Source organism: Gymnoscopelus microlampas (genome assembly GCF_963454915.1).
Source record: "Gymnoscopelus microlampas genome assembly, chromosome: 6".
In the NCBI taxonomy this organism is placed as follows: Eukaryota; Metazoa; Chordata; class Actinopteri; order Myctophiformes; family Myctophidae; genus Gymnoscopelus; species Gymnoscopelus microlampas.
Window position 1 is genome coordinate 9,384,850 of NC_139943.1, and position 207,313 is coordinate 9,592,162.

General features: G+C 41.9%; 1 protein-coding gene across 31 annotated transcripts; it reads left to right on the plus strand.

Annotated features, from left to right (window-relative positions):
- The first annotated feature begins 55,178 nt into the window (after positions 1-55,178).
- Positions 55,179-206,247, plus strand: mical3a (microtubule associated monooxygenase, calponin and LIM domain containing 3a). 31 transcript variants are annotated; one of them, XM_084060728.1, is made up of 55 exons: positions 60,450-60,598; positions 97,223-97,690; positions 99,111-99,318; positions 100,540-100,656; positions 101,560-101,661; positions 104,185-104,340; positions 105,350-105,450; positions 110,709-110,966; positions 112,727-112,842; positions 115,471-115,597; positions 117,899-117,992; positions 119,590-119,619; positions 121,414-121,561; positions 126,045-126,241; positions 126,895-127,013; positions 127,137-127,208; positions 127,824-128,006; positions 130,555-130,665; positions 132,093-132,176; positions 134,000-134,110; positions 135,843-135,905; positions 136,455-136,574; positions 138,503-138,601; positions 139,328-139,444; positions 140,865-140,972; positions 144,148-144,255; positions 146,269-146,455; positions 148,549-148,646; positions 149,497-149,614; positions 156,119-156,320; positions 157,161-157,441; positions 160,741-160,836; positions 162,202-162,369; positions 163,502-163,558; positions 165,785-165,859; positions 167,701-167,811; positions 167,938-168,023; positions 168,343-168,850; positions 169,993-170,269; positions 170,897-171,317; positions 172,073-172,371; positions 173,498-173,884; positions 174,486-174,874; positions 175,299-175,399; positions 176,598-176,777; positions 178,429-178,479; positions 180,963-181,070; positions 183,945-184,038; positions 186,402-186,455; positions 187,825-187,875; positions 193,304-193,372; positions 197,177-197,281; positions 199,035-199,134; positions 201,341-201,414; positions 202,815-206,247. In XM_084060728.1, exons 2-55 carry the CDS (start codon positions 97,406-97,408, stop codon positions 202,997-202,999), a joined length of 8,166 nt encoding a protein of 2,721 aa, XP_083916854.1. In that variant the 5' UTR covers positions 60,450-60,598; positions 97,223-97,405; the 3' UTR covers positions 203,000-206,247. The 31 variants fall into 31 exon arrangements, with proteins under 31 accessions (XP_083916848.1, XP_083916854.1, XP_083916837.1 ...); XM_084060722.1 differs by lacking the exons at positions 60,450-60,598; positions 176,598-176,777 and adding an exon at positions 55,179-55,232; XM_084060711.1 differs by lacking the exon at positions 176,598-176,777.
- The last annotated feature ends 1,066 nt before the right edge of the window (positions 206,248-207,313 follow it).

Genomic DNA, 207,313 nt, shown 5'->3' on the forward strand with positions numbered 1-207,313 from the left:
TTTGGGGGTCCCCCAGATGATTTGCTTAATGTGCAACATTGTTTTCTCATTCAACAGTAAACAAACCAACATACAGTATAAGTGTATACAGGGTATCTGCACATTTATAAAGTTACAATTTAATGACTTTTAAGACCTTTTTAATTGGCCAAATTAAGGCAAACATTGTGAAAATAGGCAATCTACAAGTAACTAAGTACATGTACTCAAGTACTGTACTTACAGTAAGTACAATTTTGAGGTATTTTTTACTTTACTGGGGTATTTCCAATTTTCAGTATTTTTACTTCTACTCCACTACATCTCAGTTATTACAATTATTTGAAAACTTTAGTTACTAGTTACTTTGCAGATATAAATTATTATATTATGAAACACACATTTACCACTTTAGCCCTTTTTATGCATTGGCTATTTGAAAATAGCCAATGTGACGCGTTGTGAGCTTGTAGATCTGCTACTTTCAAACATTTTAGTACTTTTACTTTTGGTACTTTAAGTACATTTTGATGCCAATACTTTTGTACTTTTACTCAAGTAACATTTTGAACACAGGCCTTTTACTTGTAACAGAGTGTGATATTGTGGTATTGCTACTTTTACTTACAGTAAGTAAAATATCTGAGTACTTTTCCCACCACTGCTATTTACCCAATCTCAAATGTGATCAATAGGCCTGCAACAATTTACTTGCTGAATTAAGTCACTGCCAATAATACTGTACATGATAAATAAATGTAATTGTTTCATTCAAACACATTTCAAATTGTCATATGATCTTACTCCATAGAATATGCGTTACCTGCGTTTGTTGTGCTCTTATTTTGAAAGGCACAGGTTTGTGCACACATGCACGCGCGCGCGTTCTCTCGCGCACCTGCGACTAGATTGGCCGGATGTGTGTCACCTGACTACCTTTCACGAACGAATCACGACCACTGAAGATACTGTCCTAAACTAGTCTCGCGTAGCTGGAAACATTTGAAAATTGTGGGAGGCAACAGTCTGGTAACGCGAGACTAGTCCTAAACCTACTGTCTATGTTCTGTATGTATGTGTGGGTATTTACATTTACAGGTTAATAAGGCGCCAAGGCGGTTACATGTCGCCTTTCCGACGTTAACTAACCCTATACCTAACCCTAACCGCACGCGGAAGCCACTAGTCGGAGTAGTGAGATGTCGGAATGCAGACATTACCCCTAATAGGTCATAACAGTCATATTGTTCAAAGCTCTGAAGACTGACTATTAACGACTCTGACCCAAATTGCACTATAGGCCTAAACTCCTAAAATCTGACTGCAAGATTATTGAAGACTTTATTACAGCAAGAAGTACTATGTCTATGTGAGTATTGTGTGTGTGTGTGTGTGTGTGTGTGTGTGTGTGTGTGTGTGTGTGTGCGCGCGCGCGCGCGCGCTGCTACCCAGTGAAAGCCCATATGGCAAATTTCATGCTGTTGAAATTGATATGAACGAAATGTTATTATGTTGAGACAAATAATATGAAATGATATGACATTATGGAGCACCAGCGATGCTCTGAAAATACATTTTACAGCTAGTGTGTGACAACGAGTTTCCAGCTCTTTAGTAAATAGAAAATGGAAACTGACAAAGTTTGAATTGTCTCTCAGGTTGGATATAGATCAGTTCTCAGTCTCAGCGATAATATCACTTCCTTCACAGGTAGTGGTACCAATGATACTAATGAAGGCTCTGTTCCATTTCGTGTAGCAGATTTTTCAATTTCCACGACCCCCATAACTCTGAAAGTGTACAAATGGAACCAAATGGACCCTTACGGGTCCATTTGGTTCCATTTGTACACTCTCAGAGTTACACACCCGCACGGGGCCATTTGGAAACCGGGACCCCTTAAGGAACCATGAGGGTCCCTGGACCCCAATTTTAGACCCACTGGTGTAGTGTTTCCAGTGAGCCAACATGCACAATATCAGCAACCCCTGACTCTGTTTGACCAGAATGGAACAGAGCCTTCTTTAGTATCATTGGTAACACCTGTGAATGTCTTTACAATGTGGCTGCTGTGCATAGAGCCTTATAGACAGACAGTTTGTCCCAGGAGGTTTAGGGGTATTTTCTGGACATCTACTCTTTCTCCTATCAGACACTAAACCCTCTGATCCCTTCATAGTGAGTGAGTGATGTCCCCTGAAGACCTGTCTGAACACCAACCCACCACAAGAGGGCGTCAGTGAGTCATGCCACTGACAATTCATGTCTGAACCCAACCCGCCACAAGAGGGCACCAGTGAGCGATGTCCCTGAACACTCAGCAGCAGGTCTGAACCCTATTTTTAACTCTATGTCTGAACCTCACCCAGAAAACCAGACAACACACACGCACACGCAAGGCTTAAGGGATATTTCACTTTCAAACATGTGTGTGGGGTCATTTTAACATCTACTCTAGCATTTGTGTTTCACCCCAGACAGTTTTTAAGTTGCTTGATTCAATATTTAGATATTTGATATTCATTTTATCAGACACGCCCCCTTCCTATACAAACCCATTGTAACTTCAAACTTCTTTTTACTCATGATAGATTCATTGAGAACACCCGTCCTTGCTTCTGATGACTGATATTGTCCTTCTAATATATATTTATATCTATCTAAAAAAAGATATTATTTTCAACAAAAAAAAACATAATTAAAAAAATGAAAAAATAATTGAAAAAACACGGCCCACTCACATATTAGAAGGCCAATATCAGTCCCCAGAACCAAGGATGTGTGTTTCCAATGAATCTAACATGGTTAAAATGGAGTTTGTATAGGAAGGGGGCATGTCTGATAAAATGAATATCAAATGTCTAAATACTGAATCATTCAAGCAACTTCAAAACTGTCTTTGGTGAAACACAAATGCCAGAGTAGTAGTTAAAATGACCCCAAACATGTTCGAAAGTGAAATATCCCTTTAGTATAATGGATAATTCTGGTCTTTAAACCAGGGGTCTTCAACAGGGGGTCCGGGACCCCTAGGGGGTCCTCAGAGTTACTACAGGGGGTCCGGCACATTCTTTGTGTGATATGATTTTTTTTTTTACATTAACCACTTGAACCCTAGCATCCCTTTTCTGAGGAGAACTTAAGCCAAAAATAGCAGATCTACAAGCTCACAACGCCTCGCAGCGCGAGGCGTTGTGAGCTTGTAGATCTGCTATTTTTGGCAAAGAAGTATAGGTGTTGAGGGAAAAAAGAGCAGACCAAGTAAAAAAAAAGAAGTATAATTTACTTTTTGAAACAATTTTATACAATATAGAGGGGGTCCCTGCTTCATCTCTCTCTCAGCTAGGGGGTCCTTGGGCTGAAAACGTTGAAGACCCCTGCTTTAAACTAATACTAAGACATGAAGACACTCAGATGCCATGAGTCTTGTTACCAGTGGGTGAAAAAGTGTCATCATGTGAGGTGATGTGTGGTAGTCCCTTCGGCGTTGACCTTGAAACTGAAAGGGGAAAAGTGAAAGGGTCCTTCCCTGAGGGAGGAGAAATAGCTTTTACAGCTTCACCCGGCAGATGGCTGCTCAGATGACTTTGATGAGCCCACAGGGTGGGGGTGGGTGGTCGCGGGTTTAAGTGCTTTGCACAGGGACACTTCAGCACCTATAGATGGGTGACCTCGACCTGAAAGCCTGACTGTGTGTTGACAACATACCAGACTGACCTTCATGGGTCAAGGGTCTCAAGACACAAAGGTGGAACTATGTGTTCAACTGGACAAAGTAATCTCTCTCTCTCGCTCTGTCTCTCTCGCTCTCTCTGTATCTCTCTCTCTCTCTGTCTTTCTCTCTCTCTCTCTCTGTAGTCTGATCTCCTCGCTCTCCTAAGCTCATTATATGGTGTTTAACTCACAGAGGATCACTAAGCTAAACCATGCCGTTTCAGAGCTACTGATGATCAGTAATATTATGTATCTGCAGTGTCTATAATATCTTCAATCTCAAGCACCGTCTCATATGCAGATACAATCATACTGACAAGACCATTGTATCTATATTTATGACTGATCATACCAATTCTGCTACATCTAAGCCTTTCATTCAAGGCAGTTTTGTAAGCCCTATGCATTGTTCGTGGTACGACGAATAATCATTGAGCACGTAGATCTAAAAAGCATTATTTTACACATTGGCTATTCAGAAATAGCAGATCTACAAGCTCATAGCGCGGCACTGAGTGCCGCGCTACGAGCTTGTAGATCTGCCATTTTTGAGAAATCGTGAAAATGTGTGCAAATCTTGGAATATATATTGTCTTAAAGCGAACATTTTTAACTGAAATCTTTGCTTCTGGGGGGTCCCTGGAACAAAATATTTTTGAGATGGGGTCGGCGGCCAAATACATATAATTTTGGGGGTCCTTGACATGAAAAGGTTTGAGCACCACTGATATAGAAACATACGTTTTTTTTTCAGAATACCGTTGGGATTTAGAAGACATTTGTAGAATCGGCTTCAGGTCTTAATGGGTTAAAACATTGTTTTTGTTATTAACCCCCCCCCTCCAAAAAAAAAACGACATCACAAGTTTCTCCCTTGAAGACCCGCCTGGCAGGAAGTGTCCCGTCCCACCAAGGCCACTTCCAGCCCAGTCCCTATACTGCTCCTTGTGGGGTCTGTCATCTCTCCCCTACCCCCCCACCAACCACCCTGCATTAATCCTGTCTGCGCGTTGTCCCGGCTCAGCCCGGCCCAGCACCGAACACACACACACACACACACACACACACACACACACACACACACACACACACACACACACACACACACACTGTGTATCACTGTACTTGCGAGGACATCAACATTTTAGGGTGGCGATTTTATGAATGGCATTTTTACAAGTGTTCCTGCTACTTTTCGCTGCGTGACTGAGTATAAATGGCGCGTAACTGAGTATAAATCCGTCGCAACTCTAACCCTAAAAACACCCTAAACCTAACCTCTAAATGTCTAAGCCTAACCCCATGAACCTGAATTGTAAACCCACCAATTTTCAACCATAAAACATCCATTTACTATTTGGGGAGGACTAGGAAAATGACATTCTGCTATACTTGTGAGGACATTTGTCTATAGTGATGAGTATAGTGATGAAAACACACACACACACACACGCACGCACGCGCGCGCACATGCTCACTGCAGGAGTTAATCTGGATCATGACGGTAATTACGGCCCCAGTGTCCTGTCTGTGTGGGGGATGGGGGGGGGATGAGGGGGTGATGATGGGGGGATCAGAGGAGAAGAAGAAGGAGAGGAGGATTTGTCAAGGAGGGGTAGAGGGGAAGGGGAGAGCTTGAGAAAGCTGGTGGTGTGTGATTGTTTAGTGAGGGAGGAGCCTCGTTCGCTCTGCCAGACAGCTCACTGACCTTGGAGGAGAGAGAGAGAGAGAGACAGACAGGGAGAGGGAAAAAGAAGTAGGAAGAAGAGAGAGAGACAGGGAGAGAGGGACAGGCAGAGGGAAAAAGAGAGAGGGAGGGAGGGCAAGAGAGAGGGAGAGAGAGACAGACAGACAGACAGGGAGAGGGGAAAAGAGAGGGAGAGGTAGGTAGAGAGAGAGAGGGAGGGAGGGCAAGAGAAAGAGACAGGGAGAGGGAAAGAGAGAGGAAGAGGTAGGGAGGGAGGGAGAGAGAGAGAGAGCATTAGCATACTGAGAGAGTTCCAGCACTGCAGATCTCAGTATTGCGCTCTTTACTCTACTCTGCGGTCGGCCGGTCGGTGTGTGGAGAGTCAGAACCGACAGGAGAAGTGAGTGACATGATCCTTCATCCGTTCAGACAAGGATACAGCCAGGGAGGAAAGGAAACAAGGGATACAGGGAGGAAAGGAGAGATCTAGCTGTTCTGTTGAATGAGGCCACAAATATACAGTAGCTGTGTGAGTACACCTCTCCTACAGTACTAGTGTTGTGATGTTATGTCACTGGGTGTGTGTGTGTGTGTGTGTGTGTGTGTGTGTGTGTGTGTGTGTGTGTGTGTGTGTGTGTGTGTGTGTGTGTGTGTGTGTGTGTGTGTGTGTGTGTGCGTGCGTGCGTGCGTGCGTGCGTGCGTGCGTGCGTGCGTGCGTGCGTGCGTGCGTGCGTGCGTGCGTGCGTGTGAGTGAGTGAGTCAGTGCATTATTCGGACTTGGCCCACGGCTCTAATGAGAGTCACGACTCAGGAATTTATGGACGCGATGGGGAAAGAGGCGTGTTGATTTAATAACGAAGTATAACCACAGTGTGTCTTGCAGCACCACCACATCTCTCTGTAACCATGGGCAACGACGTGCACGTTTTGTATAGCTCCGTGTGTGTGTGCGTGTGTGTGTGTGTGTGTGTGTGTGTGTGTGTGTGTGTGTGTGTGTGTGTGTGTGTGTGTGTGTGTGTGTGTGTGTGTGTGTGTGTGTGTGTGTGTGTGTGGGGGGAGTGGACCCGTTTGTTTTGCAATCTTATAGGTGAGCGAGCATCATGCAGGTTGTGTGTGTGTGTGTGTGTGTGTGTGTGTACACACACACACACACACACACACACACACACACACACACACACTGTACACTGTACAGTTTGTCCACACCACAGGCCAGCGCGTTCAAAGACATTTAACCACATTCCTGGCGGGTGTCATGATTACACAAGCCTTTAATGCCTTTAATGTCAGACGTGTACTTATGACCATGTTCATGTACTCATGGTGCTCGCCGGGTCATGACGATGGCGTGCTGCTGTGCGGCTCTACGGCGTGCACCCTGGGAGAACCACGGCATCCTCGGTTGCCCTCCCTGTATATCACCAGCAGCGTGGCAGCGTTGTTACGCAACAGGGTGCATACTGCGCCGCTGTAGCGTCTTACTGTACTGTAAGGATCAATGACAGCGGTGCAGCTCTCTCTCTCTCTCTGCTGACTGAGACACTGCAGCACAGATACACATCACACAGCAGCCACTAGTCTCTGCGGTACGACTACACCAGCGAGATTAACAGTGGTTCTTCTCAACCTTTTCAGGCCGTGACACCCCCCCAAAATAATCGTATTTGAACTGGGGACCCCCCAAAATAATCATATTTGAACTGGGGACCCCTCAAAATAATCGTATTTGAACTGGGGACACCCCACCCTGACAAGCACTTGGAATTGCAGGAGTTGAGGCATGACATTTTGTTTGACTCGATTCCACAGATAAACATTTTGAAAATAGCAGATCTACAAGCTCTCAACGCCTCGCCTCGGCGTTGAGAGCTTGTAGATCTGCTATTTTCAAAATGATTGCCTCTTTCTTATATTATTTGACAATTAGGCCAACGTTTGACCAGTTTTTGTAGTTTGTTGACTATTCTTTATGCAGTAATGGTATTTTTCTTGTCTTTCTTCTTGTATACTCTGCGGTACCGCTATACACCAGATAGATTAACAGTGGTTCTCAACCTTTTCAGGCCATATTTCAACTGGGGACCCCCCACCACCCTGACAAGCACTTTGAATTGTAGGAGTTGAGGCATTACATTTAGTTTTTGAAAATGGCTGATCTGCAAGCTCACAACACTTCACGTTGCGAGGCGTTGTGAACTTGTAGATCAGCCATTTTCAAAAATGTTTGCCTCTTTCTTTTTTGACCAATGTTTCTCAGGCTAAGGACCCCCTAGCTGAGAGAGAGATGAAGCAGGGACACCCCCCCCCCCCCACACTAACACACTGTATTGCAGATTAAACCTTTTCATAGATTTCATAGATGGCTTCATAGACGTGGTTGACAGCACTATCATCAGTGTTGTGTAAATTAATGTTTGTTTGTTTGTTTGTTTACATATTATCTTCTCTGTTAATATGTTGGATTCATGTTCATGTATTTGCATTTTCAGACATTTAACCACTTAAACACTCCATACTTAGCAAACTTGACCGACCGTTGGCTCTGTACTTGGTCCGCTCTTTTCCCCCCTCTACACCAAACCTCTTTGCCGAAAATAGCCAATCTACAAGCTCATAACGATTCGTGTTGCGAGGCGTTGTGAGCCTGTAGATCTGCTATTTTCGGCCAAAGTTCCCCTCAGAATACCTACTAGAATAAAATGAGATGGCTCCATTTCCGTCTACTCGCTCTGTGTCTCAGAGAGATGGGCGGTGCGGACAGTTCAGAAACCTGCCTTCCCAATGACATCAAAGATGGGGATTCCAAGGAAATAGAAAGTACACTTTCTCTTCCTGGAGAGTTTCAATGCTGCAATAGAATAGAAGCCATTGTTCTTCATTGTTCACCGATGAGATAATCAGATGGCCCTTTCCCCCCTTTCCTTTTACCATCCACAGTCCACCTCTGAGACACAGAGAGTGTATAGACAGAAATGGAACTGTCCCATTGCATTAGTGAGGAGTGAGTAAGATTCCTAATAATGATGTTGGAAAAAAGGGTAAATGTTCCCTCTATACAATGTCTTTGCCGAAAATAGGCAATTTGGCTACTTTCACATAATGTTTGACAATTCTTGCTGAATAGTCTCCTATATGACATGCCCAGAATAGGGAGAGTTTGCTAGGGTTCGTATGGTTAATTAAGTTCAGCTTCCTCAAAAATAGCAGATATGCAAGCTCACAGCTTGAGAGCTTGTACATCTGCTATTTTTTTGAAAAATGTTGAAAAATGTGGGTCCTGGGGGTCCCTGGCACAAAACATGTTCAGATGGGGGTCCATGGCCAAATGCATTTCAATTTTGGTGTCCTTGGCACAAAAACGTTTTGAGAACTATAGGTTTAAAAAGGCATTTGTAGAATCGGCAGATTCTACAAAAAAAAAAAGCAGATTGAGGCCAAAGCTGCAGTGTGTGTGTGTGTGGTCCTATACTGTACTGTGTGTATTATACTGTACTGTATACCTTCTGGTTTTGGTCATCTCTGAACTGAGATCCAGCTGTAATATCATCAGAAACCCCACCCTTCCATCCCCCTTACTCATCACATATCTGCTGCCCCGCTCCATCTCTCCCCTCCAACGCAGGTTATCTTTGCTGTGTAATTGGGTCGCTTCCTCATGTCTTTGGCTGACATTGGCGTCAGGGAAACGGAGAGAGCGTAGACAGGGTGGGGTGGAGGGGGGGGGGGGGGGGGGGGTGGAGGGGCGGGGGGCGGTGGTGGTTGTGAAATCATGCTGGTGACTTTGGAGCCCGTCCGAGTTGAGAGCTATAGGCTATAGCTAAGAGCAACAACTCTAAGGGCCTCAGATTGCAGAACGCGTGCGGGCACACACACACACACACACACACACACACACACACACACACACACACACACACACACACACACACACACACACACACACACACACACACACACACACACACACACACACACGCACACACACAGCATATGTGCTCGCCAGTGGTGGAGAAAAAGTCCTCACATGTTTTTACTTAAGTAAAAGTATCAATACTGCAATGTAGAAATACTCTGTTACAAGTGGAAGTCCAGAATATAAAATGACTTGAGTAAAAGTATTGGTATCAAAATGTACTTAAAGTACCAAAAGTAGAAAGTACTCATTATGCAGAATGTCCCCATTTCATACATTCAAAATGTATAAAGATCGTTTGAAAATAGCAGATCTACAAGCTCACAATGCGTCGCATCGCGACGCATTGTGAGCTTGTAGATCGGCTATTTTCAAATGTCTAAAATATATATAGGGCTGAAGTGGTTACTGTATGTTTTGTAATAATAATGAAAAAATCTACAAAATAACTAGTAAAGTTTTCAAATAATTATAGTCGAGTAAAAGTAAAATTTTTGCCTCTGAGATGTAGTGGAGTAGAAGTAAAAGTACTGAAAATTGGAAATACTCCAGTAAAGTTAAAGTACAAAACTGTACTTAAGTACAGTACTTGAGTACATGTACTTAGTTACTTTACACCACTGGTGGTGCACGCCACATACTGTGTACACACACACGTGTGTGCGCAGGCACACTGAACGCACACACACACGCACACTTGATTCAATAGAGGCAAAGCGCGGGCCTCTAGCACTGGGTCTGTGTTTTCATAACAGATGGAGAGACCGCAGGAGAGAGCAGTGAAGGTCAGGGAAGGGTAGCTGAGGGACTGTTGTGTATATGTGACGTACATTCATACTGTAGATCACTGGGGGTTTGGGGTACAGAGCCCCATCATGTTGTATGCTAAATAGACTGCATTTATGGACGAAATCCACAGAGCGCTGCAGTGTCAGACTCCTGCTGCGGTGTGCATTCTGACACCACAGTTATGATTGCACCAGGGGAGAGATCTGTGGAATAGTCTATATAGCGCCTTTCTAGTCTTTATACCACCCTTCAAAAGCGCTAGACAATGTACTTCACATTCACCCATTCACACACATATTCACACCGACAGTGAAGGAAACCATGCAAAGGCATCAACCTGCTCATCGGGAGCAGTTAGGGGTTCGGTGACTTGCTCAAGGGCACTTCGACACGCAGCCATGAGGAGCCAGGGATCAAACCTGAAACCTTCAGATTCCAAGACAGCCTGATACACTGCCCCTGTAAGACATCATTCACACTCCAGTGGATGTTTTTTTGTTTTTTGAGCCGGCCCAGGTTCGATTCCCAGTTCCGGGCTATGTGTCAAGGTGTCAATGGAGCAAGACACTTAACCCCCCAACTGCTCTCCCCCCAAGTGCTCATCAGAACCATCTGGGCAGCCTTCAGCTGGGTGAAGCTGCAAAAACAGACCCCCCCCCCCCCCCCCCAGGATTAACCTGGTCTCCTCCTCCTCCCCTCCTCCCCCCAGATAGAACCCCCATCAGGGAACCCCTCCTTCCTGCCTGCAGTGCACACCAATGTTTGTTCGCTTTTCCGCATCTACTGTAGAAGAACATTGTCCTCAAGGTCATAGTACAACATATCTCTCTCACTCTCTCTCTCTCTCTCTCTCTCTCTCTCTCTCTCTCTCTCTCTCTCTCTCTCTCTCTCTCTCTCTCTCTCTCTCTCTCTCTCTCTCTCTCTCTCTCTCTCTCTCTCTCTCTCTCTCTCTCTCTCTCTCTCTCTCTCTCTCTCTCCCTCTCTCTCTCTCTCTCCCTCCCCTCTAAGCTATTATGTGACGCTGTCTCAGAGCACAGAGTGTGACAGTGTGCTGTGCTGTACTGTACTGTGCTGTGCGCTGCGGTGCTGTGCTGAGTAGGAGGCAGCTCTCATGTGATGTACAAGAGGGAGGAAGGTTGAATGACAGTCATTCATGGGAGCCGTCCGCTCCGCCCTGGTCGTCCAGCCAGCAGCAGCTGCCCCTCAGGCCCCTCAGGCCCCTCAGGCCCCTCAGGCCCCTGGCTGCGACTCTGGTCACTCATCTGAGCCGTCAGCTGCTTGCTGACGGCTCAGATCCAGAGCATGAAGGCTTTAGATGTGTTACTATTCATAAGCATTATGCCATGTAGGGTGTATGATGTCCTAGATCAGTGGTTCTCAAACTTTTTCATGTCAAGGACCCCCAAAATTGACACTTATTAGCCCGCGGACCCCCCTTTGAAAAGATCTCCCTCAGGGACCCCCATAAGAGAAGATTTGTTACGGCTCTAGCAGTGATTCTCAACCATTTTAATTTCAAGGATCCTCAGTTTTACATGCACTAGGCTACGGACCCCTATTTAATGGCATTTACCTCTGGGACCTCAATTTATATTGTAAAATCAATGTTAATTTAACTCTGAGAGTGTACAAATGGAACCAAATGGACCATTTGGTTCCATTTGTACACTCTCAGAGTTACAGACCCATAAGGGTCCATTTGGTTCCTAACTATCATTTAGCTGGGGACCCCCTGGAACTCCATCAAGGACCCCTGGGGGTCCCTGGACCCCGCTTTGAGAACCATTGTCCTAGATTGGGATCAACTCGTTTGCAGTTTTGTGATCAAGTCTAGAGAGAACCGGTAACAAATAATTCTAGGTATACTTAATTTGGTATGTCCATTCTAACTTGTAGATAACTATTGAGTCTATACGCTATACTGCATTCAGCACTCATGTGGGGGAACATTTACTGTACATCGCCCCAACCTTACAGATTTCAGTTGGGGGGTTTCAGAGTAGGTGTAGAGTAGACTAGACCGGATCACACTAGTCAGTTCAGAACGAAAACCGGGCTTTCAAGTGTTTTTTTTATTGAATACTTTATTAATTGTTTTCAAATAGTACAGCGGTACGTACGATTATACAATGATGCTAAAAGGATAACACAAAAAGCCCCAAAGGCTTGTTTCAATTGTGGTGGCAGTACTTTTTGTGACTTCATCTCTTTGTCACTTTGAAACAAACCGCGTTTGTCACCCAACTGATGGCTGCTCAGATGAGTGTCTTGCTCAAAATGGTCCTTGACATGAAAATGCTTGCGAACCAGCTTGTGCTTGTGTATGCTAGCTTGCTTGCGGATATGAATGTATGTTGTTTGTTCATATTTCTGTGCAGCGGTTTGACCACATTGTACCGTATCATTATAATTAAGGGAGCTTCACTATTGATGTTTTTGCCTGTAAGCCTTCCGGACGATAATCAGTAGCTAATCCTGTTAAACTATTATTCCCCCTCATGTGGTTATGTGTTGACCTGCAGATGGACACAGCACAGGGAGAGAGAGTGCTTTGGTCGGTTTGGAAATCAAAGTCAACGGTAAACAGGTCTCTGGACCTATTCACAGTGTTGCTATCCCATGAAAATAAAGAATAAATACTTACACATAAGATACAGGTTCATGTTGTTGCCAGGTTTGTTAACAATCAAATGGCTCTCAAGGTTAAATAAAGTTTGTTTGTGTCTAATTTTAAGTCTGATTCATTGTTAGTGTGAGCGGCATTTTTTCCAACACAAAGCTATACTTAATTCATCATTACACTATAAAATCCTGAGTGTTTGATTAACCCTGACAGGGTACAGATATAGAACCAAATCGACCCTTATACCGTCTGTAACTCTGAGAGCAATGGAACCAAATGGACCCTTACGGGTCAATTTGGTTCCATTGTGTACACTCTCAAAGTTAAATGAACACTGGGGATTTCAGGTCGTAGGGTACAATTGGGTCTCTCTTTGGGGTTTTCTCACGCCAACCAGCCATTATAAACAATAGTAAAAACCACAACACTTTGACCATAATAGAATACTGAGGGAGGCCAGTCAGGCTGCATTAGGCTGGTTCTGTGTGATACAGTGCAGCTGTTGCAGCAGTCTGGGTTCGGGCCGTTCCGCGGTACATAGAAATTCCATAGTTACACAATTTGTAAAAGTTATTGTTCCCATATTCCTCCTGAAATAAGAGTTGGCCTTCAGCTAGCCTCTTCGTGGCATGAGTCAGCACAGCTGGCTCTACTGTACTCAGCATATATATATATATATATATATATATATATATATATATATATATAAAGTACAGTACAATAGGGCCAGGCGATTATGGACAAAATTAAATATCACAATAGTTGAACCAAATGAACCAAATTCCTCAATGTCGATATTGTGAAAATATTGTAGCCTGGTTCCAGACCATAGACCCCGCCCACTCTCTGAGTGGACTGCCCCTCTTGGTCTGGTGAACCTAGGATTTATTCGGTACAAAAAGTAACCGTCCAATGAGAGTCGGAGGTGGGGGTGGGTCTAACGACAAGCCAATCAGCGAATATCTGCTAAAGCAAGCTGTGCGATGATGACGTCAGATGTAGGCGGATCCGTGGATATCTTGTGATTGGTTTAGGGAAGTTCGAATCCCCTCCCCCTTGTAATCGCCGACACTGCAGCCAATTTCAGACTGAAGCTCCACCCAGCTTCAGGCTGATAATCAGGCTAAAAATTTTGTATCGTGAAGACCTATCAATTCTCTTTTTAATCTTTCAAAAAGTTTCAAAAGTAGTGAAAATAGATGATTTACAAATCTTCGGTTTATCAATATCAACAAATAAATACGAAATACTATGTTTTTATAGTATTTCATCAACGTTCCAGGTTATCTTTATTGTCCTGCCAGGGGCAAAAGGACACCATAAACACAGTACATCAAAGAGCTAGTACAGGGAAATACAAGTTCATGCCAAGTGCAAATGGGTAAGCATACAAATGTGCAAAGGAATGCAACCAAAGTGCTAGCTGGACCCAATTATAACCGCACTCCCCCCTGAGATACTGCTGGCCATTTTAACAAGACTTCAGTGCCTGTTCTTATTGGACAGATTTAGGTTTCCAAAAGACGCAAAACCTCTGTAAAAGACAATCATCCTCTCATTAGATACAAAAGTGCGTTTCTCTCTCTAAAAAAACAAACAAACAAAAAACTTTACTGTAGTTTTTTTTAGAGGTGGCATCAATGTGATTCAAACAAGCACATCAGTGTGCTTTCAAACTCTGTAGAGACCTGAGCTACTGAACTCTAGTGTAAGTATAGGATTTTCTTATCTAACAGGTTGCTATTAGTTGAACTTTGAGTGCATAAGTATATTAGTGCTTGAAGCAGTAGGCTGTTGTTAGTCTGTATTAGTTGTATTTGTATTAGTATTTGTGTTTGAAGCAGTGGGCTTAAAGCAGTTGAGCAGTTAAGTAGGCTAGCCCAATCAAGTGCCTTGCTAAGTGTCTGGGAAAAGGCCCATCACATCTCGAGGACTATAGGCAGCCCTGGCAGTGTTTTCTTCAGTGTGCTTTCAAACTCTGTAGAGACCTGAGCTACTGAACTCATCTGGTGTAGTGTAAGTACAGGATTTTCTTATCTAACAGGTTGCTATTAGGTGAACTTTGAGTGCATAAGTATATTAGTGCTTGAAGCAGTAGGCTGTTGTTAGTCTGTATTGGTTGTAAAGGAAACAGTGAAAGGAACAGCTCCTTCTTACCTCCCGGGCTATGGTCGAGGCTTACACCCCTGCCCGACCACTGCGGTCTGCCGCCTCGGGGCGACTGGTTTCCCCGTCGCTCAGTGGTCCTTCTGGCCGATCTACACGATCACAGCTTTTTTTCCGTTCTGGCCCCACAGTGGTGGAATGAACTCCCCACTGATGTCAGGACAGCAGAGTCATCATTGCCCATCTTTCACCGCAGGCTGAAAACCCACCTCTTCAAGTAACACTACCCTGACCCTTCCACTTAGCCTTGCCTACTTGTTGTCAATTATTTGTACAAGCTCTTGTTTTATCCGATCTTGTTTATTTTGATACACTTATTGGTTTTAGCTCTTTCTCTTTTGATTTTCCTTTTTGTCTTATCTGTTTAAGAAAGTAGAGCTTATATATTGCACTTTTACCGTAGCACTATTTACTCTTAGTTGCTTGTTTTAGAAGAGAATGCACTTAAGACTTCCGGTGATTAGTAGTTTTATTGCCTACCTATGTTGAATGCACTCATTGTAAGTTCCTTTGGATAAAAGCGTCTGCTAAATGACCGTAATGTAATGTAATTCAAGAACAATAACCAAATAATACAGTGTGCAGGTATCCTCAAGGTCAATGTCACCATCTTTTTTTGACTGTAAGCAGTGGACTTGGTTGTTGTGACTTCATAAATCAGTTTTCAAGTCTTCTGTTTGCAACGCAAATGACTATTTTAGCGTCTTTCTTTTTCAAAAATCTTTGAACATTTCAGATTTTTTGTCTGTTGTTATAGCTGCTGTGTGACACACATTAGTGTTGAAGATGTAAAGAGCTGAGAGACAAGGAACTTGAGGTGTAAACGCTTTGACAGAGAGAGAGAGAGAGCACCATTAACTTCCCAGTTCAAAAGTCCATTATCCATCCAATCAGGTTAGGATGGAGGGTAAAAATGACCTTGATGAACTTCTCTGCCAGTAGGAGTGGCCGGCTGGTATAGAATGCAGAAGAAAAATCAATAAGAGTCTGCTATGGCTCTTATACTGTTACAGAAAATGCAATCTGGGAACCCATTCGGTTAAAAAAAAAAGGAACGAAAATCCCCCCCCCCCCCCTTTGATTTTGCCTCTAGGGCAGTGGTTTTCTACCTTCTTCATGCCAAGGACCCCTAAATTGATATACATTTGGCCGCGGACCCCCATCGGAAAATGTTGTGCCAGGGACCCCCAGAAGCAAAGATTTGAGTTTAAAATCTTCGCGTAAAAATATATATATGCAGATCTACAAGCTCATAGCGTGGCACTCGGTGCCGCGCTATGAGCTTGTATATCTGCTAATTTTTGAATAGCCAAAGCTAAGTGGATAAAATGATTGTGACACTATGTTAACACATTTTGCTGGGTGCCCCCCTGGTACCCCCCTCAAGGACCACTGGTGGTCCCCGGACCACTGGTTGACAACCACTGCTCTAGGGGCACCATCTCCTTTTTTTAGTGTAGAGACAGGAACTCGTTTTGGCTCCTCCCCTTTCTAATTCAACTTCCTCCCGGGTGCTTGCTGTGTTTATTCCAACAGAAACACTACATGTTTATAGGGGCAGCAGTGCTGACAGATTACAGTGCAGAAAATGTGACAGTGTAACAACATTATCCTCTGCACACAAAGCCACTGCTGTAAACCTCTCTAGTCAAAGCTACTGGCCTGAAATCATTAATGGCAGCAGCAGGGTTCTATTTTTGGCTACTTGTGATAATAATAGAATGCCTCCACACAGCTTTGGGACATACCTTCTGCAGCTGAACCACTTTCAACCTGGCGTTCCCTATTTTGGGCATGTTATCATAGGCGAATAAAAATGCAACCATTTTTTTTAAGTACAAAAAAAAAAAATAGCAGATCAACAAGCTCACCACGCATTGCGATGCATTATATACTGTAGGGCAGGGGTCCTAAAAAAAAAAGTCTTGGAGGTCCACAAATACGTTTTTGAATAAGGCTAGGGTCCGCACATGCACGCGCGCGATTTTTTTTCGCGGATTTCGGTGGATTCGGGTAGTTTTTCCCCCGTTTTTTGTTACTTTATTTCGGTTTTAGGGTTAGGGGTAAGTTAGGGTTATAGAAATAATTTATTATAATTTTCCCAGGGTCCGCAGAGAGGTGTCCCGCGGTCCGGTCATGGACCGCGGATTTTATGGATTTTATCATGCAATTGTACATGGGGTCAAACATGGGGCCGGACGTTTACAAACTGACATACACACATTTGTACATATTATGACGATACAATATCGTGGACACGTCGTAATCAACGTTATCAGAAATCAGCCCAGCAGTCCCACTGAGCATTTTTCGGGCTATTAGACGTCTAAAAGGGCTAGGCTAAAACCGGGTTATAATTGGTCAAACAGTGAATGTGTTTTTAGACGACTAGGCTTAACCTAGACGTTGATTAGCTGTTTTTTAAGCGTCTATTTATAGAGTGTCTATATTATAGCCGTTGAAATGACGTCTACAATAAAGACGTCTATATATAGACGCTTAAAAAACAGCTAATCAACGTTTAAGCTAAGCCTAGACGTCTAAAAAACTTTCAGTGTTAGACCAATTATAACCCGGTTTTAGATGGAGGTCTAATAGCTAACTATGGCTTACTGGGGTGTTTACGATGTGATCGTGGATTTGAACACAGGTTCAATTGTGAAGACATTGTGCAAAACCGTCATCAGGGTCAGCCAGTGCCATTCTTATTGAATTATTTTCCCATATCCGGCAGCAATAGCAAACCACAGATTTCCCAGCCAACGACAACTAGGGTTGTGGCCGATGAGACCACCTCAGTTCAACAACCACGATGCTTTAACGGTCGATCGCCCCACCGAACCGAGCGGATCTCGCTCCCCGGCCTGTGTACGTTGGCATTGCATACCATTAAATAATAAATAACACATATGAAAACATACATCCAGAAGTTAAACAGAAAACATATCGGGAGAGTTTGAAGACCTCTCTCCCCGCGCGGTTCTCTGGAGAGTTCTGTTGCATTTATTGGTTCTGCTCGGTCGGTTCTTGCCGGAGTATTTATTTGCCCCGCGGAACGGATTGCTCCACTGTAACCGTTTTCATTGTGATGTCTTCACTTCACATAACAATTTACATTATGTCCGCGAAACACAGGGAGTAGGCAAACATTCTGGTATTTTCATAACCCCCCCCCCCCAATCATGGCCGTGAGCCTTGTTAGAACCACTAGGGGGAAGGTATGTAAGTACATTTACTCAAGTACTGTTATGTACTGTTATGAGGTACTTTTACTTTACTTGAGTTGTTGTTCAGTAGCCTACTTTATACTTCTAATTTACTCCACTAAAATTACACTTTAGTTACTTTGCATATTTTTTGTTATTATTACAAATCATGCATTAACCAGTTGAGCCCTATTTTCTACTTGGGCTATTCAAAAATAACTGATCTAAGCTCACAACGCATCACATCGTGACGTGCTGTGAACTTGTAGATCTACTATTTTCAAAAGAATGGAGAAAATAATAGTACTTTTACATTTGGTACTGTAAGTATACTTTGATGCCAATACTTTTGTACTTTCGCTCAATTAACATTTTGCATACAGGCGTTTTACTTGTAACAGAGTATTTCTACATGGTGTGAGTACTTCTTCCATCACTGCCGCTCCCAGTGGTGTAAAGTAACTAAGTACATTTACTCAAGTACTGTACTTAAGTACAATTTTGAGGTATGTTTTGCTTTACTGGAGTATTTCCAATGTTCAGTACTTTTACTTCTACTCCACTACATCTCAGAGGCAAATATTATACTCTTACTCCACTACAATTATTTGAAAACTTTAGTTTCTAGTGACTTTGCAGATATACTGTACATTATTACATTATAAAACCGTACATTTACCACTTTAGCCCTATTTTATACCTAGGCTATTTGAAAATAGCCGATCTACAATCGCGACGCGTTATGAGCTTGTAGATCTGCTATTTTCAAACATTTTAGCACTTTTACTTTTGGTACTTTAAGTACATTTTCATACCGATACTTTTGTACTTTTACCTTAGTAAATTTTGAACTCCGGTCTTTTACTTGTACCAGAGACAGTAGTACTTCTATATTGCAGTATCGATACTTTTACTTAAAAAGTCAAAACATTTGAGTACTTTTTCCACCACACTGCTCGCCGCTCCCCCATCATGGCCATAATGACCCTGAGAACTTGACTTGTGGAGGGAGGGAGGGCGTGGTGGGCTAACACTACAGCACTGTGTGTACCCTGGAGGAATTATTATTGGATGTCGTCAGCGGGGCGGCAGTGAATGGCGTGCGTCTGTTGCAACTAAGCAATCGACACTTACATACTCGCTCGTTCCGATTCAAGGACAAGACAGCATAATTACAGCTCGTAGAAAAAGAAAGAATAATGGCTACTTGTGAAATCTCGAAGCATAAATACACTCGGTTTGACCTTTTATTTAACCCATTAAGACCGGGAACACATCTGTGTAATTTTTTCTGATTTATTTGGTGCTGCGCTATGAGCTTGTATATCTGCTTCTTTTTTTTTATCTTGAAAATTTCTGTGAATCTTTGAATATATATATTTCTTTTAAACATTTGTAACTCAAATCTTTGCTTCTGGTGATTTTACAAACGTCTTCTAAATCCTAACAGTTTTTTGAAAAACGTATGTTTCTATATCAGTGGTTCTCAAACTTTTTCATGGCAAGGACCCCCAAAATGATATGTATTTGACCGTAGATCCCCGTCTCAAACTATTTAGTTCCAGGGACCCCCATGAAGCAAAGATTTGAGTTAAGAATGTTTGCTCTAAAATATATACATTCAAAGAGTTTCAAGATTATTTAAAAGAAAATAGCAGATCTACAAGCTCATAGCCACGCTCTGAGCTTGTATATCTGCTATTTTTGAATAGCCAAAAAAAAGTATAAAATAATGGTTTAAGTCAGGGGTCTTCAACAGGGGGTCCTCAGAGTTGCTACAAGGGGTCCGCCAAATCTCTTTGTGATAGGATCATTGTTTTTTGCATTAACCACTAGAACCCTAGCATCCCTATTCTAAGGACAACTTTAGCCGAAAATGGCCGATCTACAAGCTCACAACGCCTCGCAGTGCGAGGTGTTGTGAGCTTGTAGATCGGCCATTTTCGGCTAAGAGGGGAAAAAAGAGCAGACCAAGAACAGAGTGAAAGTTTAAAATGTCTGAAAATACACATTAACGTGAATCCAACATCTATGAAAGGCTTTAATCTGCAACACAATTTTATGTAATATATAGTGGGGGTCCCTGCTTTATCCCTCTCTCAGTTAGGGGGTCCTTGGCCTGAAAACGTTGAAGACCCATGGTTTAAGTGGTTATACAGATCGCGTTCCCGGTTTGAATGGGTTAAGGGCCCCGAGCGTTTTGTCATGTGCTGTTGGTTGGTTTGCGGGGGCTGTTTTGTAGAGAGGGAACATATGGGGCCCATATGATCATGTGATTACAATATTGATGTCCCACATCTGCTTCGTGTGCCGAGGAACAACGACCCAGCTCAGAGGGCTACAGGCCTTTGACATGACAACATGCTTAGATTGATGACGCACGGCTAACAGAACCCTGAGCTTTATGCCTGATTTATACACAGTGGTGAAAAGTAACTAAGTACGTTTACTCAAGTACTGTACTTTAACCCATTGAGACCTGAAGCCGATTCTACATGTCTCCTAAATCTCAACAGTATTCTGAAAAACGTATGTTTCTGTATCAGTGGTGCTCAATCTTTTTCATGTCAAGGACCCCCATCAAAATATTTTGTTCCAGGGACCCCCAGAAGCAACGATTTGAGTAAAAAATGTTCGCTTTAAAAATATATATATTCAAAGATTTGCACACATTTTCACGATTTTTCAAAAATAGCAGATCTACAAGCTCGTAGCTGAGCTTGTATATCTGATATTTTTGAATAGCCCAAAGTGTAAAATAATGCTTTTTAGCTCAAATCTAAAAATGGCACAGTTCCAAGTAAAGTTTTGAGGTATTTGTACTTTACTTGAGTATTTCCAATTTCCAATACTTTTACTTGTACTCCACTGCATCTAAGATGCAAATATTGTACTTTTACTCCACTACAATTATTTGAAAACTTAGTTAGTTACTAGTTACTTTGTAGATTTTTGATTATTATTACAAAACATACATTAACCACTTCAGCCCTATATACATTTCGGCCATTTGAAAATAGCCGATCTACAGGCTCACAATGCGTTGCATCATTGTGAGCTTGTAGATCTGCTATTTTCGAAAGATCTTTAGACATTTTATACATTTGAAAACGTGTGAAATGGGACATCCTGCATAATGAGTAATTTCTACTTTTGGTACTTCAAGTACATTTTGATAGCAATACTTTTGTACTTTTACTCAAGTAAATTACTGTGTATGTAGAGTACTTCTACATTGCAGTATTGATACTTTTACTTAAGTAAAACAAGTTTTTTTCCACCTCTGTTTATACGGCTGTCGCGCACAGGGAAAGTTGCCGATCTCCAAGCTCTCAATTTGTAGATCTTGGTTGTGGCTGTAAGCTTGTAAATCGTCTTATTTCCGGCGCATGACTAAGTATAACTCGGGGGTATACGCAATGTCTCGTGTGAGAATGACTGCATGTCTTTCTTTTCACGTAAAATTCAACAAACAACCTTATTGCTGTCCAGGCTTTCGTTCCAAGGCCGTGGTATAGGTTACTCACTAGTGCAGTGGTTCTCAAATTTTTTCATGTCAAGGACCCCAAATTGACACTTATTAGCCCGCGGACCCCCATTTCAAAAGATATGCCAGGGACCCCCATTAGAGAAGATTTTGTATGTCTCTAGCAGTGATTCTCAACCCTTTTAATTTCAAGGACCCCCAGTTTGACATGCATTAGGGCTACAGACCCCCATTTAATGGCATTTCTATCACTTGGACCACAATTTATATTGTAAAATCTATGTCAATTTAACTCTGAGAGTGTACAAATGGAACCAAATGGACCCTAACGGGTCCATTTGGTTCCATTTGTACACTCTCAGAGTTACAGACCCATATGGAGCCATTTGGTGCCTAATCTATCATTTAGCTGGGGACCCCGTGGAACTCCCTCAAGGACCCCTGGGGGTCCCCGGACCCCACTTTGAGAACCAATGTACTAGTGGACGAAGAAACCGCATTTGGCGTTTGCCATTATTTTGCCGTAGGGAAAGACAGAGAGAGGCTCCGGTGGATCGTATGTAGGTTGTATTGTAATAGACGTTGTCGGATGTGTTTGGCCTCGTATGGACATCTCATCATCGGGCTCATAAGCGGTTACAGATGTGAGCAGATGATCACACAGGAGAAAAATGATGGAGCGCCGCACAGCGCTTCACAAGAAGAAGGTTTATTGCAACGTCCAAATGTTGTGACTTCATCTTTCTCTCCCTCATTGCTCTTCCTCTCTGTCTCCATCTTCTCAAGATTCAAGTTTTTTATTGTTGGGGGGGGGGCTTAGAGCATTGGTTCTCAAAGTGGGGTCCGGGGACCCCCAGGGGTCCTTGAGGGAGTTCCAGGGGGTCCCCAGCTAAATGATAGATTAGGAACCAAATGGACCCTTATGGCTCTGTAACTCAGAGAGTTAAATTAACATTGATTTTATGATATAAACTGGGGTCCAAGAGATAGAAATGCCATTAAATGGGGGTCCGTGGCCTAATGCTTGTCAAACTGGGGGTCCTTGAAATTAAAATGATTGAGAATCACTGCAAGAGCCGTACAAATCTTCTCTTATGGGGGTCCTTGGCATATCTTTTCAAATGGGGGTCCGCGGGCTAATAAGTGTCAATTTGGGGGTCCTTGGCGTTAAAAAGTTTGAGAACCACTGGCTTAGAGGCTTGCTGAAAACAGGATGTACTGGAGTGACACTGAGACGTAGCATCACTTTTCTGCAGGGGCTAACATTCGAAAATAGACGTTCTACAAGCTCATAACACGAAAACAGGAGGGGGTATTAGTACAGTATAGAGCCCTTGGGAATCTGATCAACTGAGTATCGTGGTCATTAAGACCTGGAACGCATCTGTGTCACTTTTTCATTGAGCTTGTAGATCTGCTATTTTTGAAAAGTTGTGAAAATGTGTGCAAATCTTTGAATATATATATTGTTTAAAGCGAACATTTTTAACTATTCTTTGCTTCTGGGGGTCCCTGGAACAAAACATTTTGAGATGGGGGTCCTCCGCGGCCAAATATATTCATTTTGGGGGTCCTTGACATGAAAAGGTTTGAGAACCACTGACATGGTAACATACGTTTTTTTTTTTTTTCCAAATACTGTTGGGATTTAGAAGACATTCGTAGAATCGGCCTCAGGTCTTAATGGGTTAAGTCAGGGGTCTTCAACGTTTTCAGGCCAAGGACCCCCTAGCTGAGAGAGAGATGAAGCAGGGACCCCCTCTATATTGTATAAAATTGTGTTTCAGATTAAAGTTTTTTTTTTACTTAGTCTGCTCTTTTCCCTCTACACTTATAGCCTCTTTGCCAAAAATAGCCGATCTACAAGCTCTCAACGCCTCGCAGCGCGAGGCGTTGAGAGCTTGTAGATCTACTATTTTCGGCTAATGTTCCCCTCAGAAAAGGAATTCTAGGGTTCAAGTGGTTCATGTAAAAAAACGAAATCCTATCACAGAAAGATTTGGCGGACCCCCTATAGTAGCTCTGAGGACCCCCTAGGGGTCCCGGACCCCCTGTTGAAGACCCCTGGGTTAAGTGGTTAACATGGGATGTGTGGGTGGGGGCTGGGGGGCTGCAGATGGAGTACATGTGCATGTATGAACGGGGTGCAGCCACAGGGTCAAACATGGGGTCGGACGTTTACAAATAGACGTACTGTACACACACATTTGTACATATGATACTTGTACATAGACATAGACATGCAAGCACATACACACACGCACAGAAACACTCGTACACACAAAACGGTACACACGAACACATGGACACTCGTATGGGTGTGTGTGTGTGTGTGTGTGTGTGTGTGTGTGGGGGGGGGGGGGGGGGGGGTTGTAATGGGAACAGACTGGACCGATGATCCCAGTTATCCCCGTGCAGCTGTCTCTCTCCGGTTCTCTGCTCCAATCCCATCAGGATCAACTGTCAGAGGACAGGCAGGGGGTCAGTTTACACTCCTCCAACAGTTCTGCCCAGAGCCAGGCTACCATGGCAGGGGGTCTGGTCTGCTCCAATCAGCGCTGGAGCCCGACCCATCATGCCACATAATCTGGATCCAATCCCGACTGTTGGAGAGTCCTTAGTGGGAATCTTCGGTTTCCCAGGCGATCGCTCTACCGCCTGCCGATGTTTTGAACGACTGTCAGAAAGTGCAAAGATTTTTTTATTAGTTGAGTTGTGTTGTAATATTTTTCAAAGTGAAAATTCAACACAACAAACAAATACAGATACTCAAGTAAATGTACCGGTACTTGATTACTGTCTCCACCACTGCTAGGATATACATTGTTGCTTAATGGGCTGGGTTCCAGGGTCAAGGTTCAAGGTCTCTCTGTCCGAGGAGACAGATGAGGCACTCATGCAGGTTAAACAAAGGGGGTAGAAGTGATCAGGCTTGATGCAGTTTGACAATTTACAATTATAGCGTTTAGCCCTGGTGATGCTCTTATACAGAGTGACTTACACGTGTGAGGTCAAAGCACTGCTATTCTCCCTGCTCGGAGGAGAGCAGGGTTGGGGGTAAGAATTATTATTATCTTTTATTTCTTTTGGCTTTTATGCCTTTATTCATAGGATAGTTGTCTGACAGGAAATGGGGAGAGAGATGGGGGAGTGACATGCAGCAAAGGCCATTGGGATCGGGACTCGAACCCGCCGCGACGCGCTGTCAGGCTACTTTAGAGCCTCGGTGCCTGGATCGCTACGCCAGCGGTCCAGGCCTGGGAAAGAATTATTGCGTGCACTTCATATTTCACATCTGGTCATTTCCATAATGATCTGCTTTTGCTTCGACCTGATTCTCCCTTTTGTGTCCTGATTCTAAACAAGTTTTTAGGACACATCATGTGGTGTTTACCAAGTTTCTTTCCTCCCAATGTGAGTTCAGGTCAACATCCACAGTTGAGTTATATACTTGAGTTAAATACTTAGTTGTGCATGGTGGGTGTTGCGCAACTGAAAATCTGCAAGCTCACAACGCATCTTGCCACGACGCATTGTGAGATCGGCTATTGTCGGTGCGTGGCACCAGCAGCGTGCAAACTAAATCTGAATCAGGCATAACTGTCTGTCAGCGTCTGCTTCTTCCCCGCTATCTGACCAACAGACTGACTAATCTCTCTAATGTCTCCCACAACAAGAATTTCCTCCTACAGTCTGAACAGTCGGAAGCTCTGAAAATGAGCAGATACACACACACTCACTATGGTTTTGCCTGTGCAGTCAAGTAAATAAATCCTACTGGAAACCAGCTGCTTGAAATGGAAATTCAAAAAAGAATTTCGAAATATGTTCAAAAGTTTTGTGAACCATGCATTGTGATTTGACAAAAACCCTTTTGGTCTGAACTTAAGAGCAGATGACAGCTTCCTGTTCTCAACTTTTATTCAACGTGGAATTAATTACAGACTCTCTGTAGCATGAAGGTTGTGGAAGAGAAGGTGTAGTCTAGCTTGAGCGACAACAGACTGACCGACTGATTGACTAGTCTTACGTAGCAAGATTTCCGCCGACTGGTATGTCCGATGACATCAAAATTCTGTTAACAGGCTAAAACTGGGTAAAAAAAAAAAGAAAATCAGAAATGTAAAAGATAACCGCTTCACAGAACTAATGCAAAGACTTTAGCGCAGTCCTTCATATTGGGATGGTATTAGGATTGTTTTTTCAAAGCAATGGGCATAGGTTTGCCCATTCATATCATTTAGATTTCCTCAGTGCTATCAATAGGCTCTATGCACAACAGCCATATTATCACTTCCTTCACAGGTGTTACCGATGATACTAATGAAGGCTCTGTTCCATTTAGTGTAGCACAGTGGTTTCCACGACCCCCACAACTCTGAGAGTGTACAAATGGAACCAAATGGACCCGTAAGGGTCCAACTCTCAGAGTTACACACAGCCCATGAGGGTCCCTGGACCCCAACTTTAGACCCACGGGTGAAGTAGAGTGTTTCCAGTGAGCCAACATGCACAATATCAGCAACCCTGACTCTGCTTGACCAGAATGGAACAGAGCCTTCGGCTGTGCATAGAGCCTATAGGCGGAGATCTCTGATTATCTGGCTACGCAAGATTACTGTCTGTCTGTCTCTCTGGCTGACTCACCGTGTGAACGCCTGACCCACTCTTTTCCTTTTCTCATATGAAGGTCAGAGCGAGGAGGAGGAGGAGATGAGACGTGGAATAATAAATTATGCAGTAGCTATAGACGCATGGCGGGTATACACCAGCCCCATGAAACAGCCGCACGGAGACAAGCTGCTGACAGGGGTTTCTGTGAGAGAACTCAACGGTTTGCGGTAACGAAATGTACAGCACGGGACCACGGAGATGCCCAACGCGGCGCTCCACACCCTCGCTGCATGAGATGATTATGGGATATGCCTACTGCAGTGGAGATGACTGTTGTGCCTTTGGGTGACATCCAGCTTGTATACAAGACACATGCGCTGTAATTATGTTGTGCCGTGTTTCCACAGTCTAAAGTCATGTATATATATCGTTTGCGGTCGGGCAGAAACCTCTTATCTCCATATTTTAACTTTTTTAATTCCCTACTTCATCGTACTACAGTGTCCAGGTTTGCCAATTCTGCGTATTATTTTTTCCCCGCAAGATTTTATTTGAAAATAGCCGATATACAAGCTCACAACGCGTCGCATCGCGACGCGTTGTGAGCTTGTAGATCTGCTATTTTCAAATAGCTGATGTATATGTTAAAGTGCTCATGTGGCCCGCATAGTCGCTTCTTTTGGGCTGGTTTTCCTAGACCTGGTTGCTTGTTTCTCTCACAGAATCTGGCAACACTGACAGTGTCACACAATAGCATGACAAGTACAGTAGCAGATCTACAAGCTCGAAACGCAGCGTTTTGAGCTTGTAGATCTGCTACAAATAAAAAAAACAAATAAAACCAAAGCTATAGACACGTGTGGGGCCACTACAGTAGTGTTACAGCCATTTCTAACATTTCAAATGGCCATAACTTGGTAACCATTGCTCTGATCAGTGCAATATAGGACTGGATTTAAGGCCGCATTGTGGCCTGAAAATCGAGTATTCAAAAATTGCTGATCTACAAGCTGGCGGCACATTGTCAGTTTGTGGGTCTGCTAATTTTGAAAAATTTGATTTTATTTTGAATAACGTCTCTTATGGGGTCTTTGGCATCTTGGCATCTTGTTTTTTGCTGTTGTCATGGCTGCCAGTTCCCACCTGATGTTATGTGGGAGTTCAAACTGCTCCACACCGTACTGAATAACTGCTAGCTTGCATAATGTCTTCAGTCTAGGACTTAAGTCCAAGATGTACAGATTATCACTTTTAGTATCTCCGTTTTTGTAGAGACAAACATAGAGGATAATTTGATCTCCCACCATGCAACAGCACTCCACACTGTCCACAGTCGTTTTACATGGGCCTCTCCCCTTGGGTTCAACCTTCCTCCAGGAGAAGGTATTTGGATTGAATTTCCACAAATCGTTGAATTTGTTTCCAGGTGCGTAGAAATTGTAGCCACCAAATATGTACAGTTCTCCATTGTAGGCAAAGGCTGAATGACCCGTCCGGTTATTCAGGTCTGGAAGACGCTGTGCAGAAGTCCTGCTCAGCCAGCAGTTGGTCTCTGTGTCAAACACTCTGATGGTGTTGTCCTGGTGCCCCGAGCGCCCCCCAACTACAAACATCTTTGTCCCGATGATGGTGGCAGAGTGAAATGCTGAAACAGGTGGAGGAGTGCCTCTGGTGTTAATTGAAGACCAGACCATTGTGTTGGTGTCCAACTTGTACATGTCCGTTGACACTTCTACAGTCCGTTGACACAGCTTGGATCCTCCATAGATATACATGACCTTCCCCAAGACACAGAGTGGCCATACCTCCACTCTGGAACAGTCCCAGAAACCTTCGGTCTGAACCATCGGTGGGTGTCGACGTCAAATGCATAAAGAATGTTTCTGTGCCGATCACCCCATAAGTAGATGGTATCTCCTATCAGTACAGCTGTGTGGTTCCAGTCCGGGGAGGGAACCTCAAGGGGATCTTCTCCTCTTCCAGTTGTCATGGGGGACAACTTCATCCAGCGCAAAGACACTGTGTTGAAAACGTTTACAGCAATTTTACAACTATTGACGTAATCCACAGGGCTTCCAAAACAGTACAGCCTGTTCTCCACTGTCACAGCACAATGAAGTCTTGCCTTTCCCTTCAGATCCATCGACCAGGTCAACATTTCTCACACCAGATCTCTGTGAAGGAGCGCAGTACGATCGTTTCTGCTGCCACTTATATTGTTCAGCCACACACATGTCATGCAAAGGTATGTCCAATCGGAAAAGCCGGTGCCTGTTGATCTCCCTAATATGGGCATGGTTGTGATGACGACTTTGTGATATTATTGTGTAGTGACGTCGGCAATACACAATAGGGTCGCTGGCTATTTTGATGGGTCACAAGTTAATTCTCCCTTTTTTACCAAGATTTTAATATATATATTATTTCAAAAGATTTTCAAAAAATTACCAAATGATAAAAAAGAAATCGAAGAAACTTCCGAATAGAAAAGGCAATCATTTTTCTAAAGAATGTGAGACATTTAAAAAATATATATGTAAGATTATATATATACTGTATTTAGATTAGCGATGTACTGTGGGCTCTGGCATCACCCTAAACCGCATGTACATATTAGTCTCTGTCAAGTGTAAATGTCTTAAACGAATAACTTTTCAGGATTCAAATTCAAAAGTTTTTTGAAAATTTTGCGTGACGCTGTAGTGTAGTATGATCAAGTAGGGCATTAATTTACGGGGGGGAAAATCACACCAAAAGTTAGAACATGGAGAAAAGAGGTTTCTGCCCGACAGCGAGGATATGTTGAAGGAACAATATTGTCCCTGTTCTGTGGCTTATGACACTTGCTGTGAATGCTGGAATGACTTAATGGAGTTAAACAGTGAGGTACAGTTACAACCCTTCCTCTCTCAATGATAAGCTCTGTGGTAGAGCAACCTAAACAAACATGGTGATGAGCTCACACATCCACGCTGATGTCAGCTTTGGCACCGCAAGCCAGCGTGTTTTACACACACTCATGCTCACACACACACACACACACACACACACACACACACACACACACACACACACACACACACACACACACACACACACACACACACTCACACACACACACACACACACACACACACACACACACACACACACACACACACACACACACACACACACACACACACACACACACACACACACGTTCATGGGGCTGATAAAACCTCAACCCTGACTTCAGTGTGTGTGTGTGTGTGCGTGTGCGTGCACATGCGCGTGTATAAAAGTAATAGGAATACGTTTTAAATAAATAACACTGATTAAACCCAAATGCCAGACTAAACCACTTAAAAAACCCATATTCTTGGTCGACCGGGATACCCCAGGGCTCTGTACTAGCCCTGCTCCTTTTCCCCCTCTGCTCTGCCTCAGAGTAGTGACGCTAGGGTTCATGTGGTTAAAATGTCTCTCTGCAAATTTGCTAAGCAATACCAGAGTGTCATTTAAAATAAAGGACAATACGTCTCCCCCGGTGGAGAGTTTAGGTTTTCCAGCTGTTAAGTTGTGTGTCAGAGAGCGGGATTGTGCTTGATCTTGACAGGCGGTGGGGGGGGGTAGAAAATAAAAACCTGGCTTGGAAGTTTATTTGTCAGTCGTAAGGGGAAGCAATGTGATTTACACACATGATCGCACTGCATGCAGTTCCAGAGACGTTTGACACACAGACGGTGATTCAGAATATAAATGGCAGATGTCTTAAAGCCAATTGCATTAAAAGATGTTTGCGCTGCATCGGAGGAATGTTCTTGTTGTGTTCCGAGCGAACCCAAAATACAGAACACAGAGGAGCCGGTAGCTTTACTGACTGACTGGTTCATGATGATCTATCTCATAATGGACCAATGTACTGTACCGGGGACTTCCGGAGTCTTTTTGTGGTGAGAAAGAGATGAGGTGAGAAGAAAAAAAAACGTACCTCCAGCTGGTTCCTGATCTGGGAGGATAATGATGGCTGAGAGTCCATGCAAGGTTTCCAAGACCTCCTGCAGGGTTCTGGCTATAATATATGCTGCTGGCGCACGAGAGCATCCCTGGCTTATTAGTGAGGGCTTGGTGGAGACGGTCTGTGGGTCTGTCTGTCTGCGGCATGCTGTGAAGCCAAAACGATAGAACACAGGCATGGGAGAATTAGGTGAGGGTTAAAATAGGGTTTATTTTGTAGACGATGCAGACTGGGGAGTTGAGTGATGGTGTGTGGTGTGGCCAGCAAGCAGGTTGGCAGGTATGCGAGCAGGCAAGGCAGACAAGGAACGATCAAAACCAGTGGTGGAAAGTAACTACTGTAAGTGCATTTACTTAAGTACTGTACTTAAGTCTTAATGTTTAGGTATTTGTACTTTACTTGAGTATTTCCAATTTCCAATACTTGTACTTCTACTCCACTACACGTCAAAGGCAAATATTGTACTTTTACTCCACTACAATTCTTTTTGAAAACTTTAGTTACTAGTTACTTTGTAGATTTTTATTATTATTACAAAACATACATTAACCACTTCAGCCCTATATACATTTCGGCCATTTGAAAATAGCCAATTTACAAGCTCACAATGCGACGCATAGTGAGCTTGTAGATCGGCTATTTTCAAAAGATTTTTATACATTTGAGAACTTGAAATGGGACATCCTGCAGTACTTTCTACTTTTGGTATTTTAAGTACATTTTGATGCCAATACTTTTGTACTTTTACTTAAGTACATTTTGAATTCCGGACTTTTACTTGTAACAGATATCTATATTGCAGTATTGATACTTTTACTTACGTTAAAAGTACTTTTTCCACTGATCAAAACCACAATACAAGGAAAGACACTTAGTTCAAACTGGAAGAACTAATCCCTAAACCACGGAAGTCTGAATCGCGTCACTTGCATCGGAGCTGAAACAAAGACCTGTCGATTAGATGGGGAAGAGCCAAGGGTTAACCACTTAACCACTGAGCCACTTAACCACAAACACATTCTTTGAAACTTATTTTCCAAAATAGCAGATCTATAAGCATCACAACGTGCTGCAGTGCGATGCGTTGTGCGCTTGCAGATCTGCTGCTTTGGAAAAATGTACGAAACATGGTTGAAAACCAAGTTTTCAGCCTATAATGATATGAACAAAATTGGGATGCCAGGGTAGAAGTGGTTAATATACAGGAGAGGTGAGGGATGGCAGGACTGGAACACACACACGCTCACACACACACACACACACATATGAAAACACACACATGGCCGCGACACACCTTAATTAGCCAGTGGCAGTGTCTCTTCAAATTCTCTCAAACAGTTGATCTCATCCAGGATCTTATGGGCGTTTTTTTCACCTGGAGGGTTAATGGTTACGCAGCTTACAATGAGCCAGCCAGGTCAAGTGTTTTTTACACCCTGGAACATTGGAGCAAAAACCCAGACGGGTGAGGTGAGAGAGACAGGCCTATCTTTAGATCAAAGCTTCCACATCGTGCCATTCATACCTTACGGTGCCTCATAAAGGCCTCGGTCTGTGGAATCCCGACGGGCTGAGAGATCAAGAGCGGACATGACATGCGCGGTGTGATGCCTCTTTAGCCGTGAGGTCATACATCAGCTCTGCCATTAACCCATTAAGACCGGGAATGAATCTGTCATTTTTGCATTTCTTTGGCTATTCAAAAATAGCAGATCTACAAGCTCATAGCGTGGCACTCATTTTTGAAAAATCAGGAACATTTGTAACTCAAATATTTGCTTCTGAAGATTCTACAATGTCTTCTAAATCCTAACAGTTTTTTTTAAAAACTTATGTTGATATATCAGTGGTGCTCCAACTTTTCCATGTCAAGGACCACCGAAAGATATGTATTTGGCCGCGGACCCCCATCTCAAAATATGATGTTCCAGGGACCCCCCCAGAAGCACAGATTGGAGTTAAAAATGTTCGCTTTAAAACAACAAGATTTGCACACATTTTCCACCATTTTTCAAACAATTGCATTGTATATCTGCTATTTTTGAATAACCAAAGAAATCTTAAAATGACACAGATACTGTACGTTCCCGGTCTTAATGGGTTAAGAATAGCTGGGCTGTGACGCGATTGTCTTAGCTCATTTACCGTGGGCCGAAAGGCTGCATTCTCCCCCGATCTGTTTCTCATTTGTCAATTAGACACATTCGTAGTGATGTAAGACCGTTCGCTTGTATAACAGCTTTTTGGGGGGGGGGGATGCGTAAGGGGAGTCGTTAATGAAAGAGATTTTACAGACCTCTAAACTATGCTGAGAACTGACCACTTATTGTAATCATTCTGCCACATGTTTTCGCTGCCAAAATGTACTGTAGACCCGGCCATCTGTTTTAATTCTAAACATGTTTTCAAGCCATGATGGAGCTTTGTGCATCATGAATGGAGTGTTTGTGAATGTGTCATTGGAGTTGAATAAACCCATGCAGTGACTACAATCCAGGGAGCAAAAACTCTGGCATCCCAGTCATTCTCCATGTTCTTTATAACTCAATGCTTCTCAGTAACAATTTCACACTTCTGGCTCGCATCGACTTAAACCTACAGTATACTTCATTGACCGGAGTACCCCAGGGGTCTATATACTGTACTAGGCCTGCTCCTTTTTTTCCCTTTACACCAAATCTCTTGTGTTGTGAACTTGTAGATTTTTCGCCCGAATGTTCGCCTCCAGGAATACGGACGCTAGTGTTCATGTAGATAAAAATGCAAACATGTTTTAGTGAATAAAATGATATTTTAACCAATCTGTGTGGTAGAGCAGTGGTTCGCAAACTTTTTCAAGTCAAGGACCCCCAAATTGATATTTATTTGGCCACAGACCCCCATCTGAAAAGGTTTTGTGCCAGGGACCCCCAGAAGGGAAGATTTATGTTAAAAGAAAAAAAAAAAAAATTATGCAAACTTTTAAAAACGTCTTCACTGCACATCACTTCACTGCACGGCATGAAGTGGGGCGCTCCCCTAGAGTTAGTGTCGAAGTGTCCTTGAGCAAGACGCTGAACCCCTAATTGCTCCCGATGAGCAGGTTGGTGCCTTGCATGGTTTCCTCCACCATCGGTGTATGAATGTGTGTGTGAATGGGTTAATGGCACAATCAATGTAAAGCGCTTCGGATAGAAGCGCTATATAAAAAATGCACCATGAAGTGATCCGCTGTGAGCTTGTAGATCTGCAATTTTGAATGGCCAACGTATAAATGGATAAAGTGGTTAAAATTATTGTGATGCTATATTAACTATACTTTTGCTGGGGACCCCCTGGAACCCTCCCAAGGACCCCTGGGGTAAAAAACAACAACATTTTATCATGAGCATTAGTGAGGACCAAGATAGGTTGTAAATGTGTGAAGTGGTCCTTTAAGTGTCTTGCTCAGGGACACTTTGACACATAGACTAGGCGGGTCGGGGTTCAAAGCCGGTGACCTTCTGATTACCAGGTGGCCTCTCCCACCCAATTAGCTAATGTGGCCCCATTACATTACAAATGCCCGTCCACATTGACAGCGGCCATGACACGTATAAGTTATTCACATCAGATCAGTCTGTGATGCCAGCAGTGGTGGAAGAAGTACTCAGATATTGTACTTAAGTAAAAGTAGCAACACCACAATATAACAATACTCTGTTACAAGTAAAAGGCCTGTGTTCAACATGTTACTTGAGTAAAAGTTCAAAAGTATTGGCATCAAAATATGCTTAAAGTAACAAAAGTAAAAGTACTAAAATGTTTGAAAATAGCAGATCTACAAGCTCACAACGCGTCGCATCGCGACGCGTTGTGAGCTTGTAGATCGGCTATTTTCAAATAGCCTAGGTATAAAATAGGGCTGAAGTGGTTAATGTATGTTTTATAATATAATAATGCATATCTGCAAAGTAACTAGTAACTAAAGTTATCAAATAATTGTAGTGGAGTAAAAGTAAAAGTATTGAAAATTGGAAATACTCCAGTAAAGTAAAAGTACCTCAAAATTGTACTTAGGTATAGTACTTGAGTAAATGTACTTAGTTACTGATAACACGTATAAGTTATTCACATCAGATCAGTCTGTGGTGCCAGATATATGTGTCACATTGCTCTCCGCCCGTCTGATCCACTGGGATTTGAGCAAAGCTGGTGATGAGGCAGATGATTTCAACAGAGGTGTTATATTAGGACAGGCTGCTGTCACAATCTTGACATTTTAGGTGACAATTAATTGTGAAACAAGTAATTACTGTGATTAATGATGTGTTTTTTGGCATTGAACATTGGAGCATATCGTCTCTGTCGGGTGTAAACCTCATTTTGTCCAAAACTGTTACTTTTTACGATTCAAACTCAAAAATAGAAAAAGTAACAGATCTACAAGCTCAAAGCGTGTCCCTTTGCGCCACGTTTCGAGCTTGTGGATCTGCTACTTTTGATGGTTTTGTGTGACGCTGTAGTATGATTTAGTAGGGCGTTCATTTTCCGAAAATACACAAACATTACACAATACATTTTTTCAACATTTTTAAAATGTTTTACTCTAAATGCCCCAAATAGGAACGCTAGGTTAAAAGTGGTTAAAAGAGCAGGAACAACGATGTGTAAATAATGATGGAAATATGACATTTCAGTTAATTTGATCCAGCTGTTTTCATGCAGATGGATGGAAACCATTCTAACGATTATGCAAAAATAATTGCAATTAGCTCAATTAATTGTGATCAGGTGTTCATGTTATAATTGTAACAGGACATCTTACAGCCATGGAATGAGACTTGTCATGCCTGTCAGATCAAATAGTGGTGACAGACGCTAAGAGCTGTCAACATGTACAGGATGTATGAAGTGCTCCTTAAATGTCAGAGAACACCTTGTCTGAGAGCAAACACACAATCACTGCTGTTCTGCTTTAACACACAACGTTTTACTCCTACCCAGTGGGGGAAAGTAAGTGAAGCGACGCGTTGTGAGCTTGTAGATCTGCTATTTTCAAATATTTTAGTACTTTTACTTTCGATACGATATAACTACATTTAGATGCCAATACTTTTGTACTTTTACTCAAGTACATTTTTAATTCTGGACTTTTACTTGTAACAGAGTATTTCAATATTGCAGTATTGGTACTTTTACTTAAGTAAAGAATTTGAGTGCTTTTTCCACCACTGAAAGTAGGCTACATAACATATTGTACAAATATATCGTACAAGAATAGCTTTGGATTATTATGACAAAGCATACATTAACCAATAAAGCCCTACTGTACACAAATCTGATCTAGAGATACGATCCGATTTCATCCAGTGAAAAGTCTCATGCAACACATACTGTACACACTGTACATTACTGTACTTACAGTACACACTGTACATTACTGTACACACTGTACATTACTGTACTGCTGGGAAACCTCTCCCCCCTCGGATTCCTCTGATTGGCAATATTTGTTTCCCACATCGTGGGAGGTACAGTATAGATGGCAACAGTAGCGTGTGTGTGTGTGTGTGTGTGTGTGTGTGTGTGTGTGTGTGTGTGTGTGTGTGTGTGTGTGTGTGTGTGTGTGTGTGTGTGTGTGTGTGTGTGTGTGTGTGTGTGTGTGTGTGTGTGTGTGTGTGTGTGTGTGCGCGCGCGTATGTGCGTCTCTGTTTGTATATTTCTTAGTGAGTAATAAGAGTTCACATTGCGCAGCAGCACTAATGGCTAACCGACACAATGCAGCCCTTTTGTGTGTATGTGTGTGTGTGTGTGTGTGTGTGTGTGTGTGTGTGTGTGTGTACTTGAATTTCTATGCTTGTGAGGGCCAACTATCCCCAGGGATGCGCTGTAGAATTTGAGAAATAGACCAACGTGAGGACCATTCTCCTAGTGTTTGTTATGCTTACAATTACAGGAAAAGATTCTGGTTGGGGGTTAAAATTTGACATTTAGAGGTTCTAGGGTGGTTTTAGGGGTTGGGGTCCTGATCTACAAGCTCACAACACGTTAAGCTGTGTTGTGTTAGTTGTACATCTACATTTTTTCCCCTTCTATACATGTCCTCACATGTATAGTAATACAAATTGTAGTGTGTGTGTGTGCGCACGCGCGCGTGCGTGTGTGTGTATTGCTATACTTGTGAGGACCAAGTATAGTAGAATTTGAAGAAATAGACATTGTGAGGACCGTTTTCCTGGTCCTCACAACACAAATGGTTGTTTTATAGTTTAAAAAACATTTTTTGAGATACGTTTTTAATTAGAAAAACATTCAGGTTAGGATTAGTCATTTAGAGTGTCATGCACCGATAAACAGCTGATCTATAAGCCCACAACGCGTCGCAGCGCGACGCGTTGTGGGCTTATAGATCGGCTGTTTATCGGCTTTAGGCATACGGTTAAAAATGGCAAAATATATATATTTTTTAAATGACATTCATAAAATGGCTGTCCTAAAGCGTTGGTGTTCTCACAAGTATAGTAATACAAACTGTGTGTGTGTGTGTGTGTGTGTGTGTGTGTGTGTGTGTGTGTGTGTGTGTGTGTGTGTGTGTGTGTGTGTGTGTGTGTGTGTGTGTGTGTGTGTGTGTGTGTGTGTGTGTGTGTGTGTGTGTGTGTGTGTGCGTGCGTGCGTGCGTGCGTGCGTGCGTGCGTGTGCGTGTCCAGAGGTGGAGACGAGGCTAGGCTAGGGGAGATGATCTCTCTGCTCTCTCTCTCTCTCTCTGTCTTTGTCTGTGTTTAAAAGGCCTCTTTGTGCCTGAGATCACATGTCACAATATTTGAACAGCTGCAGCCTATCATGGCCTGTTTGCTGTTCCCTATCGAGGAGGGAGGGAGGGAGGGGGGGGGGGGGGGCACAGATCTGGTTTGATAAGATGTGAGAGTGAGTTTAGAGAGGTGGGTGGTGGTGAGTCTCCCTGTGTGTGTGTGTGTGTGTGTGTGTGTGTGTGTGTGTGTGTGTGTGTGGGTGTGGGTGTGCGTGTGTGTGTGTGTATACTTGTGAGGTACAAACTTACCCACAAGTATAGTGATAATGCTTATCAGCATAAATCTTTGTTTTATGGTTCAAAATGTTTGGGGTTGGAGTTAGTGGTTTAGGGGTTGGTACTGGTAGGGGTGAATCAGGCATATAACTCTAAATGCCTAATTGATTTATACTTAGTCGCGTGCTGATGTCGTGCACCTTAAAGAGCCGATCTACAAGCTCACAACACGTCGCACTGCGTCGCGTTGTGAGCTTGTAGATCGGCTATTTCCGGCTTTAGGGTTAGGGTTAAAAATTACCCCCCAATATATGCCATTCACAAAATCACCTTCCTAAAATGTTGATGTCCTCACAAGTATACAAATGTGTGGGTGTGGGTGTGTGAGAGAGAGATAGAGAGAGTGAGAGAGAGAGAGAGAGAATGAGTGATGACATGAGAGCATGTATTGTATTGTGTGTCTTGACTTCTCTTCACTCACCAGCATGTAAACATTGCGGTAATCTTACATAATCTGTACATTTCATCGCAGCACAGTACATTACAGTACTGCACTGCACACAGCAGTATACCTACAGTACTATTGTAGTGCAGTATACAGGCTTTATGACCAGTAGCTCATCGTTAGATACGAGCAATATAAGCAGATCAGCTATTTGACACCAGTGATACTGTACATTATGTGTTGAGTAATCTCCGAGCTCAGATTCAGAGCTATTCCCCCCCCCCTTTTTTTACGATGGGTTTCCAGATTGTGTGTTGAGAAACGTGGCTCAGATAACATCTGGTACGCTAACAGCTCTGTCACTTCATTCTAACTCCACTGACCTCAGTCAGTCATCTATGGCGTCCAGTTGACCATCTATGGCAGTGGTTCTCAAACGTTTTCCTGCCAAGGAACATCAAATTGATACGTACGTGTCCCTGGAACAATAGGTTTTGTGCCAGGGACCTCCAGAAGTAAAGATTTGAGTTAAAAATGTTCGCTTAAACAATATATATATATATATTCTAAGATTTGCACAAACATTGTTTGTGCAAATCTTAGAATATATATATTCTACGAAGCGATGCAGCTTGTAGGCCTATATCTGCTATTTTTGAATAACCAAAGTATAAAATATGATGGATAAAATAGTTGTGACGCTATTAACTACTTTTGCTGGGGACCCTCTGGTACCCTCCCAAGGACCCCTGGGGGTCCTCGGACCCCACTTTGAGAAACAATGATATATGACTCAAAATCTCAGCCTGATTAAAACCCCTTTGACCTCCATTATAGAATTAAAACATTCTAAAACAAATGTTCTCTGTGATTTACTGTCAGTGTGCACAATAAATGTGAGAACTTGTTGTGTTGGACACAACACCAGACAGACTGACCCCAGACAGCTAGACTCCTGCAGAGCCACGCCCTAAAGAAAAAAAAGAAGACCAAATGATCCAATTGTACCCATAATGACATAATAACCAAAAACAGGGACAGCAGCAGGTTGTTATAAGCAGACCTGCCCTGTTCTCTCTCTCTCTGTCTGTCTTCCAGACAGCTCCATCTTGCAGACATGTTGTGTTGACCTATTGACCTCCAGACAGTGAGCAGTGGGGAGCTCCTCCCACAGCTGGACTTGCTGTGCAGAGAGGATAGGCTGAACGAAGACAGACTATAGAGGAGCCTGGGAAATGGCAGATTTATGGGTCTGATGCCGATAACTGATTTAGGAGAGTTTTTATACCAGAGTGATTCTCAACCTTCTTCCATTTCAAGGACCCAGGGGCGTCACGGGCTCTCAGAAGGTGGGGGCCGGGGATGGACTTTCGGTGGACTAGGCTATACCCCTTATTTTACACTTTGGCTATTCAAAAATAGCAGATATACAAGCTCATAGCGCGGCACCGAGTGCCGCGCTACGAGTTTGTAGATCTGCTATTTTTGAAAAATCGTGAAAAAACATTTGTAACTGTCAAATGTAAACAAATTTTGTATTTTTAAAATGTTGCGTTTTTTGGGCGGATTTTGTTAGTTTTTTTCGTGTTTTGGTTACTTTATTTCGGTTTTAGGGTTAGGGTTAGGGTTAGGTTAATTCATTTTTATTTTTGCTTTATTTTACCGATTTATTATAAAAAAATCACACCCTGTGTGAAGGTAGCGGCACCTTTGATACATTTTGTCATCGATATGTGTTTATAATGTGTTTATAGCCACGTGTCACGTGAAGCTTGACCGATCACTTTGTTGACGCACCTGACCAATCAGAACGTTGACATACGCACACGGACAAAGTCAGGTATAGAGCAGGATCCGCTCTATACCTAAAGGTATAGAGCGGCTAGCGCCGCTAAAAATATATATATATTTTTTTTTTTTTCAAAAAGTGGGGGGTATGAAATCACGGATCTGTGAGAGAGGGTGTCGCGTCGTACGCACAATGAATGGCCGTGACGCCCCTGCAAGGACCCCAATTTATCATTGTTGTCGGGCAGAAACCTCTTATCTCCTCTTAACTTTTTGTGTTTTTTCGTAAATTAACACCCTACTTGATCATACAGTGTCACACAAAAGTATCAAAAGTAGCAGATCTACAAGCGTTTTGAGCAATCTGCTATGATTGCTATTTTTGACTTTGAGTCCTGAAAAGTTTTGGATAGCCTATGAGGTCGACAGAGACGATATGCAAAACATTTTTTTTTTATCTCTGGTACTCCAATCTATACACTGTAAAATCCTCAGTGTTCATTTAACTCTGAGAGATTAATTCCATTTGTACACTCTCGGAGTTACAGATCTGTAAGGCTCCATTTGGACCCGTGGTGGTCCCCGGACAGTGTCCTAGAGACCACCAATTTTTGTGTGTGTACGCGCGTGCACATGTGTGTTTGTAATTGGGCCTTTCTGCGTACAGGTATTGTGTGTGTGTGTGTGTGTGTGTGTGTGTGTGTGTGTGTGTATGTGCATATAATGTGAGCCGCTAATCGCTACTGTTAGCAGAGAGCGGTGTTTGGTTTCTGTACTTGTGGTTGGTGTTCAGGCTGCACACACTTTGTGAGTGCAGCTGAACGTGACTGTCATGGCAACCGCCACGTATCCAGTTCAACGCCATGACCTCAATCACTGGCCCAATCACTGTGTCAACATACATGTGTAGAATTGTACCTGGAATTTTAAAGTGTGGAGGAGGATGTGTGTTGTCGGCTGAACAGCTCCACTGTTACTCAGGCTAATATATACTAAAATCACACCGAAGAAGGGTGTCGACGTTAGACGACATGTGGGTGGAAAGGTGGGAGGTAATAGATAGATACTAGGCCTGGGATTTCATTATTTTAAAGGGGGGCAAGGCCGCTTGGCCTAAGGCTTTGGTGTTGTCAATTTTGTGCGGGTCAGAGAGGTCAAAATGCAAGGGCAGCAAGGCCATGGAATAAAATGATGATTTAAGAGGCTTAGGGAGGATTTTATATTTGTAATACATAAATGTAGCAGTAGTGGCTCCGAGCCAAAAGCCTAATATCTCCCCAAGCCAAGGGGGAATTGCCCTTTTAGGCGAGTTGTTAAGATGTTTGGCTTTCCTCGTGGGAGACCCGGGTTCGATTCCTGGGGCGTTACGTTACACATACTATAACTATCATTGAAATAAATGAATGAAGAAACTGTTTATCCCAGTAAGACAGGGAACACATCTGTTTCATTTTAGGTATCTATTGCTATTCAAAAATATCAGATATACAAGCTCATAGCCCGGCCGAGTGCCGTGCTATGAGCTTGTAGATCTGCTATTTGTGAAAAATTGTGTGCAAATCTTTGAATATATATACATTTAAAGCGAACATTTGTAACTCAAATCTTTGCTTCTGGGGGGTCCTTGGAACTAAATATTTTGAGATTTTATTTTTCAAAAAACTGTTGTCTGGCAACAGGTGCTTAATGGGTTATTTAAACAACATAATTCATTGACAATATTACTTTACAAATTCATCCATACAAAAATACATGAATCAGAAATGAAAGACAAGAAATGTCCTTCAGCAACATGATGCAGCCGAGGCAGAGTTTCATAAGCCCTACACATGATATCACATGCAACCTATAATAATCCATTAAAGCTAATGAACTGTACATTATTAATGTGAGGCTTAAGAGCCTATAGATCATTTATAGATAAATGAGAGTCCCTGTCATATAAGATAGGGATGTTCACAGTAGCCGGCGCCCTACTGTATGTATGTAGACATCATTTTATTTGTATGTATCTTACATAACAGATATCGCTTGCATGACCCATGTAAATGAAGTGCTCCATCAAGTCTAAATCAATTAACCGTATACCATATCGTTGCTGTCGGGCAGAAACCTCCTATTTCCATATTACATTTTCTAGCTTTCTTTCGTTCAGATCCACAATCTCGAAACGTGAGGTAAATCGATGCATTTTGAGCTTGTAGATCTGCTATTTTTGCTATTTTAATCCCTCAAAAGAAACAGTTTTGGACATTATGAGGTTTCCACCCGACAGAGAGGATACGTAATGCCTCTTTTAAGCCATCTAATTATCTGTAAATAAGTGTAATTGTCCATTCTCTGTCCTTGTCTTGATTACGGCATAGTTGTATTATGTCAAGATATCAACCACAGACCTCAGTAATAGTCAGTATACTTTGTCATACGAGAAATAGCAAAAAAAAAATGCAGATCTACAGGTGTAGATTGGCTATTTTTGACAAATTCAAAGCCACCCTCTGTAGCCTTCATATTCTACCCCAGATTCAAACCTCGGTCTCCTGCAGAAGTGCTGAAATTTGAAGCACTGAGCTAATGCAGCCTGCCTGCTCGCTCAGGGGAGAAATTTGATTTTGACCCCTTCAGGCAGCAGCACTTGTCAACCAGTCGTGTCAAACCAGACACGGGATCTAAATGTTTCCATTGAAGAGCAGGGAGACCAACTGGGCTTGCTTCAAAACAGCCCTAAAAACTCATCTTTCTGGAGGCCTAAAGAGGAGCTAGTACCAGTTTCCCTGTAGACAGACGACCCCCCCCCTCCCCTTTTTTTGTACATACTTTTTGTTTTATTTTCTAATGCTTTTTTTGTATATATTTTATTTCCTCATGCCTTTTTTGTACATAATGGTATATTTTTTTCCTCTGTATTCTTATGTTGATTTTGAACTGTTTGGTTGCTACTATATATGTCTATGAAATTAATTCAAGGACCCCAACGGAAACAAGCCCGCAAGGACTTTTTTGGCCGGACCTTTTAGACAAAAGCATTATAAATGTAACTGTGTTGTTTTACATTCTTTTGCCTAATAAAAATGTCAATCAATCAATCAATCAATCAACTACAACCACCTCAATTGTATAAGTTATATTGTATTAACGTACTCTACCATACAGATTGGACAAAGTAACATTGTAATCTCAAAACAAACAAAAAAAGTAACATAGTGTAGCTTTAAGCTTTTCAAATTTTGGGTCATTTATTTTGCTATTTTTTTGCCTAACATCCCTAAAATAAAGATTAAGTTAAGACATTATACATTAAGAATAAGATTACTGCTTGAGATAAAAGGATGAAGCTGTTGACTCTGTGTTTACTGCATGTTTTTTGTCTGTGTCTATGTCTAGTGTATGACTGTCTGGGGTCTATATGTTGCCCGGTAACACTGTGCCAACGCACGGATCTATTTCTATGCATGTATTATGTCTGCTGTGGTCTCTCCACCAATGCTGTTCTCCTGTCCCAAGCCCAGAGATGTGTGACGTCACTGACAATGATCTCAGCCACACACACACACACACACACACACACACACACACACACACACACACACACACACACACACATAACAGGGCTCTGGATCCATGCGCCGCTGTGAGTGAGTCCGGCGGGAAGAAGATGTAGTTGCCATGGCGACTGATCGTGTTTGAAGCACAAGGGGAAGTGCGGTGCGGTGAGCCAAACAACAGGGAATTTGGCTGGCAGCGCGTAACTAAGACAGAGATTTCATAACAAAATTCACATAATATTTCCAGGCAGAATATGAGATTTTTTTGGGTAAATAAACCTTGTGTTCCGTTTTTTCTTATTGAATATTTTATTAGACAAAAATGCAAAACAGCACGAGTACAGTCAAAACACTTTGTCTGAAAGGATAACACCAAAACAGTCCTTGTGGTCTTGTTTCCATTGGGGTCTTAAGTATTCAATTTATCAACATATAAGAAATAACACCAAAATTCAATATCATCACAAATTTAAAACACTGTATGTACAGAGTAGAAAAGGGGGGGGGGGGGTGGAGGTAAAGAAAGGGGGGGGGGGGGTCGCCTGTCTAAAGGAGAAGTGATAATTACCTCCCCTTTGGCCTCCTGAAAGGTGCATTTTCAGGGCTGTTTTAATTAATGATGGAACCAAATGGACCCTATGGGTCTGTAACTCTGAGAGTGTACTGATGGAACCACATGGACCCTTACGGGTGTGTCTTTCTTCTTTCTTTATTAGGATTAGGCTAACTCTGAGTGTGTACAGATGGAACCAAATGGACCCTTACGTGTCTGTAACTCTGAGAGTGTACAGACGGAACCAAATGGACCCTTACGGGTCCATTTGGTTCCGTCTGTACACTCTCAGAGTTTATGTAAACACTGAGGATTTTACAGTGTGTAGGTTGGGGTCCCAGAGTTGGGGGTCTGTGGTCTAAATGCATATCAAACTGGGGGTCCTTGAAATCCAAAAAGGTTGAGAGACACTGGATTAGACATAAGGATGTTTCACTGGGGATAAATGAGTCATTAGTATTCTATGGCCTGTCTGCTTGTCCAATTAGACAGAGATATAGTTCCTGTAAATCCTACAAGGAGCACTTATGGATGTGACTTTATTTCATTACTGTCAGTCTGCTGGTTGAGTCCAGGGCCGAAGCCTCCTTGTGATCAATACATAGTAATGGATAGGCGTCCGTCGCTGTCACAACTAATACTGTCTCTCTTTGTTCTCATCTTTGGAGAAGGTTTTAGAAGGTTGGAAGGTGGGAAACTTGTAGATCTGCTATTTCCGCTGTTTAAATAAAAAGAAGAGATCTTTGATTGATTGATTGAAACTTTTATTAGGCAAAAAGAATGTAAAACATCACAATTACATTAATAATACTTTTGACTAAAAGGTCCGTCCAAAAAAGTCCTTGCGGACTTGTTTCCGTTGGGGTCCTTGCATGTCCCTCCATGTACAAAAAAAGGGTGGGGGAGGTCGACTGTCTACCGGGAAACTGGTACTACCTCCTCTTTTGGCCTCCAAAAAGTTAGGGCTGTTTTAAATGAGCCCAGCGAACTATTCCATACCTTGGTGGCCGTGCTGTAGAAGGAGAATTTGCCCATGTTTGACCAGTGTTACTTTGAGAGTCTCTGTCTGTGGGTTTCATACATTTTTAAAACCAATCCTGCCGTCTCTCTTGGTTCCCAGCTTTGGGAACGTTTTTAGATTAGAAGGCTATCAGGTGTCCACAATAACCCCACCCCCACACACACAAGCTCTTCTTGTTAATACTTTACACTGTTAAATATTTATAAATCCCATAGACGCACTTAACCACTTTCATTTTCACTTCCAAATGTGTTCGATCTGCAAGCTCACGTAGGGCATGGGCATTCATTTATGGAAAATAAAAAAATAAAAAAAATAATAATATAAAAAAGTAAAAATATAGAGATACAAGGTTTTGACATTGATGATATAAGAATACATTACAAGCTCTATGAAAAAAAGAATAGGACAGTCAGCTTCCATCATTGACACCTGTGTGTGCATGCGTGCAACCCTCCACACCATTGCTTCTCAAAGTGGGGTCCGGGGACCCCCAGGGGTCCTTGGGGGGGTACCAGGGGGTCCCCAGCAAAATGTGTTAATATAGCGTCACAATAATTTTAACTTTTTATACTTTGGCTATTCAAAAATAGCAGATCTACAAGCTCATAGCGCGGCACTCGGTGCCGCGCTATGAGCTTGTAGATCTACTATTTTTGAAAAATCGTGAAAATGTGTGCAAACCTTTGAATGTATATTTTTTAAAGCGAACATTTGTAACTCAAATCTTTGCTTCTGGGGGTCCCTGGAACAAAATATTTGAGATGGGGGTCCGTGGCCAAATACATATCATTTTGGGGGTCCTTGGCATGAAAAAGTTTGAGAACCACTGCTCCACACCATGGGAACTATTGAGAGAGGGAGCCAGCCCAATACATATTTACCCCTAAACACCCATCGCACCTTGAAGCTGTATTAAATTAGGCGACGGAGTCATGGAACTCTCCTGTCCAAGTGGTTTAAGATCAGGGAGAGAGAGAGAGAGAGAGAGAGAAAGCACCTTGGCACTTGACCCTCCGTTTCTAGGAAAGGGGCCGAGTTATAGTCTTTACCATGCTGGCTGGCAGCTCACACCACGGACACAGCAGTAAACGGCCGGTTCCGTGTGAGAACCGAGCCGGCTCCGTCGACGGCTCGCCGCACCCTGACCAGTGTTACTGTTTCAGGCTGAAACACTGCCCTGCTCTGAGGTCACCTAAACAACACACACTTATATATAGAGACCATGCAGCCACAGACTCAGCCTGAGTTCACTGTCTCTAACCTACTCACTGGTTGGAAAGTAACCAAGTACATTTACTCAAGTAGATTAACCGCTTGAGCTTGGGCTACGATATTCTAGCTATATTTTGATGCCAATACTTTACTCAAGTATTTCTATATTGTGGTATTGATACTTCTGAGTACTTCTTCCACCTACACTGCCTGGCAGGGTCCTTGTCAAAGTCCCTGTACCCTCGTCTTTCCATGAACCCTTTCCATGAAAACTTTAGTTACTAGTTACTTTGTAGATTTAGATTATTATTACAAAACATACATTAACCACTTCAGCCCTATATAAGCAGATCTGCAATTGCGATGCGACTCATTGTGAGCCTGTAGATCTGCTATTTTCAAAAGATGTTTATGCATTTTATACATTTGAAAACTTTGTGAAATGGGACATTCTGCATAATGAGTACTACTTCTGGTACTTTAAGTACATTTTGACAATACTTTTGTACTTTTACTCAAGTACATTTTGAATTCCGGACTTTTATTTGTAACAGAGTATTTCTAAATTGCAGTATTGATACTTTTACTTAAGTAAAAACTTTTTCCACAACTGTCCACCCTGCTGTGTGTCAGTGAGGTCCCAGGGGCAGCCCTGAGCTCTGGGCCCAGCAGACTGGAGCTCATCTAACAGGCTGTTTTCATAGGGGTTTGTCTGCATCATTGTGGAGGAAATTAAATGTTCAGGTTACAGCACTGGCTGGATTCACCATGCTTAAAATACTGATGATGTGATTCTCTGTGGGAAGACTCTCTTCTTTCTTCTCCTCTTTAATGTCAACTTACAGTTCTCCTGTCTTGTAAAATATTTATAGTAACAGTTTGATGATCAACTTGTACTTGTGCAAGATCAATGTTCATTGAGGACCCTTTTAGACATGAGGCCAATTTTAAAAACGGCTTCTAAATCCTAACGGTCTTCTGAAAAAAACTCATTTTTATTTGAAATAATAATAACAATTTGCTATATACACATATAGCAAGATCTAGAATGACACAGATGCTGTCCCAGATTGAAACGTATAAAGACGTATAAGCTCACATAGGGGCCCTGAGGGCCTCCGGTCAACCATATAGGGTTTAAGTTGTTAAACAGGTCTATAGGTTTCAACCACTTTCACCCTGGTGTCCCTACTTTGGGCATATAGGTGCACATTTACCATTTCTCTTTTCAAAATGTCTAAACATTAGAATAAATACATTTTAAAAAATCATCAAAATTCAAAAAAATGTGATGCGATGTGACACGTTGTTGGCACCTTTTGCTGTTTTTGACTTGGTGGTTAAGATAGTAATCTCACAAAACTTCTGCTAGTTTGTGTTTGGTTGGTTAGTTTGAAATACAGTAGTCACATTATAACATATCAAATATATTGTCTCTGTCGGGTGGAAACCTCATAATGTCCAAAACTGTTACTTTTCCGGATTCAAGTTCAAAAGCACCAAAAGTAGCAGATCTGCAAGCTCAAAACGCGTCGCTTCGCGGCGCGTTTTGAGCTTGCAGATCTGCTACTTTTGATGCTTTTGTGTGACACTGTAGTATGATCAAGTAGGGCGTTAATAAACAAAAAAAACACACAAAAAGTTAGAATATTATGGAGATAAGAGGTTTCTGCCAGACAGCGACGATATACTGTATATTGTCACACAGCGGCCTGAAGGGGATGGATCTCCCGCAGTTTGTTTGTTTGCTGGGTTTTGTAAACCATCTTACTAACCCCCCCGCAGTGATTCTATGTCTCTGTACACCAACCAACCAAACCTGTTGGCCCACATCGTGGTGTGTGTGTGTGTGTGTGTGTGTGTGTGTGTGTGTGTGTGTGTGTGTGTGTGTGTGTGTGTGTGTGTGTGTGTGTGTGTGTGTGTGTGTGTGTGTGTGTGTGTGTGTGTGTGTGTGTGTGTGTGTATTACTATACTTGCGAGGACCAAGTATAGTAGAATTTGAAGAAATCTACATTGTATGGAACCGTTTTTCTGGTCCTCACAAGACAAATGGTTGTTTTATAGTTAAAAAAACATTTTTTAGAGATACGTTTACAATTAGAAAAACATTCAGGTCACGATTAGCCATTTAGAGGTTAGGTTTAGGGATTGGAATTAGAGTTAAACACGATTTATACTTAGTTGCGCGCCAGTGTCATGCACCGGAAAACAGCCGATCCATAAGCTCACAACGCGTCGCAGCGCGACGCGTTGTGAGCTTATAGATCTGCTGTTTTTCGGCTTTAGGCTTACGGTTAAAAATGGCAAAATAATATATATATTTTTAAATGACATTCATAAAATGGCTGTCCTAAAGCGTTGATGTCCTCACAAGTATAGTAATACAAACGTGTGTGTGTGTGTGTGTGTGTGTGTGTGTGTGTGTGTGTGCGTGTGCGTGTGTGCGCGTGCGTGTGCCTCGCATTGTGCCCCATTGTTAACCTAAAGCCAAACATGTCTGAGCCTTTGCCTACCACACTACACATTTAGTTCCGGGTGAACCACAAACTCCAGCTGCTATTGACACCATTTAATTTAAAAGAACATGTGGTTTAGTTGATCTTTTATTATTCTTTCTTGGTTCTGACTGTCTGTTGGGGTGAGAAATGACAAAGCTTATTTCAGATTTTTCCATCTCGTTCCATTATCGCACGTCCCAGGGTTCTTGTGAAATAGTTGAAAAAGTTGTTTTTAAATCGTCATTCCGGTTACTGAGAAATGTCCCAAATGTCCCAGCTCATTACCATTTTGTATATAGTCACATACCATACTGTACGCACACTCTCTGTACAGTATATCTATAGTCACATGGGTACTGCTGAATACAATATCCATTCCACTAAGTGCCACGTGAAGCAGTTCCCTTCCTCTGCAATAGTGTAACAGTGCTCTCTCCCTCTCTCTCTCTGTCTTTCTCTCTCGTCCGCTGCAGTTGAGTGCAGTTATATGTATGTGCTCACTGGACCGTGGCGGTCTCCTGCCGGTCCCTAAGGTCCCTTATTAGCATCACCGCTCTCATCATGTCCACCGCCCCTTTTATGCTCACAGGAAAAAAAGGGGAACAGGAGATTTTATTATTATGTAAATCAGGCTTGACGGATATGGAGCATGTTGTGAGCTTGTAAATTCACTATTTGTCCTAAAGCAAAGTATATGGGGTTTAAATGGGTAATCTGAATGACCTGGGTTGGGTTTAATCTGAATACACAGATACACACATGCATGTAAGTAGCCTCCATGGAAACCAACGGTTTCTGGCCACTGTTGTTCTGGCAGACCTAAGTGTCTGCTCCGCACCGGACCAAACTGTCCAGGTGTGAAAGCACAAGCAAAGGAAAGCCTCAGAAGATCATTTAGAATGGCCAAACTTGCAATACAAGTTTGAATTCGTCAATGCCTTGATGCAATAAACACACTGTGTTTTGTTGGTCTGTGCCACGTGTCAGCGCGAAGTGCTGAGGCTATAGAATAACACCTCAATGTTGTCTCTTTCTTCTGAGCAGTCGCAAACCTTTTTTGAGCTTTATGTTTTATTAACCACTTAAGCCCTATTTTATACGTTGTCGTTTGACGGTATTGCGCGGCCAAAAATGACAGATCAAAAACTCGGGCACGTTGCAATGCGTGGAAAAATGTTGAATTTAATATGTAGTTAATAGACCTCACATTGCCAGTGCCTTGTTAATAGCATTAGAAGAATGCTATTGCTGCATTATGTATAACCCTGGCTGGCTAGATACAATATTAAGCTACATCTATGATTGATTAGCCTATAATATAGCATTTGTGCCAGATGGGACCCACTACTACCCTAGTAAAGAGCCACGGCAATGCAGCTCTACTAATAATAACGAGAGATAGTTGGTTGTTTGAAGGCTACAATAGAAATAACTGTCAATTATTGGTGTTATTTTCACTAGTTTTGTCAAATTTCATATTTAATTACAGTATTTCTGCTCTCCAGTGTGGCATGTGTGATCATTTCCAACATAGCATTAAACCATGTACATACAGACATACAAATACCCTGGACATTTTGCTGGGCTTTTATAAGAGAGGTTGGTTAGTGTTTGCTGAACAACATTGCTACGCGATGTGAGCTTGTAGATCAGCTATTTTCACTGTTTTATATTTAATAAACTAGAATGGTGTATGAACAAGTTTATTAAATCTCTGAAAAAATATAATTTTATACAATATGTAGTGGGATGTCCCTGCTTCATCTCTCTCTCTCTCTCTCTCTCTCTCTCTCAGCTAAGGGGTCCTTGGCCTGAAAAACATTGAAGACCCCTGTTTTAAGTAGTTCATGGGATTTAACTGGTAGCCCAATACAACATGACCAAATGACAACTGCTTTCATTCTTCAAAACTTGCATTTGTATTGTACACTGTGTATCCCAAATGATCCAAACAATGGCCAACACAGGCAGTTGAACCCTTTTACCTCTCGCATCGTGTGAGACTATAATCATCGCTCACATAGAAACTCTGACATACTGTGTTTACTGGTTTTGTGAAGTTTCTCATTGTCTGGAAAAGAGAGCACATGACATCACCCTAAAAAAAACACATACAGCATGTGATATTTACCAGAAACACAAAGCGAGACAGATCGGACTGCATCAATCCCACATCAGTGTTTCCAAACCTGGTCTCAAACCACAGATTGGCCTGGCCACCATATCATTCAACATGTCATCATCGCATCACAGGAGACGAGTTGACCGAGAGCCACTGTGTCCCACGTGGGGCATATTGTAATGACGTGGTTCTCAAACATGATTATGTCAAAGACCCCCGTATTGATATGGTCACGGACTCCTTCTGAAAATACTTTGTGCCAGGGACCCCCACCTGAAAAGGCTTTGTGCCAGGGACCGGTATGACATATTGTGAGCTTGTAGATAAGCTATTTTCAAATAGACAACGTATAAAATCCTAGCATAGGCCTATTGAAATTGGCTAAAGGGGCCTCTGACGTCAATCTGACACAGCCATAACCATATAAGGAGTTCCCAATGCAGCTACGCCCAAATATAGAATATGTTGTCTAACCCCAATGTGTCGTCATGACATCAGCCTCAAACAAATCAGTCGGCTCCATATATGGGCAAAAAAGGGGGCATGTCCATATATGGGCATATACTGATGACATCAGCGATCTCTATATATGGGCATAATGGGCATCACATATGGTCACGTGCATATATGGGACCGACCGACTTCAAACTCGGCGTGTGCAGACTCGAGTGAGTGCGGTGCCCGCCCTCGAGTAGTTTGGAAATCCAGTTGTCCAGAACCGCCGATCCAACCAATATATGCCCATATATGAGCATTCCAATACATGGGCATCTACTGATGACATCAGGGATCTCCATATATGGGCATGAAACGGACAAGGACTGACAGATACAGATACCTCCTTGTATGGGCACTAAAGGGACACAGACAGATGGGTACAATGGGCAGGGAAGTGCACAGATAGACTCTAGGTGGTGCTAGAGCACCTGCCCTTTTCCCTCTTAACCAGAAGTGCCCTTTTGAAAAAAAAAAAAAAATTACAGCAGGGGTCTTCAACAGGGGGTCCGGGACACCTAGTTACTACAGGGGGTCCGCCAAATCTTTATGTGATATGATTTTTCTTTTTACCATAACCACTCGAAACCTAGCTTCCATTTTCTTAGGAGAACTTTAGCCAAAGTTCCATTTTCTTAGGAGAACTTTAGCCCACAACGCCTCGCAGCGCGAGGCGTTGTGGGCTTGTAGATCGGCTATTTTTGGCAAAGAGGTATAGGTGTAGAGGGAAAAAAAGAGCAGACCAAGTAAACAAAAAAAAGTATAATTTACTTGAGCACCTGCCCCTCAAAATGTCTGTGCACACCACTGACAATGGGTACTCTGACCAAGCCCCCAACACTGACTCAGACATATTAGTTGGATCGGCAGTGCATCAAACCTCTATGAGGGTAAAAGTGGACCCCTTCGGGTCCTCGGACCCCACTTTGAGGACCAATGCTGCGATAAACTACTCAAGCACTTTCCAAATTCTTTTGTTGCTTCAACAGAGAGCGCATTTTTTCTCTCCCAGTTGAACTGACTAAACTGCTCCCATTTTTTGCTCCTGACCTGGTTCCAGTTTTCAGCCACAGTTTTTCCAAGTCTGTGGCTGCGGGCCTGTAGAATATGTCTAACAGCAGGGTGCTTATCATTATGTAATTATGGCACTTCAGTAGCATGCCTCTGGTTTCTTGATCTGCTGCGTAGCTGTTGAAAATTCTCTTATCAGTTACGAACAAGAAGCACAATTAATGTTGTTCTAACCTATTGCAAACAGAGCGTCTACTGTGTGCTACTGTGCTTGTAGCTAACCATGTTAACACAATGGTCTACCTATTTTGGGCAAGTCATTAGGCAAAAACTTTCAAATAAGAAGAAAATAAAATTGATGATTTACAAGCCGCATTGTGGCCTGTTGTGAGCTTTCTCCTATTTGAAACCAGTGGTGTAAAGTAACTAAGTACATTTACTTACAAGTACAAGTACTGTACTTAAGTACAATTTTGAGGTATTTTTTTTTACTTTACTGGAGTATTTCCAATTTTCAATACTTTTACTTCTACTCCACTACATCTCAGAGGCAAATATTGTACTTTTACTCCACTACAATTATTTGAAAACGAGTTACTTTGTAGATTTTGATTAATTATTACAAAACATACATTAACCACTTCAACCCTAATCACATTTCGGCCATTTGAAAATAGCCGATCTACAAGCTCACAAATGCGCCGCATCGCGACGCATTTGTGAGCTTGTAGATCTGCTATTTTCAAAGGATTTCTAATACATTTGAAAACTTGTGAAATGGGACATTCTGCAAAAATTAGTACTTTCTACTTTTGGTACTCTTAAGTCCATTTTGATACCAATACTTTTGCACTTTTACTCGAGTAAATTTTGAATTCCAGACTTTTACTTGTAACAGAGTATTTCTACATTGCAGTATTGATACTTTTACTTAAGTAAAAAAAATGTACTTTTTCCACCGTGTTTAAAGTGTTTATAAAGCAGAGTTTGCTGATTGTGAGGTGTGTGTGTGTGTGTGTGTGTGTGTGTGTGTGTGTGTGTGTGTGTGTGTGTGTGTGTGTGTGTGTGTGTGTGTGTGTGCGTGTGCGTGCGTGTGTGTGCGTACCTTGGCCCCCATGGGTGAGTGTGGTGGACCTACGCCCTATACACACCTTCATGTCATAACGTGATTTGCATTTCCTCCTGTGGGCATGCTATTTACTATTTACTTTATAGCCTGCGTTACGCAAGGATTGTGTAAGGGTGCTTTTCCCCTCACATGCAGTGTAGAATATCACACATAGCTGAGGGTAAACAGCAACTGCTATATGCATCATCTGTCTTCTGGGCTTCTGTGGTGCTATAAATATCCCCTGCCTGCCCGGTAGGCTGTGTGGGTAGGCCAGCAGGTCAAGCTGCCACACATATGGGGGGGTGGGGGATTAGTGGTGGAAAAAGTACTACAATTCTTTACTTAAGTAAAAGTACCAATACTGCACTATAAAAATACTCTGTTACAAGTAAAAGTGCAGAATTCAAAATTTACTTGAGTAAAAAAGTACAGAAGTATTGGCATCAAAATGTACTTAAAGTACCAAAAGTAAAAGTACTAAAATGTTTGAAAATAGCAGATCTACAAGCTCACAACGCGTCGCATCGCGACGCGTTGTGAGCTTGTAGATCGGCTATTTTCAAATAGCCTATCTATAAAATAGGGCTGAAGCGGTTAATGTATGTTTCATTATATCATAATTTATATCTGAAAAGTAACTAGTAACTAAAGTTTTCAAATAATTGTAGTGGAGTAAAAGTACAATATTTGCCTCTGAGATGTAGTGGAGTAGAAGTAAAAGTATTGGAAATTGAAAATACTCAAGTAAAGTAAAATATCTCAAAATGGTACTTAAGTACAGTACTTAAGTAAATGTACTTAGTTACTTTACACCACGGGGGGGGGGGGGGGGGGGGGGGGTATAGTGTGTCTTATAACTGCTGTGTGTTATTTCTGTATCCTGCTGCCCACTCTGGAAGCTTATAGTGCCGGATCACGTTTTTGTTTTGCTCGTAGCTGGCTGCAGCATCACAGAGCAGTCAGACAGACAGACAGACAGACAGACACAAGAACTAAAGCCGGATCTGAGGCCAGGATCTCACATGAACATGGCAGTGATCCACCAGTCAGTCCCAGCCTGACTGTAAATCAGTAAATCTGCCTGTCGCTAAGTCGGTCAGTCAGTCAGTCAGTCAGTCAATCAGTTAGTCCAGGGGTCTTCAACGTTTTCAGGCCAAGGACCCCCTAGCTGAGAGAGAGATGAAGCAGGGACCTCTATATTGTATACAATTTTGTTTCAGATTCAACATTTTTTGTTTACGTGGTCTGCTCTTTTTTCCCTCTACACCTAAACCTCTTTGCAAAAAATAGCCGATCTACAAGCTCACAACGCCTCGCGCTGCGAGGCGTTGTGAGCTTGTAGATCTGCTATTTTGGCTAAAGTTCTCCTTAGAAAAGGGATGCTAGGGTTCAAGTGGTTAATGTAAAACAAAATAATCATATCACACAAAGATTTGGCAGACCCCCTGTAGTAACTCTGAGGACCCCCTGTTGAAGACCCCTGAGTTAGTCAGTCAGTTGGCTAGCTTGTCTGTCTGTCTGTCTGTCTGTCTGTCTGTCTGTCTGTCTGTCTGTCTGTCTGTCTGTCTTGTCTGTCAGCTAGCTTGTCAGTCAATCAGTCAGCTAGCTTGTCAGTCAGTTAGTCGACTATCGTCACCACATGATAGATAGCATCTATATATTCTGGGACAAACATTCTGCAAAGATCTACAAGCTTGTAGTTCAGTTATTTTTTAATTGGATATTTGGTGTAGGGTGAAAACAGGAGCACTGGGGAGACTTTGGTCAACTAAGTTGGTTACTTGATGCCTTCAGTCGGGCTTTATGGGGCCAATTCATGCCCTCCTAAAAAGACATCCATTGTGTCTGTGTGTGTGTGTGTGTGTGTGTGTGTGTGTCTGTGTGTGTGTGTTCACAGGCAGCCTGAGTGAGAGACCCCTCCCTTTGTGGGCCGGTGGGCGTGTGTGACATCATCTCTGGGAGGATCCCCCCCCCCCCTCCCTCCCCGCTTCCCTGTATACCTGACCAATCAGCGCCCGGAGAGACCCGTCATGTGAGAAAACCCCCGGGTTGCCATGACAACGTGCATCGGTCCAGGCAGCATCTTGCTGTAGCGGAGAAAAGGCAGAGAAGCACGCGAGGAGGAGGAGGAGGAGGAGGAGGAGAAGGAGACGGCGGGGGGAAAAGGGAGGGAGGGACGGACGAAGGAAGGGAGGAGAGAAGAGAGAGAAAGAGAGCAAAAGCCACACAGCCGGAGGAACACCTTGGCTCTATAACAGCAGCATAGTAAGTACCTTATTACCTTGTTCTTACCTTATGTCCTTGTGTCAACAGCAAACAGAATGGAGATTTGATGCCAGACGTTTGATGGGCTTTTTGTCTTTGATATAAACGTGATGTGACAGATGATGTCTGTGAAGATTTCACGGATGACATCATGCATGCATGATGATGGGTTTCCTTTGTTATGTGTGGAATGTGTGCCGGTCCGACCTGGTCTTTGTATAGGTGGACGAGCTTCACGTCTAGATGCCATCAGTCAAAGTTAACCGCTTCAGACGAGGTCAACCGGGAGGTTGGTGTGTTCAATTAGTGGCAGTTTCATAACATCAGGGTGGGAAAACAACCTGGGCTGGTGGTTATGTGATCAACACTGTGTTGAGCGCCACTGTCTGCGAGCAGTCCTGTCCCTAGCTCATAATCCTCCTTGGTGTTCAATTAGTGGCAGTTTCATAACATTAGGGTGGGAAACAAGTGGCCGGTGGTTATGTGATCAACACTGCGAGCAGTCCTGTCCCTAACTCATAATCCTCCTCTCTCAGGTGTTTTGGGCTTCAGTCTTATGTGCTCTGAATTGGAGTCAGCAGACGTGCTTAGTTATTCCCTTTGCGGTTTGTTTAATTAGTTAATTCTCTACTAGGTCAATTGGTTGTCATTGGATGTCCCATATGTGGAATGTCATTAGCCACTTAAACCCGTAATAGTTCGCTGACCGGGGCTCCCAAGGGGTCTGTACTTGGTCCCCTCCCCTTTTTCTCTCCACGCCAAGCCTCGTTGCCGAAAGTAGCCGATCTACAAGCTCACAACACGTCACGTTGCAATGCGATGTGAGCTTACAGATCGGGCTATTTCCGCCAAATGTTGGCCTTTTTTTGCCGAATGTTCACCTGTTTACGCAGAATGTTCGCCCAGTATAACATGCCCAGAGTTGGGATGCTATGGTTCATGTGGTTAAGTCGTGGTTAAGTTAACTCATCTCATGAAGCATTGGATTCATGGAGATTGTTTTGTTTTTGTCACATTCCTAAGCCAATAATTTGATGACCGGCGGTCTCTCCGGTAGGAGACTCAAAGAGTCTCCTTTGTGTCTCCTACCGGATACATTAGTGTCTTTCCGCCGGTAATCAAATTATTGGCGTACGAATGCGACAAAAACAAAACGATCTCCATGAATTCAATGCTTCATGGGGTGTGTAATTGATAGAAAATAAGTAATTTTTTGGGTGAACTACTCCTTTAAGCGTTGGTTTGAGCCTCATATTGAAATTGAAATATCATGCTGTATGTTGCATATTGATTGTGTGACACAACACCGCTCTCGTGTTCAGTTACATAAGAAAGCTATTTTCATCACCTCTTCACTGCACGCTCAACCTTGCTGTATTACTTAATTACAGAAATGTGATTTAATATATTTTACTAATTTCCATAACTTTGCTGAGGTAAAAAATGAAGACATACTGTTTGTTTGTTTAATTGAGAATTGTAGTCATAGTATGCACTGTATCTGGTTTGATCCACCATTCATTTGAAGCCTTCCTAACACCAGCCACAGTGATGTTGCTAAGGAAAGGATGTTCAACATGGCCCGGAGCCATATTCCACCCTACACCTCAATCACAAGATCCTCATAATAAGCATTAAATAGAGGAAATAGTCGTTTGGATGCAGGCAAATTATTATTTATTTTTCCTACAAAGCACAGTCTTCTAGATAAGGTGCACAGCACTTTGAGAATGTTGGAGCCATTTCTTTTTATTTGCTTAACAACATTAACCCCGGTGTCCCAAATTCTCAACAATGTCAACAAAAAATATCTACGAGCGCATAACATGTTGTGATGCCATTGTGACCTTGTAGATCAGCTATTTTTGCGGTTTGTCGCAATATGAAGTATATATGGCTCAAATCAAATGGTTAAAGAAATGTAATTCTAATTGACACAATATGTGCTGAGTGTAACACTTCATGCCGTGCCACTTTGTGTTGCACGTTATTAACTTTGGAACACTGGAGATAACTGGTTAGCTGGATTAGCGTTGTATTCATCTATTCAACTGTACAACGATTCCCTTCAATAGATGCATATTCAAAATGCTTACCCATCTTTTCCTGCGGTTTGTTGGAAATAAAAGCTGACACAAAGGAGAATAACATTGACTGTCAACCCCATGTTATATCACCTATTCATGCATAAACTGGGTGTTGGCTATAGCAAATGCGATGCAACGATGAAGCAGTGGTCTTTGAAGCCCAGGTATTTTGTGTGCCATGGCGGGTTACCTCTTTAGATGTCCACTTGAGTGATGTAGCCTATAGCTTGTTGAACAAAGCCCAGGCTTTCATGAAACATTGGCAGCAGACAAAAAACTATTGCAGCACAGCTGCCCTGTGGGCACTGCTATACCAGCTGATCACATCATTGGGGCGGTAGAGAAGCTGTCTGGAAATCAGAAGGTCACCGGTTCGCCTCCTGGCCCACAGTGTCAAAGTGTCAAAGTGTCCCTGAGCAAGACATTTAACCCTTAACAACCCCCACACCACCAGCAGAATCTGAGCAGTCATCAGCTGAGTGAAGCTGAAACTACATTTCCCCTATGGGATTGATAAAGGTCTACAAACAAACTAAACTAAACAAAAAACAAACCTGCAACCCTTAATTCAAGTTGAGATTCATGTAGTGCTGAGCAATATGTTGATATCATGGTAGGAGACTAGATATTGTGTGGGATTTGTGATAGTATAATTTGGTGAATATAGCATAAGTGTTGTCCTTTTCCTGGTTTTAATCACCTGTACTATTTCATACTTTTAAAAATGTATGTAAAATGCATAAGCTCAGAGTTTGAAAAGCCCAGAGTTTTGAGCCAGCAGATCGGCTAGTTTAGCTATTTCCAATATTTGAAAATGTTTGAAAACTGTAATTGTCACAATATCGATATTGAGGTATTTGGTCAAATACATGATTGTGATATTAGATTTTCACCATCGGCCAGCCCTAAGTTCAGGCATTATTAGATTTTTTCGTTATTGTATTTGATTTGATCATCTTTATCTTGAACACAAAATAAAAAATAAAAAGCATAACAATGAATGCCATAATATATAATTCAATACAAAATAAACAACAACAAACAAAATGTGATCGTTGATCATACTTAGGAAGAAGTAAAGACTTATTTACTCTTACCCCCTTCTTATATAATATTTATAACAGTATCATCATGAGCTTGTGTTTGGGTGTTGTTGAAAACAAACAGCCACGCACATGGCCGAGCCTCAGCAGACAGTATCTGTCCTGTGACAGGGGGGGTGACAGCCAGGACAGTGTCTGCCTCGCGGCCCCCATTACAAGGGGAGAGACGGGACTGTAACGTACTGATAGTGTTGGAGGGGACTCACCTAACAAGCTCGCCTTGCCCATGAACACTCACTCCAGAACAGATAATAGCCTATTTCTGACCAAAATATCCGCCACTATCTCAAGTAGACACATTTTGAAGTCGCTGTGCTGCTGTGCATGGCGAGCTGGCGGTGGCGGTCGTTAACCCATTAAGACCTGAGGCCGCGTCTAAAAAAATTCAAAATCCTAAAAAAAAAAATCGAAAAAAAAAATATTTAAAAAATATTTTTTGCGATTTTTCAAAAATAGCAGATCTACAAGCTCATAGCGCGGCACTCGGTGCCGCGCTATGAGCTTGTATATCTGCTATTTTTGAATAGCCAAAGAAATCTAAAGTGACACAGATGCGTTCCAGGTATTAATGGGTTAAAGCAATGGCACATTTGACACGCCGGTGACTTTGATAGCTGAGTGGATTATTATTAAGGGTTCTGCATGTCATTGACCTTTCCCTCTTAACAGCTACTGATACTGAGGATAAGCTGTAGGCCTGCTGTGAGTTATGTGGATTTATGGTTTGTTGTTGTGAGTATTAATTGCAGTCTCATGGGTGATGATGACTGTCTCAATAATAATATGCTTATTTTTTTTTTAAATAGGCTATTGTTCTGGCACAGTGTGGGGCAGATTAGGGCCTGATTCAGTAAGGGACTGTGGGCAGCAAGTAAGCCCCATATACTTTTTCATGCGATAAATAGCAGAGATAGCCGCAGCCGATCTACAACCTAACAATGTGAGAATCTTGACACGTTGCCAGCTTGTAGATCTGCAAAAAAAAAAAACTGTTCTTGAACATTTTCAAAATTGTAAAACGTTTTGCGTTTTTTGGAGGTGAAAAAAGACGGGGAAAAAGAAAAACAATCGCCTATAATAACATGTTAATGACATTTAACTGAAAAATGTTGCCTATAAAGACATTGCCTATAATAATATGGCCTAAATCTCACTGCTGTATGCTCCTGCTTCTCATGCGATTTGATTGATTCATTGAATCAAAAAAGGTACGGTGGTACGAATGTATACAAAAGGAAAAGGTGCTAAAAGGATAACACAAAAAGCCCTAAGGGTTTAATTCCATTGTGGTACCTGTGTTGTGTATTCAATTCATTGAGATGTCTTGACAACACCATAAACAAATTATTATGTAAACCCTAATTAACCCCTGTTGTAATCTTATTTAGATTTACACAAAGCTTTCAACCACTCTAAAACCCTCACATGACATTATGTCTAGACTTTGTTATAATAATAAATAAATAAAAGGAAAAATGGAATGCAATTCCCCCTCTATGACAAATCACACATACTGGGGGGAATCCCCTTCCCTCCTTCTATAGTGTATTTATTCACTCCTATAGTTGTGGTTTTCTGGTTGGTTTATGAATAATGTCCACAAACCTTTGCTCTGATGTTTTCTCCTGGAATTCCTCCTCCTGCAGCTACAGCCACAGCGTCAATGACGTCACCTCTCAGCTAGTCCAATGGGATTAAAACTCTGTAAACACGCCGAAGGGCCGGCTCACACAGCGAAAAGAAGGCGTAGGGGTTTCTCTGCGTGAGACATTCCACTTTTAATCGCACTACATCACAAATACGACCCAGTTTTCTCCCAAATGAAACGTAGTGTTTCTCACAGTATCGCAATTTCACGAACTCGGTGAGATTTAGACGTCTAGGTGTGGTGCTTTTAGTTAATCTGCGTTGTTGAACACCCCTCCTCCGTGCTGTAATAGTGCGCCCGACCCGCCGCCTCTGTCAGTTTCAAGTTGCGCCTTCTCTCTCGTCCTCACAGTGAATAGAAGGCTCGGCCTGTACGGATCAACAACACGATATAAACTAGTACACTGTGTGGACTTTATTTATTGACAAACAAACAACTTGCACCTACGCGTTGACATGGATTAATTGTGGACGCATTATGGGTGGATTGAAGCATATGGATGGATAATATTAACGCACGGATCCAAAGGTAAGAAGGATTGTCTTTATATACAGAACAGAACCCGGTGGACTGGATCGACGGTCGGTTAAATAACTCTCTGCACGTTTCGTAATGTGTGTGTGTGTCATGCTTTGGTGATTTTTTTTTATCAGACAACCAATTTGCCTGATATAATCGTCATCCGTGATCGAATTTTATATGCGTGATTTATAGCATACATTCAAATTCATACAGCATAGATTTATATTGGTTCTCAAAGTGGGGTCCGGGGACCCCCAGGGGTCCTTGAGGGAGTTCCAGGGGGTCCCCAGCTAAATGATGGATAGTTAGGAACCCAAATGGACCTTATGGGTCTGTAACTCTGAGAGTGTACAACATTTGTACACTCTCAGAGTTAAATCAACATTGATTTTACAATATAAATTGGGGTCCAAGAGATAGAAATGTCATCAAATGAGGGTCCGTAGCCTAATACATGTCAAACTGGGGGTCCTTGAAGTTAAAATGGTTGAGAATCACTGCTAGAGCTGTAAAAAAAATCTTCTCTTATGGGGGTCCCTGGCATATCTTTTCTAATGGTGGTCCCCGGCCTAATAAGTGTCCATTTGGGGGTCCTTGACATGAAAAAGTTTGAGAACCACTGATTTATAGGTGAGCATTTGGTTTTTGGTGTTAAAATCACTGCTGATTATTATGTTATGTCAGCAGCCAGCGGTCCCTTTGCTTTGAATGTAAGCAGTCCATAGATCCATGGACACAGCCTTTGGAATGCTCATGCCTTGGTAACTGCCTGCATGGCTGTTCCTTTTGCTCTCTCTCTGTTATCTGTCATCTTGCATAAACTGCTATGGTGGTTGAGGAGGGCTCTGCTGTTGTGTGAAAGACTGAGAGAAATGAAATATTTTTTTTTTCCACCAGTGGTGGGAAAAGTACTCAAATATTTGACTTGAGTTAAAGTACCAACACTGCAATGTAGAAATACTCTTGTTATACAAGTAAACGTTCGGAATTCAACATTTACTTGAGTAAAAGTTCAAAAGTATTGGTATCAAGATGTACTTAAAGTATCAAAAGTAAAAGTACTCCTTACGTTTTCAAATGTATCCAATTCATAAAAATCATTTGAAAATAGCTGAAATGAAATGTATATAGAACTGAAGTGGTTAATGTATGTTTAGTAATAAAATCTAAAAACGTTTTCAAATAATTGTAGTGGAGTAAAAGTACAGAAAATTAGAAATTCCTCAACAAGTACAGTACTTGAGTACATGTTTGTACTTAGTTACTTTACACCACTGGTTGTGTGAAAGACTTTTAGATGAATTGCACACACAGGACCCCAATGGAAACAAGCCATAGTGCTTTCTTGGGTTTAATCCTTTTTAGTATCCCTTTGTATCGCTGTGTATTATATTTGTACTTTATGTGATTTTTTTTTTTTGCAATCTGCTAAATACAGTGAATCAATCAATCAGAAATGCATATTTATTTTCACCTAAAGATGAATCGGCTACTGTAGCCTACACTGTGTCAAATTAGTGGGACTAGTTACATTGTATCCTTTACTGTAAACCTATCCAGATGTTGTTGCCTTATTACTCGCAGCAGGTTGACAGTTGAAGCTCATTTTGCAGTGGTCTTCAATACAGTAGCTTTAAACCTACTGTAGCTGAACTTGCTGGCGTCCTATCAACATGTTATTTATTCATTGTCACTAGATAGACTAATTTATTCATTGTCACTAGATAGACTAATTAAAACTCACTTGGGTTGGTCCTGAATGGAGAGGGCGTTTTGTTGTTGTTCTTGTGAGATACAAATATTCTGGCCTATTGATAAGCCTACTCAATTTATTATGTTTTTATTAGGGCTGGCCCATGGCAATATATTGATATTATATTGATAACATGGTGTGTGGGATTTTGGATATCATAATATTGTGATATGGCCTAGTGTTTTCTTCTAGTCTATATCACCTCAGTACTTATAATGTTTCTAGTGTTCAACCTGTAATAGTCGTGGGAAAAGGAGATGTGACACTTGTTGCATGTTTTGCAATAGGTTTTATTTTTTTTTACGATTTATAATTTTATTGAGAAATATGGCAATATGGTTTCACCTTGCAGGACATTGTCTCAAAGGATAAACATGCCATGATTTCTCTTATGTTTTCTTATTGAAAATACATTTCTGCAGGCCAGCTTAGATGTCACTGCTGTCCCCAGAATGCTGAGTGTGTGTGTGTGTGTGTGTTGTGTGCAGTGGGAGTCTTGTGCCACATGCAGCTGTCTACAGCATTGCTTCTCAAAGTGGGTCCGGGGACCCCCAGGGGTCCTTGGGGGGGTTCCAGGGGGTCCCCAGCAAAATCTTTTTGCTGTTTTTACGGTTTTCTTTTAACATAAATCTTCTCTTCTGGGGGTCCCTGGCACAACAAAACCTTTTCAGATGGAGGTCCGTGGCCAAATACATATCAATTTGGGGGTCCTTGACACAAAAAAGTATTGAGAACCACTGCAGTAGGACACTTGTGCCACATGCAGCTGTCTCAAAAATGTCAAAAATAACCGATCTACAGTAGACCGGTTATTTTTTTGCCTCTTTCTTAGATTATTATATATTAAGAGGTTGAGAGTCACTGTGTCAACTGACCATCAACAGTACCATATAATCCAGATTTAGCCACAACACCAACAGAGCAACAACAGTCAGACTAGGACTTAAAATAAGGGCATGAGGGTTTGACCTGACAGTCACGTCCCTCCCTGGACTTAAAGACACACTCACCCAGCTGTCTTTGTGGAATGACCTGCCCTTAGTGCCCTGCTTGCACATTTGTAATATTGCTTAGCTAAGCTTGATTGATTACGTCTCATCATCACCAGGCTCTTTTTCAACTGTGTTTGCTCCACGTTTTAGCAGACGTTGTTTTGTGTACTTTTTGTTGAGGTCACAGACGGTTGGTGACAAATTGGTAGGACAAGTTACTGTACATTGTATCCTTTACTGCAGTGCTTCTCAAACTTTTACATTTCAAGGACACCCCTTAACTCTGACAGTGTACAAATGGAACCAAATGGACCTGTTAGGGTCCATTTGGTTCCATTTGTATACTGTCAGAGTTACAGACTTGTAAGGGTCAATTCAGACCCCCTCAAAGGAACGCTGAAAGTCCCTGGACCCCACTTTGAGAACCACTGTTTTTGTGGATCGACCTGCCCTGCTTGGTTATTCGTGATATTAGTTAGCTAAGCTTGCGTCTCATCAGGCTCCTTCTCAACTGTGTTAGCACCGAATGTTAGCAGACGTTTTTTTGTGTACTTCTGTTCTGTCGAGGTCACAGACGGTTGGTGACAGACACCCCCGGTGTTTATTGCAAGCTCAGGAAGTTTAACTCAGCAGAAATGCATTAGATAAGAAGAAAAATAAAAGAAAACAGAAGAAGTCTGAGAGTCTGTTTGGAAGCTTGATTTATCGATTGTATTTGATACATTAAAATACAATTGCCAGATAAGCAGTCTCATCATGACTTATTTCTTTTGTGGGTCCCGTTAGATCTGTAGCCTGTGTAAGCCTACAGTACTTACAATGTTCACTATCCTATTACTATGTGCAAGAACACTGTAGCATATCCTACAACAAATCTGATGAGTGTCTTTGGTTTTTAATGACTTGAGGGACTGGAGAACATGGCCATTTCCCCAAGTGCTTTATTGAGGTGCCACTGGCAAGTAGCAGTAAAATACATCCGTTCTGTTTTGCAGTCTTATTCTGTGAGCACAGGTATCTATCTCTCTGTGTGGACGGACTGATGCAGTGTTGAACACAAATAATTCTACTAATGATTTGTACATTTTGTTAAAAACACAGTATATACTGATTTGTACACATACTGTATCTATGAAACTGTACATCATGAACAGACCTACTGTAGTGGCCTACAATATTATTAACCACTTATGCCCAATACACTTTGTCGTACATCAAATAGCGAAAGTAGCCGATCTAAGAGCTCACAACGGGTCGCGTTGCAGCGCGTTGTGAGCTGGTACATTTGAATTTGAGGTGGAACATTTTTAGAAAACTATTGTTTTTGGAAAAAAAGTTTGCCTATAAGGACATGCCCAAAATGGAAACAATAGTTTAACCCAAGACCTGGAACTGTGTCATTTTTAGATTTGAGCTAAAAAGCATTATTTTACACTTTGGGCTATTCAAAAATAGCAGATCTACAAGCTCATAACGCGGCACCGAGTGCCGCGCTACGAGCTTGTAGATCTGCGATAAAAATCGTGAAAATGTGTGCAAATCTTTGAATATATATATTTTTAATTCGAACATTTTTAACTCAAATCTTTGCTTCTGGGGGGTCCCTGGAACAAGATATTTTGATGGGGGTCCGCAGCCAAATACATATAATTTTCGGGGTCCTTGACATGAAAAAGATTGAGCACCACTGATATAGAAACATATGTTTTTCAGAATACTGTTGAGATTTAGGAGACATGTAGAATCGGCTTCAGTTCTCAATGGGTTATGCAGAATGTCATAGTACTGTTTGGATGCGCGGGAAGTCAGTGTGCATCATATTCTCTTTTTCGAGGGAAGCAGTGAGTTTCCAGTTCTCTGACACACACACCATGATCCACCTCTGACATCCCGTGGATCCACAATGTGGCTCTGGGTTTTTGGAAACGGTGAGAGAGATGAAAGGAAGGAAGGAAGGAAGTCCTCTGAAGTCAGCTCCTGCTGTGTCATAAACCTCTGGATGTACCCTGACTGTCAGGGTTTTTGTCCAGAGGTGGTCTGTTAATGACTGTGCGGAGGGTTGACTCATCAGGAACAAGTTGACCTCTAGTGCTGTCTGTCGGGCACAACGACTCCTGTCTCCTGCAGGGGAGCATGTTATCTAGTCGTGTTGTGTGTGTGTGTGCCTTTTTAAATGGAAAGATGTCAGTAATTGGATGCGTGTTGCTTGCTATTAACTGTTTGAACTTCTTGTCTGGCAAACGGTCCATTTACTCTATGGAAGAATTACATTTATTGAGCCAACCTTTTTATGTTTTCTTTTCAAATGTTCCCTTGTCGGCCGTCTACTTTGACTTACTGAGAACTAGGCCCACACACCCCTTTTTAACCCATTTAGAGTTAGACCTGAGGCCGATACTAAAAACGCCTTCTAAATCTTTCTGTAAAATGTAAATCTTTATTCAAATAAATTACAAAAATGTATGTTGCTATATATTGTATACCAGTGGTTCTCAAACTTTTTCATGTCAAGGACCCCCAAATTGACACTTATTAGCCCGCGGACCCCCATTTGAAAAGATGAGCCAGGGACCCCAATAAGAGAAGGTTTATACGGCTTTCTAGCAGTGATTCTCAACCATTTTAATGTCAAGGACCCCCAGTTTGACATGCATTAGGCTACGGACCCCCATTTAATGGCATTTATACCTCTGGGACCCGAATTTCTATTATAAAATCAATGTTAATTTAACTCTGAGAGTGTACAAATGGAACCAAATGGACCCGTTAGGGTCCATTTGGTTCCATTTGTACACTCTCAGAGTTACAGAACCATAAGGGTCCATTTGGTTCCTATCCATCATTTAGCTGGGGACCCCCTGGAACCGCCTCAAGTACCCCTGGGGGGTCCCCGTACCCCACTTTGAGAACCAATGCTGTATACACATACAGCAACAACTACACCAAAAGGCCTTCCCTGATTAAAGGTACAATAACGTATTGGTGTTCCAGGTCTAAATGGGTTAAAATGGTTTTGTCTTTTTAATAACACAACACCAAAAAATGACTCAACTCCCAGCCTTACAGATGTGAGGGCTAATTTTAGCCCCGGTATCGGTGGGGCCGTCCAGCAGCACTTACAAACAAACAACATATAGTAACTCTGGATTGTCATTGAATTTTCTGTGCACATTCATGCTCCACACAGAGGATGACCCCCTAATGATTTTGGTGACCCCATGACCTTTCCTCGAGAGTCTAGTGCCACCTTCACGCCAAAATGTCAAACGTTTTTTTGACGGCCAAACTGAGATATCGGTATGGCAGACAGAGAGCCCAGCATGTTTATTTTAATGATCAATTAATCGATTTTTGTTCTGGCTTGGATAAGTGGAACTAACGTAGTATACTCCTGGCCATCATGGACAATCCCTCCCACCTCCCTACATGACACTGTGGCAGGGCAGAAAAGCTCCTTTAGCAACAGACTGTTACACCCAAGTTGCAAGAAGGAGCGCTATAGGAGATATTTTCTGCCTGCAGCAATAAGACTGTAGTTTGTAGTACAACGCCTCTGGTTGGCTTGGTCAGGCTGATCAGGCTGTTTAGGATGATCAGGCTGTTTTAGGATGGGGAATGTAGGATGCAAGCTACCGGACTCTTTAGTAGTGTTTGGTCTGTCAATTCTTTATATTGTAGGTTGACTATGCTTAGATGCCTATTTTAGATGTTTTTGAGTGGTGCCAACCACTCCTACATTTGACTTTGTCCGTATGTCCGTCCGTCCGTATGTCCGTCCGTATGATTGGTCAAGCTTCACGTGACACGTGACAATATGTTGTCACGTGTCACGTGACAACATATTGTTGCTGATTGCAACACACGGATGCAACCAGTTACACTTTCAAAGGCACCACTCTCTTCACACTGGGTGTGATTTTTATTATTATAATGTGTTTTATTGATGTCTATGAGAGTTGCTGTAACAGTACACCTTCATTTCCCCTCAGGAGGAATACAGTATCTACCTACCTACCTACCTACCTACCTACCTACCTACCTATACTTTAAGTTCCTATTTATCGGTATCACAAAGAAATCTCTTTCTAGGTTTTAAAGAAAGTATAATGTATACATATATTTTTATACATTATAATCATTATAATCGTAAGGTTGGGAACGGAGCTGCTTGTACATGAAGGACTTTAGCAGAGCTGACTGTTGGCTGCATGTTGAGCCTTGCAGGTCAGAAGTAGGTCAGTGTGACAACTGCATTCCACAGGCCAGTCAAAACCACACTGTTTACATTTAAAGTCAGTGAACTGACCCTTGAACAGAGAACTGTACCTTCAGATAACGCTGGCTGTTTGATTTGTTGCCGCTGACTGTATGGGAATAGAATGGAAATGCTCATATAACACAGAGTATGATCTGTAAAGAGCACAGGACTAACAGTTAGGTTGTAGGTCAGTGCAGGTTTCTCCAACTTGCATCAAAGTTTCCACTCGGTAATTGTAAAATGAGCTTTTGAATGGTTTCATAATGCATGCACAGCATTGGTGTGGTGCTAGCTAGGTTAACCGCTTATGCCCTATTCAAACAATACCAAAAATAGCCGATCTACAAGCTCACCCCTGTGCTTACCCCCTATGCCGCTGGCATAGCGGTCCAGGCACCTAGCCTCAATGTAGCCTGACAGCGCGTCGCCTATATGTCAGCCTATTGTCCTATCCTTATAAAGGCATAAAAGCCCAAAAATAAATCTAAACCCCCCCAAAAAAACAAACAAAAAACAAAACAATGACATGCCCAAAAGCCAGGTTGAAAGTGGTTATTGGAATTCATGAATTACATGGCCGTGGCGTGTATGATATCTCTATTATGTCAAACTATCTTTTTCACTGTAAACCTAAGACACGTACACAGTCCTCCCAGTGACCCCCAGGCCAGTACAGTGACCTTGTTGTGGAAAGGAAAATCTCTCTAGTGGAATGCAGGGGCTTATGTCATGGTTATACCGTAGCGGTGTTCTTTCTGGGCAGGAATCGGGATGGAAAAGGCACCTAAAATGACCTCTGGGATCACCACTGTGTCACTCACACACTGGCAACCTGGAACACAATCCTCCCAAAATGGAGCCAAAGTAAAGTGCCCTTTCTCCTATTAAATGTAGCTTCACTGACAACCTGTTTTTGGGCAGTGTAGCCGCCCCTATATGTGAGGTTGGGACATTGACATTTGCTGCACTGTGATTGGCCACCCATTGTACCCCCCTAACCCTGCACTGTGATTGGCCACCCATTGTACACCCCTAACCCTACACATTCAATGCAAATCTATACTTTTCTTTAAGTGAGCTTCCATCACTGTGATGACCACTAGCTGCACTGTGATTGGCTGACTCTATTGGCTGACTCTATTCAGCACTGTGATTGGCTAGCGCTAGCGAGACACATGACACATGTGCATAGTCCTATAAATAGGACTATGCACTTAAAAAAAACACATTGAGTCATGGGTCTGTGATGACTGATGACCACTGTGACCACACCGCCCACTTCACACTGGGTGTGATTATTATTTATTTATTGACAAACATGCATATACCGGTACATGGACATACGGTATATTTTGCACACGTATCTGTCAAAAGCATAAAAAACAAATGAGCTCAAGAGCTTATTTCCATTGTGGTCGTCTGAGTGTAAATGTGTGTATAAACTGAGTTCTGTGTGAGGTGGGGTGGATGGTAGCAGAAAAATAAAATCAATAAATGCATACATATTCATACAGTTTCCAACGTACTGTACTAACTAGACAACTAAAATGGCCAAAAAAACAACATGGAGAACTATACAACAACAACAACAACAACAACTGGAGTACAACTCAACTACTTGATGGTTATAATTATGTCCAGCTGTTATTCAACCAGCTCTTTATGGAATACTTCGAGTTAACAATGGACTGGAGTTAATGGACTTGTAGGTGGTGGTAACCCATTCCACAAACATAACTGCTGCAGAGTATAACAATGAGTCTTTTCCCATGCACACAGCTTTTGAATCTGCAAGGGAAAAGGTGGACATGGAAGCTAGAACTGTAGCTATAGGCTCTGAAGGCTAGCATCCTCATGATTGATAAACCAGGCGTCTCTCTACCGTGAGAGACTTGAGCAATGACACCCAGAGGTGTTTTTGCGAACTAGGATATGATGCAGTTTGATGCATTTAGGCCATGTTGTTGCTGTACCTCGCAGGTCTCATTTTGTCCCAACTTTATCTTCCTTAAAATGAGTTGGTTAACATTTTTAGCTATCACGCTTCAGTTAGCCTCTAAGGTAACGGTACGGCGTACATTTCTCCTGACTTTGCCTCAATGTTAAAAGCCCTTTGCTCTAGTAAATCTCACCGACCCGGAGATAACATAAGCTTTTTTACGTTTTGCTCCCGTGCGGTGGTGTTCAGCAGGGATCTCTGGGTAGGCCTATAGCGAGGCTTACATTTGCTCTGGTCATGTTTTAAAGGAGCCCCCGGGTCTTGTTATGTAGTCATTCTAAGACGGGGGGCCTGAATAAAAGGGCTCGTCCCGTCTGTCAAGGCTGTCTGTCTGCCTGCTCAACCTAATATATTTTCCATCAGTGATGCTGCTGCTCATGGTGTCTGCCTGCCATCACCCTCTCTGCCTCTGACATGCATTCTATACCATTCTCCAGATTTCAGTTCCCATTGATCCATACTTCCATATCACTGTCGAATCCAGTGTTGATTTAACTCTTGAGTGTAAAATTGCCTATGAAATGCATTGCTGAAACTTAACATCATAGGCTAACACAAATCTAGGGGTGCAACAGTTATTTGAACTAATCTATTTATTTTCTTTGATTATATAAAAATAATATATAAATATAGGTAAGTGGTTAATCAGACTAATTGATTAATGCTTAATTGCTTAGAAAATAATCCATAGTTGAGCCCTACACAAGTCCAGATTGCGCATTTTTAACTTGGGCCTGATTGTCAGTTTATTCCAATCCAGCATCATTAAAGGAGTAGTTCAAAAATGTCTTATTTTCTATCAATTACACACCCCATGAAGCCTTGAATTCATGGAGATCTTTTTGTTTTTTGTCGCATTCCTAAGCCAATTATTTGATGTCCGGTGGAGACTCAAAGAGTCTACTGAGTCTCCTATTGACCGATGACCCGGTCATCAAATTATTGTCTCAGGAATGAGACAAAAACAAAACAAATCTCCATGAATAAAACTAAGGCTTCATGAGGTGTGTAATTGTTAGAAAATAATTAGTTTTTTGGGTGAACTACTCCTTTTTTAAGAGGATTTGCATGGATCAGACAAAGTGCTACCAAATGTTGTTTATATTGTAGCCGTTTTAGCTAGAACTGTGTGTGGAAACTGAGACGAGTAGCAGCCAAACATTTATGTTCCATTCTACCGTTTAAATATATACCGTAAGTCTATGCTCCACCTGGCTAACACCATCATTCTGAATAGTGCTGCCCGGAGCTTGTAAAACGTGAGAGGGATTTAAGTGTAATTCAGGAGGAATTTGTTCTTAAGCCGTCTCGGTTAAAGCTATCAAGCGTGCATCATGTGTAGGTGTTTGGTTACCTTGCTGTTGGAATAGCACAGCACAGCACAGCACAGCACAGCACAGCACAGCACAGCACAGCACAGCACAGCACAGCACAGCACCATTCACACACAGGAAGGAGTGTAGGCCTGTCTGTAGCTCCGGGAATCCAGGGCTGTTGAGTGGAGATGGCAGAGGGAGAGATTAAATGATTTAGAAATGGAAGATTGGAGAACATCCACAGTTCCACACTTGCTGGCTTTTTTCACAGTTTTTGACCCTGTTTGCACTGTTTTTACAATGTGGAATTTGGTGCTGTATACATTATGAATGTTATATGGATGTATAATATCAATATTGTGATATGAGACTAGGTATCGTTTGGGATGTGAGCTTGTTTGCCTCTTTCTTACGTAATATTTGACAATTTGGTATTAAAAAGGTCTTTAGAACTTTAGAAATGTGCAGATACCCCATAAACACTTATACTGTATGTTGGGTTTGTTTACTGTTGATGGTTAGTAATCATCTGGGGACCACCCTAAATCATTTGGGGACCCCCCTGGGACCCCCAGTTTGGGAACCACTGGTCTAGCCAACACCAACTCGGGACATGTTGTTAGCTAAGCTGTCGCGCCGCAGTGCATCCACGTAGGTGGTGCAGCTTCTTGTCTTTCCTGGCTTTGCCCTGGGTTGTGGGTTGGCTCCCATAGTGTCAGTTTGCTTACCACTATAGTTCTGGGTGCCTGAGTCTCATCCTTCTCTCTCTGACTTTGTCTGTGACACGGCCTGGTGGTGAACTCAACCCATGATTCATAACCGAAAACACACTGTATTTCACTCTAGCGTTCAAGCTCTATATAAACTTAAGCATCTTAAAAACACATGTAAAAGCAATAAAACAAACCCGCTAATGACAATAAAGTGTGAACAGAGCGTTTTCACCACCACTAAAAAATGACTAAACAAAACCAATGATTCCTATAAACAAGGGCATTGTACTGGAATTTGAGCTTAGTTTTTTTTTATGTGTGGTTAGGCTCCCTTGAAAGTCTGTTTTCTCAATTAGTTTGCTAATTAGTTTGTTACGATGAATATTGTACTGTATTTAGTGCACTGTTTCTCATTAGTGCAGTGGCTCAGGGGTAGAGTGGCCGGGTAGAGTGAACTGGAAAACCGCAAGGTTCCCAGTTCGATCCCTGGCTGGGGCGCTCCCCTAGAGTTAGTGTCGAAGTGTCCTTGAGCAAGACGCTGAACCCCTAATTGCTCCCGATGAGCAGGTTGGTGCCATGGTTTCCGCTTTGGATAAAAAGCGCTATAAATGCACCTTTTACCATTAGTGCATACTTGTTGGCTTGCTTACTAAATCTTTCTACAGGCAGAGCCAGGTTACCTGTTGGATTCATGCAGTGTTAGTTGCTTTGCAGAGACGTGGTTTTCTGACGTCCATATGAGGGTCAGTCTGTGTGGTGTCTTTTGAGCCCTGACTACTAGAGTTCGAGGCAACTGCAGCAGCACTAGTTAGACCATTGGTTCTCAAAGTGGGGTCCGGGGACCCCCAGGGGTCCTTGGAAGGGTGCCAGGGGGTCCCCTGCTAAATGTGTTAATATAGTCATAATTTTAACCACTTCAACCATATTTTTGTAGTTTGGCTATTCAAAAATAGCAGATCTACAAGCTCATAGCACGGCACCGAGTGCCGCGCTATGAGCTTGTAGATCTGCTATTTTTGAAAAGACGTGAAAACTTGTGCAAATCTTTTAATATATGTATTTTAAAGCAAACATTTGTAACTCAAATCTTTGATTCTGCCCTGGAACTAAATATTTTGAGATGGGGGTCCACCTCCAAATGCATATCATTTTGGGGGTCCGTCCTTGACATGAAAAAGTTTAAGAACCACTGTTAGTTAGACAACGTTTTAGCAACGAAGGCTAGTGGTGGTGGTGGTTCTCTCAGCTCATGTTCTCCAACTTCTCCTGTAACGTCCACTTGTTTACCATCTGCTTATAGCCCCGCCCACGCACTGGGGTGTGTGTGTGTGTGTGTGTGTGTGTGTGTGTGTGTGTGTGTGTGTGTGTGTGTGTGTGTGTGTGTGTGTGTGTGTGTGTGTGTGTGTGTGTGTGTGTGTGTGTGTGTGTGTGTGTGTGTGTGTGTGTGTGTGTGTGTGTGTGTGTGTGTGTGTGTGTGTGTGTGTGAGAGTGTGTGTAGTAGTATTACTATACTTGTGAGGGCTGAAATGTCCCCACAAATATATAACAGAATTTCAAAAATGGACACTGAAGAGAATTTTCCTGGTTCCTAAACATAGAAATGGTATTTTTTTATTTACAATTAGGAAAAGATTCAGGTAAAAAATAGGCATTTAGAGGGGTTAGGTTTAGGTGTTGGGGGTTATTCCTGATTCATTCGTAGTGTACTGATTTATGTGGTGGTGTCGCACACCAAAAATAGCCGATCTACAAGCTCACAATGCGTCGCAGACAGTGCAACACATTGTGAGCTTATACTGATCGGCTATTTTTGCTGTGAATTGAAAATGGCAAAGACAAGTGTAAAATGGCATTTAGAAAACTGCCGTTCTAAAACGTTGATGTCCTCACAAGTATAGTAATACAAATGTGTGTATAGTGTGTGTGTGTGTGTGTGTGTGTGTGTGTGTGTGTGTGTGTGTGTGTGTGTGTGTGTGTATAGTGTGTAGTGTAGGATTATGGTTTGTCCCGGGCCGGCTGTGTCTACTAGCTGTTGCATGTGCCGGCTGCGGCTAGGCATTCCTCACTAGGCTCTTAGCTCCAACCTGTCAAAAAAAATGCCTTTTGATAATTACCGTTATTTTAGATTTTCTTCCAGAAGAGCAATCATTTCCGTGTGAGGCATTTAAATGAATGAATCAAATAATGGTCTTTTTTATGAACGGCTCCACTCTGTACTTGAGCCATAATCATTCTTTTGCCAACCCCTGTAATTTTCATTATTCCGGTTTCATTGTCCCTGACGACACCTCCGGTAATTGTTTTGCGTGTGTTGAAATGTCATTGTTGCTTGTTTTGGATAAAAGCATCCACACACCATCTAACATCCCTCCCACATAAATCCTGGCCTTGACATCCAGAGAACAGATAGATGATTGTAAAAGCCTCATTCAAGACTTGTGAAAATAGTACTGCAGGGGTCTTCAATGTTTTTCAGCCCAAGGACCCCCTAGCTGAAAGGGAGATGAAGCAGAGACCCCCACTACATACTGTATAAAATTGTAATTTCGTAGATTTCATAGACCAACACCAAACCTGCCGAAAATAGCCTATCTACAAGCTCACAACGCCTCGCGCTGCGAGGTGTTGTGAGCTTGTAGATAGGCTATTTTTGGCTAAAGTTCTCTTCAGAATAGGGATGCTAGGGTTCAAGTTGTTAATGTAAAAACAAATCCAATCACACAAAGATTTGGTGGCCCCCCTGTAGTAAGTCTGAGGACCCCCTAGGGGTCCCGGACCTCCTGTTGAAGACCTCTGGCAGTATCTGTAAGCTCACAACGGGGCTGTCACATCTAGATCTGCTATTTTCGGAACGTGACACTGGCGTGCAGCTAAGTATATAAATCATTGTTTAGAAATTGCTGGGAGAAGGAATTTCACCAACATTTTCACTGGGTTTTTGGCATCCAGTTAATTTCAAGGGCTAAAGGGGAGGGAAAAAAGTCACCAGTACATAAAGTTCAGCCTTCATTCTTTGGTTGTAGGTCATTTTCGGGGCTGTTATCTTCAACAGCCATGCAAAGAGAGGAGGTCAGGAATTTTCGCTGTTTGCTGTGACTCTTCTAAGTTTAAACATTGGCTTTATAATTAATGTGGAGAGGGCAGGGTACTACTCTACTGAGTGTTGTTAGCAGAGCCCTGCTGTAGTGCAGTGGTTGTAAAACCTTATCATGTCAATGACCCACAATTTTATATGTATTACACTTAACTTTATATTCAAGTCGCACAGCTGGAAGTGAGATTACCCATTCTAGTGAATGCAACAGCCTTGAGGGCGTGGTCAAAGAGTACACCTTCCGTATGTCACTGATCACATGACCCCAACAATCTATTGTCCAGTTCTAGGAGTCATAGCAGCTGCAAGGTATATTATGACATGGTTCAATGTTGAAAATGATGGTATTCCCCTTTAAGTGTTTAAACGGTCCACTCCCCGGACCTTTGAGAACCAATCCTGTAGTGTAGTGGTCCATGAGAAACCAACCATGTTTCTCTGTATGTTATCCTGGTCTGAGCTCCTACACTGACTTATTAATGTGCTGTATGTCTTATGCCAATATTATTGTACATATTAAGTTAGAGCAGTTTTCATTTGAATATGTTGACGTGGGGAACACAAAGTGAACCCACTGAGCCTGACATGATGGGCATTGCTGGAGTCAAACCAACAAGGAAAGTTTAAAGTAATTGAAAAACAACCTGAGGCACGCAAGAGGGGAATAGATTTTTTAAAAGCCTTTAATGCGTCATTGGCTTGAACACAAGTTAAAAATAAAACACCAACACGTTTCAGGCATTCAATCCGGGAACGCATCTCTGTCGTTTTAGATTTCTTTGACAAAAATAGCAGATATACAAGCTCATAGCGCGGCAGCTTGTAGATCTGCTAATTTTTTTTCTTCGTGAAAATCGGTGAATATCTGTGAATGTGTGCAATCTGATGCTTTGCTTTAAAAAATATATATTCAAAGATTTGCACAAATTTTCTCTTCACGATTTTTCAAAAATAGCAGATCTACAAGCTCATAGCGTGGCACTCTGTGCCACGCTATGAGTTTGTAGATATGCTATCTTTGAATAGCCAAATAAATCTAAAATAAAAATAATAAAATAATCTAAAATGACACATGAAGGGGTTAACAGGTGAAGTTACATCATATGACTTTGTGGAGAGTCAAATGTTTGGGGTTAAGTGTCTCTCTCCAGGATAATTGGACATGATGCCTCCTCCTCCTAATGGCTTCACCCCCTGTCTGTCTTCTCCTCTCCCCGTCTGTCTGTCTTCTCCTCTCCCCGTCTGTCTTCTCCTCTCCCTGTCTGTCTCACTTCAGAAGGAACAGAACACTTACACAACAGATGATGAGTTACAAAACAACAGAACCGTCATGTTACATCATCTTTTCTTTCATATGGCTCCCCTCTCCTGTCTCTGTCCTTTCCCTCTTCTCCTCTCTGCTCTCTTCCTTCTCTTCTCCTGTTTCCTCCCCTCTACCTCTCCCTGTCCTTTCCCTCTTCTCTTCTCTGCTCTACCTTTTCTCTTCTGTTCTCCTGTTCCCTCCCCTCTACTCGTCTCTACCTCTCCTCTCCCTGTCCTTTCTCTCTCCTCTCTAAGCCTCTCCTCTCCTCTCTTCCTCCCTCTCCTTGAGTCCTCTCCCACTCCTCTCAGGGACAGTCACAGCACATATTAATGAACACCACACATACAATGCAATGTAAATACGCCGGATTTAGCAAGAATGCTAATATCCATCCGTAGGGCAAACACAGAGTATGGAGCGCACACCTGTATTGATGAGGTGCTGGCCACGGCAGATAATGTTGATAAGGAATTAAGGATGAGGCCGCACAACTCTTAGCCACGATGCAGAAAGTTTTAATGAAAAGAAACCAACGTTTCGACAATTACTGTCTTCCTCAGGGTTTTAACCAAATATATCCATCGTATCCATCCGTAGTCCACATACAGAAGACAAGCGACATTACAAGAAGAGCACACATAGACATTACTAAAAGGGTACAAACAGAAGAGAAAAAATCACACCCAGTGTGAAGTGGGCGGTGTGTGGTCATCACAACATGACTCACTTTAAAAAAAAGGATAAATGACCTTTTTTAAAGTCCATACTGCTATTCATAGGGCTGCACATGTGTCATGTGTTTCGCTAGCCAATCACAGTCCTGAATTTGCCAAATCAGCCAATCACATTACAGTTAGTGGTGATGACACTAGCTGTAATGTGATTGGCTGACTTTGCAAAAGTATCGATTTGCATTAACAATGGAAGGGTTAGGGGGTATACACATTTTTTGGTCGGTGTCCAAAACTCACTTATAGGGGGCGGCTACACCGCCCCAAAAATCACACCCTGTGTGAAGAGAGTGGTGCCTTTGATGAGCCCCGTATCGTATTGATGTTGTCATCAATGTTTGTTTATTGGACAGACATACATACATACGGACACACGGACAAAGTCAGATATACTGTAGGAGTGGTTAGCACCACTCAAAAAGCAACAGTAAAAAAGGCCTAGTTTTACCTAAAATACCCTATTTAGTGACAGGGGTTGGTCCTACTCCTCTCTCCTACTCCTCACCCTCTCCCTCTCTCCCTCTCCCTCTCCCTCTCTCCTCTCCTCTCCTGCATGCCTTCATTCCACACCGGTCATGTCTAAAGCCCTGGAAGCCGTTGGCTCTGTTTACTCACTGCTCTCCGATTGCACTTCCTAGTCAGACGAGGTTAGATGTGAGTATGTGTGGGTAACCAGATATACATTCTACTACCAGAAGAACCATGGCATCTCACTGGCCTAGCATTGTGTGTGTGTGTGTGTGTGTGTGTGTGTGTGTGTGTGTGTGAAACATGCAAATGAATGAGAAAGATAGGCAAATATTGAGAGTCCTTCACGAAGTCCTGTAAATCAAATAGTGGCTTTAGACAAATATAATCATGTTGATAACAGAAGCCCAACCAACCGCCAGTTTGCATTAGATGCGTTCCCGGATTATATGGGTTATTATGGCTGCATAACTGTGGCTACGTAACTGGTCTAGACTTGGCGCTGTAAGTCTCAGGTAATAAGCGGTGGTTTTGGAGGCGAGATTTCAAAAAGCTTTTGCTAATCCCGATAGTTTAGCAAGTGGCGGCTTCGCTTGCGGCTCTAATCGACCGCGCTGGCTGGACACACCAATAATAAATAAATGGTGATGTCTTGGTTACTCGGCTAGCTGCATATTTGCCATTTGCTACCAGAAATCTGATAACGTTGACCCTTTTTTGTTGTCGCCAAGCATTCCCCTAGAGAGTGGAGTAGCAAGTCTTTTCAGTTACTCTCGAGGCTTATTTTTTCATTGGCGGTGCCGTTTTTTTGCCCCTCTGTAACCAATCCGTTTGAAATCCTTAGTCATGGTTGGAATGAGTTTGATATCAAAGTTTGTTGTTTACCCAGGGTGTCGGACTAAGCACGAAGCTTGTTTCCAGCCGGACCCTGCATGGAAGCCTTGCTCAAGGGCTATTCAGCGGTGATTCATGATTGATGTGATGAATTGGGGAATCGAACTAGGGACCTTCCGGTATCAAGGCCGCCCCTCTAACCACTAGGCCACCGCTGCCACATATAGGCCAGTAAATTCAGGAATTTAATAGTGGTCAGATTCAGTTAGCTTAACCCTTTAAGACCTGAAGGAGCATCTGTGGCACTTTTTGATTTGAGCAAAAAAAAAGCATTATTTTACACTTTGGCTATTCAAAAAATAGCAGATATACAAGCTTGTAGATCTGCTATTTTTGAAAAATCGTGAAAATGTGTGCAAATCTTTGAATATATATTGTTTTAAAGCGATTTTTTTTAACTCAAATCTATGCTTCCGGGGGTCCCTGGAACATATATTTTTAGATGGGGGTCCGTGGCCAAATACATGTCATTTTGGGGGTCCTTGACATGGAAAAAAGAACCACTGATATTATGGCAACATACGTTTTTTCAAAAAATAGCAGATCTACAAGCTCATAGCGCGGCACTCGGTGCCGCGCTATGAGCTTGTAGATCTGCTATTTTTGAATAGCCAAAGTGTAAAATAATGCTTTTTTTTAGCTCAAATGAAAAAATGACACAGATGCATTCCAGGTCTTAAAGGGTTAAGCTTACGCTTACTACAGGCAGAATGGAAGGGGGGGGGGTGTTGGCAGCACATCTGAGCAGGGTTGGCATTTGTCAAGCCTCTCGGAGTGGAACTGCTGATCCACAGTCGGTTTAGTACGTTACATTACAGATTATATGAGAGGGTCAGTGTCCGGTTGCACTTGTAAAACCTGCTAAGCTACAGTATACTGTAGTGTACACTGTGCAACACACAGCAAATTAAATAAACCATAGAAATTAATTATCCTTACGATTATAATGGCAGTGATCCGTGCTTTGAGTGTGAGAGGAGGGGGTAATGGGAGTGAAACAATTAATCGAAGTATCGCATGAAATTGTAGTCATGATAATCTGTTAGTGATGTAGGACTGGGCAATATGGACAACATCTAATGCATTGGTTCTCAAAGTGGGGTCCGGGGACCCCCAGGGGTCCTTGATGGAGTTCCAGGGGGTCCCCAGCTAAATGATAGATTAGGCACCAAATGGACCCTTATGGGTCTGTAACTCAGAGAGTGTACAAATGGAACCAAATGGACCCTAACGGGTCCATTTGGTTCCATTTGTACACTCTCAGAGTTAAATTGACATAGATTTTACAATATAAATTGCGGTCCAAGTGATAGAAATGCCATTAAATGGGGGTCCGTAGCCCTAATGCATGTCAAACTGGGGGTCCTTGAAATTAAAATGGTTGAGAATCACTGCTAGAGCCGTAAAAAAATCTTCTCTTATGGGGGTCCCTGGCATATCTTTTGAAATGGGGGTCCGTGGGCTAATAAGTGTCAATTCGGGGGTCCTTGACATGAAAAAGTTTGAGAACCACTGATCTAATGGACTACATTGTTGACCAAGTCCGATGCCTCAATATTCAATATTGTGACGACGAGTTGTGAGATTTCTTTTTATAACATTCTTAAAGTAATAATAATATAAATAAGGCTTAAACCAGGACAAGACAACACTTATGTCATATTACAGTATTACAAATATATAATTTTACTCACATTTGATAATTTTAAAACGATTATATTCACTAGAATGGGGGAATCTCATTAAATCTATTAAATTGATTAGTTTAATTAAGTGTTGCATGGTCACCCCTACTTAGTGACAGTCCTAAATCTCCTTACTATACTAGACAGCAGGGGAGAGTGACAGGACATAATGATGAGAGCTAATTAGCCATTAATCTCTCAAAGACAGATTATGCTAACAGCAGAATCTGTCAGCACCACTGCCCTAAACATCTAGTGTCGTTGTTAGTAGGAATAAACACAGAAGCACCCGGGAGGAAGTGGACTAAGAAAGGGGAGGAGCCAAACCGAGTCACTGTTTACTATACAAAAAATGAGGTGGTGCCCCCAGAGGCAAAAACAATTATTATTATTTTTAACCGAATGGGTTCCCAGATTAACTATATATATATATATATATATATATATATATATATATATATATATATATATATATATATATATATCTTTTTTTTCTGCCTTTATTTGATAGAGTACAGTAGACTGACAGGAATTGGGGAGAGAAAGATGGGGAGTGACGCTCAGCGGGTTCGGGACTCGAACCCGCGACATGCTGTCAGGCTACATTAGCAGCCTAGGTGCCCGGACCGCTATGCCAGCCATCTGGGCCATGGGTTCCCAGATTGATTAGCCATGGAATGGAAGCACTCAGGATATTACATGTACATGTGATATGCCTGTGAATCACAGTGCCGTGTGAGTGCCGTGGTGGATTTGACTGAGTGCATGATGCGGTTTCGTAACGTCCCTCCGATTTATTAATTTGTCAGGGAATGTTTTTTTCCTGTGATGCTGAAGGCGAGGTGATGGCAGGTACGAGTCTTGCAATGCGGACGGCGCCAACAACTGCTGATTCACCGGGCTTTTGTGTCAAAATAAGAGTCGTGGGAAGGGAAAATGTTAGGTCTCAACACGGCTCCGCTACAATACTGGATAATAATACTGGAGCTCATTTGTCAGAAATGTGAAAGATGCAAAAGCCAGATGGTCAGGGGGGGAGACAGACAGTCTTTGCCAGAAGCAGCCAGTTCCACTTTCAGTCAACAAATGTTTCGTGTGCTTTTGTCTGTTATCCCTTTGAACAGGCAGACCGCTGTCTCCATTCCTATAGAGAGGGATTGGGAGAAGCTAAAGACATATTCAAGATGTCTGTTTACCATCATTTTAGGGTCTAAAATGAATTGCATCTAATCAAATAATCCTAAATATAATCACCAGATTATCCCATTAAAACCGTTAAAGCATCTGTGTAAACACTTTAACCATATTTTATACTTGGGATTTTTCAAAAATAGCAGATCTACAAGCTCATAGCGCGTCACTTTGTGCCACGCTATAAGCTTGTACATCTGCTATTTTAGAAAAATCTTGATCATTTGTGCAAATCGAACAGTTTTAACTCAAATATTTGCTTCTGGGGATCCCTGGAACAAAATATTTTGAGATGGGGGTCCGCGGCCAAATACATATAAGTTTGGGGGTCCTTGACGTGAAAAAGTTTGAGAACCACTGATATAGCAGCATGCGTTTTTCAGAAAACTGCTAGGATTTAGAAGACATTTGTAGAATCAGCCTCAGGTCTTAAAGGGATAATTCACCCAAAACATTTTGGGTGAAACTTTCTTTCTATCGATTAGTCACCCCATGGAGACTTGAATTCATGGATGTGTTTTTGTTTCATGTCACATTCCTAAGCCAATAATTTGATGACCAGCGGACCGGTAGGCAGTGGTTCCGGTTGGAGACACAAAGGAACCGCTGGCGGGCATCAAATTATTGGCTTAGGAATGCGACAAAAACTAAAAAATATCCATGGATTTAAGTAACTAATTGATAGAATAAAAAAGTCGTTTTGGGGGTGAACTATCCCTTTTTAATGTGTAAGTGCAGTTCTAACTACATGCCTGAGAACTCATCTACATAACAGCTTGTCATCATAATGCTGATTTGTGCCAGATTTGTTGTGAGGTCAAGAGTTTGACCTGCTGCTCCACATCCATATCTGTAAGGAATGTCGTAGTAATTAGCCCAGACGCCTTTTGCACAGATATGATTGATAGCAGCGGTAATGGTGAAAGGGGTTCTCTCTCTCTCAGGGTAATAATCACTTCTGTACTATCTCCTCATTTCCAGATTGCCAGGAGGGCAGTGGCACTGAGTTCATGGTATTCTACAGTATGGCTAGGGATGGCAAAATGGAGACATTTTATTAACCGGCTACCGTTAGGCCTTAACGATTAATTAATCGATAAATCGATAAACGTAAAAAAAAAAAAAAAAAAAAAATCTTTAAGGGACACAATACATTTTATTTCAAAGGGCCAAGTCTACACAGTTTGTTTTGTGTCTCCAGCAGAGTTTCTAGTGTCTCTATCTCTCTCTGGAAGAGATTGCACATGAACTCTGCAGCCGCACTGAGGCGCTCCAACACAACAACATTTTTGCCCCCTTTTTTTTTTTATTAATCGTTAGTCGTTAGTATTAATCGGTTGCCGATTTCTTAACGGTTAATGGTTAAACGTTGGCCATCCCTACTCACGGCTCATTTTGGCAGTGGCACTGAGTTCATGGTATTCTACAGTATGGAGCAAATCTCACGGCTCATTTTGGCCGTGGTTGTTGTCATTCAATGTTAACCCATTAAGACCTGGAACGCATCTGTGTCACTTTTTGATTTGAGCTAAAAAAGCATTATTTTACACTTTGGCTAATGGCTATTTGGCTATTGCTCATAGCGTGGCCGCGCTATAGCTCATAGCGCGGCACCGAGTGCCGCGCTATGAGCTTGTAGATCTGCTATTTTTGAGAAATCGTAAAAAAATGTGTGCAAATCTTTGAATATATATTTTTTCTCAGGCGAACATGTAACTCAAATCTTTGCTTCTGAGGGGTCCCTGGAACAAAATATTTTGAGATGGGGGGGGGGGTCCTTGGCCAAATACATATACATTTTGGGGTCCTTGACATGAAAAAGTTTGAGAACCACTGACATAGTAACATAAGTTTTTTCAAAAAACAGTTAAAAAACTGTTTTTTGAAAAAACTTGGGAAAAAAATACATTTTGTAGAATCGGCCTCAGGTCTTGGGTTAAATAGCAGGTTAATTACCTGCTATTTGTTTACAATCACCTGTTGATTGCCACCGTTGATTGTCTTTGTATAATGTCCTTTTGATTGCTCAAAATCTCCATCAACATTCCTTGCTGACCGAAATGATTTGTGCTGTGGGCACTGTTTGTTTAATCTTTCATGAGAGAGAGAGAGATGGAAAGAGAGAGAGAGAGACTAGCCTAGCCTCCCACCATGGAAGACCACCAGTGTGACATCATCATAACATTGAAGATGGGTGTGTTAATGACTGTGTGGAGCGTGGGGACTTGTTTCCGCTCCATTCTCTGGAGACATTCAGGGCGACTGCAGGCTTCACTCTGACTGCCAAACAGACAGACAGTACTTCCAACTAGAACAACAACAAGGGAGAATTAGGAAAAGAGGAAAAATGTGATTTGATTACGCAGCAGATTCCTTTTGGATCTTATTATAGAACACAAGATTAGAAGAATGTATTTTTTCTGACTACGGTAATTGACAGACTCTTGGAAGTTTTGTTAGGTTGGATTAGGTTGTCACATGAAACTGTAGGTCTTCGGTAACATCAGTGGTGGGAAAAGTACTCAAATTCTTTACTTAAGTAAAAGTACCAATACTGCAATATAAAAATACTCTGTTACAAGTAAAAGTTCAGAATTCAAAATTGACTTGAATAAAAGTACAAAAGTATTGGCATCAAAATGTACTTAAAGTACCAAAAGTAAAAGTACTAAATATTTGATAATAGCAGATCTACAAGCTCACAACGCGTCTCATCGCGACGCGTTGTGAGCTTGTAGATCGGCTATTTTCAAATAGCCTATGTATAAAATAGGGCTAAAGTGGTTAATGTATGTTTCATTGTATCATAGTTTATATCTGAAAAGTAACTAGTAACTTTTCAAGTAATTGTAGTGGAGTAAAAAAGTACAATATTTGCCTCTGAGATGTAGTGGATGTAGAAGTAAAAGTATTGGAAATTGGACATACTCAATTAAAGTACAAATACCTCAAAATTGTACTTAAGTACAGTACTTAAGTAAATGTACTCAGTTACTTTCCACCACTGGGTAACATAATAACAGTGAACTTTACTCTTACCCAGGCAGCAACCCTAAATGATGTTTACATAAGAAGCATTGGCGCAAAGAGAGAGAGGGAACAAGATAATAACTGGGGGCATCTGTCTCAATTATGATCCGTTTACAGCTGACAGACAGACCCTGAATAGACATAGACAGCACCTGCCTTGTCCTACAGCTGCCCTCCCTTACTGTCTTACTGTAACGTGTCCCTCTGTGAGTCTGCACTGATTATTTATTACCATGAGCATAACGGGAAGTTTAAACATGATCAATAACTGTCAGGAAGAAAAGACTCACGGGAACAGGAAGGAAGGAGCCAAGAATTCAAGCCTCCACCGGTCTGACTGTTACTGCTATTTGTTATAGTATATCGTATATCATACTATATCTCTGCTGTCCGGCAGGAACCAGCTAACTCCAAAATGTGTAATTTTTCAGGAAAAACAAAACAAAAGTGGAGTTAGGAGGTTTTGTTCATCATCGATACGAACAGCTGAATGAACCTCCAAGCTCACAATGAGGTTGGAGGTCAAAAGGGGGTGGAGCCTGGAGTCAGCTAAACCAGCTAACTCCACCCCCCTTTGCTGGACTTAGCTGGTTTAGCAGAAAGTCTGAGGATCCAATGGAGTTAGCTGGTTTTGTCAGAAACGCTTTTTAATGCTTTTCATTGGTTCAATATTTTTTTTAACAACACACAGACGTAAAGGATGTTCAATGGCCCTGGCCTGATTTATGGGAAAAAATGCAAAAGTGTCAAAATGGACTTAGCTGGTTCCTGCCGGACAGCAACGATATCATATATAGACCCCTTAACAGACGACGTCACACTGATAAGAACCAGTTTGCGTGCAACCAGTATGCGCTCAATCAATGAGACCCATTCTGTCAGGTCTCACTAGGACACGTTGGGCTGTGCTGAAACCAGTGAACCCCGAAACAACAGCTTGGGAATTGATTCTGTGAAACAATCACCTGTGCGTCCAGTCTCAATGTTAGTAAACAAATAATTGGTCTATAGATCATTCGTTAGATCATTGGTTCTCAAAGTGGGGTTCGGGCTCGGGGACCCCCAGGTGTCCTTGAAGGTGTTCCCTGGGGGTCCCCAGCAAAATGTGTTAACATGGCATCAAAATCTGTTTTAACCACTTCAACCCCATTTTGTATTTAAGCTATGCGGTGCGTTTTGAGCTTGTAGATTTTTTTTTATCATAATGGCTAATTGCACAGAAGCCACATTTATATGTTGTTCAGTATATCTGACTGCTTGTATATTGACTGATGAAAAAGTTTCCATGTTGTGTATATAGAAAAGTGTGATGCGATGCTTCGTCTTGTCGAATCGAATTATTACAGTTAATCGTAATCAAATTGAATCGTTACCTGGTGAATCGTAATGGAATTGAATCGTGAGGGCAGTGCCAATGCACACACCTCTATCAATTTGGGGGTCCTTGACATGAAAATGTTTGAGAACCACTTAGTCCATGAGCCGGAGCCCCAAAATTGAGCAATGATTATCGAAAGAGTGGGCAAAACCAAACCTATATTAAATTGTTTATAGGGTCAATATAAGTAAATAAATATATGATAACCACTCCACAGGAGTAGCTTTTTCATAGTTATCACACATTTCGTTATTTTCCCCATACGTACATGACAGGTGAAAAAATGACAACATTTAAAAAAGAGTTATCATAATGAAACTTCCTGAGTTGATTACTTACATGAAGACAATGATTTATCGTATTACAAGTTTTCTGAAATTGTATATTTGAATATGCAAATTAGGCATTTAGTCCATAAAAAATCTTTGACTCCAACATCTCAACAAAATGAAATAAGAATGTTCACTCTGGCTTTGTCCAATGTTCCAATGTTGATTCTGGAAAGAATGAACTATTTAATATAGGTATGGTTTTGCCCACTCTTTTGATAATGAAATCTTGTCTGGCTCATGGACTAACTGGGTTGTTGCAGTGTTGTTAGTTAAGAGCTAGGTGAATGAGAGGTTCTTCTGGTTTAAGGTAATAAATCCACCCTACAGAGAAGAGTGATCACACATCACATCCTGTCTTCTCCTCTTCTCTGCCAAGTCCCTGACACAGATCAAAGGAGGAAGCAGGCTCAGTCAGGATATTGGCTACTTTGTTTCATCTCTAGGGGGTGCATCCTCCTCCTCTTCAGACGTCACTCAGGCCAGACCTGCTGTCAGAAACGCACAGGATGCTATTTAAGGACACACACACACACACACACACACACACACACACACACACACACACACACACACACACACACACACACACACACACACACACACACACACACACACACACACACACATGCACACATCATGCTCCTGGTAACCTAGTTTGTAGAGCCTGAATCATGACAGATTTTTTTGGTCCAATCCCAAATTTAGAAAAAAGTCCTAGACCACTGATCACCGAGGTTATGAATGATATTAACCCATCAAGACCTGAAACCGATTCTAGAAAATGTCTTCTAAATCCTAACTGTTTTTTGAAAAAAAAAACGTATGTTACTATATCAGTGGTTCTCAAACTTTTTCATGTCAAGGACCCCAAAATGATGTATTTGGCCACGGACCCCCATTTTGGCTATTCAAAAATAGCAGATATACAAGCTCATAGCGCGGCACTCGGTGCCGCGCTATGAGCTTGTAGATCTGCTATTTTTGCAGATCTACAATGTTCAGATCTACGAGCTTGTAGATCTGCTATTTTCAAATGGCTGATTTATATGTTAAAGTGCACATGTGGCCCATAGTCACTTCTTTTTGGGCTGGTTTTCCTAGACCTGGTTGCTTGTTTCTCTCACAGAATCTGGCAACACTGGACACTGGCTGTATCCCAATTTGATTACCAATGCTGATGTCATCAAAGTCAAATAATGGCAAAAATATCGGTCGTTCTCTACTAGTTTGTAACATTGTTTACCATTACTTTGTATCATTTACCATTACTAGAATGGTTGGATAAGTAGTTTATATACCTAGCTTCTAAGCTGCAGTAGGCTATACTTGTTTGTTTTGACCGACCATCATCCACCCTGCATTTATGGGACTGACTCCAACATCCCTTCTGTAATCTCTTCTCTCCTATAGTGACGGGGGGGAGGCGGTGGGACACCATCTTTTTGGGCACCATGTCATTCTCTTTTCCTTTTTCGGTCTCTTGACTTTTACTCCTGCCAATAAAAAAAGCAAACCATTGTACTTAGATGAAAATAAACCCAGACAAAATAAACACATGTGCTTGTGTGAAACCAGAGAGGCTTCCCTCAGTGTACCCAAAAAAAGGGGGAAAAAAGAGAAGAAATCCACAAGTTGACTGTAACCACACGAACCCCAACCCAGTGTCCCTTTCTGGTAGGAACATTGGGGTGAAAATCTATGCGCTGTCTGTGAGCTTGTACTAGATCGGCTATTTTCAGCACACATATTTTATGAGGGGAAAAAAGGATTGGACTAAGCCTGTGGGCAACTACAGTTTAAGTGGTTAAACAAATGCTTGACAATATATGTTATTTACAACAACTATTATTACATATATTTGAATTAAGCAGTAACCTTAGTGGTCTGGACATCAACATATTCAGGGAGGGTATGGACTTGTGTTTTAACCCATTAAGGCCTGAGGTTCCGATTCTACAAAATGTTTTTTCTAAAACATTTTTTTTGAAAAAAATGATGTTTCTGTATCAGTGGTTCTCAAACCTTTTCATGTCAATGACCCCCAAAATTATATGTATTTGGCCGCGGACCCCCATCTCAAAACATGTTGTTCCAGGGACCCCCCAGAAGCAAAGATTTGAGTTAAAAATGTTCGCTTGAAAAAATATATATTCAAAGATTTGCACACATTTTCACGATTTCTCAAAAATAGCAGATCTACAAGATCATAGCGCGGCACTCGGTGCCGCGCTATGAGCTTGTATATCTGCTATTTTTGAATAGCCAAAGTATAAAATATGAATAAAGTGGTTACACAGACGCGTTCCCGGTTTAAATGGGTTAATTTACGGAAAAACACAAAAAGTTAAAATATAGTAGTAGTATATCTGCTATTTTTGAATAGCCCAAAGTGTAAAATAATGCTTTTTTTTTAGCTCAAATCAAAGAAATACACAGATGCTTCTCCTAGTCTTAATGGGTTAATGTGAAGATCTAACTTCTTTTAGAGTATAAAAAGCTACAGCTTGTCCAGATCTAGCGATTGTTTGGCTGTGCTGAAGCAAACCTGTTTTTTTTTATTCTGTATTGTGTTTTCCATTTTAACCACTACGATACTTTGTTGTTGTATGATGAAACGACAAGTTCACAACATGTGGCATGATCGCATCATCGCAACATGTTTGGGAACAGAATGTTTATTTCTTTTCCAGTTTGGGCTATTATCATTAGCCTATAAGAGGACTTTTAGCCCCAAATTGTTTTGGGGGGTCCCCAGATGATTAGCTTAGCTTTCATGACATTCAGTTTTACAACACATTAAAAGTGTTTGTCATGGTTCTTCAAACGTGTATAAAAAAGTTTTATCTGGAAATTCCACTCCAGTGAGCCATTGCAGGTGTTTTTCTCACATTTCTAAAGCCTTTTCAACTGCAATGAAACAAATAAATCTTTGCCTGCGGTTGTCGCTGTTGAGGGATTTTGCCTGTCAATCATCGCCTCTGCCCCCCCCCCCCCCCCCCCCCCCCAAAGGAAAGGAGAGGGAGGGGAGTGGGCAGGAATAATTGACCGTGACCTCACAGTCCAAGGGCCAATCACAGATCACTTTTCAGCCTAATTATTCAGAAAACCCCAGACCACAGATAATCCACCGAATGTTCAAAGTTCAGTTTTTTTGGGTGTAATTAAGGTCATAAAACCCCCCAAAAAAACATGAAAAATAAAAAAGTGAAAATGAATGTCATAGTACCTATAATGTGCAGCATTGTTTTCCTCACTCAACAGTAAACAAATCAACACACTAGTATAAGTGCATACAGGGTATCTGCACATATATAAAGTTAAAATGTAAGGATGTTTAAGACCTTTTTAATACCTAAATTAGCAAATATTATGTAAGAAGAGGCAAACATTGTGAAAATAGCCGAACTACAAGCTCACAACGCCTCGCAGCGCGAGGCGTTGTGAGCTTGTAGTTCTGCTATTTTCACAATGTTTATATGTGGAACCGAGTCAAAAATGTAATGCCTACCATTCCAAGTGCTTGTCAGGGTGGGGGGGTCCCCAGTTCAAATATGATTATTTTGGGGGGGTCACCCTTGCTCTGGGTAACAGAACTACAGTATGTGCGGTGCAGTAGTTTCTCTCCTGTTCAGTGGACGTGATGTGAGTGTCTGCAGTAGACTAGAGAGGAGGTCTAATTATAGGCCATGTGTTCTTCTGTTCTCCTCTGGTCGGGAGAGATGTCTCCGTTTAAGCTGGGTCAGGGTGTTGCAGGCAGCGTATCACAGCAGAACCGTATAACCGGGCCTTTAATGCGGCACGGTTTGATTTATCTGATTGATTTAACCATGACAGAAACACACTAGTCAGCATCTCTCAGCAAGCATTACTCTTTTTCTCTTTCAGCTCCGTTCCCCCCTTATTTACGAGGCGCTGAATGTGAGCTCGTAAGAAAAGAACTATGGATAATTTCTTGTAGGCTTTTTTACTGGTGGTTCGTTCCACTGGGGACTTTTATTGGAAGAGATGGAATCATATGGATCTGGGACAGCCTGTGATGTCGGTCATCTATGGCGTCGTTGCTGTCTGCAGAAACTGTGTCATTTTTTGATTTGAGCTAAAAAGCATTATTTTACACTTTAGCTATTCAAAAATAGCAGATATACAAGCTCATAGCGCGGCACCGAGTGCCGCGCTATGAGCTTGTAGATCTGCTATTTTTGAAAAATAGAGAAAATGTGTGCAAACTAATATATTTATATTTTTTAAAGCAAACATTTGTAACTCGAATCTTGGCTTCTGGGGGGTCCCTGGAACAAAATATTTTGAGATGGGGGTCCGCGGCCAAATACACATCATTTTGGGGGTCCTTGACATGCAAACGTTTGAGAACCACTGATATAGAAACATACGTTTTTCAGAAAACTGTTGGGATTTGGAGAATCGGCCTCAGGTCTTAATGGGTTACATTAGCGTTTCAAGCTTGTAGATCTGCTACTTTTGCTATTTTTGAATTTGAATCCCGAAAATGAACAGTTATGGACAGTTTCCACCCGACAGAGACGATGTGGTCTATGACATTATCCACTGTGTGACGTATGAGTCCATATCAGAGACCCTTTGACTTTCATTACCAAATCAAACTATAAAACATATTTGCCAAAACAAAAAAAAACTGCAAATAAGTGGATTGTGGACTGTGGCCTATACTGGCAGACAGATCGACAGACAGACCCTTTTCTAGACAGCTTGCCACATCGTTATTTAAGTAAACATTCTATACACAGTATTCGTCTCAGAAGTCAGTCTTCCTAACTTCCAGGACATGTTATTGAAGTGTGTGTTAGTGTGTAGTGTGTCAGTGTGTGTTCTGTATAGGTGAACCCACAGACTTTATACAGCTGCTGCCATCCAGTCAGTTGGTGCACGTTGACTTTACTGTATGTTGATTTAAGTGGGAAGGTGAGAGTCGATTAATACACACACTTCAATACTGAGTCTGACAGACTGTGGGTTGGAGGGAGAGAGGGGAGTGTTGTCTGCACTGGAAGTGACTGTGGTGGGAACACACACACACACACACACACACACACACACACACACACACACACACACACACACACACACACACACACACTAGAGACCGACCGATGCCAGATATTTTGGGTCTGACACAAGCTCAGATTTTGGAGCATCCTAAACCACGATTATTACCGATGTTTGAACCGATATTTTGTCAAAAAGTACAAAATCAATTTGGAAAATTTAAGATTTGATTAAAGTTTCTATTTGAGAACATTTGAACAATAAGCAAACAAATATATTGAAATAAATAAATACAAATAAATAATAAAATACATGTTTTGCGGTAGATAAAAAAAATAACATTATATTAAATTGAACTTTAACCACTAACCTTAACCCTTATTCAAAAGCTTTAAAAAAAATGCCTATCTACAGTACAAGCTCACAACAACGTGTCACAACGTGACGTGTTGTGAGCTTGTGAGCTGCCATGTTTGAAAACGTAGAATAATCGGGACACATTGGCTACATTACATAATTGCAGATAATGATCTCATCAAAAAGACACACACACACACACACACACACACACACACACACACACACACACACACACACACACACACACACACACACACACACACACACACACACACACACACACACACACACACACACACACACACACACACACACTGTGTTAGCATTGCACACATCAGAGTGTGGTCTGCCCCACAGTAACAGAACAGAACAGAAGGCTGTTTCCACTGCACTGAGGAGTTTGGCAGAGGGTGAAAGAGAGGCCCGCTGACCTCCTGGTACCTGCGTGGTCTTTCATGGTGTCCTGACCGCTGGGACTGGGCACTGTGTTGCTTTCCATGAGCGAGCCAGCCAGGCCTTCCTGGACCCCCGCTCCATGGAGAGGCCCAGGCCAGTTACTGAGGTTAAACAGGCAATTGTTCCCCGTTTCCTTTTTCTATCTCGGCAGAAAACTCTCCAATATTTTAACTTTTTGTGTTTTTTCGTAAATTAAACGATTCAAACTGGGAACGCATCTGTGTAACCACTTTATTCATATTTTATACTTTGGGCTATTCTAAAATAGCAGATATACAAGCTCATAGCGCGGCACCGAGTGCCGCGCTATGAGCTTGTAGATCTGCTATTTTTCAAAAAGACGTGAACATTTTTTCAAATCTTTGTATATATATTTTTTTAAAGTGAACATTTTTAACTCAAATCTTTGCTTCTGGGGGGTCCCTGGAACAACGTTTTGAGATGGGGGGTCCTCGGCTACATATACATATAATTTTGGGGATCCTTGACATGAAAAGGTTTGAGAACCACTGATCTAGCAACATATGTTTTTTTTCAAAAAAACATTTGTAGAATATATTTGTAGAACATTTGTAGAATATAGGCTATATTCAAAGATTTGCAAAAAAAAGTCACGGTCTTTTCTAAAATAGCAGATCTACAAGCTGAGCTTGTATATCTGCTATTTTAATAGCCAAATAAATCTAAAATGACTGTTCCTGGATTGAATGGGTTAACTTAACACCCTAGTTTGATCATACTACAGTGTCACACAAATGCGTCAAAAGTAGCAGATCTGCAAGCTCAAAACTTGCTAACAACAAGCTAACTTCGCTAAGTGACACGTTTTGAGCTTGTAGATCTGCTATTTTTGAATTTGAATCCTGAAAATAACAGTTTGGACATAATATGAGGTTTCCATCCCGACAGAGAAGATATCATATCTGTCTCTCTTGCAGCCTTCCACATAGAGAGACTGTACTGCCAAGCATTCTTCTAACTAATCACCCTGTTTTCCCCTTTCAGGAAGCAGCTTTTCGTAATAAATAATAGATTAATAGGACGTTTGATTTCAGCGCCATGCCATTAAAATTCATTCATGTTCCGACTACTGTGGAGCAGAGCTTTGGTGCCTCTCGTATATGTTGTATGAAGATAATATACGGTTGACATCCAATTCAGTGCGTTCCCAGACTTTCTTTCATTGTTTATTACAGAGTTCCACAATGACTAATACATCACTATCATTTGTGAAAGGATAAATGGATATGAGGGAAAAAAAGTAACTTACTGATACAGTAAGGCATAGGCTATGTGTAAAAACAGGAAGGCCAGGTGGACAATCTTTTTTGAGTTGAGAGGGAGTTGGATATCTTGAATGATGCACATTTTGTCTATAGAAGCTGTGAACTTATAGCAATAATATGATGAGAGGACAATTTTTACTAAATGTTTTGCTAGTATAGTACAATGGTGATACTGTAGAGAGTGAGACAGTCCTCAAACTTAAAACTCTATAGTTTACCATTGTTTCTTCAAGGCACTGTACACAAGTTAGGCCTGTCACATGTGTTACATAATCACCCCACTGCAATTATTTGAGCCAATCACAATTATTTTGCATAATCTTTAGAATGGTTTCCATTCGCCCACGAATACAAACAGCTGGATTAAATTAACAGATTTCTCACATTTCCATCATGTTGTTTGTACTTTTTTAGCAATTTGCCCCAAAATGCCCCTATTTTGGGCATTTTGGAAAGTATACATTTACATGGCCGGTTTGTCATGGTACATAAGTTAATTCGTTAAAGGGACTACTGGTTATTGTCGGTCATTGCTTTCTATATTTAGCAATACGTTTTGTATATTTTATATTTTACGTAATGTTTTTTCCTTTTTTTTACAAAGCCTAAAGGCAAACAGAAGTGTAATTGTGTATGTTATATGTTCTGGAATGTTCAGTGCCAAAAACACAATACAATTATTAATCACAATTATTTGTTTGACAAATGATGAATATGTCATACTTATGATGGTGACAGCCCTATATAATGCGAAGAATGAAAAGAGCCGGCCGTGGTCTCAAAGGTTAGCCGAGCAGCAAACTTCACTTTTGATTTATGACAAATAATAACTGGCAGGTTCCAACAGTATGTTTGACCAGTTGGCAGGAACCTACTAATGGCATAATGACTCATAATAATGCATCATGCGTGCCCTGCAGCTATGCACGCATGACTGAAGGAGTCTGACACGCCCTCCATGGTTCCCAATGGCAGCATTCAATAGTCAATATTTGTATTTGTTACATCTCATAATGTATACTGTAGTACAAGTCGAGTACACAAGTAAAATTGGTTGGTTTCGGTTCCTCAATATTGTAGCAACAACAACGGTAACAAAATAAATAATTAAGAATAACAGTGAGGTAAGACATGGCTAAGTAACTATGTACAGCACATTAATCATAGTACTTATGTGCACTCACTGTGCAGTTTATGTAAGCGTGTGCACGTGCGTGTGCATGTGTGTGTGTGTGTGTGTGTGTGTGTGTGTGTGTGTGTGTGTGGTAGTAAGCTGACAAGCCTGTCAATCTTTAATAAACCATTTAGCATTTTCTGAACCTGTTGGTCTGGTGGATTCGGAAACACCTTGCCTAATGCTTTTGCATTTAAAAAACGACGGCAAACACCTGCTTCTCTGTGATTTCTGAACACACCGACTCTGAAATTGCTGATCCGGCAAGAGGCTGCGATGGTGCAGATTGGCATAAAAACATATCGATTGCTGTGTGTGTGACCAATAAAAATCCCATCAGATATTTTGTGCAACAAGGGCCTTGAGAGACAGAGGACAGGCCCACCACCTACAAAATGTTGCGTTTTCTTCTGATTAATACACCTGAAAAATGAACATTCGGTTAAAGGCCTTGTGTTGACTCTGTGGACTAGATCTTAAACAGGCTAATGTATATCTTTCACGTGTTTATGAGGGAACCTTGGAAAAACAACAACACTTAATTAGCATATTCTTGCTCTGGGGGAAGATATCAAAGTCTTCTTGAGGCAGATTTTCTGCTGAGCCACATTTGGTGAACGTCTATAACAGGCAAGGCCAGTTTCCGCCTCGTCACCCCGGGGAATTCTGAAGCAGAGAATTAGCTTGGCAATGATTGTTGATACTCGTTATTCAGCAAGATGATCCGTTCAAACAAGGCTTGGTACAGTCATCACTACTGATAAGGCAGGGCTTTACACACCTCTATCTGCTTACTGTATATCCACTTAGTTTGTTTGTATTGATGTTGTTGTCAGGGCTGACATTTTAAAGGTTGTCCACTCTGCAGTGGATGGAATGCCTATAAGGTATAAGGTCTCTCACAGTGGATTTTAGCAGACAGCTGATTAGAGTCTGACCGATGCCACATTGTTGGGTCTGAAAAAAAGAGAAAGTCATTTTTTAACCATTTAAAGGAGTAGTTCACCCAAAAAATGACTTATTTTCTATCAATTGCACACCCCATGAAGCCTTGAATCCATGGATTTATTTTTGTTTTTGTGGCATTCCTAAACCAATAATTTGATTCCCGTCTCCTACTGGCTAAGTGGCTAATGTATCCGGTAGGAGGCACAAAGTAGATTATTTGTGTCTCCTACCGGATACACACCCGGTCATCAAATTATTGGCTTAGGAATGCCACAAAAACAAAAATAAATTCAAGGCTTCATGGGGTGTGCAATTGATAGAAAATAAGTATTTTTTTGGGTGAACTCCTCCTTTAACACATTTAAAAAAACTTCTAAATCCTAACTGTTTTCTGAAAAAACTTATGTTGGTACAGTGGTGTGTTCAAAACTTTTTCATGTCAAGGACCCCCAAAATGATATGTATTTGGCCGTGGACCCCCATCTCAAAATATTTAGTCCCAGGGACCCCCAGAAGCAAAACATATTTGTATTCAAAGATTTGCGCAAATGTTTCGCAAAAGATTTTTCAAAAATAGCAGGCGCTATGAGCTTGTAGATCTGCTATTTTTGAATAGCCAAAGTATAAACTATTGATAAAGTGGTTACACTGATGCGTTCCCGGTTTTAATGGGTTAGGCTCCATTCAAAAATGTTCAAAGACAGTCGGAAATGTAACTTCTGAAAACTTTAGCTTATAATGGGCTGCATGAAATGCTGATTACCGTCGAAAACGTCAAATAATGATGATGGATTTATTGGCCAGAGACACTGATATATGGGTCCGGCTGACAAAAGACATCAAAGAATATGAGTGGTACATGAGTGATGTCTTTCCCCCTGGCTATTAAAGGCAGAATAACACAGAACTACACTGCTGCTGCAGGCCATAGAAGGTGGTTCTGCAGGAAAAGTTGTAATGGCAGCGTTTGATGTTACTTTAAGTAAGTTAAACAGATCAGACAGGAAAATGCATGACTGCAATGTCAGGAATCAAACTTCATACTTTTATTGTAGATCTCATCACAGCAGAGAGAGACTCTTGTCTCTCTCCAGAGCTTCTCCCAGCCTCCCAACACAAATGTCCCACACATCTTTATACTGGCAGGAGAAGTACACAGAGGTAACAATAGATGGGCTTTATTCTATAGCTGACTCTCACACAGTCGGCATCTTTGAAATAGGTTTGCGTGAGTCGGCTGTTTTTAAGGAGTTTGTCAGGGAAGAACAGGTGATGTCAACCCCCTTGCAGAGGGTGATAAGTTGCATCTACTGTACGAAATACGAATACATTAAATGAATCAATACCACAGTGATTGTTATATGAATTTTGTCCACCACAAAGTCCAATTCTTTATGACTCATTGATGCGACAGGAGGTAAAAAAAAACAAGCTGAGGCTGTGAATCTCTCTGTTGTTGCAGGCTGTCGTATAATTGCTTGCAGGACAGTAACAATTCCGTTGAGATGAATACACAATTGCCTTTTTATTCATAGTGTTTTTTCTGAGATGAGGAGCTGTGATTTCCTGTGTCTGGGGTGATGATGCTGCAGCAATGAGATTTGTGTGTTTTATTTGTTGCTGTGTGCTTCTCGTTTGGTGCCGGCAGACCAGTTCTCTTTCTCTGCTCGCCGGTAACTCCATTATGATGGTTGTTTAGAGATCAGTGGTTCTCGAACCTTTTTCATGTCAATGACACAATTCAACTAGGGGTACGCTAGTTGGACCAATCTAATCCAATCAGGAGAGATCATTTATCAGCTTCAATCTTATTAGTGTTCCAGTTTTGTCTGTCTTCCTTTATTTCATCACTTCCAATTTCACTCATTATCTTGTATCCTGTACGAGTTCTCTCACTTGATTGGATAAAGTTGATATCCCGACCTGATTTTCTGTTTACTAATGACACGGGGAGACCCTAACTAAACAAACTACAGTATAGCAATGATTACTATCATAATCATCATAACACAGACATATCAGTATACATTTGAATACCATGTCCTGTTTTTTCTTGAACTGAGCCCTCCATGCAGGATTTATAAAAGAAACAACCATTATGATTCAACAATGGAGGTCTTGAATGTTTGCCAGGCCGTCATTGTTAATAAGAATGAGTTTTTAATGACTTTGCGTGGCTAAATAAAGGTGAAATGAAATAACATAGTCCATGTTCTTATGTTTTGTTCTTTTCTCCTTTGCCAGGATGAGGATGTCTGGAGGAGCTGGTAGTTAAGAGCCCCACCACCCCTCCCCTCCCGGTCAGAGCAAACCGAGACAAACAGTTCCAGGGTGCTGGGTGGTGCTGCACCCACAGTCCCCTGCCTGGTGGTGACGCCGTGACGGGGCCCTCAGGAGGAGCCTGCCGGCGTCGGGCGCCGCTGGACCATGGGGGACGGGGGCGCCACCGGTGCGGCGGGGGTCGGAGACGGCCCGAAGCGCTCGCACGTCCTGTTCGACAACTTCGTCCACGCCAGCACCTTCAAGGGCACGCTGAAGGCCTTCCAGGAGCTGTGCGACCACCTGGAGCTCAAGCCCCACGAGTACAGGGTCTTCTACCACAAGCTCAAGTCCAAGCTCAACTACTGGAAGGCCAAGGCCCTGTGGGCCAAGCTGGACAAGAGGGCCGCCCAGAAGGAGTACAAGAAGGGACGAGCGTGTGCCAACTCAAAGGTGAGAGACCACTTTGAACCTGGCGTCCCTGTTTTTCGTCATTGTAGGTGAAAAAACATCATTAAAAAAGCATTGAGTGGAAATAGACCTACAAGCTGTGTGCTTGTTATTTCAGCTAGACCCGTATAGCGAAGTATAAAATAAGTGGTTAAGTATAAAGCCATGTTTTCACTACAGTGCCAGAATATTTTCAGCAAAATAACTCTTTGACTGCCAGAAATAAAACATTGTTTGCTAAGCCACTCCCAGCATTTTTTTTGTTTTCCTTACCTTTTCACCTAGTCTCATAATATTTATCTCCAGTTTGATCGATCCCCCGATCGTTGCTAAACACGGAGGGTTTCTCTCTGCTTCCGCGAAAAAAACACCGCCACACAAGATCAGTGGCCGTTTTCACATGAGATGAATTACACCATTTCCACTATACTTCCTGCACTTTATGTGAAAACAGGGCTTAAGTCCAAGGAGAGAGTTTTGAACTACACACAAACATAAGAAATATGCTTGACAGATAACATTTTCTTGAGCTCAGTTATTGAAAAGTTGCACATGTTACATCACATTTCTCAATTGTCACCTCATTTCTGGATTCTCTGAACTTTACACCAAAACATAAATTTAAAAAAGTTGACTAAGGCACAAATATCATTTGATAAATTCCTAGGTGCTGGAAAGAAGGAAACATTAAATTAGAACACTGGATCATGCTTCCATGGATAATTGTGTTGGCACCAAGGTGGCATTACAAGCATCTACTGTAGCCCTTCCCCAGACAAACGCAAACAAATAAAACAATGGACAATTCATAAAACCCCTATTTGTTACAAGCCCATGGCCAATGGGCCATGTGAGTAGGAAAATGTACTCACATTTTTTACTTACTGTAAGTAAAAGCATCAAGTATCAGAAATATTGTTAGTATAAGTAAAAGTCCGGAATTCAAAATTTACTGGAGTACAAAAGTATTGGTATCAAAATGTGTACTTAAAGTACCAAAAGTAGAAAGTACTCATTATGCTGAATGTCCCATTTCACAAGTTTTCAAATTTATAAAATGTCTAAAAGTCTTGAAAATAGCAGCTCTACATTAAGCTCACAATGCGTTGTATCGCGACGCATTGTGAGCTTGTAGATCGGCTATTTTCAAATGGTCAAAATGTATTTAGGGCTGAAGTGATTAATGTATGTTTTGTTGTAATAATCAAAATCTACAAAGTAACTAGTAACTTAAATTTTCAAATAATTGTAGTGGAGTAAAAAGTACAATATTTGCCTCTGAGATGTAGTGGAGTAGAAGTAAAAGTACAGAAAAATGGAAATATTCCAGTAAAGTAGAAATATCTCAATATTGTACTTAAGTACGGTACTTGAGTAAATGTACTTAGTTACTTTACACCACTGGTTTTCTCTTCCTCTCCAGTGTCTGATCATCGGTGCGGGGCCATGTGGCCTCCGTACAGCCATTGAGCTGGGCTTCCTGGGAGCCAAGGTGGTGCTTCTGGAGAAGAGAGACGCCTTCTCCAGGAACAATGTCCTTCATCTCTGGCCCTTCACCATCCAAGACCTCAGGGGCCTCGGGGCCAAGAAGTTCTACGGGAAGTTCTGCGCGGGTTCAATCGATCATATCAGTGAGTACTGAGTAGATAAACTGAAATGTTCTCATCTTGTGGAAGACGCATTTTGTAATAGATTTGTCGCCTTACCCCTTATGCCTAAACGTTTTTGGCATTTTTTACTTTTTTCAAAAACATTTAAAATAGTGAAAATAGACTATCTACATCGCCACGTTGTGAGCTTGTAGATTGGCTATTTGAATTATTTTAAAATGTTTTTCAAAATAGTGAAAAATGCCTAACAACTTTAGGCATAAGGGGTAAGGCGGCATGCAAGATAGGGCCCTATGTCTACTCTACAGTACATTATGCAGTCTTAGCATGAGTGTGTAACTGTACAGTACGTTATGCAGCTTATAGTATCAGGGATTGACTGTACCGTATGCAGTTTATAGCATCATTTGGGGGCGTGCTGTGTTGGGGTGGCTGCATTGAGGGCAGCAATAGCTTTGTGGTTAGAGATGTCATCTGGTAAGCAGAAGTTTACCGGTTCGCCTCCCGGCCCCAGTTAAAGTGTCAAAGTGTCCCTGAGCAAGACGTTGACCCCCCAACTGCCAACAAAAATATGTACCGGTAATTGACTTCCCTTATGCTAGTTTTAGTATTCAGTGATTGACTATACCTTATGCAGTCTTAGCGTCAGTGTTTGATTGTACCTTATGCAGTCCAGTGTTGATTTTAACAGCAATTTTTTTTATTTTTATACTCATCTGTAATGTTTTAGTTTTTGTCTAGTTTTAGTCGACTAAATATAAGATTATAGTCGACTAAATCTACAGTTTATTTTGTCGATTATAATGTATGTTGGCGGTGCCTTGATGGCGTCGTAATGGCTGATTTTACACTTGGTTGCATGCTGAAAATAGACGATCTACAAGCTCACAATGCGTTGCAGCGCGACGCATTGTGAGCTTGTAGATCGGCTATTTTCAGAGCGCGACGCCTGAGCGCAACCAAACATAAAATGACTTGTCTTTTAGTTCTACTGGATTTTAGTTTAGTTTTTATTTGTTGACGAAATTATCAATATAGTTAGTCTTGGTTTTAGTCATCGTAGCTTATTTTTTATTTGGTTTTCGTCAGTGAAAAAAAGGTAGTCGACGAACATTTTTCGTCATAGCTTTAGTCAACGAAATCAACACTGATGCAGTGTTATTAGCATCAGTGTTGATTGTACCTTATGCAGTTCATAGCGTCAGGGTTTGACCTGTACTTCCTCTTGGTCTCTTCCTGCAGGTATTCGACAGCTCCAGCTCATGCTACTCAAGGTGGCTCTCCTCCTCGGCATCGAGATCCACGTCAACGTGGAGTTCAAGGGTCTGATCGAGCCACCCGAAGACCAGGAAACGGAGCGTAAGAGACCCCTGACGACCAGCACCGTCTGCTGCAGTTAATCTTAACTAATCGATTATAGAAAATAATCAATCATTCAATAAATAATAATCTATTAGTAATCGATCGCTATTTTGGGCATGTAATGATGGTTGAAAGGCTTCAAATTTTCCAAACTAATGAAAATGGCCGACGTTCAACACAAGCTCACAACAGCACGTTCGATCTGCTATTTTCACTATTATTGCATGACACACAAAGTATATATATATATATAATTAAAGTGTGTATCCGGTTAATCCATTCGTTGATACATTCAAATGATTTTATTTTTATTTTTTTATGCTTCTTGATTAACCCATTCAATCCGGGAACTTATCTACAAATGTCTTATAAATCCTAACAGTTTTCTGAAAACCGTATGTTTCTATATGTGGTTCTCAAACTTTTTCATGTCATGTCAAGGAAGGACCCCTCAAAATTATATGTATTGGACCCCTCCATGTCAAAATGTTTTGTACCACCAGAAGCAAAGATTTACAAGAGTTACAAATGCTTTAAAAATATATATATTCAAACATTTGCACAAATGTTCATGATTTTTCTACAAGCTCATAGCGTGGCACTCTAGCGTGGCACTCGTGGCACAATGAGCTTGTATATCTGCTATTTTTGAATACCCAAAGTATAAAATAATGGTTATAGCTCAAATCTAAAATGACACAGATGCGTTCCCGGTCTTAAAGGGTTAATCGAAAAAGTAATGGATAGAAATAATCGCGAAGAGAATGCTCCATAGTTGCAGCCCTGAAGGAGGAGAGCATGTGGTTGTAGCAGCAGAGCAGCTGCAGACAGTGGTTGTTGGCTGTGTGTGTGTGTGGATGCACTTCTGGGCTGATGGTTCCATGCGGCGTGTTTTCTCAGGGATCGGCTGGAGGGCTGAGGTCCTCCCCAGGACACACCCTGTCAACGAGCTGGAGTTTGATGTCATCATCGGGGCGGATGGCAGGAGGAACACATTAGCAGGCAAGTACACTTTGGCAAAGTCTTCAATATATCGGTCTCTGTCGGATTGGAGACATCATTCATACAGTTATGTGCAAAAAAAAGGTTATTTTTCAGGAGTCAAATTCAAAAAGTAGCAGATCTACAAGCTCAATCAGGAGAGAGAGCTTGTGGATCTGCTACTTTTGATGCTTTCGTCTGACACTGTAGTATTTTCTAGTAGGGTGTTAATTTACGAAAAAACACAACAAGTTAGAACATACATGGGCAACTGGCGGGCCGGGGGCCACATGTGCCCCCCACCTTCTCTTAATGTGCCGTTTGTTGGTGTTTTTATGTCCAATGTATTTGTATTTAAGTTCATAAAGTTAACATAAGTATAACTAAATGTATTTGAAATTAAATAAAAATGTTACTTTTCAGGATTCCAATTAAAAAATAGCAACAAAAAATCTGGATTCCAATTCAAAAATAGCAAAAATAGCAGATCTACAAGCTCAAAACGCGTCGCAGCGCGACGCCTTTTGATCTTGTAGATCGGCTATTTTTGCTAATTTTGTTTGACAAAAATACTTGTAGTCCATCCACACAGAGCTTACAATCTCATCATGGGTTTCATGACTTCATTCCATTCTTTACTTGGTCTCGTACTTTGGAATGTGTACTACAGTATATGTGGGGAGTGTCTACTGTCAACGTGTGTGTGTGTGTGTGTGTGTGTGTGTGTGTGTGTGTGTGTGTGTGTGTGTGTGTGTGTGAAAGAGGGAGAGAAATTGACCTTTCAAAAGAATGAAAGTCCACACAACATCAATGCTCAAAAGAATACCATGCAATTGTTTCGTATTTTTATTCTTTTAAACTATCACTTTGTGTGCAGCGCCAGCAATGAACTGGATGTGCGGCCAAGTGTGTGTGTTGTGTACCTTCCCAAGTTCCCATGCACCACCAGTGTGTCCCTACTTGCTTCCATCCCTCTTACAGAGATTAGTTCCTCAGAGCTCTCTCAGCAGAACAGAGCAGGAACTGGTCAATTGGCTTCTTCCTGTATAGAGAGTGAAGTAGTCCATCCCCTGTAGAGCGCTGTGACCTCTCTCTCTCTCCTTCCTCCTCTGTCTGGTGCATCAATGAAGGGAAGCAGGTTCCCACTGGGATTCAGCATGAACTTATAATACTCACGCAGCTCGAAATACTAGAAAGTGTTTTATGTTTCCTTGACACATCTGGTTGCATTCAAAAAAGAGAGAGAGAGTATACAAAAAGACGTGGGACATGAGGTTTGCTTCCTCCTCTGTGGCGTCTTCTAACTTAAAGTCATGTAGAACTTTGGCAGAATCTTGTATACAGTATATGAAGTCTTTGGTGAATATCCTCATATTTTTGGTCCTTGACTCCTGAGCTCTGTGGGCGAGATATATCGAAAGTAGCTGATCCAGGTCTCAAAATGAACATCACACTTGCAGCACACATGCAAACACAAAGAAAACTGATTCTGACAATATCAGTATGTCAGTATTTTTGCCTACTGGCTTTGGAGTCGTCACTCACGTTACACCGGTATTGGTGACCTATCGATTTCTGTGGCTCTGATGAACTTTTTTCAAGGGTAATATAACATGAATACAGATATATTTCACATGCATATCATTCATTCACCACACAATGAGATAATGTAATCGCTACATCCAGATACTCGGGCACAGAAGCAACAAATGGCAGATTAAATCATGTCCAGGTAGCTACAGTATAGGGGTTATAGCTAGCCTATAGTATATGCTAGCTAGCCTATATTATAGGCTACTGTACCAGTACCAACCCAAGGTTCTACGGTACTTAAGTTGAACTTCGCTTTGATCACTTGAATCCCAGCATGCCTATCCTGAGGGGAACATTCGGAAAAAATAAGCCAATCTACAAAAAACGCTGTAGATCAGCTTGTTGATCAGCTATTTTTGGTGAAGAGATTTGGCGTAGACCAGTGGTTCTCAACCAGTGGTCCGGGGACTACCAGTGGTGGAAATGATGGAGAGTTGTTAACCAAAATGGACCCTTAGATCTTTGACTTTAACTCTTGAGAGCGTAAAATGAAACCAAATGGACCCGTAAGGGTCCATTTGGTTTCATTTTACGCTCTCAAGAGTTAAATTATTGTTAAACATCTGCATTACTTAATTAAAGAATTGTTATTTTGATCAACGTTTGCCTGTTGTCTCTCCTATGGTACCAACATCAATACAGCATTTAATTGTGGACAAAATCGTATCCAACAACATTTTCAAACGTCTTGGGTCTGAGAGGCTAAATCTCATCAAACGGTGGTTCCGCGGCTCAAATTCCTAAAAAAATAATGGACCTTGATATGAAAAGGGTTGAAAACCATTGGTGTTGTAGATGGAAAAAAGTGGTCAGAGTAGTACAGTTGTTACTCCAGTCCGTGTCACTAAGACCAGAGGGTTTAAGTGGTTCAAATCCATCCTTCATACTTCCTAATCTCGGACCGTAATCCCTTCCTCTTCCTTCTTTGCCCCTTTTTTTCGCTCTCCTCAGGGTTCCGGCGCAAAGAGTTCCGCGGCAAGCTGGCCATCGCCATCACGGCCAACTTCATCAACCGGCACACCTCCGCCGAGGCCAAAGTGGAGGAGATCAGCGGTGTGGCCTTCATCTTCAACCAAAAGTTCTTCCAGGACCTGCGAGAAGCAACAGGTCGGTCAACTTGGCAGCCCTTTTACCAGCGATTGTTGCTTTGGGGTTTTTGGACACGTCAGCATATAAAATGAATGATCCTCTTTAGGGCTGTCACGATTACATATTTAAGTCGACGATTAATTGTCACTCAAATAATTGCGATTAACGATATTATTGTATTTGGCATTGAACATTGGAACATATGAACAAAACTTCGTAATCAAAAATTTCACAGGGCAGTTATGACAAATACCTTAAATATACAAAGAAATTATTGACATATTTAGTAATTGTATACATGCTAAAATAGCAGAAATAGCGGATCTACAAGCTTACAACGCGTCAGTTTGTGACGTGTTGTAAGCTTGTAGATCTGCTGTTTTTGCTTTTTTTATATTTGAAAATGTATTCATTTATTTTTATTTTTTTTACTTTGAAAAAAGAAATAGCCAGAAATAATTCTGGCACTCAGTGAGTTAATACTTCTGGTGATTAGTAGTTTCGTTCCCTACCTATGTTGAATGCACTTATTGTAAGTCGCTTTGGATAAAAGCGTCTGCTAAATGACTGTAATGTAATGTAATGTAATGTATGAACATTTTTCAACGTGGAAACAATTATGACGATTATGCAATAACAATTGCGATTATCTCAAATATTTGCAATTAGATGATTATGTAATAATTGTGACAGGCCTGGACACGTCAGCATATAAAATGAACAATCTTCTTTTCTTCAGCCCAGAGTTATTCAGAACCCCAATTAAAGTGCTGGACATTATGCCAGGCGTACCATCACGGTTTATAGTGCTGACATGGCAGTGTCCCCCCGGGGCTCTTTGGGTTTGTGCTGTGGGTCGTGTAATCACCGCTGTTGTCCTCTAACGATGTCATTTACAGTGAACTGTTGAGGGACAGTCGACCGTGGAGGCTATAGGGGAAGGGGCCGTTTGTGTTGTGTTTTTTTTTTTTTACTGTACGATACGTGACCGACCGTACCTCTTTCCCCCCCTTCGGTCTCTTTTAAGGAATCGACCTGGAGAACATCGTCTACTACAAGGACGACACGCACTACTTTGTGATGACGGCCAAAAAGCAGAGCCTGCTGGAGAAAGGAGTCATTCTGCACGTGAGTGTGATGTGATAACAGAAGTGCAAAAAACATGAAGTCTGAGGGATGTGTCACATTTTGCTGTCTGTGCATTCTCTCGGAGTGAAGACGCAAATAGTCTGTGCACTGCAGGTTCGTACAAATGCTGACACACATGCGCAGCGAAGTGTGTTAATCTTACTCAAAGAAATGCACCCATTTTTCACTTTCAGAGTTAATCTTTTTTGCCCTCTCTCTCTCTCTCTCTCTCTCTCTCTCTCTTTCTATCCCGCTTGTTCAGTCTCTTGGCCTAGCATCAGACTAAGGCTTGATTTAGAGTTCCTTGTGTGTGGTGTTGTGCGGCGATAAAAGCAGATCTACAAGCTCACAATGTGTGTGACACGTTGTGGGCCTGTAGATCTACTATTTTCAGCGCACCGTGCGACACTGGGACAAAACAAAGTATGAAACAGGCTTAAAGGGATAGTTCACCCCCAAAAAATGTTTTATCGATTAGTCACCCCATGGAGACTTGAATTCACAGATTTTTTTTTGTTTTTGTCACATTTGTCCCAGGGACCCCCAGAAGCAAAGATTTTAGTTAAAGTTGTATATACTATATATAAAGATTTGCACACATTTTCAAGATTTTTCAAAAATAGCAGATCTACAAGCTCATAGCAAATAATGTGATTACCGTCAGCGGTTCCGGTAGGAGACACAAAGAGGTCTCCTTTGTGTCTCCTACTGGAACCGCTGCCTATACCGGTCCGCTGGTCATCAAACTATTGGCTTATAGGAATGCGACAAAAACCAAACAATATCCATGAATTCAAGTGTTCCATGGGGTGACTAATCGATCGAAAAAAAGATTTATTTGGGGTGAACTATCCCTTTAATGGTCTGACCAAGTCCAGCATCAGGACTAATGGTCTGACCAAGCCAACAGCGCACAGAGACAAACTGCCAACTCAACCACGCTTAATTAGCATTTCTGTCCACATAATAAATGGCAGTTTCCTCAGGCCTGGGCAGCTTTCCACAGGAAACTGGATGCTGCAAAAAGGGAAGCTTTTAGGAACTCTCCTCTCTCTCATCGCTTTAAGGTTTCTGGCTCTGCAGCGGTTCAGAGGTTACCGAGAGTTTGCTGCGTTGGTGTGTGACGGACCGTTTAGACCCATTCGTAAGATGATTTATGACGGGATGTGATTCATGGTTTTGCCGAGGCTAATCACGGTTATTGCAAAAGCGGCAGATGGATTCCTGGGTGGTACTGTTAATTACTTTTGGAGGGTGGGGAGGGTGGGGTTGGTCGTTTAGGATGACAGAACCTTGATCCGCAGCCCACAAACACTCGTCCGGACAATTAATGTGTGCTGGCGAGGTTCGGCACTCGGTGGTTTCAAAGTTGGCACCTGTGTTTATTATGTGCATGTGGGATCAGTGCCATTTTCATTAGTGTATATATTACGCATGGATTAAAGTTCTCAGTCGCCACGACTTGATTTCAGTCATTTGGATTCTATAGAAGCCAGCATGTCTTCTAATGGAAGCATGGCGCACACTGAAAATATCCTACCGACAAGCTCTCAATGCGTCTGCGATGCAATGAGAGCTTGTAGATGGGATATTTTCGGTTATTATTTTAAGATAAGAGCATTTGAAATGGTCAAACTAGCAACATGTTCAGAAGCATCTTCCATAAAACCCTAATGGTCAAGGATATTTCATAAACGCAAAAGTTAAATCCTCAGCAGGAACAATATTACTAAAGCATCACAATTTTACATATTTTCTTATTGTTTAGGGTGGGCTCCTTTCATACTGTTTCACAAATCGCACTTTAGGACTTTAGGACTTGGTCAGTGTTGTATTGGAATTGAATCTATCTCTGGTGGGACGCTATTTCAAAGACTTCACGCGCACGTCGCTTAACACCTACACTACAGGTCGCACAATGGACAATTGATATGGCTCATTCCTATGTTAATTCACGCTGTTGTGACAACCGGCAGTCGGCAGCCTTTGTAAACTTTGTTGAGGTGTGAACTTAAGGGTTGTTTTTAGTCGATGCGTGCGCATGCTCCTGCTCAAAAGACTGGTGGGACGGCGTGTTACTGCGTCCCATGACCATCCCTGGACTTGGTCATACAAACATTTTCATTTGTGAGATTTTATTTTGCTTTAATCCATGTATATGTAATGTATATACACATAGGAGAGTGAGAGAGAGATGCATGTTGTCACGGACGATGCATTCAAGTTGTCCACGGAACACTTTTCTGTGTACACACTAATGAGGATCACAACGGTGTGTGTGATTTGGCGGGGTGGTGGTGTGGTACACAAGTCAGTGGATTCACACAAGTCATTCATGAATGACACAGATATTTCGTAAGGAAGGATATCCCAAATGTTTCATTGTAATAATATGCTGCTGCTGAGATCAGGTCCTTTTATAGCAATGGAAAAAACGACTCTCGCTCGCTCCTGGGAAAGGGTGGAAGAGGGGAGAGGAGAGGAGAGGGCGAAAGGAGGGGGTGGTTGGTTGGCAGACAGTTTTTTGCACAGTTCCACCGGGGCAGTGCCATGCCATGAATCACCAACAACACCCATTCATTCAGATCCTCCACCCTCACATCACCAACCAGCAGCTAACAGCCAGCATGGCAGAGAGGGCAACCTGGGAGCTTAAACAAGAAAGAATGTTCCCCTCGTGGCCCTCTTTAAAAAGATGTCACTTCTAAGGCATGCTGAGATGTGACGCTACATGTTGAAGAGGCTCCTGAACGGCGCAGTTAACAGTTCACTGTAAACTACGGGGGCCTCCATGTAATACACTGACAACAACAGAAGAAAAGACCTGTCATGTTCAGATATATTACCATAGCTTTTAGTTGCTGGCTAGCTTGGTAAACCTCAATTGTTCCTTCAGTGCGGTATATACTGTATTAAGATGAGATCCTTAAAATAACATTTAGCCCACGGCCACTTTTCATTCTCTTGTGTTGCTTTGAATGCTTTCACGAATGAAATGCATCCAGATTATCCATGCTGCTAATATGGGGGTAACGGGAAGGCTCGCCCCAAAACACGCTCAACCCCATTTTTTCCGTGGACCAGCGGTTCTTGTATTCTTGTATTTGTTCCACTGAGGGATAAGGTTAGAAATAAGTTTAGGCATAGTTTTACTGAGGTAATACGTTTAGGAATAAGGCTAGATTTTGGCACTGTTTTACTGAGGTTACGTTTAGGAATAAGGTTAGGTTTCTTTAGGCATAGTTTACTGAGGTTAAGTTGAGGAATACCAGGTGAATACCGCCGGATTTGCCCCTGGGCGACTGTGTTTTGGGGCGTGTGTTTTGATATTAGCTATGGGCGTTTTGCTTGCTGGTTCCCCCAACCTGCAACTGTGCTTCCAGACAGGTTGGTAGAGTGGAAATAGGCATAGGTTTTTTTTCTCCTCACCTTTCTACTTCTTTAACCACTGTAACACTGGCATCTCTATTTTGGGCATGTCATTATAGTTGAGAATTGTCCAAAATCTTCTAAAATAGCTGATCTACAAGGTCACAGCACATTGCATAGCAACGCGGTTCTAGACTTTTGTATAAAATACAGTAGTGCTATGCTGCTATTTTTGGTGTGTTGCGGAACCAACTATGAATCGGGCATAACCTTAACCCCATGTGGCTGGTAAAGCCAAGCCCAACAGTAATAATAGATATTAAAGTGTATTTTAAGATGAAAGAGTATTTGAATTGGTCAAACTAGCAATAGAATACATGTTCAGAACCATCTGCCATGAAGCCCTAATGGTCTTGGATATTTCATAAAAGCAAGCTTCAACCTGCATATTGTGCCATATTCTTTTGGAAACAGTGCTTTTGTGTGTGTGTGTGTGTGTGTGTGTGTGTGTGTGTGTGTGTGTGTGTGTGTGTGTGTGTGTGTGTGTGTGTGTGTGTGTGTGTGTGTGTGTGTGTGTGTGTGTGTGTGTGTGTGTGTGTGTGTGTGTGTGTGTGTGGAACAAAACTTTTCAGTTGTGAGATTTTTTTCTTTTCTTCTTTCATCCTTGTGTAAATATGTCTGTGTTCTTCTCCAGTGGTGTAAAGTAACTAAGTACATTTACTCAAGTACTGTACTTAAGTACAAGTTTGAGGTATTTTTTACTTGAATGGATTAATTTAAATTTTAACGACTTTTGCTTCTACTCCACTACATCTCAGAGGCAAATATTGTATTTTTACTCCACTACAATTATTTGAAAACTTAGGTTACTGGTTTGTTTGTAGATTTTGATTATTATTACACAACATACTGTACATTAACCACTTAAGCCCTATATACATTTCGGCCTTTTGAAAATAGACAATCTACAAGCTCGCAATGCGTTGCATCGCGACACATTGTGAGCTAGATCTGCTATTTTCAAAAGATTTCTATACATTTTTTTTCTATACATTTGAAAACGTGTGAAATGGGACCTTCTGCATAATGAGTACTTTTTACTTTACTAGTAGAAATGTTTTACACTTTGATACCAATACTTTTGTACTTTCACTAAAGTCAATTTAATTTTTTTTACTTGGAACGGAGTATTTCCACATTGCTGTACTGATACTTTTACTTAAAGGGATTGACGGCAGGTTCAGAAATAAACAAACACCGCGCCTCCAGCAATTCGTAGGAGGGACTTCCATAGTTAAGGGGACTTCTGAAGGGGCCATGCCGAAAATAGGTTGCTTTCTTCGGATACAATTCAGTGTTACTGCCCGTCCCTGCTGCCCGTCCCTGCTGGTTCTCTGAATTTTTATTTTTAGGTAGGCTCTTTCATGATAAATTGACCACATATATGAAGTTAAACAACTAAATTCTATCCAAACGCTATCTTAAAAGTAAATTCTGTGCCTCAAAAACGAAGTTTGAGAGCGTTTTAAAACCGAAAGTAAAAAGTTCACACGGACGCGCACGGACTCGCACATGCGTGCGTTAATTTACGCCCCGGACAAACATAAATAGTAAGGAAAATACGGATTTCAGAAAGGGGACTGTGTTTCAATGCAAGAAAACACCCCAGCATCATTATACTGTATAGTGGCTGATAGAGGGGAAAAAATGCAATATATATATATATATATATATATATATATATATATATATATATATATATATATATATATATATATATATATATATATATATATATATATATATGTATATTTTAAATTTAGGCTTAATGTTGCCTAGAATCCCTTTAAGTAAAACATTTTTTTAAACATTCTTTTCTTCTTCTCCAGGACTACGCTGACACAGAGATGCTGCTCTCCAGGGCCAACGTGGACCAGGCCGCCCTCCTCCAGTACGCCAGCGAGGCGGCCGACTTCTCCACCAACCACCAGCTGCCCGCGCTGGACTTCGCCATCAACCACTACGGCCAGCCCGACGTGGCCATGTTCGACTTCACCTGCATGTACGCCTCGGAGAACGCGGCGCTGGTGCGCCAACGCAACGACCACAAGCTGCTGGTGGCGCTCGTGGGGGACAGTCTGCTGGAGGTAAATTAGATTCCAGAGGCTATGAACTATTCCTGAGATTATCTATATCAGGGGTGTTCAACGTTTTTCAGGTCAAGGGCCCCTTAGCTGAGAGAGAGACTACATTGCATACAAGTCATAGATTTCCTAGATAGCTTCATAGAATCAGAATCAGAATCAGGTTTATTGTCACATCACAGGTTTACAAGGTAAAAAAGTGGGTGAAATTCGTTTTTGTACAACACTCCCATCGCAACGTTAAATTCCGTAGAAAGAAGAGTGGGGAGAGAGAAAAAGAAGAGGGGTAGTGGGGGTAGTGGTAGTGGGGAGAGAGAAAAAGAAGAGGGGTAGGGGGTTAAGTGGGAAGGAGATCAACAGAGAACAATAGAAGGCCAAAAACAAGTTATCTACATATTTACAAAGTACCTGAGATAAGAGACAAACTAAGGTGCCTGAGCATAGCAGCAATGTATGTATACTGTGCATGATATACTTATAGACGCTAAGGTGCTTAGAGAGAAAAAGAGCGAAAAGAATAGACTATCATCAGTGTTGTTGTTTTTTGTTCATTTCAGACATTTAACCACTTAAACCTTCAATACTTATAATACTTGATTTGCTCCTTTTCCCCTCTACACCAAACCTCTTTGCCGAAAATAGCCGATCTACAAGCGCGCAACTCTGCGAGACGTTGTGCGCTTGTAGTTATACATTTTTTTATGAAACCGATTTAAATTGTCACCAGTTTGAATCTATTTACGATAAATTGTTACATGCCTACAATTTAGTGCATTTAGCTGACGCTCTTATCCAGAGCGTCTTTCAAGTGCGACATTGGAGTAGTCAGAGTAAGGCATGAACTCTAGTCAACAAACAATAAGGTAAATACCGGTAGCCACATAAGTAGAGAGCAGAGAGAGGACAATGTAGTGCCTCCAAAGTAACTAGGATACCAGGTAAACAATGAACCAAGCATCTGTCTAAACAACATGCTAAATCTAAATAACATTCTGAACGTTTGTGGTCAGGTAACACAAATGAAGTTAACAAAAACACGAGAATAAACATTCAGCATACAGTGTTATCTGCCATAGTACTAAGCTAGAGTTTGAAAAAAGGTGACAAGAAGGGTATTCAAGGAAAGAGAAGTGTGATCTACAACAGAGGTCTTCAACAGGGGGTCCGGGACCCCTAGGGGGTCCTCAGAGTTGCTACAGGGGGTCCGCCAAATCTCTGTGTGATAGGATCATTGTTTTTTACATTAACCACTTCAACCCTAACATCCCTATTCTAAGGACAACTTTAGCCGAAAATAGCCGATCTACAAGCTCACAACGCCTCGCAGCGCGAGGCGTTGTGAGCTTGTAGATCTGCTATTTTCGGCAAAGAGGGGGAAAAAAGAGCACACTATGTACCGAGTGAAAGTTTACTAAGTATTGACGGTTTAAGTCGCTATTTATGTCTGAAAATACACATTAACATGAATCCAACATCTATGAAAAGCTTTAATCTGCAACACAATTTTAGTGGGGGTCCCTGCTTCATCTCTCTCTCAGTTAGGGGGTCCTTGGCCTGAAAAGGTTGAAGACCCCTGATCTACAAGCTTATGCACTGCATTGTTAATGTGACACTAATTTTTTTTTTTTTTTTAATTTTGGAAGATTTTTTTAAAAAAAAGGGGGAAAAAATGAAACATTTTTGAAACATATTCCCCTGTAATGCCATGCCCAAACATAGCGACATCAGGGTTTAATGTGGTTTAAAATGTGTTTAATTTCCAGCCGTTCTGGCCCATGGGTACTGGCATCGCCCGAGGTTTCATGGCAGCCATCGACTCTGGCTGGATGGTACGGAGCTGGGCGCAGGGAAAAAGCCCTCTGGAGGTCCTAGCAGAGAGGTGAGACAGTGGAAAAACACTGATACATGCACAGTTTGCACACACACTTAGACCCTCCAGAAAAAACACGGGCAAAAATCCTTGATTATGCGATGAAAAATGCGGGTTTATTTGTGATTTTATGCGGTGAAATTGCGGGAAGTTGTGGGAAAAAGTTGAACCCGCATATTATTATTCGCATAATCGCATTTTATATGCAAATTGCATAATCGTGTTTTGGGCTGTCACGATTAACATTGAACACTTAAAGGTAGGGTAAGTTATTTTCTTTGGTTAAAATAAGTGTTAAATAGCTCTATATTCTGATAGTACTCATTGCTATAGAGTGTTGGTTCTCCAACTCTTTATAAAACAGAAAATGCATTTTCGTTTCAGTTTCATTTCATATTTTATCCAATCAGGATAGAGAACTCAATCAGGATATAGATTAAACAAGTGAAATTGGAAGTGATGACACTAAGAAATGAGCATGCAAAATTGGAACTGAAACACTATAAAAATGAAGCTTACAAATGGGTACTTTCTCCTGATTGGCTGAGATTTTGACACCTACCGAAAAATGCATTTTCTGTTTATTAGAGAGCTGGAGAGACAGGGAGACTCCTGTTACTGAACAAACACTCTATAGCAATGATTACTATCACAATATAGTGCTTTAACCTTTTAACAAAATACTTTTTGTTTTAACCAAAAAATATCACTTACCCTACCTTTAAACATACTGTATGAAAAAACGTGTCATGATACGACGCGTTCTTAGCTTGTAGATCTGCTATTTCCACTATTTTTGAAAATGTTGCCTACACATACAGGCTTCCTTTCTCTCTCCATTCCTCTCAGACAAGCACACGTTTGCATCATACTCACACATGCATGTACATACATGTAATCCATCATACACACACAGTCAACACATGTACACACACGTGTGTACACTTAAGCATGCATAACGCACTCAGTCACGCGTGCACACGCCGCCACCACCTCCTCTCCGCGTTGAACACACACCCTGTTGTTATCTGCTGAGTGCTTGACTATAGAAATCAATGTGCCTGCATTGGATCTTGGATGTCAGTCAGTGGCCGTGCTGCTGCTGCTGGTACTAATGGGATAATAAGTTGGCATGAGCGCTGGTTGGAATGTGACTGTTCTACTTAGACCCTCCAGAAAAATGCGTTTATGCGATCGCAGAATTTACCGCATAATCAGCAAAATGACGCATAATTATGCGGGGGTAACGTTTTTTCAAAAAGGCCGCATCGCATCGCATAATATGCGCATCGCATTGCATAATACGCACATCGCATCGAAAAATACGCGAATCGCATCGCATAATATGCGATTCGCATCGCATATTTCCGCATACTGTATTTTGCAACTTTTAACATATTTCGCATTTTTCGCAACTTTTCGCATATTTCGCATATTGCCGCATATTTCGCAACTTCCCGCAATTTCACCGCATAAAATTGAAAAAAAAAACCTGCATATTTCGTCGCAGAATCAAGGATTTTAGCCCGCATAATCAAGAGTTTTAGCCCGCATAATCAAGGATTTTTGCCCGCTTTTTTCTGGAGGTCTATCTACTGGTAGCTCTCATGTGCTACATCAGTGGGTTTTCAACCCTTTTCGTATCAAGGTCCATTATTTTTTCGGCATTTGAGCCACGGAACCACCGTTTGATGAGATTTAGCCTCTCAGACCCAAGACTTAAGAATATTTTGTTGTCGTTCGGATTCGATTTTTTTCCACAATCCCATGCTGTATTGATGTTGGTACAACAGGAGATATAACAATTCTTTAATTAAGTAATGCAGATGTTTAACAATAATTTAACTCTTGAGAGCGTAAAATGAAACCAAATGGACCCGGGTCCATTTGGTTACCAACTCTCCATCATTTAACTGGGGACCACCTGGAACACCCTCAAGGACCACTGGTGGTCCCCGGACCACTTGTTGAGAACCACTGTCATAGATTCATGGTTTAAAGTTCCACGACCATGATTTCAGTCATTTGGATTCCATTTAGAAGTCGGCACGTCTTCTATGGAAGCATGTGTTAGTGTGTGTGTGTGTGTGTGTGTGTGGGGGGGGGGGGGGTAATTCAGATCACAATGAAAAAAAATAAATAAATATATATATATATATATATATATATATATATATATATAAACGTGTCTCTTTATATGTAGTGTACTGTACCACTTCTGCCCTATTTTATACTTCGTTATACAACTGTGTTGCACAAAAATAGCCGAACTACAACCTCACAACGTGTTGCGATGTGACTTGTTTTATTTTTTATTTTTTATCAATTATTTTATTCAAAACAATTATTTTATAATTGATGAAATTGATTACTTCCATTAACTGTTGCAACCATAATTACCATTCCCTCTACTTTTGATGGTTTTACAGTCCGGTGGTTTGACATTGTTGAGCCGTGCAAACTTTTGTTTAATCTGGAGTGTTAAGGCCTTGCTGGCATTTTGCTTTGCAGTGCTTTCTCTCATTCAGGGGGTTTACCATACTTTTTCCCTCAGTCAGAATAAAACTTTGTTTGCTCATTATGTGAAGAAGACAATAGATTGTTGTTCAGATCTTCTCTTTTTCCTCTGTAATCCAGGGAGAGTATTTACCGCCTGTTGCCTCAGACCACGCCGGAGAACATCAGTAAGAACTTCAGCCACTACAGCGTGGACCCGACCACGCGGTACCCCAACATCAGCCTTAACTTCCTCAGGCCCAACCAGGTGTGTGGCCAGTTGATACACTGTCACTGTGGAAATCTACCAGTACAACCTCAGGAACAAAGACTTAGAACTTAGAACCTTAAAACATGCATGCAGCATTGAAGACAGACGTACTTTGGTACAAACCGACCCTCAAATGATTTCTGCCTGTCTTACTGTAGACTTAGACCAGGGGTGGGCAACTTTGATGATGGAGAGGGTATGGGCTTAAATTAATGCCAAGAGGCCCAATATCTCCACACTCACTCCAGAGGGCCACATTGCATATAATGTCGGGCAGGCACCTCCGTATTTTATTTTGCCATTCTTTGTCACACAAAAGTAGCAAAAATAGCAGTTCTGCATGCTCAAAACGCGTTGCAGTGCGATGCGTTTTGAGCTTGTAGATCGGCTATTTTTGAATTGGAATCCTGAAAAGTAACATTTTTATTTAATTTAAAATGCATTTAGTTATACTTATGTTAACTTTATGAACTTTAAATACAAATACATTGGACAATAGAATTGTAATACTAGTCATTAAGCTACTACTATAGACTGAAGTTATTCAAGTGGGTCATGTTTGGAATTGTAACAGCTGAAATCAATAATATCAGTATTCCGATATTAAACTGCGAGCCACATTAAGGGCGTGTTCACACTGCGGCCTTGAACCAGCCTTGAGGCTGCTGGAAGGAATACCTGGGAAGGAATTGGTAAAGCTAGCATCTATTATAAGTGTACTTTGTGAGAAGTTTTAGATTTTTGGAATGGTATTAGGTAAGGGTATAGCTTTTTAAAAAACATTGCAAACAAGTTAGGCTCGCCCCCTATTGAAAACCTTATAAAACTTCTCACAAAGTGCACACGCTTTACCAATTCCTTCCCAGGTATTCCTTCCTACCAGCCTCAAGGCTGGTTCCAAGGCCGCAGTGTGAATCTGCCCTAAGTGAAGGGGGGGGCGCATGTGGCCCCCGGGCCGCCAGTTGCCCATGTACGACTTAGACTGACCAAATCCTCAGCACCTACATGTATATACTACAGCTGACACCCCATGTGACAACACATTCTTTCTCAGTATGGCGTCATTCTATTCGTGTACCTAAACTATCTGTTCTGACACCTATTTGTTTTGACAAGGACACATGGTAGTATCTCAGCTGCCTTAAGCCTTAACTACAAAACTGGTTTAACTGCAAACTGGTCACACTGAGACAGAATTAAGAGTACTAAATTATTTACTTATTCAGAAAACCTTGGCAACACCAACACTGCATGTGATGTACTTCTATATTACTGTCAGTTTACTGAAATATGGACTGGACCTCTCTGTGAGATTATAGGGTTAAAGGTGCTACAGACAACATTGGCCCTCTACATGTCACAACCCCTCAGTCTGCAAAAGGTTGCTTATTTCCCAGAGTCTATAAGGAAGCAGCAATCATGCGTTGTTGTAGCACCAACGGCGCTTGGACAAAAACAACTACCTTCTCCAATGAAAACAGAAGCAACATGATTAATGGCGACCATCAGCTTACAGACGTAAACCATTGTGTGGTCCAACAACAATGTTGGACCACACAAAGTTGTTAAAATGATTATTTCACAATTTAAATCATTTCCTTTATTAAATGCAGATGTATTCTTGTGTTTTTGGGCGGTGCAACCGCCCCTATATGTGAGGTTTGGACCCCCACCCATTGCACCCCCCAACCCTGCGCTGTGATTGGCCACCATTGTACCCCCCTAACCCTGCACCGTGATTGGCCACCACTGTACACTGGTTGACTCTATTCAGGACTGTGATTGGCTAGTGAAACACATGACACATGTGCAGTCCTATAAGGACTGTGCACTTAAAAAAAACACATTTATGTTTTTTTGTTAAGTGAATCACCCACTGTGATGACCACTGTGACCACACCGCCCACTTCACACTGGGTGTGATTTTTGAGTGGTGCCAACCACTCCTATATCTGACTTTGTCTGTGTGTCCGTGTGTATGTCCGTATGTCCAATAAACAAACATTGATGACAACATCAATACGGGGCTCATCAAAGGCACCACTCTCTTCACACAGGGTGTGATTTTTATTATTTGTCTAAATGAAATGTTTTCAATATCACTTGTAAGTGATGAATTAGACCTGAGAATGACACAACATTGGGGAGTATGTAAAAGCCTACTTTTAGCTGGGGTCGCATCCACAACGGGTCGCATCCGGGACACGTTGTGTGAGCTTGTAGGCCAGCTATTTTTGATGCACCTACACCGACGAGGTAAGAATTAGGCTTAAGTCTTTTTTTGCTGTGTTCTTGCAGGTACGCCAATTCTTTGACACGGGGCAGAACACGGAAATGTGCATTGAAATGGAGAATGTGATCAACGTGTCCACATCCAAGCTGGCCAGGAATGGTTCGTAACATTCACGTTATTCCATATTATTCCACATTCCAAATGAAAAATAAATAAGTCCTCCAGTGTCACTTTAAAACACTTCTGGGGTCATTTTCAGGTCTACTCTGACTAGAGTTATAAACGAACCTGAACATTTAGGTCCGGCATGAGCAATTACCATAATTCTAGACAAAAATTGCCAGTAGGCAGCGCCAGTGGCCCAAATTATAGCAGAGAGTGAGTGTGAGAGAACAGACTTATAGTTGGGGAAATTGCAGCTTCACATGTTCAGTTGTTCATTCAAAACATGAACGTGAAGTTGCACACAAAATAAAATAAAATCCTTGTCACACCACAAGCCTAGCCCTCTATCTCTCTCTCTCTCTCTCTCTCTCTCTCTCTCTCTCTCTCTCTCTCTCTCTCTCTCTCTCTCTCCCTCTCTCCCTCTCTCTGGCTGCTGTTGTCTGTAATCTATACTTAGCCCTACAACGATCGCGCTGACTCGTGCACAGAACCCAGTAGCAGTTCTACAAACCCACAATGGGTGGCATCCACGTCGCATTCTGGGCTCGTAGATCTGCTATGTTTGGTGCGCAACACCGCCATGCGACAAAGATACAAATCAGGCTTTTGTCTGCCTCACTCCTCACTCTGTCTGATTTATGACTCATTTAAGTAACCGATCTTCAAGTTCACAACGCGTTAGATCGTGATGCATTGTGAGCTACAGTAAGCTTGCAGATTGAATGGCCATTTGGTTATAGACCAATTAAGTATAAATCAGGCTGCCTCCATTAACACATTGAGTGCCAAAAACGGTCCGGACCGTTTTTCATAATCCAAACGAGGTGTGCCAAAAACGGTTATGGCCATTTTTGGGCAAAAATATGATTTAAAAAAAAAATCCAGGCACTGGAGGTACCCTGTTTTGAAAAACCCCTGGCAAACCCAATCCTCAGTCACTGTCAGCGCAGCACCACATGGACAGCGCTTCTGTTCATAATAAATAAATACACACACAGACAAAAACAGAATTACTATATATATATATATATATATATATATATATATATATATATATATATATATATATATATATATATATATATATATATAAGAGCCCATTCTACTTCAAACTCCAAACTCATTGAAAACACAGTACCTGCTTCTGATGACTGATATTGTCCTGCATGGGCTTCATGGGCTTCATGCCTGGACTCCCTGATGCAACATTACATTATAGAAGATAATGTATTCACGTAATTAAATGAATAAAGGAAAAATTAAGGTTTCATCCCATTCATACAATATCAGGGATATGTATTTTCAACAAGTCTAACATGGACTTTTATGTTGAATGTGCTTATCAAATAAATGATTAAATGAATATCAAATTTCCAAATATTGAATCCAACAACTTAAAAACTATCTCGGGGTGCACACACAAAAGTCAGAGTAGACGTGAAAATGACCCAAATGGATTTGGTTACATTGTTACAAATGAATACTGTGGGATTTTTACTGCGTATCCAGTGATATAACTTGATGACATTTGTAAGAGTCTGCTGCGGTCATTTCTTTTCTTAAATGTAATAATGGACTATTTCTACTCTAGCAAATTACCTGCTTGACAAGCAGATGAAAGGTAACCTGAAGTCCACATGCATGGTGTTGTTTTTCCAGGGTTCCTAATGTATATTTAACAATTACAAAGTGTATGTACTCATCAATTAATCACTATATACTATATACAAGGAATAATAATAATAGCACTGTATGCGGATGGATTGCAGCCTTTGCGTGCACTAACTACTTTATGTTGCGTTCTGGTTATATTAAAAACAAAAGAATACAGTTTCTTCTAACAGTTTTAAAATACTTCCTAAGAGCTCTGCATCCTCCCTTAGCTAACCTCTCATTTGCTTTCTCTTAACTCACATTTGTGACAAAGTCTTATATTTATCTCAGTAAAACATTTCTTCTCAAAGTTCTTTTTTTTTGTATCTCTATAGGTTTGTTCAAACTGGGACTAACATGGACAAAACATGATAATAAATTAATATACTGTACCTGATTGTTGCGTGTGACGCAAATCTCAAAGAAAAAGACTTTGGGGAGCGCTCTTTTTGGTTCCCTCAACGTCCTGCATTTAGTGCAAGGTCTTACAACAAATGACTTAGTAAACCGGACCGGAGTTGGTTCTGTACTTTTTTAACGTCTGCACCAAATCTTTTCGGCAAAAAATAAGCTGATCTACAAGTTCACAACGTGTCTTAATGTGGCGCACTGTGAACTTGTACATCAGCTATTTTGCCCCCCCCCCCCCAGAATATGGATGCTGCTGGCATTCATTCGGTTAAATGACTTGAGAACAAAGCAGGTACGCCGATGGCGATGCCTTGAGGCTCGTGAGTGCAGACGCTAAGCATCCGATGACCTCGCACGCCCGAATTGTTGGCACGCTGCGACGGACGGACGGTATCGTTTATCACATGAACCAAAACAAGCGCTCCCTCTGTGTAAATTGCAGCGATGATGGGGCGTGTTTTTCTTTGTGGGTTAGCCTTGGGAATAGCATTCATAACACGCATACCTCCTCACTGTAGACAACATTAGCATCTCATGCTATGCAGCATAGTGGTCTGGCGACAAGGCAAAAAATGAACCCTTATCTCTAAATGTTCACACTTTCATAGTTAACCACTTAAACCCTATTTACTTAAGTTGACTGGGGTCCCCCAGGGCTCTATACTTGGCCCTCTTATTTCCCCCCCACTCCCTCTACATCAATTATCTTCGCTAAAAATAGCCGATCTGCAATTTTCACTGATTGTTTTGGCCCCACCATAGGGTTGCCATAGGGTTCAAGTGGTTAAATAAATGAACAAGGTACATTCTTTGGCACTCTCGGGTTAAATTAACACTCTGGGTTTTACTGAGCATATCGTCTCCGTCGGGTGGAAACCGCTTATGTCCAATTTTTTTCAAAATATTCCAACATTTTCCAACATTTTCCAAAATTAAAAAAAAAAAAAGAAATTTTCCAAAATATTCCAAAATATTCAAAAATGTTCAAAAAAACCCACAACATTTTCAAAAATATTCCAAAATATTCAAAAAAAAAAAAAAAAAAAAAAAATCCAAAATATTCCAAAATTTTCAGGATTCAAATTCAAAAGCATCAAAAGTAGCAGATCCACAAGCTGGAAACGCGTCGCTTCGCGCCGCGTTTCGAGTTAGTGGATCTGCCACTTTCGATGCTTTTGTGTGACGCTGTAGAATGATCAAGTAGGAGCGTTAATTTACGAAAAAACACAAAGTTAGAATATGGAGGTATGAGGTTTCTGCCCGACAACAACGATATTTAAAAAAAAATGACTGGTGAAATGGACCCTCACTGACTGTCTCTCTCTCCATGTGGCTCCATCATCATGTTCAGAGTCCATCGCTCGCTCCAGTAAGCTGCTCAACTGGTGTCAGAGGCAGACGGAGGGCTACAGGAACGTCAACGTGACGGACCTGACCATGTCCTGGAAGAGCGGCCTGGCCCTCAACGCCCTCATCCACCGATACAGACCCGATCTCATGTGAGTATTATTTTTCAAATAGACATTGATTGTACATTGCTTGTTTCTTAATCCATTAAGACCGGGAGAAGCATCTGTGTCATTTTTTTGATTTGAGCTAAAAAGCATTATTTTACACTTTGGCTATTTAAACAGCAGATATACAAGCTCATAGCGCGGCACCGAGTGCCGTGCTTTCTGCTATTTTTGAAAAAGCGTAAAAAATTGTGCAAATCTTTTGAATATATATTTTTTTAAAGCGAACATTTTTAACTCAAATCTTTGCTTCTGGGGGTCCCTGGAACAACATATTTTGAGATGGGGTTGGCGACCAAATACATATCATTTTGGGGTCCTTGACATGAAAAGGTTTGAGAACCACTGACATAGTAATCTAAGTTTTTTCAAAAAAAGTGTTAGTATTTAGAAGACATTTTGTAGAATCGCCCTCAGGTCTTAATGGGTTAAACCAGTGGTCCACAGCTTGATTACAGGTGTCATTGTTTTTTTTGTTTTTTTTATCTTTAAAAATATACAGTATATTTCGTCGCTGTCAGGTGTAAACCTTGTATGTCCAAGACTGTTATTTTTCAGGAAATGTTCCAATGGATTCAATGTAGTTATTATTTAGTCACAAGCTCTGGTTAATACTTTTCATTGGTTCATTATTTATACAAACCCACACACTTCACCACTTTCACTTAAGTAGCAAAAATACCGATCTGCAAGCTTGTAGATCGGGTATTTTTGCTACTTTTGTGTGAACCTGTATGACAGAAGTAGGGCATTATTAATTTACGAAAAAAGCATTTGAAGTCGTATATGGAGATACAAGGTTTCTGGTGTCACAAATTATAGGTATTGCTACTTTTACTTAAGTAATAAATCTTGAGTAGTTCCTCTTCCACCACCAACCTACAGTATGCTATTATGGTGTCTCTGGTGGTGAAAGGGTTAAGGGAGTGCGGTGGAGCGTGGGACGGCTCGCCTGCTGCTTTATGACAGTGTTTGTTGCTTACTGGCCATGTTTATTGTCTTGCTGGGGCCTTGGTCCAGGGTGACACATACATCACTGTGTCAACGAGGCTAACGGCTCCCAGTTTTTAATGGCCCCGCAGGTCCCGCAAGCACGGCTTTTAAACAGGACAGTGACCATAATGCGCCGCGCCCCTCCAACACAGCAACACGCTATCTACAGCAACGGCTTCTTCCATGCAGTGTTGGCAGGTTTTTGCGAGAGAAACAAGCAACCAGGTCTATGAAAAAACACAATCTGGGAACCCATTTGAGAGAAAGGGGAAAAGAATGGGGGGCACCCATAGAGGTATAATATAACTAGAGGGCGGATTGCCCCGCCCCCAGCTATCATTCCAATGAATGTGCTCAGTGGCGTTTTGAAGCACCCGGAAGCCTGCCGGAAGTAGAATTATTGAGTCGTTTTTGGACACACCATAGAGTTATGAACATGCGCACTAGTGTCCTTTTGGCGTTCTACGGCAGCCCGTGTGTCAAGGAATGAACGTGAGATATTTATGAAATACTCTCGAGATGCATATTAATATGTAAATGCATATGTATTTATGTATAATATGTTTACATATTTATATTTATATATATAAATATCTCTCAGTATGTTTTGCTCGTGCATGCATTTCTCCCCGCCTGCAGTTCCAGCTTTGGCCACTGGGGTGGCGGCTTCAATGTTTCTCAGCAACTCTGGGGGCTTGGGGGCACCACTTCCTATTTTGTGTAGAAACAGGAACTCGGTTTGGCTCCTCCCCTTTCTCAGTCCACTTCCTGGCAGGTGCTTCTGTGTTTTTTCCTACTAACGACAACACTAGGGCAGTGGTGCTGACAGGTCTTGAGAGATGAATGAAAACGAGCCCAAAATAAGTGACTATATAGGCCACGTGAGCACAACCTATACATTGAAAATAGCTCACTTGTGCTTGTAGATCTGCAGGGGTCTTCAACGTTTTCAGGCCAAGGACCCCCTAGCTGAGAGAGAGATGAAGCAGGGACCCTCTACTCTATATTGTGTAAAATCGTGTTTCAGATTAAAGTTGTTTTTTTTTACTTAGTCTGCTCTTTTTTCCCTCTACACCTATAGCCTCTTTGCCAAAAATAGCCGATCTACAAGCTCACAACGCCTCGCGCTGCGAGGCGTTGAGAGCTTGTAGATCTGCTATTTTCGGCTAATGTTCCCCTCAGAAACGGAATTCTAGGGTTCAATTGGTTAATGTAAAAAAACTAAATCCTATCACACAAAGATTTGGCGGACCCCCTATAGAAGCTCTGAGGACCGCCTAGGGGTCCCGGACCCCCTGTTGAAGACCCCTGATCTAAACGAATAAAGAAAATGTGGGCCACTGGTTAACAATAATTAAAACATTTGGAAGCAAGCCCAAAGGAACACTGCTTCCCCTGCACATACTGTCTAATGTGGATGGAGGCCCTCTGCAGGCATTTAGCTGCAATTACCATTATCATTTATGTATGCCTGACCTTTTAGCAAGAAAATGAATGCCTTTTTGCGCCCTCTCTCTCTCTCACACACACGCACACGCACAAAAGATTCTTCCAAGGCTGAAGGCTTTCCACTATATTACTAATGCATTTATTTTAGTGAGCGGAGAGGGTCCATTACTTTTACTGCGGCGGTCTTTGAATGCTGATGCATTTTAAATGGGTTTACATGTGAGGTTAAGTTGTATTGATGAGTCCTATCCAATGGCATTCACACTCAGCCATAATGGCATTTACAGTAATGTTACCTTTCGTAGCCCACTGTAATGAGGTCATGTGTGTGTGTGTGTTAACCACTTTCAACCTGGTGTCCCTATTTTGGGCATGTTGTTGTAGTTTTGGGCATGTTGTTGTGGTCGAAAAGGTTTCCAAACAATTCAGAAATGTTCCAAAAGTGTCAAATGTTTATTTATTTAAGCTTTAAATAAGCTTTTAAGCTTTCTCCAAGCTCACAACGTGTCGGACGTAAGATATTGTTAGCGCGCAGATTTGGTGTAGACTGTAGAGGGAAAAAAAGGAGCGGACCCAGTATAGAGCCTTGGGGGACTCCCCTGGTCAACAAGCAGCTTCACCAGCTGGTATGGGAGCTGAACAGACAGGGACCTTAAGGCTCTGAGAAGGGTGGTGCGCACAGCCGAGCGTGTCACTGGATGTCAACTGCCCTGTTTGTAGCAGCTACCCAGCGCTACCTCAGGAAATCCCTGAGGGTCTTCAATGAACCCACACACCCCCATAACAGTCTGTTCAAACTCAAAGCTGGCACAAGCAGACTGAAGAACAGTTTCCTCCCCCAGGAAATAAGACAGCTAAATAAGAAAAAACAATGAACATCTTCTGTGGTATTTCGGCCTTGTATGCTGATCTGGGTTTTTAAACAGTTTTTAACCTTATTTTAGACTTATTTTAGATATGTTTAGTATTGTTATTTATGTAACTGTTTATTTTGGTGTATTATGGACCACCCCCAACCCAGGGACAAGGATGTACTTGTACATCCTTGTGGCAATAAATCTCTTGAATCTTGAATCTTGAACAAAGAATATTGGGTTTCAGTAGTTAAACTGTTGAGTATGAGTAGGTTCAGCATATTATCATAATAAGCGAACTAAACGGTCATAAGTGTATTACAGTTTTATTAACGTGAAACAACCGAGAACACTGTTGGTTTTGGTTCTCAAAGTGGGGTCCAGGGACCCTCAGGGTTCCTTGATGGGGTTCTAAATGGACCCTTACAGGTCTGTAACTCTGAGAGTGTACAAATGGGACCCGTAAGGGTCCATTTGGTTCCATTTTTACACTTACGGTGGTGCTTGAAATTAAGAAAGTTTGAGAACCACTGCTCTATTCCATTATGTGCTGTACTGGTAAAAGTGTATATTTATTGTTTTTTGATATGTCTGCCCCTCCTAATCAGTGGTGGAAAAAGTACTCAAATGTTTTACTTAAGTAAAAGTATCAATACTGCAATGTAGAAGTACTCTGTTACAAGTAAAAGTCCGGAATTAAAGATGTACTTGAGTAAAAGTACAAAAGTATTGGTATCAAAATGTACTTAAAGTACCAAAAGTAAAAGTACTAAAATGTTCGAAAATAGCAGATCTACAAGCTCACAACGCGTCGCATCGCGACGCGTTGTGAGCTTGTAGATCTGCTATTTTCAAATAGCCTAGGTATAAAATAGGGCTAAAGTGGTTAATGTATGTTTTATGATGTAATCATTTATATCTGCAAAGTAACTAGTCACTAAAGTTTTCAAATAATTCTAGTGGAGTAAAAGTACAATATTTGCCCCTGAGGTGTAGTGGAGTAGAAGTAAAAGTATTGGAAATTGGAAATACTCAAGTAAAGTACAAGTACCTCAAAATTGTACTTAAGTACAGTACTTAAGTAAATGTACTTAGTTACTTTCCACCACTGCTCCTAATCCTAACCTCGGTGTCTCTCTTCCTCCGTTCCTCCCCCTCTCTCTCTCTCTCAGTGACTTTGACTCGTTGGAGGAGAAGAACGTGGAGAGGAACAACCAGCTAGGCTTCGACGTGGCGGAGAAGGAGTTTGGAATCTCTCCCTGCATGACCGGCAAGGAGATGTCCTGTGTGGTGGAGCCCGACAAACTGTCCATGGTCATGTACCTCAGCCAGTTCTACGAGATGTTCAAGGACACAGTGCCCCCTTCAGGTGAGGGAGGGCGGTACACAATACACTGGATTATTATCCAAAACTAAGCCAGTGTGGTTTTCAACCTTTTTCTGAAAATTTTGAAAGTGTTCGCTGTGTTTAAGACCGGGAAAAGCATCCGTCATTTTAGATTTTAACCAATTTAACCATTGTTTTATGATTTGGCTATTCAAAAAACGAGCTTGTAGATCTGCTATTTTTGAAAAATCATGAACATTTGTGCAAATCTTTGAACATATTAGCTTTTTAAAGCAAATATTTGTAACTCGAATCATTGCTTCTGGGGATTCTACAAATGTCTTGCTGTAATCAGTGGTTCTCAAGCTTTTTCATGTCAAGGACTGAAAATATGTTGTCCCCCCAGAAGCAAAGATTTGAGTTAAAATGTTCGCTTTAAAAAATGTTCATGAGCAGATATAGCAGATGTACAAGCTCATAGCGCGGCACTCGTGCGACAGTATGAGCTTGTATATCTGCTATTTCTGAATAGCCAAAAATCTTAAAAAATTACAGTAAATTGTCCTTTTCTTAGGTTGCTCCAGATAACAGATGCCAGAAGTGCAGTTCGTAGTGTGAAGCTTATACTTCATAGTGTGCCTATTATTTTGTATGAATAGCAATGGATTCATTAATACGTTTTTCTTTTTATTCAGAAAACCACAGCTTGAGTCCTGAGGAGAAGGCGGCACTGATCTCCAGCAGCAAGTCTCCCATCTCCTTCTTCAGCAAGCTGGGCCACAGCATCGCTATCTCTCGCAAGCGCAACCCCAAGGTCAGCTTCTGCAACAAAAAAAAACGACCAGTGATTTCTACATGATTTTTATTTTTATCGTTGTGGGCGAGGAGGTCAGTCTGGGTGTTAATGTTAAAAATAACTACTCCTCGTCACCAACAGGACAAAAAGGAGAAGGAAGTCGACGGCCTGGGGAAGAGGAGAAAAACCAGCCAGCCTGGTCATTGTGAAGACGTGAGTAGTGCTGTCGGGGAAGTGTGTTTCAGTTCCTCTGTGTGTGTGTGAGTGTAGTCGTAGTACATGTAGCTTTTGCTTGCTTAACCCTTTAAGACCTGAAGCCGATTCTACGTGTCTCCTAAATCCCAACAGTTTTCTGAAAAACCTTTTCATGTCAAGGACCCCCAAAATTATGTGTATTTTGGCCGCGGACACCCATCAAAATATTTTGTTCCAGGGACCCCCAGAAGCAAAGATTTGAGTTAAAAATATTCGCTTTAAAAACATATATATTCAAAGATTTGCACACATTTTCACGATTTTTCAAAAATAGCAGATATACAAGCTCGTAGCGCGGCACTCGGTGCCGCGCTATGAGCTTGTATATCTGCTATTTTTGAATAGCCCAAAGTGTAAAATAAAGCTTTTTAGCTCAAATCTAAAAATGACACAGTTCCAGGTCTTAATGGGTTAACGTCAAACTATATTCCAACCGGACTGATGCCTGATTTATATACTTGCGCACCATGTCGCGCACCGGAAATCGCCGATCTCAAGCCCTCTTGTGAGCTTATATGTCGGCTATTTTCAGTGCGTGACACCGTCTGAATCGCGTCTCTCTCTCTCTCACAGGACGAGGTGTCCAGGACGAGCCGCGACGACCGGCCGTCCGTCTCCACCGCCCTGTCGGACAGGAAGATGGACTCTGCCGCCGCCGGGTGCATCGGCAACAACAACAAGGTCAAGGTCATGGCCACCCAGCTGCTCGCCAAGTTCGAGGAGAACGCGCCGCAGTCGACGGGGCTCAAAAGACAGGTACGGAGAGAAAGTGTGTCAGTGGGTGGAATTTCAAACGCGGTGTGTCTCATAATTATCTCGGGACGATCGCATTGGTTCCAGATTTCCCATGGGGGGAATATTAGACCAGTCAGTATTCCTGCATAACGGTGTAGATTTCATGGTCGTCTCTTGATGATGGAGGACCTCAAACCTCATGACAAGACCAGAGTCTGTGGGCTACCGTTTTAACCCATTAAGACCGGGAACGCATCTGTAATTTTAGATGTCTTTGCTATTCAAAAATAGCAGATATACAAGCTCATAGCACGGCACCGAGTGCCGCACTATGAGCTTGTAGATCTACAATTTTTTTTTTTAAATTATGAAAATTTGTGCAAATCTTTTGAATATATTTATTTTTTAAAGCAAACATTTTTAACTCAAATATTTGCTTCTGGGGATTCTACAAATGTCTTCTAAATCCTAACAATAAAAAAATAAAAAAACGTATTTAGCTATATCTGTGGTTCTCAAACTTTTTCATAGTTGTCAAGGACCCCCAAAATTATATGTATTTGGTCGCGGACCCCCCCATCTAAAAATATTTGGTTCCAGGGACCCCTAAGAAGCAAAGATTTGAGTTAAAAATGTTCGCTTTGAAAGAATATATATATTCACAGATTTGCACACATCTTCACTATTTTTCAAAAATAGCAGATCTACAAGTTTGTAGTGCTGCATGAGCTTGTAGATCTGCTATTTTTGAATAGCCAAAAAAGAAATCTAAAAGTGACACAGATGCGTTCCCGGTCTCAATGGCTTAATGAGCAGAGGTCCCAGAATGCTACAGTACTATCGGTCAATGCTGGCCCTGTTTGTGGTGGTCATTGTTCCTGGGTACAGTAGGCGGTGTGATAATGCTGAGTGGACGTGGTTAAGCGAGGAGGGGGTGAGCGGGGGGGGGGGGGGGGGGGGTGTACAGACCAGACCGGGTACCGGCGGAGCTCACGCCAGTGGGAGGGGGGAGGTGTGTGGGCTCGGGGGAGAACACTGGAGAGTATTGTTGACACACAGGGGGAAGAAACAAATCTCAACTGTTGTCCTTTTGGAAGAAGAATAACTCTCTCTAACTGTGCGTTGGAACCACACAGCGTCTGATAAGATCTCAGACTATACAAAAGACTCTGTTTTGGGTGTACAGTATATAAAAGAATACTTGGTCTAGAAGACGTGATGGATGGATTACAAGATGTTACGGGAGGTTACAAGATGGCTGGCGATGGTGTACAACTTTAAGGTTTTACTTCATTTGGAAACCTTATATGTCCAAAACGATATGTAGATAATATGGAGATAAGAGGTTTGTGCCCGACAGCGATGATATGTACTGTATCCTTGTTTAGCCCTGCTATGGGCAGCTTGGCCCGTTGGATAAACCCAGGTTGCTGACATAATTTTCAGACAGTACAACAATGGGAGTGAGGAGGAGGAACGTTTTAGATTGTCGCTCTGGGGTAGAAAAATTGTGTCTCCATCTTTTTAAGTCCCCTCCCAATAAATGAATGCCTTATTTTAGAATCAACTTTATTGTCACATCACATTTATTGTCACATTTTATACTTTGTCGTATGACAAAAGTAGCAAAAGTAGTGAAAGTATCCGATCTACAAGCTCTGAGCTTGTAGAAACATCTTAGAAAATTCTCACCTCGCCTCACAGCTAGAAGGTCCTGTGTTCCTGATGGAGGGGAAGGGAACTGGTTGGAATAACGTGTTCCTTCCACGCGCTACGTCCAACCAGGGAAACTCTCCCCTGTCAGGTGACAAGAAGGTCAGTTGGCTCTCATGCATTGAAGGAGGCATGAGCTCGGCCCTGGCCTCCCTAGGTTGGCAGAGGGAAGGTAGTGCCCAGGATTACATAGACAATTGGCACTGGGTGTAAAAAATAGGGTTACAAAATCGTGGGATAAAAATGTAACCTACAATGACATGACATAGGGTGTCTGTGGGTTTTTATACATATTGAACCAATGAAAAGTATTAGCAAGAGCTTGCGACTAAATAATAATTACATTGGATCCATTGGAACAACACAGGTTCTTTTTCTGAAAAGTAGCGTTTTTTTTTACATACAAGGTTTCCACCCGACAGCGAAGACATCTGAACGAGTGGATTTGGTTTCTTTCCTTCTGTCATACATTTGTGCTCTGCATGTCATGATCATTTTCTTTCCCGGTCCAATCATACTCATATTATTATGAATGCATGTGGTTGTCATCTTTCTCTCTGTAATGAATCCTTGCAGCATGTGACCCTGTTGCTCACCACCCACTCCTTTTGGGATTTGAGGTGTTTTTTCCAACAACCAGCATGACTCTATTCACTCGTGATTCACTTCCCTCTCTCTCTCTGTTTCCATGTCTCTCTCTCTCTCTCTCTCTCTCTCTCTCTCTGTCTTCCATGGTGGATCACATCTGTGACTCACGCCTGTTGGATTGCATGCACGACACGCCGCTCCTCTTGTTGCCTCTTATTTGGCCACCTGTCTGTGGTCTCGCACGTCTGACCCGTTTGACCACAAAAAGGGGGAGTCCCTGCCCAATCTGGACCGCCTCCTGACTCCCTCCCCGCCCCCCCCAGCCCGCTTGAAAGAGCCAGTTCGTCTGGCCCTGGCCCCTGTCCCAGCCTGGAGAAAGGTAAAAGGAGTGGACACCCCCCCCCCGTCCGTCCGTCTCCCCTTAGGGACTGTTACTAACCCTAGACTGTCCACTGAACCATTAATAGAGTTTCCCCCATAGAGCAGTGTTTCTCAAACGCTTTGGAGTCACGGACCCTTCAACCCATTCAATCCGGAAACGCATAGATGTGTCATTTTACATGTTTTTGGCTATTCAAAAATAGCAGATATACAGATATAAAAATGCCAGATATGCAAGCTCATACCTTGTAGATTATGAGCTTGTAGATATTCTAATTTTGAAAAAGAAATGAAAGTGAAAATGTGTGCAAATCTTTGAATATATATATTTTATAACTGTCAAATGTCTCAACAAATGTCTTCATTTTCCTGAAAAACTACTTTTGCTATATCAGTGGTGCTCAAACGCCGATCCCCATCAAAATGTTGTTCTAGGGACCCCCCAGAAGCAAAGATTTGAGTTAAAAAGGTTGTTTAAAAAAAAATATATATATTCAAAGATTTGCACAAATGTTCAAGATTTTCCAAAAATAGCAATACAAACGAGCTTGTAGATCTGCTATTTTTGAATAGCCAAAGTATATAAATAATGATTATAGCTAAAAGCTAAAATGACACAGATGTGTTCCCGGATTGAATGGGTTAAGTGTCGTGTTTTTCTGTGTATCCCCTTTGCATTAAATACACAGATGTGTATGTGTCTGATATGGGGGGAATATGGCTGCAAACACTAGAGGAGGTATATCTCATGGAAATTTGAACCTGATTGATTGATTGGTTGCTGTCAGAAGGGTGGGTGTGTTTTTTTTTCTTACTAATTGGGATGGAACTTAAGCAAAAGGGCCAGGAGCATGATAACCCCACTGAACATCTGTAGTACCAGAACTGAAGTCTGTATGTATGTGTTAGGTTTGTTTGTGTTTGTGTGTGTGTGTGTGTGTGTGTGTGTGTGTGTGTGTGTGTGTGTGTGTGTACGCGCGCTTACACACACTACAGTACATGTAGAGCAGTGTGTGCAGACTTAGCTGTTTCATCAGGTCCAATAATCCGGCAAGCGGTAAAGCAGTGCCTCAGGCTAACTGCTAAATATAAAAAGCAAAGAAACCATAAAACATGTGTTGCTCCACAGACCCCAGTTTGAGAATCATTGCCAGTAGATATCTGTTGTAGTTATACGGATTAAATATGCCTTGTAGTCCTGGTGTGCAAATAACTCGATGTTCTAACCTCTTCACCAGCAAAGCGCGTGTGTGTTTGTGTGTGTGTATAGTTGCATCTGGCTGCTAAGCCGTCGTATTTTTGAAATGAGTGTGTAACGACGCCTTGGTCTCTCCTGATTGGTTGTCCTCTCCCGTCCTATCCCGTCCTGTCTGGTCTCTCCTGATTGGTTGTCCTCTCCTCCCGTCCTATCCCGTCCTGTCTCAGCGTCGCACCCAGCAGCAGGAACAGCTCAGTATTCGCTATAAAGAGAAGCTCAAGTTTCAGACGCTGCCCAGCAGAGGGGAGCAGGTACGATTAGCCGTGCGGTGGTTCTCAAAGTTCCTTTCGGGGGTTCTAAATTGACCCTTACAGGTCTGTAACTCTGACAGTGTACACATTGGAACCGTTAGGGTCCATTTGGTTCCATTTGTCAGAGGTAAGGGGGGGACCTTGAAATGTAAAAGTTTGAGAACCATTGGCATAGCACACTTGTGTACAGTAGGTTGTCTTCCCTCTGGTTTGAGAGCCAGGTTAAGTCCTCCCGCATGTGCTCCTATAGCTCAAGATGGAACCATGCCCTGCACTTCCTATTAACCACTTAAACCCCTATAGTCTTAGAGAACTGGACTTGAGTTACAACTGTACTTTGACCAAAAAGGCCGATCTACAAGCTGGCTACAAGCTCACAATGTTGTGAGCTTGTAGATCGGCTATTTACGGCACACAGCTGAGAATAAATCATGCCATCACGGCCCGCCAAAATACATTTTAGTCGACTGAATCAAGTGTAGATGTAGTTGATTTAAATATTATAATATTTAGTCAACTAAAATGTGACTAAAACTACATGGAATTTTATTCAACTTTTCCTGTCAAAATCAACTCTGCCTTAGACCAGTTTCCCATCCCTAAGTCATACTGTGTTATATGTTGGTTGACCTGTCGTAACTGCTTCTTAGCTGTACTCTGTTCTTATAGTAAATCGAGAGATGAAAACATTACAGCATTTCTTTGTACTTCCTGTAGTTCCCACTGACCCGTTTTTAAATGTTACGACATTGTTATTAGTGGCTTATTTTTTTCCCGGAAATGTCTGTCTGACCGCTGGAACCTTGGTTTATTTTGGTCATGGTTCCATATTTGTGTGTGGTCTGTGTCTGTGTCTGTATGTGTACACGGCACGCATGGCATTGTCAACCTGAGTGTGATCTCAGTAACACACTACTGTAGGTAAACCTAATCCAGGTTGGTGTGTCTTTACAAATACTGATTATATGATTCTCCATTAACCACCTTAAACCCTATATTTAACCGAATTCACCCAGAGCTCTATATTTGGCCCCTCCTGTTTTTGCTCTACACAAATATCTTCGCCAAAAATAGCCGATCTACAAGCTCACTACACATTGCAAAGACAATGCGTAGGGAGCTTGTACATCGGGCTAGTTTTGAGAACTACAAGAGCTTATGATTGGCTAGTATTTTTGCCCCAGAATAGGGACGCTGGGGTTCATGTGGTTGGTGAACCCACTCAATTGGTTTATTGACAGCAATTACTTCTGTTTGTTTGTGGTCAATCTAAGTGACCATTCTAGGGAAGTCACGTTTCCTCTCAACTCTCCAAGCTTGTGAGACTTCATTTTTGTGTTTATTTACTGTATGTTTTGGTAGTTGACTTTCCAACATGAATAGCATGTAGAATCCTTCCTCCACTGAGTTTTACGGCTGCGATATGTTTTATATATCAACAAATTGAACCATTAAGCCCCATATTATACTATGTCGCACAACAGTGTCGTGCAAAAATAGTGAAAACAAGCGTGTAGATCAGCTATTTTCACTATTTGTGAAAGTCTTTGACATTTCTTTTTACTTCGCCTATCAACAAAAGGACCACTTCTCCCATGTTCAGGCTATCCTAATATAATTGGTCCTCACTAATGTTCATCGCACATTATCTTATTAAATTATCCATTAACTTTTATCAATTTGATCAATTAGTTTGACTGTTGCACCCGCAATGAGTTCATCTTCATCATCATCTTTATCATTATCTTTAATTATCATCATTATCATCATCGTTATGATTGTCATCTTTCCTCATCCTATTATTTCTTCATATATTCCTCAAGGCCAGGAGCGGTGCAGACCCACCGCCCACCTCAGTGTCTCGGAGCTGTCCAAAGAAAACCATTCTGCTTCCTTCTTCTTGTTCCACTTCCTCACTCTCTCTTCACTCGCAGGTGACACACAGTCTGTCTGTCTGTCTGTCCCTCTGTCTCTGCCACCTTCCCATAGCATACCTCTCTGAGTGACCCCCCCCCCGCTGTTTTGTTTTTGTTGAAATATAGCAGAGGCTAACCTGTAGTGAACAACGTCAAACCTCCACCCACCCCTCCCCTATCGATTAACCCATTAAGACCTGTGTCATTTTTAGATTTGAGCTAAAAAGCATTATTTTACACTTTGGGCTATTCAAAAATAGCAGATATACAAGCTCATAGCACGGCACCGAGTGCCGCGCTATGAGCTTGTAGATCTGCTATGTTTGAAAAAGCGTGCAAAACATTTGTAACTGTCAAATGTAAACAAATTCTGTATTTTTAAAAAAAAGTGTTTTTTGGGCGGATTTTGTTATTTAATTCTTATTTTTGCCTGATTTTACCAATTTAATATATATATATTTTTTTTTCAAAAAGTGGGGGGGTATGAAATCACGGATCTGTGAGAGTGAGGGTGTCGCGTCGTACGCACAGTGAATGGCCGTGACGCCCCTGAGTGAACAACGCCAAACCTCCACCCACCCCTCCCCTATAGATTAACATGCCACATGTCAATGCAGAGTAGTGAAAATAAACTTTGTGTAGATGCATAGTTTCCAGTGGGTGAGTGAGTACTTGCGGAAGTCAATGAGAGGGGTTGCATGTTTACTTGCTGACTTGTGTAGGTGTTTTGAGTATGTTAGAATCAGGTGTAGGCTAGGCTCAGGGTGGGGCGTCTCGTGTGTAGGTGTACTGTGTCTGGTAGAAGCGGGTCATTGCTGTCAGATGAAAACCTCATACTGTAAGTCCAAAACTTTTACTTTACAGGTTAGCTGAAATGGCAAAAATAGCTGATCTTGATATTTTGATATTTTTGCAGCATTTTTGCAGCATTAACTAATAATTCACGGGGGAAAAAAAACTATCAGTAAACCTATCAGTATCTCCTAAATTTGGAGATACTGTATGAGGTTTTCTGCCCGACAGCAATGTGTAGCTAGGCTCAGGGCAGGGTGTCTCGTGAGTAGGTGTTTTGAGTCTGATAGTTGCAGGTGTAGTAGGCTAGGCTCAGGGTTAGGGGTGTGCCGATAATTTCACGAAACGATACGATACGATATTGGGCTCACAACTTCGATACGATTTCGATACGATACGCACTTTTTTTATTATGAAAATATATGGGGGAGAAAAAAAGCAAATGCAAACAAATAATTCTGTTTTTGCATTATTCAGACATGCAAACTTGTAGCTTTCAGCTACAATAGCCGTTTTGAATCCAAATAGGGCAATAGTGTGACACCTGACCCGAAAAAAAACATTATGTTGTCACCCTTTTCACCTCGGGGCTGTTTGCATGCCTGATTATAATGATTGTAAAAAAAAAATCAAAAAAAATCAAAACGATATTTTTTTTCTCCCAAAACGATACATATCGTCACGAAAACGTATCGCGATATATCGCGGGACGATATATCGGCACCCCTACGTATCTCGGCTAGTGTCAGTTTATGCAGCACAGTGGCAAATTATTATGGTACGTACTGTAGACGACAGTCAACCACGATCCGTAAATGGTGTCTTTTCTCGAAAGGTCGTCTTTTTCCCTAGACGCTGACCAATGTGGGCATTCTGCGCGTGTGTGTGTGTGTGTGTGTGTGTGTGCGTGTGTGTGTGTGTGTGTGTGTGTGTGTGTGTACTTGTTTCTGCCTTCAAGCAGTCTGATAACAGTCCAGAGGAAGAGCACCCAGAAAGCAGCCGGCTGCCTCTGACAGACGGGGTAGAGTAAAGATAGACGCATGGATCTGTTTTTCAACTCAATAACACTTTGATGTGTGATCCGAGCAGCTTTCTTTGAACTGAATTCCGCGGAATAAAGTCAACGAGGCTTTTCCCATTTGAAATGAGGCTGCAACTATCCATTATCTTTTTTAGCTTAACTTATTTTTTGGCTTCATTAAATCATCGAGGAGCATGTTTTTTTGTGTGATAATTCTGTTCAAATAGAATATATAAAACGTGTATCAAGGAACTCATGCGAATAAATTGCATTTTTTGACTAAACGGATTATTCATGTAAGCCCTATTTTATACTATACAACGGTGTCTTGCAAAAATACCGAACAATAGCTGATCTCCAAGCTCACAATTTCTTGTAAGCTTGTAGATCTGCTATTTTTGACAATCGGTTATTATTAAAATCTATATATTTTTATAATCTGTTAATTAATCGATTACTTTGATTAATTGCTGCACCCCTAGTTTGAATAACTAGCTCTACAGTTGCTGCTTTCTCGGCCATACAATGAAAGAACAGTGTCCTCTGCAGGAGGAGTGGAGTCCCCTGTACCTACAGGACCCCGGGGGGTCCATTCACATCCCTAGCATACAGGAGAGGGCCGATCGCTTAATCTCTAGGTTTAAAGGCAAACCCGACAAGCCACCCAAGGTGAACACCACCACCACCATGCATGGTCTGGTTGTGGAGAGACATGGTTTTTCCTGGAGTGCTTTTGAGATGCAAGCATCATAGCGTGATGTAGATTTTGTCCAAAGGAATGCGTTTTGCAGTGGATTTGATTGCTGTACTGTAGAGTATTGGATGTTCGGCACCTGGATGTACTCACACCTACGCATTAGATTCCAGAATGTTAAAGTCATACTGTATAAATCTTTCAATTATACAAAAGTTATTTTTCACGTAATTTTTCACCGGCAACTATTCCACATGAATATGTTTTTAGACAACTTCTCTAAACCAGTGGTTCTCAAACTTTTTCACGTCAAGGACCCCCAAATTGACACTTATTAGCCCGCGGACCCCCATTTGAAAAGATGAGCCAGAGACCCCGAATAAGAGAAGATTTATACGGCTCTAGCAGTGATTCTCAATCATTGTAATTTAAGGACCCCCCCAGTTTGACATGCATTAGGGCTACGGACCCCCATTTAATGGCATTTCTATCTCTGGGACCCCAATTCATATTGTAAAATCAATGTTATGTAACTCTGAGAGTGTACAAATGGAACCAAATGGACCCGTTAGGGTCCATTTGGTTCCATTTGTACACTCTCAGAGTTACAGACCCATAAGGGTCCATTTGGTTCCTATAAATCATTTAGCTGGGGACCCCCTGGTATCCCCTCAAGTACCCCTTGGGGTCCCCGGACCCCACTTTGAGAACCAATGCTGTAGAGTGTTGATGTTCGGCACCTGGATGTACTCACACCTACGCATGAAATTCCAGAATGTTAAAGTCATACTGTATAAATCTTTCAATTATACAAAAGTTATTTTTCATGTAATTTTTCACCGGCAACTATTCCACATGAATAGGTTTTTAGACAACTTCTCTAAACACTACTGTATGTGTGTGTGTCTGTCTCTGACACTCACCCCAGAATGACCCCAAAAAGTGCTTTGGAACCGGAAATGTTTTACGCGGGCGTTGTTTGAGTAAATGCAAACCGTTTCTGATGACGCTGTTGTTGCTTTCCAAAATATTCTCTCTCTTCAGGGTCCCCACGGTCATGAAATTCCTGGAAATATTTTGAAATAAAAAAATAAATAATCCAGTACTGGAAAAGGTTTGGAATTGATCAAACTTCATCAAAGGTCCTGGAATTTATCAAGGGTCCTGGAAAAATATTTGGCTATGCATTGTTTTTGGCTATTGATTTTTTTTAATACAAAAAAAACAGGCTGTGTAACACCCCATCCGCACTGCCAGCGATGCGACACGAGCGGGCGATGAAATCTCATTAAAATACATGTTTTTGAATGAGACCGTCCTGACCTACCACAAGCGACAACGAACCGTGCAACGATGTCGTCCACCCCTCCTATTTTCGCTCGCAGGCTCTATTTGAGCGAGGTTTCGCGGCTGTGCCCCACCCCCAAACACTTTTTATTGTTTTTCATTTATTTATTTTGCTACACTGCCTATCTTTGGGCATTGTACATTGGAGTAAGAGACACATTATTGCGCTGAATGATTGTTATATAGGCCTGGAAATTGGGCTAAATATTCTGGAAAAGTTTTGGAAAAGTTTTGGAAATTCATTGCTAAAAATGTGTGGGGACCCTGTCTCTTTCTCAGGCTTATTTGTTTTGGTGAAGAAGCTAGTTTTGAAGCTAGTTTAGTTTCGAACAGACTTCTGGGAATCGCAGTTCAAACAGATGCTGAAATGACCACCATGCTATTGGATGTGTTGCCAAAAAGACTACAAAAATGAAAGTTACACAGTTTGACTTTAACTCTGAAAGTGTAAGAAATTGACTCATAGGCTGAATGCTTGTATGCTTGCTGTTGGCTTATATGAAAAACCTCTCAGGTTTAATTATTTCCTTCTCTCTCTCTCTCCATAACCCTGGAGCCTAAGAGAAAGCCCTCGCGGTTCTTTATAGAGCAATGGTACTTGTCCCGGGGCTTGAACGCCTCCTCGCCCCTCTCATCCCCAGACTCTCCGAGAAAGGTTAGGGTGGTTGGTGCCTGGTGTGGAACTAACTCTGTTATCATTAACACGTCATGATCCTTTGATTTTTTACCCTGTCAGAGCTCTGAAGTATTTATTTAAGTAAGTTAAATGGAATTTCACTTTAAAAATAATATTGGGTAATTTTATCGTCTAGACGTCTACTCAGGCTTTAGTGAGCACCCCAGACAGTTTTTAAGTTGCTTGATTCAGTAATTCGATGGTTGATATTCATTTTATCAGACAAACCCATTGTAACCTCTAACTCAATTTTTAGATTCATCAAAAACACCCGTCCTTGGTTCTGGTGACTCATACTGCCCTCCTAATACATGAGGGGGCTGTGTTTTTTCCATAACTTTTTCATTCATTTTGTATATATTTTTTTTCATTTTCCCAAAAAATATTAAAAATAAATTAAACATTTTGCCCATAATGATATGCCCAAAATATGGACGCCAGGTTGAAATCGGGGTTAATCAGGGTGGCATTAGTGCAAGAGTGCATACAATTGCATTTTAACAGCTGAAACCACTAAAATGCATCAAAAAATACGCCCCACTGCACCACTGTTGTCTAACCTTTTCCAGAGTGGTTTGTGGCAGCATGCACGGTTTCATAGGGAACTATTAAGTAAGACTACAGAGCATGTCTTTGTCTCGCCTTTGACTCAAAGTCCTCTGTGATGTGATCTCATTCTCATCATGATGATGCGTTTCTCTGCAGGAGCCCGCCGAGAGGCCGCTACGGTCTGATGATCAATCAGCCTGCCATGTGCTTAGCATTCAGCAAAGGGCCGAGCAGCTTGCTTCTCATTTCGAAGGCAAGCCGGCCCGACCGCAGGTGAACCATCCCAGCCCTCAGCTTCATCCCACAGACAGGGGGGGGGCAGGGGGGAGTAATTCAGAAAATATCAACTTGTTGATGTCGGGGCAGAAACCTTGTATCCATGTTTAACCCATTAAGCCCTGGAACTGTGTCATTGTTAGATTTGAGCTAAAAAGCATTATTTTACACTTTGGGCTATTCAAAAATAGCAGATATACAAGCTGCCGCGCTATGAGCTTGTAGATCTGCTATTTTTGAAAATTTGTGAAAATGTGTGCAAATCTTTGAAATATATATTTTTAAAGCAAACATTTTTAACTCAAATCTTTGCCTCTGGGGGTCCCTAGAACAAAATATTTTGATGGGGGTCCGCGGCCAAATACATATCATTTTGGGGGTCCTTGACATGAAAAAGATTGAACACCACTGATACAGAAACATACGTTTTTCAGAAAACTGTTGAGATTTAGGAGACATGTAGAATCAGCTTCAGGTCTCAATGGGTTAAACCTTTTTATGATTTTTTTTTGTTAACCCATTCAATTCGGGAACGCATAGCTGTTTTTAGCTATAACCATTATTTTGTAGTTGTACTTTGGGTTATTCAAAAATAGCAGTTCTGCAACGCTACCGAGAGCCATGCTACGAGCTTGTAGATCTGCAATTTTTTAGATTTTTTTTTTTTTATTGTGAAAATTTGTGCAAATCTTTGAATATATATATATTTTTAAACGATTTTTTAAAAACTAAAATCTTTGCTTCTGGGAATTCTACAAATGTCTTCTAAATCCTAACCTTTTTTTTGTAAAACATATGGTGCTATAATATCAGTGGTTCTCAAACTTTTTCATGTCAAGGACCACCCAAAATGATATGTATTTGTCCACGGACCCCCCATCTCGAAATATTTTGTTCCAGGAACCCCCCCCCCCAGAAGCAAAGATATGAGTTAAAAATGTGTACATATATATATATATATATATATATTCAAAGATTTGCAAACATTTTCACGATTTTTCAAAAATAGCAGATCTACAAGCTCATAGTGCGGCACTCGGTGCCGCGCTATGAGCTTGTATATCTGCTATTTTTTTAATGAATGCCCTACTTCATAATATGGTGGTCATACAAAAGTAGTGAAAATAGCCGTTCTACAAGCTCACAACGTGTTGCGTTGCGTTGTCGTGAGCTTGTAGATCGGCTGTTTGCACTATTTTTAAAATGGTTTTAAAACAATAATAAAAAAGGAACGGTTCTTTACAAGGTTTCCACCCGACAGCAACAAAATACTAGTAATATTACATCATTTTCACTTTAGTCCTTGCTACCACCACCACCAAACCACCAACCAACCTTCTTATCTGCTGCCAATGATCCGTTTTCCACAGTAATGACTCTGACTCTAACTCTTCTCTTGATCTTGTTTCCCCTGGAGCCTAAGAAAAAACCCTCACGCTTCCTTAATATGGAGCAGTGGCACCTGCCCCCCCGCGCACAGAGCCCCCCCGAGTCCCCCCTCTCCTCCCCCGACACTTTCAGACAGGTAGATGTTTTCCAGCCGCACAAAGGAATGGAGAATGTTCGCAAGTTAACTAACGGCTCACGACCTGCATGTTTATCCCTTGTCGGGACATTTCCCTCAGGTAGGGACGTGCACAGATAGACTCTAGGTGGTGCTAGAGCACCTGCCCTTTGCCCTCTTGACCAGAAGTGCCCTTTTTTCAGTTTACAGCAGGGGTCTTCAACAGGGGGTCCGGGACCCCTAGGGGGTCCTCAGAGTTACTACAGGGGGTCCGCCAAATCTTTATGTGATATGATTTATCTTTGTACCATAACCACTCGAAACCTAGCATCCCTTTTCTGAGGAGAACTTTAGCCAAACATAGCAGATCTACAAGCGCGAGGCGTTGTGGGCTTGTAGATCGGCTATTTTTGGCAAAGAGGTATAGGTGTAGAGGGAAAAAAGAGCAGACCAAGTAAACAAAAAAATGTATAATTTACTTGAGCAACCTGCCCCTCAAAATGTCTGTGCACGCCCCTGCCCTCAGGGATAGTTTTTTATTTGGACGATCTTGATTGTTTTAACCACTTTACAGCAAAAATTACATTTTGGTAGAGGTTTGGGTTGTGTGTGGTTAAACCTGCTGTGATGTATAAATGCCCTCCCGGCCCCTCACCTCATGCTCTGAGTTAATCATCTCTTTAACATGTGGAACGGCAATGAAATCCAGCGGTTTTATTTTTCTTAATTGATACCGCAATGCCCTTTTTTATTCCTGACCAAGAATCCAGGCGTGATCGAACATGCAAGAAACAATGGGAGAGTGAAGTAGCAGTAGCTCCTCATTGATTGCGTTATATGCGTAATTTAATCACCATTTCACTAGAGAATTTGTGGCAGTTGTTTTTCCTCTTAAAGGAGAAATCCGGTCATTTTAAGTGTTATGTTTGATGTGTGTCAAATCACTTACCAACGTATAAATGAAAATCGCGTAAATCCACAGAGCCCCCTATCGACCCCCACCGTTGTCATTGTAGGAGGATATAGAATAGCCCAAATTCGCCTATTTTAACCAATGCAAAGTCTGTTTTTTTGCTTCTAGTACTCATTGTTGAGTCCCATGATAATGTAACAGGCGCTAAAACTCCCGACAAGCTAACGGCTAATAACAAACGAGCTAACGCTGGGGCTGCTTATCTCTCTGAATGGCAGCCCCAGGTTGCCAGGTCGGGAGAGAAACCAGCAACCAGCATTAGCTCGTTCTGTTATTAGCCGTTAGCTTGTCGGGAGTTTTAGCGCCTGTTACATTATCATGGGACTCAACAATGAGTACTAGAAGCAAAAAAACAGACTTTGCATTGGTTAAAATAGGCGAATTTGGGCTATTCTATATCCTCCTACAATGACAACGGTGGGGGTCGATAGGGGGCTCTGTGGATTTACGCGATTTTCATTTATACGTTGGTAAGTGATTTGACACACATCAAACATAACACTTAAAATGACCGGATTTCTCCTTTAACGGTAGTTTGTCTGGAAAAAAAATAAACAAACAGCAAAGTAAATATGTTAAAAGCTTATCTCAATCTGTGAATAGTTTTTTTTATGGCAGCTTATGCCCTCTTTGTGGTTTATGTAACCTCAACTCTCTCTACATAGAATCAAATTAACAAACAAAAATCCTGTACACTGCTCTTGCTCTCTGCTCAATATTATTCAAGCATTGACATGACGTTTCTCTTGATGAAACGCCATGTCAACGCTTGAATAAAACTGATGCTGCTGATGAACAAGAGCAGTGTACAGGATTTCTGTTCATGGGTTTATCTTCATGATGGTTTCATTTGTCACTGTCTCAACACACCTGCATCTGTACATAAGTGGATGTGCGAATATTTTCTTTGCAAAGATCCTCTGCATTGAACAGAATGCCATTTTCGGTTTATCTCAAAAGATTTAGAAATATCTAATCTTGGCCCATGAAGGTTTCCTGTGCTGCATCCACACTGGTTCATTTGGAGGATGAATGTGAATAATTGTGTGCCTCTGTTTTAATAGACCAGCAGCAGGTCATGTTAGGAATATTAGTGTCACTGTGCGAGTGTGCGTGCATGTGTAAATGTGTGACATGTCACTGTGTGTGCATGAATGCAGCGCATGAGTGTGCAAAAACATGTGCGTAGGGGACACACAGCTGTTGTCTCTCGGTGAAAGCAATGACATATCCCGGGCTTGTTGTGATCCTCTTTTAATGTCCTAAATCCCTCTAGCCTTCACTGTTTTTTGTGTAGCCTACTAAGCGCACTGAGTGGATGTGGATTTTCTATCCGAAAAGTAATTTCATGAGCTTTGGAGTTATTTTGTAATGAGCCAACGAATTGGTTTGCAAACATTTCTAATGCTGTCAACAGCCATCCGGATGGTATAGGAGCTCTTCTGACAGAGTATTTGCACGCTTGAGCAACCAAACATGCAAACCATTTTTAAAATATGGTTTAGTTTAGTTTCCTTTCATGTATTCACCATACTGTACCACGTGAGTGCCTAGCTAGCTAGCTAACTAGCGTACCGCAGCCACCCACCATGTCTATCCTCTGTCCTCCTCTACAGTATCTCATTAGTGACATTTCTCTGTTTTTCAGTCCTCGTGAATTTCTTTTTTTTCTCAATTCTTTAATTTATTTTAACCCATTCAATCCGGGAACGCATCTCTGTCATTTTTTGGATTTCTTTGGCTATTCAAAAATAGCAGATATACAAGCTCATAGCGCGGCACCGAGTGCCGCGCTATGAGCTTGTAGATCTGCTATTTTTGAAAAATCATGAAAATGTTTTGAAATATTTGAATTTTGTTTTTTTCTAAGCGGACATTTGTAACTCAAATCTTTGCTTCTGGGGGGTCCCTGGAACTAAATATTTGACAAATGTTTGCTTTTAAAAATATATATTCCAAAATGTTCACAACATTTGTGAACATTTTGGAATATATACTTTTTTAATGTTCACGATTTTTCAAAAATAGCAGATCTGCTATTTTTGAACAGTCAAAGAAATCTAAAATGACAGAGATGCGTTCTCGGATTGAATGTGTTAATGTCTCTTCAACCACCTGTACATTTTTCTTAATAACTCATTGTACTTCCTTTCTCTGTCCAAAATGTCTTTGTTCTTTGTCCATCAACCTCCTGTCTGGTATCTCTACATGCCAATGGTATAGCGCTATGTAAAGATGTACACAGGCGGAGTTAGCTCGATGGCTGAGCAGATAGCCAGTCAGCTTCAGGCTCAGGAAGAACCCAAGCCCCTGCTTGACAAAAAGGAATTGGTAAGAAGAGAGCCAAACGCTGGTTGTGTTCTGCTGCGCTTCAGTAGAACGGCATGTGGTTGCAAATCATGGCGTGATTCTAGTTAGAGAGACTTTGTTTTGTTGCAGCAGTGCATAGTCATGCAGTATGTGGCGATGAGCTTCATTCCCCCATAAGTTGCCTAATAATAATAATAACAACATCTCCCTGTAGTTGTAGAGAATTGTGTGTCTTCCCACAAGGACTAACTCATTTAGTTCACTGCGTGAAGATAAATTGTGTCAAGAGAATGTGTGTGTGACCTCATTCAACCATTATTAGTCTTCTAAAAGACCAACATGATTTCGTTTTTTTTCCTAACGCTGCTTGCAGATGGAAAACAAATGACAAATCAAAGCAATCTTGAATCTCTTAACACATTGACTGCCAGAGTTTATTCATAATGTACTCACCCACTTGCCAGCGATTTGGTGTTTTTTTCGTTTTGTTATTTTGTTATTGAAATTCATTTAAGTTTGTCTGTCTGCGGTTTTAAACACATACGCCAGATCGACCAGCAGAGAGCAGCAAATTGACACCTCGCTGACTCGCTTACTCGCTGTACCCCCCCCTCAAACAGACTCAAACAGTCAATACGTCATAACCGGATGTGACGTTTTCGACAATCGCTGATCGGGCTTAAATATGTTGTGATACACGACGCCGATGACCGTTCGTCACCCAGACTAAAGAAAATAGAAGTGGAGCTCTCTGTTCGTTTTTTATACCGTGTGAAAAATCGTGTTTTGGCCGCATTAGCGCATATTTCAAGCTGAAACCGGAAACGGAAATCACTGAAAGTGCTTCCGGGTGAAGCGGAGGTGAGTTGAAAACGAAACTGATTTCGGAATGTAAATAAAACAGCCTGATCGTCTATTAACCAAATTAAACATTAGGACACAGATCTGCGTCCTAGATTATTCTGGCAGCCCACGTTTTTTTTTTTTGGACGCAGATCTGCGTCCATGGCAGCTTATGTGTTAAGTATGATTTATTGGTACAGCGGTTTTCTCAGGTTTGTCTGCTCTGAGCAAAATAGAATAAATGAGATCTAACTATTTCCTGATAAATTGTGTCAGAGAATGTGTGTGACCTCATACAACCCTTATAGTCTTCTAAAAGACAAACATAATTTTGTTTTTGTTTCTAACGCTGCTTGCAGATGGAAAACAAATGACAAATCAAAGCAATCTTGAATCTCTAAGTATGATGTATTGGTACAGCGGTTTTCTCAGGTTTGTCTGCTCTGAGCGAAATAGAATAAATGAGATCTAACTATTTCCTGATGCCGTATACGTAGCTGCAGATGGAAGTTACCTTCGGCTCTCGTATTTCCTTTGCATCTCTTTTTCCTCTTTCTCTCCCGTCCTTGTCTCTTAAAGCAGTGGTTTTCAACCTTTTTCATGCCAAGGACCCCTAAATTGATATATATTTCGCCGCGGACCCCCATTTGAAAATGTTATGTGCCAGGGACCCCCAGAAGCAAAGATTTTAGTATAAAAAAATCCCTTTAAAAATATATATATTCATAGATTTGCTCACATTTTCAAGATTTTTCAAAAATAGCTGATCTACAAGCTCATTGCGCGGCACTCGGTGCCGCGCAATGAGCTTGTATATCTGCTATTTTTGAATAGCCAAAGCTAAGTGGTTAAAACGACTGTGTTAGCTAATTTTGATGGGGACTCGGTGCCGCGCAATGAGCTTGTAGATCTGCTATTTTTGAATAGCCAAAGCTAAGTGGTTAAAACTATTGTGTTAGCTAATTTAGCTGGGGACCCCCCCCCCCCCCCCCCCCAAGGATCACTGGTGGTCCCTGGACCACTGGTTGAGAACCACTCTCTTAAGACTTAAGTTATATCCATCGTACAATGTCACTTGCCGTCAGCAAGCTTGAGGATTGCGAGCTTGTCGGCAAGTGACACGTACAGTAGTACTGCGGCGTATACATGTACGTTTGTCGTTCTGAATGGGAATGTTTCCCTTCCACACAGGGCTCTCTGAGGAAGGAGTTCCCCGTCAACATCGGCGGCAGCGACGTGTGCTTCTTCTGCCGGAAGCGCGTGTACGTCATGGAGCGGCTGAGCGCAGAGGGGAAGTTCTTCCACCGAAGCTGCTTCAAGTGTGACTACTGTAACACGACACTACGGCTGTCTTCCTACGCCTTCGACGTGGAGGACGGTACGGAGCAACATTGATCTCCAAATTTAACGTACTAATCCAACCCCGCATTCAAATACATACATTTGTTGAAAGTACTGTAGCTTAAACTTTAAGCTATACTCTCAACAAATGTTTCCTTTTTAAGCCATAACCCATTAAGACCTGGAACGCATCTGTGTCACTTTAGATTTCTTTGGCTATTCAAAAATAGCAGATATACAAGCTCATAGCGCGGCACCGAGTGCCGCGCTATGAGCTTGTAGATCTGCTATTTTTGAAAAATCTTGAAAACATTTCTTCTTTTTTTTTTTCAAAAAACTGTTAGGATTTAGAAAACATTTTTAAGAATCGCCTCAGGTCTTAAAGGGAAACTTCACCGATTTCAACCTACAGTATCTTCATATAATTGGTCCTCACTAATACTCATGATAAAATGGTACCATTTTTTTCTACTTGGTCTGTGTCTCATAGGAGGGCTGTGGACAGTCCAAAAACCTGTCACCAGTGACATCATCGTTAGGCATGATTTTTTTTTTCCAACAAGATTTCACATTTTTTATTTCGATTTTTATTAACACAAGAACAATGGCTTCTTTTATTGCATTGCAACTTTCCAGGAATAGAAAGCCTGCAGTTTCTATTAGCTTGGATTCCCCATTGATGATGTCACTGGTAGACGGGACTCTGAACTGTCCACAGCCCTCCTCTGAGACACAGACCGAGTAGAAAAGAATTGTACCATTTTATCATGAGTATTAGTGAGGACCAATTATATGAAGATAGGTTGAAAAGCGGTGAAGTCGTCCTTTAAAGGAGTGTCGCTCTAAAAGCTTTGTAAATAATTATTAGACGAGGATAAAGTGTGGTAATATTTACAATGTAGACTATTGTATCTGGCGTTCTAATAATGCATATATGTCTGCTATTCCAGTGGGCTGCATTGAGCGTTACATTTTCTTTACATTCATTCATTTCTTATGAAGATTTTGTTCTCTGATGCTTGTCACAATAGTACAGGCACTCATGGTTGTGTTAAAAAAATGTCTTAAGTATGCAGAACTGTTATACGGTACAAGGCATGAGATTATCTGACGTGGCATCATCATTATATGCCTTGGCAAGCTGTGTCCGGGAGTCCAGTTGAAGTCTCGTGATTGAATCTTTTTTATTTTTTTCTCCGCGCCTCTCTGGGAAGTGTCTATTGTCCTGGTTAGACAAGGCAGCAGATTGTTCACAGGGACAGAGTAGTCTGTTTCTCATAGACCCAGAAGAACGTGGGTCTACAAGCCCACTGGGAGCAGAGCTTGGCTCCGTAGCGGAGTGCCCATGGAGGCCTGGTGACTCAGGCAGGGAGCAACGGAGAACAATACAACTCACTGCATTTTATTTTACACAACACTAATACTGTATCCTATGCAAATTGGATCATGGAGGTGATAATAGCAGGCTGTGTACTGTACACATACTTTGACTGTTTGCATTCGCTTTGTCAGCAAACTGACTTGCAGTGGTGGAAAAAGTACTCAAATGTTTTACTTAAGTAAAAGTATTCTGTTATGAGTAAAAGTCCGGAATTCAAAATTGACTTGAGTAAAAGAACAAAAGTATTGGTATCAAAATGTACTTAAAGTACCAAAAGTACTAAAATGTTTTAAAATAGCAGATCTACAACGCGTCGCATCGCGTTGTAGTGAGCTTGTAGATCGGCTATTTTCAAATAGCCTTTGTATAAAATAGGGCTAAAGTGGTTAATGTATGTTTTATAATGTACTATTTTAAATCTGCAAAGTATCTAGTGACTAAAGTTTTCTAATAATTGTAGTGGAGTAAAAGTACAATATTTGCCTCTGAGATTTTGTGGAGTAGAAGTAAAAGTATAGACAATTGTAAATACTCCGGTAAAGTAAAAGTACCTCAAAATTGTACTTAAGTACAGTATTTGAGTAAAAATAATTAGTTACATTACACCACTGTACACAACACATATCCTATGCTATGCTATGGATGGTGAGGTGATAATAGCAGGCTGTTTACTGCACATACTTTGACTGTTTGCATTCACTTTGTCAGCAAACTGACTTGTCTCTTTTTCCCCCTTTTTTTCTCTTTAGGGAAGTTTTACTGTAAACCCCACTACTGTTACCGTTCATCCAACCAGGCACAGAGGAAGAGGCCGGCTCCAGCCCCCGCTTCTCTCAACGGCGTTAAGGTACCATCAAGCCTGAATTAGCCTGATTTACACTGAAAATGGTACATCTACAAGCTCTCTGAGCTTATAGATACCGTATGCTGTTTTTTGGTGCGCGACATCGGCACACAACCGAGTATAAATCAGGCATCATAATGATGTAACGCACACATTTCGTACAGAATTTGGTCTGGCCCTGTAATTACTTTAACCCTAGCGTCCCGTAACTATTGTTTGTGAAGAGATTTGGTGTAGAGCATACATGGGCAACTGGTGACCCGGGGGCTGCATGCGTCCCCCCCCCTTCATTTAATGCGGCCCACAAGTTAATATCGGAATACCGATATTATTGATTTGATGTATTTTAGTTCATAAAGTTAACATAAGTATAACGTAAACGTATGCATTTGAAATTAAATAAAAATGATACTTTTCCAATTCTAAAATAGCAAAAATAGCCGATCTACAAGCTCGAACGCTATTTTTGCTACTTTTGAGTGACATTGTAGAATGACGAAGTAGGACATTAATTTACTATCCAGTTGAAATATGGAGATAAGAGGTTTCTGCCCGACAGCAACGATATGCAATGTGGCCCCCTGGAGTGAGTGCGGAAATGTAGTGGCCCTCTCCATCATCAAAGTTGCGTCACCCCTGATGTAGAGGGAAAAAAGGAGGGGGCCGCCCCCAAGGCTATACCCCTGCGGGACCGTGCTGGTCAATGAACTATATAGGATTTAAGTGGATTTTTTTTCCGAGAATAACAAAATTATGGGACTTATCTTCAATGTCAGATGCTTAAGAGTCCTATAACCTTAGGGTGTTTGTTAACAGCAGTTAATGTTGGTCATGTGTTCTGGGCACTTTGCAGGTGAACCAGGCAGCCCAGCCGGCATCATCATCAGTGACGGTGGACGCCCCCGGAAGGGCGGGGACGACGGCGGCCGCCGCCGGGGCCCCCTCCTCCGCCGCCGAGCGCCGGCCCTCAGGTAGCTCCTCCCCGCTTTCCTCTCTTGCCGCGGCGGCGGTGGCGGCTATGCCCCGCCGCGTGGGACTCCCCACGCTGCGCCCGCTCCGCCGCACGCTCTCCTGGACCTGCCACCAGATGGCAGACCATCCCCTAAACGCTCCCTTCGTCTGTACCTACTGCATCTATCTGTTCTGCTGCGTCACCGTCAATGTCCTGCTCAACCTCTTCTAGCATGACGTCCCTCTCTCTCTCTCTCTCTCTTTCTCTCTCTGTCTCTCTCTCTCTCTCTCTCTCTCTCTCTCTCTCTCTCTCTCTCTCTCTCTCTCTCTCTCTCTCCCTCTCTCCCCTCCTTAGGAGCTTTTTGGCGGTCATTGCGCTCATTGCGCTTCAAGCTGAAATAGTTAGACTTTTGGAGAGGAGGAGCGGCCCTCAGCAATGTCCCGTTTGATCAAGTTTGAGCACAGCAACGGTTAAAATGATCCCTGGCTAATAAGCCAAGTGTGCCTTAACACATTGAACGCCAGAGGTTAATCTCATAATGTACTTACCAGTGCCAAGCTTTTATTGTTGTTTTTTTGTTTTCTTCATGTCGCCATAGACCCCGCTAAATCCGGTAAAAACTCGCGTTCATTTGGTTCGACACAAACACGGGATCCGTGTGAAGCAAGCAGTGAAAACTGCGACCCGATCCGTTCCGCCATTTTGAAGTTACAGCCGATTACGTGCGATGCGGTTAGAAAAACAACAGCCGAGATAATCGACTCCAAAGTTGATTCCTAGACAGGAAACGGATGGGAACGAAAAAAAATGGAACCAGTTTTATTCCGGTTCCGGTCGGCCCCCGGAACCGGAAGGGGTAAAAAAGTGCACTTTTTCGAATTAACATGGGTTTTCAATATGTAAACAGTTCGCGTAGGTCTACACGATTGGCAGTCAATTTTGTTAATGCATTATAGTGTGGTATCTGCCCATAGCGGACCGGTAGAAATAAGAATCCATATCCGGCGGCGGAGAATAAGCCAACGCTCAGAGTCCGAGTTTACATTCTCAAACAATTCACTTTATTGTCAAAGTTCTCAGCAATCCATACATCCAAGTCAATTCAATATATGGCGCGTCTTGTTCACAGAACCTGGTACATTCTTGCTGAACATGGCTCTGCGTGGGTCCAGATTACAGAGCCCCGTTTCTCACAAATACATCACATTATATGCAAGCCACGGGCCCTCTTTCTGACCATTCACAATACAGGTTGCTAAGAACAATGGATTTCTTGGGGTGGGCCTAAAAGTCACACAATGGGTTACGATCTGCCTTAGTTTTAACATGTATCTATCAAACTGTACCTTTACACAAGCTCACATTATAACATTATTATTCAACATTTTATTAGCTTTGAAATAAGTCTAAACAGTAACATGTCTGACATTGTATAAATTATTTAGATGATTAAAATGACTTAAAATAAACGCTTTTCTCCAGCTCCTCTCCTCTGGAGAGAGAGTCAAAATCCCTTACACAATGATGTCGTCTTAACCTTGGCTTAGACACAGAACGATCTTTATTTTACTAAAACTTAGTTCTATCCATCTGTATAATTAGAAAAGACTAGTACACTGTGTATAGGCTTATACCACTTGATTCTTGTCAGTCTGATGATTTGGGAGAGACAACTGGTGACAAGCTCTCCTGCATATTATCATGCTATCCCTGAGTAAACAAAAGATTCGGCCCGGGTGGGGTGTCATAGATTCACACCCCAGACAATGGACAGGAAACCTGGCAGTGTTATCTTGACCAACTCTCCAGCTGGCATTCACCACTAATAGCTTGGTAATTTTCTGGTCTCCTCATGCTTTGGGACACTTTAACAAGTTCTGGGTTATAATGTATTAATAACATAATATTTTCATATTTCATAAGCACAGGACCCGATATTACACGACAATAGTTTCCCTCTATAACTCAAATTAAAAATTAAAACACCTTAAATATTTAAAAAAACGGTTCATCTTTTGGGGGCAATGCCCTTCGCAAGTTGATGATGTCATTTGTCAATGTGTGGTGCAAGCCCTTCAATGTATGGAATGCATGTGCAAATAAAATATATTTATAAATATTGATTTGATGCTCATATTAACCCTTAGGAAGTATTAAGTTGTTTTTTATATTCCATAAATTCCATAGGGCTAGACCACCACATGGACAAATGACATCATCAACTTGTGACGGGCACTGTCCCACTTGAGTAAAACATGAACTGTTTCTAAAATGAATAATTTGCATAGGTGTTTTTCATTTTTAATTTTAGTTAAATAGGGCAATTATAATGTATTAAGGCATACAAGACGTATTAGCCAGGGATCCTTTTTAATAGGTTTGAACATTTTGGGCATCAATAAGCGCTGCATGATCTCCAAAGCGCTCCTCCTCCTTCGCTCGTTAAACGCTGTCTGTGGAAAACGGCCCCTTTTATGAGCACACGGCAGCTCTCTGTGTTAATACTTTGTAATCCAATGTGTTACTGTATAATATTGAAGATGCAGCATTCTGGTTGGAGGGGAACACAAGGCTCACGTGATTGGCTTTGAGCGGTTCTGCAGCTTTCTGGCAGCACAGTTGTAGAACTTGAATGGTGCATCTTAAAGGGATAGTTCACCCCCCAAATGACTTTTTTTCCCCCTATCGATTACACACCCCATGGAGACTTGAATTCAATGAGATTTTTTTGTTTTTGTCGCATTCCTAAGACAATAATTTGATGACCAGCGGCTGCTCCGGTAGGAGACTCAAAGCGTAAACTTTGAGTCTCCTACCGGAGATATTGGCATCTTTCCACGGACCATCAAATTATTGTCTTAGGAATGGAGCAAAAACAAAAAATCTCATTGAATTCAAGGCTTATGGGGTGTGTAATTGATAGAAAATAAGTAATGTTTTGGGTGAATTATCCCTTTAAATCTTTCTTACCCCCAGGCTAAAATGTGGAGGTTTGGCTACTTAACTCTGCTTCTGCTGCTGCAATAATACTTGTAGATCTATCTTGCAGCTATATGACGTAAAGGACCATGAAACCTTAGTAAGGCATTACAGCAACAAACTATAACATCATCAGCATAATGATGGGTTTCATGGCCCTTTAAACTGATTTTAATGTCGGCACCGCACCAGCTTTCCTGATGCAAAAAGGTTTTCCAAAAACGTTTTCCAAAAATATAAGAAATGTAAACATACTGACAATACATACTGATGTAAACTGAGGTAATTTGCGTACCCACCCGGTGAAGCAACCAAATTGGCTGTTTTTTTTTCTCGCTTTGTTTTTTAACTGCCTGTAATTTAACAAAAGGAACCAGCTTTATTCTTCTGATTGTAACCCTTCTTCTGTCAGCTGTTTACTAAACCTGTAATGATGACGTGCTTGTGGTAGTAGTGCTTGTGACTGATGCCCTCTGTAAGCTTTACCTTTCATCCCTCCTATCAGAGCAGCTTAAAGCTGAGCGCCAGCGTTATAGTGCTTGAATTAGCACCCGTGATTGGTCCTCTTGTGACGTTGACTCCTCCTCCTCCTCCTCCTCTGCTTGCATCCCTCAACCTCCCACCCTCACCCCCCCCCCCCCCCACCGCCCGCTAGTCACACCGCCGCTAACGCTAACCTGTGTTTGCTCAATGCTAATGCTAATGCTAACCACGGCCACCGCATTATTGTTGCGTATTAAACTTGAATGTGGGTAATAATGGTAGTAATAGAAATCTATTAAAGGAGGACTTCACCCATCTTCATATTGGTTCTCACTAATAGTCAGGATAGAATGGTAAAACAAAAATTGTACTTGGCCTGTGTCTCTACCTGTGACATCATCATTTGGATTCTTAATCGATGATGTCACTGGTAGGCGGGTTTCTGAACTGTCCACAGCCCTCCTCCAAGACACAGACGGAGTAGACAAAAAATGTACCATATTAACATGAGCACTAGTGAGGACCTATTATACGAAGATAGGTTCAAAATGGGTGAAGTTGTCCTTTAAGTTTGGATTCATTGAATAGGCAGCTAGACTCAGGTTCATAGTGAGTGTCAGTAATGTTGTAGTAGAGCTTCAGGCACGCAGCCATGCCAGCTGCTGCAGTATACCAGCAAATAGATGTATAAGGATAAGAGTTGTTTTTTGAAAACTGCATTGATTTAGTGAGAGCCTGAGGCCTATGCATCATTGCTAGGAACGTCTTAACTGCACAAATTTGTAGCGTTTAAAGTGAGTGTGTGTGTCAAGACAGCAGTATAGATTAAAAAGCAGGCTAGACTACAGGCTTTTCACATTTGCAGTCAGTGTTGCCAGATTCTGTGAGAGAAACAAGCAACCGGGTCTAGGAAAACAAGCCCAAAAGAAGTGACTATGGGAGCACTTTAAACATATGCATCAGCTATTTGAAAATAGACGCTCTACAAGCTCATAACGCGTCGCGATTCGACGCGTTGTGAGCTCGTAGACCTGCTATTTTCAAATAAAATCTTGGGGGGAAATTATAATTAGCAGATCTGGCAACACTGTTTGCAGTCATCTCGCATCGTTTACAGTGCTGTTGTGTAGAGGGTAGCACAGTCCGGAAAATATTGGGGTCCATCCATTTCAGATGCACTTACCCCGCGGCAATCATAATAGTTTTGACCCGTTACCCAACTACCCAAGGGGCAAATAAATATTTTGAACTTGGCTACGGTCTTGTTTTTTTGGTTCCGGTTCGGCGGACCCGTGCTACCCTCTACTGTGGTTTGCTGCAGCAGTTAGCGGAACACATTCTCATTCTACATAAGATGACATAAGCCACAGCATCAAATCTCACACATTCTCTGGCTTAATAATCATGCGTTTGGCTTTGGTGTGGGTGGGGTTTGCATGGGGGTCATCGCTTCCATTTTAGTCTTACATGGAGGTGGAAGTCCAGCTCTGCGTTATATTGCAGAGAGGCAACGTGAAAACATGGGCAGAATTTGTGTTCTAGCTGTAAATTGTCTGACCCATTCCCCTCTCTAAACTTTTCTTATGTTCTTAAACTCGTATTAAGAACATAATTTTAAGGGGACAAAAAATTGCTAGTTTAAAAGTTTGCTTCTTAGGATTGGGAAAAAGGCACGGCACCACCAAACCTTGTCAATGTTAATACAAATGTCATGATTCTAGACTTAAATGTCTATTTGAAAGATTTTTTCTATTTGCTGTTGAATTATGCTCTAATGCAATAATAAATTACTTTATTAGATCGTAATTGGTGTGCGTTTGTCAATTTTGTGCTTCAGAAAGCAAATTACTTTTTTTGGAATCATGATATCAGTTGAAAGAGTTTGAGGCGCTGCTCTCATCACGTGCTCCTACCTTCACTGATAGACGGCAGCGATCATGCGGTGTGACTTGATTTGATGCTGCTTATGTTCACTTCAGCATGCCAGGTACTTTTCTGGGTGCCTGGTTGGTGGCTCGGGTCAGTTAGTGCACACAGACCATATATGCGGGGTTGAAACCGGCCTCTTGTCTTTTCTCGCATGTCTCTAATCTCTCTCTTTCTGCCCCTTGGATTACTGTCTCTCTACCACTGTCCCTATCTGAATGAATACATTAAGACCGGGAACGCATCTGTGTCATTTTTAGATTTCTTTGGCTATTCAAAAAATTGCAGATATACAAGCTCATAGCGCAGCACCGAGCGCAGCACCGAGTGCCGCGCTATGAGCTTGTAGATCTGCTATTTTTGAAAATTCTTTTTTTTTTTGCAGATCTTTGAATGTATGTATATATATATATATATATATATATATATATATATATATATATATATATATATATATATATATATATATATATATATATATATATATATATATATATATATATATATATATATTTAAAGCGAACATTTTTAACTCAAATCTTTGCTTCTGGGGGGGTCCCTGGAACAACATATTTTGAGATGGGGGTCCGCGGCCAAATACATATCATTTGGGGGTCCTTGACATGAAAAAAAGTTTGAGAACCACTGATATTATAGCAACATACGTGTTTTCAAAAAAACATAGTACTTAGAAGACATTTGTGGAATCCCCAGAAGCAAAGATTTGAGTTAAAAATGTTCGCTTTAAAAAAATATATATATTCAAAGATTTGCAAAAATAATAATCTTTCAAAAATAGCACCCAGTGCCGCACTATGAGCTTGTATATCTGCTATTTTTGAATAGCCAAAGAAATCTTAAAATGACACAGATGCGTTCCCGGACTGAATGGGTTAAACATAAAAATAGCAAAATATACCTGTGCATGTATTGTGCACTGCGGAGCCCTGTAATTCCAGTTGTATTCTCTGGTGTATTTCTTTTCTAACTTTGTCACTACTTTATATTCTCTTCCCTCCACACTGGGACCTCCATCACCCCCACACCCCCTCACTTCTCCACAAACCTCCATCCTGACGTCCGTTAATTCTCCACCGCGGCCCCGATCTTGGCTTTGTTACGTCTCCCCCCCAAGTCCCTGAGGTCAACGGGCTGCAGGAGCCCAGCCTGCCCAAGCGGCTGCGCGGCACGCCGGAGCGCATCGAGCTGGAGAACTACCGTCTCTCCCTGCAGAAGGAGGAGGAGCTGGAGGAGGTGCCCGAGGAGACGCTGGCGGAGCACAACCTGAGCAGCGTGCTGGACAAGGCCGGACAAGACCCCGACCTGCTGGGCTCCAGGTGAGACGAACGCTGTGATGCTTAAAGCGGTGCTAGACAACATTTCAGCCGCTAGATGTCCAGGGTTCCCACAGTCATGAAATTCCTGGAAATATTTTGAAATCAGGCCTGGAAAAGGTTTGGAATTAATCAAAAGTTTTGGAAAATGTTTGGATATACTTTTGGCTATTGATTTTGTTCTTAAAAAAAACACCTGTGACCTAAAGTGTACAGGAAGTCACGTGACAAAAATAATAGATCTACAAGCTACAGTAACATGTTACACCGTGAAACGTTGTGAGCTTGTAGATCTGTTGTTTTTGTCACGTGACTCCAACCCGCCTCAACCCGCCCCGCAAACCCATATATAAATCTATGGCTCAACCCGCCCCGCGACCCGCGATTTTTTTTTAATTCTGTAAAATCATGGTTAGAAAATAATCCCCAAGTGTATTCAAACTGTTTTATTCTTATTATTCTATTAGGAATAAAGACAAAACAAGAGCATAGGATTTTTTATTTATTTTTTGCGTGTGAGAGCGGCTGACCCGCTCACCCGCAGCCCGCATAATTGCCTCTGAAATTCTGACTCGACCCACCCGCGCCGCGGGTTGACCCGCGGGTCCCGCGGGTTACGGGTCAACCCGCGCATCACTAGTACCTAATGAAAACAGATGGATAATGGCTGTCGCCACCTTACAGCTTACAAACCAATAATTATGGAGTTTTGACTTCCTGGACAACATTTTTTAAATGATTGTCACAATCATAATATTTTATTGTGGGTGAAAAGCAATACTTTTATTCATGTCTCTTTTATTATTCGTCTTCATAAAAAAAAAATCTGCCTCTCCACTGTAGCTCCGATTCCGACATGGAGGAGGAGGACGAGGAGCAGGGATACGAGCTGGGCGAGCCCGAGGATGAGGAGCAGGACGAGGAAGAGGAGGTGGAGGAGGAGGAGGAGGTGGAGCCGCCCCTGAGCCCGTCGGAGCTGGCCGGCCTCCCCTGGAAGGAGGCGGCCAAGCTGAAGGCCGACGCCGGCGTGGAGGAGGAGGCTCGGGCCGACACGGTCAGCAGAGACGGGGACGTGGATGAAGAGGAGGAGGAGGAAGAGGAAGAGGACGACGTGTCAAGTGATGGTAAATACATGTTTCCGTCATTAGTACATAAATGACACAGTGTTGGCGTTCTTTGTCTCATGTTTGGGAGCTGGGAAAGGCAGAGTGTTACAGAGCCTGACCCATGCCAGATTGTGGGGTCCAATGCCAGTTTTTGGAGAGTCCTAGACCAGTGGTTTTCAACCAGTGGTCATTTTAGGGGGTTCCAGGTGGTCCCCAGCTAAATGATAAGAGAGTTGTAACCAAATGGACCCTTATAGACAGGTGTGCATATAACTTTTTAGGTGTAGTACTCAGAAGAGCTTGGTCAACCCCCCAAGGTTGGTGCCCTGTGCTGCGCTGCTTTTATCCGCCAGATTGGGACGTTCACGGCATATTTTGCACCATTACGGTGCGTTCATCATCGGTGACGAGTGCCTCTAACAGCCGCTGCTGGCTGCGTGCACGCAGCGAGGCAATGCGAGGCGATGCGATGCGAGGCGAGGCAACACTCACACATTCACGTGCAGCATGCGTCCACTCCCCCTGCGCCTAATGGCTGTACATGGGGCCGACGCGTGCTTTAGCGTGATTGTGTGAGTGTGCCTTCAGGAAGTAAATTCCTAGCCTCGATCTCCAGGCTTTTATTTTTTAGTTTTGCTAAAAAATAAAAGCTTGGAAATTCCTGTCCCAGCTGTTGGTACTCAAAAGCGCCCTGCGTCGTCTGATGTGCCGCGCATTACTTATTTTGGGTGCGCATGCGCACCTGCGCACCAGTTATGTGCACCCCTGCTTATAGATCTTTAACTCTTGAGAGCGTAAAATACATTTTGAAATTTGATTGACTCAGCAGTAGATTCGAATCGCAAACATAGGAAGCTGGTTCAAATCTACTGCCAAGGTAATCAAATAAAGCTATGTGTGCCACCCTCTGGAAACCACTGGGACTGCAGTTATGCACAGAGTTTAGTACCGATAAAAAAATAAATCAAAAAGCAGGCTGGGGTTCTCCTCATCTCCTCATTTGTGTGTTTCACTGATCAATAATAAGCTCTGGATTGATGATGACATAATGAAGCCACTGCGACGGCTTATTGGTATTCCTCTCATCTATAAATAATATTGATTATGAACATTATCAAAACAAGCTCTGTACACTTTAAATCTGTTCCCTCTAGCCCTGCGATCATCATATATATTTTAAACCCATTTAGACCTGGAACGCATCTGTGTCACTTTTTTATTTGAGCTAAAAAGCATTATTTTACACTTTGTCTATTCAAAAATAGCAGATCTACAAGCTCATAGCGCGGCACCGAGTGCCGCGCTATGAGCTTGTAGATCTGCTATTTTTGAAAAATCGTGAAAATGTGTGAAAAGATTTGAATATATATTATTTTAAAGCGAACACTTTTAACTCTATTCTTTGCTTCTGGGGGTCCCTGGAACAAAACGTTTTGAGATAGGGGTCCGTGGCCAATTACATATAATTTTGGGGGTCCTTGACATGAAAACGTTTGAGCACCACTGACTGATAGAAACATACGTTAAGGTTTTCAGAATACTGTTGGGATTTAGAAGACATTTGTAGAATCGGCTTGGTTAATGTGCACATTCTGCACAATAAGTATTCTAAACACCGTCATAGCAATAAAATATGATGAATAACTTCCACACCTTCTTCTAATACCGTTTCATGTGTGTAGTGTTTTATAAATTCCTGCTACTACTTTAAACCTGGAATCCCTACTTTGTGCATGTAATTAAAGGCAAAAACTGAAAATAGAAGAGCTGCGTGCTGAAGTGGTTAATATGGTCTCTCAACCATATGCTGTGCATCTAATTTAATCTAGTCTGAAAGCCCTAAACAGACTGAAATTAAATGCGCTAACCTTTAGGGAATATCAATATGACCGTCTGTAGTCCCGGCCGGGTTTCCAGAAGGTGGCATATTATCTGTCGCTTGTTATGGTTAACATGCAGTATGAAGGTGTCATATCAGGATGGCTTCCTGGTTCATAATCTACTATCAAGCCAATCAAATGAAGCTATGAGAAACTGAACCGAATCAGGAAGCCGGTATGCCGCCTTTTGGAAACCCGGGACTACAGTCATGCACAGCATAGATATAGAAACCTAGATACCTCATCGGCCTCTGCAGTTCATTGGAGCGACATGTATCGCGAGCGCCATTTTTGGAGAAGGCAAGCTTCCTGACTACTGGCCAATCACAGCGCGTCTTTGCCCGGGACTTGTCAGAAAGTAGTTGCATGAAAATATCTTGTATATTTTCATACAACTACATTCTGCCAAGTCCCGTAAAAGACGCGATGTGATTGGCCAGTAGTCAGGAAGCCTTTCCTTCTCCAAAATGGTGGCCGAGATACAGACGCCTCAGAGCCAAGAGGAGGACGTCTACCTTTATATGTTGCACAGAGAGCCTATTGGGAATTCTCTTATTATGCAATGTTGATTTCGTCGACTAAAACTCTGACGAAAAATGTTCGTCGACTACCTTTTTTCACTGACGAAAACCAAATAAAAACTAAATAAAAACTAAGCTATGATGCCTAAAACTATGACTAGATATATTGACAATTTAGTCAACAAATAAAAACTAGACTAAAATGTTAGTGAGGGACTAGTGGAGAAGAGATTCAGTAGAACTAACATTTTATGTTTGGTTGCGCTTGGGTGTTGCGCTCAGAAAATAAAATAGCAGATCTACAAGCTCACAACGCGTCGCAGCGCGACGCGTTGTGAGCTTGTAGATCGGCTATTTTCAGCATGCAACAAAGTGTAAAATCAGCCATTATGACGCCATCAAGGCACCGCCAAAATAGTGGACTAAATCAACTGTAGATTTAGTCGACTATAATCATATATTTAGTCGACTAAAACTAGACAAAAACTAAAACATTTCAGATGACTAAAATATGACTAAAAATGTATGGAATTTGATTCAAAAGACTATGACTAAAACTAAATCAAAATGTGCTGTCAAAATCAACACTGTTATTATGTTATCCATCCAGTGTTCATCTTAGATCAGTGGTGCTGCTGTGTTTTCATTCTCGCCATGATGTCATTAGATGTATCAGCTAGAACTGCTACATCTCAAAAATCAGTTTCATCTGTGTGTTCATCTTGTTGTTTTCACACATTGTACTGGTCATCCTCTCTCTTTCTCCCCTCCGCCTCACCAAAACCTCTCTCTTCCTCTGCCCCCCTCCACCATGTCTTGCTTGTGTCGTCTGTCTGTCTGTCTGTCTGTGTGTGTGTGTGTGTGTGTGTGTGTGGGTGCGGGTTATTATTGGGGCTTTGTCTCCCTCCTCTGGCAGAGGGGGAGTACTGCCCTTGGGAGAGGGAGCTCCAGTCAGGCCTTTGGCTGGAGAAACACCTCACACATGACGAAGAGACCGTGGGTACATTTAAAGGTAGCGGCTCTGATCTGCCTGTGGATGCGTTTGCAGTAACATGATCATGATGATGTTGTGGAGAAACGTCTCATTATTAATAATGCCTGGTTTTCTTGGTTTTCTAGGCCTTCCCCCAAGAGTATGTTGTTTGTTTTGGGCAATTTGTATTTATTTATTTAAGGGCTTTTATATTTCATTCGGTGGAAAAACAAATCTTGTGTTTTGTGTGTTTTTTGTGTGTTTTTTGTGTGTGGTTTTGCCTTTCAAGAGTTATATTTTAATACCCTGCTGATTTAACACTTACATTTTGTCCAATACCTTGCTCTTAACTACTAATCTGTTGAATGCAGTTGTATTATTGGCACAGGCGTTTTTTTTGCTGTGTACTGTAGTTTTATTTTGAGGTACTACGGAGTTAACAGACCCGATGGCGAATTTTGTGGCTTGGTGTTTTGTTTTTTTGTTTTAATGATTTGACTTTTGGTTTGCAGTTGTAGTGCATGCAGCCTCCAGCAGCTCTCCAATGATGATGTTTCATCTCTGTCATGTTCTAATTGTCTCTCTGCCTTTCTGTCTTTTACTCTCACCCTGTCCTCATGTCCCTCCCCATCCCCTTGCCACTGTCTTCATCTCTGTCTCTGTCCCTCTCTGTCTCACTCTCACTCTCTCTCTCTCTCTCTCTCTCTGTCTGTCTGTCTGTCTGTCTGTCTGTCTGTCTGTCTGTCTGTCTGTCTGTCTGTCTCTCTGTCTCTCTCTCTGTCTCTGTCTCTCTCTCTCTCTCTCTCTGTCTCTCTCTGTCTGTCTCTCTGTCTGTCTCTCTGTTTCTGTCTCTCTCTGTCTCGCTCTCTGTCTATCTGTCTCTGACTCTGTCTCTCTCTCTCTCTCTCTCTCTGTCTGTCTGTCTCTCTGTCTGTCTCTCTCTGTCTCTTTGTCTCTGACTCTCTGTCTCTGACTCTGTCTCTGACTCTGTCTCTCTGTCTGTCTCTCTGTTTCTGTCTCTCTCTGTCTCTGTCTCTCTCTCTGTCTGTCTCTCTGTTTCTGTCTCTCTGTCTCGCTCTCTGTCTATCTGTCTCTGACTCTGTCTCTCTCTCTGTCTGTCTCTGTCTGTCTCTGTCTCTCTGTCTGTCTCTCTCTCTCTGTCTCTCTCTCTCTCTGTCTCTCTGACTCTGACTCTGTCTCTCTCTCTGTCTGTCTCTGTCTGTCTCTGTCTCTCTGTCTGTCTCTCTCTCTCTCTCTCTCTCTCTCTCTGTCTATGTCCCTCTCTCTCTCTGTCCTACAACCTTGCCACACCCACCCCAACATAACATTATTATCGACGCCCCCCTCCGCCACGTATTGTCCAATCAAATCATAACACCCCCCCCCCCCACCACCCGGGCATAGCCAGGAGCCTTCGGATCCAACAAGTCCTGCAGCCTGTGGACCCCCAGACCCTCCCCCCGGCGCTGGTGATCACAGCGGTGATCACACCGGAGTGTGGCGGCATGATGGCCGCCAAGAAGGAGGCGGCCTCCTTCTCCCAGCAGCTCACCACACAGCCCTCCTCCACAGGTAACCCCAGTGAGAAGAGCCCCCCGGCCCTGGGGAAGGAAGGTGTCGCTGGGCTGGGTCCCCCCCCCCAGTGTTGTGGACCGAATGGGTTTAAAGATTTAGACTGGCTGCAGCTGTTTTGCCATGTTTGTTTGTTTGAACAACAGAAGGACCAGCCTGCCCCTCCACTAACCCACCTGTTTTATGTCATAATCATCTGTTTTGTGCAGTGGTGGAAAAAGTACTCAAATTCTTTACTTAAGTAAAAGTACCAATAATGCAATATAGAATTACTCTGTTACAAGGAAAAGTCCAGAATTCAAAGTTTACTTGAGTAAAAGTACAAAAGTATTGGTCATAATGTACTTAAAGTACCAAAAGTAAAAGTACTAAATGTTTGAAAATAGCAGATCTACAAGCTCACAACGCGTCGCGATGCGACGCGTTGTGAGCTTGTAGATCGGCTATTTTCAAATAGCCTAGGTATAAAATAGGGCTGAAGCGGTTAATGTATGTTTCATAATATCATAATTTATATCTGAAAAGTAACTAGTAACTAAAGTTTTCAAATAATTGTAGTGGAGAAAAAGTACAATATTTGCCTCTGAGATGTAGTGGAGTAGAAGTAAAAGTATTGGAAATTGGAAATACTCAAGTAAAGTACAAATACCTCAAAATGGTACTTAAGTACAGTACTTAAGTAAATGTACTTAGTTACTTTCCACCACTTATGTCATAATCATGTGTAATTATTTTTGTGTGTGACCGTTTTGTTATGTTGGCTTCCTTTTTGTTTGTTGATATGTGGCTTATTTTCCCCCCGGAATGTCTAATTTTGTCTTCTTTGCCTTTTTTTTTAAGTTTTGTCAGTTCAGTGTTACTGCTACTGGCCCCTGGGGTGCCGAACAGGAAACCCCGGCAGTCGCTCTCTCTCTCTCCCAGTGCATCGTTATAACTCTCTTTGTTAATTGTGTGTGTGTTTTTTTTTGTGGTGTTCAGCTTTGTTCCTCTTTTTGTGTTGTTATGCTACGTTTTGTGTCTTAATTAATTCCTTTTTTTGTCTTGACTTTGTTTTCATTCCCTCGCCGATTCTCTCTCCCCACACAATCGTACCCTGTGTATCTTCCTGGTTTCGATCGATCGAATCGTAAAGCCACCGCCCGACACGATGCCGTGAGGGTCTGGTTGGAGAAGTCCATGTCCTCTGGAGGTAGCACAGACTTTTAAAAAATGCCACCGTGAGATTCACCATCTCAGAGCCGTTGTTATCTCTTTGTTGTCTATCCGCTGGCCTTTTTTCCTGGAGCATGCAGACCAAAAAAAAACACCAACCCACGCGAGAAGAGTTAGACTCACACCAAGCATGCCACGCTGTAACACCGCCACGCCACAGGGGGGCGCAGATCTACATCTGCATTTCACCTTTTTCCTTGACACAAACTAAGAGCTGGGTGATATGACTTCAATGTCAATATCACGGTTATTTCTAACTTTTGCCTCGATCATGATTAATGAGCGGTTATTTATTATCTTTGCACGCCACCATTGTACAACAAACTATAACACATGGGCTTAAGTGGTTACTCGACTAATCGATGTAGTCGATTATACAAAACTATCAGACCTTTTGTCATGTTGATATATATATATACATACTGTATATATATTAAAACATCTGCTTCCCAATCACTATTAACCCATTAAGACCTGGAACGCATCTGTGTCACTTTTTCATTTGAGCTAAAAAGCATTATTTTACACTTTGGCTATTCAAAAATAGCAGATCTACAAGCTCATAGCGCGGCACCGAGTGCCGCGCTATGAGCTTGTAGATATGCTATTTTTGAAAAATCTTGAAAATGTGTGCAAATCTTTGAATATATATATATATTCTTTTAAAGCAAGCATTAACTCAAAGCTTTGCTTCTGGGGGGTCCCTGGAACAAAATATTTTGAGATGGGGGTCCGTGGTCAAATACATATCATTCTGGGGGTCCTTGACATGAAAAAGTTTGAAAACCACTGATATAGAAACATACGTTTTTCAGAAAACCGTTTTTATTCATTTAGAAGACATTAGTAAGAATCGGCACCGCAGGCCTCAATGGTTCAACCTACATGAGCAAGATTATGTCTGCTATTGGTTTTAAATGTCGTTTTTTCCCCCAGATATATTTTTGGTTAATTGCCCAGCACTAACTCCAACCTTTCCCCCTAATGTACCTTGCTGAGTTGTTGGAGGAGTTTCCCTTAGTTGGTTTATCTCGCTAATCAGAGTGATTTATTACAATAACAACTCAACCCGTAAGTTTGTGAACACACTAAACATTACATTTGTTATTTTAATTACAGTGCACTCAGCAGTTCTGAGCCAGCTTTGTAGTGTGGGGGCGTATTTGACTGGTCAGTGAATATACTGCAGCTTTGGGTTTTTTCATGGTTAAGGTTTTAGACTGACCCCTTTATGATGCTCGTGCCTGTGCCCGTGCCTGATAGCCAGCCAGTAGATCTTTCAAGGTGTTTATCAGTGTTAAGCCAATTATACTTTGTCCTATGACGATTAGCAAAAATAGCTGATCTACAAGCCCACAACGTGTGCTTGACGCCAGTCTGAAAGTGGTTTAAAAGCTCGACATTATTAAGGTCAAGAAATGAATCAAATCAAATCCCTATGTTTCAACCCTTGAGCATTGCAGCCAGCAGGGTTTGTGGGTTTAAAAAAAAAAACTTGACACTGGACAGCTGCGTAATGAATTATGTGTAGTAGTTAAATAATAAATCATGACAGTGATTGCATGGATACTTTTTTCACGTTTTGAAAGTTTTTTTTACTAGTCTGTTTCTCACAGAGAGGAGGGATAAATGCTTGTCTGTCTGGTAAAGGTCTTTAACTTCTTGACTCCTGGCGCAAAATGTCACCCGTTCGCTGCTACTGTGATGGCTAAGTGCATGTGTCTAACCACCACTAATGCTGTTCTATACTCATTCTATTGTTCATATATTTTGACAGAAAATACTTTTTTTTACGACTGCATTTTTATGCCAAATTAATTTCTCTTTGCTAGAGGTTTTTTCTTTTGAGCTTTCTTCGGGGAAATGAGATGAATTAGTAGGATAAACATGTTTAAACAACTTTTCATGTCTTTTCATCATTGAGTATATATATTTGTGCTTCACATTTCAAAGTCATGATGCATTTTTCATTAAGAGATGAAAGAGATGTTTTTGCTTTAGTTAAGTCTTGCCTTCTCTCCTCTTCTCATTGAAGTCAGAAAACACAAATAGGTTCAGATAAGGCTAGATAAGGATTCATTGGCTAGGAATGCTTTTATTTTGCTGTTTTTTTTATTTATTGACGTGTTGTTGCTGTTCCTGTGTGTGTGTGTGTGTGTGTGTGTGTGTGTGTGTGTGTGTGTGTGTGTGTGTGTGACACCAGACCCCTGTGAGGGGAACCACCTGGAGGCAGAGGCAGACGGTCCGGATGTGGAGCCTGGTACAGAGATGGATCAGGGTAGGTCTAGCAAGATCACACCAGGAACAACCGCATCAGTTAACTTAGACCAGTAGTTCTCAAGTCAAGGACCCCCAAATTGATATGTATTTGGCTGTGACCGGACCCCCATCTGAAAAAAAGATTTGTGTTAAAAACAAACACTTTCAAGATTTTTTCAAACATGTTCAAAAATAACAGATGTGCAAGTTCACACTGAGCTTGTACATCTGCTATTTTTAAATAGCTGACGAATATGTAAATGTGGATAAAGGGGTTAAAATGGACTGGGGGTCCCTGTGACCCCACTTTGAGAACCACTGAGCTAATTTACCTGGAGCATGCAGACCAACATGATGTGGACAATATTATTTGCAGCAGAATAATAAACGAGAGTAAAGGGTGTGTTCACACACCAAGCATGATACTGTAATATAAATATGTCGTTTATAAAAATCGTTTTGTGTCACTGCACATACAGTACTACTACCGGCTGTTGGCAGCACCTGCCGGCGGGGGGGGGGGGGGGTGTTGGTCGGGAGGAGTAGGACGAAGGCTCTACGATGTCTTCCCGGTGGGGGCTCCTCACTGGTAGGAGAGCAAGTAGGATACAACAGCGGTGGCAATACACAGAAATGTGCGTGGGGAGGAATCAGTTTAGCATAATGACTAAATTGGATGGAAAAGAGATAAAAAGCTAAATTAAATATGTTCTATCTCAAGTGGATGGCAGGGTCCACACCACAACTCTAAACGACAATGACAGTGGTGAACGGTATTGTTGGGATCACTGTCATAGCGATTTTATGGATGATAGAAACACTTGACAGCTAATCAAAATTCATCAGAGGGACATCATCTGCGATGCAGATGGTCTCACTCACCCCCCCGAATCCACTGGTAGATTTGTTATTATTAACGGAGATGATTTAAAAGCTAGCTGGTAGGTTACAGTAGAGCCGGCATTACCTCAGGTAACCTCCTAATCTCCCTGTAATTAATAATCAGAGTCAAGATTATCCATGTATCATATTGCCTGCGTCTTTCATCACCACAGAGGCTGTGGTCACTGTATTGGCTCTAGTTGGACTGCGCAGCGCGTGTTTGCTATTAACTGTTTTTAGAACAGTACCGTTCATCAGTGTGGACGCTCACAAAATGATTGTTATAGTTACCGTGCATGCTGTGAATTTGTTCTGACGTGTGCAGGTACATAAGAGTTATTGCAGCAGCAATACATAGTTTTTCTTTATTTTTTAATTGCTCATAAAGTGCTTTGTGCTCATAGTAAGGGGTGAATTTAAATAATCAAACGGTCCTGGGACCTTTTGTCAGTGCTATATGGCTAAGATATAGCACTGACGAAGGTCCCAGGACCGAAACGATTGCTTTTTTAAATTCACCCATCACTATGAGCACAGAGCACTTTATGGGCAATTCAAAATAAATAAATTCATATATTCTTAATCTTAAGTCTCTGTCTAAGGAGTTTTCCTTAATATTTATGCAGCGAGCGAGTCTTTTTTTCCCCCAGTTTTCCTTTATGTTTTTGAGACCACCGCAAATGACAACGAAGGGCGCAACAGTTTTCCCTGTTCTTTATCAGCAATATATTAAACATAATTAACGCCAATAGGGATGGGAAACAAAACAAATAGAAGAGGAAAGAAAACAAGAAGAACAGGCATCTCTACATTACGCTATGCATACACTGTGGCAGTCTAGTGAATAGATGCCAGCAAACAGAATCAAAGTAAAGTGGCTGGCCGCATCTAACTAAGCATTGTCGGCATCTGTAATATAATATGCTGTATTGCACAACATCTACACAATAATAACGACACCATTCCTGTTGATTCCAGATGACATTCCTTCAGATGCAGAAGCCGAAGCTCGGTTGCACCCGTCAGAACGCATCGAAGCACTCCCTGAAGACGAGCACTCCAAGAGTCTGGGAATGGCTTCTGTTCTTAGTAAGAGAGAGAGACACAAAATCCAGACACATTTCCAAAACAAGCTTCAGCTTAAGCTGTGTGTAAATGCATCTAGTTTACATTGAGCGAAAGCTCAAGTTCAATACTTTTCTCGTTTTTCTTCAGCAGTACCGACAGGCGTCAGCCCTTTGCAGAAGGAAGACGATGTTCTCCTCTCCCCAGTCAAACCGTCTCCCCGGCCTGAGACACCGGTAAGATGGCATCCATTGTTGCCAGATTCTGTGAGAGAAACAAGCAACCAGGTCTAGGAAAACCAGCCCAAAAGAGCCCAAAATGAGCACTTAAACATATACATCAGCTATTTGAAAATAGCAGATCTACAAGCTCACAACGCGACGCGTTGTGAGCTTGTAGATCGGCTATTTTCAAATTAAATATTGTGGGGAAATTATAATAAGCAGATCTGGCAACCCTGATGGCATCCCACTTTATTCAGCAGCAGGTTTATCTTTTGATTGGTTTTCTTTGCAGTCGTATTCATTTTTGATTCATGCCGTCTTATCTTCCCAGGTGACTCTAACGTCTTCTCCTCCTGGCTTGGCGAAAGCTCTTGAACACCCGGACTCCAAACCTTTCGTAGCAGAGGACATCCGCTCTCTCTTGGAGACGAATCTGGATCCGTCTCCAAGTGCCGATACTCCACAACGAGCTCCTCCTCCCACTATCCTCTCCCCGGTCCTAGCTTCTCCCGTTCTCCCAGAGGAGAACGGCGCCTGCACCCCTCCCAAGTCGCCCTCCAAGACCTCCCCGGTCCGAACGGCACCGCCGGTCGTCGACGAGTCCCCGATCCGCTCCCAGCCTCTCCGCTTGCCGGAGACCTACGCCCCCATATCTCCCGTCTACCCTCAGCGCTCCGTGTGCCCGCTCACAGGCAACCCCCTCGCCCCCATCTGCGCGCAACCCTTGCCCTGTCAAGAGCCTTCCTCCTCAGAGCAGCCCCTCAGCACGGACAACAACACACCCGTCAGGACTCAGCCCGCCCCCGCCGGCACCTCCACCCCCAAGGCCAAATCGACAGGTAACCAACCACCAAGGGGCCAGCTTCTGAGTTGTAAATTGAGTCTATTTAGGAAGTGACGGTTCATATGAATGGCCTGTAGTTTCGCTGTTTTACCCCCTGCTGGTGTCGGGAAAGAATCACTCTCCATTCAACTGGGTGGGTTTTTGCCGAACTTTAGACTTGATAAGACTTGGAACTGTGTCATTTTTAGATTTGAGCTAAAAAGCATTATTTTACACTTTGGGCTTTTCAAAAATAGCAGATATACAAGCTCGTAGCGCGGCACCGAGTGCCGCGCTACGAGCTTGTAGATCTGCTATTTTTTTTAAATCGTGAAAATGTGTGCAAATCTTTGAATATATATATATATATATTTTTAAAGCGAACATTTTTAACTCAGATCTTTGCTTCTGGGGGTCCCTGGAACAAAATATATTGATGGGGGTCCGCGGCCAAATACATATAATTTTGGGGGTCCTTGACATGAAAAAGATTGAGCACCACTGATATAGAAACATACGTTTTTCAGAAAACTGTTGAAATTTAGGAGACATGTAGAATCGGCTTCAGGTCTTAATGGGTTAAAATTGAGGGTATGCTGTAGGAGCGGCGTGGCTACCTTGTGATGATTTGATTGACAAGCTACACAACCAATAGCATTCATTCCCCACCCCCCCTCTGGTCCCAATCAATACCATTCATTTCCGAGTGCATAGGATATGATGCAATATATAGAGAAAGATGCCGGATTTGAAATTGCTTAAAAATAGGCTTCATTTAAGGCCTGTAGAGTCTATGGGCGTAACTTTGTCCATCCTTTTTTGGGGCGGTGTAGCCGCCCCCTATAAGTGAGTTTTGGACACCGACCAAAACATTTGTATACCCCCTAACCCTTCCATTGTTAATGCAAATCGATACTTTTGCAAAGTCAGCCAATCACATTACAGCTAGTGTCATCACCACTAACTGTAATGTGATTGGCTGACTTTGCAAATTCAGGACTGTGATTGGCTAGCGAAACACATGACACATGTGCAGCCCTATGAATAGCAGTATGGACTTTAAAAAAGGTCATTTATCCTTTTTTTTAAAGTGAGTCATGTTGTGATGACCACACACCGCCCACTTCACACTGGGTGTGATTTTTACTGTCTATGCAGGTAACGCCCCGCCGTTCGAGTCTTCAAAGTCCCTGGATTTCGATTCGTCCAGTGAGGACACCCCGTCTAAAAAGTCTGACATCATCGAGGAGTTCTGGCAGAAGAGCGCCGAGATCCGGAAGAGCCTGGGTCTGACGCCGCTGGACCGCGGCAGTAAGATCCTGGAGAACAACAGTAGAGCTAACAGTACCACCCCGGACTCCTCCCCTAAGCCCTCCCCCAAAGACATGGGGGAGGAGCTGAAGCCTCCCTTCACCGGACGCTCGGTCATCCGCAGGTAAAGATGCAGTCAGTGGTGGGAAAAAAGTACTCAAATGTTATACTTAAAGGAGTAGTTCACCCCAAAACATGACTTATTTTCTATCAATTACACACCCCATGGAGACTTGGAATTCATGGAGATTTTTTAGTTTTTGTCGCATTTCCGGTAGGAGACACAAAGAGTCTCCTTTGTGTCTCCCACCGGAGACATTAGCCGGTAGGAGATGGTAATCAAATTATTGGCTTAGGAATGCGACCAAAAAACAAAAAAAATATCCATGAATTCAAGGCTTCATGTGGTGTGTAATTGATAGGAAATAAGATTTTTTTTGTTGGGTGAACTACTCCTTTAAGTAAAAGTATCAATACTGCAATGTAGAAGTACTCTGTTACAAGTAAAAAAGTCCAGAATTCAAAATTGACTTGAGTAAAAGTACAAAAGTATTGATATCAAAATGTACATAAAGTACCAAAAGTTAAAAGCACTAAAATGTTTGAAAATAGCAGATCTACAAGCTCACAACGCGTCGCATCGCGGCGCGTTGTGAGCTTGTAGATCGGCTATTTTCAAATAGCCTAGGTAATAAAATAGGGCTAAAGTATGTTTCATAGCGTAATCATTTATATATGGGTTCATCCTCAGGCTCAACATCACTCTGGAGGGTCAGGTGATCACTCCTGTCGCCGTCCTGTCAGTGGCGGCAGCGGCTCAGCCCAAAACCAACGGCACCTCCTCCGAGCGGACCCGGAGGGAGCTGAGCAGCAGCTCGGGTGTGGGGGGGCTCAACCACAACGGCACGTCGTCGCCGTTGTCCATGAGCCAGAAGAAGACGGCGGTCAACAACAACGCCGACGTCTACAACAACACCTCCGACTCCACCATGCTCACCCCGCCCTCCAGCCCCCCGCCGCCCGTGCCCGCCAACCAGTCTCCGGCCGTGCTCCGACCACCGAGGCACCAGGTGTCCTGGAGCAACGGGATGGACAAAAGCCCCTCGCCCGCGCCCGCTTCGCCCCCCGTCGCCAAGGCGTTGTCGCCGGTGGTGGCGCCTGCGCCTGCAAAGGTTTTTTTTTCAAAGTTACTTTGCAAGTTTTTATTTTGGTCGTCAGTTCACTATGCAAACGATATACAGATGTACCAAGACAGTACATTTTCAGGGGATTCCCAGGGCAATAAGAGGGACAAAGAAGGGCATTTAAAATGCTGAATTGTTTTGATGATCACTGCTTGTATGATGCTAATTAATTTGAGCAACTGGTCAAGGACCTCTTCAAATCACCTTTCGCCTCATAATGAGTCTGACACCTTCTTCAACACACATTCTTTTGTTCTCATGTATATGGGTGTCTGTTGAAGGGAAAAACGGGGGTGTGTAGTGACAACTTCTTTTCAGGGGTAAAACAGTACATTTTTAAGGGCAAAACAGGGAGGAAAAAATGCAATTTCAGGGCACTTTCAGGGAAAGAACAGTAACGTGTGAAGTTTTGAAGTGGCACATCTGTACTCCATTCGCATAAAACAACAACAATAATAAATGTAATAAAAGGTATAGGCTGAAGATGAATAGCTTATTCTCCTCCTATCCTTTCAACATAAAGTGCAGACATGACAAATAAAGAAAACTATTTAAGTCTCAAAACAAGTTTTTTTTTTCAAAACAGAAGAAAAAAAGAATACAGAAACGAAGGTTTTTGCTTCATAATCCAGAATTTATATTATAACAGTGCATGATCACATGCATTGCTATACATGAAAATACATGATTTTTGCATTGATTTTTGCATTGATTTTTGTATTGATCTTTTTATTTAAAACAAGGTCAAGACGCCCGTCCCCGCGCCCAGAACCCAGCTGAGTCCTGTGATGAGCCCTGCTGCTGCGCCCAAGCCGGCTCCCCGGGCGGTGACGCCGGCCTCGCCGAAGACGCGGGCGGTGATGATGCCGACCTCGCCAAAGACTCGTGCGGATCCGGGATCACCTCCACCAACTACACCTCCGGCTGTCGTCGTCATGAGGGAGAAGAGGAAGCCCCGGCGGGAGGAGGCGAGGAAGTCGTTCGTGGAGACGGTGGCGGAGATCCCGTTCGCCGACGACGTGGAAGACACCTACGACGAGCGGTAAGGCCTGTCAATAGTTATAACACAAAGTGGGCACGGTGGCGCAATCGGTAGCGCTGTCGCCTCACAGCTAGAAGGTCCTGGGTTCAATTCCTGCTGGGGACACTGTGGGCAGGGACGTGCACAGATAGACTCTAGGTGGTGCTAGAGCACCTGCCCTTTGCCCTCTTGACCAGAAGTGCCCTTTTGAAAAAACTTTTTTTTTTTTTTTTTTTCAGTTTACAGCAGGGGTCTTCAACAGGGGGTCCTCAGAGTTACTACAGGGGGTCCGCCAAATCTTTGTGTGATATGATTTTTCTTTTTACCATAACCACTCGAAACCTAGCATCCATTTTCTGAGGAAAACTTTAGCCAAAAATAGCAGATCTACAAGCTCACAACGCCTCGCAGCGCGAAGCGTTGTGAGCTTGTAGATCGGCTATTTTTGGCAAAGAGGTATAGGTGTAGAGGGAAAAAAGAGCAGACCAAGTCAACAACAAAAGGATAATTTACTTGAGCACCTGCCCCTCAAAATGTCTGCACGCCACTGGCTGTGGGTGCTGGGGGTGTGTTCTCTCCTCCGTGTCATCAGTGGGGCCTTTCTGTGTGGAGTTTGCATGTTCTCCCCGTGTCCCCTAGGGTAGGTACCCTCACAAAAAAACAGGCAGTAATCCTGGTCTCTATACTGATGGAGGGGAAAGGAACTGGTTGGAATAACGTGTTCCTTCCACGCGCTACGTCCTACCGGGGTAAACTCCCCCCTGTCAGGTGATAAGAAGCGGTCTGCTCACTCCTCATGCATTGAAGGAAGCATGAGGTCACTTCTGGGCTCTCCCTAGGCTGGCAGAGGGAGAGTAGCGCACAGGATTACAGCTTAGGCAATTGGCACTGGGTGAAAAAATGGGTTACAAAATGTTTTGAAAGTATAGAATTAAGGTTTGTCCATAGTACATTATTTATTTTAATTATTGGTCATTGTCAGTCATTTATTTGTATATTTCAGTAATAGGCTTTGCATAATGCAAGTCATTTGGCATATCTGCCCTGTGCATTTTTTGTGTACAAAGCATAAACAGAAATGTAATTTTTATTTATATATGTTCACAATAATTTGCATGATAACTAAAATATCATGATGGTATTACAGCCCTAACTCGCGGACGCCAGAGATCAGGACGGACCAGTTCCGCACCCCGCCCAGAAGTAGCACGCCAAGCAAGGACCGTCCTCCCCTCCACTTGGCCCTGGCCATGGAGAACGGCAAGCCCAACATCCCCGCCAGCCCCACCTCCCCTCCCCCGAGGAGCACCCAGTTCTCCCCGGAGGCCAAGGAGATCGCGGAGGAGCGCATGAGAGCCCGGGAGAAGTCCATCAAAAGCCAGGCCCTGAAAGACGCCATGGCCAAGCAGCTGAACAAGATGAAAGAATCCGACGTGGCGGCCAAGGGCGCCTCCTCGGCCAAAGTGGCGTGGAACTTGACCCCCACCTCCGACGGCTCGGCGAAGAGCAAGAAGTCGATGGGCTCTCCGAAGAGGTTAGTTAGTTAGTTTACATTTTATTTCGGTCATGATTTTATTAACCCATTCAATCCGGGAACGCATCTCTGTCATTTTGTTTTTCTTTAGCTATTCAAAAATAGCAGATATACAAGCTCATAGCGCTATGAGCTTGTAGATCTGCTATTTTTGAAAAATCGTGAACATCTTTGAATATGTATATTTTTTAAGGGAACATTTTGTCAAATATTTAGTTCCTGGGACCCCCCAGAAGCAAAGATTTGAGCAGAAGGAAAAAATATTCGCTTTAAAAAATATACATATTGAAAGATTTGCACACATTTTCAAGATTTTTCAAAACATAGCAGATCTACGAGCTCATAGCGCGGCACTCGGTGCTGCGCTATGAGCTTGTATATCTGCTATATATACCGTTTATTTTTATTATAACAATATCTTCTATCACAAGTAGCATTTTTACCATCACTATTTAGAATTACTATTATTTGTATAAAAAAAAATGTTTTCTCTATTTGTTTATTTGTAATTTTTTTTCTTTTTTTCTTTCTTCCAATTGTTAGGTTAAATTTGTATTTATTATTTGTATAAATATATATCTCAATAACACACTTTCTACAGGTCGGCCGTGAAAGCTCTGGAGTCCAAGAAAGCGGAGACCCTCCCCGAGCGGTTCTTCAGCAGCAACAAGAGTCTGGACAGCTCGGTCTGCTCGTCCGACGCCTCCTCCGGGGGCAAGAGCAAGAAGCGCAGCTCGCTCTTCTCGCCCCGCAAGAACAAGAAGGAGAAGAAGGCCAAGAACGCCGAGAGCGCCCGGCTCTCGGGCACGGAGGAGACGCCGCCCAAGCAGCACAAGTCGCTGTGGAAGGCCGTGTTCTCCGGGTACAAGAAGGACAAGAAGAAGAAGACGGACGCGGACAAGTCGTCGTGCCCCAGCACACCGTCGTCCAGCTCCGTCACCACCGTGGATTCTGGGAAGAAGATGACGTCGCCTCCTGGGAAATCGTCAGGTGAGACAGTTCGTTCAGGTTCCGGGGTATTTATATATATATATATATATATATACTGTATTTTTTTTTAATTGTGTGAATGTGCAATGCATAAAAGTACGAATGCACACGCAAAATTCTAAAGGATAAAACACAATAAAGCCCTGCCCAGAGAGGCTTGTTTCCATTGGGATCTTTTGATTTCCATAAAAGGGGAAGGGTTGCAGAGGGTGATAATACAAACAAACAAATAGACAAAAAAAAACAACAAGCACTGACGAACAACCTACTACAATACAATTTGTGATTTTCCAGAAGACAGTGCTGGATCTTTGAATATTTTTTTTTTATGCTCACATTACTTTGTGCTCGAGGCTCTTATGAATTGTACCATAAAATAACAGAGATGCTGTGTTGCTTTCCTTGGGTCGTCACACATTAACAGACTTGAAGTCGCGGCGAAATCTGAGCTTCTCCGAAGACTCAGACCTGTCCTGTGACGACGTGCTGGAGAGATCGTCTGAGAAATTATCCAATAAGGCAGAGGTGAGTGACGACGGGAACAATTAGACCAAGTCAGACATCTCATCATTTTTGTATTTAAATTATTATTTTTCTCTCTTTTCCTCCCCCCATGTAAAGCGTCTTTGGGTACTTAGAAAAGCGCTATATACATTTGAAATATTATTATTATTATCATCATATTGTTGACGTTGAGTGGAAACCTTGTATTTCCAAAACTAGAGAGATCTGCTATTCTCACTACTTTTGTGATAAAGTAGGGCATTCATTTACAAAATAAATAAAAAGTCGGTTAACACTGTGTATTAATTAGGGTCTATAATGCATTGTAATAAACTTATAAGGCTTCATAACACTCGTTATAAATGTTTATAACACCTTATAATAAGGGTTGTGAAGTATTATAAGTGCTGGTCATTATGCATTATTACAAGCTCAGCTGAACAGCACATTATATCTACCATAACATAGTCAGTTCTAAAGTATCTTTGTTATAAGTTGTTATGCATCATTATAAACATTTATAATGAGGGTTATGAAGCCTTATAAGTGCATTAGGATGCATTATAAATCTAATTCTAATGCATTATGGACCCAACCTGTAAGTAAAGTGTTACCTGGGAGTTGTAATGTGCTATTCCGCTGAGCCTATAATGCTTTATGACCCCACCTTAACCCATTAAGACCTGGAACTGTGTCATTTTAAGATTTGAGCTAAAAAGCATTATTTTACACTTTAGCTATTCAAAAATAGCAGATATACAAGCTCATAGCGCGGCACCGAGTGCCGCGCTACGAGCTTGTAGATCTGCTATTTTTTAAAAGTCGTGAAAATGTGTGCAAATCTTTGAATATATATTTATTTAAAGCGAACATTTTTAACTCAAATCTTTGCTTCTGGGGGTCCCTGGAACAAAATATTTTGATGGGGGTCCGCGGCCAAATACATATAATTTTGGGGGTCCTTGACATGAAAAAGATTGAGCACCACTGATGCAGAAACATACATTTTTCAGAATACTGTTGAGATTTAGGAGACATGTAGAATCGGCTTCAGGTCTCAATGGGTTAATACACGGTCTTACCAAAAGTTGAAATATGGAGATATGAGGTTTCTGCCCGACAACAACGATATTCCACAGTCATTTCTGTGTCATGTTGCTTTAAATTCATCTTTTCATCTTTTTATTTTCTCATGTCATTTACATTCTTCTCCTCATAGTGCCACACGGACATATTTGATCTAGTGTCAGGCATGCAGAAGGAAGCGATAAAGGAGGAGAAACTTGAAAAGGAGAGAAAGAGGGAGTTAAAGGAGTTGAAGGAGAGAAAGAGGGCAAAAGAAAAAGAGAGAGAACGAGAAAGAGATGCTGATGGAGAGAAAGATAAAGAAGGGGATGAGGTATTATGTGGTAGAGGGATGGATGGTTTTGAATTTCAAATGGTGCAGAAGTGAAAAGTGTCGACTCATTGCGTTTCGCCGTCCCTCTCTCTCTCTCTCATCGTGAACGAGGATAGTTTGATTGTTCTGTAGATTACATTTCCAGAGCTGATTCAATTTCCCCCCAAAACTATGCATGATTACGGAATGAAACAAGGAATATTAATACAAGTCATTTTCCTAAAGGCTTTCAACAACAAACCATTCACATTTAAAGGTCCACTGCACCACCGTTAAAAAAAAAAAAAATCTTAACTTTTTTGACGGCATCTGCAATGCAACTTGGGAGACTTTTCTATTATGAATGGATTCAGGCATCTTCTAAGGGAGTAGTTTAAATTATATAGAGGAACGTTGGGGAACATTACCAAGCGAGGCGCAAACGTCTGAAGCCTGATTTATGCTTTAGTTGCGCCCCGGTGCTGCTGCACCCGAAACTCTCAGATCTACAAGCTCACGACACGTCACGGTGCGACACATTTTGGGCTTGTAGATCTGATATTCTAGTGTCTAACTCGGGCTTAATCCTTTTTGAGCATGAGTCACACTTAACGAGAAACCATTTGTGTTCATTTGTGTTTGGAATTCAAAAGTATTCTGTCCATAGCTGCTAGTTGTACTCGTGTTTCATGGAAGATTAGATTAATAGAGCTGTGGCAGCCAGAGGCATGCACTCATTATACAGTAGAATGCAAATCCAATTCCTGAACGGAATCGTACAAAAAAAGTACATGAAAGTAATGATCAAGACATCGTTTCTGCTGCTTGTGAATTCTGACTCGAGAATTGACGCCATTAATCTCGTGGAGGTGTATAACAGTCGAAAGGAGAATGGACTGAAATGCCTGAAGCAATCCCAGCATGCCTTTGTGTGGCCCTGTGTGATGCAAGCAGCTGTGCTCTGTGGTCCTCGTTGTGTTTGTAATTGTAGCTGTACATTTTCTGTGTCAATTCATAGAGTTTAGCGGAGGACTTAGAGTTTAGCATTGGGTGATTGTAATTGTTTAGATAATAGACCTACTGTCCCTCTGGTGAACTTCTTTGTGACCAAATATAATCTGTGATTCAACCTTAACCATTTTGTTAAAGCTACAATCCGTGGGTTTTCATGTACATAGTCTCCCTTTCCCAATGGAGAGAGAGGTAATTGCAAAGAAACTACAACAAAAATGGCAGCACATCTGGTGTCCAATCCGGTGTGCCATCTGTTTCAAATAACCTTGTTATGACAGTGTCAATCGTTGGCTGTCCTACCAGGGAGTACATTTGTCAATGGAAGAGTAGGGAGACCGCCTCCTTACTCTTGCAATACTGATTGGTTAAAGTAATGTTTTATTCATTCAAATACGTCCCGGATTGTGGCTTTAAATTATGTTTGTTGTTTGACTAATTTATGGTTTACAAATTGCTGTATCACTTTGCACTCTTGTTGAGGCGTTTTGTGCCGGCGTTTGGTGGGGCATTAACATTGCCTGTTTGATCACATCATGTAATTCAGTTGAATGATTTTTGTTTTAATACATAATCATCATTAACACCATTTTAATTAATTTCATCTGTATCATGTTTGTTTTTCCCTCCTTGTTTTTTTGTTTTGTCTTCCCCCTCAAAGTCTGTTTATGTCCCTCACGCGCTGGCGTTCAAGAGATCGTACGCCACAAAGGTAGTGTCTTCATCATCCATGTTCCCCCTTGATCACATACCCCCCCTCCTCGTCATCCTCTGTGCATGTGCCAGTGCACCGCCCCTAACCCCCCCCCCCCCCCCCCCCTCTCTCTCTCTCCGTCCGATTGGCTGGGGCCACACTGACTCAACCGTTCTGAACTAACCGGCCTTTTTTTTTTTTTTTTAATGCATGATGATGTTGTTGTTAGGTTCCAGTTATAACAGCGCCCCCACTCTGCTGGAGGTCCAACCTGCTCTACCACGGCTATAAAAACAAAACGCTACTCATACTTTTTTCCTGGTCACTGTGATACTGTTTACCTCATCCACCTGTGATGGCAGGGGCTGTCCTCCTCCTTTTGCACTGTACTGGTCCTCCTCACTGGTCTCCTTTTAACCACTTTAACCCTGGGGGCATCCCTATTTTGGGCAAAATTCGCAAACATTTCAGGTGTTTTGAATTGTTTTTTAAATGTGCTGTAAGTTATATATATTTTTTAGCTCTATATTCCGATTGTGATCGTTGAGTGTTTGTCCAGTAACAGTGGGTCTCCCTGTCTCTCCAGCTCTTAACCCATTAAGACCTGGAACTGTGTCATTTTTAGATTTGAGCTTAAAAGCAATATTTTACACTTTTGGCTATTCAAAAATAGCAGATATACAAGTTCATAGCGCGGCACCGAGTGCCGCGCTATGAGCTTGTAGATCTGCTATTTTTGAAAAATTGTGAAAATGTGTGCAAATCTTCTGAATATATATATTTTTAAAGCGAACATTTGTAACTCAAATCTTTGCTTCTGGGGGGTTCCTGGAACAAAATATTTTGGTGGGGGTCTGCGGCCAAATACATATCATTTTGGGGGTCCTTGACATGAACAAGATTGAGCACCACTGATATAGAAACATAGGTTTTTAAGAATCCTGTTGGGATTTAGGAGACATGTAGAATCGGCTTCAGGTCTCAATATGTTAAGGGAATAGAAAATCTATTTTCAGGCAGGTCATTTATCAGCACGCGGTTTCAATTCCAGTTTTGTCTGCTAATGTATGTATATCATCAATTCCAATTAAACTTGTTTAACCTGTATCCCGAATGAGTTCTCTCTCCTGATTGGACGAGAGATGGGGAGACCCCTGTTATTGAACAAACACTCATATAGCAATGATTGCAATGGGAATATAAAACTATTTAACCCTTATTTGAACAAGAAAATATAACTAACAGCACCATTAAAACAAATTCATTTTAAACATTTTTTTTCTCTCCAAAAATAGCAGAAATAGCAGATCTCCAAGCTCACAACGAGTCACGATGCGAAGCTTATAGATCGTCTATTCTTGCTATTTGTCGTATGGGTGAAGTATACTATATATAGGGCTTAAGTGGTTAACCTTCCTGTATCTATCGCTGTGGCACTGACTGTTCCAACTCCAGTGCTGCATTCTCCTTTTTCAGTACTTTACTTCTTCAGTACTTTCCTTTTTTCCCCCCACCAGCTTTCCTTTTTATTTTGACATGAATAAATGGGGGGTGATAACTTTGCTTAGTCATACATTACATATTGTGTTGGGCGGAAAAAAATAAATAACAGGGTTTGACAGAAGACCCTGAGAGCTGCGGTATTGCGAAAGCTAGTTTCATTGTTTTGCAAGGTACATTAGATTAGACTGATAGACTCCTAAGTAGATTCCCTCCGAGGCCATTTGTTCTGTCTTAACCCTTTAAGACCTGGAACGCATCTGTGTCACTTCTTGATTTGAGCTAAAAAAGCATCATTTTACACTTTGGCTATTCAAAAATAGCAGATATACAAGCTCATAGCACGGCACTCAAATCGTCATTTTTTTGCAAATCTTGAGATTTGAGTTACAAAAGCGAACATTTGTAACTCAAATCTTTGCTTCTGGGGGATTCAACAGTTTTTTGAAAAAACGTATGTCGCCATAATATCGGTGGTTCTTTTTTCCATGTCAAGGACCCCCAAAATGACATGTATTTGGCCACGCACCCCCATCTAAAAATATATGTTCCAGGGACCCCCGGAAGCATAGATTCAAGTTATATTTTTTCGCATTAAAACAATATATATTCAAAGATTTGCACACATTTTCACGATTTTTCAAAAGTAGCAGATCTACAAGCTCGTAGCGCGGCACTCGGTGCCGCGCTATGAGCTTGTATATCTGCTATTTTTGAATAGCCAAAGTGTAAAATAATGCTTTTTTGCTCAAACCAAAAAATGACACAGTTCCAGGTCTTAATGGGTTAAGATGCATTGTAATGTCAGGCTCCACTAGGCTGTTAGTCCGTCCATGTTGTTTCCTGAACTTTGTAGAAGAAAAACTAAACGAGGTGATTCAGAAGTTCCTTTGCTCCGCCTCCGCTGGTTTCCTTGAAGGGCCCCTGGGGGACCCCCGTGGAACGTTGGCACAAGTGCGTCCATCCATACTAACCTGTGTTTGTGTCGTTTTTAAAAACAGAAAACCTACACTGAGGAGGAGCTGAATGCCAAGTTGACCAGAAGGGTTCAGAAGGCGGCGAGGAGACAGGCCAAGCAGGAGGAGCTCAAGAGACTACATAGAGCACAGGTAAATACTTAAAGGTTTCATGACATCAAATTTCTATTTATTATATTTTTCCTTTTCTGACGTCAATTACACACACAAAAACTGAAACTTTGAACATTCAGTGGATTTTGGGGTTTTCCGAATAATTAGGCTCAGAAAAGTGCTGTGATTTGCCCGTGGGCTTTGATGTCACAGTCCATTAATCCCGCCCTCTCTCCTCCCACAAAATCCCTCAACAGCGACACCTGCAGGCAAATAGTTTTTTTCTCATTGCAGCTGAAAAGGCTTCAGCACACAGAGAGAAAAAAAACTAACATGGCTCCCTGGAGTGGATTTTTCAGTTAAACATTTTAATACACGTTTGAAGGACCATGATGAAGGACCATGATGAAGACTTTTAATGTTTTCTAAACCAGTATGTCATGAAAGCGTCCCTATTCTGGGCATGTCGTGATAGGTGTGAACATTCTCAGCGAAAATAACAGATCTATGCTATTTTCGTGATATTGTCGATTTGCTTTGCTTGTTTTGTGAGATTGTAGATCATCTGTTAAGAGATTTGGCGTAGAGGCAAAAAGTGAGGGGGCCAATTAAGTATTTACTTAGGGTTTACATTCTTAACCGCACTGGACTCCTCCGCGGGTCGCATTTTACCCACGGATAGTGAGTTTGACGCCCCTGGTTTAAATGGTAAAAGATCCACTAAAGATTTGCTTTAATCCACGAGTCAGGTTGAATAATAACAAAACTAGTGCCCCCCCCCCCCCATAACCCAACACCACCGTGGGTCCGTCAGCGAGGAAGTGAAATGTTTTTTTTTTTACTGAGATGCGAGAAAATGTTTTTGATGGTAATGATGATCGGAAACAGTGGCATTCATGCAGAGAGCAACACGATACTAATCATCCATGCCACTTTGATCAAAAAACTATTAGTGTTATCGTTACCGTTTATTGAGTAAACTGCGGAACCAAGTCGGAGACATTAATTAAGGAAGCGTCTAAGATAATCAGTCTCACCTTTATTCTCTGCGGAAGTTTTCAGATGAGTCAGTTGTCATTCTTCACAGTCAATTTGATTATGTGCTGAATGAATATGTACACTGTTGTCACGGGCTGAGGGCTGTCGACTCTTGTCTTGTCACTAGGCATGTAACGATTTATCGTATATCGATTTAAATCGATTCAAAGTGGTGATGATTTAAATCGATGCAATAAAATATGACATCGCGATGCAACCAGCAGAGGGCGCAATCGAGTCAGAGTCAGACTCCCTACCTTGTTCTCCGCCTACTATTTTGTCCCCTCAGGGCCACCATAGCTGCCTGCGTTCGTCTCTTCTTCACTCACTGAACGGCAGGCTATGAACGGCAGAGTGGGGTTCACGTCCTCTCAGGCTATGAAATCTAAACAACTAGGCGATTGCACTGCATGCGATTGCGTCGCATGTAAACATGTTTATTTGATTGATGAATTGCCCAAACTATACCGTTTACCCCCTCCCCCGTCTGACGACGTTGTTAGCTGTCTGATTTAAACTCTGTAGGAAACATACAACTGATAAGGCTTAATGAAAACGGCTAATTCTGGAGCTCCTCGGTGCGGCTGCAGAGTACAATGAATAATAATCTAATTTAATAATTTAACAATTGTATCAGACCGCTGACAACACCAAACTCCTTTCAACACTGTCTTTCAGATATATAGCGAATTTCATTGATATTAATCAATTAATTCTTATCTAATCTCATTTGGAGCAGTTTAAAACAGTTTCCCTTATTACTGTACATAAATGTGTTGTTTTATACAGAATGCTGAGAATGTAGCATAGATAAAAAAATAACTTGTAAATCCCAAGGCTAAGCCTTAGTTTGTTTATTTGAAGGTTTTCTTTATAATTTATTTCATCTTGGATATATGTTTTAAAATTCATTTATTTCATAAGACTTATATATTTAAAGTTATTATTTTACAAATAAAAAAGTATGTGTCTTAATGTGACAGTTAATGCATGTACCTCGTGAATAAAAAGGCTTTATTTAATTTCATGTATTAAAAAGAGGATAAGAGAAAATATAGTTTTTTAAAAATACATGATTTTTGTAAAATAGATAATCAAGGTTTTCAGTAATTTGTCTGGAAAATAAATGTGCTAAAAAAATCGTTAAAAAATCGTGAAGAATCGTATCGTGAACCTCGAATCGTGATTCGAATCGTATCGTGAGTTGAGTGAATCGTTACATGCCTACTTGTCACATATTTATTTGTGCATTTGTTCGCCCCGCGAGCCTTTCTGTGACAATGCGTGTTCAGAGCATGTGTTTGAGGGCGGCAGTGGCTCAGGGTAGAGTGGCCAGTAGAGCGGCCGGATGGGAACTGTGATGTTCCCAGTTCGATCCCGGGCTCCCCCAGAGTTAGTGTCGAAGTGTCCTTGAGCAAGAAGCTGAAACCCCTAATTGCTCTCGATGAGCAGGTTGGTGCCTTGCATGGTTCCCTCCGGCATCGGTGTATGAATGTGTGTGTGAATGGGTGAATGTAATGCACAATCTATGTAAAGCGCTTTGGATATAAGCGCTATATAAATGCACCATTTACCATTTACCATGTTTGAAGGGATTAACAATACCACTGCCCCAAAGTACCACCAGAAGCAGATATATCTTAACAATGAAAACATTTAAATAATATAATAATAATAATCGATAACGTACAAAACAGACCTCTGTTTATCACAGAAAAGTAAGAAAAGAAATATAGTCAAATTCTATATTTGGCGAGCTGGGGGTCGAACTGGTGGGTGACCTTCTGAAAATCCCAGATGGGCTAATAATGTTTAGTCATGAGTAGCATTTAGCTTACGTGTGTGTTCTGTTCTGTTCTGTTCTGTTCCACACAGATCATCCAGAGACAACTGGAGCAGGTGGAGGAGAAACAGCGACAGCTGGAGGAGAGGGGCGTGGCCGTGGAGAAAGCCCTGCGAGGCGAAGCAGGTAACGAAGCCTCTTAAACAGCCGATTGGTTCTCTCGTCTTACCCATGTGACCAGGAGTCTAGGAGATTTTCCACCTTACCGATTGGACGCTGCCTGCCGGGCGTCGGCACGATCCGTGGCAGTCAACTGCGTAGAGCTATTTAGACCGATAAACCGCTTGTTCACTGAGGTGTAGCATGATTGGAATTGTATTATTATTATTGTCTTATTAGCTCGTCTCCAAGCTCCCAGAGTGAAACTCCTTTCTAAGAGGCACTTTAAATCATCGGGTGTGCTGCTGGCAACCCAATCTATTACAGTTATACGCCGCTACGTCCCCGTAATGTACACCGTGAAATCCGGAAGGTTAGATTGCACTCTCGAGAGTGTATAAACGGACCCTTCCGGATCCGTTCGTGCACTCTCGTAGTTAAATCGACACTCCAGATTGTGGACGTGTTTGTATCGATGATGGAAAGGCCCATTTATTTGTTTTTCCAAAACAACTGAATCAAAGCGGTGTGTGAGTGATGACGGACTGTCACCGGCGTTAACGGCGACTCACCGGAGAGGACACTTCATTATTTCCTACATTATACCAGGCCGTGATGCATGCAAGCTGGTGGAGGAGCAATAACAATCGAGCCTGTGTGACGCGTTTGTCATTGAAAGTAATCAGGGCTGCAGTATGGTCTTGTTTTTTTTAGACCTGACAACGCATTCCATTCTAATATAGTTGTGCGGTTGAGGCTGCTTTGCACTCTGAAAGGACAACATTTACATTGCAAAATGCATGCACACACATAAAACTTTTAGTTTGGATGTTCTCTAGAGCAATGGTTCCAAAACTGTGTGGCCGTGAGATCAAGTCCAGGTGTGCCTCACACATTATTACGGCAATATATACTGCTGTAAAGTATATGAAAGTTGTCAATTATCTTTAATTTGATATATCAGTACCTTGTGTGCAGTCATTGGTATACATGTTATACCAGGGGTCTTCAACGTTTTCAGGCCAAGGACCCTCTAGCTGAGAGAGAGATGAAGCAGGGACCCCCTCTATATTGTATAAAATTGTGTTTCAAATAAACGTTTGCTGCTCTTTTTTCCCTCTACACCTATAACTCTTTGCCAAAAGTAGCCGATCTACAAGCTTTTTTTTGGCTAAAGTTCTCCTCAGAAAAGGGATGCTAGAGTTCAAGTGGTTAATGTAAAAATTATATATATCATATCACACAAAGATTTGGCAGACCCCCTGTAGTAACTCTGAGGACCCCCTAGGGGTCCCGGACCGCCTGTTGAAGACCCCTGTGTTATACCATAAAATCAATATTTTAACCACTTGTCCATTTTGGACAAGTAAAATCTATTCATTTATTTATTTAATATTTAGTACCTAATAACCTTTGTTTTAATAGCAGCTCTACAAGCTGTTTTAGCAGCTCTACAAGTTATTTTAGCTACGAATGCAGGTGTGCCTTGAGATTTTTGACTTGCTCATTGGCGTGCCTTGGGGCACAGACGTTTTGAAAACCATTGCTGTAGAGAGCAGCGTAGAGAATTGGAAAGAATGTTCCTTTTTGCCCCCCCCCTCCCCCCACTAGCCTGGTAAACCCTCCCTCCGGAAATCTCATTTCCATTTTATTTCAGGAGTGAGTCTGGCCTGATAGCCCATTCTGCAATATTGGCTGTGGGCTGGAGTTGGGCGGGAGTAATACCGTTGACTGACAACCCCTTCAGCCAATGATCGTTTTTCCCCTTCAGCCAATCAGCAGTTCATTTTTACCACCTTCAGACTATGTGAAATAGGTTGCCTTATTCGGATAAATGAGTGGCACTGCCCGCCCCTCCCAGTTCTCTAAATTTGTATTTTTAAATAGGCTCTGTCATGATTAATTGACCACATATATGAAGTTAAACAACTAAATTCTGTCCAAACGATATCTTAAAAGTAAATTGCGTGCCTCAAAAACGAAGTTTGAGAGTGTTTTAAAAACGAAAGTAAAAAGTGTAACTGGCCACAGAAACAATGGTGGATCGTTCCATTTTTGTCGGCTGCACTCGGTCCCATTCGGGCTCACTCGTACTCGCCACCTGATTGGCCAACTGTCGCTGTCAATCACAGAACGATGTGTGACGACGCTGATAGGCTTGTCAGTTTGGCGTACACAGCCAATATTGCAGAATGGGCGTTCAGGCCAGACTCACTCCTGAAATCAAATGGAAATGAGATTTCCGGATGGAGGGTTTACCAGGCTATCCCCCCACCACCCCTGTAATTCAATTACTATTCTTCCTTTTTCTCTCTTTTTTATCAAAATGACTCACGACAATGAAATGGATGTTGTTTTAACCTGTTGACTTATACTCTACTCTCTCTAAGGGTTGTTGTACAAAGGTACTTATACATTACCCAAACAGCACAAAAGAAGATCAGGTATTAGCTTTACCGTAGTTATCTTTGTTTTTTATATCTATAATGCCATTATAACACCGTTAGGTGCCATCTGTGGTGACACACTGCAACAGCGCTCCCATCTTTCCAACATTATTGACACACATTGTCCCCATGTCGTCCGTCCCGGTGTGTGTCGTCCCACCCAGTTGCATGCACATCAAGCAGAATGACGTGTGTCACCGACATAGATTTGTGTGTACTCATCCTGGATGTTGGTTTGTCGTCTTTAACGTGGCGAGTGGCATGGAGTTCCTTTCTGTCGTCTCTAATCGAGCCTTGGATGAGGTTGCATTATTCGGGGGGAAAAAACTTCTTGATAGTACACGGTAAAATCATCTGTGTCAATTCAACTCCCGAGAGTCCATTTTGTATACGCATACCCTCGAAGTTACAGATGGATTACATTGACACTGAGGGTTTTACTGTGTATTTAGAAGAAACTGGTTCAATTGGTTTGCAGCAGTGGTGGAAAAAGTACTCAAATGTTTTACTTAAGTAAAAGTATCAATACTGCAATTTAGAAATACTCTTGTTACGAGTAAAAGTCCGGAATTCAAAATGTACAAAAGTATTGGTATCAAAATGTACTTAAAAGTACCAAAAAACCTTTTCTGCCATCATTTGCTGTGGCTCAAATGGCCCTTTTTTGGGGGAATAATGTACCATTCAAAAAAAGGTACACACCTAGGGTATTGTAGTTTTTGAACTGCATAGAGGCAATTCAAAGAGTTGTTGCTGACTTCATCTGCTGTGTATGACTTAAAGGTCACATTTTACATTTAGTTGTCCATGTCTGTGTTCAAATACAAAAACTGTTCAAAGACTACAACATACTTGTAGACAAATGTTACTGGAACATGTGGTATTTAATATTACACAACTGGAATAGTGAATGCGACACTGATTTTCCACTTGTTTAATAAGAAAACAACAACCCTTGTCAAGTCTGCTTAACAATCTGCTGAAATCAAAAACATTTCAATATGTCGTCATGATCCGCAATGAGTGACTTTGTGTAAAATGTCACCTTTCATATTACGCAATGAGTCAGTCAACAGGGAATGCAGCAAATCTATGTACAGCAGTCTGATATCATTATCGTAGCATTGTGGAAATGCCATGTTGTACTGCACAAATTATACTGAGTACTGTTGGAATCTCTGCGTGCCTGTGAACGTGCGTGCGTGTGTGTGTGTGTGTGTGTGTGTGTGTGTGCATATATACGTGTGTTTATGCAAGGACATGCATGACTTGCGGTTCGTGCAGAATGCTGTGCATTTGCCCCTATGTATCGGGGGTTTGTGTATGAAAAATAACTCCATTCTCTAATATACTCCTGTCGTTGTAGACTATTGGGGAGATTCTAATTACAGTGAAATCCTGGACTTGCATCTGGGCGGTATGTATTTCAAACCTGTCGCTTATAAACTCACTAACCTAATGGCTAACCCCACTCTGTCCTCCTCCCCCCCCTTTGTACTGTTCACTATTTTGACCGTTGTCCCCTGTGCGTGTACTGTACCCTCTGATTGGCTGGCTGGCTGGCTGGCTGCCTTTAGCCCCTCCCCTGCCCCCTCCCCCCTCTTTCCAGTTCAAACACAGATTAGACAATCGTCACATAACACGGACACGTGTCTTCTTATGACAGTGATTTTTGACCACTTCAACGTCATTGAACGAGACCTTGTGTATTGGTTCTGAAAAATAATTTGTGCTATAATTATACTGTACCAAGTCTGCTCCTCTTTTTCCCTCTACACCAAATCTCTTTGCCTTAAATCAGGGGTCTTCAACGTTTTCAGGCCAAGGACCCCCTAGCTGAGAGAGATATGAAGCAGGGACCCCCTACTCTATATTGTATAAAATTGAGTTTCAGATTAAAGTTTTTTTTTTTTACTTAGTCTGCTATTTTTTCCCTCTACACCTATAGCCTCTTTTCCAAAAATAGCCGATCTACAAGCTCTCAACGCCTCGCAGCGCGAGGCGTTGAGAGCTTGTAGATCTGCTATTTTCGGCTAATGTTCCCCTCAGAAAAGGAATTGTAGGGTTCAAGTGGTTAATGTAAAAAAAACGAAATCCTATCACACAGAGATTTGGCGGACCCCCTATAGTAGCTCTAAGGACCCCCTAGGGGTCCCAGACCCCCTGTTGAAGACCCCTGCCTTAAATAGTCAATCAGCTATTTTTGCCAAATGTTTGCCCCAGAATAGGGACATTAGGGTTCTTAAGAGGCCCATGAGAGCGAGCGCACACGGACACACACACACACACACACACACACACACACACACTCTGGAAAGCTATTTAGATGTCCCCTTGACTGACCTGTACTAAATCTAAACTACTGGTGTGGCTCCTAGTAACTATAGCTCCCTCACTCCTCTGAGCTGTGTGCTGCTACGCCGTAGCGTCGTGCACAGCAAAACCCTCGGTGTTGGTTTATCTCTGAGAGTGTAAGCGTGGAACCCGCAAGGGTCCCATATTTAACACTCCCGGAGTTTAAACTGACACTTTATGATTTTGCTGTGTACTTTAGTGCCAGCTGTGACCCCTCTCTCACTCTCCCATACCGGCTCAGTTGCATAACTCAGCCTAGTGTGTGTCAGTGTGTGTGCGAGTGTGTGTGTATATGTGTGTGTGTGTGCGCGTGTGCCCACGTCTGTGTGCCCACGTCTGTGTGTGTGTGTGTGTGTGCTCCGGAGAGGCAGTGTTGCGGCCACTAGCGTTCCCTGTCTAAAGTGTGTTGTGTCCAACAGTTAACACCAGTGTTGTGCCGTCGTGTCTGCCGTGGGTGAAAAACATGGTGGTGTCTGGTGGGGTTCTCTGTGGTGTAACGCGGCCTTGTTTGAACGCCTAAACGTCTAAAATGCATCCATTTCCAAGCAGTGAAGTCGCCGGTCTAACCTGCAGCCGAGGCGACTGAAGACTTCACAGCAACAAAAAAAACTACGTCAGTAGAACGCTTAACCCATTGAGACCTGAAGCTGATTCTACATATCTCCTAAATCTCAACAGTATTCTGAAAAACGTATGTTTCTATCTTTTTCATGTCAAGGACCCCCAAAATGATTTGTATTTGGCCGCCGACCCCCATCAAAATATTTTGTTCCAGGGACCCCCCAGAAGCAAAGATTTGAGTTAATAGTGTTCGCTTTAAAAATGTATATATATTCAAAGATTTGCACACATTTACACGATTTTTCAAAAATAGCAGATCTACAAGCTCGTAGCGTGGCACTCGGTGCCGCGCTATGAGCTTGTATATCTGCTATTTTTGAATAGCCCAAAGTGTAAAATAATGCTTCTTAGCTCAAATCTAAAAATGACACAGTTCCAGGTCTTAATGGGTTAAAAAATTTAATAAAACGGAACGTGGAAAAAGGTGCATTTTTCCGACGCTTTTCAGGCAAGGCCCGTTGCTTTTCTGTGGTTCTGTCTGTCTGACTGTCTGTGTCGTCACCACTCCCATGAGACAGGAGATTGCGTGGAGTTTTTTTTTTTTTTGCCAGGGAACACACAATGTGCTACAATATGTTACCGACTCAAAAACAGGGATTTATTATTAGGCCAATTTTCCTGCCCACTAAGCTGACTGGTTGAGGCATTGTTGCATGAGGCTCATATTCTCACTGGCTCAACTCGACACTTTTGTGAATCATGTCAAAGACTTAAGTCTGCCAACGTGTCCCCATTGCATCGCATGCCGTATGCAAGCGCTAACGCCGAATCCACGCCGGCAGCGGGCGAGCGAATGTCCAATTCGCTCGCCGCTTCCGGTGTGAATTCGGCTTAAGTATCTGTGTGTGTACTGTATATGCTGCTAGAAGCAATCTCTCATCTCTATTGCTTTTGAACGTAACAAGTGGATGATGCCGTGTTGTCTCGAGGCCTTGCGTTGTGGAGGAGGAATGCTGCGTCTGCCTCTGACTCGGCTTTGTTTTATTGTGTTTGATGGAGGGGTAATGGAATGGAATGGTGGCATTTTTGACTGAATATACCCCCCCTTCGACAAAGAATCTTAACGAGGCGTGTTTGACCCGCATGGCTGTTTTTTTTGCGCCTACACGGTAAAATCCCGAGCATTAATTAGACTCTGTAAAAGTGTAAAAAAAAATAAAAAATCCTTCCGAGTCCAATTTTTACACTTTCAGAGTTCAATGAATCCTCAGTATTTTTCCTGCAGAGGGCGCCAACATCTAAAGCCAGTGGCTGTCTGTCCAAAGTGGCTGACTCATTATTTGTGATTAATATTCAACAAATTGCGACAATTTCACAACTTGGTGAACCTCAGTGCTGCACATGCATTACTGAACATACTGTACTGGGAACACATTTTGTATTATTTGGTGGAATCAAATCAGCCTTAAAAATTGTAATTGGTTTCTCCCCGTTCCACTTGTCCCAATGTGACACATTTTCATGTGTCCCTTTTTAGTGGGTTTTGGCAACCTTTTCATCCTTCTAGATATTTTCTACAGCTCTCTTGGCCTGCTGAGAATGTTGCGTTCCCCCTGTCCGTGTCATCCTTTTGATTTGCAACGCTCTCGTGTCTCTGTTACCTGTACCTTGTTGTGTCACCTGCTGTATGTATGTACTACTGCTCAGTTCTCAGGTACCGATCTCAGGTACCGATCCTTAACTCTTTGACTGGGAAACGGGAATTATAAAAAAATAAAAATAAAATAAATATATATATATATATATATATATATATATATATATATATATATATATATAAATTTATTTATTTTTGGTCTTCTTTTTTTTTGTTTATCTCAAAGCAACTAGGAGATAACGCTATCCAAAAAATTGCTGCTCCATTCACTTCAATGTTAAAAATCAAACGGAGGAAAAATGCACCATTTTCGTGGCACTGGGACGACACAGTCTGAAATAAGTGTGGCAATGAAAGAGTTAAGTTCAGTGGTTCTCAAACCATTTTAATCTCAAGGACCTGCAAATTGATACGTATTATTAGGCCACAGGCCTAATAATACGAAGATTTTGTGCCAGGCAGGCAGCCCCCCATAAGGGAAGATTTTGTCAAGATGTTTCAAAATCTTTCGAGAAGCCGAACTATAAAATAGGGCTTAAATGTTTAAAATCCCCTGGAACCCCCTCAAGGACCCCCGCCCCGGGCGCCCCAGTTCTCACCTATATTGTCTAGTCTTTTCCTGGCTTCCTTTTTAGATGTAGGGTTGTTTATAAATTGATGGTATAACATCTCGCCTGTACGTATACGTGACCTCAATTTCAATTGAGCATGTACGCGTACAACCTTTGAGTTTCAGGCGATCGGCACTAAATAATAACCTGGCTTCCTCACAATTTGCACTTCAAAAGTGGCCGCGGCGCCGCGTCAACGCAACGCACACAAGGCTAGGCTGATCTTAACCCATTAAGACCTGGAACTGTGTCATTTTTAGATTTGAGCTAAAAAAGCATTATTTTACACTTTAGGCTATTCAAAAATAGCAGATATACAAGCTCATAGCCCGGCACCGAGTGCCGCGCTACGAGCTTGTAGATCTGCTATTTTTGAAAAATCGTGAAAATGTGTGCAAATCTTTGAATATATATATATTTTTAAAGCGAACATTTTTAACTCAAATCTTTGCTTCTGGGGGGTCCCTGGAACAAGATATTTTGATGGGGGTCCGCGGCCAAATACATATGATTTTAGGGGTCCTTGACATGAAAAAGATTGAGCACCACTGACATAGAAACATACGTTTTTCAGAAAACTGTTGAGCTTTAGGAGACATGTAGAATCGGCTTCAGGTCTCAATGGGTTAAATGGAGCTGATGCAGTGTTTACCTGGAGGAGACAGAAACATCCTCGTAGACGAAACAATTATCTTTTGTGAGGTAGATCTGTGTGTGTGTGTGTGCAGCGTCTTCAGGGGGTGTAGTGGAGTGGTGTGGTTAGACAATAGCTTTTCATAGAGTGGCTTACTGGCTTGAAACCATTTTCATCTTTTGATTGTTGCAGAGTTGTTGCATCCATTCATTCCGCTCTCTGGCTCCGTGCCTCATGTTATCTCCACTCCGTGAACAGACCTGACAAGAGAGATTGCGGGGCATGTTCTCTCACGGTTTGATGTGCACGCACGGTGTACGAGTACAACCCATACAAAAAAAAATAGATGAAAGAAGAAGAAGAGGATTATTTTCTCTTTCTGTCCTCCGGACATCTTTCCCTTTTGTATTCTGACTCGGCTTTTCTTTCCTTTTTTAGTTTTGTTTGTTTTTTTGGCTCACGTTACGGTATGTGGTTGCGCCTCCTCCTCTTCCTCTATCCAGGTGATTTGTCCTCCTATCATGGTGGTGCGCTCAGGGTTGCTATAGATCTGCTTATTATAATTTTCCCCCGCAAGATTGTATTTGAAAATAGCAGATCTACAAGCTCCACAACGCGTCGCATCGCGACGCGTTGTGAGCTTGTAGATCTGCTATTTTCAAATAGCCGATGTACATGTTAAAGTACTCTTGTGGCCCATAAGTCGCTTATTTTTGGGCTGGTTTTGCTAGACCTGGTTGCTTGTTTCTCTCACAGAATCTGGCAACACCGGGTGCGCTTTGCCCTTTTTTTGATTTTCTTTCCTCAATGTTTTCTCTTCCTTCACCCCCCTCTCCCCTTCCTCCATCCCTCCCTCGCTCTTTCGCTTCCTCCCTACACTCCCCCATGTCCTCTTAAACATCTTCCTCTATCTCTAAACTTCTCACTCTCTTCCTCAAACCCACCCACCCACCGCACCCCCGCCTCCTCTGTCACGATCTCCTTTCTTTCCCTCCTCCTCCTGCGCTCCTTTTTGATCTCGTGGAAGGCGAGCCCTATGGGACGCCTCCTGATCGCCGACGACCTCGCTCCCTCTGCCCCTGCTGTGCCCCTGAAGGTAACGTAGCCTCGCTGCAGGCGCCCTAATGCTGACGGTTGTGGCGTCAGGGGTAAACTGTAAGGACCGACAGAAATGGGCCCCCCCCCTTTTCCTCTAGCCTGGGATCCAGCCTGCTTCGCTACGTTCGGCAGACTTTTTTTTCCTCTCTTCGCTTCTCAGTCTGGAATGCCTCCTATCTCCAAGGGAGGCGGGACATGGCATAAGGTTGGAATCAAACCGTGGCTTCTGATTGGTCTGTGGTGCGGGGCGGGACAAAAAAAAAACAGTGTGATCGTTGTGATTCGTCATTCGTTTGAACAACATCCAATCAGCAACGACGTTGCCTAACGTAACATATGTAGTTCCAGTGTAGTTCTGCAAAACGAGTCAATAGGAGGCTTTCCAGACTGAGAAGCGAAGAGAGAAAAAAAAGTCCGTCGAACGTAGCGAAGCAGGCTGGATCCCAGGCTAACTTCCTCCCTCCCTCCCTTCCTTCCTTCCCTCACCTCCTCCTTCCTCCTCGTCCTGGACCGTCTTGTTGTGTGTGATCAGGCTCAGTAGATTTCCCCAGGCAGTCGACCCAGACGTTTTTTTTTATCAGGGGGGGGAGGGGATAACAACCCAATATTGACAGACCCGCAGTGTTTAGGGAGGTGAATGGGTGCGCGGAACTCTCAGTTCAATTACGGCCGAGATTAAAGAAACCGCCCTTTCGTTGACGAGATGTGAAGGAGTCCATTATGGGCGAAAGATTCTCAAAGATTTTCTACGTTTTTCCAACATTTTCGAAAAATAATGAAGATTTATCTTCAAGCTCAACAGCATTGCGAGCTATATGTAATGAAAGAAATCTTATCATTTTTACGTGACATTAATAATAATAATAATGGATTTTATTTATAACGCACTTTACATTTGCAAGAAATCTCAAAGTGCTACAGAAGGCACTTGCATAAAAACAGAAACATCACACCAATAGAAGAAAACAACAACTAAGAAACTGAAACAAAACAATTAAAATATGGGGGCATAAAGCCTAGAGGTAAAACCAGCTAAAAAAATGCTTTGCTAAAAAGGTATATTCTCAGACCGACACAAGTTACACAACTGATTAACATGTTTTTGAGATGATTATACGTCTCATTACACTGTCACATTATCCAATGTCTTACAGATTAAACCTCGACACTGTTTCAGTGTCGAGGTTTAATCTGTAAGACATTGGATAATGTGGATGCTGTGGATAGATTAGTAGTAGGTACTGAAAAAGGGCTATTTGAATTTGACCGATGTAATCAATTAATCGATCGGTTTGGTCGTATTAGTCGACCAATTATTTTCAATCTATTGTCTTTAACCCATTAAGACCTGGAACTGTGTCATTTTTAGATTTGAGCTAAAAAAGCATTATTTCACACTTTGGGCTATTCAAAAATAGCAGATATACAAGCTCATAGCGCGGCACCGAGTGCCGCACTATGAGCTTGTAGATCTGCTATTTTTTTTAAATCGTGAAAATGTGTGCAAATATTTGAATATATATATTTTTAAAACGATCATTTTTAACTCATTTAGGAGATTTAGGAGACATGTAGAATCGGCTTCAGGTCTCAATGGGTTAATCGATCGGTTTGGTCTTATTAGTCGACCAATTATTTTCAATCTATTGTCTTTAAACTCTAGATATAGATGCAGTAGTACAGGATCGTGCACGCAGATAAAAAAAAAGGCGCAGGATAAAAATATATATACCGGTAGTTTATTTTTTTTAAAGTCAGGATTATCCGCACAGCATATTTGCTGCTCCCACCGTGTAATTTATTGAAGCGTACAACATTTTGACCCGCTTGGTCTGGTCAGGTACATTACATACCTGACAAAGACCAAATAAACAGGTTGAAATGTTTATACGCTGCAATAAATTTACGCTGTGGGAGCAGCAAAAGTGGTGAGAGGATAATCCTTAATAAATCTCCTTTTTAAACTCTTGATATAACCCTTTTAGTTCTGCCCGTCTATAACGTAATTGATATTATTGCCAGTAGTCATTGTGAAATTAGGGCTGTCACGATCGTGACATTTTACTCGATGAGTAATTGTCATACAAATTATTGCGATTAACAATTTAACCCATTAACAACTGAGGCCGATTCTAAAAATGTTTTCTAAATCCTAACAGTTTTTTGAAAAAATATATTCAAAGATTTGAGAAAAAAAATCACATGAAAAGAAATAAATAGCAGATCTACAAGCTCATAGCGCGGCACTCAGTGCCGCGCTATGAGCTTGTAGATCTGCTATTTTTTAATAGCCAAAGCAATCTAAAATGACACAGATTCCCGGTGTTCCCGGTCTTAATGGGTTAATTGTGTTTTTCTCATTGGACATTGGAGCATAATAAACAAAAAAAATATGTTTCTGTTTGGCTTTTAGGCTTTTTAAACAAAGATTGCACGCAGCAGATATGACAAATAACTTGACAATGACTGGTACAAGTAATCAAAATAAATAATGTACTATGGCCAAAATAGGCTATACTTTTTATAATTGTATACAGATTTGCAGATTCAATCATCTCGTCAATTAGTGGACAAATTCCTATGACTATTTGTCGACTGAGAATTTATTTCGTGGAGGACAGCCTTAGATTGTTCTAAGTAGCTGTGATTAGTTAAAGGGGAAACTACTCTGCTATTGTGAGTGTTTATAACCAACAGCATGCTCTCTGTTTGCTGTTCAACTAACGGAAAACACTTCAGTATTATTATTATTCACACCCCCCTCCTCCCCCCGGTCGCATTCTAGTTTCTCAAAGTTTTAGGAGAATCTGCTAAGGATAAAAATGTTTGATGTGAGTAACGTTGACGCACTTAAGAGATTCTAGCCAACGGGCACGTTTGTGATTCAAAGAGTGGAGGAGATTTGCATGTCGTGAAGAGCGGCTATAAATATTCTAGGACCCAGCCAACCCAAACAAAACAAAACAAGCATTAAAGTTTAAACGGTTCATCTGGTGTTTTTTCACGTGTCTTTTAGAAATCGTCAATCAGACGCTCTGATTAGGCATCTGACTCAGGGACGTGCACAGATAGACTCTAGGTGGTGCTAGAGCACCTGCCCTTTGCCCTCTTGACCAGAAGTGCCCTTTTGAAAACAGCAGGGGTCTTCAACAGGGGGTCCGGGACCCCTAGGGGGTCCTCAGAGTTACTACAGGGGGTCCGCCAAATCTTCATGTGATATGATTTTTCTTTTTACCATAACCACTCGAAACCTAGCATCCCTTTTCTGAGGAGAACTTTAGCCAAAAATAGCCGATCTACAAGCCCACAACGCCTCGCGCTGCGAGGCGTTGTGGGCTTGTAGATCGGCTATTTGTGGCAAAGAGGTATAGGTGTAGAGGGAAAAAAGAGCAGACCAAGTAAACAAAAAAAGTATAATTTACTTGAGCACCTGCCCCTCAAAATGTCTGTGCACGCCACTGATCTGACTTATCCGGAGAGCCGTGCTTGTATTTTTTTTGTTTTTGTCTGGTATCTATCTAGGCTGGCTTTTTGTGTGTGTGTGTGTGTGTCGCTGTCTTCTTCCTCGCTGGGAGTCTGGGGCTGAGGGAAGGCGATGGAATACATTGAAAACAAAAGGAGAGAGAGAGGGAGAAAATAGCCTCACAGCTGAAATAGCTTTAGAAATCCAGCCTAGTGTTTGTAAGAAATCTACTACAGTATCTTCCACTTGTTGTTTTTTGCACGTCTTCTTTCTCCTCGTGTTCCCGCTGTGAAGGAGCTCAAGCTTTGCTCTCTTTTCTTTCCTTTTCTGTTAAATTAGCGAGCGCCAGCGCCAGAGACCCCAGCCACCATGCGTTATATGTGTGTGCCATGTTTTACCTTTTCGTTTTGCCAGAGCCGCCTCAACCCGAACCCCAGCAGCTAAGTATGTCATGCAGCATTTTTTGAGGGTTTTGCCCCTCCCGGTGTTTCCATCGAAGCAAGCTTGGCTATACCACCACCCGCTGGCAGTCAGATAATAGCAAGAACAAGGACGTCACCACAGACCTTTTTCTTTAAAGCATGCCGCGTGGACCGGCCGTCTCTGTATACAGTGGGACTAACGGGGGTTAAAGTCTAAAGGCTACTTTATACTTAGTTGAAATGTTCGTGCCAGCCAGCAATAGATGATGCATTTCTTTGTCGGCTGCAGTGTTGATTTTGACAGCAAATTTTGATTTAGTTTTAGTCATAGTCTTTTGAATAGAATTCCATTTAGTTTTAGTCATATTTTAGTCATCTGAAATGTTTTACTGTTAGTCTAGTCTTAGTCGACTAAATATCATAAGGTTATAGTCGACTAAATCTACAGTTGATTTAGTCGACTAAAATGTGTTTTGGCGGTGCCTTGATGGCGTCGTAATGGCTCATTTTACACTTGGTTGCATGCTGAAAATAGCCGATCTACAAGCTCACAACGCGTCGCGCTGCGACGCGTTGTGGGCTTGTAGATCTGCTATTTTCAGAGCGCAACACCCGAGCGCAACCAAACATAAAACGACTTTGTCTTTTAGTTCTACTGGATCTCTTCTCCACTAGTCCCTCACTAACATTTTAGTCTCGTTTATATTTGTCGACGAAATTGTCACTATATTTAGTCTTAGTTTTAGTCATCATAGCTTAGTTTTTATTTAGTTTTTATTTAGTTTTCGTCAGTGAAAAAAGGTAGTTGACGAACGTTTTCGTCATAGTTTTAGTCGACGAAATCAACACTGTGTCGGCTGGCACGATCGTTTGTCTAAAGTATAAATGATCTTTAAGGACTGTGCTGACCTCTCTGACTGATTGCTCTGACTGCGTTGACTGTGTTGCAGTACTGTTTGTTATGCATGATGCCAGTTTGTACTGAACCATGCTTCTTCCCGAAGGCAGGCTTTAATAGTGCGAGTTGTGAACTTCACTATTGGGTCTCAATGATAACTCATCCCATGGCCATTCGACCTTACTAATTGAATCTGTGGACGAGCGTATAGGATAATTCATGGATTTCTCTGAGCATCCTCTTCCAAACCTACTCAGCATAAATAGGATCTGACGGGATTTATTTCTGCTGGTGGGTCAATATACAGTACAGGCTGGGGAGGATGCAGACATTTCCATAGTCACTCGGGTTATAATATAGTTCTGTATGTCTCGGCTGCCTATTGCCCCTTTTAAGCTACGAGCCACGCTGAAAGGTAATTGCAATGATAAAAGGAGGTAATGGCAGCTGAATGGATGGGTAGACACAAACGCTCAACTTTGCAACAATGAGTATTGTGTGTGTGTGTGTGTGTGTGTGTGTGTGTGTGTGTGTGTGTGTGTGTGTGTGCGCGTGTGTGCGTGTGTGTGTGTGTGTGTGTGTGTGTGGGCGTGAGTGTGCGCGCGTGTATACGTACATTTACCAAAGTTGATCCCTGTACCTCCACGCCATCTTCTGTGTTGTTGTCATCTAACGGTAACGACCCCGACTGACCATGTTGGTGTTTTTTTCACCCCACCCCTCCCACCCCATCGGCGAGGACATCCTGGCTTGGCTCTCATTGCATCGTCCATGTCAGCCCGTGCCTTGTTGTCACCTCCGCAGCGTCTCCCCCAGGTTGTCTGACCTCTCTGTCCTTGCGTCTCTCCCCCTTCCCCCCCCTCCTCCCCCCAACCAGGCATGGGCAAGAAAGACGACCCCAAGTTGATGCAGGAGTGGTTCAAACTGGTGCAGGAGAAGAACGCCCTGGTCCGCTACGAGTCTGAACTCATGATATTGTAAGTATAGAAATCAACTTAGAAATGCATTCATCTGAAGCAGGGGCGGGCAACTTTGATGATGGAGAGGGCCACTATATTTCCAAACTCACTCCAGAGGGCCACATTGCATATACTGTACAGAAACCTCTTATCTCCGTATTTTAACTTTTTTCGTAAATTAATGCCGTACTTCGTCATTCTGTCACACAAAAGTAGCAAAAATAGCCGATCTACAAGCTCAAAACGCGTCGCGCTGCGACGCGTTTTGAGCTTGTAGATCTGCTATTTTTGCTACTTTTGAATTGAAATCCAGATTATTATTTTTTTATTTAATTTCAAAAGCATTTAGTTATACTTATGTTAACTTTTTGAACTTAAAGGGGAAATCCACCCATTTTCAATATTTAACTATGTCATTAATATAGCATAAAGGAGTTGTGTGGAAATAAGAAAAAAGTTCCCCCCTTTCTGTGTTTTTTTTTTTTTTTTTTTCAAATTACAACATGATGACTCATCATGTTGTAATTTGCAATGTTAAACCCACAATCAATCCTCCATTTCAAGGCAACACAGAAAGGGGGGAACTTTTTTCTTATTTCCACACAACTTCTTTATGCTATATTAATGACATAGTTAAATATTGAAAATGGGTGGATTTCCCCTTTAAATACAAATACATTGGACATTAAAAATAATTTAAAAAAAATACTAGTCATTACGTTTTATTTTAAAGTAATTAAAGCGGGTCATGTTTGCATGTTTGGAATTGTAACAGCTGAAATCAATGATATATCAGGATTCTGATATTAACCTGCGGGCCGCATGAAGTGAAGGTGGGGGCCGCATGTGGCCCCCGGGCCGCCAGTTGCCCATGTATGCTCTGAAGTATAGATTAGCGTATTTCTAAGTCGATTTCACAAATACCAGATAAGCATTGTTAGTTATATTAACTATTTAAATGTAGATTTTCCATTTTACATGACATAAAATGTATCAATTAACTCATTCAGTGCCTGACCTATTTCTGGTTGTGTTGTCCCAGTGCCAGAGCCAAAAATTCATTGTGAAAAAAAAATCCCTATGGAAAAAAAAATATTATTGTGTATCTGCTATTTTTGAATAGCCAAAGACATCTAAAATGACACGGAAGCGTTCCCGCATTGAACGGGTTTAAGCAAGGATGATCCGCACAGCATTTTTGCTGCTCCCACCGTGTAATTTATTGAAGCGTACAACATTTTGACCTGCTTGGGGTCTGGTCAGGTACATTACACACCTGACAAAGACCAAATAAACAGGTTGAAATGTTTATACGCTGCAATAAATAACGCTGTGGGAGCAGCAAAAGTGGTGAGAAGATAATCCTTAATAAATCTCTTTTTAAACTCTAGATATACCCCTTGAAACACCTGAAAGATATAAATCTCAATTATTTGAGATAGTGTGTTTATTTAATTATAGATTCAAACAGATAAAAATCTCTTCCTTCGCATATTTCGAGAATTGTTCATCCGATCGACTTCACATTTAGCGACACGAGTAAGAGCAGTGTTGATCGTGAAGTCTATCGCAGTGGTTCTCAAACTTTTTCATGCCAGGGACCCCCAAATTGACACTTATTAGCCCGCGGACCCCCATTTGAAAAGATAAGCCAGGGACCCCCCATAAGAGAAGATTTTTTACGGCTCTAGCATTGATTCTCAACCATTTTAATTTCAAGGACCCACAGTTTGACATGCATTAGCCTACGGACCCATATTTAATGGAATTTATATCTCTGGGACCCCAATTCATATTGTAAAATCAATGTTAATTTAACTCTGAGAGTGTACAAATGGAACCAAATGGACCCGTTAGGGTCCATTTGGTTCCATTTGTACACTCTCAGAGTTACAGACCCATAAGGGTCCATTTGGTTCCTATCCATCATTTAGCTGGGGACCCCCTGGAACCCCCTCAAGTACCCCTGGGGGTCCCCGAACCCCACTTTGAGAACCAACGGTCTATCGGATGAGCGCTTCTCGACAATGCAGGGGAAAAGCAGGCGGCCTGCTCCGAACTGACCATGTCTTCTGAACGGCCATGCATTCCAAACGTCTGTCCGACAACATGAGCAAATACTGGGAGCCCAACGGCACACTGCACTAGTAAATGTTGAGATGTATAATTAATCAGTGAGCCCTATGGATTGTGGTTTTATCTGCTTTTTTTTTCTGTACCCAAGTGCCAGAGAGCTGGAACTGGAGGATCGTCAGAGCCGACTCCAGCAGGACCTCAGGGAGCGCATGGCTGTGGAAGGTATGGCGCTGAAAATGTTGTCACCATATAGCTGTGTTGTTGCCTTCAGGGCTCCCCTCAGTATTGCCTAATTTATGCTCCGTCATATGCCGATCGCGTGCTGAAAATAGCCGACCTAAGTCTGTTGAATCGTCTATTTCCGGTGCACGGCCACCGCCGTATGAATCGGGCTTGTCAAACTCTCACAAACACGCGGTTTGTTTACTTGCCCATACATTCCCCATGTTTATTTTATTTATTGCTCTTTTATTTATTGCTCTTTTATTTATTCCGGCATCTGCAAAAAAAGTGATATCCTGTCTCCAATTAGTACAGAACTCAGTACAGAAACGTGACCATATCACCCCATCTTAGCTGCTCTTCACTGGTTACCAGTTAATTTCAGAATCGATTTTTTTACTCATGACCTTCAAAGCTGTGGATGGACAGGCTCCCAGTTATATCCCAGTTATATCTCTGACATGCTGGAACCTTTACAACCCTGTACGCAGCCTCAGATCCTCAGATAAGGCCCTCCTGGAGACTCCCACACCCCCCAGCTCATCACAAAGGGCGGCCGGGCCTTTTGCATTCCAGTGCCCCTAAGCTTTGGAACGCCCTACCTGTTGACCTAAGACGTGCAAAATCAGTGTTATCTTTTAACACATCGGGTGCCAGAGGTTTATTAAAATATTATACGTTCAGTGTCTGCATTTCTTCCATCCACTTACGTTGATACGTTTCGTGCTGTCACGTTACATGCACTTCCGATGCGGAAGTGCATGTAAACAGAGCGTGCGTGCGAGACGGCGGAGGGTCCCGACTAACGCCTGGAACAATAATATTTCTCCATTGCAGAGTGATCGCCGATCGAAAACGGCTTGCTTCCACCACGTTAAAAAGAAATGGAGATATTAAGCTTTTAGTCAAGGAGTTAACATTGGAGCGGCCGACCAGAAGGACTTTTGACATGGATCCACACCCGGCCTCTCCTTCTCAGAAACTCCCCACGTATAAAAATAAAATTGGGTCAAAAATGGTCCGGACCGTTTTCGGCACTCCTCGCTTGGATTATGAAAAACGGTCCGGACCGTTTATGGCACTCAATGTGTTTAAACTCTTCATGAAAACCCATTTCTATGCTAAAGGTTTTTTTTTTTTTTTTTTTTTTTTTGACACTTTTTGTTTCATTGATGATTATGTATGGGTCTATTTTACATTTTGTACCTACTGTGTGTTTTATTCACTGATCTTTTGTTGTAGTTTATCTCCAATGCTTATCATGTTGTTCCTTTGGAAATGTGCTATATAAATAAATTCATGTTTTCACACCCCCCACACACACACACACACACACACACACACACACACACACACACACACACACACACACACACACCATCTCTGCTCTCTGCTTTCAGACCACCTGAAAAACGAGAAGGAGCTGGCCCAGGAGAAGCAGATCCTGAACGAGATGCTGGAGGTGGTGGAGCAACGCGACTCCCTGGTGGCGCTCCTGGAGGAGCAGAGGCTCCGGGAGAAAGAGGAGGACAAAGACCTGGAGTCGGTCATGCTTTCCAAGGGCTTCAACCTCAATTGGGCCTAAAGGGAGGAACAAAAGGTGGAAGGAAATTGGCCGCACTGTTGTCGTGCTCCTGGGAGAAAAAAAACCCAATAGAGCCCCAAGTAATGATTTATTTTTGTTTCCTCTCCTAGAAGGCACTTCGGGGGTTGGAAATTGGAAATGCGGAGAAAGTCACTCTTCCAAAACTTACTCGGTGGACACTTGGGTATATATTGTAACCCTTTTTTTCAAGGAACGGAGCGGTCAGCGGTTCCCTGTCGCTCTCCGCGATCAGGAGCGACAGGGGGCTCGGGCCGCGCTGTCAACACCTCCGGCAGTCAACGCTGGGCAGAGCGGCTCTCTCACACACAAGGGGCGGGTTTTAGGTTCTGAAGCTGTCTGTCACATTTAACGTGCCCACCGCCCCGACAAGGCGGACCGCCTTGTCACTCTGCAGTCGGACTCACGTCACTCGTCTTTCTGTCGAGTGGAAACTGGAGAGAGAGAGAGAGAGAGAGTGTGAGACAGTGAGAGAGAGAGAGAGAGAGCGGTACACAGGCGCACATTTATTACTGCAACTTTTAGGTTGTTCCGTTTTTCAACCCGGTGAACACTTCGGGGAGAATGTTTTCATGACTTCGACGGGGGTTCGTGTAAAGGGAAGCGTGCGGTTCTAGGTCCTGCTGATGTAAAGGAGTAGTTCAGATGGGTGTATTTCTGTATAGATGTGTTGGACTGGCTCACATTGTTCAGTATATAGAACACCAATAGGCAATGATCTGCCCTCAGTTGTCCTCTGTGACGGAGACCCTCACTCCGCTTTAGCTGCCTTTTTTCTGTCCAGTCACAAAAACTGACATTCACCTTTTATTGTTTTATGTTTTCTTTTATTGTTTTATTGTTGCTTCTCAAAGAGATTCACAGAGTCGATACTAAAAGGCTTCATTGAATCTGGCCATCGTGTTTTCATTTTGTATTTATTAGCTTTGTTTTGCGTTTTAACAGATAAAACAACACTGTATATAATGTTTTGTTGTTGTTTCTTTTATTCTCTGCATTCACAGGAGAGTGCCCAGAATCAATTTGCACTTGTGTCCACTCTGACTGCATACTCTATCACCCACAAGCCATTGCATGTCAAGAATGAAGATTGCAAGGCTCGTCGTAAAAAAGATAAAAATAACAAAGAGTGCATCTACGTTGTCTTACAATTCTGAAAACTATTACTTAGGAGCACAGCTTAGGGAATAGAATACAATAGAATAGATAGTAGCATAATGAACATATTGCGTATATGGAGGACTTGAGCATCTCAATTTTACACGTGTCGTATTGGGGGATGGGTCCCACCCTTGAGACACCAGTCACTGTTTAACATACTGACTGCTACGTTTACAATCAGTTGTCCATATGAGATATTAGATGTGTAACGTCTTCAATATCTCTAGTACATGATGGCAAGATAAACCAACTGTTGAGATCGTGATAATTAGCCACTTGCACCCTAGCGTTCCCTATTCTGGGGGGGGGGGTTGAACAATCGGTGACAATAGCGAATCTACAACCTCACAACGTGTCGCAACGCGTCTTGTAGATTGGCTATTTTCAGCGAATTTATAGATCCAAAAACACAAGGCGAACTAGTATAGAGCCCTGTGGGACTCCGGTCAACTAATGTATAGGGTTTAAGTGGCTAATAAGCTGTGTGGGAGGTGTCTTCAGGTTTAGATAACCGTTTCTATGTGATGATTGTGTTAACATTGTGATGTATGTTATCAATAATGATGAAGCCGGTTTCTCTTGTCTGTTGTGTAACACATGACTCATTTTAGTGCCACGGACTGTAAGGAGCTGGTGGATATATATATATACATATGCTGCAATATCAAAGGAATAAACCACAAGGACTTAATGCTTATTTTATATCGTACGACATTGTCGCTCGCCGAAAATAGCCTAGTCTAGATCAACATTTTAAGGTTGAAGTTGTCCTGTGTTGTTAAGGTCAATGTATGCCTTGCGTGACAAGTGTCTCACGATGTTCTGAGTTTTGAGCGTTCACACTGTCTTGAGACTCACCGGCAGCCTCGCCAACAAAATGTAAACAAGGAAGCGAATGTAGTCTCATGGTGCATAAAATTATCCGTGCTAACGGAGTTTACTTCATCTTCCAAACCAATCAGAGTATGCAACATTTCATGAAGGTGTCTGCGACCATTTTTTCCCCCAGAGGTATGGTAATACCCTTTGCAAAGATCCTCTGTGACACATTGTCTTTGTCATTTTTAGGTCACTTTCGATGTTTTGACGTCGTTTGTGTGACGTGCCGTTGGACACCTGTGCGCAATGCATAAAATTGACCTTTATGTCTCGTGTACAGGTACATAAGAGTACACATTATTTTGTTGTGGTTCTTCACAACAATGTAGCAGCATAAATAATAATGTACACAACTAAAATAATTAACAAAAAAGGGATCATCAAGAAGGAGAAAAGTTTGACAGTTGTCCTAGCGTTTAAGGTGCTGTGTGCAAGGCTCCTACTCCTATAGATTTTAAACTAGATTTAAAAAAATCTGTTTTAACCATCTGTGTATGACGAAGATGGGCTAGTTTCGGCGAGCGAGTATAAACGAAGCTTTACAGGTTCTCTATGGCAGTGTTACACGTTCTGAACAAGATGCCTTTTCATTTCACACTCAATACTTTTATCTCTCTATATGACCTTATCACTCTTTTGAGGAATTCACAACCTTTGAGATTTCCCGCTGAACGCTGAGGTTTTTATTTGTCCTTTTTTTTTTATCGGATACTTTTATACAACAGTTTTTATCAAAACAGGATTACGGTGTTAGAGATTGAAGACGTGCAAGGTGCTCTATGAACAGCTTGCGTTTGATCTATAAAAACTCAATAGTTTTTGCTTCTCTGCGTTTTCAAATCCGACGGCCTTCCTGACAAACGGCAAAAAAAAACTCTGTACGGTCGCTGCTTTTCCCGCATAGAAGCATAATAATGGGCAAGAAAGATTATATTTATGACTTGATATGAGCTGTGAATACAATGTTACACGATTTCAAGACTTGTTTGTTTTAGGTGGTGTGGTGCGTTTGACAGATTGTATTGATATTTATTAACGTGTGCAAAACTGTATTATATGTAAAGAAAAATGAATCCTAATTTTTAAAAAACACATGACCTGTAATGTACATGCTTCATGTAGCTAAACTGCATAGGGTGTTGGATGTATGCTGAAATGGCAATAAAACAATAAAGTTGTTCTTTTCACTGTTCTGTCTCCTATTTCCTGATAATGCGTCTTGACTTCACCAAGGCCATTTGTTTTTTTTGCATGCAAATTGTCCAAGATGATATGCAGCAAGCTTATTGTTTTATGTATTTCATTATTATTTTTCTTTTCAGTTTTTACTTTTTGTTTTGAATTTCTGTTTAGTTTTAACCCATTAAGACCTGAAGCCGATTCTACATGTCTCCTAAATCCCAACAGTGAGTATTCTAAAAAAAAAAATTCTGTATCAGTGCTGCTCAAACTTTTTTCATGTCAAGGACCCCCAGAATTATATGTACTTGGCCGCCGACCCCCATCAAAATATGTTGTTCCAGGGACCCCCCAGAAGCAAAGATTTGAGTTAAAAATGTTCGCTTTAAAATATATATATTCAAAGATTTGCAAAAATTTTCATGATTTTTCAAAAATAGCAGATCTACAAGCTCGTAGCGCGGCACTCGGTGCCGCGCTATGAGCTTGTATATCTGCTATTTTTGAATAGCCAAAGTGTAAAATAATGCTTTTTAGCTCAAACCTGAAGATGGGTTAATTCATTTTTAAAACACATTTGCTAGTTTAGTTGATTTATTTTTATTTTTTTTAAAGGATACGTTTTAGTTTATTACTTTTTATAACATTTACTGTTTTTCATTGAAATATGGGGTATTCCTCAGGGGCTAATTAAGTCTCAACACCACCATCCACCCACCCAAAGGACTGGGCTTAGATTAAATACTGTAAATTGGCAAAGACAAAAAACAACTTCAGTTAGTTTTAGATGAATTATCGTCATCTTTTTGTGTAACGTTATGTTTTGATTTTTTTAAACTTTTTGTTTATATGTTACATAAACTTATGTCACATCCAGTTTTTGTAATTTTGATTAGTTCTACGTTATAATTATTATAACGGTAGTTTGGGGTCCTGGCAAAATTATTGTTAGTAAACAAATGGACACTTACAGGTTTGTAACTCTGACAGTGTACAAATGGAAACCAAATGTTCCCCTAAGGGTCCATTTGGTTTCAAGCCACGACCCCCCAAAATAATCATATTTGAATTGGGGAC

What these genes read in the sequence shown, in the direction of transcription:
- mical3a (XM_084060728.1), top strand. Translation starts at nt 97,406, where the DNA reads ATGGGGGACGGGGGCGCCACCGGTGCGGCGGGGGTCGGAGACGGCCCG. An exon ending in GGGTTCAATCGATCATATCA is followed by an intron (nt 99,319 to 100,539) that starts GTGAGTACTGAG and finishes CTCTTCCTGCAG; the next exon opens with GTATTCGACAGCTCCAGCTC. An exon ending in CTGGAGGTCCTAGCAGAGAG is followed by an intron (nt 112,843 to 115,470) that starts GTGAGACAGTGG and finishes TCTGTAATCCAG; the next exon opens with GGAGAGTATTTACCGCCTGT.